Genomic DNA, 208,854 nt, shown 5'->3' on the forward strand with positions numbered 1-208,854 from the left:
AGACAATATCGACATGTATAGTATCACGCTGGAATTTTCTAGAAGTTAGAACTCAAGGTATATAGTGATTTATTATTAACGCCGGAAATTTCCAACATTCAAGGCACTACAGAGGTTGAATGACACTGGATGATAGTTAAACAATGGTGTACAATGAATAGATAGGAGCATGTCACTGACTGATATACAATAAATTGTGTGATGTTTAAACTTGCAAGCAATGGAATATGATCTTGTTACAAGTAATAATGCCCCTGGAAGTAGATCACACTTGTCACCAGATCATGAAATGTACCATAGGCATGGCCATTACAGTGAGAAAACTACAATAAATACATTGGCGAAGAAAAATAAAAAGTTTGTTTCTCATCCTAGACATATTGCAAAAATGATGTGGTGACGTGGGTTTTTTCCTCTCAATTTTTTTTATTCTTCAACCAACAAGAATGCGCAAAAAACATGAAAACAACATAGGAATGCATGCAGAGATAAATGTACAGCAGTGTTGCTTTAGTATTCTTGTATGCACTGTAGCAACATTTTTGCAGTTTGACTTTTAGTACAGCAATGCAGTTTTGACATCTTAATATAATAGTGACATATGTGTACAGTTCTGAATGGAATGTTAGTGTCAGTCATTTTGTCTACAGTTCTGTTTTATACAGCACTGTGGTATGCACTATCGTCGTGTATTGTTGCAGGTTTTTATCATTTTTTATCCTCATGAGCAGAAAAAAGGTTGATGTGGCAGGTCTGAATTGACGCACGCGAGGATGAGAAACAAACTTTTTATTTTTCTTGGCCTAAATCTACTGATCCTTTGAAATGATTGTCTGACAAACGAAGACAATGGCATGGCCATGTCACCCTTTGTCACAGAAAATAATTTGGTTGTATCATTATCTGATCATGAAGGGGTTGACATTCAAGCTTACCTTGCCTCTTTCATTGCCTTGGTGTCGGTCAATTCCCATTCTTTTTCTTTCAATTTCTTTTCCAGCTCCCTGGTAGTACAGTCTGCGTGTTTCAGATCTGTGGATGTGAGTTCTCCAGCAGCTTTCACTACCTCCAGTTCTTTGGCAAGTAACTTGGCCTGATAGGCAAAGCAAAGGACATTATAACACACCTCATCCACAGTCTCTGATCAAATTCATCAATTGATAGTCACGTGGGATGCATTCTTTTGCACTGATCTACGTAAACGACGTCATCAGGCATCATTTGTTAAAACTGTTGCCTGCCAGGCATCAGTTCCCAAAATGACATCCGCTGACTTCAAAACTACATTTGTGCATGCACGAACTGGAATGTAAACAAAGGTGTAGTCTGCCGCCCAGCAAAGCAACAGTTTATGCTACTTTCTGAAGAAGAAGTGAATGCTCTGATTTCCAACAAGGACTCAAAACGGACGAAAATGAAAATCAAAGGTGCATTGAAGTTGAACGTTTTGCAGAAGTATTGTGACGATGTCGGGAGAAACTTTTTCTTGCCAAACCACTCCAACATTTGTGTATGGGTACGTTCTTATGCACGACTGCAGATGAGGCGTGCTTTATAACACATAACTTTAACCCCTCGGGCATGTGAGTCATCCCCCCAAAAACACACTGTTTTTGCAGGTGACTCACAGTCCCTCGGAGTACAGATGTATGCTGTAGCTCTCATGGCCGGTCAATATGTGTAAAGTGAGTCACATTACAAGCAGTAGTAATTGGTGCAGATACATGTAACATCTGTTGAAAGTGAATCAGATCAAAATGTTCTGGAGTACAAGTCTATTTTTCAGACCTATCCTTAGATAAATAAAAAATGCATTGGCGCCCTGTGGTACAGTTTGAATGCCCTTTAGTGAAAATGCTATGCATCAGATATTTTTTCAAATTAGAATTAAAAAATCCACAAATTGCCACAGGACAAGTCATCCCACACAACACGAAGGACCCTTGTAAATATTTCCAAGTGAGAACTCTGTTATGGTGGGTGTGGTCTACTTGACATGTATCAATGTAAATCTAGTTATCCTGTTTTCATCTTTAGTGTAGAGTTGCAATGATATTTGCTGGCTCATACATATTCAGAAATTGACTGATCCAAACCCAAAACAGCAGGTGTAGTCCTATACGACAGATCACTTATTTATCATTATATATATACAACTTATAAGGTCTATATGTACAGGGTATCTCCCAAACTTTATATCATTATCACGCAACATTGTCACTGAACAGAATTTTGTTTATGCTGTGCGTTTGAAATTGTACATGGGCGGGTTAGCAAGTGCATTTGGCACATAGTGTTGCCTTGACCAGCTTAAACTTTAAACTCCAGAAATCCCAGTCTAGTTGCTAACCCTGCATTCTAAATCACATTTTACCAGGATAGCACTAACCAGTCTTTGCAAAAGATACGATGGTCCTGGATATTTGGACACTAGTTGTGCTCACCCATGATGCACTATCTATATATTTTACCTTCATTTCATAGGATAGCACTTTTGAGCTGAGGTCGTCGACCTGCACTCTGTATTCATGTTCACGTCTTCTCATTGCTTCATCAAATCCTGAGTTAAGTTCATGTCTTTGGGTTTCCAGTTCCTCTTCGACTTCTTGCAATTCACGCCTTAAATTTCTCTTGAACATTTCAAGTTCATCTCTCTCAATTTTCACTTCAGCTTCTTTGGAACTGCAAAATATTGCATTTTGTATTTTATTTCCTTTTCATTGATACATAGTTGTTCTCATTAGTGAACTCACAGGCAGTTACAGTTTTGGACATTAAAGATATTTTATCCCCAACCTTTTACACTTTTGCTCATGATATGCACAATGAAAGATTAATTAAAGAGCAAGTCAATGTAACTTATGATGATCTTTTTATGACTCTTGTTTTGTGTGAACTGCATCTTCCTGTTCTACTCCTCAAAATATGTTAAAATACCCACTTGCTTTCATTGTCTACGTGTGTTAAATGCAAGTTGTTATAATGGTCTAGACCAGAATTCCCTTGTCAACATAAATATTGTAGTTTCCACTGTATGTCAACATGGTATGGGAGTAGAACAAGGCACTGTAGTTGACATTACAAACAAAAATAATGAAAAAAAATTATCAAAGGGTACTGCTACAAGCCCTTTAAGATTTGTAGACTCACATTATGGTACACTGATTTTCCTATGAAAGAGGAGAATGGAAAGAGACTACATTTGTGTTTTTAAACCCCATTTACATACAAGTATTTCAATTTTCACAAGGTTTACTATGCAAATTAAGATGCTACACTATTGGACAAATAGGGTTTTTTATACAGAAGAAAATTACACATGAAAGAGAACAATCACTACATGTTCTGAACAAGACATCTGAATGAATATCAAAAGGCAATTTAGGGATTGAAAACATTGTGACCTACTGATATTAATTTTATTTATCTATTTATTTATTTTATTTAGTTTATTTATTTACTGGTGTTATTTTGTTGTTTACTACGTAACTCTGCATTCTTAGCCATGGAACTCACCTTCTGAACATATCAACTTCTTTCTGTTTTTCCCTAAGACGTTGTTGATAGTGAATCTGCAGTTCCTCCCTAGCCTTGTTTTCCCTGTCCAATGCTGATCTCATTTCGTCTATTTTGATCTTCAGTTCGCTGATCTCAGCATTCTTGGCGCTCGACGTGGCCTTCAAGTCCCCGAATATTGAGTCGTAACGTTCAAGTTCGAGATCCCTCTCTTGTAGAAGTTTGTAGTTGTACTTGAAATCCTCTTTGAGTTGTTGAAATCTCGACTTTTCCTCGCCAACTTGCCTCTCCTTTTCCTTCAGAGCTTCTTCAAGGGACTGGGTTCGGAGTTCCTGAAGCTCTCGCCATTCTCGCTCTTTTTGCTCGGCGAGTTCGCGTAGAGACTGGTCGTGCATTCTGAAAACCAATGACTGCTTTAAATGGAAACTCAGGCACAGCTGCTGTTAAATGTACTCGCTGTGTACATGTACGTGTCCTGACACATCATCAACAATTTAAAATCCGTAATCCGGAAGTGCACAGAGACCGCCTAAAAGTGTCCCTTCGAGTAAGGCGTGTATTGACGGCAGGATAAATGTTGCAGTAAAGATGAAACAACACTTTTCTCGAACTTGTGTTCAAGTTTACCTGAGCTATGGATGCAGATTTTTGTGTAAAGGGCAGGCTCGTTTACTCGGATACGATCACTGTTTTGAACTCTCCGCCAACTGCCCCTACGTAACCTCTGACCTTTATAAAAGCAGCCCGCGAGAGGGCGCGCTACTTCCCGCAGCAATAACAAAATGCGCAAAATGTACTACAATCATGTAAAAATAGAGAAAAAGTTGGAAAGCCAGAATGAAACTTGCCAAACTGATTTTGCGATGCAATTTCGATACCATAGAAAAACTAAGTTATGCTATATTATACAGTTAAAGTGCAATTTTCTTCGAATTTAATGTTTTCATTAAGACAGGCTGAGGAGCGCGAGCCAACCGAACCTGGGGCGCATTGGACAATACAGCCACCGCGGTGCTGAAAGCAGGCGTGCACTTCTATACTCGCAGTACGCCTAGCAAGTCTGCACTGTGCTCTGAACAAATAGACAAATATTCTTTTCGTCAAATTTCGTTGTAAATCAAGGTATTTTATTTTTAATAACTGAGGCGATAAAACCGGCATCTTGCGACTAAATTCGCTAAAAAATGTTGCTTTAAAAATCAAATTTTACTCTCTAAAACTTTAAAATTACCGCTGTTTCGCAGTAGGTACAATAAACTATTCCCACACAAAGATTTGATGGAAACGTTTACTGATAAACTTGAAGGCGTCGCTACGTATGCTGCAGCTTAGTCTGGTTCCCTGACCCATTTTCCCCGGGGAAAATGGGTCAGGGAACCAGACTAGCTGCAGCTCTGCAGAAATGCCCCAACACTGAGGGCAGCCTAGCCGTGTCTGACTGTATCGTGCCAGTTTTGTTTACAACCTCCGTTTCGAAAATGTCACAATGACATATAACATAGTCATGATCGTGCAAATCGAACGCGCCCCTGTTGTTCACAACCAATCGATTCAGAAGTGATATGGCGAGAACTGCAGCATAAACATTATATATATATTTAGGGTTCCAGACTAGCAAACCGATGGAACAACGGCGATTTTAACATCGTATCAGGAAACATTTTAATTGTGAAATTATTCTATCCACCTAGTCCTGAACTACAATTTCGTCAAGTGCACTGCACTGCCCACGTTGAACTTTCGTTCTCTGCCTAGTGCGCTGAAACGCGCACCCAGTCTCCGTGCGACTAGACTACGCGACTCAGTGTATTAAAGCAAAGGCATTCTGAAAACGCTATACTTTCGAAATTACTTGTATAATTTAAATTATATTATATCATACTACCATGCGCCATTCTGACTGGGCAGGAGCTCATTCCACCGATGCTAAAATACTGTTTTAGCACTGATAGAAGTGGAAAAACAGGCCGCTAAACCAGAAATTTCGAAAATTGCCTAGTCGGTGCATTTGCAGTGAACGTATAGTCTATCTATTAAAACCATACACCCGCGAGAAAAACCGAAACAGTCCGCTTAGTTTCAAAGACCAAAGTCCGAATTTTGATACACAGATAAAGTTTGGCTCTGTAACTCACCTCTTGGTGAAAATAATTTTGGGTCGCAAGTGAGTTAAGGCAGGGGTCCAGCGGGGGTCCAGACCGAATTTCGAGCTGAATTTCATTTCTCAAAAACTACTGGTCATATTTTGATGAAATTTGGTACACATACGTAGTTTTGATAGCTCTTTCAGTTTATGTCATTTAAATTTGCATAAAAGGTGTCACGTGATCTTTATACCACAATTTACCCGCCAAAATCGATTATATTATGTATCAACATATTTCATCTTGTAAACAACGTTTAAACTTTATTTTTTCGGCATATTATATTAGAGTAGACTCAAGTCCATTGACTAATATACTTCACCAAGGAAATTTCGGAGTTAATCCCCCGATATTTCTGCCAAATACGTACGATTTGTAGGAAAAAATCAATTCTTGTTTGAATTTCGGTATTTTTCTAAAGGAAACGTTACCAAATCATACATGTTAAAGGTATGGTTGTAAAGATCTTTTAAGGCTTAGTTCGAGGATAGCAAAATTTCTGAGAAATGGGGCGCTCTACAAGTTGAAATTTGCAAAAGAAATTTGGTCGCTGTGTACGTGATCGGGCCATCTCGTAAGCCATCCAAAAGGTCATGACCCCGTCGCCTACTCGCAGTATTACCGAAACGATTTGTAATTGTAGATTGGAAAGTGGCTTCACACATCATTCCGCTTGTCTTGTATGTGCTTTACTGTGTTTTGTGTCGGTATTAGGTAAGGTTTTTAGTGTCAAAATTAACAAATGGGTTGTTATTTTAAAATGGAAGTGGTCTCAGACCACCTTGACCTTTTGACCCCACGTTTCGTAATCTTCAGGTTCGTTCCTCAGTCGCTTATATAAACATGGAGGTACCAACTGTCTCTCTATGATATATCACTTTCTTAATTTTATATTGTATCTATGTTGTTGATCTCTTCATCTCTAGAATACTTATTTTGGATCGTTTTGTGTCCGACTCTTTCGTTAACGTTTGTCGCCTTGTTTCTTATGCCGTGGACTTTGGCCTTTATCAGTGTATCGCTAATGTTTGGATTTCTTTTGTATGCGATGATGTTTCGTCCTTTTCTGTATGTTCCAAGTTTCCACACAGTGCATATAGGCTATATTTTGTTGTGAACACTAGTGAGTGCTTTGTCAATTCGTTTGCTCGCTGGTGTTCTAGTTGCGAACTTCATTCGTGATGTGATGTAGCTTTCCTGTTGTTATCTCACGTATGCACTGTGTTGTTCTATGAATATTCATAAGCCCTAATGCATATTCATGATAACGTTTGACGCCCATGCCTTAACCTACTTGCGTAATTTTGGGTCGATGGTGAAAGACATATCTGAATCAGCACATTCATGTGATGTACACAAATGATTGCATTGGGGCGACAACGCACCGTTCGCTTTGCTTGACTCAGCGGGAGTCGAGACTCAACATAGCCTACGCACCGCTCTTTAAAATGAAGCTAGTATTCGTTCAATTAATTTTATGTTGGAGTAAATTTTGTGTAGTCTAGAATTAATTTATCAGTATATCGGAAAGATTTTTCATTTTCTATTAAATTGAACGTGCTGAAATTCTTTTTTTCGACCCTTTTTAAATTTCTTTTCCGCTATTTTACTTAATTACTGTTATTCAGCCCGAGTCCCCTGTTATGTCACTAGCTTATACGCCTCCTACCACAGCCCTCCAGTCCGCGCCGCAAGCAAGTTCTTTCCGCCGAAAACAGCCGATTTTGAATCCAAAACTTGCAATGATCTTTGTTTTCGAGCACATCCACCTCGCCTAGGTACACGATGTGCTCAGCTACGCCTGTAAACTTACGCAAAGCCCACTTTTCTCTCTCTATGCAAGGGAAGTGTTCGTATCCGCCTCCATATTGAATAAGAAGTGTGCGCAAAGAACTGTGGGATTAGCTGTCAAATTCCACGAAACGCAAAATAAAATTCTGCCACCACCAACCAATTAATTCGAGGTACTAGTAAAATTAATTCAAGATCACATAAAATTATTTCAGCACGTTGAGCTAAATAGAAAAACTTTAATATATCAGACATATATAAATCTGAGATATCTGTATGTTTAGAATTTTTCGACGCGGCCTTTGGGCGCATTTCTTTAAAATATCAAACAATATTTTTCAGCATGCCCTTCAGCTGAATGACTTTCATATATAAGATATTTAACACCTATTGCCTGGTCATGAGGGCTATAGCGACCGTCTATTAGCCCGAGGGGCCGTGTGTTACCAGAAACACATCGCTATTCGTAGGCCGAGGGGTATAGCGATGTGTTTCTGGTAACACACGGCCACGAGGGGTAATAGACGAGCGCTATAGCCCGAACGAAGACCAGGCTATAGGTGTTTTATAACACACCACATGCTCATGTTGTATTGTTATATAGTTTTTAATGTGTTTTGATATTTTGCACCGCAACAATCCATTGTGACAAGTTTACTGGGCGATGTTTCCACAGCGCTTTCAGTTGTACGTGGTACCACTTTCTTTCAAAAAATATTCTAAGCATACCTAGCGACATCCTTAGTTGCACCTTAATCTTTTCCGTCGATGAGCTATTCAAGTTCCTACGCTGTTGGAATGTTAGACAATGTTGGAAAATCTGTTTTAGAGAATGTGTCGTCACCTATCCAGGACGCACATCACGTTCTAGTTACCCGCCATTGTTGCAAAGCTGCAGACGACACTACGGTCACGTTTCCAAATTTGGTCAAAACTATTTCCCTAGGGAAATAGCTTTTCAAACAATACCCTCTGACGTCACTTTTGTCGATTTGGTGGGGACTAGACGTATCTATTTTCTCGTCACGTGACGTATTCTGGCGAATCGCGACACGGAATGAGCATGTGGCGTGATTATATATATATATATATATATATATATATATATATATATATATATATATATATATATATATATATATCTGGATGTTTAATATTTTTCGGCGCGCCCTTCGTGCATAAAAACTATACAGGCAACCATGACTTGCAATTAATTTCCCCAAAGGAGATGTAGATACATTAAATTGTATAGGGCCAAGAACTGACCCTTGTGGAACCCCGGTATCAATTCGACGAAAACATGATGTCTTTTATTTTATTATTTCTTTTATATGTACGACAAGTTTTTCTGGAAATGTTTTGGCCAGTGTTTGATTGCCCTGAACCCCTGAAAAGTGCATATTTAAAAATAAAAATATTTTGGAAAAAATCCCTGCCGACCCACCGACCCTATTTTTGAAAACCATGTTGTCGGAAAAGCACAATTTATTTATTTATTTATCTATTTAATTTTGTTTGCCTAATGCGAATATCTATACAGCATACAAACTCTGAGTCATCTAAATATCATTTTTAAACATGGCAACTTATTTTATCCGTGAATATTGATTGATTGTGGGACGTTCTTCCGAATACACAGAGTTGATAATTCTACATCTACATGGCAGGGCTGTGTGTTGATCATTCATTTGCCATTTCCCCTCCGGTTTAGGGAGCCTTCAGTATTTACAGGGGGGTTAACCGGGGGTAATTGGGATTCACTTTTTAGCTGTCCAAAGGGATGGTCATTTTTTATAAACATATCTCACAGGCCAACTGGAAACTAATAGTTTAAAATATGATATTTTTTCATTATTAAAATAAATCTTAATTAAGGAATTTTTTATTATTATTAAAAACAATAAATCTTATTTATAGAATATTGATATTACATAACCGAGTTCGTATTTCATCCGGGTTGCGCTTCCTTTATCAGAGAACTCGATAAAAACGCTGTATGAGTTGTGAATGACATAAGTGGCCGGCCGGCCGGCGCGCATGCGCGGCCAGGCCGTCTTGTGGCTGAGCATGCGTTTTTATCGAGTTCTCATAAATAAACATGAAATAATCGCAATCATACCAATCCATAATCCAATAACACTAGGTCAAAATTTGTAAGACAATAGTTGTAAACATAGACACAAAACAGCACAGAACAGACAGTAAATAGACGGTACAAACAAAGTCAAATTCATGAAAGAAAGATATATGGACCTCTGGCCAAAAGACCAAGAAGTGATGTCAGGTGTTTCGAAAATAGTAAGCGCATCCTGCCCCACATGTGGCACCCGCCATATATCAATCTGTAAGTCAGATAGGTAGTGGTCACTAACTAAGGCCCAATGTCACCGATGCCATCAGTGATCATTTGTCGAAGAGAGATATTGTATTTATCTACCAGCTTGCGATACCTGCCAAAAAAGCGTTTGAATGTAGAGACAAGTCTTGCTCTGGTGTAACCTTGATTTAACAGTTTGAAAGAGAGATGGCCATGTCTCTCTACAAAATCACCATATGAACTGCATGCTCTTGCATATCGTATAAGCTGGGAAATGTATACCCCATAAGCAGGTGAGAGTGGAATATTACTGATGAGGTGTGGAAATATTTTTTTCATAATTATTAAAAAAAGTGAAACTGATTGAAGATAACGGACAAAAACATATTGGACAGGTTGTAAAGTGTATGTAAATTATCAAATGTCTGTAAATGCACAGATGTTGTTGTCTTATGTTTTATATTGGCAAAATTTTAATCATAGTTCTCTCATCTCTCATAGACGACCATGTATAATGAATCAACATTTCAGTGAAATTCCAAAATTCCATTTCTTGCCCACAATCCTTTAATAACCACAATAGTATTATCAAATATGTTAATATGAATAATCGAGCATACATAAATACAAAGATTTACCTTTTTTTGTATTGGAAAAAATTATTTTTAGTTTCGTCAACGTGCAATCAAAGAGCTGGTTCGAGATCGCATAGTAGCCTGCAGAACTGGGGTCACAAAGCGAGGTCAACGTTCCAAATCATACATTGTATCAATATTTCCGTTGTAAACCATTGTTTAGTGCAACTATGTAACTGTTTCGTTGCCTAAAATATCTAAAAATCAGACAGTGATCTACGACGTCTGTCTGGCATGTGTCTGAACCATCGACTCTGTCGCAAAGAAAGCGTAAATTGAAAATCGAGCCTGTGGCGAGGCACACGACACATGACTGGACGCATGGGACACGCAACATGCCACGCGCCTCGCACCTCGCGTAATGCGTACATTTCGGCACGCGTACGCGGCGATTGTGATTCCCGGACCAGTATAACCTATGTGTGTAGGTGTATGAGACAACAGCATATTGAAGAAAGATAGAAATGTTTGACTGATCAGCTTATCCAACATATTCAACATGCGACGGCAATACAGTGAGAAGGGCGAGTCGCAAAGCCCGGACCGAGACGAGACGAGACGAGACCAAAATGACCCCTCAGACCAGGCGTTGTAAATACATCATATATACAACACTACAGAAAGCTTGCAGTTTGTTGAGAGTGTCAAAGATCGATGCACAAAGCAAGAGATAGCACAATCAACGATTGGAACAACTGAAAAAAGATTTGTTGAGGTTTTTCAACTTGAGTTCAAGGTGAGCTCGAAACATGCGAACTACGACGTCGGCATTTTGGCCTAAGCGATATATGCGATAAGCGCCAGATTCAGATTCTACACTGATATCTACTGTGAATTATAAAAGAAAATGAGGGCAACTCCACACATCAGCTCTACCAAGTTGTTTAATATTACGATATGGTGAATAAAAGGATCATTGCATTTATTTTGTGTGGAATATATGGCGAGACACCGGTGAATCGATAGTGCTTTGACCCTAGTCATGTGATCTGGGTCCCCGGTAAACCGGTTTGTTGATTGAGTGATTCGTCTTCACGGTGTTTAAGAACCAAAAATGGGGTTCCTTCATCAGTCTCTCTCTTGTTTTGTATCCCCTCCGCTTGGTTGTGTGATAAAGTCATCTTTGTCCTCAAAGAGGAGAAGCCAGATTCGTTATTGAGAGAGCTATAGCCACTATTGACTGACTCTATAGTGAGCGATCTGGTGTGTGGTGTCATATTATAATTAACTTGACCCAGCATCGACCGTAGTTTCTGGACGCTTATAAGGATTTTTGTTTTAGGGCATATTTTGAGCGTTTCTAGTGCTTGTTATGTTAACAGTAAATGTTGTACTAATCTGACAACGATTAGTTTGTTTTAGGCATTTAAATCGATTATCCCAACTTTTGGTTTTGTGTCAATTTTTCATGAACTTTGTAATAGATTTCGGGTCGATATTGGTGCCTGCTTTCCGGTGTTTGAAAAGCATGTTGTGAAAGGCTGTTTCGAGAAATAAATCTTATTTCTCCTTGTTTAGCTATTTCCAGGTTTCATGGTTTCGTTAACAATATTTGCTGTGAACGGCCTTTGAAATTGGTTTGGTCTGAGGAAAGTATTAGTTTAATTCATTCCGCAAACTTTTATTACCTATATGGCAGCTCTCTCAGCTGCTGCCTATGTGCAAAAAAACCCGAAACTTTTTTATCGGTAAGATAGGAGGTCTTTTGGTCTCGTCTCGGTCCGGGTTTTGCGACTCGCCAGTGAGAAGTGGTACTGCCGTCGGATGTTGAATATGTTGCATGAGCTGTTCAGTAAATCATTTTCAATCTATTTTTGAATATGCTGTTGTCTCATACACTCACACACATCTATCTATCCACAGACACAGACACAGACACAGACACAGACACATGCACACAGACACATATATATATATACATACACACACATATATATATATATATATATATATATATATATATATATATATATATATATATATATATATATATATATATATATATATATATGTATATGTATATATGACATTAAACTGGTCCAATAATCATTTCAATTCAAGGTAATATATAAGGGGTGGACTATTTGATATCCTGGGGGGGGGGGTCTGGAAGATTTTTAGGGGGCATTTTTTTTCCCTTGTGAATCCTGGCAATTTTTTTTTTGCATTCTTCCTTCAAAAAGGGCGCGCCGAAAAATGAAACTGAATGATGAAAGTTACATCCCAAAAGGTTCTTGCTGATACTGTGATAGATCTTTTTGTCTTCCACATTATCTTGCCAGTTTTTTTTTCATTAAGTCATCTAAGGCAGAATTTTTTTTCCCTTGTATCTGCTGGGAATGTTTTTTTTCGAAAATCTTCCAGACCCCCCATGATATCAAATGGTCCACCCCTAACCAGGTCAATGGGACAATTGTGATTTACAAATTTAAGTAGGACCATCCTGAACCAATGATAGTTAGTGGTGGTACCTGGTGTCCGGAATGGGTAAGCGTACCCTGCTAGCATGCTACACCCGTCAGGATTGGTCCCAAAATTGTCTAAATAGTTAAATATTGTATGAAAAGATACATGATATGAATCACTGTAATAAGTCAAAGCCAGGAATGCTGTCGTTAATCATTTGAGTGACCGAGGAGTCATATTTGGCCACAGTGTCATCATATCGACCGTAGAACTTTTTGAAAGTCCTAATGAGTCTTTTTGTTGTGTATCCTTGTCTCAGTAATTTTGATGCCAATGAGCTGTGTCTCAGTTGAAAATCAGTGTAGGAATCACAAGCCCTACAATACCTGAGAAGTTGAGACACGTACACACCATAAGCAGGTGCAGATGGAATATTACTTGACAAGTGGGGATAATTTATGATTTCAAAATCGAAATCATCCGTTTTGTCATACAGCTTAGTGTGTAGCCCATTAGTACCCACTTATGAACAGATCAAGATATGAAGCAGATTTCCTACCTATTGTTGTTTCTTTGATTTCCAACTCATCAGGGTAAATATGATGTAAGTAATTTGATATGTCTGGATTGTCTAGACTAATCAGATCATCGATATATCTGTGCGTGTTGTTAAAACGCCTTGCAAGTTTTTTAGACCCTGCTTTGTAGAGAGATTGTAGGAACTCTGCTTCATATGAATACAGAAATAAGTCTGCAAGAAGGGGTGCACAATTTGTACCCATTGGTATGCCGATAGATTGTTGAAATGTCATACCACCAAACTTAACAAATATGTTGTCGATTAGAAATTAAGCATTTTAATAATTTCTTCATCTGTGTATTTGTGCTGGGCATCCTGTTTTGTACTGATATTCTACTGCCATTTTTATGCAGGAAAGCTTGTTTAACAAGAGATGACAGCCTTGTTTTAAGTTTATCGTGGGGAATTGTGGTGTATAATGTGGAAAAGTCAAATGTTCGGATTGAGCTAAACTTGTTGTTCTTGACTTTTAAATAAAGCAATAATTCCTTCAACCCACTTGTTTCATACACTTTGTCACAATATCGAAAAAGACCATTTTTGATGGTTGTTAAAATTATAGTCAATAATTGTGACAGATGTTTGGTAGTACAATTGCTTGATCCTGCAATAAAATAATCGCAATCATACCAATCCATAAGCCAATAACACTAGGTCAAAATTTGTAAGACAATAGTTGTAAACATAGACACAAAACAGCACAGAACAGACAGTAAATAGACGGTACACAAACAAAGTCAAATTCATGAAAGAAAGATATATGGACCTCTGGCCAAAAGACCAAGAAGTGATGTCAGGTGTTTCGAAAATAGTAAGCGCATCCTGCCCCACATGTGGCACCCGCCATATGTCAATCTGTAAGTCAGATAGGTAGAGGTCGCTAACTAAGGCCCCATGTCACCGATGCCATCAGTGATCATTTGTCGAAGAGAGATATGGTATTTATCAACCAGCTTGCGATACCTGCCAAAAAAGCATTTGAATGTAGAGACAAGTCTTGCTCTTGTGTAACCTTGATTTAACAGTTTGTAAGAGAGATGACCATGTCTCTCTACAAAATCACCATATGAACTGCATGCTCTTGCATATCGAATAAGCTGGGAAATGTATACCCCATAAGCAGGTGAGAGTGGAATATTACTGATGAGGTGTGGAAAATTAATTATACTAAAGTTGAAATCATCTCTCTTGTCATATAGCCTAGTAGAAAGGTGACCATTGGAGTCAAATTCAAGTAAAATGTCCAGATATGAAGCAGAAGAGGCCGTTTCTGTAGTTTCTTTAATCTCCAATTCTGGAGGATAAATCATAGCGAGATATTTACTGAATTCAGAGTTATTCAATGAAATAACATCGTCTATGTATCTAAATGTAAGGTTGAAAGTACGAGCTACAGAGACCTTTTTCTGCTTGATAAGGTTCTGGATAAATTCTGCCTCGTATGAGAACAGAAATAAGTCGGCAAGTAAGGCAGCACAGTTAGTGCTCATGGGAATTCCAATACACTGTTGGAAAATGTGTCCTCCAAATTCAACAAATATGTTGTCAATGAGGAAATCAAGCATACTGATAATGTCTTTCTCGGTATAAAACACTTTAGCGTTAGTAATATTTTTAACAAAATATGTAGAATTATACCCTAATACCACATATTTGTAACGGCGTGAACCGTTTTTGTAGAAAAATGCTTGGTTGATGATGTTTTTCAAGCGTTCTTTCAATTTATCATGTGGTATTGTGGTATACAATGTGGAAAAATCGAAAGTTTTAATAGATGTTATTTTTGAAACAGATCTTGATTTCAAATTTTCCAAGAGTTCCTTCGAATTTTTTAATATCCACATTTGATTTATACCACTCCGAGAAAAGACAACATCACAGTATGATTGAAGTCCCCGTTTAACAGTACAAAGAACAGAAGTCAGTATCTTCGATAACTCTGTTGTTGAACATTTTGAAGATCCTGCGATAAACCTAGCTTTGTAAGGTGTTTTGTGGAGCTTTGGTATCCAGTATAAGCTAGGCAACTTATTATGGTCATCCTTTGTTGTAACATTAAAATTATCCATGAATGACTTATGGTTTGCCAAAATTTCAGATTTGTTGAACATTGATTGTCTGTAAGTGGAGTTGGTGGAGGTCTTAGTTACACCAAGTTCGTCTATAAGACATTCAAAATAATACTTCTTACAGACAAACACAATTGGCAGCTTTATCAGCAGGGACGACAACATATTTGTCATGGATATCATTCAAACACTTAACAGCATCAGGATCTTTAAATACAGAATAAAACGTTGTTTGTAAGGGTTCTTGTGCACTTTAGGTATCCAATACAACATAGGCAGTTTTTTGTCCTTCTCTTTCAAAGGAATGCCAAATTCATTGAGTACAGATGAATGATTGAAAAAATGTCTTCATCAGTGAGGGAGGAAAGAGTGTAGGTTGTATTACTCTTATCTGAATGAAGATTAAATTCATCTATTATACACTGGATATAATAATTCCTACAGACAAAGATAATGTTGTTTGAAGCTTTGTCTGCAGGAACTACAACATATTCGTTGTGTAAAGCATCAAGGCATGCTTTGACAGATGGGTCATCTAATACCGAGGAAGTATTTACATCTTTACTGTGAGAACAGACATGTGAAATACGTGATTTTAATGTATCTCTGACTTTGCTCAGCCAGTCAGAGAGGCATTCCACATCAACTTCCTCAACTGAGCTGCAGCCCATTGTCTTGTATATTTTTCGGCGGCATCCATGATAATTCTGAAATTAAATTTCCAATTAATATTTTGTGGCTCTCGATATTTTGGGCCATATTGAAAGAGTTGCCGAAGTTTACTGTTGGTAATGATGGTCAGGTCACCAGTTATTATGTGATCAAGTGGTTTATAGCAAAAGGGGGATGACAAGCAATTGCATGTTCTGCTGTTGTTTAATGGAAAGTTGAAATTTTTCAAGACATTGTTTTATTTAAAAAGTTTCCAACCAATTGTTTTTGTGTATGAGTAGGAAACCATAGGTGGTTCTTGAAATTTAAAATATGGAGGTATTTTTTATACAACTTTCTTATCATGCAAAATATTGCTGATGTTTATTTGGTCAATCCCCTTGTTTGCAAATGGTACATGAAAAAATAACGCTTGTCACTGTTCAAGAGTTCTGTCCTTAGGGAGCATTCGTTTTTTACGGGGAGGGGGGTCGATGGAATTTGAGCGACAAATGAAATGTAAAAAGCGACCCCCCCTCCAAATCAAATTTCTAAAATTTAACCCCCCATCAATTCATCAATTGTAAAATAACCCCCCCCCCATGAAAAAAAAAAATCATCAGATTTGATTCATTAACCCTTCGCACCCTGTGGCCCTGGGCTTAAAAAGTTTCCTCACATACTAGAGAATCAACATTTTTGGTGAAATTCCAAAATCAAATATTTTGCACACACATGAACTTGTAATCGCTCTAGTCTAATCAAGTACACTAATATCAATAATCAAGAGTACATAAATACACAGATTTACCTAGTTTTATATTGGAAAAAACTTATTCATAGTTTCCTCATAGACAAGATAGTGAATCAACATTTCGGTGAAATTCCAAAATCAAATGGAGGACCGATGTATTTTCTATTTTGCCTGGGAGTCCTTATGGGTTATCACTGTATACCTAGGGAGTCCAAGACGGGAACTTTCCAGAGTGTTTTCCGTTGCATGCTGCACTGGAAGGTTTGAGTGTCAGCGTGTGCTTTTTAAGTCAGATATTTCTCTATTTTGAGTTTTACTCAAGTCAGCAGATATGTAAAGAAACCGGTGAGTGGCAGAGATCGAACTTTATGCGGATCGGACTGTTTATTTAAACTCTACGCCATCCTCTACTTTAGTCGATCGAACGAACATTGCTCACACAAGTGCAGCTCTGCATGGCAGAGCCACAGGTGTCCGGAGTTGCCGGTGTACATGCATAGAGAGAATGGGCACGAACACATACACACAAACAAACAGACACAAATAAACAACAAGTTCGAGTCCCCTGTGGTGAAACGCGCGCGCGCGTGAGTGGACGCGATGAGTGGGGTGAATCCGGAATCCGGCAGAAACTAACTCACTACTGCGCAGACTCAAACGTGACGCATTCAATCGCTGGGAAAACCTGGCGTGAGCTGCCAAATTCCGGATAGGTTTGTACGAAATAGGAGGGACACAAGAGAAACTGGTTTTTTTTTTTTAATTCACCGACTTGAACCAAGTCTAAATTTGCTGCAGAAAGATCAGCTTTCAACTTGTAGTGTGATACCATCTCAGCGTGCAGTGCGCATATTGCATATAGGCCTATACGGCACGGCTTTCGAAGTTTCACTTGTGTTAATAGCTATGCATGGCAGGGTTGTGTGTTCCGGCGTTATACGGCCTCCCACAGGCCGTATAACGCCGGTAACACACGTACACAGCTCTGCCCACAGGTGTCCAGAGTTGCCGGTGTACATGCATAGAGAGAACACCGGCAACTCCGGACACCTGTGGGCAGAGCTGTGTACGTGTGTTACCGGCGTTATACGGCCTGTGGGAGGCCGTATAACGCCGGTAACACACAACCCTGCCATGCATAGCTATTAACACAAGTGAAACTTCGAAAGCCGTGCCGTATAGGCCTATATGCAATATGCGCACTGCACGCTGAGATGGTATCACCACAAGTTGAAAGCTGATCTTTCTGCAGCAAATTTAGACTTGGTTCAAGTCGGTGAATTTAAAAAAAAAATAGTTTCTCTTGTGTCCCTCCTATTTCGTACAAACCTATCCGGAATTTGGCAGCTCACGCCAGGTTTTCCCAGCGATTGAATGCGTCACGTTTGAGTCTGCGCAGTAGTGAGTTAGTTTCTGCCGGATTCCGGATTCACCCCACTCATCGCGTCCACTCACGCGCGCGCGCGTTTCACCACAGGGGACTCGAACTTGTTGTTTATTTGTCTCTGTTTGTTTGTGTGTATGTGTTTGTGTTTGTTTATTTGTTGTATTTTTAATAAAATAACAGCCAAAAGCTGTTTTGTTAATATTTGTCAATAAAGAGCAGTTTATTTATTTGTTTGTTTGTTTATATGTTTGTTTGTTTGTTTGTTGATACGTATTTTCGATGGTTAGGGTTAGGGTTAGGCTTAAGTAAGGTTTAACCCACCCGTTAAATTGTCTCTCTCCATGGTAACTGTGGCAAAATTGGAACAGGTGACAGTATACCTTTAAGTTTTCCATAGAAATTGTTAAGCAATTAGGAAGGGTTTGAACAGAGTTTTTGTTCTGAAAGTGTGTTCGACTCCTAATATTTATAGTTTTGAAGTACGGTTTTACTATTTTATATGTAGACCCCGATATTTGACACAATATAGTAATATACAGAACTTGTTTGTTACATTACCGGTATATGACTGTGTGTTAGTTCCTCATTTCATGCCCCATGTTCTGTAGCCCTGTGTACAGGTCAGTGCACGTGTGTTCCCAGCATTATATGGCCTCTACCACAGCCCTGCAACGGTCTATGAAGAGAACTGAGGTCTCTGCGGCCTGGATCTGGACCGCGATGAAGAAACAGTCTTTTTGGCCGGAATTCTGCTCTATTGGGGTAAAATCCGTTCCCTGCCTACCTATACCTCCTAACCAATCCCAGAAAAGATGCGATTAACTTCTCCTAACGTCAAAAACCGCTCATTTTCTGAAACATAACGTACTCGACAAGTTATTTACCCATGGAGATCCCCATTTTGAATCTCGCTGCAGAGACCCCAGTTATCTCCACAGACCGTTGCATGGCTGTGGTGGAGGCCGTATAACGCCAGGAACACACAGACCTGTACTCAGGGCTACATGCTCTGTTTGCTGCTCTAGAGAGGTTAACGCCAGTCTCGGACTTGTTGGCCCTGCTTGAGAAATAAATTTGGCTGAGCTTCGGTCGGTTATTATTCTGCCGTCTCGAAACATCGGTTACACAAGCAACATTTCGGTGAAATTCAAAAGTCAATTTTTTTTCCGTAACTCAATACAAAGCTTTGTAAAATTTGACCCCCCCCTTCAATCATTGATTGAAAAATTTGACCCCCCTAAAAAGCGGTTTTGTAAAAGTCAACCCCCCCCCTGATTTCCACCGACCCCCCCCCCCCTCCCTGTAAAAAACGAATGCTCCCTTACTGGCTTAAACAGCCGGTAATTGCTGATATCGATAATAATTTGGACTAAACGATAATCAGGGCTGTTTTGGTTGATAGTCATCGTTTGAACTCTTGACAGTAGCAATCTCACTTTCTGCAAGGAGCAAGCAAACAAAGTAGTATAGTAGTATATATATATGTATATATATATATATATATATATATTATATATATATATATAATATATATAATATATATAATATATGTGTGTGTGTGTGTGTGTGTGTGTGTGTGTGTGTGTACATATACCGGGTATGAACATACATATCTCAAGCATACATATTGCTGTTCTTTACTATTATTGTTGTATTAATTCATAACTTCACTAAATGCTTCAGTACATATCAACAAAATTGAGTAGCCCCCCCTTCTTGTTCTCCACTTTTGAGCAACCCCCCCTTGTAGCTTTCGATTTTTTGAGTGACCCCCCTCAGATTCCTCCGACCCCCCAGCCATAAATAATGACGGCTCCCTAAATGCCATAATGCAAGGCATCTGCCAGTTTGTTGTATACCAAAGATATCTTACGAGAAAACGGTATAAACGCCAAGATAAAAATAATCGCTCTTGCTCACCTCATTCAATTTTTTATTGCTTGCAAGTCCACTACACTGACTTTTTACTCAAACATTTACTCCATTTTTTATATGTGCGACCAAGACAGAGAATTGTCGATTTTTGTTTGCGATTAACACAACGAACGTTTGGAGAAATTTTTAGCAGTGTTGCGGTCCTGTCTGTAAAAACATGTCAAGTTTGTGTCGAAACGTGTCAATGATGTTTGACACTAAAAGACTTAATTGACCTGCATCGTTGAATATATCAACATCTGATCTGACAATGTGCTAGATTTACAGCAAAAACTGGCCTATATATCTAATTTTTTAAAGGCATGTTTCAAACCTTACAATTAATTTTTTTTTTCAACAACGGTGATACCAATGTCAATACCTGGCAAATATGATGTGCTATAAAGGCCTCGAGCTGTCACTATCTTTGAGTATTCGTTGCGACAGAGGCCTAAATTAAAATGTTTGAAATGCAATATCTATATAAGTACAAAGAAGGGGAGAATGATGAACTTATCCCCGGGATCAGCCTCAGACCCTTCTTTGCGAATTGAAAGCGAAATTCATTAAGATAAGTACACTCCCTGATGGTTTGTAGATTTGCTGTTTATAAGCGTAAATACGTTGAACTAGGAAAAGATTAGTTCCATGGTAATACAACATTACATTTTAATCTATTGGTTTATTACCCTATTCGACGTTGTATTCATTTATTCTTAATGGTGGTACATGGTATATCTAAATTGCAATTGAACGCAAGATTCTGTACCTTGGTGCATATTTCAGGTCGAGTGAAAAGTCAATGAAGAGAATCGGAAACAATCAGGAAAGCCAAACATGTTATGGGTAGGAACGATATCAATTTGAATAAACCTGCAGACTTATTGAATAATAAATATACATCATTGCATTTGTCTGTGAGAGCCATGCCTTACTGCCTAAATGAGTGCGTTACAATTTCAAGTTAGGTATAGTCTATCACACTAGTCGTAGGATTACATCTATCAACATGTACGGATACTTCGAAGACCCGGAAAGATGCCAACGCACGCGTGGGGGCGCTCTATAGAAAAAAGGGCTGCCCCTACCAAGACACGACTGTCAAGCGGTAAGGAGACAAAATTCCAAGCGATTTACAGAAGACGCAAAAATTGCGCGAAATCAAATATAGCTGACCAAATGCTATTTAATTTGATGAAAAACATACATGTTTTAATTCACGCCTAGATCTTTTAAGACAATTCTCCGATATCGCTTCAATGAACAGCATCCGTGACTGGACTTGGTCTGTTCATCTCAAATGTTCAAGTCATCGTTCCGTTGATTTGGTTTACTTTTACCAGATTATCACTGATTCAATTGTTTCCTCGACGGAATAGGCGAAGTTTCAAATTGTTATGCTCCTAAAAAGATTTCTCGCCTTCACGAAGTAGTTGTTCGTACACATGAAATATTTTAAACTTATCGTGCTCAATACACCAGTAAAGTTTTTAGTTGTCCTGCTTGACAAAATGTCCCTCGCAGCCTTGCGTACAATCCACAAACAGGAAAGGTACGTGGAAGTACATAACAAGCATTGCAAGAACGAACAAATTAAGTTGGCAGCGAAAACAAGGAGTGCACAATAGCACATATACAATTATTCTAGCGAAACTACTGTTAGCATTACTTTATTTTCAAGAACTTGTCGTCATTGACATTGTTAAATATGATTTCTTCTGAAGGAAAACGAGAAGCCACGGTGATTTCAGCAGTAGGGCATAGCCCGACTTTGTCAACGCTGACTGTATTTTGCCATGTTTTCTTTAATAGGGTTGATGTTCATTTATAGACTATGAAGAACAGCTGTCTTTTGCATTAATACTTATACACGTTCTCATAAGGAGGCTTGCCTCAACAGTTTATAGAGGAGTCTGTCTACATACATGAAACTCTCGTGTGTGCTAGGATTCATCCCGAGGTGAATTGTGAACCTTTCGATAATAAGATACTGGCTGATTTTCCCGATCTGATGCTGGATAATTTGACTTCAGTGTAAATATCAACAGGAGACACAAAACCGTTCTTGTAGGATTTACCGATACGATTTAACGTCAGCGATACAAATGATGACGCTGTTTTGAGTATTGACCTGCTTATTACAAGTTAACATCGCTGAAGGTCGTTGAGTCGGATACATTTCAGGGAAGCTTTGTCAAGACGGCACGCAATAACTGTGTTAGAAATTAGAAGGCGTTTAAAAAGCCGTCGTATTGAAACATGTCCAAATTTTATTAGTTTGTCGATTTCTTTCAAGTTGTTCACTATGGGCCGGAAGTCACGTGACAGTCGGGTTAGTGATCTGGAGTATAGATGAATGAAATTCTAATGTTAAGAGTTTCAGGAAAAAGTAAAGCTCTTGAAAAGGAATGCAAACTTTCTGATGATCTTCTGCCGTAAGGTAATACTCATAAAATACACTCCCGTCCATTTACTGTGCAAATAACGTCAAAAACTCATGATTGACATTTCAAACGTAGTCGGAATAGTCTAAAAGTTGACCGCTAATATTATATACATCGTGACTGTTGGATCTTGACGACTTTGTAAATCATCGTTTCAAATTTGCGATAACTATTGTAGCGTAAGGACAAATTTGTTACACTTAAACTTTTCTGGTATCATTATAGGCCTAATGGAAACTTCTCAAAGATTTCGACAGAAATATAAATTACTTAATGGACCGTGCGTCGAAGTTGAGAATGATATATTTCACTGCTAATTTGTAGTCATTCTCAGACCTGCTCAATGGATTGAGGAGTTACATACGTATGCCCTGTTAATTAATATCATTTGACCAATTCACATAATTTAGCACCTTGTTAATCTAAGAAGTCGTTGGATCATTAACAAAGCATCATTTGTACAGTATTCAAGGTATTAGTAAATTTTCCGGTGTTTGCCAGACTTATGCCCTCTTTGCAGAGAGACCCCCCTCCCGCGTCCTTCATGATGGAAGGGCATCTAAAATTTTAACTGTGACCACTTTTGCGTTGAAAAACTTTGGTGAATAAAGTGGAAACAAATGCTTTCTCCCCGATTGTAGTCGTTGCCATTTCGTGGCAAACGTTACTTGCCATAAATTTGGACCTTTTTCCTGCCTCTCTCTAGATTAATGGAGGAGCTGTTCGATTATGTAAATAATCTCGGACAGTGGAACTTCCGTCGAGTAACGATACCTGACGGAATAGCCGAGTAATGGGAACACGCTTCCTACATACATATATTGATATCATTAATAAACGCTGTGTACGTTTGTTAGATCCCAGCAGAACTATCTCTTTTCTACTCATAGGACACCAACACGAGGTTTCTTCCAAACGACAAGCAAGCCAGTCGTCGACCTTTCTAATCGTAGTTAGTTTGTTAGGTCTAGATCTCGTAGCTGTGTATGAATTCGTAAATTTACCCAGAAGAAACAAAATAATGAACAGCCGTCGGAAGACTTAAACACAATTATCGTCTACTCATCTCACCAATAAAGTACAATTTTCGAGTGCACGCTATCAAGTTGCTAATTTGAACGGAATCCATGATTTTCATTATCGGACTTGACCTAATTGCTCATCCTCTATTTTTACACGTGTTTCAGGAAAGAGATTGGACATAGCCTACACGATGGTACCCAGGTGTTAATTATTTCAGTCTCAGAGCGTGATGAACGTCTGGATTTAACGCTGAATGGCATGAGAAGAAGCCATGAAATGCCCGTGACTTGATTGTTTCATTGCATATGTACCTTACTTTGCATTTAGCTGAAAGACGACCGTGTCTGTGCTGAGTCTGGTGAGCCAGTAAATATTACCATGGGTCCAACTGATTTACCTATGTTCCCACAACTTTGCAAATCCTTTGAAATGATTTCCCTCTCTGCACTCAATCATGCTCATAGTGTGTACGCAACGACAGTTCAAAACTCCGTGACTGTCAATGATGATCTTTTTTTTCCTTCGCGACGTTACGCACTCTTATTGACGGCCTCATTTCTTCTACCACATACAACTCTACGGCGCTCTTAAGTTCGCATAACTTTTTCGAGTGCATTTGTACTGCGCCACATACTTTTACAGATACGGTAACCATGACGGGCCTCACACTATAATTGTGTGAATCTTACAGAAGACTTACCTTCAAAGAGAATGCCGAATCGGGCGCAAATCAAACAAATATCTTCGATAATACCGAACTACAGTCAAATAAACATCACGCACATCAAAGAAACATGCTACCAAATTTTGAATCTTAAAATGCGAAGCATTTTATCTCTTATTTCCGTTGATGATTTGCCAGCTAAAGAAAAAAGGAACAGGGGGTTGCTATAAAGAAAACATGTGGCCTTTTGATTTGATTTACCGAAGCGTGGGAAATGCGCGTTCTTCGTATCTAGGCAACAGCCGTGACAAAACCAATGACGATCTTTTAATACATAAATGGTTGTCATGGAAAAACAATCAATTGTATTTCGCTAATTCTAGCTTCGCCGTACGTCAGAACGTCATGGTGAATACGTCAATACATTTTTCTGAGTCGATCGATCAGTTACAAAATGTTATGGCCGCTTTGATTCATGTCCTTGTAACTATTTCTTAACATCACATGGAACTGACAACTTTTTCTCTTCGAGTAAAATATATACTCAAAATGATCTATAATCTTAGAATAGAACATTTCGTGTGCCGTTGTACCTTTTATGCATGGCTATTAAAAAAACTAATATTTTAATACCCTTTGACAGATACTGGAAAACTCCATCAATCCTGAAATCAAATTTTGTATTTGCGAATATCCCGGATGTAGAAGCAATGTCGAACTTCGGCATCTATTAGTCGCAGCAAATTGACTTGTTTTTTACTGTCACAGCTAAAACGTCATCCTTTTCGGTGGAGCTTTCCTCTTCCCGAATGACAGAGATTCTCTTCAGATGTGACGTTCAAATTAAAGTGTAAAGAGAACTGGCCTGGGATTCGCATGTTTTCGTCTTGCCTCTGACTTGGTTATTCGATTAATTTTTATAAAAACGATCGATCCCGTCTCTGCTATTACTGCTAACTAACAGTCAGTATGAGGTTCACTTCAAAGTATATACAAAGGTGTTGTTGTAATATGCATTTTAGTCAGTATCCAATTAGAAAAGATTTATTGGATCTCTTAATTCTTTCCTGCAGTTCTTTCAAAGTAATTTAATTGGCTATATTAAACATCAAATGATTCCGTTTTCGGATCGACCGTGTTCTGATTTATATGAGTCAGCGAGTTCAAGAAAGGCTACGCGATAGAATAATACTTTAGCAATGGCTATGGCAACGCGAAGACAATTTCTGAGATTTAGGATGGCGGGGTCCAGTCGAATTGGTTTGTCGTTGGAGATCGCTTGCAAAGGCTGGAAGATTGAATCCTACATATGGTAAGTTTTCCATTGTCTGATTTTACTCCTGATCAAGTCACTTTTGTTCCAAAACCTGAATCGCCTCAGCGTCGCGTTTAAAAGTTGTCAAAGATTAAAATAATAATTGTAGATTCATGACGCCCTTGGGCAACATTCGTTCTATATATTACACAAAAGTGAAGGGAAAAAAACATCTATCGGAAATTAAAATTGCAAGAAAAAGGAAATTAGGAGGGATAAACTTTACATGGACAGCGGACATGACGGGTGTGACAGATAAACAAGGAGACGTTCTTTTATTGTTTGAGGCAGTCATCATACGCCTTTAATGCCAAAGTTTATACAGCTAGACTGGCTAAAATGTCCCAGTCACATTTAAAAACAATTCCATATTTTGATTAGGAAAAGACAAAATTCAAGCAAACGCCACATGCATACAAAATAAAACTAATCAGTTCTGAGAGGAACAAATTTATTTATAAAGTCTTGTATTCAGGTAAACATAATTTGTTTGTTCACTTTATTTTACAATATATTTTATCGTGTGCGATCGCCATTAATCGAAATATCACTGCATTCGGAGGCAAATGTGAACGTAAGAAGCTATACCAAATTGTACACTAATACATATAAAATAAACGATGATATCAAATCTAAACTGATTTTATTTTCTGAGAAAGATGACTCATGTTTCAGAGATCATTTAAATCAAAGTCTACTTCCCCTTTCGTTTAATGCCCCCACAACTTCAATTGTTTATAGTTTTTTTCTAGGATATGATCATTTGTACACGATCGTGTCATCTCTCTCGTGACCGAGCTACTTGCCGTTGAAGAACTGTGGCGTACGTTTGCCCTGGAGAAACTGCGCGGATCTCTTCTCGTACACGGGTTGATCGCTTCGCTTGCCGTTGAAAAACTGGGGGTCGCGTTTTCCTTGTAAATACTGTGGATCCCTCTTTCCGCTGAAGAACTGGCCGCTTGAGTCGCGTTTTCCGAAGGGGCTGCTCAGGAACTGTCTCTTTCCTGGGAAGCTGCTACTGAGAAATTGCCTCTTGCCGAAGCTGCTGCTCAGAAACTGTCTTTTCTCTTCTTCCGTCAGTTCACCGAACGGGATCTCGCCGTCGACGAGACCTGCGTTTGGTTTTTCTAGAAGCGTGTCTGCAATAAAAGCACATATTCACCAAGTTCTTTTACATGTCATTGAATTCGATTTTGCTTAACCTAGCTCTGATGACGCAGGGCATATAGGACGAGTAATGGAATTAGCAAATCCTGGCGAAACGTACAAAACATTTGACAAAGATAACAACGAACATTAAGTCTGCACAAATCGCGTCGCATATATATGTATACAGGCAATATTCAAAGACGACCGGAATGGAATAGGCTGTTCCGGCAATTTTGTAGCCCAGAGATATTATCTGCTAGCGAAGAGGTTAAAACGTTGATTGAAGTCACAGGGATAATAGTTACTTTAGGTTATTTCAGTGAATTTCTGTTGCAATTACATTGGTTAATATTACTGTCAGAGAATAGTCGATTGATTTTTAATTGTATGATTACCATACATTAGTACGCGTGATCAGAATCCCTGACGGGAATTCCTTGGACGGCGGGGGAAAAATAAATCGATTAAAACCTACATACGTTAAGTTAGAAACGAGCGTAGTCCGGGAGGGAGATTGATATTTGTCAGCCGAACGTAAAGCATAGCTCATTAATTGGCCTGTCGTTTCGTGTCGGGTTGATATTTCCGGTGGTACCTTAGGTGCCAGACTGATTTGTTGAAGGGTGCAGTAGCGGCGCTGCATAGAATCTGCTGGGTAGTTTTTCAAGGTACCTTGATATGTACGGCAATTTCTCAAATGCAGTCTTTACGAAACCAAGAGGTTTTCTCTCTTTATAGAGATAGGCACAGAATTTCAATTTTTATTTTTTTATTTATTAAACGTTTTTTTTTTAAGTCTGCTGTTTGCACATTTACATTCATTGAAAGTCCGGACATACACTGACATTATCTACATAAAAAGTATGGATTTGATGATGACCTCGGCGAGATTTGCAACGCTGATATGAATAGATTGCCGTCAATAAACTGTTAGGTGTCAAGAGTCTCCGAACGATGTGCAAAATTAGTTCCAGAAGATTAGCAATGTAGAACTACGGAGTTTTCGACAGTCAAAGCATTCTCTGACCGGTTGAACTAGCATTACATTAGGCTGAGTATAAACGTATCATACCTAAAAGTAAATTGACATCTTTGCTTTTATATTCTTCCAGTTCCCCGCCTTCCAAGTGGTCGTCTGCATCTGAGAGATTAACCAGTAGGCATGAAACAAGGAAAACGTACACAAAAAGACCATTTGCTTTCGTTAGATGTCTGTATCGACACTTTGCCATTGTGTTCGTGTGACTCCCGTGCAATTCTTCAACTGTTATCTGTGGCGTAGAGATAGACAAAAGACAAGAAAAACTTTATGGAAGACAGTACTTTCAAGCAAAACTATACAGGATACAACTGGACTCATCGAAATTGCCTCAGAGACAGACGTGCCCTGTGATCTAACTTTGAAGCTCTCAGTGAAAGTAAACTTTTATCCGTCTTATTTTGTGAAAATAGAAAATCTAATTTTCCTCATGGAGTTAACACAAGATGGGGGTTATTTTGAATGTCAAATATCGGTAAATTTACGGTTATTTGTTTACAAAGTACCAAAATTTGGATAGTGACCCCAAATTATATTTTTGATTTTGAAAGAGAATAGCTGCAAGATTCCTTGGGTCTTTCAATTTCAAGGTGCGAACGACCTTAAGAACTGCTGCATCATCGGGCAGTTGTTTCAATTATATACCAACGGGAGTATTAAACAGATAAACCGTGGCACATACACACAGGACGTGCCCTATGCAGTTCACTAAGCTTTTTTATTTTGCGTACAGTCCATCAAAGGTTTACTAGTATACAAGCCCATACACTAATTGGCCTCGAAGTAGCAACGTTTCACAATTTTTTGCGAGCTCCATTATTGTGAAGCAATACACGTGTGGTTCAACGTGAGTTTTCGTTTGTCAAACTAATCTGCAAAATCGAATTTACCTTGGATCAAAATAAAACCCGATGATTTTATTCCGGTAACAAAATAAGTAAGACACGAAAGCGAAAACTCCTATAAACTGTTATTTATGAACCCATGAGAGAGCATTTAATCGCTTAATGTCGATCCTTGGGGCGTTCTAATATAACATTGTAAATCACCTTGATTTTCTCGGCAAGATATATCGTTTGGGATTGTGCATACATTTTAAAAATTTTGGAATATTTTGAATAAGGCGGTAAAGGTATACCGCATACTATTTGATAAACGACGAACTAACCCAGGTTGGGCAGCTATTCAATGATTTGATATTAAGCTTCATTAACTGTAAGATACCGGATCATAGGGACTGTCCATTGAAATGTATGGCTTGTTCGGCGACCCCGTATGAGATCACGGAAATTCTAGTACTGCATATGGTATTTTCTGTCTTGATGACAATGGCACTGCGAGACAGAAAATGAGAATGCGTACACGGTTGTCGGACAGACTAATCGGGTAGGTTTTGACTCAGATATAACTATTAAGCTCCCTCTGGTCACTCAGACGGTATGAAATAACATGGTTGGTTTTGAAGTCAGCGTCGCGAAACTGTCTTTGTGTATACCGTATCTCCTTGGTCTTGGTACCATGGTGCCCTTTGCTAGGTAATCGCTACATTGGCCAGAAATTACAAGCCTTTCTTTCAGCTGCACACATTTTCCGATATACATATGTTTCCCCCCAGGGAAACAGGGTCGTGACGTATTGGTAGGCAATGACGACAGTACAGAGAAATAATTGTCTTTAATTATCATGCAATGTGTAAATCACACAAACCTACATTTTGATAACACGCCTTTGATAAAATCCATGTTTTTGAAAATTGAACTGAGCGTGGATAATTTTTATCAAATAGTGTAATCGGACGAAAATAATTTGATTGATTGAAGTCGTATTATAACGATCCTAATTTCATTATAGTCGGTTTGGGAAAACGCTTTTCTCATCGGCATGTAGGAGCGTGAATGCTCGGCGTTTTTAGATGAGTGTAAATTTAATTCCTCCAGAGTGGCTCCAATTTCGTTGAGACTGAACGACAAGCCGGTAAATCTCTAAAGTTAGAATTCAGTATCGCATGTTGCCCCGCAGACAAAGACAAAGCTGTATAGTAGGGAGTATAATCCAAACGGATTAATGCCCCGTTTGGGATAATACACACACCATAGGCGTCCGATTCACATCAGAGGGCCCGAATTACACTGATGGGGACCCTGGCAATGAATTCCCCGTTATCATCCGTTCAGAGGGTTGACATTCAAAGACACAATGGTTTCTCAATGTGTAACGGTACACTAATGTATCCACGGTGAAATATAATTGACAAGTCGAATAATTATCGATTTCTTAATTCGCATTTAATGGTATTGATAAAACAAGACTCATATTGGTTTACCAGATTGCAGTCACGATAATAAAAACCGCCTTAAATTTTACGTATCCCTTAATAGCAGAGAACCGTTGCAACTAAAATCACAAGATCTAAATTGAAGTTAGACGAACGTTGACCGCAGTAAATGGTAAAGGTTGTCCAAAGCGAACCAAGACAGGCGAACTCAATCCTGCATTGGTGAATGAAAGCGGCCAATTTCTGCAATCAAAACACGTTGTCAGTTTTAATTCGCGAGATTTCGGAAAATTCGAAGAATTGGTTTGACGAATAGAAGACAAGCCGCGAAAGAATTTTAGAAATTACCATGCAGGCAAGTAATTGCCACTCTTGTCGATCTCTTATCAGCGTTCACGTTGCTTGAGATTTTCTTCACCGTTGACTCTTTATCGAGTCCATGCCTGGTTTTTTTTCAATCAGCCGTAAATTATATCAATCGTTTCATTCAAGTTCAACAGCGTAACTCGACTCTACGTTCTATTGCCTGCAATCCCTCCTGGAAAATCTGTTTCGATTAGGCGTAAAAAGTGTAACGAAAATGACACGACATCGGCGGCAGTACTGCGAATAGCTAAGATAGAGAGAGGGTCATTTAATTCAATTTTGCTAGTTTGGTAAGCTGTACTCAAAAGAGAAGTACAAAAAAAAACCTTCCTCGCACGAGGAGCTTAATTATGTTTTCGTGAAGCCGGCCAAATCGGGAACATATTTCCAATGATGACAGTCTAATTCCAGAATCGCTGTCTCTTTCATGGAAAATTGACCAGATAGAGATTTTAGAATGAATGTAATCTTGATTAACCAAGCCATACATTTCTATTGCTTCATTTATTGGTGCCCCAATGCTAGCCTTACTGCTCATGCGTCGAAGTAATCGCCGTATTTGATCTGGAACCCTGCAAAATATGCAAACAGAACTCCTTCCACATATGTAGCCGCGTTTCAAATTGTTTAATGTCGTAACACTGTATTTCACCCTGATCGTAAATATATTCTACGAAAATTTGGACCATCATATTGAGGACTGAAAAAATGAAACTTACAAGCCTAGGTATTGTTAGCACTGTACACTTTAGTGGTAAGAGCACCTACAACAGAATGAAACATTTTGCTTCATAATTTTAACTTTTAAACGTGTAAACACTGTAAAATGCATTTTAGAGAGACCATGGATAAAGTAACCTTGGCAATAATCTTGAGTCGTTTTTTCATATAAAATAAAGCCTTGTTTACTTCTGCTAACTGTAACTCATCGCCTTGGCCTAGTTCTGTGCAAGCTCCGTGTAAAAATACGTTCATGAAAGTACTGTGCAACTGCTTGAAGATTAATCCTTCAACTCTCATGTGGGCGCCGTTTGAAAGTGTTTCTTATCCTTCGAGGACGTTTTTCAAGAAAGGAATTCAACTGAGACCGTCTTTTCACCGGAATAAAGCGACTTTCATTGCCATTAAAATTTAAAAATAGGAAAGGTCAGTTGGCTATTTACAAAATAATGAGGACAGGAATCCATATATATATATATATATATATAATATATATATATATATATATATATATATATATATATATATATATATATATATATATATATATATATATATATATATATATATATCATAACAGTGTCAATAATACCTGCTTGTTTGCTGTAGCGTCAAAATTGGCAGTATTTGATTAGTTCGTGATTCCCTTGGTGATTCGTGATTCCAACTGTTCAGTCTTTGTATCTTTCGAAAGCTTGCCAGACAGTACAACAACGTGTAATCTTTTATGTGGTTTAACTTAATTAGCTTCCACTTGTATTTGACGGTTAAGTAATTAACATAGGTAAAAGCTAATCATTTGTCTATCACATCTGAGCAAATTAAATGACGCGACATACGGGGCGATTAAAAGTTTAGCTCCAACCGGTGAGTTTGCCACTGCACTGGTCCAACAGGCCAACAGACTATACTAAATTAAATGAATGTGTGCAGGACTATGAGACTACATTACGGGAGGGAAGAATTTACCTTGATACTGGCCAGAATTGCAGCAAATAAATGAATAGGTTTTTTTGCCCCTTTTCCCATAAAGCTGTCATTTCTTTTCCTGCAAAATTTCATCAACGGTAAGCAGGATGGCCGTCTCGAGAAGGACACGGTGAACAAGATGGCCACCAGAAGTGAACAATCATTGCGCAAAAGTCCGACGTGCTTCATCGAGAGTGCGCGTAAAATAACATGCTTACAAACGACATGTTTCATTAAAAACAACACACAGTTCAGCTGGTCTTTGATTTCCTTCTCATTAAAATTTTATCCTGTGACTGGGAACTGCAGGGCTTTTCGCTGACTGAGTTCTGTCATTTTTACAAAGCTATATGAGAGTCACTCCTCTACGACTTTCTTGAAGGCCATTATAAATGATGGATATCTGTCGTCCCATGGTTTTCAAATTTGTAAACCAAGAATCCCGGGTCTCGCATCAAACGAAAGTGTATTCAGTTCAGTCTCGAGACTACTCTTCAACTCAGTTTGAGTTGCGCATTTTTCAGGTAATATGTGCAAGATGTTCACCAACTTTTTTTGAACGTATCGAAGTTCACCTCATCTACAAAGGGAGATGGAATTTGAATGACGATAAAAAATAAGCATTCTTTCATAAAGTACCACGCCAATCTTCGAAGTCTACTGATGAGACTGCGATTTTGACGTTTGCTTATCAATTATTTAGACGATCGCGTAGAGGTGGTTAATCATGTATGAGACGTTTCGCATGGCGTGTTGCTTGCGCGGGTTTAACAGTATATAACCGGATTCCAAATATAGCTTCGACCACGCCTAAAAGTGCCGATTATTGTTATTGACTGATTTAATCACGATATCTATTGTAATAAACTGTTTAACTTTTCGCACTCCAAACGATCGGCGGTAGACTTTTTTATGGTCTATCAGATAGCGTGGGCGCATCGGAAAAGTTTGCGTGCAAAAATTGTAAAACATCTTAAACGTATCGACATGTGAACGGTATTTAGGGAATAGTCGTTGATTCAAATCCGTTACTAAACTTGGTCTTCATGTTACGATACCGCTTTGCTTTGCTTTGCTGCCCGACTGGTCTCATAAAAACTCAATTAATTACAGCTTGGTTAATCGTACATATGAGTTGACACAATTTTCGAATATCTAAAATGACTATCCATTATCTTGCGTCATATATTAGAAACATCGGTAAGTGATTCACAACAATTATTCTAATCTTTGATCAGAACTACATGTTTAGATCAAAACAGCACTTTTTCGTATTTTTATGGTTCGAAATTTCGATGTAATCTTGCAACTGAAGTTTTCAATGATTTCTAAGATAATGCTTTCCATTCAAATTTGCCACTAAAAAGATTTTGTGATTGACAGAGTGCTATTCTTGGTAATACAAATCAAATTATCGAAACTTCCATCAGAGTGTGTAAAATATGCATTACATTGCAGGAAAAATGGCAACATTTATCTCAATTCAACTCTCGTGTGATTGGATAAACTAACTCCAAACGTAGCCCTTGAGTGCCTTTGTGAAAAGTCTACGTCCATATAGAATTGGGCAAGATCAAAGGTTAAACACGTTACTGCTGCAGAAGAGAGTATATAATCTTTCATTTTAAAATGTCAGTTGTATTTTTGTGATGGATCAATTCTCCACCAGCAATTGGTTTCTTTTTGCGTGTACGTCAACTATAGATCTTGTATGAGACTCACGACTTCTCCTGGTGTCATGTTCCACACTGTACAACACATTTTACGTAATTGACGTAATTGTTATCACGTCTGCGTCTTGGATGAGGCGAAGCAACATCCTTAACTTGAGTGTTCGTGTACTATGTATCACTCACTCAACCTACATCTGTTGTACTGTCTACATATACCTTTACAGCAGTTTTTCGGTTAACCATTGCTATAAAGTAAACTATATCTTTGTACACTTAATTGCTAATATTCGGTTGTGCTGTCACCCCAATAAGAATTAATTGGAAAGACGAGCTGTCACTCTCGATGTTTTCAGATATGTCCTCTTTCCTTATACTATGTCACCTTACTGCTGTATTTTCGCAAAGTGATTTATTCTCTCGGTATAGGGCTTGTTTTAAGTTCCTACATTTTACGACAGTGACTTCATCATAAATGACGACACTCCCTAAACTGCTCAATTTTTCTGAGCGGCTTAAGAGACACTAATAACATATGGCGATATGCTTTTTTACGACGCGCTATACATTTTAACGACGCGTTTTCAATTCCACGTTTTCATGAGCTTAACAAACCAAAAATTACCAAATAACCATGTTCTATTTGGTTCTTTAAGGCCTCTTCGTTGGCGTTTTTGTATACCTTAAATTCTGGACGATGTCGCCTGTTGAATATTTGAAAGGTTTTCTCTCTGATCGGAAGCATGTGGAGAGTAATTATTCCCGCGTGCAAAGTGTAATATGTTCGATTCCCATGGCGACTGATATATCATTTCCATATAAGGCGCTGTCGTTTAATTTGATTCGCTGCAGGGAAGACATAAAAACTTTTTAAGCTCTATGAAATGGATGTGTTTAATTTTGTCAATTTATGTAGACCTTTTGTGTGGAGCAACTGGTAAAATGTTGCCCAATTATACTGATGCTTTCGGTCATTCATATCCCCCCTTACCCGCGTTGTATGTTGTAGATACTTGTCCGCTTTCTTGTTGGTAATCTCCAAATTAGGACGAAGTCTTACAGCTAGCTGCGTTTGTGCTTGCCGAGTTTGAGGGTAGCGTACTTAGCTGTGGATGGTGCCAGAAAACCCAACAATGAAATAAATGAAATTCTGCGGGGAGAGAGAAGTCCGGTAATAAGAGTTAATAGTAGAAAAAGAATACACGTCCCTGCTTGATCCAGGGATAAACTGTGTAAGCCAGGAAATTAATACTGAAATTACATCCTTTTCTTCGCATCAAGCTCGCGTCGACCTGATCCTAGCATCGTTATTTGCATAGGGAAATGTAAACGACTGTCTTGCATACAGGACAACTGTGATAAGTAGCGGGTAAAGTCCCTCTGCTGGTGTCACTTTTATCATTGTTATTGTTTTAGGGCTGCAACGAAACGTATCCCTTCACCGTCTATAAAACAGCCATTAATTACGAACGCCATCCCTCAACATCTTACGAATGCCGTCTGGGAGACTCCACTCTCAAGTCGCTGACTATTTATTTCCGACATCTACGTTCGCGGCCCGTTGGGGGAACTTTCCAGCTCTTTAACAGGAATCATCTGTTCTAATGAATGTGCGACATTTTCAGGAAGATATTTAACTACTCTAGTGTTCTTAAGAATGTTAATATGTTGACGAATGTTTAGGCGGCACAAAATAACAAATGTAATGTCTGAATAAGGTACATATTTTGTTTTGAATGAAAAGTCCCCAGTGAGGTTTTGATAGCGCAATCAATTTCACTCTCGACTCTTTAAATTTCAGTTTCCCTTCGAAGACTGGTTTTACATCAGTATTTCAAATTCCTAAATAGAGTTTCTGACGAGTTTTTGAATGTTAGCCATTACTTTCCATCATGACAGCGCAGTTCTGTTCCCGGGGCAAAACGTTTTATTGCTATCCATCACGAAGTATGGATGACATTTACAGGCCCTATAAATCGGCGAGTCAAGGGAGCCTAGAGGGACGACAGCATTTCTATTCCGTCAGATCGAGTTGTCAGACTGCCTTCTTGGCTCGATCATTAACTAAAACAGACAATTCTTGATGGATTTACTCACAAAATTAACAAAAGCTACAAACTGTGTCTACAGTGACTGCTAGTGAGCAGGGCGTTTGCAACGACTGTGGGTGGGGGGGGGGTACTGATAGCAAATATGATATGTACGCCACGTCCGCATGATGATCAGTTTCTAACCTAGCTGGGCAATGCTATGAAAGCAATGTGCAAAAAGACGAGATACTGCTATCATAAATTTATATCTTTTGAAACCCGACTCTTTTCAAGTCACGCGACATGACGTTCTACATACCAAAAATGTCTATGCCTGTCCTTTACCACTCTCCTAGCATCCATATCTCCCCATCTTTCCGGTCTCTATTTGTTTGGCTTTCTGTCCCTGATTCTGTTTCGCTGTAACTCTATCAAAACTATTTATTTTTTAGTTTGTTAAGAATATGCCTGTCACAGGAAAAGTTATGATCGACGTCTAATCGTGATATTAAGTAAGAAAAACAGTTACTGTGCAGATTTCTTAAACATTTCATCGACATTGACTTACACCAAAATAATTGCAATGCTCTTCTGTGATTCACCTTTGATTTCACTCAAAGAATAAAAAAAGTTGTTACAAAGCTACAGCATATATCAAAATCATTTGGATAGCTCAACCCAAGTCGTAATTTAGATATACGTCACTCTTGTTACTTCTATTATTCAGGTAGACATACTGCCAAATAATTAATTGCAAACACCTTTGTTAAACATTTGAAATGTCCACCATGACATAAACGTCCTTTCTCAAGGAACATTAGTCACGTAAGGTTGTTTCTACGGGGACAGCCTTTTGCAAGTTTCGCTTCGACACCATACTTGTTTCACCTTTTAACTCTCTGCTTTCGATTTTAACATTGGTGCAAACGTCGGGTCATTGTCTTAAAGGTATATGGTTTCCCGCCTTCAATTGTATCAGTTGTACCTTTCGTACTTGTCTCCGAGAAGATATGTTGTTTGGGTACATCATTGTCAAACTCAAATCCGGCGGGATTAGCATGTTTAGCAGCCTATGGGGCTTTAATTTCGTTTCATTCACTGAGTTATCAAGTCTTACTGCAAAACAAGTCGCCTTCAAGATTTTTAAGAGAATGATTTTTTTTTCTCTCATCGGTTCAATGAATATTAAGGCTCAATACTTCAAGGAGTGTCGTATTTCTTCCCCGAGATGGTGCCTTCAAGAAATTGTTCCGATATGCTCCCTTACTCAGCCGTAACAGAGTATTATGCCGTCGTAACAAGGTGCGTCTCAGCGGATAAAATGTCCATTATGAAGTGGCCGCGTATTGCCAGGGACTTTGACCCTTTGTGCAAATTTCTGATTCTTCGAGTTAATTGACGGCGTATTCGAAAATTGCCCTAAAATCATTACTTTGAAGATCCCATTTTATTTGAGTATTACTCCAAGTCACCAGTCCTTTAGGAAAAGTACACATTTGATCCGTAACGCATAAATAGAGCAAAATTACTAGATATTTTTATCTAACTTCCCTCTATCACTTAAAAGTGCAGTGAAAATACTAATATTCCCACGATAAAATAGTATTGCATCTTCCATGTTCTCTGCGATTATTTATAAAGAGCATCGATATTGACACTATATATATATATATATATATATATATATATATATATATATATATATATATATATATATATATATATATATATGCGCGCGCGTGTGTGTGTGTTACTTCAAAACAGCGTAGCAAAGTGCTTCAAGCGCATCTATTGAAGCTATCAGTCCTATATCACTATTGATTTTACTGTATAAAATATGTATTCTATAAAGTGTAAGATGTTCCTCAACAAAAACTTAAGGTCTCTGAGTTTGCATTTCGTCAATGAATTCTACAGTACGTACAAAATGGCTTTGACAAGGGAAATTTTAGCACGTAACAAGGTCTCAACGTTCATGTACCATTTAGGTGAGCTAACATGGAAGTGGGCATTGCTTGTTCAGAATGTTTCGTCTGGAACCGATTCAAACAATGGCAAAAAGCGACCCAATACATGATGTGCGTAAACACGCTTCACCACTAGTTAATGACGTGATTGCTTCGTCATGTTATACAACACGTTTACACACATTGCACACGTAATGAAGTGATAAAATTGTTTAGATAGATATTATTTAATTCAACGGATAGACAGAGAGATAGAAAGAAAGATATATGGATAGAAGGATGCATAGACAGACACTGATAAATAGACAGGCATAGATAGATAGATAGATAGATAGATAGATAGATAGATAGATAGATAGATAGATAGATAGATAGATAGATAGATAGATAGATAGATAGATAGATAGATGCGTAAATTTGGAGAGTTTTGACGAAACTCATCATTTATTTGGTCAGAACGGTTTTTTAGTTTGTGTCCGTAGCCGCGTGAAATGTTCATCAGTGAAATACGCTGATGTATTTGGAAACTTGTCCAATCACGACAAAATCAAAGGAACTAGCACTATTGGGAAGTCAGTGATTACGACTTTAATACGTCAGGAAGCTTGAGAAAATAAAGCCGTTCATGTATATCCAAGAATCTCGCAAAGTGCGATGTTGGAAGACACTCCTTGTCGAATAACTAAGAAAAGGGAAATCATAGATTTTTTTAAGAGACTGACTGTCTATCAAGCAATATAGAGATAGTGAACTATTCACAGATCAATACTTAATTCTGGGCTATTTCGAAACTATCGTGTTTTTTCACGCTATAAAAGTTTTCTCCGACTCCGAAATAAACATGTGTGTGTTCTCTCGGTGCTTCGGTTGTTCAATTTCAGGATCCGCTATAAGACGTGATTTTGTAAGTCTGGTCTTCTAATATAACCGCCGAGAAACCTACACTACTTCAAGCCGTAAAAAAGCGAGTACTCAATTTGTGTATAGCCTGTCTCTGTGTCTGTCACATGCCGAAGGCTATTTGAGCATTTTAACGCGTCAACTATGTGACGATGAGAAATTGGACACGGCACGCTCACTAATATGCATTCTCACAATCAGTGCGCCATGTACAGAGTGTGTAAGAACCCGTTAAAAACACGAGGAAAGAGTATCAATCAAGCCCGCTGATCGATTTTGGCAACTCCGCAGAAGTAGAGGAAAGAAGTTCTATGTCACTTACCGGCCGTGAAATTACTTCTCAAACAAGTCCACATCAACTATTCGCAGTCACTTCCACACTCTTCAGTACTTGCAAGCCTTCTAACGTCATCCCCGTATATATGTTAGTTTCTTTCAGGGGGTGTCCGGCCACAACGCAACATTCTCACAAAGCCGGCGGTAGCTTGAGTGGCAACACCTCCAGATGAGCGACCTTCGCACTGTCGCTCCCCCGTTTCCCTCAATCACATCTTCGAGAGCGATTTCAAATTTTCGCGAATGCGATGGCTGGGCATTGAAATAGAAACTGTAATGGAATAATTAAACAGCTTGCAAGCCAATAGGAAATAAGAAAGGCCGGATCAAATCGCTAGAGACTCCAAGTAATCTAATGCGAAGTAATGACGACTCCGACAATTAACATTTAAACAACATCATGTGAAGTTATCAAGCCAGTGAGGTGAATAATGAGGTGTCCACACTCCCGCATATGCCGCCGAAAGTAAAGCCAATAGCTTTAATGCAATACTCATCTTCTGTCGATACTGGGACGGTATAATCCGTCTGATGGTTCTTTCCAGCTCATCGAAGACGTACTTCGCACAATTCATTGGTTTTATGTACACAAATTTAGAGAAGCAAAAACATTGCAATCATTAATGTGGACAAACGGGTGAGAAGTTCTCCGCTCATCGCCGTCGATTTCCATTCGCATTACTGTTGCTCTGTGTTTTGTGGGGGATGGTTTCCCTCAGAGAGTGGGCAAGTCATGCGAATGTAAGCCTGTGTCATTTCGACAAAGCAGTCAATCTGTTTTACTGGATATACGGTCGTCATCTGCCGCCAATACTAGGTAAATTTCAAATGCGATTGCCGGCAGCTGATCCGGGCAAGATGATACCGTATTATTAGTAGCATTTTCTCCTCCGACGTGTTTCGATTAAACGAACGCTAGAAAACTGGTATTTTATTAGTGATGTTAAACACTAAGGCATCTCGTATTCCCGCTCTAAACTTCATTGGTTCCCCGTTAAAGATGTCGTAATTTTGCTTTTACTTCTCAAAATTTTGACCGTTTATTTTAAAATTTATTGAAAGAATATATAAGCTTACTCACCGTAAAATACGTTTTCAATGTAAAACAAAATTTTCTAGGGCAAGTTTTTCTTCAAAAGTCTCCCGTCCTTTATCTGAAATCTTTCGGGACATATATTGTTAACAATTTTCAAGAAAACGAGAAGATTTCCCTTTCACATTTCAGAATGATTTCACAAAACCTAAAATTGGGTAAAATACGCCATGGCAAAAGCAGTCCGACACGCACTGCTTTCTCGAATCCCTTCTCAGCAATCATTTCGTCTCGTCGACCTTGAAGCCCCTCAAGGGTAATGTAATAACGACAGAGAACACCGTAGCAGGAATTCTTGATGATTTCATCAACGGCGTTTTTTACAAATTCGACAGTTTAAACGACGACTTACTAGATCGATAATAAACAATTTCAAGGTGTAAACATGACAACACACCAACCACAAAATGTATTTTTACACGATTTTCGATCTCTATCGCGATCATCATCGGAAAATTAGATCTATCCCGTGAAAGGAATATATATAATATATAAATAATAATATATATATATATATATATATATATATATATATATATATATATATATATATATATATATATATAAAGTATACTAAAGTATACAGACTGTATATACAGTTCATCGAGCACTAAACATACGCACATACACACGCGCGCGCGCGCGCAAACCCACGTACAATTCTGCCTATGAGCGTTGATCAACTTGACAGTAAACCAGACGTTCTGTTGACCTCATTCCTGTTAGAATTCTTGCACTAAAGAGCAAGGTCATATATTACTCTCTCCGGGAGCTTTAATCACATATTTCTGTCAACTTTTGATGCACCAACTCAAGTCATGAGATCGACCCAAAATTACGTGTAATTCCGGGCATTCCCAGTCAGCGTTACCTTAACTACTAACCACAATGTAATTTTCTCCTAATGTGGCGCTAAATGAAATATGTCATTACTTTGATATGTTTTCTGTTGCTGTCCACTCTGAGAGGGAATGGCATGGTGTTTTGTAGCAAATTTACCTGTCATGAGGAATAGGAAGACGGATGCGTTTGGAATTATCAGGCTTTATCGACACTGTCTTCCGGCACCGTGTTTTTTTTTATCAAATACTATGATTCATACATGAACATACATCCGATGACATAGGCCGCTGAGATATTTCCTGTTCAGAATAAGCATTTTTCAAATAGAAAAAAAACCGTCGGGACAAAATTTACGAACCAATAAAAATAACCCTGTAACGTGGGCAAACCAGTCCAACAGAGCAAATAGAACGTTATTCCACGGTAATGATTACCGTTGTAGAAAAAAATCAACATACAAAAACATTTAAATATCAGCCCGACCATAGCATTGATTTCATAGTGGGACGCTAGTCTCTTAATACAAAAGGTCGAAATGTGATGTCATTCGGAAAAGATTAACTGATAATATCGGCGTTTTACATATCTTCATTAGCAATATTTAGAACTTTTGTTTCCATCGATCTGTTTCCATTGATTAATGTCTAAGAATATATATAGCCCCGAAGGGTCTCCGCTTTTTCAAAGATAAAATAACGCAAATGAGAGATGGGAAAAACTAAAAAGGCCTGTGGTGCGCTTCATACTTTATATGTAATGACCCCTCCCAAAAATACGGACAAAATCTGCTTTCTCCTTCTCCCCTACGTCATTCATAGGACAATGATGCAACCATACCGTCAATGGATAATGGAAAAAGTAATTATTTGGGTGGGGGAAAACTCAGTGCATTTTCCGATACATTTAAAATAGTCCTATTTCCGCGTGACTTGTTTGGTTCGTATCGTTTTCTTATCTCTACGAGCTCGATCAAACTAAACAATACTCTTTGACCGAAGTTATTAGTACTAAGCCTCGGGGAAATAGATGTGGAATTTACTCGGAGATACCATTTAGAGAACTGACGGACAATCATAACCTTTTTTCTTGCTGGATTTGATCTCTCCGTATTCATTATATAGGTAATTAGTTTAAAGACATAAAAGTGCAAATTTATCGCAGAGTACCATAAAAGTCAATCAAATAAAGGTGATTAACAACTTCATATACGATTCTGTGTGACATAAATGTACGGTGAGTAAACCAGCTTGTATGTATGTATGTGTGTGTGAGTGTGTGTGTGTGAGTTGTATTTTGTTACGTCTCCCAGATGAGTTTCTACGGTAAATTCACATCGGGAATCTTACTACATGAAATCTTGTTTTACGAAAGCAGAAAGAAGATATTATGAAACCTGTAGACATATTATCTTCTGTTTCTACCTTGTGTCATTCCGGTTGTCAAGGTGATATCTGAATGGCTCAATAACAGTAATTTAAGTGTGCAAAGCGGCCATGGAAATGTCACAAAATATGCTGTGAGACGTGTTAATGTTTGGGAGTCTGGCGATCTTTGTCTGGGAATTAGTTTGGGTTTTACATCGGGGATTTAACCTACCCCGATTGCCAAAGGGGACAAAAACTTACCGGTTCAATACTCAGTGTTTTAAGAAGAAAAGTTGGTCCGTGTGGGCACGGTGAGTGAATGCTTATTTTTGAGAAAGTGATCAATGTCTGACGTCTCATCAAGTCACCGTGATCGAAACGAAGTTAACGTTATGCGCGTGCGTGCAGCAAAAGCACTGACGCAAGACCGAGAGGGTAAGGATAGGTAAATTACATAAGAATGAAAACTGTCATTCTCCCACCTTGTCGGCAATTAGGAAGCATTAAGTGTTGTACCTTTGTAGAAACTATATCGTTTTTTATTTTTTTACGTAAATTTGACATGTTAGTGAGTTTATCATTCGGAAATTCAAACTTTCAGACAAGTTCTGTGTCTCTGTTTCTGACTCTGTTTCTGTCTTTGTCTGTCTGTCTCTGTCTGTCTCTGTCTCTGTCTGTCTGTCTGTTTGTTTGTCTGTCTGTCTGTCTGTCTCCGAATTTTAACGGATTTGAAGAACGCCACGGGGCGTTTATTATGCACCTTACAACTGTTCATTTTCAAAAGTCCTAGAGAGAATCCTAATATACTATACACAATCTCTCTGTATTCAACACCAACTTTCCTTTTGCATTGCCGGGAAAACGAGCAAACACAGCAGTTTGTGTGACTGAGTTCCCCTCCGATCATGAGACAAATTTGTACATCTGTAAATAAAAAATGGGCAGTTGCAATCTTACGATGAATTACTACGAAAAGATTATTGCCTTTGCTAAACTTTTCGGAAAATTGAATATTGGCGGTGAAAAACTATGATTAAGAACGATTTGCATCCAAGCATAGACGACCCATCAGTAAGAAATTCGATAAAGTTGAGATCTGAGAACATTTTAGACAGGGAGAATGCTGGGAAGGTTTTGAATTAGGTTACAGTTGATTAAGAAGGTTGATAGTATCTACGTCCGGCAAATAGGAATACAGGTCAACATCGATACCGGATTGTAGTGAGAGTCGTGTGCCCCAACCTCTAGCCTCGCCTTCTTTCATCCTCCCAAAACTACTGCGGCTTGTCTCTGCGACTTCACCTAGCCAGCATAGCGGTATATAAGGACAATCTGAAAAAGGGGGTCAGATGCCTTGATGAAGGTGACAACACTTTAAGAACCGTATTAGCTCAAACATGAGATGATAGCTGATGGCATGAGCCGAAAATCAGTCACTTTGTTCAAATACGTATGCAGCTTCATTCTCTGCTATAGAATTAGAATTCAAAGCAATTTTTTCCTCGACAGGTATTACCTCGACTTTCAAGTTTGACCTTTTTTTTTCAAAAGACGTCAGAGGTCATGGAGGACGTCCGGAGTCCGTGGCTTATAGTGGATTCTTCACGGATTGTATGAATTCTGAGTGGAGAAAATCCCCAATGTAGTTCATGCTCTGTTAACTGACACAAGAATTAAAACTGAAACGTACTCAACTATGGGGGCAAAGGGCAAAGGAATGAACGTCGTATGCGTCTAATTAGCATGTACGTTCCTGCAGTGCAGTCGACGAGAACAGGATGGAATTTAGTCGGAAGCCAGGTAAATGCAACCACAAGAGAGGCAGAAGTGTACTTTTTATGGAACTTTGTTTATACAATTTGAGCTAATGTAGATGTAATCGTTATGCGTTTTGTCGGAAAGGAAGTCTTCTAGCGATCCTGTCTGACGTACATTTGATTGAAGGTGAGCGTGGGTGCTGGGAAAAACTATGCGATAAATGGTCACATCATACTTCCCGACATGCACATGGGTTTGCTCTAGAAAATGATATTTTCTCGACTAGATTTAGGATAAAGGCGTGTGAATTTAGAGTTCCTGACGGTTCTCCTTCCGATTCAGAGCGTCTACTCAAATGAGCTGTGAAAATCGCCTAGGTCCTGTTCTAGGCAACAATTGAAGGAAATGTTTCCAACTTTGACAGTTTGCAATGTCCGTTTGCACCGATGCCGGGTGTAATGGCAAGGGGAAGGGTGTCATGTGAGACCTCTATCGCCATAAAAAACTTTCAAAGGTGGGAAATTTAAGCCGGCTTTACGATCCCAAACTTAATTTCAAATCAGAAAACTGTAGCATATGCTGCATATTTATCTGTTCAACTTGGTCACTACTCCTATTTGTAACTGTGTACTAGTATTCGGTTTCGTACTAGTGGACGCATCGTGTTCCACTCTGTATACGAGACAGAGTTTACTGTCTTAATCGACTGTAACAGGTCGTGTACTATGAAACATTAAAGACGTGCCTACAAACGAGTGTATCGTGAGTCTGGGAAGGATTCCGTCAAACTGGTGACGGTAATTTGCCGATAATGGATTCACAGTGGAGTGCACGGAGATTTGTCTCAACAAAGAAAATGGCTGAATGTACAATTTAATCGTGTATCAGAATGGGTAAATCTAAATAGTTAATATACTGTTGATGAAAACCAGTTTGATTAATGTGGCGGCAAAATTGCTTGTTTTCTCCCCTGATTGAAGTCACAGCCACGGCTCCACAGAAATATATACACAGGAAATTAGCGAATCTCAATGAAGCAGAAATACGAACAAACTACAGTCGCTGACATTTGGAATTACCACTCTTGTCGATATGTACAATCGATTATTAATTTCACCTTTAACACTTGTTTTTAAATGGTGCTGACTGGTGATCGAACATGAGTCAGATTTCGACGTCGTAAACCTCCACTCGTTTCTCGTTACTTGTAACTTAACGGCGCACTGCACGGGGATAGGATTATGCGATACGTCTTGGGATTCGCGCAAAATCTTCTAGGGCTTCCTACCTTTGACAAACATTGTCATGGTAACAAGAGCTATACGTGTGAAGGCTGCTTTTAACGATATTAAACTGCAATGTGGATGAAGGAATCGTGAATATGTACAAATTAGCTCTTATAGATAGTTGTGGGCGACCCTAGAAACACGCAGTTGTAGACAATTGACGTGGCTGATTATATGTATTCATATGCACCCGGTTTGATGGAGTCACGGTATGTGATTTAAACCAGTTGTCTGCACGTATTTAGTTCATGAGTTGCCGACAGTTGCTGTGCATGTTTTGCGAAAATTTTCGTTGAAGTTTTTCAAAGTATATGTAAGTGTGACGTTCCTTTTAGGGCAAAAAGTTAATTATTAATCCATTTTCCCCAATCTTTGTCGACATCTATATTTCTGAATTATGAAACCAATTATTTTCAGCTTTTGGTCAACGGATGCAGCTGCTTACACGATTACCGCTATTTGTTCTCTGTTACGTTTAAATGAGAAAGGGGGCCGACTCGGCTGCTGCACACATATATAGAAACAAGTACTTGGTCGGCTAATGAGGCCTGATTGACGACTAAAATAGTTAATTCAATAACAACATCACAATTGTGATGAAGAGCTTATTCTTCGGTTTGCTATGGGCAGTTAGGGACATTAAATGATATTCAATATGATGTGCATATTTGTATTTTCTTACACGTAGAGCGAGTTCATGGCTGTGGCCCATCGTCCACTTCACTTCAACCCCCCCCCCCCCCCTCCAACGCGCGTCTCTATCGATCCTCGACTTTTATCACAACAGTAAGAAAACATAGAGAACTGATCTCTTGTTCATTTGCTTCCGCATCATCCTCTAAACCCTCGCATTATAAAGAAAACTTGGAGATTAAAGCCCTTTCCTATGCACTTTATTTCTTCCTGTCCATCTCCGCCAGTGTCATTTTGGACAGATATTTCATCCGGGACATTACTGCTCATCTTAAAATACACTAGTCAGATGCACCAGCCAGCAGCTAGTCATACTATAATTCTTCCTAGTCGACTTCCGTCGTACCGTGTTAAGAGTGGCGTGAGTATAAATCCCGCCGCCGGCTTTCGGCCGTGACTCAAGTCATTCACCTTGCCCGGACCGTTAATTGCGTTAATATAAACCACGACGAACACTGGAAACCAATCATGCAAGCTTCCATGCAACGGAACAGCGAAGATGCAGACAACATCATGACAGACCTTATCGATGATTTCATCTGAAAAAAGACAAGAAAACGGCAGATAACCAAAGTGCTTCAATCCATGATACGCGAGAACTATGTATGAATTTATCCTCAGCTACGCCACGCTACGTTATGCTTTGCTGTCATACCATGCTATGGTATGACATGCTATGTTATGCTAAACTTTGCTATCATGCTATTCTCTGCTATAACACATCACATGCTCATTCCGTGTTGCAATTCGTCTGAAAAGTCACGAAAAAGTGACGTCGGAGGGTATTTTCCAAAAACTATTTCCCTCGGGAAAGTTTTTGAAAAAGTGTCCGGTCACGTGACCGTACCCTCATTGTCGTCTGCAACTTTGAAACAATGGCGGGTGATTAAAGCACGATGAGCGCCAAGGATGAGCAACGGGTCTCTTACTGTGGAACAGCAAGATTTTCTATTTCAATAGCGAAGGAACTTGAAAAGCTCATGATTAACAAAGATAAATTTGCAACCAAGGACGTTATACGATATGCTACGGACTTCTTGCTTCTTTTTGTGAAGAAATAGGCACTACTGTTTCCGCTGAGGAGAATCGCCCTAAACTTCTCTTCTAAGTTAATGCATTGTCTCATTGCCTCTGCGTCAAAGCACAGTTAAAACAATAACATAGAAGAGCATGAGTATGTGCTGTATTATAAACACATATAACCTGGTCTTTATTCGGGCTATAGCACCCTTTTTACCCCTCGTGGCCTTGCGTTACCAGAAACACATCGTTATAGGTCTACCCTATAGACCTATAGGTCTACTCTATAGGCCTCGCGGACTAGCAATGTGTTTCTGGTAACGCAAGACCCCTCGGGGAAATAAACGGGCGCTATAGCTCTCATGACCAGGTAATAGGTGTTTTTTATAACACGCCACATGCTCATTCCGTGTCGCGATTCGCCAGAATACGTCAAATTACGAGAAAATAGATACGTCTAGTCACAAAAAGTGACGTCAGAGGGTATTTTTTTCGAAAAGCTCTTTCCCTAGGGAAATAGTTTTGACCAAATTTGGAAAAGTACCCGGTCACGTGACCGTCGTGTCGTCTGTAGCTTTCCAACAATGGCGGGTGACTAAAATGTGAAGTGCGCCCGGGATCAGAGTCGGGCCTCTCTCTAAAACAGATAGATTTTCCATTTCTAAACATTGTAGGAACTTGAACAGCTCATAGACGAAAAAATTCAAGTGCAACCAAGGATGTTGCTAGGTATGTTTAGAATATTTTTGGAAGAAAGTGGTACTATGTACGTCTGTAACTTGAACCGCTGTGGAAATATCACCAAGTAAACTCATGATGGATTACTGTGCAAAATATCAAAACACATTAAAAACTATAGCATAATACAACATGAGCGTGTGTTGTGTCATAAAACACCTATAACCTGGTCTTTATTCGGGCTATAGCACCCGTTTATTACCCCTCGTGGCCGTGTGTTACCAGAAACACATCGCTATACTCCTCGGCCTATGGCCTCGGGGAATAGCGATGTGTTTTGGGTAACGCACGGCCCCTCGTGGTCATAGACGGGTGCTATAGACCTCATGACCAGGTAATATGTGTTTACTATGCTATGCTACGCTATGCTATACAATACAGTGCTATGTTTTGTAATGCTATTATCTGCTATGCTATGCTACTCTGTCATGCTATGCTTTGCTATGCTATGCTATGTTATACTGTGCCATGGTGTGCTATGCCATGCTGTATAGAGCTATGCAATACCCTGCTGTACTAAAATATGATGTGCTTGGAAAAGGTATATGATACCAATTATCAAATGATTTGATGATATAATGTGGCGTCATGTGATGTCGTGTCATTTCATGTCATGTCATACGATATACATGATGTGATGCGATTTGATGTTCTATGATATGATATGGGATAATACGATAATGCGATATGACAAGATTATACTGTTATGACAAGAAGAATGAATGGAAGACGGTGTGACGTGGCTGACAAATCGATATGATATATTTTTGATGCGATGTGTTGTAATGTGGCTATCTGTCATATAACATGATACATACGATCAAAATTGATGAGCTGATAGAATGAGTTGTGTCAAGGTATGTTATGAACCACAGTGATATAGATAGATTGATATACCGATTTACCTATATTGAAATTTATCGTTGTGTGAGATGTGTGTGAGTGCGTACCACTTGATGTCCTGTCGAAAACTGCAATGGAGTGGAAGAAATTGACATCAAGGGATGTTATTCGATGTGTTTTGACACGAAAACGACAGAGCGAATGCATTTCTTCGAGATCTGGCATTGAGAAACGGGATACTAAAATCGAAAACAAAACAAATGCAGCAATATAAGCAATTATTTTATACGATAAAAAGAATTTGTCAGTGAAACCACCCGCTTTTTTTCTGTTGACTGAAAGTGTTGGTGACCTTAACCTTGACCCTGTCCATTTCCTTTTGTGAATAGCTGCGGCATCGATTACCTGTTGTTATGGAAACGATCGTGTTGAAATATTGAAGGAGTCTTAGAGTGCATCGGCATGTCACCGCTACAACTCCTGCGTGTTCACGTTTCTACTTCTACGCAAGTTTGTTTGCTTTTAATTTGTTTGTTGGTTTCTTCTGCAGACGTCATGAGTTTGGAGACATCCGGATCAAAGTCGTTTGTTCTAGGGCTACCATCAATGCTACTATGTCACGCAGAGCTAAATAAATCCTTTCCGAGGGAGAATGGACGTGTGACATGATAAATGAGCTACGTTCATGTTTATATGAGTCTGTTTTTGAACGGACTGATTTACGTCAAATTGCCGCATAAGGGACAGAGCACAATTAACGGCAGCGGGGGGGGGGGGGGGGGGGAGAAAAAATTGGGGGGGGGGCACGAAAAAAAAAATGAGTGTTCTTGGGATGGGCCATGAAAATTCCAGGGAAGGTAAGGGGTGGGCCACCAAATTTTTTTACACCATGACAGAGAATATTTTTCAGCATTTTTGTTCCTTGTTGAAGCTGGGAGTTCCTTGTTAAACTTCTCGTAGCATGATGAAATACCAAGTCTTAAACCTCACAATACAGTTGTTATGTGTAAAATGAGCAATATTATTATTGAAAATTGACTTAATTTGTCAACAATAATAATGGTTGGTAATGATACAGAGGCTAGGTTGAAACTGGTTATTTCATCATGCTATAGGAAGAACTAGAATATGTAGTGGACACACAGGAAAAAAATACTGACAAAAAAGTGAAAAATGGCATTAATGGGTCTTTTATAGTTGGCCAATGAAGGACTATTCCCATGGCAGACTGTCATTACAGTGGAGTAACATTGAATATCTTAGGTAGTCATAGAAAGGCAGACACTGGGTTGTGGAAAGTGCATTGAAATCACAATGGTCATGTTATACATTTTTCCCCAACATCTGAAAACATCATACAGATACTCAGTTGAAGTAAAGAATAGACATACCGGTATATGAAATGCTAAACATGCATACCAGCAAACAGACTCAAAAATAATTATGCAGTTCAGTTCAGTCTTCTCAGTGAAAAAATTGTCCTAAAATTCTACTCTTTGCTGTATCATGCTTTGGAAATTAAAAAGACAATGCATTCATTCTATATACCATGGGTAATATGAACATGACCCCTGTGTGACCATTTGTTCGGATGACTTTTGAGTAAAGGGTTAATTTAAAACTATATTAAACTGAAGGGGGAAAGTTACATGGAACTTTGCCCATAAAAACATTTATCTTTAGGGTTGTGCAGGAATCTGTCAAAATGTCCTCCAAATGTCTTTTGTTTTCAGGGTATTCAAACTAAACACACAACACACAGCATAATAACTGAACATTTTTATATAGGGCTGGTTAAAGGTACAGTAGCTAAATTTCTTAATTTCCCTGGTATTTAGTTTCGGTATAAATTGACAGTTATTGTTCAATTCTCTAAAATATGTGGCATTGTCCAGTGTTCAGCATAGTGACAGCATACTATACATGTTCTTGATAGTCTAGATTAAAAGTCACAATATTTCAATCATAACAGAGCAATTTGCACACATTGTAATAACAAGCTGAACACTGGGTATTTAAGAAATGTTTTAAGGAGTTGAAAAAGAAATTTAAATTTAACCCTTTCAGGCCAGATACCCTATATGCTTCAACTATAACAACTATAACAGCACTGAATGAACTTGTAGATTGTTTATAAGGTATTTGGTAATTTCATCATTCTTTGAGATTAAAATAGCACAACACAATACTGAAAAGTAGCTGTAGGTGTTACAAGTAGTAAAGCTTGAACATATGTTATTTTGTTTGTTTATTATTTATAGATTTATTTGTTTATTATTTATTTCAAGAATGCAAGAATGTTGTGTTCACTAAAGCATACATTAAAAGTTATAAGGATTATAAATATGTGTACAACTTTGTACCTATGTAATCTTTCTTTTTTAGGGAGGGGGCCACAAAAATTTTGTTACCGGTGATGGGGGGGGGGGCACTAAAATTTTTGCTGGTGTTAGGGGGGGGGCTGTAAAAAATATATGCACCACATATTTTCTCTTCCAGCCCCCCTGCCGTTAATTGTGCTCGTTCCCTGATACATTTAAAAAATGGCTGATAAACCCAGCTACTCCCCATACACAGCTGAATTACACTGGAATGAATTTCACTCAAAATCACAAGGGAAACACACGATGACTTAAAACAGTTTTTCTACACTTTGTTTTGCGATACCATCCAATATGGTTGACCACCACACAATTTACATGAAGATGACTTTCCCAGTAAGCCATGAATACCATTAAACATGGCTTGGAGAGCCCTTGCAACTAATTTTCTTTTATCATCGGATTTGTAATTGGATTTTCGATAACTCTGCGAGATTGTTAAGTACATTGGAGATCAGTCCGAGTACAGCCGTTGCTGAGACGTAATCGAATGCTCACAGACATTTTAATGGACTTAAAGGGACAAAATAGCAGTCTCTTAGACATTGTCTTTGTCAAATTCATATTGTTCAAGATGTCAGTGATATTGGTCAGAACCTGAAACTCACAGGAGGAGAGGTCAACACACAAATAGTTTCCCAAACCCCTAACGGAGAAGGACAGATAAAGAAACTGTAGATACCTGGTATTTATCAAAAGTATCTACCACTCACCCATCGAACTAATGACTGTTAGTGCTCACAAACCGCCAACACCCCCTTTGCACAGAAAGTTTTATTGACAGGTAGCCCATGCATAATAAACATAATTTATGATCATGAATGGTATTGAATGGGCACTTGATGACATATTATGACAAAGAACCTTTGGCTTTGTCGCTTTAGGAACATTACCAATCTGACTGATCTCCGAACTTTGCAATAGCAGTATGACTAAACATGACAAACATTCGTCCATTTTGCGCGAATCAAGAGCTCCCACCCAAACTTGACACAGTAAAGGAGAAAAAGAAATCTTTACGAAAGGCAGCGTTAAAATAAGACCAAGACACCTACCTACCCAAGGTTGGAACATTTTACATCCATGGTTGGAAGTATATATCTTTATCGGAGGGACGGACATTTAAGCTACTTCCGGTGATTAGCTTTGTTCTATTGTTTAGAGTATTGTTCTGTTTACATCATAGGACATGCAAGAGCGAATGTACTGCATTCACAGAGGCAAAGAACTGTGAAACGCAGTTACGCAAGTATTGGTTATTCCCGTACATGATCCAATGCGGGCCACGAGTCCATATTTGCTGTTGTACTGCACTGATCACTCTGACGTCAAAGCCGTTTACATTGCCTCGGTGATTTCTGTCCCTGATGAAATCTCCAATAGGAAAAAATGAGATCTTCCTTGTTCAAGTTATGTTGAACCACAGAGGAACATAGAGAGAGTGGCAACGGGTATTGTTTAGGGCGTGAAGCGGTTACGTAACCCATCCATGTTCGCCTCGCCTCAGGTTGCTCTCGCCTCTCTTATCCCAAGAATTGTTAAGCGAAAGTATGTTCGGCAAAGTTTGTGTTGTTGTTGTCGAGTGGTGCTGAGCGGAATTGACGTGCTGGCGAAAACGGGAGTGTTTTGAGCTTCAGAAAAGTGAGTTTTACCGTTTTAAAAATTCCTCTCATATTTTTATGAATATATAATGAGTGTGTTTGAACCAAATTTGAAAGTCTTTTATCGATACTGTCTGGTTTTACTCAATGGTTTACGGTCAGTCATACCGTCTTTTACACATGCGTCAAGGAAGGACATGTTTATGAAACTGCTGGCGTGTTATGTTTTGATTGGCGTGAAGCAGTGTTTCTGGCCTGAGAGCTCACAAAGTAACTATGGTTGCTACGCGACTGGCAGTACGATGCCATCTCGTCGTATTTTTCGCATAATCTCGTGTAATTATCAACCACAAACAAAGCCTCCAAAAAGTTTAACACCTTTGAAGCTCATTTTAATATGAAAAGCCAATTATCTACCGAGACGACCATGGAACAAAAGGCATGCAAGTGTTGCCACTCTGTCTATGTTCCTGTGGTTGAACGTCTAACCGCGAAATTTCGTCGAAGACTATTGCTATCCGTCATGTTATTAGTTGTTTTACGGGGGACCTGAATCTTTGGCATTGCAGTGAATTTCCGTGCTTAAAGAGGCACTCCCACTTGGTAACATTTTTAAAAGACATTTTTTAATGCCAACGGTCGATATTTGACGTGGCGACTGCGCGCGGATCGCGAGATATCGATAAAAACATGTCATTTCCCGAGCGTATTTTTCACATCCCGAAGTTTTACGATCGTTTCTGATTTTGACCCGAAATCCCCCGAAGGTTTGTTGTTGTGCTGATTGACGATATTCTAGGGAGTCTGCAATAAGTTCGAACGACGCAATTAATTTACTTCCCTCTGCAAAGACTTTATATGCAGCATTATAACTTTACCTTCGGTAAGTTTTTTAAAACTTCTCCTTGGTTTTTGTCGTTTTCATTATTCTATCAGTTGTATTATATTTTTAACCAATATCACATAAACATCAGTTTTTACGTGTCAAATATTAGCCGCCTCTGATGACTACATTTTGTCATCTGCCACACAGTACGCCGCGCGCGTGGTATGCGTCTGTGGATACCACATGGCGGCCGCTATGTATCAACCGCACGTAACTGTGCTAGTCACCTATGCGAATTCTGGTGGAATCAGCAAAAATTGTTGTTCGTTTTTACGCCAAGTCAGTAAGACTCAGCTTTCTCCCACGGGGCATGACCGAGCACCGACGCCAATGGCACTGTGGCGTAGCGTCAGCGTAGACTCGTACTCCATAGCTTAGTTGACAATGGCCCCAGTGCCGAACGTTCGATGTTCGCAAGCTGAATTTAGATGGGCCACCGGAATTCAAACTTTTACTTTTTTGAGGACTGTTTTTATCGATATCTCACGATCCGCGCGCAGTTGGCACGTCAAATATCGACCGTCGGCAACAAAAAAATGTGTTTTGAAAATGTTACCAAGTGGGAGAGCCACTGCTTAACATGACCAAGACAGACTATCGGGCATCATGTGCCGGGCGAGACTCAAACTCGGAGCTACAGCATTGAGCAGGGTATTTCCTCCGTATTATTTCACTTGGTAAAGGTACCTCATTCTGCGAATAGATGTTGGGTGATGGATCAATATATCGTAAAAAATGCGAAATGAAGATATCATTTCGAAAACACGATCATGGGGAAACAATATTTGGAGCGCGTATACCTATCATGGCACACACTGCATTGTTAACAAAATTGATAACAGATCTTATTCACTCTCAAAGTTGTAGCTGGAATAAACTTTATAACATCCTTTAGTTCATTTCAACAACAAACGTAGCGACATCTAGTGTTCAAAAGTTAATGCAACAGGTCGAAGAATGCCATTCTTTCATTCACGGTGGCCAGTGTTATCCGAGGCTGTCTGACAGTCTACGTCAGGGTACTTTTCCAGAGTTTTCAGAAAATGAAACCAATCTCGGAACAAGTATATCTGTTTTGCATGTAAAGAAAGTCAGTATGTGGCAAACCCTATAACAAAAATGTCAGGCCATTAGTCAGGAAATGCTATTAGGGAAAAATAGCGGTGAAAAACTAAATAAATTATAATTTTATTTATCTCCACATCTTGATTGCTTTAGAGGCCATTAAATCACTGTTATTAATGACTGGCCTGGCCACTTTGCTGACGCGGTATCGCAGTGTCCGCTATATGACCAACAGAGAATAGTTACACATGTTTTCTGTGTTATAACGTTTCTAAGATCATTTTGAAGATAAAAAGGATATTACTACCCTGTTGATGATACAATAATGATTCCCTGCATACATATCCTACTAATTAGGACCAGCTAATGGCATGTAAGTCCGACCGATGCATTCAAAATTATGCTGTTTTCCAAATTCGTGTTATATTTACCTTCTTACTACGTTAAGCTGATATATATTTACATGTATGTTGCTCTTTGCCATCGTTCGTTTCTGACGTCATTGTAATGTGAAATTTACGCTCTAACAAGGCGCGAGTTAAGCGATAGGTATTTATACACAACCATACAGAAGATGCCATGTTTGTTTCGGTCTCGCAGAACATCACGTCATCATATTGATAATGGTCGATAGCTTGCAAATTGTAAGTTTTAATACGATAAAACTTTCGATTTTCAAGTTTTCATAATCAAAGATGATGCAAAGATAAAAGGCAATGGTCATGTACCATTTGTTCTGGGTATTAAGAAATACTGAAGTGCCTTGAGAGTGACGCTAGTTGCAATGTTTTCTTTCTTTTAGGAAATTATCATCCCTATACCTTGGAGTTACCAGTATTTTTCAAATGGATCTCGGTGAATATCTGACCAAATGAAGCGAAAACGGGGTATATTGATGCAGGAGTCGATTTCTTTATTTTGCAATTTTTTTCAAATCAATGACGTCTGGATTGCGGAAAAGCCCCAAGACAGAATTCGCGTTGATCAGAAGTCCTTATAAGGCCTATTGTTTCTTGCTGACAGAATAGCGACTGCATCGAAATCTTGGTGTATCTTGGCATTTGAATGTAAACCTACCTATGAAGAATATAGATTTTGCTTTAGGCTAAAGAACAGTAAGAATGCTTGCGATGTCCTTATCTTATGTACATTTTAATGATAGACATTTCTTAGCTTTGCCAAAAATTACCAAAAGTTACTTGAAGCATCGTTCGTGTATCAACATCAGTTGCTAAGCTGCGGTCTTCTAATTGAGCACTTTTGAGTTCTCTTGCCTTGCTTAAGCCATGTTTTTGAAATTATAGTTTTTCCTTACAATTCGGTGAGAGGGCAGATCACTTTCTTTAGAAAGGTCCTCTCGACAAAAAAAAATAGAAATTAAAGGCAAAGCAAAGGGACACTATGAAGAAAGATAGCTCGTTCTAATAGTTTTACCAGATTTTATACTCTCACGCTCTTTTGTTCTCTGTCTTCTGTCTCGTCTTTTTTTGTGTGCACTGCCGATATTTAACGCATTTCTATCGGTTTTACATGTTTTCAGAAGTCAGGTTGAGTGCCTTGTCTGCATGAACTGCATATTTTTTTCGAGCTGTCAAAACTATATTTTTTCAACTGACTGGCAAAATTGTCTTCTTCTCTAAATATATGTCCTGAAGACCGAGTTTACCTAAGGATTGTAGATTGTAAATACCACGGTGGAGTAAACCCATTTGTAACGCAGAATAATCCTTGGACGAGTTATTTCGGGGACAAGACCTGCAAAGAAGGGGGTTTAATGTGTTCTAATCCAACTTGAAGGTTTTTCGTGCAGAAAACACGCATCGAATTACTACAGCGAGTCCGAATAGATACTGTGTCCATAAAAAATCGACAATCGTATCAGAGGAAATGAAGTATAATATATCAATATATGGTTGTACACCCCCAGGGCTGGGATGAAGTTGTTTTTTTGTTACAAGAAAAGAATAGCTGTAATTTCCCTGTATGACCGTTCCTTCTCTCGAATTTCAACCGGATAAATCTTAATCCGACCACTAAAACATAAATATTAGATGAAGGTTATTGAATTGCGACGTCTTCCATCTACAACTAGTGGAATATTCCGCGTTTCAAGCATGTTCGTCGGAATCGAGCGTTTCTTTGTGCAGAAGATAGGGCCTGTGATCACGCCGACCTTAGCAAGCCTGATACAGAGATTATGTGGCCCCTTGCCTAAACCCGGCATCGCTAAATTTTCAAGACTTGTTTCGGCGTTTGCAATTAGGACATATCGGCTAAATGTAGGTTCGTGTCCGATTGAATATTGATCTGTTTCATACGAATGCTTAATGCATTAAAAGATGTCGCTTTTGAAACGCTTTTGGGTGGGTGTCAAAAACGCAGACGTATTGTTCAAAAACTCGGTATGAAGTCACGTTTCTACCTTGCGCTTTGCAGCAAGAATTGAGCATACGCTTTTTAGAATTGTGAACACCCTAAGGCTGAAATGTTAAATGCATACCGAGAAATGTAAATTTTCAACCTTTTACTCACAATTTGCCTATCAAGGAAACTTCAAAGTGCTCCTTCCGAAATCAAAAATTAAACCGAGCTGTACAGTGATCTATCAGATCACAAGTATTGAAGCGACAACTGCAAACAACCTAAACTAGTGAATACACACAAATATAAAGATTCATAAATAGATACATACATACATATGGAAATAGATAGATAGATAGCTAGGTACACACATAGATAGATAGATAGATAGATAGATATATAGATAGATAGATAGATAGATAGATAGATAGATAGATAGATAGATAGATAGATAGATAGATAGATAGATAGATAGATAGATAGATAGATAGATAGATAGATAGATACATACATACATACATACATACATACATACATACATACATACATACATACATACATACATACATACATACATACATACATACATACATACATACATACATACATACATACATACATACATACATACATACATACACAAAACACACACTAGTACAACGTCCATACATATGTTGGTAGGTATATATAGTCACACACGGGTTATTCATCATATATGATTTTATATGATTTTTTATAATATAGTAGAACATGTCTTATTTGAAGCTTTCTCATGTGTCATGTCATGGGATATTTATGATTTTTATTGGCAATTGACCGAGCGAATGGCGTTAGATACAGTTCATCATACCTTGAAGCCTGGCAGATGTCCATTTCAGTAAAGATTTTTCAAATTAACATGACTTCATAACGCAACAAATTCAAATTTCCTCTCATTTTGTTACCCCTCTGTGTACGAATGAAAGTCGCCGTTGACTACGTGGAACAGAAACGCGAAATGATTTCGCCAAGGGCAGAAATATCTATTAAACACTTAAAAGTCTTTACTCTGTATGTCAGTGCTAATGATATTACTGGTGAGATTAATCTGTACTTTGCCTTTTTACGCTTGATGTATTGATTCAACCTTATGTACGAACATTATCCGCAATGTAACCAGTGCTACCCTGTACGCGTTTAATTCTCTTGCTACCAGGCCCAGCTGTTTTCCTCTGCCTTTCATTGTCGCTCATATTAAAGTACCACATGTAACTTCCGTGATTCTCCCTGTCTTTGCTAAACAAGATGCTATTTTATACTTATTCAAAAATGGACGGAAAGAGAAGGAAGTAATGGAAATATTTTTTCTGAGTTATTTTGCCACAAATAACATGGTTAAATTGACTATAGGACTGAGATACTAGCGGCGGGAATCCAGTCTGATATTAGTGGACAAAAGCGAAAACGCCGTGTGTGTCTTCTTAACTTTAAAGACTGGCACAAGATTTTCTGAACGCATGCGCTGTTTCACCCTTTACCCGTTGAGAAGGGTATTAACTCCGAGATTCAAACGCGGACGGCTCAGCCTTGAACATGTTTTTCAGCAAAATTAAATGTCATCTAATGAGGTTTGTACTTATCTAGAGCGTAGTGGTCGTGATAGATGGATACCCGAAACCCTATAAAGCCGTGAACTTTACTGTATTCTCATTAAGCGGAGCGGTACTAGAATCGTTCGCATCTGTAATGCTTTACACCGTGTTGCCATAGAGCTTCATGAAACTGATTTAAACTATAAGGAATGTTCTAAAAGTGAAAAATACACCAAATAACCTAAAATAGGTATGTAAAGTTTTTTCCCCAGAATTTTAGGCGACCGATATAGCTTGCGTTTTAATCTTGATTTACTCAGGCTGGACAACACAGACATTGCTGCAATTAGTATGTGTAGCTGTACAGCATATACGCTGTGTGGAGGCCAAGTATCTGAACGGAAAGGTTTGTGAGGCTATCTCCATGGTTGTGACCCTCTCGAATGGAGTCCAGTGGTTTGGCTGTATGCCACCCGTCGATTATCCTATCTTCGGGGCTAATCAGACACTTGATTTCTGTTTAATTATTTGATCTATTCACTCAGCTATTCATTCATTAAAATTTTGCAACTAAATTTCATACTTAGAAAGAAAGGGTTGACATCTCACGATTTGAATAGACACAGTACAGCTGAGAGTAGACCCAAGCAAACACTTAAATCAACTTACAAGTAGAAATGAGAAAAGAAAAACCACACTGTAAAAGCAACTATATAATTGAAGCAGATGGAAACAGTGTTACTGGTGATTGTAAACAGCGTATAAGGTGAAGCTATTCTTAACTCCATAAGTAGATATATGTTCGATGCACAACCTTAATCTTTTAAGAAGGAAATTTACCAGGATTTTCTTACTTTGTTGTAAATACAATAAATGTGGACCTGAGCATGTCAATATTATTGTTTATCTTAACCATAAGAAATGTTTTTAACCTTCTCTCTTTCTATAACTTTCAAATTGTCATCTATTAGGTTGTCCAATTTGTCTTTCTTAAAACGTATACTATCAAACTTGGTACACTAACAATGTAATGCGATAAATTTGTTTTGCGATCCGATGCAGCATGGTGGCAGTTGATCACGTTGGCTATTTCCAGGGTAAATTACTCAGGCATGCCTGAACCAATGTTCCTTAAACTTGTCACTACAATCGGGACGTAGATACATATGATTTGTTTCCTTACCCATCATAACATGTATGGTCATCGGATAGTCATGTTGTCTAAATGTTTATCTTTGAAATTCAACCCATGGATACTCTGATGCACTCTTGGTCTATACTACATACCCATGCCATGATGTATGCAAGAGTTGTGTGGTAATATCGAACAAAAATTGCAAGATGGCAGTTGTTGTATCTCTGCATGTCCAGAGCTACCCTGGTGTACTGAGTTGGGAAGTGAAATGGTTGATTTTGGAGAGTCCCTGGTCATTATGCACCACATTCGTAACAAACATGAAAGTTTTACCCACACTTTGGTCAGAGTTATAATTATATAGCCAGGTGTACATATGCACGTCGAGCAAGCGTAATTTACGATCCAACACATAGCAATCAGACTAACACCTCTCTGTATTTTATCAAGTACTGAGCAAAATGGAATCAAATGCTCTCTGCGTCGGTACAAGGGCATTACACCTAAGCTCAGGTTATTTCGAGAAGTGATCTACTAGGGCTATACCTGTTGGTCATCTCTATCGCCATTCCACAGTTTCGTAATCGGATGATACCAAAGGTATGGCTTAATAGCAGCATACCGAGCTAATCAATTTCTTTTCCGATACAATACAGCATGTGTATTACATTTTCTGTTTTTACATATCCACTGTTGTTCCAAAGACATCCCTGAACGCATCTATTTCAAACCTTGATTAATTTCAACTCAGACTTGGGGACTCCCAACAGCGGAGAGTGTGTCATCGACGATGATTTGTTCTGTTTAAAAGAAAAAAAATATGCGTTGCTCTAAATTCCTCTATTTCACTTTTGTTAAACTAACAAAGAATACCTCAAAAGTCAAATTTTTATGACATGAAATGTAAAGTTAAGCATTGACGTCAGCCTGTGACGTCAGGGTAGCATAACTACCTATAGAAGCAGGATTTTGAGAAATTCAGTCAAAAGCGCCTGTGGTTCAGAGTTTCAAAAATGGCGGTGAGGTAATAGTTGTTGTCAAAAATGTTAAAATTAGATCGAAAACTGTGGTTTCAGTGACGCCAAAATGCGCTGGTGGATTTTATTTGTGACGGTACACGGGTTTGGCTTCGAAGGGGGCGGAAAACAATTTTAACCTGAGGTTTACCTTTATGTCATGACTTTGATGACGGTGTAAAAATAGACATAGTACTGACGTACGGTGTCTTCGTGAAAATGCCCTTCTTTGAATAAGTTAAATGTGATTGGTGACTGATATATTATTTGAAAGTACAGGTCAGCCTCAGAGAGTCTCTGTTTGGTAGATTTCATGACACAGCGCTTACACACCATCGGGGCTTGAAGACAGTACTACTCTCACCATGAGTACAGGGACGAGTACCTGTGAGGTCCAACTCGAGTCGAGAGGATTGCCCTCTTTTAGTCTCGTAATTCTTATCCTGTCTCAGCAAACACATAATTCTCAATTAAGGTGTCATATGTCTCATATTTTACAGCAAAACGAAGGCTGATTAGCGGTGCACCTTTGAGGAAAACACGCGTTCTCGCCGAGGGCGCGACCTCGAGAGAATTTGTTCAGTCAAGAAAGCTGCAAGCGTTGGATCAAAACATATGCAAACGAATTTAATAAAATTTGAAGGTGCATGATCGATTGAGGCTTATCTGCAGAAAGGGCGATGACGTCCCTTACGCTTCTTATTGCACAGTGTACGAAATTTATACCAATCTATTTGCACCAATGTGCAATTTTATCGACCATGTTTTGGAGACTAACGCCCTCTATCGAAATATCAATATTAAGCATGGTACCTATATAATGAATTCAAAATGACCACTCACATAATTTCTTATCATATTGTAGCTTTTCCTCCATACACATGATTCATGCATGTCTTCTGATGCAATGGGATGATTTCGTAGAAACTACATACTTGTACCTTCCTGTTCAAATTGTTCTCGATATTTGTGACCGATGAAACTTTGGCGCTCAAAGTAAACGAGGACAAATCGCGACCTGAGAAGATACACAAAATAATGACCCTGAAGTTTACACTTTTTTTATTGTCGGCATGATGCCTGAGATAAAACTTGATAAATTAACCTCTCTAGCTTCGTCCCTGTACCAGCAAAGTATTAGAACCAACTTAATTTATGAAGCCTTGGTCTAATTGTTCACACACCCGAGTGGAATAGGTTCCTTGTTGCGAAGACGTCGATTTTATTGGGGTCGTCAAAGATCTGATGAAAGCCCCAAACAAACAAACAAACAAACAAACAAAAACAAACAGGCGGATAGATAGATAGATAGATAGATAGATAGATAGATAGATAGATACGGATGTAAACTGTCACAAACTGTGGACTTGCGACTACAGTGTGCACTACTCAGCTTCACTGTTTTCCGATCAATGAAAGCTCTTACTGTCACTGGCTTGAGTACTTGTGGTGAAAAGGCTAGAATTTTACGACTAGGCGGTTTTTTTTTTCGTGAAAGACAACCAATAACCACGTTATCTGCTGCCACAGTAAAGTTTGAATTTCATCAACGACGTCCATTCTCCCTCGATCGTAGCGGTAGACCTGTTTAGTTGAAGAGAAAGTATAAAATCAGTCTGCCGCAAGTTTACTTACGCCAATGGCATCCAACGACTGTCTCGTGTAGATCTATCGATCTGTCGGCAAACATTTTAGTTCGGCAAAGGGGGCGTCGACCGTGTCCCATAGCCTTACAACAATACACTTCATACACGAATAAGCTTCTTGAATTTGCTAAAAAAAGATAAATTTTTAATGAATTAATTGTCGCTTCAGTAAAGGTAAATTTCTGCATTTCGCGTCAAGTGCAGTGCATCTATTTTTCATAAATGCTATGGAGCTGATGCAATCTTATAGCTCGGGGGTTATTTGGAATCACGTTGTTTGTTGGCACAGCGCTGGCTTACTGAGAATCAAACCTATTGAGTAAGCGATTTAACTAATACGTTAAAATTGTTTCGTTTTTTAAGACAAAACTATAGTATGTGATTTTCTGGACTTAATTGATTGACCATGCTGCCAAAACGTAATATTCATTTTCAAATTTGTCAATGTTTTTGAATTGATTTTACTGAGTTTTCTCTGTACAAGACGAACGACCTCTTGAGTTTACTTAGGGCATATCGTCTCTGTCAAAATAACCCAAAGGTTTTCTCATAAAATAGGCCTATACCTAGACTGAAAGATCCGTCGCTCGAGGACGCTCTCTACGCTCCCCTCCTCTTATAGAGGGGGGGGGGGGGGGGGGGGGGGGTAGAGAGCGCCCTCTAGCGACGGATCATCCAGTCTAGCCCACCGTAAATGTGCTGTGAGAGTCTTTATCGTATTTTTTGCACGCTTTGGGAAGTGACAGTAACATTACAATTTGATTTACTTCTTAGGTACGATACCGAGAGATGAAGTTGAAGCATCATCATCATGTGTTGATATTTCTTTACTGTAACATCATGTGTTTTACACTCAACATCTTAAAAGACAACGTCGCTCTGGACTCGCTCCGACATACTAGTATAGTACAGCTAAAACAATTAAAGTCAGTACCATCTAAACTATCACTGAGAAAAGATTTAATGTCAGTACAGACGACAATTTCTGAACAACGCGCATTGTTTACATGTAAACTTTGTCCAACAACAACAACAACAACAACAACAACAACAACAACAACAAACAAAACAAACAAGCAAACCTCCCAAAAACAGACCTCTCTGGCTATGGTGTAGGCAACTGGGTCGTAGTGTACGGGACATTCTGCACGGATTTGTGGCCCATAAGGGACATATTTTAAGCGCAGCCCCACCCAAAAAGAACAAGATGTGAACTGAATGTGCTCACGTGTTTTACAACAGGTTCATTAAACGCTTCACAGAACAATCAGATATCTGTTATATCATTATATGAAGCAGGTTTCAACAACTTCCGTACAGTAATCTCAGAGTTAAATCACTAATTACAAAACTTAATTTAATGTGCAAATGAGCTGTTTATTAACCTGACACTACAGATCAGATCAACATATGTAGCACCTTTCATCAAATTCAATGCTGTAATTTTGGAGTAATATCACTAATTACAAAGTTCATTAAATATGCAAAGTGACCCTTAATTAACTAGACTGCTCAATGTTTCATTGCACAATTAGATATATATCAGATCAATATCTGTAGCAAGTTTCCGTAATTTTAGAGTTATATACCCAATTACAAAGTTCATTAAATATGTAAATGAACCCTTAATTAACTTCACACTACTAAATGCTTTACAACACAGTCAGATATCTGTCGGATCAGTCCATGTTGCAGCAGATTTCATCAAATTTGGTGCATCTATTTCAGAGTTATATGACTAATTACAAAGATTCATAAAATATGCAAATGAGCTATTTATTAACTTGACACTGCCCAATGCTTCTAAGTACAATTAGATATATATCATATCAACATTTGTTGCATATATCATCAAATTTGGTGCAGGAATTTCAGAGTTATTTAACTAATTACAAAAGTTCATTCAATATGCAAGTGAGCAGATAATTGACATGACACTCTCAGTGTCATCATAATGTTCTGAGATTGTCCTCTGTGAAAAGTTTCATGAAATTTTGTGCAGGATTTCTTGATATATGTCGACACTGTCATCACTTTCTCCATAGGGAAACCATTATATGAAAAAAAAATGATATTGCGCAACTTCATTAATATGCAAGCCACGCTAACCAAAATCTAATTAGTTCTTGCAAGTAACATATGGTACCTGTCTACAAAATTTGACTTGAATCTGTTCAGGCGTATTTGAGTTATCGTGTAAACAGACAGACAGACAGACAGACAGACACACACTCTCTCTCTCTCTCTCTCTCTCTCTCTCTCACACACACACACACACACACACACACACACACACACGCACACACGAACAGACAGACAGACATCGCTATGACATTAGCTCACATTTGTGAACACGTGAGCTAATAATGGCAACGTTTCCATCCTTGCTTGTTCTTGGCGGTTCTCATTAGGTAACAGAAGATTGATTCCAACACAGTCCCTTGGTGGGCTATTCAGCTCTGGGACTATTCGCCGCATAGACGAGTGTACAGAAGCGAGAAACAACCCTCGCTTCTGTACACTCGTCTATGGGGCGAATAGTCCCAGAGCTGAATAGCCCACCAAGGGACTGTGATTCCAACAACTGGAAAAGCGTCAGCCACAGTGCAGTGCTTACGAGGTTCAACGTTGCTTTGATCGCCCTCACCATTGAAATATGCACGAACTTTCGTCTTTTGGCAGCAAATAACAGGTAAGTTTTCTAGCCACAACGAAGATTCCAGGAAGGCGGAGTCGCCATGCATCGTTCGCACACAGCAGGTTGTTTCAACAGCAAACTTGTGAAGGGACTCAAATGATTTTCGAAGGTGCATATTGTGACTTCGGGGCATAGAGTAACCGTGCTGATACCAAGGACAAGATTTTAGAATGACTGTTGTCTATAATCTGGGGAAAGAACAGCGAAAACCCAAACAAACCAAAAAACCAAAAAAAAACCAAAACCAAAACAAAACAAAACAAACTCAGAGAAGTCTACATTGTAGTCTACCAATAGCCTTGTTCACGGTTACAGGTTTGTTACTAAATATAGCTGTACGCGCGCGACATCGGACACGCAGCTTGAAATGCGGACAAATTTTATCAATGTTGCATGCGTGGCTGTTTTTGCACCTTGTGCTCTGAGTCGTGAATATGTTTTTTAGTATTCACTGTTACACTAGCAGTCGCCCACTGAGATGTATTTCGTCGTTCTTGCATGTGTAATTTTCAAAAGCGTAATCTAAAAGTGCGGACAAATATTTATTTTTGCATATTAATGAGAGAACAGTGACGTAAACTGTGAACGGCCCTATTTAGATGCATTATTTCCGCTGTATTCCACTGAATATTGTTGAGTAAATTAGGTTTGCGGTAGATTTCATCGTTTTATAAACTTTTTCTTTGATCCCAGGATTAGAGTCATCTCGTTCTTTGCAAGTTTCTGTTACAAAAACATAAAAAGGTACATGGTATTCATTTAAATGAGATATTTTATATCAGGCCGGGCATCATGTAAGTCACTGTCATGTCAAAGTTTTGTACTTGGTAAGTCAGAAAGTGGAGTTTAGGAACGATGCATCTTTATAACGATATCGGTTCTATTACAGGTTGTCCCTTAAATAGCTCGTGGAAACACTGGGGGATGTTGGGATATCATACAGTACAGTATAGTTATCATCGGCATGGCCAGGGCAGGGCGCAGTTCCTCAGATGTATGAGGACCGTGGGCAGGGTCACTCAGCTCTCGGTCAAAGCCTGTGACGTCACAGGTGCGTTGTTTTCACTGCGCAGTCAATACATACATACGCCAAGATGGCGGCAAGTCTGCCATCGGAGTTCTCAAAGTTTGAAAGATGTCGGCGAAATATAGGGCAGATTTTGGCTGACACAAAGGTAGCCTTCGAAGAAATAAGGCAAACTGGACACTTCGAGCCAGGTAAATGTTTAATATATTTTTAATGTCGTACACAAGACTCAACTGGATATCACCGTAAGCATTGCAAGCGCGAGTTGTGTTGGTGTTCACGCAAACAACAGTGTGACTGACGAGAAGGAACTACACGGGCACACGCAAAACACCGAGGTTATTTTGTCGCTACATCTCCAATTTAATTGCAGAATAGTGCTTCTTTATGCTCATGGTGCCAGCGTCGAGCTTTTAGAAACAGTTCTCAAGTCAAACAGATCACAGTCCCTCCACAAGAGGGACCGTGAACAGATATACTCTACCCGAGTCATAAGTGTACACCTACATTCATGATTTGATGCACGCACTATAAAAGGTTTCCTTTGAGTGTCTGGCCAGTACTCTTGACATTGCCCTCACCGCAACGACTACCTAGTCGCCATCGCCCCTAACAATGCCAAAAGCTTTCCACTAAAGCTTGCCAATAATCAGATCTTTCCCTTGTAAGTACGCATATTTCGATGACCCCAACGTCAAAATAAATTGACATGGCATATGTCGGCATATTCTGACCAATTTTCACATTGCCATCATAATAATATGAACGTGTCTTTTCAGGCTAGTGACAATAATTTAATGTTTTCAAATGTCAAAAGGTGAATTAATCAGCAAAGTAGCCAAAGTGCTTCGAAATCGACTTGCTATTAAAAATGTAATGTTCACCTGTAACCATAGACAGAAAAACGACGTCTATGCTGTAACTGACCTTGGTTTATTTATAACTTTTATTGTAGTCACAGCCCCCCCCCCCTATGTAATATTAGATGCCTGAAATTTTTATCTGTACGTCTACTGATTTTTGGTTTTACTTAATTGATTGTTGAAAGACACTGCATGCAATCTAGAAGTAGAGGCAAAAGGGGACGCGCATCTGTGATCCTACCTCCTGTCCAGCATAAGGGGAAGCCCCAATTATGCTGATAATACCATGACCAGTCACCACGAGATTTCTAGATGTGCCAAAAAGTCCCACGGCCACCAATATGCCGTTGGATTAGCAGACCAGCCTGGACTTGACAGATGATGATGAATATTAATACAAGTTGTGTTAGTCCTGTGTCAACACACAGTTTCTCCACCATGTACGTTTATAGGAATGCTTTGTTATTGTTAGCTTCATCCACAGTCCAGAGGGACTGTGCTAGTCATTTAAAAAGCAGCAGAGCCCATGGATAAGCACCATTGATAATACACATAGGGCTTCTATCACTTGTAACTAGTCCCCCAACAATGTGTTTTCATATAGCTCTGTATTGATTATTGATGTGATCAGAGCTAGTAGTAAATCAATAGACAGTCAGCGCTAAAAGTTCACGTTATGCAAGATTTCATGGTTGCGATTACCATTGTCATTCATAAAACATGACTGGACTTACCGTAATCCTTTTCTGGCTATTTAGAATGTTTACGACATCTGTTTAATGCTCCAAACACCTAGACATCATATAATCTAGTTCAAAACAATTTAATAATATATTGTCCAATTTCAACAGAACAATATTCATAGTAGAGCCATGATATCCATGCAGTGGAGTGGCACAACTCTTTAGATTACTAATTAATGGAACTTGTTGTTTGAGGTCATTTAGACTTCAAGTTCACAATCTGACTCTCAAATGAGTTCAACTTGGCAGTTGTACATTGTGAACCCCTTTTGAGAATGAGGATTCACAGAAAATTGATAGGAATACAGCCAGTACAAAACAGCAATCACAAAGTTTGGTGGCATCGGTACAGATGTTTCAGAGTCAGGGCCTCAGCAAAGGTATAAAACACCAAGTCATTCCAAATGAATGACAAGGTTTGATGTAGTTTAGTTGGTCCATAGACAAGTCTTCCACTCAGCTGTTTAACTGTGATCAGTCATTGTTACGCTTTTGCGTTCGTATTTGATGTATAGAGATCGACTTATAAGATTATTAGTAACATAATGGAATTGTTTAGTATGTGTGTACATTATGTTGTATATCCACAGCTTTCTCTCAGTACAGTGGACATGTGCAGTAGCTGAAACTTGTGCATCAACAATAGAAAACCTTTGTTTAACTGATAGTTGATTACACATCTACTTAACTTTATTCACTGAATCACTGCACTTCTGTAGACATGCATGCAGACTTCCAAAAAGCTAGCAGATTCTATGCTGTGTTATGGTCAATAGGAATTGCAAAATTAGAAGTTGTCTTATTTAAGAGAATGTTGGGCACACCAATGCGACAGATACATTTTGAGCTTTACATTGTAAGATTTTGTAAAACAGATATAGCAAAATCATTTCTTAAAGTGGCACCCCCACTTGGTTACATTTTTAAAACACATTTTTTTAATGCCAACGGTCGATATTTGACGTGGCGACTGCGCGCTGATCACGAGATATCGATAAAAACATGTCCTCAAAAAAGTAAAAGTTTGAATTCCGGTGGCCCACCTAAATTCAGCTTCCGAACATTGAATGTTTGGCACTGGGGCCATTGTCAACTAAGCTATGGAGTACGAGTCTACGTTAACGCTGCTGTACGCCATGGTACCACTCGCGTCGATGATCGGTCATACCCTGTGGGAGAAAGCCGAGTCTTACTGACTCGGAGAAAAAACAAAGTTTGCTGATTCCACCAGAATTCGCATATGTGACTAGCACAGATACATGCGGTTGTTCCATTTGGCCGCCGTGTGGTATGCAGGCATACCACGTTGCGGTCGCTATGTATCGAACCACGTGTAACTGTGTGGCAGATAACAAAATGTAGTCATCAGAGGCGGCTAATATTTTACACATAAAAACTGATATCTATGTGGTATTGGTTAAAAATATAATAGAACTGACTGAGAATAATGAAATCAACAAAAACTAAGGAGAAGTTTTATAAAAAACTTATCTGAAGTAAAGGCATAATGCTGTATATAAAATCTTCGCAATGGGAGGTAAAATTGCGTCGTTCGAACTTATTATGGACTCCCTAGAATATCGTCAATCGGCACAACAACAAACCTTCAGGGGATTTCAGGTCATAATCAGAAATGATTGTAAAACTTCGGGATGTGAAAAATACGCTTGGGAAATGACATGTTTTTATCAATATCTCGCGATCCGCGTGTAGTCGCCTCGTCAAATATCAACTGTTGGCATTAAAAAAATGTGTTTTAAAAATGGTACAAAGTGGGAGTGCCTCTTTAAATTTTAAAGTTCAAAAACTTGGTTGGCAATCGTGAAGTTGGACTTAGTTGCAGCTTTTCTGAACTATGGCACCTCTGTAGTTCAAATGTTAAATGAGTTGATCTCGGGCATCAATGTTTTCATTTAAGGAGATTACTAATAGAAAAGGTTGTGGTCAGATGTGCTGAAAACAATATCTTACATTGTAGTAAAGGAACACTTTAACTAACAGCATAGACTCTAAGTACACCACCAGTGTAAAAAATGTCAAAACATTAACAGGCAGATTTTGTGGTAAACTTTATTGTGTATTTAATTAAAAACTCACCTCTTTTGTACAGTGCAGTAGGAAAAAACAAATTGTTCAAAGAATGATGAAAATATTTTATTTACTGCTAGAAGGAAACAATGATTACAGAGCCAAGTTTCTCAAACATTACATAACAACCATGTACTTAGAAGTTCATGAAAGGTCAACAGACTTGCAGCTCCACCTATTTCATACAGTGTAGCAATTGAGTTGAAGTTTATGTATATAATAGTTACATGTGTAATCTGCAATAAGTTTTTTCAGTCTTATTAGATCTTCAGGATATGTAGTGAAAGGATGTCACAGCATCTGCATCTGAAGGTTACGCACAAACACAAGCCAAGAATGTCATCATTGAAAATGGCTCCTTACAACAACTAGAGAGCACTATTGTTGTTTGTGTTCCCACACAAGGTTTAAACTATTAGGAAATGCTTGACCTATTTAGGGCCGCCCCCACAACAAATCACTTGAAATACTGGGTGTTTCATCAGAAACTTCATAATTTCTACTGGTGATAGCTTTTAGCAAAAATCAGACAACAACCAGAGGAAGATGGTGTCATTTTGAAAATTTGTCCTCGGAAGAAAAGTTATTACAAATCTACATTTTCACATATAAATTTTTGCAATTGTATGTATGCATCCATATTCAGGTCATTGCTATAGTAGTATATTCACTGTAGCCCTCTTTACATTTTCAAAGGAGCATTTACTGTACTGTTGCCCCTTGTTCAGTTGTTGTTTACTGAGCATAATGAAAAATTTACATACCATAAAATACAAGGTCTACTAAAGGACATTTTAGCACTAATTATGGGCACTGTACAAGACTATGTTGTACTGGATTGTGTACATGTCTGTTTTAACCTAGCCTGTCTGTATCTGATGCTTTATTGTGTAGCCCCACCCAACTTACAGGATTGTAGATGGAATTTACGAACAGATCAACAGTGCAGTAGAAAGAAATGCAGTTGTTTCTGCTGTGGAATTGAAAGTAGGACACATAATGTTAATATACATGTTGGTTCATAAGTCCTTATCTGAAAGTTTATGCATGGATGTGCATAATGTATGGTGTATTTTAACTTTTGAAGTGTAATGGAACCTCCTCCATAGAACAAACAAGCTTCAGGGAAAAACTGACAGTGTCTGTCAAAAAGAATCGTGTTTTTACTGTGTGTACTGTACACTTATATGCACTTGTACATGTCTTCTATGGATTTCATTTGACCTAGAAGTGCTTGGTGTAGTAGGTCAGAAACAGCAATCTGCATTGACATCTGTCCGTTTCATTCAAGACTTACATTTCCAGAGTTATACGTCAACGGCACATACCATCTTATTTATCTACCTTGGTACATTAGGAAATTAACAAGGTGCAATAATTACCTGATCTCTTGATTATGCAGTGTTCTGCCTGGCCACAAATTTTAGGAAGGGAAGGTTACTAACATGCATGTAACTGTAATAAGCACATTAGCCATTTTGTTGTTTTACAAATAAAACCATAAATTGCCAATTTTCAATTATAAATCAAGTCTGTATGGACATGTGACATGATTATCTCTCTCTTAGACTGGGAGTATCATGTATAATCTAAGTATGTGCAACATGTGTACATTGACATTGTATGTATAAGTCGTGATGCAGAAATTTTTCGCAGCTCCATTTCTACTATTTCTTTGACCAAAGATCTGAAAACAAAATCTTAGAGTGTGTAAAAGACTTGGTTTGGATATGGAAAATATCTCTTTTTAGGAATAATGACCCACAGTTTTGCTCAATTCAGTTTTTGAATTGATCCATGGGCTTGTTTTGTTGATGTACTTTTTGATAGTGAAGGTGTTTGCAGAAAATTTTGCATTTTCTGTGATTATGTAAACAGAAATTCCATAGAATGATCTATTTTGGTCAGCACAGTATCAATGTTTGAGGAACATTTGTATATAAATACGGGATCATTGATTCATACAAAGGCTCTTTATTTTTGTGATACAATACAAATTTTTGATAAAACATAAGACTATAGTTTGAACGTTTTCTGTGTATTGTACACAAATTATAATACACTACACTCTACTTATAATTTGTATCTTTAAAATTTTAAACTCTGTATAAACCAGAAAAATGCAAGAAGTGGACTACATGTATATTTGAATAAATTGAAATATTTAGCCTGAAAGAAAAGTATGATAATTCAAATTCTAAGGATATGATTATTCCAAAAAGATAGTGGTAGCGCTACCATTGTGTGCACTGTCCTTTGAAATGCCTAGGTGCCCTTAAAATTATCATACCAGTTATCAATCCCTACAATGAGATACAATGGGACTTCATCAGTGTATTCATTAGAAATTGAATGGGAGATATTGAAGTAGTAAATTCATTTTTGCTCACCGGGGCCATCTAAATGTGTGTGGTACCTTGTACTGTACAATAAAAAGTTTTCATTCCACCAAGTGTTTAGGTAGTACCAGTAGTTTAGTTTAAGGCGATACCGAAGGATTCAAATTGCTAAGCAACTGTCGCTTAGGGTAATTTCCAAAATCAATCAAAATATGAATTTTTCATGGTTTTCTTTGCATAATAAAGATTTACAGAACCATACAACAATTCCAAAAGACGTTGATCAGTGATGTCACACATATGCAAATTTTCACAGCTCTACTTTAAAACGATTCACCTCCTACAAATTTGCACCATATTTTCCAAAATTTCAGAATGTAACACATGAGATACCTATTTAGAGCCTTAGCATGGATTAGGTTATCTGTTCAAGTACAAACAATTTTTGAACAGGAAAATATCTACTGTGTCATTGTGTGAAATTTTGAAGGCTTTTACAGCGATATCTCATAAACGGTTCGGAATTTTTAGAAACGCATACTTATCTATATTCTCATGTATGACTTCAATAATCCTTCCAAAAGTCAGCTAAATTGGTTTACAATTGAGAGCGTTGAAAGATTTCGAGCATTTTCAAAATACTGGGAGTCAAAATCCATAGAAAACAACGGAACGGGTACGCTTACCCATTCCAGACACCAGGTACCACCACTAACTATCAGTGGTTCAGGATGGTCCTACTTAAATTTGTAAATCACAATTGTCCCATGGACCTGGTAATATATTACCTTGAATGGAGATGATTATTTGACCAGTTTTATGTCATTTTGCACATGCAAAAGTGTGTGTTTGGAACATTGCCAGCGATAGCAACCAACGCGCTTTGAATCCTTCGGTATCACCTTAAGTCATGGTCAGTTGTTAACATTGTTACTAGCAATATCCTATGTCATGCATACAGGACAGATGGCTCGGTAATAGAAATAAAAAAATAAATAAATAAATGAACATATAAATAAATCATAAATATAAGGAATAAATAAATAAATAATGAGACAAAAATGAGATTTTCATCATGGCTTTCTCAATGTGCCCTAGCAGAGGGACTATATTTACCATTTTCTTTTTTAATTTTAATATCATGATGTATTTTCATCTATGTAATTTATCACACTGTTTACCAGCTGTTTTCACATAGAATCTTCATGTAGTAGGTCAGCATGGGTAAAAATAAAGAATCATCCCTGATCAAATATTGTTGAAATAGTTCATCAAAAATGGTCTTTGCTTGCAAGTTCAGACATGAAAAGGTTTGGTGCATGTTTCTGTTCCATGGCTCCTTGTAAATTTGGGTCCAGCATATTCTAAATTGATTAAAATGATGTAGTGACATCTGAAGATACAGTATTTTTTCTTCCACTTGTAGCAGAGAGTGTGTATGTGCTGAAAAATGATATGTATTTCATGACTTTTTACATTTATATTTTCTCGACTTCCACTTTCATGGATTGAAAGTACTATAGGCTGGTTGTGATAAGCAGACATCCTGGTTCATTGACATTTTGTACTCTCTTCACTGCATGTATATTACATTTGTATATGTATGTATATTTTGCATACAAAGTTTGTTGACAGTTCAATACAATGTTGTAAGCAAGACATGTACATATATATCAGGATGCTAACGTTTTTTATATCTTGAAGAATCATGTACATTCATTATCATTTTGACTTTGAGCAACAAGAGGTTGATATGATACTTGCATGTACTATATCTTCAAACTCTTCTAATAGCTGTGCATTTTATGAATTTTACAGGTCAACATGTACAAGCAGCAGAAAAATGGATGATTTTCAGTATTTATGTGAGCATTGTCTCATACACTGCCAGAAAATAGTTCTGAAAATTTTTTTAAAAGAGTTTGAAGTATTTCTCCAGGCAAAGGCCGTGCAACAGGAGTGCCATGACCTTTGTAACTAAAATCCAGGAAAATGGTTGACAGACTGTAAAAATATTATCACAGGACATACTTTTTACATTGTGCAATTTCCTGAAAAAAGGGAACAATGCGAAATACTTTTCTTGAGAAATATGGGATGAAAATTGAAAGTTTATGGCTGAAGGTTGGAGTTTTACATGTATTTTGCCTTTCACATTTACCGGTAGAATGTTGTTTCTTATGCTACCTGTAGTTTCTTTACAAAGTCCAAAATTGAAAGGTGAAAACCCTTCCAGTAATTTAGTGAGATGATATTTTTAGGGAACTACTGCAAAGCTAGGGCATGATATTAGATATTCATGCACAAGGATATTTTATTTTGCTGGTCTCTTAAAAAGTGTTACAGGTTGGAATGATCAAGTTGTATCATGATGTAGCCCTGCGTTCAGGTCTGTGTGTTACCGGCGTAATACGGCCTCTGTGGTGGAGGCCGTATAACGCCGGGAACACACAGACCTGTACGCAGGGCTAATCTTGATGGTAATTTTAATCACATTTCCTACAGGACAGAAAACTGTTCTGCCCAAACTGTTCCGGGAAAACATCAGCATAAATGTCATGCAAGGTCTGTGTAAAGTACAGACAGAGATTAGCTTTGTGGATTTATTTGCTATGGGCTTGCACAGAACTAGCAATAAAGTAGCCTAGCCTACCATAGGCAAGCTGACATGTAGCATTAGCAATGCAATAATGCAAGGCTAGAACCTCATCAGTAAGTAACCAACAAAAGAATCCATTGCAGGTCTGTCCAACAGTAGAACACAATTGCAAAAGAGGATACATGTCCCTCTTATTCAAATAATGAAAATATTTTTTTGATTTTACATGTACATTACTGGTACTCATGGTGAATTGTTCTCGACCTAACTTGCACTTTTGATTTTTGAATAATATCTGTACAGCACTGATAGATATGAAATGAACACGTACTTCTAATGAAAATTGTACTTTTCTCCTTTACAGGTCAAATATCCTTCATTGAACTCCCAGAGGATGAAGAGGAGTGCATCAGGAACATTTTAGAGAAACCTCCTTGCATCATCATCCTTGGACAGTCATGTTATGCCAAAGCTGTCATAACCAACGAAATACTCGGTGACCAGATCCTACCCCATGCGGACAATGGCGACAAGACGGTCAGTTGCCGAATGCTTCGGTTCCGCTACGGGACCAAGAGTAACATTAGCCTTATGCTGCCAGATAGTTTTGAGTTAGTCGATGAGCATTTACAAAATTTCAAAGATGACTTGACAGTTATTCCCAGGGAAAGCATAGAGCTGTGTGAGGAATCCGATTTTGATCCGTATTTGCGAGGGGCGGTGCTAGAGGTGTCTCTGAACCACCAGCTCTTACAAGATGGCGTTCAAATGGTTGTGTCGCCCTGTAACGCTGTCGGACAAAGTACTGTGGAAACATTTAACAGGTGCTCCGAAGATGTATTACCTATAGTCATATACGCACTGAGCAATAGTTATTTGTCTGGTGCAGAGCTCCAAGAACTTCAAGATCTCAGACACTCGTCCCCTGAGGTCCCCATTTTCTTTGTTTGCACGCAGCCATCTCGGCTAAATGAACTGACAGAGAGCGCAAAGGACAGCTTTAGATCGTCACAAACTCAAGAAAACCACAATTCGACGCACTACAACAGCTGTATCAATGACATGCACATGGACTACAGCCAGGAAGGGGAGTCCCATGTCATTGATGCACATTACCACAGGGTGAGTGCGTTTGAACAGCTGTGTGATCTTGGCTACCTGAGGAATAGGGTACACTCGGACAGATATGACGGCTTTGAAGCTGACAGCATGACTGTGGACAGTGACTTGGTGGAACATTTTGAAAACTTCAGCACAGTTCTGCTGTATGTGAGGCACATCATCCATGCTCACCTGGTGATGGCCGCCAGCATTCTGAACAATGCGCATCTACGGTGTCTGAAAATGTTCATCACCACTGCCTTCGACATGGCCAGGGACATGATGATCACACCGAGGAGGATAAGGTACGCCAAGGAGAGGGAGATTAATCTCTACTCTTCCCTCTTAGAAATAGCCAACAAAAAACAAGAGGAACTGAAGGACTTGATAATCTGCACTGTGACTGGCATGAAAGATGAACTATTGGACGAAGCCGCTAAATACAGATTTGTAGGTAGGTACCTGCTGTTTTACTTATTGAATGCAGAAACTGCATGTACAACTAGTTCCATATGCTTTCAAGGTAATTAATTGAACATATGGCACTGCTGAAACTTATTGATGAGCAAGGGTAATCAATTTCGTCCTGGTTGAGATAGGAAATTTTAACACATTTATCATGTCAGTGCTCATAATTATCTTTATTAGCTCCGCTGTCAGCGACGCGGAGCTTATCAAATAGGCTGATTTTCCGTCGTCGTCCGTCGTCGTCCGTCGTCGTCGTCGTCCGTCGTCGTCCGTCAACAATTGCCTTCTTCTCTGAAACCGCAAGTCCAATTGCTTTTAAATTTTATATGCAGTTCACTTGGGGTGACCTCACTCAAGTTTGTTCAAATCGTGGTGAAATTTGCATATTTGTATTTTTGGGGCATTTTTTGGTGTTTTTGGTAAAAAAATCTTCTTCTCTGAAACCGCTTGTCCGATTGCTTTGAAATTTGATATGCAGTTTACTTAGGGTGACTTCAGTCAGATTTGTTCAAATCGTAGTGAAATTTGCATATTTGTATTTTTAAGGCAATGTGTGTCATTTTTGGTTAAAAAATCTTTAAAATCTTCTTCTTTAAAAGTACCGCTCAGATAGCTTTGATATTTGGTACATATGTCCCTAGGGATGATCTATTTTAGATTTGTTTAAATTGTGCAGAAATATGTAAATTTGCATTTTTAAGGCAATTTTTGCCATTTTTGGTCAAAAAATGTATTTCTCAAAAAGTACTAGTCTGATAGTTTTGAAATTTGGTATACAGGTTTCTATAGATGAACTAAGTAATATATATTGAATTTCTGATGAAATCTGTAATTTTGTATTTTTTGGGCAATTTTTGCCATTTTTGGTCAAAAAATGTGTATTTCCAAAACTACTCGTCTGATAGCTTTGAAATTTGGTATACAGGTTCCTACAGATGAACTAAATGATATTTATTGAAATAATGATGAAATCTGCAATTTTGTATTTTCGGGGCAATTTTTTTCCATTTTTGGTCAAAAAATGTGTATTTCCAAAACTAATCATCTGATAGCTTTGCAAGTTGGTATACAGGTTCCCACAGATCACCTCAATGATATTTATTGAACTAATGGTGAAATCTGCAATTTTGTAATTTTGGGGCAATTTTTGCCATTTTTGGTCAAAAAATGTGTTTATCAAAAAGTACTGGTCTGATAGCTTTGAAATATGGTTTACAGGTTTCTACAGATGAGCTTAGTAATATATATTGAATTTCTGATGAAATCTGTAATTTTGTATTTTTGGGGCAATTTTTGCCATTTTTGGTCAAAAAATGTGTATTTCCAAAACTACTCATCTGATAGCTTTGAAATTTGGTATACAGGTTTCTATAGATGAACTAAATGATATTTATTGAAATAATGATGAAATCTGCAATTTTGAATTTTTGGTGTAATTTTTCCCATTTTTGGTCAAAAAATGTGTTTCTCAAAAAGTACTGGTGTAACAGCTTTGAAATTGGTATACAGGTTTCTATAGATGAACTAAATTTGATCTTTTAAAATTATGATGAAATCTGCAATTTTTATTTTTGGGGGCAATTGTTGCCATTTTTGGTCAGAAAATTTTATTCTCACAAATCTGCTCATCAGATAGCTTTGGTTGACATGTTCTTAGGGATGATCCAATGTGATATATTCAAAGTATGATGAAATCTTCAATGTGTATTTTTGCAGCTTATTTTAGCCACTTTTCTCTGGCCACTGCATTGAGCTATCAAAGATTTTCCACCTTCTTCATCAACATGTGTCAAAAATAGTTATTCTCTACATAAACACAGCGGAGCTATATCGGCCGCTAGGTCGCTTGTTAGCATACATGTATACCTGCTGGCATCTGCAAGTAGTAGATAAATGGTATTCTTTATTCCAGCAATTTTAAAAGCATTACCAGTACGTCCCTGAGAATCAGTCCCATACATTTAAAAGCATGCACGTCACAACAATCAACTGAATCCTGTAAAATTTTTTTGTCAAAATGCCAGCGCCAGTACAATATAAATATCATGAATTGTAATATTTTGATAGAATTTGTTTGTTCAGAAGTAGTTTGCACATTGTTTTTCTTCTCTAAATGCCTACTTCAATCTAAATTTTCATTATTTGCTGAGACTTTGCCATAATAGAATGCAGATAATTTGATGAACCTGTACCACTTGTTTTGTCAGCAAGAAACACTCTTCCTTGATAACCTGCAGTAGCCTTGCTGAAAATGTTTTGGCATGTAAATTTTTATCGCAGTTATTTGCCTTATGTTGGCCTTTGACAGGTTCTGTGAGAGCGTATGAAAAATAGATGCACTGTGTATATGTAATCATTTACAATGAATTGTAATTTAGGCATATAGTGCAGCTTTATTACCCTGGACACAGACATGTAGCAACACCAATATTATGTAACTAAGACTTCATCTTTTTATGGAAGTATTTGAAATATGCCATGAATGGAAGAGGACAACACAGAAATATTGAATGCATCATTTGAATATGTATACGTGAAAAGTTTTCCCAAATGTATTCTGTGGCCAGAATATCATTGTTTGCTTTTGAATTGAAATCTGTGTTTTGAATAATGGAAAATTTGCTCATTGTTTTTGAATGTGCCGCAAACTTTCAGCACGTGTTTAAGCAATAAAGCACACCTAGCAATGGTATACCATGAGATTTTGACCAGTTAATGACATGTATGTATGAGTGATAGCGAGTAGGTACATACAGTATATGAAGTGAACTGGTCAAAACCGAGAGGTATACTGTCACTGGGTGTGCTTTATTGCTATTCTATCATGACAGTATATTGAAATTCTGGCATGGAACGTCAAAAGAGGATTTTTGCTCTTGCCTAGAGCTCACATGTGTGTCAACCGTGATATATAGTGTGTGCCAACCGTTACATGTCGTGAATATACCACAGTTCTTTTCACACCTCGACCAATCAGATCGCTGCATTTGTGCCGTCAATATACTGGTATGATGTTATACGTGTTAGATCTTTGATTACAGAACAGTCATAAAAATGACAGATATAAAGTGAAATATAATACTACTTGTATGATTGTTATTTTCTAATTCAAAAATTGTTCTTTTGAACCACCTCACTTCATTATTAAGATCTCCATATCACTGAACTATAATTTCTTTAAAAAGTCATGAAAGTAAAGCTGGAATCTTCTGGTCTCTGAACCAATACAAATTTAGACTAATGGAATTCTGTAGCCTAGTCTAATTTGCGTGATCATTGTTTCATCCTTGGCCATGATGATGAGAAGATGCATGCCTTAACATTTGGCTTAACCATAGACAGTCTTCCCCCCTCTACTGTCTATGGCTTAACTAGTCACTGCATGTGTGACAGAAACATGACGTGGGGTGTGCCCAAATGGAAGTGAATGTTTGTTGTATGAGGTCAGAGGTCAAGCTGCTATTTGAGAGGAAGGACTGGTACTTATAAGCCAAACCTTCACCAAAACTCTGTTTGCTGTAACTTTTTGCGTAGTTTCCAGTATTTTTGTATGATTTGTAAACTTGTTTCTTGTTCCACTTTCACAAATCACGTGGAAATGTGCCATTTACAACTTGTCAGCACAGCCAGTGTGTGTAATGCTGAATGTTTGTGATGACCAACTGCTTCTATTCATTTGTCAATGTTAACATTCATTTTTATGAGGGTCTATGATTTTACATTTTACACAAGTATGGCTAATTGCTACTTGGTATTTCGGTGTACTTTTTCAGTCTTTTATGAGAAAGAGAAAGTAAACAGGTTTTCTTGAACATGCATTGTTCCAATAATCCATAGGAAATACAGCTATGTGAAAGGTTTTAATTGATAAAAGTGATATTTACATGTATCATGTGCATGCATAATTAGTCGACTCTTTGTGAGGAAAAGTGTTGTAAGGCCAAAAAAAAAGAAGAAATGTTTCTGGTCAGGTCTTTCTTTAAAAAATGGTGCTGCGGCGCGAATTATTATTTTTTTATTTTTATTTTTTTTTTCCCTCAAGGGAGGGAGGAGGGTCAGTTTTATAGTTTTATCAATATAGTCACATATATACTGTTCATGCAGTCACTGATCATGCCCCAAAGAATTTTCTCTTTCTCTTCAGCCATTTTGGTTTGGTGTCAGCCACGGCCGCCGGCCACAAACAGAAAAATAAAGGTGACGGGCGCGCTGACCAGAAACATTTCTTTTTTTTTTTTGGCCTAAAGTATGTATACCAAATTCAAATCAGGTTGGGTATACATGTACATGTATCATACATGTACATGTATCTAGAATAATTTTATTGCTCCTTCTCAAATTGCAAACATTTGAAGAGATCAAAATCGATTGCAACTACTGAAAAAGTCTTTTGATGGTGAAAACATGACAAAGTGTCATACATTGACTGTCAGTTACTCATTGTTTAGTGGGCAAGAACAATGTATTTAAGCAATAAAGCACACCCAGCAATGGTACATGTATACCACGAGACCAGTTCACGACATACCGGTATATGCACGAGCGATAGCGAGTGCATATATGAAGTGAACTGGTCAAAATTGAGTGGTATACCGTTGCTGGGTGTGATTTATTGCCATTATATCATGACAGTATATTGAAATTCTGGCATGGAACGTCAAAAACGGGTCTTTGCTCAAGCTGAGAGCTTGTGCATATGCCAGCCATGGTATATCGCCAATATACCACAGTTCTTTTCGCGTCTCGACCAATCAGATCGCTGCATTTAAGCCACCAATATACTGGTATGATATAATTAGTTATATTTTGTGCGTTATGTCTTAACGTGAGCAGTATTACCACAGAGCAGCCTCATGAGGTAGTCATGATCTGAAAACATGATATACATACATTTATCAAGCGATAATTATCAATCAAGGAGTACATTATATAATCATGTTTGTATATGTCCTTGCAAAAGTCTGACATATAGTTGTATCGAGGTAAAGCTTTTTATGACATTTGCATGTCTGTGCAAACCTCATGTACTGGATTGTCTAGAAATATTTCCTGCCAGGCCTGGCAGCACACCATCTGCCAAGTCAGTGAAAAGCTTCAGTGAGCCCAAAACCTATGTTCACCTACTTGACATGGTATGCTATAGTAGGTTTAGTCAATAAAATGTAACGTTTTCAGCACAGTATGTTTTCTGAGGCCTTCAAAGCTTTGTTAAAATGCAAAATGCAAATTAGACATGATGTTATCCTTCACTGGTTATAACCAACTTGACCTGATGTTGACAATACAAACTTGCCAGGATAAGATTTAATGTGCAAGGACCTTGAACTTGAAGCTCTTTCCTTTCAGTTTAAAGAATTTCAGGTGCCATAGCATTTTATATTCTCACTTTATAAAAATTATTTTATTTTCCTTCTGATGTACAGGGATAGATATACCAGAGAATGGGGAGCTTACGAATGTCAAAGACATTAAGAAATGTACATTTCAAATCCAAGATTTGGTGCTGGGTCGGCTGAATGGTGCAGTGGCCGGCAGACTCATAGGCTCTGTGAACTGTCTCAGGGACAGCTATATTGGGACATTGTCCAGATGTCTAGAAAGCCTGGAAAAGAGCGAGGTGGAATTAGAACCCTCAGCCAGTCTTGCCTTGAAACAGGTGGGTGAAGAAGGGCCAGAAAAATTTGACTTTTGTTATTAGTACAGAGAAAAATTGCATCAAGCCACTGTTTAATATCAGGTATTGGAATGTCAGAAGCTAACACTTCCCACCATCAAAGCCAGTAACGTCAGATTGTATGTTCATGCCAGTGTAGCTGTGTGTCCTTAAGCACATCTGGCGATTTTCAGTAAATATTTAGCATATCAAGTGGTCAAACCTACTCAGGATCTATACGTTTAGCTCTCATGCTAATGAGCAGAATTCTTCTGCAACCCCAGTATTATCATTGGTAATGCTGAATTATTCAGCAGAAAAAAGTGTGATGAAGAATGTTGTGTTCAAAATATAGTGAACGCAAACAAGTCAGAGGCCTAACAACTTGCATGAACTTTACTGTAGATGCTCCATGTGTTGTGGTGCTTCTGATGGTAGTCAGATTTCATCATGGTCTATTTAAGTTTTAATGCCAGGTAAAAACACTCTGTTTTAAGTGTCTCTTAAAACAACACTCATACAACTTTTTGAGATATATTTGACTAGAACATATGGTTAACCCAAAATGTATAAAATTATGTTGGTTGAATTCATAAGGATTTTGACACGGGAGAATAAAGAAACATTGCATTTAGTAGCAATGGCTGAGTGGATATCTAGAAATCACTTGTCTCTGTGAGTAAGACATATATCTGGGAATGACATTTTTTGTCTTACTAAATATGACCTATCAGAAACATTACACTTTATCACAAACACACACACAGACACACACACACACACACACACACACACACACACACACAGAGACAGATATATATATATATATATATATATAATATATATATATATATATACATGTATATGTCATAATGCATTCTACAAGTTTGATATGGGAAAGACCTCGTCATCAGAAAACAAGACTTTAGCAAGCGGAGAAATTAGATAAATTAATATTTGCACGGCAAAAGTCAGACAAAAGTAAGTAAATGTAACATTTATATCATGTTAGGTTCCAATGAAAAAAAAATTGCTCTGGTCAGTATGCAGGTCAGTAGTAGAGAACACTGCAACTGGACTGTACATAAAATATTTTTTTTTATGATAAATAATCTTTTCCCCAAGGGCTTACACTTAATTGTAACCTGGTTGACCTCTGTATATTTTATTCCCAATACATCATTAGGTTGCATGTTGAAGCGACCGAAAACATCTACCAGTTTGATCCATCACACATCCAGTAAATATCAATGCTCATGTAATTAGTGTCTATTCATGAAATATCAAAATCACTTCTAGAGTGCATCGAATGCACCTCTTGAAAAAATATTTATATAATTTACAGGTCTTTTACTTGTGTGGCCTCTTTACAAAGCCTAGGGAATAAATGAAATTGTCTTTCTTCTATTTGTGAATATCAAAAATTGATTTCCCCCTCTACACAGAGTTACATGTATTGCAGGATATGGAGGCCATATTGAATTTGAACTACTGGTATCAATATATTTTATGTATTGTATTTTGCTAAAGAGTGAAAGCCGAACTTTATTCTTGATAGTAAAAGAGAATGGTTTTAGTTTCCTTCAGGAAAGGTTGAGTAAAAGTTACAAACTATCTGTTTTAAGGCTCATATTTGCGAAATTACTTGAGTACACTGACCTTGAATTCATTTAACCAGTTCTTGTTAACTACAGACAAATTTAACCAATTGTCTGTTGCTTTTTACAAAATGTTTGACAAACTTCAACTTGGTATAAGGGAGGATTAACAGCCAAAGCAACCTCTGAGGCTGAACGAACATACATATACACTGTACATGCACAGAGGGTCAAATCATGGTCAGCGGAAAACACACCTTGTGTATAGATGCTGTAAATTGTACCCAGATATCTCAACATGCAATAAATCCACACCTATATAATCTGAGATATTCCCGCCAAGTCTTCAGTGCACAAACAATTTCATGCAGTAAATCTGCATGATTGTCAAAGACACATGCCCAACATTCAGAAGTTCTAACTGCTGAACAAGTGTTACTTAAAACACTTTTTCTCATATTCTCAAAATTTGTACAACAAAATACATTAGCAATATTCACTACATTTGTAAATTACATTTTGTCTTGATCATTCCTGGCTGGCACACTCACAAAAATTTGCGTACAGTCAACTAATGAATTGTTGACTGAGTTGAACCTCTAGTGTGATTGCGCATACAGTACATGTATGTTACATGTATAGTACATGTACATTGTATGTATCCAATTAGAAACAGTGAGTTCAATTGCAACAACAACAATTACATGTTTGCATACCAGGGCATTGAAAATATTTACAGCTTACCAAATAACTGTTTTTCAATGTCATTCTTATTAAAGCTACTGTGTTTTTTCTGAACAATGGTACCAGTACATATGAAGTGACTTACATTTTCTGGGCCAAAGTGTAGGTCCAGAGTTTGTTTTTGACCACACCTTTGTTTTTTGTCAGAAGGTTTAAAAAAAAAAAATCATTTATGTAAACTTTATTCAGCAATATTTTATTGCAGTATGTAAATGAATGTGACAGTGAAACAATGAACAAATACATTTGTACATGTAAGCTCTACAGTATGTGTGACTTGTTAAAGAGGCACTCCCACTTGGTAACATTTTTAAAACATTTTTTTAATGCCAACGGTCGATATTTGACATGGCGACTGCGCGCGGATCGCGAGATATCGATAAAAACATGTCCTCAAAAAAGTTAAAGTTTGAATTCCGGTGGCCAACCTGAATTCAGCTTCCGAACATAGAACGTTCGGCACTGGGGCCATTGTCAACTAAGCTATGGAGTACGAGTCTACGCTGACGCTGCTGTATGCCACAGCAGTACCACTCGCGTCGGTGAGCGGCCATGTCCCGTGGGAGAAAGCCGAGTCCTACTGACTGCGCAAAAAAAACAAAAAACAAAGTTACTTTGCTGATTCCACCAGAATTCGCATAGGTGACTAATACAGATAGGTGCGGTTGATACATAGCATGCATAGTGGCCGCCGCGTGGTATGCGTGCATACCACGCGGCGGCCACTATGTATCGAACCACGCGTAACTGTGTGGCAGACGACAAAATGTAGTCATTAGAGGCAACTGATATTTTACATGTAAAAACTGATATCTATGTGGTATTGTTTAAAAATTTAATACAACTGATTGAGAATAATGAAAACGACAAAAACTAAGGAGAAGTTTTAAAAAAGAATTACCAGAGATAAGGGCATTGATAATGATGTATATAAAGTCATCACAGTAGGAGGTAAATTTAATTGCGTCATTCGAACGTTTTTGGACTCCTTAGAATATCGTCAATGAGCACAACAACACACTTTCGGGGGATTTCGGGTCATAAGCAGAAACGATCGTAAAACTTCGGGATGTGAAAAATACGCTCGGGAAATGACATGTTTTTATCGATATCTCGCGATCCGTGCGGAGTTGCCACGTCAAATATCGACCGTTGGCATTAAAAATATGTGTTTTAAACATGTTACAAAGTGGGAGTGCCTCTTTAATTTGACATGCCATCTTGTGTAGTACACAACAGATTGTTGAACTAATACACATATAGCCATTAGAACCACCTCCCTCCCCTCCCAATATTATGTCAGTGATTTAGAAGTCCACTTATTTTCTATGATAATATACTTTCTATTTCTAAAAGGTGTTAATGTTGTTGAATAATTTAGTGGCAAGACATTCAGTTTTGCTATTAGTGAAAAGAGCCATGAGTATGCTGTGCATTTTATCCCAATTTTAGATACTGACTCATCAATTAGGGCAAACACACATTCAGATGTAATACCTAATTAATGCAAGCATAGATGAATAAAAGATACACACATTCATAGACTACCAGTAGCTATGATCTGTGATTATAGCTACTGCTACCAAGCTCAATATGAAGAAATACATTTTCAGTTTAATACCTGCAAACAACAAAAAACAAATTTTGAGGCTGCAAATCTTTTTTGAGGCTACAAATCTTTACTGAGATACCATGAGAATCTGTAAGTCAATTTTGAAACACTCGATGAGGAGGTTGCACTGGGCCAGAGGTTGCAATAATTGCAAGTAGCCATAATTCATGGCTACTTTGGTATTGAAGCGCCAAAGAGTCAAGTTACATTTTATCACCAATTTAATATTTGCCATGAAGATTGGAATAATTTGGCATGAAGATTGGAATAATTTGGCGTGAAGATTGGAATTTGGTAGCAATGCTGTGGCCAGTGTGAGACAATTATGTGTTTTGATAGTCATAAAAGATATAATTTATCATGTGGAATTAGCCCAAGGGTAAATATCTACTATAATGTTGCTGCAAACTACTTGTATGTCACTGTACATGTACTTCTATGATCAATATGAACAGTTTGTGTTTGCCATACACCACAGTCACTGCAAAAACGACATGCATACATTAACAAAGATGTACATCTCTTTGTATAGGAATATCTGTAACAGGTCATTATCCAGTGTGTCCATATTTAGCCAGACACCCCCCAAATGACCTTAACCTGTTCTACTCCAATTCTTTGTACACATGTCCACAATCACCAGTGATAACGATGGTTTTGGGCCAACCATGGTGCTCAAAGGGGTAAATGAGGCTTGTACACCCTTCCACTATCTTCTCTAACTCCCTTGCTGCTTGTCAATCACAGTGTGTCGCTAACATGTCTTCGAAAAGTCTTGAACACCCTGTTGCATCTTGGAAGTGTAATATTCGCTCAGCAGAGTTTATCAGTGGGAATGTGTTCTTACATTCATATTTGATTAGAGGGAATACATTCTCAGTTTTTGACCAAAAATTAGGTTCAGGGTTCTGTTGGTCGCTTTAAGTGATTTCCATATTTTTTGTCGGTGGTAATGCTCAAACTCTTGTTGTCAATTTCGGCATTTTTAGCTATTATAGACTTTAGTCTATAGAAGCTATTGGGATGGGTATCCGTCCGGCGTCCGTCGTCAGTCTGTATGTATGTATGTATGTATGTATGTATGTATGTATGTATGTATGTATGTATGTATGTATGTATGTATGTATGTATGTCCGTTTGTGAGGCGTCCGTCCACTCAAATATCTTGAGAACCGCAGTACTTACTGATTTGGAATTTGTTGTGTAGATGAAAAATACGATTTTGAGAAACCTTTTTTTTTAATTTTTTGATATTGTTGAAAATAGGCAAATAATGCCAAAAAAGGTGTTTTTGGTAAAAAATCTTCTTCTTCATAACCGCTGGTCAGACAGCTTTGTTATTTGGTATACAGGTCCCTAGGGATAACCTAACTTAGATTTGTTCAAATTGTGATGAAATATGCAAATGTGTATTTTAAGGAATTTTTTCGTCATTTTTGGTCAAAATTTGAGTTACATTGTATGTAATTCTTGTACTGTATAAACCCTATCAATTCACCCAGAAAAAAATAATTAATATGATTTTAAATAATTGAATTAATTAGGAAATCATCAAAGCCAAAATAATTTTAGTGTGGAATTATCAGAAAGTTCAACTTTTTTTGACAGTTTATAGTGAAATGCTTACCATCTTGGAGGATTAAAACATGTAAAGGCAACTTTCCTGAATCCCAACTTTGATATATTCTGAACCACCATTTATGTTATCTAAAAGAAATTGCTCATAATAGTTTGTCATGATAGGGCGGTCAATAAATAGAGATAGAGAAAGTTCTAATTTCCATCTATGGTTGACTTGGTAAGGATAAAATAAGATTACTTTTGAGGAAAAAAATAGGGTTTTTATGGTAAAGGCTTGGCTGTAAGATTCCTCATGTGCTATTTATAGCAATTATGCTATCTGTGTAAACAATGCAATGAAAGTGTGTGATTCCTTATAATGCTTTTGATGACCTTGAACTTCTTAAGTTTCAAACATTTGTCTCTTCAGTGTGCTTTCTCTGAGTACGTACAGTACTCAACTTATTCAACAGAACTTACTTACAATGTTAATTTGAAAGTTAAAATGTGCTTGGTTAATAGGATGAAAATACTGATATTAAAAGATAACAAGCTCAAGATTCTTTATACCTGACAGATATGCTGTTTTTTTATGACGTAAATCTTGATTTAAGCAAGTCTTGTTTACTTTAATTAGAATGTAATTCTTTCGTTTATTTACTATTATAGACTAATATAGTCTGATGAAATATGCAAATCTGTATTTTTTGCGGAATTTTTTCCATTTTGGTCTGGCCATCCTGAAATGAGCTATCAAAGATATCCACCTTCTTCATCAATACATGTGTCACAAAAGGTTATTCTCTACATAACACAGCATAGCTCTGTCAACTGTTGAGTCGCTTGTGTTTTTTCAAAACCGCTGGTCAGACAGCTTTAATATTTGGTTTACATGTCCCTAGGATGACCTTAGTGAGATAATTTCATACAGTCAGGAAATACTTAATTTTGTATCCATGTCTATAGTAGCTTCAGGGACTTTGGCCCTATTTTTTCATCCTGTGACTGACACATACCTGATATAGTGATTCATTGGTACATACTTAATGTATTACGGTAGATACAGGACAGTGACGTTCACATGTGTCATCGGTTCAGTGCAGTCCTAACAGCAGTGTAGGGTTATGCTTTTCAATGATTTTGTTGTACCTATGGTTAAAATTTTGTCACAGTATCAAATCTAGTGAAATAGTTTTTAATCTCCCCTGTTCCTTAGGAAATGAAATTATGCATTTGTGTCAGTGACAACCGAGAATGTTTTTGGTTTTATAAGGCAAACTGAGGGTTTGATACAGTATGTGTCCTTCACTGTGATAATAAATATCCCACACTTAGGAGTGTGCTTGGTTCTCATTTCCATATCGTGGCTGCAAGGACTGTATTTTCATAGCCAAATGAACAAGATGATTTGTTAAACAAATCGATGTGTGCAAATTTAGTGCTAATGTGCTGGTTAGCTCTTCCTTGGTATTTTAAAATCTCAGGTAACCCTATTATCATAGAAGTGGCAGGAATGACTGGGCATTCATGAGATATTCACTGTTGATAAAGGTCATCTAAGTATGCATGTCACAAACACATTGTAGGGTTACCATTATAGAGAATATATTCTTAGATTTTGTTGTAGATTTTAAAGAAATTGAGCTTTAAAAAAATAAATGTATGAGTAAGAATAATTACAAGCAAATACATTTATTTAGGGAGTTTAACGTCGACTTCACAGTACATGTAGTTGCTCTGTATATTTTTAGCTCCGCTGTCAGCGACGCGGAGCTTATCAAATAGGTTGATTTTCCGTCGTCGTCCGTCGTCGTCCGTCGTCCGTCGTCCGTCAACAATTGCCTTCTCCTCTGAAACCGCAAGTCCAATTGCTTTGAAATTTTATATGCAGCTCACTTGGGTAACCTACTTAAGTTTGTTCAAATCGTGGTGAAATTTGCATATTTGTATTTTTGGGGCATTTTTTGGTGTTTTTGGTAAAAAAATCTTCTTCTCTGGAACCGCTTGTCCGATTGCTTTGAAATTTGATATGCAGTTTACTTAGGGTGACTTCAGTCAGATTTGTTCAAATCGTGGTGAAATTTGCATATTTGTATTTTTAAGGCAATTTTTGTCATTTTTGGTAAAAAAATCTTTAAAAATCTTCTTCTTCAAAACTACCAGTCAGATAGCTTTGATATTTGGTACATATGTCCCTAGGGATGATCTATTTCAGATTGTTCAAATTGTGCAGAAATATGCAAATTTGCATTTTTAAGGCAATTTTTGCCATTTTTGGTCAAAAATGTATTTCTCTAAAAGTACTGGTCTGATAGTTTTGAAATTTAGTATACAGGTTTCTATAGAGGAACTAAGTAATATATATGGAATTTCTGATGAAATCTATGTTTTTGTATTTTTGGGGCAATTTTTGCCATTTTTGGTCAAAAAATGTGTATTTCCAAAAGTACTCATCTGATAGCTTTGAATCTTGGTATACAGGTTCCTACACATAAACTAAATGATATTTATTGAAATTATGATGAAATCTGCAATTTTTTATTTTTGGGCAATTTTTGCCACTTTTGGTCAAAAAATGTGTATTTCCAAAACTAGTCATCTGATAGCTTTGCAATTTGGTATACAGGTTCCTACAGATCACCTTAATGATATTTGTTGAAATTATGATGAAATCTGCAATTTTGTAATTTTGGGGCAATTTTTGCCATTTTTGGTCAAAAAATGTGTTTCTCATAAAGTACTGGTCTGATAGCTTTGCAATTTGGTATACAGGTTTCTACAGATGAGCTAAGTAATGTATATGGAATTTCTGATGAAATCTGCAATTTTGAATTTTTGGGTCAATTTTTTCCATTTTTGGTTAAAAATGTGTTTCTCAAAATATACTGTTTTCGTGTCTTGTAAGCCCTTGGGGCTGGGTGGCAACCAAGCTGTTTAAGACCACACATGACACTTTAATAAATTGATATAACATAGCATAACATAACTGCTCTAATATAACAGCTTTGAAATTTGGTATACAGGTTTCTATAGATGAACTAAATTTGAACTTTTGAAATTATGATGAAATCTGCAAATTTTATTTTTGGGGGCAATTGTTGCCATTTTTGGTCAGAAAATTTTATTCTCCAAAAATTACTCATGAGATAGCTTTGGTTGACATTCTTAGGATGATCCCATGTGATATATTCAAAGTATGATGAAATCTTCGATTGTGTATTTTTGCAGCTATTTTAGCTACTTTTTTCTGGCCACTGCATTGAGCTATCAAAGATTTCCACCTTCTTCATCAACATGTGTCAAAAATAGTTATTCTCTACATAAACACAGCGGAGCTATATCGGCCGCTAGGTCGCTTTTCTAATTTAACAGGTGACTTCATCAACTTCAAAGAAATTACAGTGTAATTAGTATGTGCTACTGTAACTGTGCTCCAATGTCCCATTGTACTCATGATAGTAAGATGAAGTCAGTGTAGATTAGTCACTGAGAATGAAAAGCCCATTTGATTGCCACATTTGGTACATTGGTAAGAATGAAATTTTCCAGAGATGAATGGTTGTGTCTTCAATAATTATCTCCACACGAAAACCAGGGAAAATGATACATGCTACTATATCAAAATATTCTGCAGATTTTTGAAATGAAGTTGATCTATATAATATAAAGACAAGGCAGTATTTTGCCTTTTGATAGAAAAAAAAATGTTTGTCTGAGTGATAGCTGAGGGCTGAGATTCAATTTGAGATAATAGCCGTGTGACAGATAATAATATTTTTGATTTCAATCTAACTACTTCAACTATGAATCTTTGATAATTCTGTTTCCATGACTTACACGGCGATGATACAGGTAGATTGTGAAATACTGCTGTTCTAACCCAGCACCATGATTTGGTCAACTGCATCGTTATCAGTGGTAATGCCTGTGCTGCACACAGGGAAATGAGGTGAAAGGGTTAAAGGTCATGGGGAGATCATACAGTAGAGTCCTAATATACAATTACAGGGTCTTTCACCTGCAATCAGCTCTCTACTTCTGTTTCATATAATAATGGTATTTAATTACATCCATTTCCGTACTCTGAGAATGGGCATTCAGAATGGATATTATATATGTACAGTGTATGTCAATATGTATTGATGAAATACAGTATGTAACGATTGCAAACATTTGACCTGCATGGTATTTTATGTTGAGATTTTGAGATAATAGTCTCATTCGTACATAATCTTGAAGTGGAAGTCAACACTGTATGTTTAAATCTGTGGGCAAAACCATTCACTAAAAAACTTACAAGCTTTACGGAAAGAAATAACGCAAAGAATGAAAGCTAAATATGCTTCAAATTCATCAAACCAGGTAGTAATGTCAGGTGTTCTGAGTGTATCAAAAATAATCTCAACTCAGTTACTTAATCAATTCATTCATGTGCATTAATATAATGACAGTCGTTTGTTTCTAACACAGCAGAATCTCCTTAAAAAATATTGATTTCAAAATATTGATTTCACAATACATTATTATTCCGTGGAATCAGTGAATTCTTATTAGCCTTGAACTGTACAAGGACACGTCACAAGTAACAGTCTTTAAATTCACATTCTTCTCCCAACATACATGTACAAATACGTGTATTGGTTCCTGTTATTGTGAAATAGGGCACAAAGCCTTTACTGTCCTTATCTTGCACTGAAATGACTCATGTACAGTGTACAAGTAGGTCAGATGAGTCACTGCATATTATGGATTGTGTCTAGCGACATTACCACTTTCACTCATTTCCTCCACACCCCTTCTTTTCTGGATATTCAATTGAAAGTTATCAGACTCTCAATGTTGTCCTTTTAGTGTACAGGATGTACGTTTGCACTCATTTTCAAATTTACAGATAGCCTCCACAGTGAAGTACTTTCAAATTTACAAAAATATATATGTTGAATTATGAGTACAGTATGTATTCCTGGAACAACTAGGAAAATTTTTAAAAGCTACAGTAATAGCACAAATTAATTCCTAGTGAAGTAATATTATTTCAGTTGTATATTCTGTATATTTTGACTTACATAGTTCACACCTCAAGCTCAGTACCAGAAGTACTGTACGACAAAATTCAAAAGTAATGTTCCAAGATAAAGTGCATGGCATATTACCTCATTTCCTCTGACATTTTGGCCAAGTTTCTTCATCACAAGAGTTTTACTAAACTTGGTTTATGACATTGTCAGTCAAATACACTGGGCTCACATTTGACGAAGCAAGATATGCACTCTAAAACAGCATACAATGTATCTACATGTATGTAATGTTTCATGGGTACAGGTTCATTTTCTGTCATGTATGCATTACTGTACATAGCTTGCAAAATTACCAGTTTGACCCTTTCACCATCATGGTTTGCCCCAAACCCACTATTTTCAATGGTGAGTGTGGACCTTTTAACTTAGAATGCGGGGTGAACAGGTTAAGATGCTCAAGAACAAGATGTATATTTGTTGCACACAGATCAAAAATGTTTGTTAATCTCATCCTTCGGTCTCTTTTAGATACTGAATGCTGCCTACCAAGTGGAGGTTAGCGTCAATACCAGCTCCTCTATCGTCCGCATAATACTGGAGAAAATGAGACAGGTATGTTTTTGCAAAGTTTACAAAGAGTGAGCCAATTTTATTTTTATTTCATAATGGAGGATAGAAAAGACAAATGTAATATGCAGGTAAACTGAATTAGTAGGACGTCATTTCAATAATAGCAATGACAACATGGATGTTGTATACAGAGTATTCGGAATGAATATCTCATTATTTGTGTATTTTTGCCTGGTAGTCATATCTCAGTGGTGGATGTGCACATATTGTTCTAGAAATGAAAGACTACGGAAGCAATGGAAATTGTGCCAATTCAAAGTGCTGTATGTAGCAAAATGGCCACCTATGGTGTTTCTGTTGTGGTACATTAGTCTTGTGAATGGCGTATTCTTGAAGAACATACCCTGTCATTCTCACACTGTTGTTGAAATGCTGCTGTGGTTCCATAGTCACAAACAGTAATTGGTTGAACAAAACAGTGATAATGCTCTATACCAAACTTTGTTCCTGGTACAGACACTGGTTAACCTTTAAAGCACAGGCTTATAAAGTGAGAATCCAGGTTTCATGTTTTGTCAAGTGTTTCTCCTCCACTAAAGCTCTGAAAAACTACTGTGCAAAAATTCAGATTCATTGTATCTTCACAGCCTCACACACATCTGCCATTGGAATTCTGTCATTGAAAATATATAGCTATGTGTGTGCAGGTGTATGTCTTTGCTCAAGAAGTTCAAAGGTCAAAGCAATAAAATTCTTATGCCAGCATAATAAATGCAGAGAACTATAGATTGATGTGATAATTTCCCTCGAATCAGTTTAAATTGTGATATTCTTCAGTCAGAAATTCACATAGTGTTTATTATTGTGGTTGCACTTACATTTGTTGGAGTAAAACTTAATCATCAGACCGTAGAGTAAATAAATCTTCATTTGATTTCCTTGAGTTCCTAGATACATGTACAGATACATGTAGCCATGTGTACATTGCATAAATCTTTTGTCGTATGCTTTGGCTTACAGGTGCTACAGTCAATGCCATGGAAGGCCCCACCAAAGCTTGATGCAGAGTGGAAAAAGAAAGTTGCTCTTGACATGATGAACAGTCTCAGTGAATCAAAACTTGCAAAGAATATCTGCCAGCAGGTAAATAAACAGATGCTGGGTGTGGTTAGGATCAAATTTTTTCAGGACAAGTTAGGCCTTCAGCAAGGGGATGCTATGTTCAGTATGTAATGTATAATGAGAGCCTTAAATGTCATAATAAAGAGAGTTTGCTCAAAGAACTTAGAAGAATGAGATTGAATGACAGTTAAGGGTATGGATATTTTATCAGTGTTATGCACCATTCAGTTGTTTCAACTTTTTGAACTGAAAAAAGATTGAAATCCCTGCAGTTTGACCATGAGTCAGTTGCTTTTTCTGGTAATTGTATTTAAATAAAAATCCTGCCGGTATGACTTGCATCTTTCTTCTTCATAAAAAACATGTTACTGAAAAAATTTGAGAGCCATAATCTGAAATTAGGCCTTTGAAAACTACAATTGTAGATTTCCTGGTCACAACTACCTTGTCAACAAATAGAACTGAGACAGTGGATTTCTCTACTTTCCCTCCGTAGTTCAAGACAAGACTGAACAGTTCCCATGAAGCCTTCAATCAGTCAATGAATCAGCTGGAGGCCAAGCACTCAGGCAGACTTGAGAAAACTGAAGAGCAGAGGATGCGAGTGAGAAAAGTACATGCACCAAAGCTAGCTAGACTGTCTCTTGAAAGTACCTCCCTGAAAGATGTCATTTTACATGGTGAGCAATTACTGTAGCTTTCATTGATGGTTTGATTCATTACAACATGGATGGTTTGTCTGAGAGTCTGTAATTACAATCAGTGTCTTTAAGTATTAAAATTGAAACCTTCATTCATTGCCTGTATCAGCATATAGGTATGCATTATTGCCATAGAAACCAATACAATGAAATTGTAGATACATACAAACAATAAAAATTCAAATTCAAACAATAAAAATCTTACGTGGACAATGCATTTCAGAAATGTTTTATTTTGACTTGGCAAACCTGTGTCTGTTGTAACTTTCAGATTTATTACTTCAGTGCCCATTTAAGACACTGCCACCCATAGTACCCCACGCCTACCAATGGAGGATTTTCAAGACCCAATTTTGATGTTAAAGTTCATTTTATCAGGAATTCATCTTGATTGGAAAATGCAAAAAGTATAACTCTTAGAACATTCTTGATCAGACAAACATTTGTGATATTCATATTTAAGTTATTTGATAATTCTCTGCACTTGATGATTTACTTTTGGCTACAGGTATGCCACAGATGGGGCGTGAGATTGGCAGGGGACAGTACGGAGTAGTGTATGCATGCGATTCCTGGGGTCCATACTCACCCTGTGCCTTGAAATCAGTGGTACCACCTGATGACAAGCACTGGAATGACTTGGCCTTGGAGTTCCATTACACAAGGTAATAAATTATTCATGTAGTTGTCAACGATGGTCAGATATGAGACCAGATATGAGACCAGATATGAGACACAATGTGTTAAGATATGTTAACACTGTAATCTGTATCAAAACATTAACATGTGTGTATATTCATCAATATATTTGTAATTTTCAATCAATAAATATCTTCTATCATGCGGAAATTTGGTGATAATCTTTACTGTCAAGTTTATTGCAGTCAGCAGTTGTCCATGCAAATTAATAACAAATGATACAGTGCTTTGGTATGTTTGTCACAATTACTCTGGCTTTTCCAATGAAATAATTCATGGGATTGTTTAACATAAACAGGATTGTTATATTTTTTGGAACAACGACATTCACACATTGTTTCTGTAGTTGAGTTTCATAAACAAACGTACACTTGTAGGAAACTCTAGTTTGATGCGTCACAAAACCTGAGTTCACTACCACCAGGTTTGACTTTGTCAAGTACCGGTACATCTATTTTATAGATGCCTTACACTATGCAGCCATGCAAATGTTGCAGTCTTGATTGTAGAACCTGATGACAAACAGTACATAGATTTGAATGTATCTGAATCTATGACTTGTTAAATGCATAGATTAAATCATTGTTTTGGCAAAGTCTCCGAGACAAATCTCAGGATGGAAGGTATATGATGTTTTCTGTGTAGCCAGTCACTAATTCAGCCTGAGGGAGTTCTCACTTCAATGTTATGCTCTGATAACTAGGAATGCTTTGGAATAAAATGATGGCCGCACAGACTTCTGTAGTGCAGTATTCCGTGAACAAGAAAGATATTGCATAAAGACATCACAAAGAAAGTAATGAGCATAACCACAGACAGGAATGTTGTATATCTGTCTTACTTTATCCAAGTCTTGGTTTTGTTCATACCACTGTCCATTTTAACTGTTGGTTTCATCAGATCTATTTCCATCTTTGAGTCAGTGTATTTGAGGGCATTTCTAGCCATTCTGTTCAATGTATTAGGATTTAACCTTGTCACTACTCACACCAGTCCCATTCCCCTGTATACAGCTTCATCATTAACAACACCGGGATGGGGCCAAACCATGGCAATGATAGGTTTAGTTTTTTCAGTCATTTTACTGATTCCATTTAACTCTTGATATAGTATAGGTAATGTTATTCTGTCTGCACAGAGTAATTTCATTCCGTGTTTAATTTTCACCATTGATGTTAATGGAAAAATGATTGAAATCGTAATTGTTTTTGTAAATTCTGCAGGGTGATAATAGAGAAATGTTTCCTCTAAAAATAGCATCATTGCTAATATGTAGCTATTGATACGGGAGGGAAATTAAATTTTAAATCATTTCATACCTGCCACTCCCATGACAAATTTCAGCCTTCAAAATCATTTCTTGAAATAGTCAAAGTGGTTGACTGTGAAACCACGCTGTAAAGAATGTCTCAGGTTGAACATATTTGAAATCACTGCCTATAAATGAATAAAGTGAAAAATAATAATGCAGGTTTTGTTTGTGAATTAAGTTTTATTACAGTAGTCCATGAGCATGGTTCTAATCTAAGTCCAACAGCTGTTGTTTTGGCATTGTTTTGATCTTAATATAAGTGCCATCAAATAACAGTATCATTGACAGAAGTGTGATATCAGGCATAATCCTTTGCCAAGGTCATAGTCATCATGATGTTCAGGTGTTGACTGACAAGTTCATATTGTTCTCTGAAGGCTAGACTTTGGACGCTGGTGTTTTTATTTGTTATCAACAATTCTCTGAAGATTAGGGTTGAATCCGTGGATGTGTTCAGGTTACATGTGTGACAATAGTACATGTATGTGTTTGATTAGCCAACTTATGAAATAAATGTAAAACACTCACTAGGTATGCTTTCAGAACTCTTTATGTCAACAAGTGACCTTCCTCATAGTGCTTTCTTTATTCTTTTCCTAAATTTCAGTTTGAAAAGGGACTCTGTGTAAACTTTGATTGTTCTCATTTATTATTTTATTTATCTATTTATTTATTTGATGGGGCAACAGGCCCACAGGCCCAAGAACAGACTCCAAGAAAATAAATACAAACAAACAAACAAGGAAACAGTACAATATAAACAAACATAGTAAAAAATAAAGATACAATAAGAACAGAATGAATACAGAGAATGGACCCTAAGTATAAAAATATCCAGACACAAACATCTTAAAAGTGGGACTAGGTCAAAAAATATCGACAGAAATGTCATTACATAGTGAAATAGACCCAGGGATTAAAGTTAATTTTCTAAGATTCATCCTGAGATTCCACTTGTGACTTTCAAATTGCGCCCAAGAAAGCACAGCTTTCAAATCAAAGGAGCTGAAGCTATCACTGACTTTTGTAATTCCAATTACTTCAGAGTGATATGAAATTTCCAGTAGAGGTAATTCAAATTGCTTCAGAGTGACATGAAAATTCCGGTAATTCCAATTACTTCAGAGTGATATGAAATTTCCAGTAGATGTAATTTCTGATTATTAACACTGTAAAATGATGAAAGGCCATTCCAATCGCACACTTGTAACCGACATTTTCTTTGATAATGGGCCTGTTATCAGTTGAACCTTGACCTCAAGCGCATTTTAATGGTGAACCTCTTTGTCTGTATATTTTGTTTTTATCACAAATGTGAAGATCTATACCGGAACATGAACACATAGTTGCCTTGAGGGGCTCAGTCATCGACAATACCTATGGCAACGGCTCCTCCCCAGCTGTCCTCTTGATTATGGACAGGCTACAGCGTGACCTGTATGCCGGCATCAAGATGGGATTGGACATGGTGAGCAGATTGCAGATAGCCATGGATGTAGTGGACGGAATACGGTATTTACACAGTCAGGGCCTTGTACATAGGGACATCAAACTCAAGAACGTACTGGTAAGTGTTGCAGAATGGTGTTTTCAGGGACAGTGTTGTTCCAAGGCAGAGTCTACCCTTTCTGAAATACATGATTAGCTTAAGACTGTGCACATGGAAATTGTAATTTAGAGATTTTAAGTAAAAAAAATTACATCATAAATGTGAGTGCTCATCTTTCCTTGCTCTTCCTGAGTGAAGTAATATCTCCATGAATATGTTATGACTTTAATACATACAAGAATGATTTTCTCCTAAACGTTGGGGTCAACAAACTGCTGCCAGTTATAAAATAAAGATACATTTCACAAAAAAAAATTAAATGGACACTTAAATAGTTCACAAGTTGAAAAGTCAAAAGTCATGATATTCAACAAACATTACATGAAAGCAAAACAAAGTCAACATCAATAATATCATTAAAAATATTTTTTATACATCGCTTTTTGTTATCTCAGTAATCTCATAAGGTGTGTTGAATGCCAAAATGTCTACTAGTTTACTATCTATGGTAAATCAATTTTACGCACCTTTAGGTTTATTCTCTTTCTAATCAAGAAAATTTCATATTTTTTCCAATTTGATGTTGAGAGTTTTGAACTCTTTACAGTGAGAGGGCAAACCAATCTCTGTAGTGACTTACCCTTTGCAGGGATTAAGGCAATCACAGAAACCTTTCCAGTATTTTGATGTCACACATTTACAGTCTGAAACCCATCGGGAAGATATCTAAAAATATGAAAAATAACTGCTTAATGTGTGTACCTTTGCTCTAGTGCACCATATGTTAGTAAATGCAAAATTCTGCCACCCTGTGACTATGTATTTGTATCATTATCGTTTTCAGCGTTTTGTAGTGTTAGACTTTCTGGAAGCCTGGCTGTTACAACAATCAGGGTGTGGTTAAAATGCTCTGTATTAAAACTCTGATTCTTGAATTAGATGCACTGCATGCATGCAAGAGCGTATTTAGGAAGTACATCTGTTGACATGCTATCTGATTCTGTGTTGGTGTTGTATTGATCCATGCAAATTTTTACATTCAATTATTATAAGATTTGACTGTTTTCATATTTAGGTGCTATGGGGTGTAATTTCTTTGTAAAAGTATATTTTGTCCACATGCAAAGGTTTACCTATCTCTGTAGGAAGTAAAAAGGGTTAGATAATGACTTTCTTGTTGCAAGTACATTATTGTCTATAATTAAACTCTTACCTGTTTGTACACATTTGAGATTACAATGTCCTGTCCATCTTAGTTTAGCGGCAACATGTTTTGATTTGGTCTGCTGTTATACTTTTATTGAAGTTGCAGGGTTGCTTTTTGGGCCCTAAGGCAATAATACGTTGTTACATGTTGTTCAGAATGAATCTTGAGGAATTTGGGCTGAAGTAAGGCGTGATTCTGTGATTGTTGACATGATCTAAATTTTATGTGTTGTGGGACACTCATTTACAAATGAACTTTTGATTTAAAGATTGTCTTCAATGAAAATTGTGAAATCCACTGAAACCAGCTGCTGCAGGAGGAGGGAATAAATTTGAGCAAAACCTGTGTTCTTATGCTTCTGAGACTTTGTTCCAGATTTAGAACTAGGTCTTACTAGATGTCAACAACAATTTGTTTCCACCCTCATATATCATTTCCAGTTGTTTGGAAACCCATGTTTAAACTTCACTCCATGATGTCTCAATGGGACCATATTTTTTGCCTTTATCGGCCAATGACAGTGTGTTTATATATCCAACATTTTGAAGCCTGTTTGAACTTAAATATGTATGACAGATTTGATATTTCTGTGTCTTTATTTGGTGACTGCACAGATTACAACACATGGAAGATTTTGCTGTCAAACTTTGACAGATTCCACTCCTTCTTATTGTTGTTTATGACAACTGAGTGAGGCAAGTGATGGTTTAGTTTACAATGTAAACATATTTTGAGGTTGTTTTGGGTCAATACACTCAAGCCTGGTTACACTGTTGACATACATCCTAGCATGTTCTTGACCTTCACCCCAGTTTCCTCTTGACCTTAGTAGTTGCAGAGGCTGCCCCAACAAGATAAGCATGGGTGTGCAGACAGTATGCAAACTACCTGATATTTCCCGTGGAATATTGCCAAATGTTTTTGACATTTTAAGAGGAACATTTTCTGTCTTGGTTGATCTCAACTGATGTTACATACTCCAGTACATGTACATGTTATTGTCATTTGTTGAGTGTGTGTGCACTAGGGCAAAGGTTTTTGGATGTCATATTTGAACAGTCTGGTGGTCACTTTACAGGTATTTGATTTGACTGATAGGAAAACTTGAACGGTAGCATGCCTTTTTTCATGTGAATGGTCAATTTTCTCCAGAACTTTATTAGTGCCATAGTGTCCTGAGGATCTAGGTATTAGTTGGACACATCAAATACCACAAGTAAAAATGTTTCTTCTGCCATAAAAAATAAAGAAAATGAAGTAATCACGTCTAGAGTAATGGTGGTCTGCCTATTGGTAGTTGGCATGCATAGGTTTTCATTTTCATGAAATACACTGATATTTACATGAAAATCTCTACAAAATTTCATATTTTTTACAATCATATGGATTACAGTTATGCATTACTATATTGAAGACCCAACCTCAGTATGATTTAACAAATATTGCCACAAAAAGTCAATATTTACCACTTTTTTGTAATGGCCGTGAGTACCCAATTCAGTGAGATTTTCCATTAGTTAGCTGTGTAATTACCCATTTTGAAAGCATTTCCTGCTTAATATACCTTTATGTTTCATGATTCTGTGGTTAACATGTGTGAACAATTGCATATTGTAACAGTAAGACATGTTTGTTCATGTATTTTAACATCGGAAAAACACACACTATTGTTGAGCTTATGTTCGAAATATTGTGCAAAATACTTTATTCCTATAATTAACTGTGATTTCTGAACTACATGTAAATATTTTAGGCTGATCAATGCAGTATAGAATTATGAAAACAGAGAATACCATTTCCTCTGACTTAGAGGGAAAATATATTTTAATTGGTTGTTGTGAAGACTTGTCTTATATCGTCAGTTCTACTCATTGTGAACGAAAAGAAATGAACTGAATTTATAATTTACAAAAACCTGTTGATTGAAGCTTTTTCAAAATCAGCATTTTTAAATCAATCATTTAGTGTTACCAAGAGTGATAGAAAGAAAGTTTCCGCAAGATGACAGAAAATTAAATATACATTATCCTATTTCTTCTGTAATACTCTATGGCCTGATTGGCAGGAATTTGACTTATGTCTGACTTATGCCTCAAAACTAAAAGTTGTAAACTTACTTTTTCCTCAAGAAACTAAGCCATTCTCTCACATAATTTGGAACAAAATCAAAGGTCACTATGCAAAGTTTTGGATAAGGAAAATTTATCTAAAATACGTTGATACTTGAAATTCAAAATGACTACTATGCTTGTGTTAACATTATGGAGAGAATGTAGGTTTCCGATAAACCCAAGATATTTCAAATTTTATCTACTCTACAATCTTCAAAATGAGTCTATACAAAGCAGCTGACTAGAAAGACATTGTGAAATGGAATATCCAAGGCACATTCTACTAAAATTGGCCGTTAAAAAGGCCTAGCTATATTTATCTGTACGGATGGTTTCCAGCTATTTTCATCTGAACATCTGAGGTACAGAAACAGACCTGATACACCCTTCCTGTTTTGATGCGTCTGTACCCACTGTAGCAGTGTACATGTAGCAATGTGTTGCAAATTCTCACATTATTGTGAACTTTCGTATTACAGTCACAAAAGTGTGAGTGTCATCGTGGTTAGTGATCATACAACAGGAAGAACTGATGTACATGTGTCAGTACATGTAATTTGTAACAGTGGCACCCATACAGTGTAGCAAGCATGGCTTGGTGATTATCATGCAATTCATAAAACTGTTGATGACTACATGAAAATATACATGTATATGATTATTTTCATTTGAAGGATTTCTTGTTGAGATACTGTAAAAGTTTCAAAGCATTTGTTGAGATAAATTGGAATATTTTTAACACTCAACAGTTGCCTTTTTCCACGTGAAACAGTTCTGATGATATATCTATAAAGGAAACAGAATTTTGTCTGGAACTGTATTGAAAAACTTCAACATGATATTTCTAAATATGAAACTAAAGCAGTATCAAAGTGTTTTTCAAGTGCATTGCTTCAGTTGACTTATGAAGAAATAAACATAAAGTAAGAACAGTACATAGTATATTTTAGGTTTCTTACGTACAAACTAAGGTACTGGATTTGTGATGTGTATGTCATGGACAACTCAGGAAAATGTATATTCATGAGTGACTGTGAAAAAATATCTGTTTACGCACTAAACGCTTTCAAAAACACATTGTTACTGACCTCAGTTACATGTGAAGATATCAAAGTGTATTACAAATCACCTTTTGAACTCAAGACTGCCACAGACAGGAGTTTATTTGTCTTGTGTAGGGGGGACAATGCGATGAACTTATGAACCGTGCAGAAGTGGTCAAGACTTTTAAGCTTTGACTGGCTGAAATCAAGACTTTTAAGATTTCCTAGGTAATGTCAAGGGTAACAGATTTTAATAGTCTAGGTCACTTGCTGTTTTTGTCAAAGTCATGTGACTGATACCTTGAAGTTTCTTGCCCAGTGGAAAAACACACTGAACTTATGTGATAAAGTTAAAATCTTAAACAACAAAAATCATGGTATTGATTCAAAATCTTACTGACAATTTCAGTCTTGTTCCATCACAATTTAGACCACCGGTTTCTGTCCCATAAAACATTTAGATTTAGGCACACTCATGCTCTTGGAAATTTTATGATTAATAAAATACATATTATGTGCTCTAAAAGCAGTGTGTTCACCAGTCATCAAAAAATGCAGGCATAAACCATATATGGATTTCACTTCTCTCAGGAAAAAAGCTTTGTAAACTCTTTAAAGAATGTGCCACCAAGTGTGTTTGTTAATTTGTATGTTAGCTAAATGCAGAAATGCAAAGAGTATTATGTCAAACCTGTCAAACTTCAAAAATGAATTTGATTACATGTAAGAGTGCCTTCTGTTGTCCAAGATAGCATAGCTGTGCAGAGTGTGTAGGCTGGACCTCTTGACCTTAAAACTGACTGTTTGTGAGACAGGAGTTCTTTTCAGGATAAAGGTTATATTTGCTCATGGCACTTCCACTTGCTTGTAATGATGGACCTACATGTATGACTTGAAGGAATAACTTATTTGCAAGCGTACCTCACAATGTAACAATATCTATGTAGTTTCCCAGAACAACAGCTGAGAATCAAAAGACCTTGGACCGTTTTAGAGTTTCACTTGACAAGCTTTCTGAACAAAAACAAAAGAGTGTAAGCCCATGTGTGTGACCTTTGTCACAGAGCTTCAAGAATAAAACAACTGCAAGACTGACTCGTATTTTCTTTTCCATCTCAACCCAACTCAGCTTGACAAGCACAACAGGGGAAAGATTACAGACTTGGGATTTTGCAAACCAGAAGCCATGATGAGTGGCAGTGTTGTGGGAACACCCATCCACATGGCACCGGAACTCTTCACGGGCCGATACGACAATAGTGTTGATGTCTACGCCTTCGGAATTCTCTTTTGGTACATATCAGCCGGTCATGTCAGGTTGCCTTTGTCATTTGAACAGTGTGCCAGCAAAGACCATCTGTGGAATGCTGTCAGACGAGGTAAGGCCCCTCAAAACTTCCCATGATAAATAACAATGTCGAGAACAGTATCTCTTTCTTTATACAAATCTAAATATTTTTGTGTAAAAAGAACTTGTGTCTTCCATTTCATGATCTCATTTTAGACATGAAGCTTTCAGCAGCAGGGATATTTTCATATGTTTAGAGGTTTGTATATTTCCATAAAAATGTCCTGCAGTTCTGCCATTTTCAAAAAATGCAATTGTAATTTTTTCCTCTCCAACAAACCAGTGCTATCCTGGTCACTGTCTGTGTACTGTTCCATAGCACTGAATAGCAATTAACTTAGTAAGATGACAATAAATGTTGAAAGCCTGAAGTTTAGAACCAAGCAACACCATGAGATTTGCTGCATCTTGGTTGCAGTATTCTGAAATAAAAGCTAGCGAAGAAAGATAGAAAGATAGGACAGAGCTGACAGATTTATATACATGGACTTACTTTTGAATGGCATTTTGTCATGATATACCCATGTGCAGGCCAACCACAATGTACGGGTAAGGGATTCACATCCAGGGACATTCATGGTATACCTTTACAGGTGTAAAATTTATGCATTGGAAAATACCTTTGATTCTAATTGTCAATTTATCCTTGGAATGCACACTCATCTGTGACCAAAATTGTAACCTTCATGTCGCATTGTTCTGAAATCATAGTTCTACCTTGCAAGAGTTCAAGTTCACATATGTTACACACTTTTCAAGTGGATACTACTCTTCTCAATTGTTTTTGAGAGTTTTGCCTGTATAATAATAAGTACAACTGCCTTGGTTGAGTTCAGGGTTAGACATATGTTGTAAATTTTTGAACCCAAACTTTCTGGACATGCTAACAAGATGGTGTTTAGTTTCAGGATACTATTTGTACATGACCAACAGGGCAAGGTCAAACTTTATTTGATCAGTTAATTTCTCAGGAATTTCCTTTTGCACTTAAATATGTGCTGCAGTACTTTTTGTTAGATGTTTTTCCTAACCAGAAAGCTTAATAATTTAGAGGCCCTTTATGACCCCTTTTTTTCAAATTTATATATACATGTATGTACATCATGTAGCTTGTGTACATGTGGTTTAAACACAGTCCTTCCATTGAGGGACTGTGATTTATATTAGTGTTTACATGAGTTAACTGGGTACCATGGTCCTTTGAAAAGCTGAAACCTACCAACTGACATCAAAAGAAAATTTTGACATTTGTAAAATAATGTGTTAACATTCATGTGGCAACTACTCTACCAGACAAGATGACAAAAATGTTCTTTCATGCTATTCGGTGTCAGTTGGGAGGTGTGTGTGAATTCTGTGACCTTGTTTGACCCAGAAGTCATCACATGATCAGAGCAACAAGGCTGTCTTTGTACCGTAATAGGTGTAAACATTCAACCTCTATTGAGCAAGTTGGATGTTTGTTGAATGTTTGCATTCTGTTGATGTCATCTCCAGATATATCACAAATTCCCCCGACAATAGAAAGTACAGTGTAATATGGATGTGTCAAAACCGAATATCTAAAGTATGATCAAACTATTGATTAGCTTTGAACTTAGTTTTCAAATGAAATGGACTTTGTTGAAGATTTTTTGAGTAGCAAGTCTATCGAAATTTGGAACACTTTCAACTTAAGTTAATCTTGCTCAGGCCATTGTGATTATAAAAATTGTTGGAAAAATAGTGTTGAGTGTTTCAGACAGTCTTCTATGTAATGACATTGGACCCTTTTCAATGATAACTACTGCATAGTTACTTATAATCTTTCTTTTTCCTCTGAAACTACTTAAATTCTTGTACAGTATAGGCTATTTTATGACATTGTGTCTTGATTTCTGACTGCTTCAAGATTAAAGCCCCAGTAATGCTAACTTTTGATGATAATTTCACCATTTTTATTAGCTCACATTGGTGTACCAATGTGAGGTTATCGTATAAGCTGAATCAGTTCATTTGCATCTGATTTGCATGTCTGTATGTCTGTATATTTGTTGGTATGTGCGGATGTATGTCTGTCACACACAAAGGCTCCATACCGCCAAAGGTACCATCTCAGTATTTGATGTACAGGTAGATGCAGGGGTTGAGATGTGAATTTGTTCAAATGAACACATCAGTGTCAAAAATGTGCAAATGAGGTAAGAAAAAGTGAAATCCTGCAAATGTGCAGGAGGCATGGCAGTGAGAAACAGGCAAACTCCACTGATCTTGACTCATTTCCTGTCATTGTTATGAACTGTTACATATTAACAGACCAGCTGCAACCATAGACAGTAGATGGGGGAAGACCGTTTATACTAAACTAAGAGGGGCTTGTTTCTGCTATGCATGTTGCTAAAGTTGACCTCCAGTACCTAAAGTTAGACCTTAATTACTTTTGTCATTCTTGTTTTTCTGGTTTAAATATTTTTGTTGTTTTTCTGTTGTACTGTGCAGAAATCATTGCCATAACATCAACGTAGAATTTTCCTCCACTGAACAGATAGAAACAACATTTATTGTTGATCATTGGTAACCCATACTGGTATATACCAATTCTGATCAAATTTGAGCAACACTGTATAATTGTCGCTATGTTTATTTAAATGTGAACCATAATGCCTTGTTCTTCTCCCCAAAGAATGTTGATATACACAGTATTCAGCTTGTCGACTCAGTCCCTATGGTTGTAAACTGCATTGTTATTGTTGCAAAGTGACTTCTTGTTGGGACTAGAATTCAAATGTAAACAATAAAAATACATTTTACACTTTAGAACGATAAGTTGACAAGCTAAATAGTGGGTGTTGCAGGATTTTTTAGGGAATAGGAAAAGAAGTTGCAATTGATATATAAAATAAAAATAATGAAAAAATCATCGAAAGTTAGCATTACTGGGGCTTTAAGATGCAATTATTAATACAAATATACAAATGTGTTACATCTATGTACCGATGCTGAACATGACATCGCTATTCTATTTGATGCCATGTTTCTGTGATTTTTACTGAAGGTGTCAGACCTGAGCGACTCGTCCAGTTTGATGACCAATGTTGGAATTTGATGCAGTCCTGCTGGGCGGGGGATCCAGGAAAGCGCCCTCTACTGGGAGATGTGCACACAGTGCTACAGAAGATACATGAAAAGGAATCCCAAAGACCGGTGCCCCCAAAGCAAACTTATCCCAGACATGGACTTGGGAGAAAAGTTGACAAAAAACACAAAGTCAAGTAGGTGACATGAGGTCTCCTAATGAGATACATGAATGTCAAGTACACAGAGCGTGTGTAATCTAGTCTCTCCAAAGTCAAACAGATGTTATACGCATCTCATATGACTTCATTTCAAACATGATTTGATTATGTGAAATTTTTTTGAATGTATCTACATGAGCAGATATTTTGACATAAAGTTAACTTTTGAATGTAACTAGATTAAGACATAGATTTACGAAGTGGGAAAAAACTTATGAAAAAACTTGTAACATGTTATTAATCATGTTGTGAATGAGTAAAGACCTTCACAGTTGAAGAGGTGAACTTGCCAGCTATATGTTAATGCTATTTAAGGTAGAACAGAGTAAGATCTTTCCAGTCCTTTTTTGTTTGCTTTGTTTGTAGAGGCTGACATATTTTCCTTTTTGTAGGCATTTCTAAAAAATATGTGTTTTGATAAGTTCTTTATAGAAATTTTATTTTTTGGATTTTTGTTTGCTGTTTTGCATGCCTTCTTTGAGTTATATTGATCAAACTTTCCAGTGTAGAATACGCTATTAGTTGCCATGTGGGACGTAATCTGTAGATAATTTTACCACTTTATATTCAGGTCACATCTTTAAAATTTCTTCAAACTCGTTAATTGCACCTTAAAACATTTTACCACCATGGTGTGAACAAAGTTAATTGTTTTCAGGGGTGAACGTCAACCTTTGTACAGGAAAGTGGCGTGAAAGGGTTATTAACCTGGTCACCCTCAATTCCCTGCAAACAAATCCACAATCACCATTGACAACAATGGGTTTGGGCAAAACCATGATGCTGTAAGGGTACATCATCCATGATACGCATAGATATTTCTGCTTGGATTGTATCAAGTGTAACTTAAAGTCAAGGTGACCACCAGTTGATGCATAAGTAACAACTAATTCTTTTCGTGTGTAAAGGTAGGATCTTGACCTCATGCAGCAATTTTGAAAAAAACTTTCAGTGGGTAGATTATCAGAAGATGGTCCCAACGAGGAAATTAGTTTAAGTTTGTAGTATTAAATTAGAGCATAAACAGTGGTCTGGCATCAAATATGATTTATCATTCAGTGTTCATCTGTAGTGATTGTCTCTTGCGTGAAAGGTCACACTTTAATTAGCAAAGTTAAGTATTACCGTTAAGTATTATCATATCTCCCATACGCTGCACTAAACCAATCAAGACATGTCTTGACTTGGCAGTAAATGTGCTTGGTACTAACTGGCGTATAGAAAAAAAATGGTGATAGTTTGCAGGCACAGTGTGCGCATAGTGATAGTTCTGTAAGTATATCAACCTGCAGGTCCAAAAGAGCACTTGGCTTTCACATATGGCAACATGCACTTTGATGTCAACTATGCATTATTTTGAATGGTAAGAAATAACATTTTCCAAGATTTATTCATGGGACAATTAAAAAGTCAGTCATAAGAGTAGCCAAAATTTTGAGATTGGTTTTCCTCCCGGTGGAAACTCTCCAAATATTTGGTTATTTGTCATTGTTTGTTCTGACAAGAGAGGGCGCTCTTCACTGTTTCTGCACAACCTAGTCAAGTCGCTGCTGTTAAAGCATGGAGTAGACGGGGAACCTCTACCGTACTGTTTTGGTTACAGTCAATTACGTTATTCAGTTGCACTGTATTTCAAAACACTACACTAAAAGTAGGAGATTTTTATGGACAGATTTTCTACAGTTAGGATGGCATTACAATGTATATAGGTGTAATAGCATAGTTCCATTATCTAAAGCTGAAGGGTAAAAAATATGCATGCAAGTATGTGCATTGAATGGAGTGTGTATGTTTTATAAGGTCTGTATCTTGATTGTCTTCTACAGGACTTTATCTCACAAAACGGTTTTGGGGGAACCGTAATTGATATTTATCAATATTGAAAACAGGATTGTTAAAATGATTGAGCATAAGCAACTTTGATCTAGTATTGCATGCTAAAAAATATATTTATCATGTTCACCTGTCTGGTGTCCCCATTAAGTGACTCTTTCACTATTAACAGAATGAGCAAAGATCAAGTTTTTTAGTCTACCGTTGTAGCTTATGATACTGATTATTTAGAACAAGCTGCAAGTCAGCCAGGAATAGAAAGAAATAAAAGTTTATATCTGGATTTTGATTCCCTCATTTGAAAAATTTCTGACGCCAAACTTTTTCTCATCAATGCAACTAATAAATTTGAAATATTGTTTTGATAATTTGAATAATTATAGTAAATACAACTTTTGCTGGGCAAATGTTTTTAGCCTTGAGTGAACAGAAGATAATAAGTAAACAAGTAAAGTTTTCTAAATTTTTAAAACATCTTAATTTAATGTGATCCTACATTGAAATAGAATTTCAGATTCGTGAACAATATTTTGATGGCTTTCATGATTTTTACCAGTAAGTTTCAACATGATGATGGACAATCTTGAAACGGCAAATATACATCATAGATCACCATTAGACAATAAAAGTGAATAGTTGCCTCAGTATGAAAAGGAAAGTGAAGTTTTGCCTGCTTATTATAAATGATTTTTGTCAAAGTGCTGTGCATGAACAAGAAAGACCATACAACTGTTTCATATGCTTTGCTTATGCCAATTGCTGGTAATGTATAAGGAATGGTGCTAAGTGACAAGACTTGTCTTCCTGTACACTTATTGATTCGTTTCTCTGACACTTACATGCTGCATGCTGTATATCACCACTGCAAGGTTCTAATGTGCTTTTTTTAACTTATTTATTATTTTGCAAATAAGGAGAACTTTTATGAAAAGTTAACACATCACCTCAATCTTGTATTTCTTCAACTTGAAAACAGACCATGTGGAATATGCTAACCAAAATCTAAATGTATTGCTGCTCATAGTGGTTTAATTGGATGATAGATAATCGTTAAATTTTTTCATGTGTTAGTGTAAATGGTATTTGGTAAAATGTAGGTAATTTCTGGTATCAAGAATTATCACAATTTACAACAGGGTCACATATTGTCTTTTTTGTAATGGTAAAATTAAATTTTTGGCATGTATGTACGTGTATTTGCTTTGCGCACACTTGAGTGTTTTCATAAAAGTGAGTGAGACAGAATGCAAGTTGTGAAGATCTCAATGTTAGGGTAGCAAATGTGATGTAATTTTGTGATCACATTGTGCCAAATTAAGTTTAATTTGAGTACTTTGGCTGAAAAAAAATTGAACCAACTCATCATGTCATGCCATCTTGCCAAAACTTCATTTTACACCGTCTTCTATATTTGATCCCACTCTGGTTTAGACAGTCTGATTGGAAGCCGTAATCTTGTAAAAATGACGTAATACAGTATCTCAATTGGATATGGTCCAAATTTATTAACTCCATGTGGACCATCATTTGCAGAAATTACCTTGAAGTTTATATTGTAGCTGAATTTGTTTGAAATTTAGTGCAAGTGGTGCACTAAAGGCTAGCTAAGATGGTGTAAATTTCCTGAATTTCACGTTCCTTGTGGAACATTTCCTTGCTGTATTTAAGAATACCTTTTTTTATGTTCCTATGTCTATGTATTTTCAGCAGTGTCATGTAATTTTCAGCTAACTTGTATTTTTATTTCGATAATTTGTAATGATATTTTTTGTCATGTTATGTCTGGAGTCACAGAAAAAGTGTAACTCCAAGTGCCAACTTTGGACATGTAGTTGAATATCTTTGACAGTTAGTTACCGGTATAAGTTTGGTTACACTGTAGAAAACAAAGGAAAAAAAAATTGGGGCAGTTTGGAAATGTTAATCGTAATATTAATCACTGCATACATGTATTGTACAACACCCAAAGCAAATGTCATATTAGATGTTCACCAAGAATATCCTTAATGAAGCTGAATAAAATTATTGAAATGTTTAACTGTTCAGTCGTCATTTTAGAGGAAATGGTGATATTGTTTTGAGATTGCGTAGAGACATTTTTGCATATGGCTGTTCGTTTGCATTCTTGTTACACCAACTGATGGGTGTAGAAAGGCTTGAATGATAAACTGATACAGCCAAATTCATGATTGTAGTGGGACAAAAACAGTAAGAATGTGAACCGAGTCACGAAATTTGAGACGAAGGTTGAGAATGTGAAATTGTACAAAAAAATTACAGGAACAAGTCAAATAGGAGGAAAATCAAAAGATTTTACCATAAACTGGAGAAAGGGACTTTGTCTACTGTTTATGGTTCATCCCATGAGGGTGCTCTGGTCAGGCCTCATTTATAGCGCCCTCAGGTGTCAATGTCACAGTCTGAGTTGAGCAGTAACCATGCAAATGTGTATGAGCAATTACATGTAAAAGTTCTTGTATTTTGTATCTCAACAACAATGGAAATATTATGCATACCTGCAAATTACTGATGTAACCATGACAGTACAGACTTTGATAACCCTGGATGTGTATATTTGATGATCAATACAATAGCTAGTGCAATTTTTTCCATCTTTTTTTCTTTATTTATTATTATGAGCTGCTTTGAGCTGAGAGGGAAGTTACGCATATCTGTTTGGCAATGTTTCTGTACGGTAGGAGTTTGAGCACCAAAAAGAGCCCATGGCTTGTCAAAGCTTCTGAACTTTTCAGAAAATTTGTTTGTGCTCTTTTTCATTGTTGTCTTTGTACTGTATGATATATTTTATTAATTCAAGAATCAGCTAGTGTTTACCATCAATGCTTTGCGGAGTTCGTTTTGTATATTTGGTTTAATAACTTTGCAATGCTCTTGTGCGAGTCTTCAGTCGTGTGTTTCCCATTTTTTACCCAAACAAATTTTTGTGAACGGAAACTGCATTGGAAAATTCATCTGCTAGGAGAGCATCATCATGAACAGAAAAAACCACAATTGTCTGTTACTTCTATGTTGAAATTAATAGTCAATGTGTACATGACACTGTAGAGGGAGCTGTTCCCACATTATTCGTTGACATGCCGTAACAGGCAATATCAGGATATAGACTGGTCTTTTACCAATATCCATTGTTCAGAATGTGTTGTATCAGTTAATTAGTTTGGTACCTGTTTTGAAACAGAAGAAAACTCTTCCTCAAAGAAATGATTTGTTGTGTTGTGCACATTTTGTATTTGCAGTGCACAATGTGTCAGCGTAAAAGAGGATTTGTCATTGTACACTCATAACAACTTCGTCATCACAGTTAGCTTGTATGCCCTTTGTCCCTATAAGTTACTGAAATCTTGCAACTTGAAATACCCAGTATATATATTAAATGCAACTCGTCTTCCACAAGACTTTTTGATTTTCATGCTGCTGTTTATCACCATGCTGTGCATATTTAGATTTGTTAGTTATATTTCAGCTTATGATGTGTACATGACGACAAAGCCCAGCATCACCAGCACAAAATACCCATCACACTCATCCTGTATACCAAGAAACAACATTGTGTCTCCTGTGTTTCTGTAATATCTTTTTTGTTCCTGCACAATATGCTAAGATATTCCTTTTGCACTGAAAAACCTGAACAACAGATTTACAACTTTTTGTAACACTTCAGGTTAGGAAGCTATTTTGTTTTACAATTTCTGTTGTTGTAAACATAATAGTCTGTATTTTTGAGTATACATGTAAGATAGTAGTTCAAGCTTCATTCTGTATTTAAATGGTGTTTGTTTATACAAGCTGATGGCAAAAACAGAGATGCATGTAATGCGTCAATTGTCATTCTGTGAATATTCTAATAAAAGTTTCTTTCTCACACCATCCAGAGTCGACAGTTTTGTTCAAATTACCTTTCACCAGCAGATCTCACGGTAGATCTCACCAATCACCTGTAGATCTGGCCACTGATACAGCCAACACATTTGTGTGTGCAATGATACTGGCAATATGCATCATCTGAGAAGCCTCTAGCTTATTGGTTGGCTGAATATCATTGTCATAATTTATTCATTTTCTATTTTACAGCCAATCAGCTGCATAACTTACTCTATAAATAATCATAATCCATCAATAATTAGAACCTTCCTAGCCACTGCTCATTATCCCAAGTGTTACAGAGTAGTTTTAATATGCAGAGCCTTCAGAGTAAAAGTGAAAGTATTGTAATATCACTGTTAAAAATTTTTGGTTGTCAATGATTGACTGTGAGTGTATTCCCCTTCCCTGCTTTGTCCAATACTACAATTTTCAGTGAACTCATTGTTGTTCATTCAGAATTTCAAGTTGAAGTATAATGGTTTAAAATTGTATGACGTACAGGCATCAGCTCTCATAAGTAACATCAGTTTGGGGTTTACCACAGTGCTCTTTCAAAAGACTAAAATGGTTCTATTTTGAATCAAATTATGCTAGAAGTGCTATGTATAGTAATAGTATCCATGCATTTAAGAGTATCAATGAACATTGCTCAGTTGTGCAAATCTAACAGCCATAATAACTCCTGGCAAGCATGGACTACTTATAGTATAGCGCCCTCAACGTCCTTCAGAGAATCCAGTGTTTCTATTTTGGTTGTTGTTTTGAGAAATGTCCGCCTACAAAAGCCTTCACACATGTACACTGATTTTTCCCCTGTCAAAATGAGTGTCCAGAATGTACCCAATGGTGCTACAAGTTTTGTGTCTGATGATGTCACCAAAACTTTTACGGTATAAACTCTTCATTATAGTTTTGCCTTGTCATGACACTTCTCTCAAACTGTATACTTAAAAGTTATAGACTTTGTCTGACATTGTTGAGTTCAAATGACACATGCCTTTATAAAAAGCCTTCAATGTTATGGGGTTAATGCTATGGTAGAGTCATATCCTTGAGCAGCAGTATCCCAGAGAAATCCTTTATGAATGATCTACCCTCACAGTCATTTTAATACATGTGAACAAGGGTTGCTTTGACATATTGACATTTGCTGTCTATTTTTAAAATTGTTACGGTATACTTTGATCATGGGACATGGTACTGTGAATAGTTGTTTGCCAGTATCATTATGCCAGTTTTAATTTCCAGGTATGAGGACCAAATATCCCAAGGTACTTTTGGGGTTGAGAAAATGGTACACAGTCATGCATGGTCACTCCTTGGGCCCAGGTTTGACCCAAGTCTGGTTTCACAAACAAGCAAGGCATATAGGTTAATTTTCCATGGAAATCGTGGGTTTAACAAGACACAAATCTGATTAAAATCAGATGTAGAGTACGGCATCTACTTATGCGTACGCAGTATTCTCTTGCTGTCGCCTCTCACTACGAGAGAATACCGCATACGCACAAGTAGACGTCACCGTATCCAAGTCTGATTTTAATCAGATTGACAAGACACCTACACCTTCACTTATAAATAATGATACACAGCTGGCTTTCCTGGGAAACAAAGTTACTTACAAGACAAACGACATAATATAATGTAAACAACAGATACTGTAATTCCACCAATAATCAATGGACACAACAAATCGCTTTAAACACTTACATCCGATTTCTGAAATCACCATTGGAAAGTGAAGCACTACTTGGTTGAGGGGTCAACAAAAGAGAGAAATATAACAGCATTTCAAATGTTTATTTTCAAAACAATGTTGTAAACTTTGCATGGATGGGATCACGAAATACGAACTTCAAATGACAATGCAATCATAGCTACATAATGGCTACAGATTCCAGTGTTTAATAAACTGATACTAAAACTTTTGCAGCTTCCTATGTACACCAAAAGAAACACTCCAATAATTACAAGTAAACAGGCCAACAACTATTATTTACTAGGTTGAGGTGGTTGCCATGATTCAATTTTTGGCTTTACAGTGCTGTATGGCACATATTTTTGACTGGTCCCAGAAAAATTTTCTTTGTGATGTGCCCAGATAAAGCGTCTTTGTTCTGGTGGTACATCAACTGGTGTATCATCTGTCATCTGGTGTAGCCATCGGTGCCTAGGTATGGAAAGGAGAAACGTTTGGAACTTGTTTAGAGAAAGTAAAATTTGTCAAAAACTACAAATATTATATCACTATTTTATATATAAAACTGCAAAAGATCTACTGAAAGTTGGGTCAGCATGTCAATTGCATGATGAAGTGAATAACTTTTGTTTCCCAGACTCCCTGTATGCTATACATTTCTGTAATCAAAAATTATTAATCTCATTCTTGCCCACTCTTGTTTTGTGAAAATATCCATGGTGAAGAATTGTTCAGCACACTAGCTTTTTAATGGTTTACACTCCTCAATATTGAGGAAAATAGACCATCCTGAAAACATTTGAACATTAAAAGAGATTTTAGAAAAAAAAAACTTGTACACTATGGAAATCTCCATTCTCTACTTAGCCACATGCAAGTTACAATGAGAAGTGCTTGGAAAGTTTAAATTACTCAATCTTTCATCAGATGCTGATGGACACTTCAGATGTTGCCAGAGAATTTTTGTTTATTTATAGGCAAAAAAGCTTGCCTGTACACTGTGCCACTATGACAGCGGATACACAAAACATTTTCTGTAATTTTAGGATTAAAGTACATACTCTAATTGCCATGACAACAGAAATTCATGATTATCTGATATATCAGTGATGCCATACATTTCCAGATACAATGATTTTGCTGTGTTTATAAACAATTCATAAAGTCAAAAAAAAATTTCATTTTCACTTTCTTTTTGATAGCCACAGAGATGACATACCATTCTGGTGGTACCTGGCTACCATCGTAGTCCCAGTACCTTGTAGGGCTGTACTCTACCCAGCGGTTTCTGCCTGTAATTGTAAATGGCAAACATTGGTGTTAAAACCAGTCAGAGTGTCAGCAAGCCTTGAATAGGACAAAAGCCAAAACATTTGGTGTGTGGGCAATTACATTACCCTAACATGGCCTGGCTATTGTGCTTGCTATGTAGTATTTTGCATTCTGGTTTTCTGACGACGATACAACCACCTGCTCTGCAAACATGGAGTATTGGTGTTAATGTGTTCACTCACATATTTTCCCAAAGAAAACAAATGCACTTCATGAGTGATACTGATGGTCTGATAATTAAGCTTACAAATATACCTAACATTTGTTAGCTCAATCAAACGGAACACCAGTCAAATCACCATGCTTTGGGGAAGATGGCACCAACACGTATAGCTACAGTAATAACAAGAATTTTCTCTCCAGGGCTAAATGTTTTGTGTTCCTATCAAAGCGTCATGGAAAGAAGCAAGTACTATTAAGCTTTTTGGACAGGATAAATGTACCATCCATGGAGATGTATTAACCTGTGTCCAATGTAAACATTTTTCTGTAATTTTAAATCCAGCCATTATCTGGAGAATCTGCATTATGCAACATATCTTCAGCGATATGTATTTGTAACCAAGACATTGTGAACAAAGGTCTGCATCAATAATTTTGCACGGACTATGCTTACCAATAAAGTATTCCTTGTTTTCATAATACTTATTGCCGTATTTGTCAATGCCAACAAGTGTACCAATGCGGAGATCCACACCCCTGACAAATGAAGAGAACACACAGATGGTCAGAAGCTTATTACATTGGAAAAAAATAATAAATTTAAATAACGAAACAAAGTGCAATATAAACGAATACCAGTATACAGATTCATTTTTTTTAGTTCAGCAGTCATGTGTCTGAACTGAACACAAAAATGTTGTAATTGCTATGTTCTTATTGCTAAACAGTTATTATTGTAATTAATGATACAATAGGCCTAGACCACACTCATAGAATACTTATGTGCACTGCCTGTATTTTGAATATTTCAAGAGCACCATAATACAAGACTTCCTGACACGGCTCAGCTGATCATAAAGTCCTATTGCACAGGGGCTTAGGAATACTTGTAAATGTACAGTATATTATTACATATGTACCACAGTTTACTTGCATCGAAGCGCGCGCGTACTACCGGTATTTGCACTGCAGTGCAATACCAAAAACATTATGCCATTCCTTTATGTTAATGAGTATTTACCGATTTTGACCCGGAACTATTTATGTTTGTAAACACAAAAAATGTCGTCTACAAGATTTCGTTTCACCTTGGTTCATGCTTGTTATAGTAAAATGCACGACATTACCGATTAAAAACTGCGACAAATAAAATTGCATGTACTTATTATAGTCTGAGGATGATTTTTATTATCCACAAGAGCAGTTTGTTTGTCAGCGAAGCAAAAACATTGACAACGGGCGACGTCCGTTTTTAGCTCGATGGTGTACACGGTGGCCGCCGTACCACGGCGGCCATCATACATCGAAACACACGTAACTGCGGGCGCAGCGGAGCCAATTAAACAGTTAACATTTTCAGAGACGTTTTTGCCAGTAGTTTTCTCACCGGACATTCCCTGTTTACAATAAAAAGTCACTTTTACATGCAGTTTATTCTGTGCTTGTGTGTCCTACACGCTATTGATAACAGAGACTGAGTGAGTGCTTGTGTGCCACGGTGAACACTGAAATTTGATCGTTCGACAAGTTACGTTTGCCGTATCTTACTCTTAAATTTCCCGTAAAAATCTTCGAACTGTTATTTGTATCGATCATTTAGAAGAATTTCAAGCTCAAAATGTGAAAAAATCAAAAGCGTTCCACGTTCAAAGTTCTCTTCGTTTGGCTATCTATGGCTACGTATGTGTGAGCGATCGCAAGCAGAGTTCAAGCCCTCCGACGTTCCTCTTACGTCATCCTTGATAAACAAGTAAACAATAGTTAAGCCAATCAAAATGGAGGGTGTGGCGGCGTTGACCAATGAAAAGTGAAATCTGATTCGATGCCTCATTACAGTGATGTCAATGTTATATAACTCCGCAGGGTCGCCCTGAAGCTTTGACAGACAAGTAGTACGCACGACTAATCGTCGATTCTCTCGATAAATGATGCAAATAAAAGACAGAACATATGTAATAATAACAGAACCCCATGGCCTGTGAGTGCAAGCGCGCTGTACTAGCGGTATTTGCACTCGTGCTGCGGTGTATTCGGCTTCGCTCGTGAAAGGACTGCCGCCGAATACACCGCAGCACTCGTGCAAATACCGCTAGTACGGCGCGCTTGCACTCACAGGCCATAGGGTTCTGTCATATTATTATAGTACGGTATATACAAGATTTAGAATCAACTGATGTGTTAACAAGTCTACAGGCTTGTCTTTAAGTCTTGCAGAATACTTGTATCAACACTATGACCACTGCATCTATATGAATAATGATATTGTACAGTGACAGTTATAAAAGCATATCAAGCTCTATAAATAGTGTAAGATATAAGACCACACAGTGGTGTCCCCAGTCCAATTACAGGGAAATAAGCTGTAACTTGTGGCAAGTTTTTCAGTATTCTGCTTCTGTATATCAACTACCGTGTCTGACCCTAACCCGTTTGTCATGCTGAAATTTCGAGTATTCTTTTTGTCAACACAGCTTGTATGTGTGTTGTGATCATTGTTTACTGTTTAAAAATGAATTCTAGTCCAGACTTGAATACAATTTTCTACAATAAGAATGTAGATTACACTCATATAGGTTGTGTTGATATGCTGTATACTCGGCATTAAAATTACAGTTTAGGGATTCAATGCGGAAACAAAAGTTCTGAAAAAATATCCAAAAGATACAGCTTATGGAGCTTTAAAGCACTAAACTGGATAAAAACAACGAAATTTCCACCATGGAGTTTGCAGGAGGAAGAAGCTTCTTCCATCTACCCAATAGGAGGTTGGGGAGAGCACTACCGTTATAATATGGTGGTACTGCCATGTAGGTACAACCGTAGCTGCAAAACTGTAGCGCTACGGTGAGGCGGTCGGTGATTTTGGTTTACTTCGCTCACCAGTAGCGTTACAATGTCAATGGCCCTGTAGAGCAGGGTTTCATTAAGAGCCGGCAGTCGGCGAAATTGACCGTTTACTCTCACGATTTCGCCGGCTACTTTTTGGAAATTTGAACTCTTTCATAGCTAAAATATTTTTACCTTCTGTAATGATACGGACAAGTTTCACAAGCTATGTAATCAAGCTTTCAACGGCTTTTATGTGAACAAAATGGTTGATGAACAAATGAAGACGGAAGCGATCGCAAGGTCAAGCTTCGCTGTACGATCCTCGGTTTTGAAGTGGACCAAGAAACAAGGGAAGGATAATTACGTGGATTTAAACTGTTTCGAAGCAATGACCTGATTTTTTCCCATGAAAAAACTTTCCGATTGTAGTTGGAATTTTAGTAAGCCGATGTGCGTTACACTGCGGTAGGCGTAATTGTGAAGGAATATAACCAGCTGGACGTATGATATGTACTGCTCTTGGGTCTATCGACGCCAATAAGAATGTCACCCAGAGTGGTTACAATATGATCAGACCTCAAAATTCACTTCAAAAGCGATCGTCAGGTCAAATCCAAATGTGCGCTTCTGAACATACAAATTTTCATATCCTATACCAAGGTTCTTACTTTGCATACCCATATAGTCAAATAACCTTGAGGATCTTTGATTCTATTTGCGAAATATGGTAATAATTGTCTTTTTTTATCATTATTCGTTACATAAATTATCCTTTTACCTCCCAGTGGTATCAAAGTTCTTCATCTACAGATTTCCATACCAAACATCAAGCATAACATTATGAGTGTTTCATCCAGGATGGCATCAACAAGGGGGATTTGCCCCTTTACCAGAAAATTTCGGGGGCATTTCACCAGTTCATGTGTTTTACTTGTACCTCTAAGGTGTGACTGGCACAATTTCATGGAAGGAGGGGGGGGGGGGGGGGGGGGGAGAATGGTCCACTTGACAAATTAATTGGGGTGCCAACATTTCAACAGAGGGGGAATCCCCTATCCCCCTGTCTAGATGTAACACTGTATAATATCATCTACATATCAAATTTATATCATTAATAATAGTGAATTATTATAGTTTACCTCCTAAAAGCATAGAGGCTCTAAAGACTTGTTTTCTTTGTTCAAATTATCGTCAACATTACCACATTTTATCATTTTTAATTATGAATTATCATATTTAGGCCTAATCTCCCAGGAAAATGGCTTTTATGATATGAACACTAATTGCCCTGGAACACTGCTGACTATTCCCCTAAAAATACTAGAAATTCAAGTGACTGTAAGCTGTAAAAAGTAAATTTTAGCTCATTTTTCAGGGTTTCCGGCCTTTGGCCGGGAGGGGGAACACCCCCTCCCAGACCCTCCCCCGACGACGACCGCTTTGTGGTCATGGCAGCTGCAAGCCGCCTACTTTTCCATTCTAGCCCCCTACTTCAAAACTTAATGAAACCCCTGCTGTAGAGGTGAAAATAAGCGCACCCCACTGGACCAGGCACGTTGATGTGAAATGCTACATATTTACTGCATTTGGTCGTACCGATTTATCGCTACTGAAGACTAAACAGTATACTGCACTAACTTTGTCATTTATGGGGTTTGAAATTTGTTCAAACACGATGATCGCGTTCCGAAACATTTCTGGGAGCCATCATTACCAACTTCCGGTAATGGGCGGCTCCCACAAATACCGAAGCCCCACACTCAATGTTTTCAAAACGCGATCGTTGTGTTTGAACAAATTCCAAACCCCATAAACAACAAGATTAGTGCAGTATACTGTTTAGTCTTCAGTAGCGATAAATTGTTACGACCAAATGCAGTAAATATGTAGCATTTCACATCAACACGCCTGGTCCAGTTGGGTGCGCTTATTTCATCTCTACAGGGCCATCGGCATCGTAGCGCTACTGGTGAGCGAAGTCGCAAAAACCACAAATCACCGACCGCCTCACCGTAGCGCTACAATTTTGCAGCTAGTACAACCGCAACTCCACATTTGTTGTTGGGGTTTGTCCAGTGGTTGGGGGTGGGGGGTGTTATTATTTCTGCTATGAAGTTGAACAGTTTTTTCAGTGTTACAATTATTTTGACAACAGAAAATCCATTGCGTTACATGTCTAGGCTTAGCTCTGCATGGCAGGCCTGTGTGTTACCGGCGTTATAGGGCCTCCCACCGCAGGTGTAAACTGTTACGCCAATAACAGACAGCCCTGCCATGCAGAGCTAGTCTAGGCTCAACTTTCGATCGATCAGGGAAAATGAAATCACAACGAATTTCTTTCGTAGATCCACAATCCGACACACCGCGCGTACGTGCGCGTACATCTGTACTCTATCATCTACATGATCTATATGCGCTGCGAGACCTCGCGCTGCTGCAACTGCTACAGTACTATGTCCGCCATTTTGAACTACCTCGGTGATTGAGTCTAACATAAACGTTGGCTGCTATTACGTTTGCATGTGCTTTCAATTATGTAAAGAGTCACATACCTCAACAATTTCCAAAAGGAACCTATGATACCCCCATTGAATTTCAAAACAGTCCAGGCTTTGCCGAACTGACGGAATACTGTCAGCACCATACTAACTTGCTGAGTGACCCCAAGTTGACCCAGTGGCTTAAGATACACCCTTGAGGGCGCTGCAAATATCAGTGAAATATGGCGGCCAATTCAAGAAGCGAGAGGTTCAATCAAATTTCCCGTTCTTTCAAAGATCGTTTGCAGGTAAGCGGAAGTCGAACGATTCCGATCCCTTTTTTGTAGTACCCTTCAGTATATGTAAATGTTTTTCAGTTAATTATGTCGGCTTTATCGTGCAGAAACCCGTTTATCATCCATTCATCAACAGTTGAAAGTCCAGTGATTGAGTGAATTTGTTGTTGTTTACAATTGTGTGATATAGCCAAGGGATAGGCGATGGTGTCAAGTCGTTCGGTCGATACTTGTTTCAAGTAAAGCGCTCATATAGCTATATGATTAGTACGGATATATGACATCGGTCCTCGTACATTATATTCCTTTTCGAGAACAATAACACGCATAGACAAATGTCCAGTGCCACTGGCAGTGGCAATCTGATGTGACAATCGTGTGTGGACATGCAAATGCTCTAGACTGTACCAGACAATGCTCACGGAGGTAGTAGTATTGCTAGATCATGGAGGTAGCTACTACCTCCATGGCACAGGCGCTCCTTAGCTGGGTAGTCTGCTAAGTAGATCGATTTTCGGATCGATCTATTGATCCCGTAGTCGATATGCCCGCCACTGCAACCTAAATACTCACTGCAGTGGCGGGCATATTGACTACGGGATCAATAGATCAATCCGAAAATCGATCTACTTAGCAGACTACCCAGCTAAGGAGTGCCTGTGCTCCATGGTTGGATAGAGTTCAGTAGTAGTTCTAGACCATAGAGTCTAGTAGTGTACTAGACTGATATGATGTAGCCAACGGTTACAATGACCACGGATGAGAGAGGCCCATGATTTTCGCTGTATTGTTACGGTCCTACTAAAAACTGCCAGGTGCAATGCCCGGCACTGCCCGGCGACAAACAGGGCACTGCCCGGCACGAAATAAGCGCGTCAGCTATCACAAGAAGTCGATATCTACATACCACAGACCACTAACTCTTATTAAAATCCTAAAAAACCATAGTTCAAGCCTCGAAAACGTCGATTTACTGGTTTATAGTTACGGCGTTCGTACCCTACGCTGGGCCGGCCCTACGTAATCTTGTTTACAGAACCAACTATTTACTGAGAGAAGGGGTAGTAGCCTATCGAAATTTAAATGAAACTTCGCCTTGTACTTTGAAGTCTTGCTGGATGGGGTGTCCGAAAGCAAGTGCTTGCATATTGCATTTGACAGTTCCAGATTCCCGGGTTTTTTTCCACTTTTGATGTTATCGATGTACAATTCATTATTCTGAGGGCTAGCTGGCCCAGAGTAAGGTTACAAACGCCGTAACTAAAGACCAGTAAATCGACGTTTTTGAGGCTTGAACTATCGTTTTTTAGGTTTTTATAAGAGTTAGTGGTCTGTGGTATGTAGATATAAACTTCTTGTGATAACTGACGCGCTTATTTCGTGCCGGGCAGTGCCCTGTTTGTCGCCGGGCAGTGCCGGGCATTGCCGGGCAGTTTTTAGTAGGACCCGTATGTTAGGATTGTCAAGCTATCGGCGAGAGGGCAATAATTACCAAGTACATGTAATTTGCATACCTGACGGGAGGCGATGTAACGTTGGGAAAACACTGGCCTTTTCAGGGGCGCTCTAGCTGTGTACATGGCCCCTGGCCGACAGGCCTTATTTACGAGTGCTTGATGATCTTTCAAACAGGCTCTTGAATGTCCTCTAACTGAAGAAGTTGATGAATCATGGATTGTGCAATTGATTTTCACACCAGGAGAGCCCAGAATAAAGTTACTGCAGTGGTTGTTCAGTAGGTGAGTTTGGTTCAGTTTCATTTTTGCAACAGGAAGATCCATGATGTAGTGTGATTAATCAAATATCACCAATCAGTTGTCAAAGTTTACTTTTGCTCTCATTTAATTGAAGATTTTCCCCAGAAAATACTCAGGAAGTTCTTCATAAAATATTGCAACTGAAAATGGCCTCTGGAAACCATGTCATATTACCTAATTGTAGCAACTTCTTTACTACAACATCGATAGATACACAGATAATTCTCACAGGAAACAAATAGAGCTTATGCTATAAAGAAACAAAACGAACAATGGCTGTCAGGGGCGAGCAAAGCCGGGGATCTTAGTTCAGACATGGACATCCAAGGTTCAGGCCATCAGTTCTTCATCACTCACACAGCTTGCCATCCCATATCACTGGATATACACGCTACAGAATAAAAGTTTCCAGTTTCATGGAACAAGATATAGATTTCACAGGGGGTGTGGGGGGCGGGGGGAGTTGTTAAGAATCATAGGTACATGTGTTATGCCTTCTTACTACCGGTCATTACGTTCACTTAAGCAGATCTGTTTTTAGAAAGGTACATTGATCAGGGTAAGATAATCTGTAATAACCTTTGTATCTGGCTAAATGCATACGTAAAATGCACAGTCTGTTCAAGGTCAGCAACATTTACAACTACATTCTGCGTTATAATCTTGCTATTGTCTGTTTACTAGGTTTGATACCAAGTTGGCAGATTTGTTAGATGCTCAATACATACCAACAGATACTAGGATGGATGCAAGATTGCAAAGTAAGTTATTTTTCTTCACTCAGAAATGTGGTGAAGTAACAGAGTATTTCTGATTTATAACTGTAATTGTATTTGTGAAAACAATATTTTACTTTGAAAGTGTAGCAGAAATATCAATCAAATTTTACCAAGATCATTCAATTGCAATATATGGTGCACATACTTTTGTAATGGAATTGAAGAAAAACCTTTGCTTTGAGAAGAATTCGCTGCCTAAGAGCAATGTACAGTTCATTTTGATTAATACAGAATAGATGATTTGTCTTTCATCAACAGGGTTACTGTACATATCATCAGTTCTTGGACTTTGTGGACCAGATGACATTGATTTAATCAGGGTGAGCCGAATGTTTCTGTGACTTCTCTGATACTCATGATGGAGTGGTACATATTTGTGCAATTATTGTTGATATCCTAGTTGAACATCATCAGTGGACAAGTTGTCAGTGGCTAATTTTATATTCAGCTAACCTCAATAATTTAATGTAATTTATTTGATTTAAAGGTATACAGTCACCTGTAATCTAGATATGCCCATATATGTCAAAGGGGCGTTCCTTGGTATTCAAAATGCCCATGTGAGGGCGCTGTTTTTAAAAAGCGGCCACCCGCTTAAAATCTGTGATTGGTTAGATTTTCTCTTTCCATGGTAACTGTGGCAAAATTGGAACAGGTGACAGTATACCTTGAAAAATTTACTTTTTATCCACTTGTCCCCGGACAAGTAGCCTCTATTTTTCTACTTGTCCGTAGCAGAAACTCACTTGCCCTGAAAATTTTCCAAAAAAATGATTCTGCTCTTACCCAGATTGTGGGACCTCTCCTACCATGGTTTGTGACAAATGGTGGTATTTACAGTTATAATTGTAAAATAAGTACATTACCATTATTAAAATTATTTAATATGCTTTCGTCGTTTATGGGAATTCTTTCCAGTTACCGCATTAAGATGTGTTTAACAGAAATAAATACTAGTAAGATGTTTCATCACATTTATGACTACAAAAGTAGAAGTGATTGAAGACAATAGTCTAATAATGCAGACATTTAACATGTTTTTTCACTACTGCTGTAAAGATCACTTCATTTTTATAATTGCCCAGATGATTGATACTTTTTCATTGAAATTGCAAAAAAAAAACAGGTTGAAAACACTAAATGTCTGAGAGAAACTCCTTTCTCTTCATAATAGCAATAGCAACTTGCCATACCATGACTTTGACAAGCTAGGTGGCTTTTGTTAAGGTCCGCTACAATCAAGATAGGGGGTCTTGACCATATAAGGAATTCAGCATGGTGACCTACACAAGCTTGCTGCGTACGATTGAAGAGTAGCATGAGACTCCAAATTTCTGACTGCAAAATACTACTTTGAAAGACAGGGATATAGTGCTTCATCAAAATTTTGGAGTTACTGATATTTTTAGGGAAAGTTGTGAGCTTCAATCACATCACATAGTGCCGTTGAACTTTGATGCTCCGTGCAGTGTGGCTAGAAATTTCATTCTCCGTACACACTGTGTACTGTACTGTAGCTAGCAGGTTAGTTGGGTAGAGAAACCGTGGTTGTCAATAACGTTTGCTTTACTGTTTCACTGGCCTAATTGTTAGGTGAAAAGTTAGTTGTTCTATTTAAAATGATCTAGGTTTCCGCTTCAAACATCACTGTCTGGTTATTATCTCGTTACATTTTACATGTAAAATGAGTGGAGAAGTACGTGGGGCCCGGCATTTGCCCCAGGGTCCAGTGGCTAGTGGACGCAAATCGACTTGCTTATACCATGGAGGTAGTACTCCTACTACCTCCATGCTTATACCATGAATCGCAAACTGTAACAGAGTAACTGATTTTTCTTTAGTGTTTTGGTTGAGATGAAAAAATAAGCCCTGATTTGAGTGCGTTCCAGTGACCCATGTCTGGTACTTTTGGGGGACATTGTTTCTAATTTGCGTCAAAAGACGAAAGAACGCAATCTTGGCAAAACACTGAGTTGACTCTGAACTTTCTGCCCGCGGGCAAGTGAGGGTTAGTTTTGCGCTAGTCCGTATTAGAAATCAGTCTGTCCCAGGCATCGGGCAAGCGTAATTTTCAGACCCTGCTGACAGTATACCTTTAATGTATTTATGTAATTCTGATAAAACAGTTTTAATGGTATACTAGTACTATGGTTTTGAAACCTGTTAAATTTATTCTTGTATAGTTTTCAAGTCTCATCACAGTGTTCTCTTTACTTCTACTGTGCAATACTTGTACAACAAGGAAACTAAACTAGTGAACTTTCACAATATACATCATCATGACAAAGATAAATTAATTCTCTGCACCGCTCAAAGAGCTCTGAAATGTAGATATGCATCAAAAAGTATAATAATTCTGCCTCTGTACTGAATTTTTCCTCCCACTTTTAAAACTGACATAGATGCATTTTGTCTTTAATGTTAGTAAAAAAGTGTCTGTTTTGTTCTTTTTTCCACTTAGGGTGCCTCCACCAAGAGCAAGCAGATAGCATACATGGACCAACTGTTGGATTTAGTATGTATTGTTGATGCATCTGAAGACCCAGCAAAGAGAGCAATGAGTAGTCCAGGTCTCATAGAGTAAGTCTTATCTTCAAGTCCTCCAGACTCTACAAAAAGTATTTTGGTTTTTCTTTGATCAGAGTATCAGGTTCCTCGGTCCAATTAGCAAATCCATACAGAAGTACACAACACTCTGCCATTCAACATAGATTGTATATGTGTGTGACAATCATTGTATTGTAGGTACATGGATACTTGTGGACAAAAATTCTCTTGTCATCAATGAAAATTTGTCTCACATGCAAACAGGCTGTGTTTACACTCTGAATACTGTATACTTCAACATGCTAAGGTGACCAAAAAAGACCAAAAAATTCTGGTTGATTAATTAAAAAAATGTCACATAAAGCATCAAAGTTTGGTCACCAGGACTGCTGTAGTAACTTTGTCTTTGACCCTCTTTCAGTCTTGTGTTTATCAGAAAGATTGCTGGTGTATTACACCGTGATTTTTTCCCAATAATGTTGGTGAAAATGTGAATTCAAGGTGAAACATACATTCATTACTACAAATACCATTCCATACTACTGATATACTTCAAATTAGCACATTACTAATTGTTTATTGAGAAGCCATGCCAATTTTAGGCTGATTTTACCTGGTCTGTAGGTTTCTGATAATCAACTGCACTAGTTAAACCAATGCTTTACAATATTTTGTCAGTCTCGTAAAAGGAAGCATACGTAATTTCAGCGAGCTTCTCCTTTGGTTACAGAGAGACAAAAACAATGAAAGCAATGAAATAGACTGAGCCATCCTGTTGCTCAGAGGCAGGTTACTCTCTACATACCTTTTTTCCCTATTTTGTCTCATTTACTAAAACATGTAGCTTTTCCTCTCATTCAGTTCTCTTTGACATGAAAATAATCATTGTTTCACATCATCAAAATGATAAGTTGTAATTGTTTCTTTTTAAATCTCAGTGAGTCACTTAGTTTGCGAGAGCAGGTGGAGCATGATTATCAGCTGATTGACTGCATTGCCAGAGAGCAAGACATCAATTCCCTCTTTTCCGATGAACTGACTCTCCTTCCGCCGGACCTGATGAAACAAATGCAGAAATCTCTGAAGGAGCAAGGAATAACAAGTCAGCAACAGTGAGTTGTCTTTCAAACGAAGGAGAAGAGTCTGATTTTCAAAATTCATCATTTCACTGAGGCTTAAGAAAAATAGCAAATGGGAAGAAGCTATTGCATTGTATATGGTTTCACATTGATGCAAGCGGAAGGGGAAGTGATTTTTTTGTCTAAATGTGTATTAAATGTAATTAATGGAATGGTATTGTTGCAACTCAGTATCACAACTCAAACAACACAACTAACAGGTCATCATAATTTGCAACGTTATGTTGCCATGGCTCTATCGCATCTCATGAATTATAATGAAACAGTTCAGTCATCCTTTACACATGCTTTAAATGCTTTTTTGTGTACAATTTAATAATTTGCATTTTCTTATTTTGTCAGGTATTCACCACCAGATTACCAGAATCTTCTAGAAGTTTTGAGTGAAGTTGCTAAACAGCTGATAAAGTCAACAACTCATCTTGAAGAACTTAAACATAATGTAAGTCATTTACTCAAACTTTTACTTTTGCTCAAACTTTCCTGAATGAAACTTTTAGTCATTCTCTTACCAAATCAACAATAAAAATCGGGGTCACCTTGCAAAGTTTGGAACTAGCGAAACAAATTACCCAATATTTTGCGATATTTGACATTCAAAATGGCTGCCATTCCTGAGTTAACCCTGTGGGAAAATGAAATTTTGTATTTTGAAAAAACGAAGCTGGTAAAAGTTTTCTTTCTGCAAGAGCTGTAAAATGAGCCCCCACAAGTGGTAGATCAGAAAAGAATTGTAGAAATTTGAGAGTCTGACTATCTGTCCCCAAGGCGCATTCTACCTTAAACTATTTTAGTGACTACTGCCTCAAAATCACAGGATCATCATTAACATGTGACTCATAATTACTCTGCACAATTCTTTCATATCTTTGCAGTATGCATACCCGGAATATGAAGAGCAGTTGTCTGAGAGAGTGTGCAAGACAATGCAGCTTGTACTATCGGAGTTAGCGCAGCTTGTGACAGGCTTCACATTCACCTTTGAGAATGAGATCAGACAGTGGTGCAACAGAGCGCCCCCAGTGTTGACAGACATAGGTGCTGCTTTCAAGACTGTCTACACACTGCTTCAGAAATTCACAGATGTAAGTCATGTACGCTTCTTGTAGCAGATAACAATCATTTGGTCATTATTACAAATTTCAACCAAGGAGGAAAGAACAGACCAAACAATTCATTTCTGTTTTCGTGCATGATAGAGAAATGTTTGTCATTTATGTGATGATCCATAACATAATATAAGGAAACTTAAAAATACAGTACTTTGCACTTTACATCTGTTGCAAATGCACAAATGAAAAGGATTACCTACTTGTATCTAAGTTGGAGTACTAACTTCTTTAGTATACTGTGTATCTTTCTAGATTTTGCAAAGTTTCTCATCAGTGAAGACCTCATTCTTAAATGTCAGCCAAAAAGCAGAGACTTCACTACAGAGAGACTCATCCACTGCACATGGTCCAGCCAACCTAGGTAAATAGATATGTCAAGCACTCTCAATGTAATGCTGAAGTTTTTTATTTTGCATTTATTGAAAAAATAAATTGCTGAAAACACCATTAGCACCAAAAGATGAGGAGACATAATAGTAAGGAAGTTGCAATAGTCAAGGAGAATAAGCTAAGGACATCTGTTTAGCAGTTCCGTTCTTTGTTTCATTCTTTCACATTTAAAGAGTGACTTGCTTTCCCTTGCAATATCCAAAGCACCCTCATAATGCCAAAGAATCAGCTCTTTGTATTTCTTCTTGTTAATGATAATGAATGTGCCAAGGTTATGTCACGTGGTTCATGCAGTTCACAGTTGAAATCTAAATGTCATGCAATTATAAATTGAAATCTTGCAAATATTACCGAAGTTACACTTTGTCTTTACCAACAATGATGGCTGATGTCACATTCAGTAAAAATCGCGTAAGCCAAGACTTTGCATGGAATGTTTTTAATTCCATCAATTGTAGAATAATCACATTAATGCTCAGTTCCTATTCTTGCTTTCAGCATCTGCATGTACTGAAGGGATGGACACCTTGAGAAACTGTATTAACATTCTGGAAACATCAGTTTCTGCCCAGAGTGGTCATTCAGCCAGAAAATGAAAGATTTCAAGAACCCTGCCAAATAACTCCAATCCAGTTGCCATTATATTGAAGTGATTTATACATACCAGAACTGCCCAAAAATGTTTACAATGCCTAAATGTACAGAATCTGTCAATATTACAATAAATTTTACTTTCCCAGCTAAAATCAGACGTGTGTCTGATTATGGTATTCTCAATGACCTTACTCTCATTCGTTTTATTTTGTTCCACTACTGCCAAGTTTATTCATTTTGTAAATCTCAGACGTCCACAGAATCATAACATTTCATAGAATATTACCAGTGGTAATGTTTCATTTGAAATCCAAAGCATTGCACAAACAACTTGAAAACCCTGTAAGTGTATCTAATTTACATAGATTGTTGTAAGTTATTAGTATTCATTATCTTATGTAGAAAGCACATGGTTTCATTTGGTTGTAAGCATGTAATAAATAGCTTTTAAAACAGAAGGATGGGTCCAATCTCATCAATTGCCAAGTGTAGAACAGAAGACAAGGTTCCAATATCCACTTTTTGAATAAACATAAACACAGGGAGGAGTAGACTTGACATCTCTTGGTCTCTTCCATCCATCGTCAGATCGGTCCAACCTCACCTCTGAAGATGACTGTGGTTTTGTGTCAATGTGAAAGGATTAGATTTTCACCTCATACCTGAGTTGACAAGTCCAGCCACCACATTCACTACAATACAGCTGCTTCAAACTATGTATGAATGGGGTTCACAATGCACACTGAGTGTGAGTCAAAAGTAGTCACAATGTTGAGATTGAGAGAAACACTCAATGAAGACCCTTTTGCTTGATGATCAGTATTCTGATGTCGCCCTCAGATCATTTTGTCCCATCAATTTCCTGCACTGAGTACAGATGAAGGGATCCAAGCATAAATGCCATAAAACATGTTTTCAAAAGGTATTTCAATTGTTTCATTGTGTCTTCCAGTGTATCAATGTTAGCATTACAACTATCCATGTAATGAAGCAATTTTATGAGGAGAACAGATAGTTTTGTTACTCTGCAATCACACTGCTTTGCAATAATGCTAACAAAATAAAAACTTAACATTTCATGTCATAATGTTGTTAATGATGAACATAATCATGATTTACAGCTTCAAAGATGAGATTAAAATCAACGGAAATGCCACTAAAAACATGCCAATAAACTCTGCATAATGACCCCATCGGGGCAGAGTTTGGTGTCATGAATATTCATGAAGTACCAACTCTTTAGTTTACCATCGATCTTCGTACGGTCATTTAACTATGAAATATAATGATTGCTTTCAGGTGACATCGATGACCTCACCCGTCACCATAGCATCGTAGTAGTGTTTTCTTTCATTATGTAAATTTCAGCTTTGTTTTCAGAAATCACGAAAAGTTTTCTGTCAGGATATTGGTTTTCAAAGACGATTCTTAACGACATTAAAGTTAACCAGCAAGCAACAACAATCTGTCTTTTCTGAGGCTTACCGCCATAATGCTTTGGATTTATCATTTATCTGATGACATGTTTCTTTGGTATATGGCAATCCTCTTGTTGTTTTCTAGAACTGTAACATTCCATGGCTAGTTGTCTTTGCTAGTTGTTCCTGGAGTTCATGCAATGGTCAAAATCTCTCCCGATGAACTTAACAGATGTTGTTCCTGTTGCATTATCCAACCAGTGATTATTTGTCAAAATAAATCATTTTAGTTTCATCTTGCAACGCTGCTGTGGCTGCTACTTTCAAGTGGCTTGATTGGATTTAGAGATATAGATAAAATATTTTATTACTGTTGTAGCTAGCAGTTGAACATTTATTTGTAGTTACGGTATTTATTGTACTTGGGCCTCAGCCCAAGTACATTTGTTTTCATTCCGTGGGAAAAAACTCTGTAAGGTATAACCATTTCTGGCTGAGACCAGGGAGGGCAAAATGTCTTGGCTTCATCTTTCTTGGCATAATAAATGGCGTAATGATGTTAATTGAATGGAAGTGCTGCTCTCAGCCAGTCTTGAATAAGTGAGATGTGAATATTAATGCTTCTCTATCTGAGTTTTTGCCACAAAATCTTCTGAATATAATCAAAATGTGCATCGAAATGCAACAATTAAGCACCCTCCGTTTCCTAGGCGATGGCACGACCCTTGCTACACCCACTGGACGAGCCAAAGTGGGAGGGGTAATTTCAGTTTGGTCGAACAAGAGGGCTCGAGACCAGAATGTAACATTTAAACTTGAAACATGTTTAATCGCTGACAAGATGTGGACTAGTGTTAATCAAAGTAAAAGTGTAAAAAGGAAAGGTTTTATATCCCGGGCACGATGAAAAACATTACGACTGGAAACTGTACCCCCAGTTGAGAATAGTAATGCCCACAGCGATGGAGAACACTTATCCTTGAGCTGAGAAAACCAGACCATCATTTCGAAATAGAGCTGCAGATTCGAGAAGCTCGTTCAAAATAGCTAGGTACACCCCATATAAAGGGGTGGTTTCGAGTTTTGAGGGCAAATTTCGCCTCCTTCATATAGAAGTCGTACGTTTGTTTTTCCAGGAGAACACACCATTTGACACAAAATTTGCATGTAAAGGGGTCGCCAGTAAGCACGTGGTCAAATCTGGCATAAGAAACAATATGAAATGTTGGGTAAAGCCAGTCCAAAATAAACTGATTTGAACTTTTGTGTTTTGTAATTTATACCACTGCAGTAACATTACCTTTTTTTGACAACATCACACAATGTAATACGTTTTGAAACTGAATTCTCCGACGTATTCTGTGTCTCCTTTGCTAAAAAATACGGTATGCCGATTACCATGTAAGGAGATGATGACGTCAAGACAGATTTGTTGTGCGTTTGGTCCTGGATGGTGCACGAAGTTTTGTCAAGGTAGCTTGTGTATTTATTTCCTAAATGGGAGAGATTAGGGTCGATCTAAACGAAGGCCGAAGAATGTTATGATACTCTGAGCGAGCTGAACTCTAACGCGAATGGTTGGATAATTTGGAGGATGTCTAGAATGATCTCGTCTCATTAAGATTATTTGGCGGTCAGTATTGAATTTCAACTGCGTCACAAGTTTGCGAAATGAGTATTCCGTCGAACGGTCAACGAACGATATTTTAGAAATCTGGAGACATGGCACATCGCATTTTTATTTTAGTATTTTATATTTTACAAAAGATTTAAGAAGCAATGATTTTGTCGAAAATTCTGAAAAAATACAGGAAGATTTGATCGCGAACACATTTTCACTTGGGTCAACTAGCCCTGCGTACGATGCTGTGTGTTCCGCTACAGCTAATCGCCCCGCTCACCACAGCCCTGTATGTGAACCTACAGCCGGTGTAGCTGTAATAACTGTTGCGTTGTTTTTAGTGCCCACGGACGAATAGGTTTGGTCATGTCAGTCCATCCGTCCGTCCGTTCACGCAGATATCTCAGACATAGGTCAATTTCTTTCAAACTTTGCACAAGAATAGTACCCAACCCCATACAGATGCACGTCGATTTGTTTCACAATGCGATCGAATTTGGCCGTGTTAGAGGACTTTTTAGTTTACACCTCCATAGACTCCCATGTATAAGGCAGTTCTCCATAGACTCCATGTATAAGGCCAAGAAAAATAAAATTTAGTTTCTCATCGTATTCATATTGCCTAAAGGATGCAGTGACACAGTTTTTGTCCCCACGGATAAAGTCCAGGGGGCTTATAGATTGGGTCATATCTGTCCGTGAGTCCATCAGTGAGTCCATCGGTTCACGCAGATATCTCAGACATTTTGACAAAATATCATGTGACCTTGGTGACCTTTGACCTCAATTGTCAATAACTCAGTAAGCACAAGTGCTAAACCTTTCATATTTGGTATGATGGGACACCTTATGACGCCACATATTGTACGCCATTATTTATGCGCATATCTAATTTTGAGCGAGCCAATAGAGCTAGAGGTCTGATTTTTGGTATATAGGGATAAGTTAACAATATGATTTGTTTGACAAAACGTCACGTGACCTCAATGACCTTTGACCTCAAATATACATATTTGTCCACAACTCAGTAACCACAAGTGCTACACCCTTCATATTTGGTATGATAGGACACCTTATGACACCATATATTGTACCTCATTAATTATGCGCATATCTTATTTTGAGCGAGCCAATAGAGCTAGAGGTCTGATTTTTGGTATATAGGAATAACTTAGCAATACAATTATTATGACAAAATGTGACGTGACCTCAATGACCTTTGACCTCAAATATATATATTTGTTCACAACTCAGTAACCACAAGTGCTACACCCTTCATATTTGGTATGATGGGACACCTTATGACACCACATATTGTACCTCATTAATTATGCGCATATCTAATTCTGAGCAAGCCAATAGAGCTGGATGTCCGATTTTTGGTATATAGGGATAACTATAGGGTAGAAATCTAAATATGCCCATCTAAATATTAGACATCTACCATCGAGAACAAAAGAAATTTGCTGTAATTTGAATATTTAAGGAGTTTAAGCAATTTCACTATAAATAAAGAACCCCTGCCTCAAACTCCACAAAAGTTGCTAGACATATTTTGCCGTCATGCCATTGCTTGGTTAAATAACCAGTTAATCAAATGCCTAATTGACAGGAGGAAATCCAAGACCGTATTTGAATAGTAGTATATATTGTCCTCAAAATTACTCTATCACGGCCCAAGTACTCATTGCCTTCAGCAATACTGCCTTGTTATTCAATGTAGTTATGTTTACCAAGACCGTAGTGATGTCAACATGACGTTTTTACGTAAACCCATCACCCATGCACAGTTGCAGAATAGCTAGTTTATCCACACATCTACCATATCCAGTCGGTATTTTTCTCGAGTCATTGATTTGAGCACGGGGAAGGGGAGGAACTCATTCCCGCATTGGCTGCAGATGTACACCTGACAGTTCAAACTGCAAAGCACAAAATATACAATTTTCCGTGAAATAGGAAGAATGTCAAAAGTCTATAAAATCTTCCTTTGCTATTAAATGATTGGTCGAAAGTCTGCATAATTGTAAAACATGCGTTTGTGTATTTTTTTAATTTCAATCAAATATACAAAAACTTCATCGCTATTGTATTGAGGTCATTGAAAAGAAAGAGACGATTTAAAAAAGGAGAAAAAAGTGCGACCAGTGGTCGACACTCTTCTCTTTATCAACATATCCTTTGTCAAAAGGCCACGTGAGGCGATTGGGAGGGAATCAAACCGCGGTACGTATGAGTGTACCCTTCTTATTGCAATGCCCCTTTCGTCATTAAGACACTCAATTTATGAATTGCTTCACGGAATCCCTGAAATACAAAAACGATGTACTTCAAAAACTTGGATGTCTGAGGGCAAAAACGGGATATCCAGCTACAAATTCAACAAATGAAGTCTAAGACAATGTCGACAGATAATATTGATCTCTGCCCGGGCTCCAGTATATCCATACAACGCGGCTTTAATACCCCGCAATGCAGTGTTTTAAGGCATATGGCAACGACTCTGCCACTGAAAACAAAGGAAAGTCAAAAACAATTTTTGCCCATTTATGTAAATTTTATTGTGAACGTTTGAAGGAAATTGTAAGGAACAATTCCTGTTTCCATGACAATACAACGCTAATAAATTTGCAACGCAAAAGACTTAGCAACATAAAAACTTACAAAGTCTGCTAGCGTACTCTGCACTGCATTGAATTATTCGAGTATATATATATATATATATATATATATATATATATATATATATATATATATCTATATTCCCAAGAACAACTTTAAAGGAATAATATATACAAATCTTTCTCCAAGGTTGCAGCGTTTTCTGTAAAAAGTTCTAGGTGACATTATGCCATAATATGACGGCCGGATACGGAAAAATGTGATAAAATATTTGCTAAAATACTTTTTTCTGGCCACAAAATGTTACGTAGCACACGTGATTGACGAAAAAACGGACGAAATGAAGTTTTTGACCGATGTTGTTGTAAAACCCAGCTTTCTACTCAAGGACGGCTTAAACTCAAGTATTATGACAAACACGCGGCGATACTGCTGAAACCGTCGGATGGATACTCCGTTAACAAAAAGTATGAAGATAATGTATAATTAGCGACACTATTGTAATGAAACAGGATTGCACACCAGCAGGTATACGGGACTTGTCCTTATTTTACTTCTCTCAGTCCCTTTGTACTAATATGATACAATTAATTCCAATCCAAACATTTATATCTACGACGTGTGTCAACTCACCATCGTTAAAGTTATCCGCAAACGTGATTGCGTCTGAATTATGTGTCTGTTTTGCGTTAAGTTGTAGATAAGTATATATCGTACTGTACAAATATCATTCATTTGAGGTCACCGTAATAACCCTTAGGACAGGGTAACTAGGAGGTTAGACGATATATACTTTTTCATAAAACAAATAATTTCTTTAAATTATCTTAACAATAAAGTTCCTGTAATCTCAGACCATTAAGATTTTAGTGTTTGTTGTGGTGATTTATTCTGCTCGTTGTGTGTTTCTCTAGTTTGTATACAGCGATGATTGACGAATCATTACAGTTCTTGGGTGACAGTTCTTCGATATGTATATCGACCATGTTTTAGGTAAAAAACAAACAAAAGTAGCTATAAATAGTTCACTGAGAATTTATTTTATGTGTTAGTGTATCGGAATCCCAAACATGCCATGGGGAAATGATAACACACGCACAACCACTAATGATCATTGCACTTTTCCCCTGACAAATTCAGATACCTTCAGGTTCAACACTGGGTGGCTTTTTGCATTGTTTACACATACACTGAGCTACTAATAATGTTCTGATCCCTTTAGCCATATTTCGGATCTTCGTTGGAGAAGCATGGATGGTGGCCGACAGAACTATCAAGCCGGCGTAGGTAAAGAACAGGTATGTTACTGGTCTTAGTACCGAATACTCCTTGAGCGTACCGCCCCCTGGGATGAGATCACCGAACCCTATGGTTGTCAAGGATATGAATGTACAGTATACAGCGTCTATTAAGGTCCAATCCTGTTCTGTGTAAAACACGAATAGCGCGCCGAGTATAGTGTATAAAGCGTAAAAGGCTGAGAGACAGTTTAGGGCAGTGCTCTCGACACAGAAGACCTGAGAATCAGTATCAGCCTTCACAGAGTTCGCACTACCCTCCTCTGGGTTTGTACTAACCTCCCTGGAAATGTCGGGTCGCTCTGACCTATCAGCATCAACATTAGAATTTTCAATGGTGCCCATTTCCAAATGGTCACCATGGAATGCCTCGTTGTCAAATTCTCCACAATTGTTGTTGCTTTCACTATCACGGCCTGCCTCAGCATTTACTGTATTTTGCTGAGTTGAAATATCTTTCCCGTTCAGGAAAACCTTCCTCAATATTTTACTGGTAAGTTTTGCTAAAAGATCTCCAAAGCTATCCAAAAATACCAAATTGAGTGGTATGCCGATTACACTGTAGAACAGCATGATAATCCGGCCAGTTTGCGTAATGGGCGCAATGTCACCGTAACCTGAAATGCAGAAACCAATGGAAAACAAGTGATTTACATCTTAATAATGGATGATTTCCAGCCGATTACACTGGCACTTTAAAATCTGGCTGCTGGAAAGTTTGGTTTGACGCCTTGAAACGATTTTTAAAACTAACAGTGGCCAAGGAATCTACCATTCACCGAAATTTTAATGTCCTACTTTTTTATTGAAATGCCATAGTTGAAAATGTGTTCTTTTGCTTTAAAAATCAAACTCACTCCGATAACAACAAAAGAAAAGAGATTTTTTTGGCCAATGGTGTTCTATGTGAAAGTATTTGTTGATGTGTCGTGCCTCACCGTAAAACTGTACTAAGATTACTATTTCTATTGCCAACTCACTGTCTGGTATAAATGTTCTTGACAACCGTTATTGGAAACGTTATAAATATAGCGTATACAACGATATGCCGAGACAGAGTTGTGACCGTATTTGACAAGTGAAAAGTAATTTATGAGCGAGATTGTTGTCGTGCAATACAATTTTGTATGTGGTTCCTCTTTAAAGTTGTGGATTTCGATTATTGTCCACACCGTTACACATTCTCGCGGTTGTCGTTGTGTACTTCACACCTTAGTCCAGTTACGGCTCCATTACCTGACCTTACGGAAACGAGGACAACGGGTACGGGTGAAGGTGATATTACCGTGGACTGATCAGGTTATCGGTTGGGTCTCGGGGAAATATTTCAATGTCGCTCTAGGTTGCGAGTTTGAATCCAATAAAGATACTGAATGTTGCAAGTGGCAAGGTATGAAAGCGAAAGTGTCTATATGTAAAACCTAGTTATGATTTGATAGTACGACACATGTTACCACTCAATATGGCGAACAAACATTTACTTTCCTTAAACTATTGTCAAGGAGTAAAATAATGCACACTTTCCAGGATTCTTTATTTTATTGAAATTCAGAAATACTAAAATACGATGACGAATACCTGCCAATTCTTGTCTTTTCTGTCCAAGCTGTTCATTAACTTTCTTTAGGTGCGGCCCATTGGATCTTTGGAGGACGGTCAGTATACCTACATTTCTTTCGCGTTCAAAAAGTTGACAATGTTTTTCTTTTGCATGGCATTCATTATTTGGTTTCTAAATTTACTTCTTTTTCAAAAAAAATCAAGGCTACAAACTTTTTGAGTATTTCTCGCTCTACAGATTTTTGTTTTTTACTACCCCTCCCAAGATCAAATGATCGACCCTTCTTTAAAATACTGAGAATTTTCAAATTTGCACAAGCAACTTGACCTTGACCAAACGAAAGAATGAATCAACTAATAAATCAATCAATTGCTCAGTGACTGGATAAATGATTTAGGGAATGAAAGTTTTGAGTTTTGCACTATATCTTTTTCGTCAAAGTATCTTCGCAAACTATGCTGGAAACCCTAAACTGATATAATCAGTTTACTCGTCTCTCTACTTACCAATAGTTGTGATGGCAGTGACCGTCAGATAAAGACAGGTAGCAAAGTTCCATTCACGCCACGTGGACGGAGCTGTGTAATCTTCGATGACAGGTTCAAGCTGTTCGATAACATCGTCGACTACCAATGTCCAGTTTTCTTGCTGAACGTTCCTCAAACTTCGCAATGATTCGAGAAGTTGCAGTTGGAGTTTAGTCCTGTCACGTTCTACGCTCCGGCGGTAAGGCGCTTCAATGAACAGAAATATAGCGGCACCAAGACAAAGGTAACCAGCCAAAAGGAAAATCAACAAAACATTGATTTTAAATTCGCTTGGGTCACTGCCACCCTTGGAGGGGGACATCTCATTGCATTTGCCGTTCTCTCAAACTGCTTGATTGATCAACTCACCAAGGAATGACTGATTTCTGAGTAACATTTCACCTGAAATTCTAGTATCCTCACACCAGGGCGGACTATTAAAGAGTCATTGGCCCAAGGACTTTAATATCCCCGTAGTAATGTCCCTTGGCAATATTTACATGAAACTATAAGACTTTGAGAGAGTTCGAAATTGACCAATCGAATGAAACTGCGTTGATGGGGACAGATTAGGTAACAAAATTTATGTTGACAGGTGATTGCGGTGAAAGACCCGCGAGTGACAAGGGACAGAACTGCGAGGTACAAGGGACTTCACACAAACCACGGTCCCTCAAACGAAAGAACACGTCATCTGAAATGTTTACTTATCCCACTAACATGAAGTCACTGCTGTGCCGTTAAAATTTCGGCCAATTTTTTATCTTTATACCCAAAATCAGTCGCGTTTGCTCCTTCTTTGTAATTCAATGCTCTTATCTGTATTGTTTTATTGCATACTAAAGGCATTTTGTTCGAACGATTATTAGTCTGAGTGTTCGTTTGTATGTTACGGTACATAATTGCTGTGACTTGGGTGCCATAAAACTACCCAGAAAACATACTAGTCAGACAAAAAAGGTCACACTTCTAAGTTCAAGGAACGTTCATTTCGCTTACTTTCCCATCATGTCAAACTATCAAAGAGTATACTGCTTGATCAGCCCTGATCTTACGTACTCATTGCGTGTCAAAGTGGCTAAAGATATAGAAGCACACAAGTGAATTTCAATTTAAACTCTGTCATCGTATACTGTACACGAACTCTGATCTCTACAGAAGGGGCATGAATCAGACACCGGTCCGCTTCCCTCTCTCGTGGTAACGAAACGTTGGTTAATTAACGCGTGTAAATTCTCTGACGCCTTTTAGATGTGCATGCTCCAGTTATTTATGATCATCTCATATTTTATTTGTGGTATGAAAATGAATTTATAGGAAACCATCACTGTTGAACACAACTACTACATAGAATACGAATTTTCCATAAGAACATTGACGGAGTAAAATACTACCAGCAATAGCTTGATTATTTTTTCATTATACTGAGGGTATGGGGGAATAGGAAAAAGCGATCACATTGTATATGGTTTCACAAAACACATTTATGCAAGTGGATGGGTAAGTGATTCTTTCTGGTTTGTGTAGAAAACAAACACAATTCACGGGACAATGTGTTTCATCTCGATATCACAACTCAAATATCACAATAGCATATCATGGCTTTATCACATTGCATCACATTAATTATTGTAAGACAATTAGGCAACATTTGACAGACCCTAGAGTGCTTTTTTTAATACAACATAATAAATTTGCACTCTCTCATTTTTTCACATATTCATCAGATTATCAGAACTTCTAGAAGTTCTGAATTACGTTGCTAAGCAGTTGATGAAGTCAACAACACCATCTTGCAGAACTAAACTTAATGTAAGCCATTTACTCAAAATTCTGCAGTCACATACTAGTCGTTCTTCTTTCATAACTTTTTTATCTAATCGGGACTAATCGGGACTGTGGATGTCATGACTTATGCCCTTAACTCTGATTTGTCAACAGCCTTCACATGATCAATTCAAGTAGCTATGATTGGATAAAACTATTTTAGTATTATTGCCTCAAAATCATAGGATCATCATTAACATGTGACACATACATACACTTGACAATACTTTTATATCTTTGCAGTATGCATACCCGGAATATGAAGAGTAGCTGTCTGAGAAAGTGTGCAAGACAATGCAGCTTGTACTGTCAGAGTTAGCCCAGCTTGTGACAGGCTTCACATTCACCTTTGAGAATGAGATCAGACAGTGGTGCAACAGAGCGCAGAGGGCGCCTCCCCAGTGTTGACAAATATTGGTGCTGCTCTCAAGTCGATCTACACGTTGTTCGAAAGAAATACTCAATTAAGTATCTTTTGCTTGTACAGTGATCAGTATAACAAGGTTAGTCATTAATAATTTCTGATGTTGCCGTCAGACCATTTTGCAACATCTATTGCCCACACTAAATACAGATAAAGTGGTCCAAACTTAATTTTTTGCTGTGTGTTACAGTGGATCACTGTTAGCATTCGATCTATCCACGTAATGGCACTATCTTTGTGAAAAGGGCCGGTACTTTTGTTACTCCACCATCACACTGCTTTCCAGTAATGCTGACAAAATGACAGCTTTAAATTTCATGTCATAATGTAGTGAATGATGAACATGATCATGATTTACAGCTTCAATGCAGAAATTAAAATCAACGTCACCGTAATGAAATGCCACACATTCCACTATTTCTAGATGAATAAAAAGTCAAAACATGCCATCAAAATATGCGCAGTGACCCTATCGGGACAGAGTTTGCCGTCAACAATATTCATGAAGTACCAACTCTTTACTTTACCACCGATGTTCGTACGGTCATGTAACTATTAAGTGTTATGATTGCTTTCAGGTGACATCCATGACCTCACCCGTCACCATAGCATCGTGGTAGTGTTTTCTTTCATTATGTAAATTTCAGGGTTTTTTTTCAGAAAATGACGAAAAAAGAAAACTATCGAGTTTTGGATATTGGTTTTCAAAGAACTTTTCGATGTAATAATTGGTTCTTAACCAGCAAGCAATAGCATTCTGTCTTGTCTGAGGCTTGCACGGCATAATGGTATGGATTTTGCATTTATCGGATTTTATGCGTCTTTGTTATACGGAAATTCTCTAGTTGCTTTCTAGAACAGTAATACTCCATGACTAGTTGTCTTTGCTAGTTGTCCTTGGAGTTCATGCAATAGTCAAAAACTATAGCTGGCCATAAAAGATCACTACCGAGGAATTTCAAGATGTTGTTCCTGTTGCATTATCCAACCAGTGTTTATTTGTCAAAATAAATCATTTTAATTTCATCTTGCAATACTGCAGTGGTAGCTACTTTCAAGTAGCTCGATCAGATTTATTGAAAGATAAAATAGCTTGATCAGATTTATTAAGCGATAAAATATTTTATTACTGTTGTGGCTAACATTTGTTTTCACAATGGTATTTTATTACCCTGTGTTGTTGTGTTTACCTAGGGCTAGGTCCGTGAGTCAGAAGTTAACATGGCTTTTCTACGTACTTAATCTCACAAACCAAACGCCTGTGCGGAATGCTCAGTCCATCCATCCTCACCAGATCTAGTCGAGATTTTTCTCGAATCACTGATTTATGTAAGCACAGAAAGCGGTGCCAGTCATTCCCGCACTGATGTACACTGTACGGTTGAACTGCAATATACAGAATGTACAATTATCTGACCATACAATGAAATATATGTCAAAAGTCTACACTTTTGACCAAATGTTTATTTCAAAAATCTACATCGGTCAAAAGTCTACCTCACTGTGTAAAAAGAAATGTGACTGCAACAGTGATAGAACCGAGGAAATGCCTTTGAGGATTTTTTCGAATCCAATGAAATACGCAAAAGTTTCATCACAATAGTATTAAGTTCATTGGAAGTAAAATGAGTTACAAACAAAATAGATACAAAACAGCCGTCGAAAGCCTACACTTTATCAACAATTCCCAAGCTAGCTCAACAGTGTACATGACGCCTCAAAGAGCGGATCAAAACCGCGGTACATATGTGTGTATCCTTCTTATAGCAATGCCCCTTGGGCCATCAAGACAATGAAATTATATATATATATATATAATATATATATATATAGAGAGAGAGAGAGAGAGAGAGAGAGAGAGAGAGAGAGAGAGAGAGAGAGAGAGAGAGAGAGATAGATAGATAGATAGAAATTATATATATTGCATTACAGGAATCCACGAAATTCGAAAACATGGAATCGCAAAAACATGGATATCTTAGGGGAGACACTAGATAGATTAATCTCGCCAATAAAACCAAGAGATGAAGACAATATCGACATATAATAGATCTCTTCTCGGTTTCCAGTATCCACATGTAGACAGGTAACTCAGTTAACGCGATGATATGTTCAGCCTCGTTCAATTGGGTATTATATTGTAGAGCATTCAATGACTGATTCACAGAAAACAAAAGAAAGACGATATCTGCTGCTTGCATATTTCTACGAATTTTATTGTTTATGTTTACAGGAAATTGTATGAAATATTGCTGTTTCCGTAACGATTTAATGCTAATACATTTGAAACGCAAAAAGTTAAGCAACATAAAAACTTACATTTAAAGCCTGCTACAGTACTGTAAACCACATGGAATCATTCGAGTCTCCACATATCCTTATGTTTCTAGAGAATAACTTCAAAAAGAATAACTTATGTAAAAATCCTCCTCCAAGGATGGCCGGATACTGACAAATGTGATGAAATACAAATAAAATACTATTTTATTGCCGCAAAGTGCTACTTGGGACACCCGATTATCTTGTATTGATAACGATACAGACGAAATGGGTACATAACGTTTTTGACCGGACGATGATTTTATATTTAATTTGTATGAGAAACATACGGCGATATTAGTATTTTATGAAACAACTTGCTCCACCATCAACAAAAGTATAAAAGTATCTGCATAATTAACGAAATAATTGTTATGAAATGGAAAAGGAAAGTAATCAGAGTGACACGGAAAATTAAGATGTGAACTAATCACGATTGTGGCATGGACACGGAGTGTCCGTAAAAAATTATCACGTGAAAGGAAATCACAGAGGCATGCGCACCAGCAGGTAAGGACTTGTTCTCTCCTGTATTAGATACGATTAAATTAATTTCCATCGCCGTGCAAACATTTAAACATACAACTGCGTCTCGGTCAAAGCACTATCGTCCAAGGGTCGACCCTGCCGTTTATATCGCGTTAATTTGTAGCTTAGTAAATTGTATTGAACAAATATACTTTTTTCGTTTGAGATCACCGTGATAACCCGTGTGACAGGGTAACACTAGGTTTGACGAAATGTACTTTTTCAAAGCATATAATTTTCTGTGACTTATTTTAACAACGTTTATAATTTATAGTGTTCTTGTAATCTCAGACCGTCAAGATTTTAGTGTTTGTTGTGGTGATTTATTCTGCTCGTTGTGTGTATCTGCTGTTTGTATTGCGATGATTGACGACTGCCGGTAGCTATAAACATTTCACTGTGTTAGCGTATCGGAACCCCGATCATGCTCATAGGAAAATTATAACACACGCATGGCTGCTTGACTCAACTTTGTAATTTTTCAAATTCAATGTCAGATAACTACTGGTTGAGGTTCAGGGCTGATCGTCCGTCTACAGGCGTACATACAGCAGTTAAAGTCGTCAAGACTTTTCCTGATCTTGCTAGCAACGTATTCGATCTTCGTCGGTGACGCATGGATGCCCGCTGAAAGTATCACCAGGCCGGCGTAGGTAAACAACAGGTACGTTACCGGTCTTAGTACCGAATACTCCTTGAGCGTACCGCCCCCTGGGATGAGATCACCGAACCCTATGGTTGTCAAGGATATGAATGTACAGTATACAGCGTCTATGAAGGTCCAATCCTGTTCTGTGTAAAACATAAACAACGCGCCGAGTATAGTGTATAAGACATATAGGACAGAGAGACAGCTTAGGGCAGAACCCTCCATACAGAAGCCCTGAGAATCAGTGTCACCCTCCACTGGTTTTGTACTTTCCTCCCCGGAAGTGTCGGGTTGCTCCGACCTATCAGCACCAACATCAGAATTTTGAATAGTGTCCATTTGAAATGCCTGGTTGTCATGTTCTCCAGAGTTGTTGTTACTTTCATTCTTTGTATGGGTAACCTTGCTCAGTATTCCTTGCGTAAGCTTTAACAAGAGATCTCCGAAATTCGATAAAAATACCAAATTGAGTGGTATCCCTATTAAACTGTAGAACAGCATGATAATCCGGCCTGTTTGCGTTATCGGTGCGATGTCGCCGTAACCTGAATTGTAGAAACAACGGAAAACAATTGGTTTACATCTGAACAACAGAGGAATCCAGCTCAATGTCTGAAAGGTTTTTGTGGTCAATTTTTAAAACAATCCTAGGCCGAAGACTCGACCATTCATTGAAGTTTTAATGCCTATTGAAAATTGACATCCCAGTGTTGGAAATGTCTTTGAAATTCAAACCCACTGATAATAACAAGAAATATAACTTTAGGCCAATTAAATATAATGACATATGGGTAATTCGGTAACCCTATTTTAAACCCTCCAACTCTAAACTATTCTTCTCATATTTAAAAGTCACCAATGATTTTGACAAATTTTGGTGTTTTTTGATAGATCGCACCCATTAAAAATAAAAATGTTAAAAATACCCCCGACACCCTACCTACCCTGAAAGCGTGCGCAATTCATTTTGGTTTTAATTTAATTTGTCAATGTCTTGTGCCACACCGTGAAACTCTGTTTCATATCGGTAACTCGCTGTCAGATGTAAATGGACTTCACAATGTGGTTAATTACGTATTCATTACACAATATAACACATATCCGAAACAGAGTTGTGACTACGAAATTTAGCAAATGAAAAGTAATTTATGAAGGAGATTTATCGCCTTTGTTGTCGTGCAATACATTTTTGTAAGTAGTTCCTCTTTTTTTATTTCGATTGTTATACACGGCTTTTCACATTCTGCTGTTGTTGTGCACTTAACACCTAAGTTCAGTTACGACTGAATACCCCGCGGAAACAAGAAGAAACCGGTGTAAGTGGCATGGCCGTACATTGGCTTAGGTTATTGGTCCCAATAATATTTCGGCTTAATTCGCCCATGGTTGCGAATTAAAAGTGATAGGAATTAAAGGCGACAGTTAAAGTTATGACAGATTTAACGTTTCACGGCGTTTTTATTCAAGCGAAATTTAAGGTAGAACGAGCCTCGAGGACAGTATTTAGACTCTCAAACTTTTATAATTCTTTTCTGCTGTACGACTTGTGGGGGTTCATTTTAAAGCTCTTGGTGTAGGAAAACTTTTTTATGGAAAGTTTGCGCAAAAGTTTAAGTCTTTCACTTTCGAGGCGACGGCACTGATAAATATCGGACGTACACCTTTCTTAATTGGAAGCAAACGTTGGACAACTTATAAGCTAGGGTCATGCAAATGACGCTTACAGCACGGTTTTCCGTTGTTGTCAACAGTTTTTACGAGACATATACATAAACGATTAGGGGCCACATTCGAAATAATATTGGGTTACAAAATCGTTCGACACAAAACACTTCGTCCTAAACTGGGTTTGACTTATTTCGGGAAACGCATTTTCATCCCGAGAAGAACGCAATATTCCTTTCAGACAATGCGAGTGCGACATGTCAAATTTTCAAGTGTGATACAAGTTATCGTCTGCTCAGGACTGTCAACCTATTAAATATGTGTGAACTCCGATTATGCAATGCTAGTACACTTGTTTCTCACTGTTTGGGTAATTGTTTAAGGCCATTGGATAACTGTCAAGGCACTGGGTTTGATTTAGGCTTGATTGAAACTTGTCTTTTAAAAAAAAACCGTGGCTCCAGACGGTTTGCAAGTTTATTTATAATTTTGAATGACGTACCATCGAGTATAAATTATCATTGGGAAAACCCTGAATTACTGAGTAACATCTGTGGCAATATTATGACGTACACCAACTCACACTCTCGTTTTTCTCCATGCTGTCCAATTTGCTTCTTTTAAGGGATTGTCGAGCCGATCTTTGGAAGGCGGTCAGGATACCGTTTGTTTCGCGTTCATTTTTTTGCGCTTCAGATTTTTGATCCATTGTACAACCCCCACGCAAGATCAAATGGTCAGTCCCTTATCCAAATGCATATTTCTAACAAATGAGCATATGCAGATTGAGCTTGATAATAAATGAACTGATGAATAAATAAACTAATCGACGAATTGATCAGTTACCGAATAAATGAATTAAATAATGGGTCTAGTGAGTTTTTGAGCGATATTTCTGTCTTTAAAGTATCTCAGCAAATCATACGGTAAAACCTCAATCTATATATCACCTACTTGGCCTACTTACCAATTGTCGTAATCGCAGTGACTGTCAGATAAAGACAGGTAGCAAAGTTCCATTCACGCCATGTGGACGGAGCTTTGTAATCTTCAATGACAGGTTCCAGCAGTTCGATAACATCGTCGACTACCAATGTCCAGTTTTCGTGGGGAACGTTCCTCAAACTTTGTAGTGATCCGAGAAGTTGAAGTCGGTGTTCGGCCCTGTCACGTTCTACGCTATGACGATGAGGCGCTTCAATGAACAGAAACATAGCGGCGCCAAGACACAGGTACCCAGCTAACAGAAAAATCAACAGAACATTGATTTTAAATGTGGATGAGACACTACAACACTTAGGGGAGGGCATCTCGTCAGATTTGTCTTTCTCATGGACTAAGGAATTGCCTGACTGACCGACTAGCTAATCAACAAATGACTGATTTCTGAGCGACGTTTCACCTGAAATGCTAATTTCCTGACATCAGGGTGAACTATTCAGGAGCATTAGGCCTGTGGACTTAAATGTCCCGTAGTAATGCCATTCGACCAAATTCCTTTCATAGTTATTTGGTTGACTGAAAGTTACAGGTAACTTAAAGGTTGTGAGACAGATTTCGAAGTTGACCAATAGAATGGCACTGCGGCTGTACATACGAATCAGGGAACAAAATTTATGTTGACAGGTGATTGTGGTGAAAGAATGAGGCGTGACAAGGGGCAGAACTTCGATCTACGAATGACTTCACACAATCGAAAGAACCATGTCATTTATGACATTTGACAAATGTTTATTAATCTTAGTAACTAAAACGCATTGTTTGTCTCCCTCATGATCGTCACTTCATAATTTCTGGCCGATCGTTGATTTGTTATCGAAAATGCCTGAAAATCAGCCTCATGTGCTCCTGCTGTGTAATTCATATTGCTCCAATGATCGTATCTGTAGTGTTTTATTACATACTGAAGACGTTTGTTTGGACGACATTTCTTGTGTTTGTTTCTATGCTTGAAGAGACTTAACTCAATTGCCATAAAACTACATAGCAGGCTCACTAGCCAGAGAAACCATAAATTATACTATACACTTCTGTTTTTAAAAAGGTTTAAAAAACAGTCGGTTTCGTTTTGCTTTCTTTACTATGTTATGTCCGACAATTTAGAGTAACACATATAAGTGACTATAAAGACAGTACAAAGAAGTTACATGCAGAACGGTGATCGAATTTTGAAGCTTGTTGAAACCGTTAAGACATAGAATGTTAGTTCCAATTCCGGATAGGAGAGAACTGTACTTGCAACATAACTGTAGTTGCAATTACGCACTTCAGTTTGTACCTCTGTTGCCTAAATCCTTTTAAAATTTATGACCCTGGCCATGCATTGAGTCGGCGGAAAGTAGAATTAAGGTATTACGCGCCTCGAAAGTGAAATACTTTTTGCTTACACTTTCCTCAATAAAACTTCAAACCATTCTCTTACTCAATCAAGACAAAAAAATAATTGGGTCAAACTGCAATTTTTAGTAGCGGGGAAACAAATTACCTTAAATTTACCGAAATTTGAAATTAAGTTCAAAATGGCCGCCATCCATTGTTAACTCTATGGCGAAAAGTAGAATTTTCGATTTTTTAAAAAGTAAGCCAATGAAAATTGTTCATACATCAAGTGCTTTAAAATGAGCCCCCAAACACGTGGTAGACCAGAAATGCTTTGAAATAAGAAATTTTCCTTTTCTTATTCGCAAAGACGCATTACAAATATCCTAAAAACAAATCGGAAATTGCAAGTTTTACATCATCTGAAAAGTCGGTTATCTGCTCCATGAGAAAAAAATCTGAAAAAACAACAAAGACACTGCAGGGTCACAAATTTAAGAGGAAAATATTTCTCCATCTCAAGCAATTTCTAATCTTCTTATATTATTCGTTTACTGAAACTGTATTCACTATCTCACAATGACATAAATGTAATTTTGAATAACAAGATAAACCATTTCCAGATTATTCTTGATGACTACCATGACAATTCATTAGGATGCAAAACAATCGCTTTCCATGCAATGTATATATGTACAACTTTCGCTTTTACTCGTCCTTTACCGCAACATCTCACAACGGTTTGTCATCGTAATTGATGTTGAAATTCAGCCAGCATATTATTCCGAATTTCATACCGAAAGGTAACTGCACATCCCGAGGACAGAAACTGTTAAATACGTGGATTACCATATATATTCAATAACCACGAACTTGACTATGATCATAAAGTAAATTCAAAATTCCAAAAGTGTTTTAAGGGTATGAAATGAAGTCTGTACGTGTTGTATAGCCAAACCTAATTCACATATAATAGTGAGGTAATAATTCCCAAATTTGTCGGCTCCAAAAATGACGTTGCGTAAATTTGCGTGTTTCGTCCTATTTGATAAATATCATTTCCACAAGCACTTATAAAAGTCAGTTCCATGCAGGAAGAATTGCCGCGAAACACGCAACTCAATACCAACACTGACGGTGTCTGACGATGACAGGTAAGGTCAGCTTTTCGGATACATTCTGAGTTTAGTGGGAAATACTTTAGCTGCAACGGCAAACTGGTTGATCTGCTATAGCAAATAAATTTAAATTGTGTGTTGATACAACTCCTCGGGAACCATGCATGGTCCTGCTCCGATCCAACGGCATGAAATTTTGATGTTATTTCTCAGTTTATATGCAAGGAGAGAACCTCAATCTCGGTAGAGGAGATACAATAGCCCCTTACCCCTTTGAGCACTGTAATCCCCCCCCCCCAAAAAAAAAACCAAAACATCGGGGCAACATTTTACAAATTTTTATGATTTTTTCTGTAATCCCCCCACGATTTTGGACTAAATGGACATAACTTTTAATGAGCTACACTTTTTGACCAAAATTTGGGGAAAAATCGAAAAAAAAATTGCCTACATCTGAAAGAAAGTGTTGGCGTTATATTGTATAAAGACAACAAAAATCGACTTTGGAACTCAAAGAGTTAATCCCGGGTCTGTAGAGATACCGGAGGCAAAGAAATTATCGAACTACGAAATTATCGGAGACCATAAAATGTGTCAGTGAGGTTGGATCTGACCGTTTTAATATAGAGGCATACAAAATAGCAGGGAAAATTGGAGATATTGACGTGATTTAGTCTTCGCAAAGGTAACTGTTACTGTCTTCTCTCTCCTTTGTAACATCGCAATCCTTCCACCAATAGACTGTGGTAACACTAAATACAACTTTGCCAGCCACTAGGCCACAAATCGCTGTAATCTACACTCAAACAATATCTAAGTGATAGCCTACTCTGTTGACGTTGTCAGAGGATCATATTAATAAGTAAATATCACGTGATATGTCACAATCAGAAGAAAGCCTTCACTGCGTTTAGCAATAGTTTCTCACGTGAAGTTGACAGACCGATGTAATGCTCTGACAAGACTAACACATTGCACAGATTTAGCGTGTAGGTCACAGCAGAGTTGGAACAAGTACGTCATAAAGGTGTCTCAAAAAAGAGACGAGTGATAGCTTTGAACAGACATTTCCCCCCGATGGGATGTAGGCAAATGGGCAAAGGGGACATTTTCACATCGTAACTGGAGGGCATATGCGAAACAGCTTTCACTTCCCAGCACAAATTAAACATGTTTATATGTTCGAAATTCTACAGTTGACTGCCCGTAGTGTGAGCAAAGCGGCAACAATGACACACCCACAGAAAGACATATGGGGACGCAAGGTGATTTTAAGCACCCTAACTTTGTTCTCCAGTAACCTCGCCGAAGGCAATAGGCGACAGTAGTTCACACTAAAATATCCTGGGTGCGTCCATAATCTGATCTCGGGTTGTTTTGTTCTCATTTGAACAAGAACATAATGTTATGAAGCAGAAGAAAACGACCAAAATTTAGTTCAGCCAATTGATTTACTCTCCACATGGATGTACATTGCAGGTAATAGACAAATCCATGTCATATAGCTGTCAATGTGATATGCCTGACACATCCACGAACCCATGTCATACATATCGAAAATTGTGGTCTAGTGGCTTTTTCTCGCCTTAAACGCTGTGTGTGATCATGAACTATTCGATGGGGCTGGGAGTAGGTCCTGTTTGGTGAAGACAGATAAGATGTCGACTTGTGTCATATTGTGTTCACATTGCGAACATGATTACAGATATCACTAGCAGCTCCCGACGAATTTTACATTTAATTCTTACGCCAACAAAGATACGAACACAATATTAAAATAATCCACAAGTTTGCACTCTGAAAATGTGTTAGCAATCAACCTGTGAAGATGGAACTGTTTCTGCTTCTGTAGTATTAACATGGTTCAGATAACAACGGTGTCAGGTTTGTTCGGATGTGACAAACACTATCTACGACTCACTCGTTAGGGGAGAACCATTTGATTTCGGGGGGGGGGGGTATGGAGGAAGAGGGTATGGGAGCAATTTTTTTTCCTGTCAGAGTGACAGTAATTTTTTTTCCACTGCCAGACCTGCATCAATTTTTTTTCGAATGGAGTAGCAGTGCAATTTTTTTTGGTCATCAAGTTTGTAATGCGTTGTATATAAGGGAGCCATCATTATTTACGGCCTGAAACTCCGAAATTTCGAGTGACCCCCCCTCGCCAACCCTGATGAATCTGAATAACCTCCCTCTCTAACTCTGAAATTTTGACTGATTCCCCCACTTAGAAAAGTTAAATACCAATACATGTGATAGTAAAATTTACAAAATACAGCAACAGTAAAGACCTTTCAAATCCTGATGTACCCTGCTAGACTATCATCAGTTATCTCATGATGGTTCAAAAAAGGTGAACCCATCAAAATGAAATTCAAAGTCACAATAAAATAAAGAATGATATAAAAGCTCACGCAGTATCTAACCATATAGTATATTGTTTAATTTTGATGGGTATTATGACAGGGTTTTCACTAGGATATCTGACCGGGCAGAATTTGAAAGTATAGGGGGAAGAACTACGGGCGGCTAAGGGGAAAGTGTCACAGGGCAAGGGGCTTTCCCCTATCTTGCATGGAAATTTTTAAGATATTGATGTGTGCAATGGTGCAGTCTGGTGCAATCTGAGAGGTGTTTTTTAATTTTTTTTACTAAGTGAAACTGTTAGAATACCCCAAGGAGGAGAGCATGAGAGGGGGAACCCCCTCTCGTATTGGAAAATTTGAGAAATTGATGTGTTTAATGGTGCAATCTGAGAGGAGTTTCAGTTTATTTTGCACTCGGTAAAACTGTTTTAAAATGACATTGAACACTGATATTTTTTACATGTTTTGCATGATCAGTGTTTGAGTCACAATATTCAAAAACAAAACAATGACAATACAATTTGTGAAAAACAGTTCTGTTTGCCAGAGACTGAAGACAAAAGAATACACAGGAACGGAAAATCTGTGACCTTCTTGTGTCATTTCTCCAGCTGCCAGCTTCTAATGAAAAGCCTGAATATGGTATGTTTATCTGTCAAAATGGTCATTGAACTGAGGCAGGTACATTAAAACATGTTTCTGTGATAATAAAAGATGAATTCACAACAGTTCAGTTTTGTCTAGATCCTGTGAAAATTTTGAGAAATTGAAGTGCGCCACGGTGCAGTGAAGTGCAATCCGAGAGGTTACTTAATATTTTAAATTTAATTTTTTTCTTTTACCAGTAAAACTGTTAGAAGACCCAAGGGGGGAGAGCACGAGATGGGGGTCCTTCCCCTCTCGCAGTGAAAATTTTGAGAAATGGATGTGTGTGCAATCTCAGATGTGTTTTAATTTATTTCGCACAAAAAATTGAGTAACCCCGCCACATTTTGAGTAACGCCCCCCTGAAGTTTTCAATTTTTTTAGTGACCCCTAACCCCCTCACATTCCTCCGAATACATGGCGAGACACCGGTGAATCGATAGTGCTTTGACCCGGTGTGTGATCCGGTGTGTGGTGTCATTATATAATCAACATGACCAAGCATCGATGTAAGTTCTCAGGGAAGATGTTATCTTTTGTGGTCAGAGAAACAAGGCTCACGCATTTTATTTCATTACATTTGTTGTTCCTCAATTTTTCATTGTCAACTTGTACATCGATATCTTTCTAACATAGTTTATTGACTCCTGTCTTGTGTTTTAAAATTTCACAATTTACAGAAGTCAAATAGTCCCCTTTAGATAGTGCCTATGCCATTGTTGCCATTGAGATATTGCAACAGAAATCCTGAAACGTGATTTCTTGGGTCAGAAAAGAGAAGGAAAACATTGAGTGTACTGAGGTGTAAAGTAGACCTAATGTAGTGCATGCTTATATCATAAGTGCTGCTGGGGAAAAAACATAAGAATTGCTTGTGGTAAAAAACATGGCGGCCTATGGCGGCGCGCCGGCAAAGAATACATGAAAATAAGGTTCCCAAACTTTGCTAATTTCTGGTGCATTGTGACAATTTTTTTTCACTTCTGTCTGTTATGACAATTTTTTGTCTCAGGCCATGACAGGATAAATTTTTTTTTCCTTCTATCTCACCTGGTGACAATTTTTTTTCTTCTCAAAATCCTCCATGCCCCCCAAATATCAAATGGTTCTCCCCTTAAGGCCGCGTTCAAAAATGGTGAAATGGTGAGGGGGCTGGAGGAATTCACGGGGGATTCGAAAATTCTGAGGGTAGTCGAGGGGGACTTGAAATTTTTGCTCTACCTAATGGGCGGGGGGGGGGGGGACCTAAACATATTTTGGCTTCCCAACATTTTGATGTCGTCCAATGGTTCTAATGTTGGTAATACTTAAACAAAATCTAGAACCTTCTTGTCGCATTTTATGATTTTTATCTCGAAAAAATCTAAAAATGTCTGAATGTTGTATAGTTCCGGTTTTCATCAACACACAACTGATAACGTCTGTGTGGTCATCTTTGCTTACGTTGCACCCATCCTAGGAATGTGACCTGTGTGTGAGTGTGCGTGTGTGTGTGTGTGTGTGTGTGAGAGTGTGAGTGTGTGTGTGTGAGAGAGAGAGAGAGAGAGAGAGAGAGAGAGAAGAGAGAGAGAGAGAGAGAGAGAGAGAGAGAGAGAGAGAGAGAGATTTACGCAGCCCATACAAAACTTCAAAAGCGTTCCCATTTGCTTTTGCGTTGACAACTAGAAAATCTTCAACCCATCCATGCTATTGTTTGTCTTTCTTCCTATCCAACTACCCATAGTCTTTTTTGTATAAATACATCAAACCTGCAGGGTCATAGAGTACAGACTTGTTGTTAGGGCTCACTGGGGTCAATATAAGGTCATGTGCACTCAACCTCAAACGTCGGTCGCGTTACATAATCAACGGCTCTGATTTGTAAACTGACTGTACAGTCTGCAAAATTTCTAGCCGTGACTTTGACATGGATCGGTATCCCATTTGCCACGACATCAATGAATGAGATGAGATGAGATGAAATCCAAAATGAGATGAAAAGACTGTAAACTTGATGTGTACCTCTTATTGAACGGGAGTCGAGGAAAAAAACAGCAGGCTGATGAATTAGACAGTTCAGAACAGTTTTAGCTGTACGTAGTCATGGCGATCACCTGAATTAATATCAATCACGTGCTGAAAACAAGTCAACCGCTAATTGTATTCAACTTCCCAAAATTCATCAATAAATCATCGTTCCATTGTTTTCTATTCTATAAATAAGTTTTTCTACCTCTAAGAATTTCCACGCTTGTGCACATAAGGCTGCGTTCACAAAAATCAGTTAGGGGGAGTTCGAAACTTTTTAGGGTAATAGAGGGGGTGACCAGGAAAGATTTTTTCTCTGCCTGTAGGCGGGACCAGAAATTTTTTTGTTCCCTTTTTTACAATTCCAAAGTTTGATGGGTAATTCAATGAAAATTTCATAAAATTTAAATGTCAGCCAATGGTTCTAATGTTAGTAATAATTAAACAAGATGCATATATTTTTTTCTCGAAAAAATCTAAAATATATGAATTTTCGTGAAAAATAAACAAGTAGGCCTAGTATTAGGGCAGAAGCTGCAAGTGTTGATACTTTTTTCAATATTTATACTCAGTATATCATATACAGTTTCTTGCTGTCTCCCTACAGTATGCTGAAACACAATATTCAGTTTGTTGACAAAATCATGCATGTATGAATATTGGATGATAATTGAATTCGAGTCCAGATTGCAAGTCATTTGTCAATCATACAAATAAGGGGTACATAGTCACAGGCTGTGTTGACAAGCTGAATACTGGACAGGTCAACATACTGTAGGAAGTAGAGCAAAAACGCAGTTGTATATAATCTGAACAAAATTATTGTCAAAAGTTTAACAGCTACCGACCTGCTACTGCCTACGGGCAGTATCACTGTCACTGCCATACCGGCAGTGACAGAGATAGCTCTGAATATGATCAGCTGAAGAAGAGTTCGGGTCATGTGACGCCCATGACAGTGAAACATACTTGTACACGTGATCAGGCCAGAAAGCAACACATTGAAGACCAGGAGATTTGAAAGTTCTCAGGGATTTTGGAATTCTGGCATATGAGAATAATCAATCAATCAATTAAAAAAAAAGATTGAGGTTACCATGCTTGATTTTCCAAATTTGCACATTCTCATCGCAAAATAACACAAAAGTAAAACTTTGTACACTAAAGCCTCTAATTTAGCGTGAATGAAAAAATGTGTGACGAAATATAATTATTTTAATTTTACCAAATTTACCATCATTACACCACGTTTATTTGATGGAATATTTTAACCTTCCAGTATTGTCAATTTTGTAAAACCTTTAAGGTAGAACGCACCTCGGGGACAGAAATTCGGGCCTTCAAATTTTTTCAATTTTCTTCTGACCTACCACTTGTGGGGGCTCATTTTGAAGCTCTTGGCGAAAGAAAAGTTCCACCGTCTTAGTTTTTTGAAAATCGAAAATTTTATTTTTTCCCATAGAGTTTACACAGGGATGGCGGCCATTTTGAATTTCAAATATCGAGAAATCGCAAGATATTTGTCTCTCTAGTACCAAAGTTTGCACGGTGACCCTGATTTTTATTCTTGCTTTGGTAAGAGAATGGTTCAAAGTTTCACTGAGGAAAATATGAGCAAAAGTTTAAGTCTTTCACTTTCGAGGTGCATATTACCTTAAGTAGCATCTAATGTAGCCAAGAATTCCCAATTTGCATAATCTCTCATGATCACCATTTTGTGTGCTCTTTAGCAGGTGCCATTGACCTGGCCAGATCGAGTTGGATTAACTTAAGTCGGCTTTGACTGACAAATAAAAAAAGTCCACTGATGAGTTTAAAAATGAACCAATTTAATAATTTGCCTAGGAATATGGCTCTACAAACTACTAACAACAGGTGGTGTTGAACATCTGCGAGCAGAACTGCCCAATACATGTTTATTTTTTCTTTGCGTGCATCCCCAATAAATATTCGGTTATATGGTAATTGGAGGGGGGACTTGAACATGTTTGATCGTATAGACTGGGGAACATGAAAATTTTTTAGGGTATTGAGGAGGATCTGAAAAAAAAGATTTCAATCGCGATTCCTCCAGCCCGCCAGCGTTATTTGTGAACGCGGCCTAATCAACAGGGAATCCACTTTGTACTTCATGGTTGATCGTTTTGGTGCAGATGACATTTCAGTATAAAACTATTTGTGAAACCATACATGATCTAGTACAGTCAGTGCAATTGAATGAGCTAATCGCATACCTTATATACCGTCACGTACATTAAAAATACATTCAACAACTGGACTCTCGGCATATCTATTTCATATCACCATATGGATTCTTTTCCTCATATCTGTAAGTCACTTGACTTAATCTTATTGGCCTCTCGTTCCCTGCGTCACTTTCCTCATGATTGGCCGAGTGCCGAACTTTGACAACGTTGACTGTGATTCCTGGAATGCAGGCATTCAGAAGAAGTTCGTCTCACAGTTCGTTTGCAACAAATACGGTACAGTGCGACGAAGATGGAAATATCACACACAATCTTCCAATTGAACGAAAACGAGGCGTCGTTAACAGACAATTTTTGAGCTAGAGTAGGTGCTGTTGAGTGTTGTAATGTTAGGAATGAAGAGAGGATGAATGAATTAATCGTGTTAGCTGCGTACATATCCAGTGTGCACGCCATGAACTATCTTACAAACCGAGCCATACGAAACGAAATTTAATTTATCAAATTCTTAATGTCTTAACGACATCACGTTGTTATTTTCTAGGACCGTAAAATATATCAAGATGTATGAATGGTACTTTTTGTATGGCATCGTACAGCCAACCATGATCGATTGAATAGCTCTATTAATAGCATCAGATGTCAACGAAACTGCCACCCGGGCAACAACACCGTCTGATCTCCAATCCTCTGAAAAACACACTGAATCGTTTGACTTGTTAAAATCTTATGTTTTTTCATTTGGCGGGGACAAAATTATCAGTTCAATAGGTTCGATGAAATCACATTTTGTCCAATTTCTCCTCCAATCCACACAGATAGGGTGTCATCACTTATAGTTGAGACGAATATAACAGTACGCCATCAACGGCAATATCGAAATAAGATAGCAGTAATAGTTCCGTTGACGATATACTTTGAGTTATGCTTGTTCGAGAGGGTCTTTGCAGATGGACATCGGACAGAGCCTTGATACTTTGCAAAATCGTAAAACATCACAGTAATATAATGAAATTTGGCTATTTGCTCGACAAGTATACTTTGATTTTACGGATTCTGACCAGTTAAAGAAAATTAAATGTAGATACCCTCTTCACTATGGTACAATTTGTGCGTCTGTAAGACTATCTAACAAAACGTACTTATCTACCAAAATCCTCCCCATTTGCTATTACCCCCTCTCGATGTAGAAAATAATCTCTTAACACAATATTTCAAGCGAGAATCGACCGCGTGGCACTTTTATATTCGCTTTAATACTTGTTTTAAAACTTGTGGACAACGCACGCCAGAACATTTTGTCACATTCTTCCCATGGTAGAAATTACTGCTGTCTTGAGGGTACCTTAAATGTAGAATTAATACAAAAACATACCCCATAAGATGATGTTGACTTGTACTACAGCTTAACACGGGTCCTGCATTCTCTGCTCTTAAAGGTATACTGTCACCTGTTCCAATTTTGCCACAGTTACCATAGAAAGAGAAAATCTAACCAATCACAGATTTTAAGATTTTAAAAACAGCGCCCCCACATTGGGTATTTTGAATACCAAGGAACGCCCCTTTGATCATATATGGGCATGTTTAGATTACAGTTGACTTTATACCTGTAACCCTGAAAACAAAATCTAGCGGGATGATGAAAAAACCACATTTTCAGTTTTGAATCACACGTAAGACGACGTTACAAAAAATAAAAATATGGGGGGGGGGGGGGTCTAACAAGGTTTCGTTTTGAATATGATAAGGAAAGACCACTGCAGAATCATATGTTATATTTTCATGGAAAAGATCAATATAGTTAGAGAAGCACTTAAAAGACTTAAAAGATCTGATATCGATTGAAACAGCTTTCTGTACTTTACTCAAAATATGTCCAAAAACTAAAAATTGAAGATGAGATATACATGTATACGAAAATTTTAATACGCATATATATACATGTCCATGTAAGGGAATAGTAGCTTTACATGTAACGTCTGACACTCCGCGGTTATAAGCTATCACGAATGTAATGGCTACCTGCCTGGTTTATTACATTAAGCAACTTTCAATGATTAAGCTGTTGATTATTGATGCATTAAATATATTAGAGTAAGTCGATACCTTTTGTTTTTTTCTTTGTCGTCTTTTTTGACATCAAATACTGAAGGATTTATCCCTGAGGGGGGGAGAGAGAGAGAGATCACGTCAGCACTCAAGTCTTCATGCTGTTTCAATGGACTCCCATGCTGTCAATCTTATGCATTTTTTGTAAAGCAAAAATGATTCTAAAATAAGAACATTTTTTTCAAAGGTACGTTTGCTTTTTGAAATCTTCACAGAATTGAGACAATACGCGAAGTCAAAATCCTAAAGTATGGCTAATTTACATTTGTTCATTCCTTTATTATTTCGAAACGTGAAAAATTCTTTATATTGTTATCTGGTTAACTGAACTATACAGAGGATGAACGCCCTTTGGAAAGATGACTTAACTCGGTGATCATTTCTTGAAAGCATGAGCATATCTAGCATGATAATAGGGCCGTTCACATTAGCCAAAACAGACTAGGCCCTTGTGAACCCCATAAATGTCATTTTTTTTTATACTAAGCCTAGCACCATCAAAGCTTAAGTATCCTTCTGGTTATTTTCTATTTGTCCTGTGGTGATTGACTCATTGGATTCTTGAGTGACAGTTTTTCTCTAATACAAGCTTAAATTGGCACTGTTGCATGTAAACTGTATAGCAGGTTACCAATAAATGTTTTTCTTAGCTTCGACTTTTTTGGTGAATGTTTCAGAAGAAAATTCACACACCACACTGCAACTGAACGCTGCTTCTGTCACTGTTCATTCGACCTTTGATTAGAACGCACAGACAGTCTAACCGACTATCCAACTGACCGAATAACTGATATTAGGATGACATTTCACCTATTTTGTCGGTGAGAAAGGACAATCCAAATCAGGGCGTCTTGGGCCTGAGGTCCTGTCTGTAGTCATGAAATGTTGCGACTGAAATATCGCTTCGCCAAATTCTTTTCATTGTTATGTTGTTGACTTAAATTGACAGATTAAGAAAGATTACTTAATTGACCGCTCGAAGACGTTGCAACGATACATACAGATCACGTAACAAATTTATGACAGTATGTAATTGTAGGGGTCAAACTGGGGCGAGAAAGGGCAAAACTACAATATACGAATGACTTCACACAAACACAAGAGCGATCGCCACTTGGTAATTTTGACACAGCGCATGCTTATTGATTCCCGGTAAGGCTTTGTTCTTCGTTTTGCTCTTCTGAAAATTTAACCAATTTGGACTTTTTTGGACTTTGCATTAAAGTTAGTCACACTTTGAGCCTGAGTTGAAATTTTTAGTGTTCAATCTGAAATCGTATCCATGTGTTCCGTTTACATACTGATGACATTAAGGAGTGCAAATAAGTGTTCGAAGTGGATTCTTGGTGAGTTGGCGGGCGGTTCCTTTCTCATATCAACAGGAGGGGGAGGGGCGATGTTATCATGATCAGATACAGAAATTATATTATTTTGCTCAGCGAAGCTTCAAACAAGTTTTTAAAAGTGTACCAGGAATGGAAATGGTCACTTTTGAGATTTTCGGATGGGAAGGATAAACGGATGGCTGGTTGGCAAGCCTTTGGACGGAGAATGAGTTCGAGTATCATTAGTCGGAGGGAACAATTATGATGTGCGGATAGTGGTGATGAAACGCATTTAACATACAATGGACGCGGATATAACAGGGTCAGCCCATAGTCATATTTCTCTTCAGTTAAGAAAAACTGGATGGGTAAACATTGTGTATCAGAGATCGAGGAGACCTTTCAATCATCAATGATTCGGCAAACTGTACCAACGAACTCTTAAGTCGGCGAACTCTCTATGAACCCTTGCAACGTGCGCTGTCATGGAGACTGACTGACTTGTAAAGCTCGGCTCCACATAACGATATCTATATAGTGATTTGTATAGTTGTTTGATGTTGAGTGTATATTTTATAAACTTAGATTTCATCTTTTTTTCTTTGATGAAACCATTAGATACACGTAAGAGTAGTTATAGCTCTGCGTGGCAGGCTGAGGGCTGTGTGTTACCGGCGTGGTGGGAGGCCGTATAACGCCGGTAACACACAGCCCAGCCATGCAAAGCTAGAGTAGTTATTGCTGCGAAAACGAGCCCTGCGACTCCTTGACATGTTCTTTTGGGAGTGGCCACTCCAATGACCAAGCTACCCGAGTGGCAAAGGCTACGGATTCGCAGCAAGAGTAGTTATAACTGTGTACACACAATTGCTGGCTGCGCGGTGAGGGAAAGTCGTCCGTAAACAAGCAGGATGCCGCTGTTTGGCAACTTTCAGGCCTGAGGGAAAACAAACAAACAAACACATTTCATTTACTGTAAGATGTGTTTTGTAACACACCTCATTCCATTTCTCACTGAAAAAAAAATCAATTAATTCTTCTGCTCTCACTGGTCTCGGCCGCAAACGGTATCTCCTTCTTCTTTCGCGTGTTCCAAAAATGCGCATGTGTAGACGGCGCTTTTAAACTGCGTAAGTCAATGGCACAGAGAAACATTGACAGAGTGGCAACGCTTGCATGCCTTTTGTTCCATGGTCGTCTCGGTAGACTATTGGCTTTTCATATTAAAATGAGCTTCAAAGGTGTTAAACTTTTTGGAGGCTTTTTGTTTGTGGTTGATAATCACACGAGATTATGCGAAAAATACGACGAGATGGCATCGTACTGCCAGTCGCGTAGCAACCATAGTTACTTTGTGAGCTCTCAGGCCAGAAACACTGCTTCACGCCAATCAAAACATAACACGCCAGCAGTTTCATAAACATGTCCTTCCTTGACGCACGTGTAAAAGACGGTATGACTGACTGTAAACTATTGAGTAAAACCAGACAGTATCGATAAAAGACTTTCAAATTTGGTTCAAACACACTCATTATATATTCATAAAAGTATGAGAGGAATTTTTAAAACGGTAAAACTCACTTTCCTGAAGCTCAAAACACTCCCGTTTTCGCAAGCACGTCAATTCCGCTCAGCACCACACGACAACAACAACACAAACTTTGCCGAACATACTTTCGCTAAACAATTGGCGAAAATCCGAAAATTATAGCTGAAATTACCGAAGGATGCATGGTCGGCACTCTTCGGAAAAGAGAGGCGAGAGCAACCTGAGGCGAGGCGAACATGGATGGGTTACGTAACCGCTTCACGCCTTAAACAATACACGTTGCCACTCTGTCTATTGTTAACCGGTTAACAGTTTTGGAACATGTGTCAGCACCAACTTGACGCACACCACGTGACCGTAAATTGACGAATCACGATAGAGATTCTGCATGAGGTTTGTTACAAATTACAGTAAAAATAGTATAAAGACCAAAAAGTCTGCTTGTACAAAGGCAAAACTAGCTCTGTCTGAGGCTCGACTTGTAAATGAGAGTTTACGATTGGCACCCTGTGTTCAAGATTAAGATACAATGTAACATTACCATGCACTGGTCCATGTACAATTTTTTTTTCTCTCAACTTCCCCAGACAAACTGTCTGCATGGGACATACAATGTTGTCGACTTTGCCAGCTGGCTACAGCTGAAACTAATTAGTGTGAGCAGTTTTATTGCAGTTCAGTGCAGTGGCTTCGCGCTCTATTACTGAAAAGGGTAGTAATAATCTTGATAAACAAACACAATAGGTACATATTGAATAGCTCAGAATTATCGCCCATTGGCAAGCAACAGATTATTCGATTTTTTTGAAACATTATTCGAGTGTTTTGAAACAATCGATCGAGCCATTGAACAAAATTAAAAGAATTGTATAGTGCCAAATTATTTGATATCAAGTAGAAAGTGACTTTAAAGGCGGCGACGTTGAATAAAAAAGTTACCACTGCAAATGAAAAAAAACCAAAAAACCAAAACAAAAGAACAAACCGTCGATTTTGATTGTCACAACGAACCGAGTCTCCTAACAACAGACATACGGTAATTGAGAAATAAAGTATTTTAAACATGTGGGTCTCATTCTCTCAAGCATGGTCTCGGAAGATCAACGTTTTAGTATTGTTTTGATGATTTTCTTCTTCTTTGTCTATTTAAATTGTGCTGATCGGAGAATCATGTCATTCTTTAGAGACGGTTCTGCTCTGTTATACGGTGACTAAGTCGTGTATAAAATGAACAGCTTGTTACAATAACCAGTCCCTACTTGCATCGATTTTTGTGTGTGTGAGCGCCAGCGCGTCAGAAGTACAACCGACTGCCGTCGTTGCCCACTTCTATATTGTTCGGTTACACACAAAATGCGTGACTGGCTAACAAATTGATTGAACAACTGACTTTTGGTAATTCTTTCTGTTCTGACAGAACGGCATCTCAATCAGGGCATCTTGAGCCTCAAGTCCTGTCTATAATCATGGTATGGCACGATTGAAATATCACTTCGCCAAATTCTTTTTATTGTTATCTGGTTAACTGAAATTCACAAATGATTAAGACCCTTAGGAAAGGTGACTTAATTTACCATTCGAAAACGTTGCAGCAATACACACAAATCAACGAACAAAATTATAATGACAGTTGATTGTAGGTTAAAAGCTGGGGCGAGACAAAGGGCGGAACTAAAATCTACGAATGACTTCACACAAACAAAAGAACAACGCTGGTTTAGGGAAACTACATTATCGGTACGCATTGTTCCTCGTGTTTGCATCTTCTTCTACATATGCCGATTGCGATTTCTTTAGACTTTGCCTCGACTTAGCTACATCTACATCAGTCTTGGTCTGGTCCCTTACCCATTTTCTTCGGTAGAGGGCGTGGGGGAAAAATAGGGTCCCTATTTTTCCCCACGCCCTCTACCGGGGAAATGGGTCAGGGAACCAGACTACATCAGTCTTGGTTACCCACACTGCACTGCGGGGCTCCCATCCACCGTCCTTGCATGCCAGTCTTGGGAAATCCCTTTCCAAAATCTCCGAGCAATATGGTGCGATACGGATAAGAGCGATGCATCCTGGGAGCAACTAATCTATGATGCAGTTACTATATTTTGAGAGAAAGTCACGGAAAACACAACTTCAAGGTCATGTAGAAGTGGCTTTCGAAGTCCCTCCGAAGTAATGAGTGCATGTGAACTATGACATTCATTTTTTTGATCAGTTTAAGGTTCCGAGACAAGAAATTGGCCTTTTTAAGCTAACAATTGTCTAGTGATTAATAAGCTCAGACCCCCAGTAAATTATATATTTTCGGAAAGTTCAGATAAAGGGGAACATTTTGGGTACCATAGTGTCACCATTGTTTACATAACTATCACGTGACAGGTAATTTGCATAACTTTCAAAATCGGTTTTCCCTATGTTTTGTTTCAATGTTTTGAGATATAAGGCTGAAATTTGTGTGAGTGCAAGCTGTCCTAAGGATCTTTCATAGCGTGTCTCAGATTTTTTAAACCTTCTAAAACAATTTTTATGCCAGAAAAACTTCTAGATCGGTGAATTTAACGTTAGTTGATTTCTTTACAATTGTGCTCCAAAAAACGGACAAGATACAAAAAATATGAGACACACTTAAACAGAGCATTGTGACAGCCTGTATTCAGCAAGTTTGATCCAGATATTTTGGAGAATATAGACAAAACACAGGGAAAACGATTTTTGAAAGGTTATGCAAATTACCTGTCACATGATAGTTATGTAAACAATGGTGCCACTGTGGTGACCAAAATGTTCCCCTATATCTAGACTTTCAAAAATGTACAATTTATGGGGGTTCAGAGCTTATTCACCACCAGAGAATTGTATATTTAAGGTCAATTTCTTGTTTTGGAACCTTAAGGACAAGTACGGTAGAATGACGCAAGATATAAAAGTCATAGTTCACACTCATCACTGAGGTGGGATTTCGAAAGCCACTCCTACGTAACCTTGAACATGGTAGATCATGTCACTACAAAGTTAATATCCAACTTAATATATACATGTTTCATTGCTGTAAAAATTACTTTATTTCTCACATGCAAGCTATGTTCAGTTGCGTACTATTTGACTTATTTATAGCATTCTTCAAGTGAAACTCTTCTTTTTATTTATAACGGCGACAAAATAAAAATAGAGAAATGAAAGTTCCCGACCGGCTACAAATGTTTACAAAATAGAAAAATAGAAGAGCGGTGATAAAAAGATCCGTGTAACAGAATTCAAAGAGTTGAGTTGAGTTCCTAATTGGTTGCTATGAGAGACTAAGTAACAGTCACGGCGTCAACCAGGAATAAAAAAGTTGATATTGAAAATAAAAGTTGCCTTTGATCAGAGCAACGAACCTTGTCTCCAAAATCGATAGTTATAGCATTGTACAGGTTTAAAGTGCTGGGAGCATGCGCATTAATGAATATAGGGTTCGAGCTCTTCAAGGTATGAGGTAATCTCGGACCAGCAATGTTTGAATATCGTTTTAGTGGTTTCTTTCTTTGCTCTATGTTCATACAGTTGTGATCGCACATCTTATTTTATTCTTAAATGACAGTTCTTCTCTAATGTAAGGCATCAAGATTATGTGTAAAATGAATGGCCGGTGACGATCAAGTATTGAACAGACGGTTCCAATAAATTTAGCTATTACTATCCCTAGCAACGATTTATGTGTGAGTGAATTAACAAAAAATAATATACCCCGCTGTCCCAGTACCATACTTCAGTTACTGTCCATTCGACGTTAGATAAGAATTTAACTGGTGAAAGGTCAATACCGATTGTTCCTCTGAAAGGTCTACACGTACTGCGAATATCACTGCAAGTAAACTCTTGAACCCTTTCTCTCATCGCTTTAGCCACACTTTTTATCTTAGCCGGAGATGCATGGATGGTGGCCGACAGAATTATCAAGCCGGCGTAGGTAAAGAACAGGTACGTTACCGGTCTTAGTACCGAATACTCCTTGAGCGTACCGCCCCCTGGGATGAGATCACCGAACCCTATGGTTGTCAAGGATATGAATGTACAGTATACAGCGTCTATAAAGGTCCAATCCTGTTCTGTGTAAAACATGAACAACGCCGCAAGTACTGTGTATAGTAAGTAAATAACTGAGAGTATGCCGAGGACATTGCCTTCAATCCCGAAGTCCGATGAATCAGTACTGTCCTTGCGAGATTTCATTTTACTTGTGTCGCCCTTGTCTGTTTGCCCTGACTTGTCATCTTTCAGAGTATGAATAGGTTCCATCGGGATAGCCTCGTTTTCACATTCTTTGACGTCTTTTCTCTCAATATCACTGCCTGACCCAGCACTTTCTGTATCCTTTCCAATGATCTTCTTCAATATTCTGCGGGTCAGTTTGAAAAGGAGATCTCCGAAATTCGACAAAAATATCAAATTGAGTGGTATTCCTATTAAACTGTAGAACAGCATGACAATCCGGCCAGTTTGCGTCATCGGTGCAATATCACCGTAACCTGTAATACAAAAAACAAAACAATATGTTTCAGAGAAAACGTCAAGTTGTTCGCGTCCGAATTCCAGCTGAGTTCACCCACGTCTTCATAGTGTAAGTTGTGGTAGGCTGCATGGAGCCGAGTCCTTACGTTCATGAACTTATGTCGGCCAAGGAGTTAGCCACTGAGTTATAGGTTCCCGTGCATACTTTTGATTGAAAATTCAGAACTGGAAAATATCTTCACTTAGGTTGTGAGTCTTAGAGCTATGTCAGTCCAACCACATTTTGAGCTCTCTTGATGTTCAAATGGAAGATGGTTCGATAGCAAGTAAGAAACTGCTTCCATTTCAATAAACATTTTCCGATCAATATTTCGGTTCTATACTGGGGACCTCCATCGAAAATCAAAACTTAATAAACGTTGGTTAAGTTTAAATTAATATGTGGGAAAATAAACGCTAGGAAAGACTACATAGCGAGTGGAAAATCGTCGGTCAAAACAAACTACGGTAAAATGTGTGTAGACTAAATAAAGCGGAAACGTAAGTGGAAGTCCACAAAAGACCAACTATGCATCGCGCAAACCCTCAAGATTCATTCTTAGATTCATTCTTAGATACAAGTTCAAAATGAAGAGGATGCAAGATAAAGAAGGTAGAACTTTGATATAAAATTTACCTCAGTAAGGTGTAACTTGTAAGCGACAGGGATAGCATAACCAAAGTGGCGGAAATATAACGGTAATATTGTCTCTGAGACACAAGCAGGCAAGGGAAAGGTTAGCTTAGTGGAAAATATACCACATGTGGCAAGTGTGTCTAAGCAGTGGGTGATTTTCACCTGTAATTGTTGTCTAACGCTGCCTTTTTTCACCCGACCCTGCCAATTGTCTTCCTAATTAGAACCACTGTTTTATCAAATTTATAAGGGAGCGTTCAGTTATTATGGCCGGGGGTGGGCCGGCAAATTCTTCCTGCCCATCAGTCAAAATAAGTGAACCCCCCTACCCATTGTACCAAAAAATTGATGACCCCCCCTTTCAAGATGACAAAAATTTCATGACCCCCCCCTCATTGCTTGAGTAAATTAGCTGCACACACAAACACCTCAGGGGTATGGAGTGATAGAATCCCCCCAAAAAAGACCTTAGATTTTTTCAAATGACCTTCCTTACAAACTCAAAAGGTGTTAATGCTCAGATTTCCCATTCTGACTTGTTCTAATTTTGAAATTACCCCTCAAAGGGGTTGGACAGAAATTACTGGTGGATCGCAATATTTTTGCGCAAGCGTGTGTACATATTTTGATATTTGGATTTAATTGAAAATCAGCTGTTGATAATGTTGATTCACTATACCACAGACTAACATGAACAGAGTGGCAACACTTGCATGCCTTTTGTTCCATGGTCGTCTCGGTAGACTATTGGCTTTTCATATTAAAATGAGCTTCAAAGGTGTAGACTTTTTGGAGGCTTTTTGTTTGTGGTTGATAATTACACGAGATTATGTGAAACATACGACGAGATGGCATCGTACTGCCAGTCGCGTAGCAACCATAGTTACTTTGTGAGCTCTCAGGCCAGAAACACTGCTTCACGCCAATCAAAACATAACACGCCAGCAGTTTCATAAACATGTCCTTTCTTGACGCACGTGTAAAAGACGGTATGACTGACCGTAAACCATTGAGTAAAAATAGACAGTATCGATAAAAGACTTTCAAATTTGGTTCAAACACACTCATTATATATTCATAAAAGTATGAGAGGAATTTTTAAAACGGTAAAACCCACTTTCCTGAAGCTCAAAACACTCCCGTTTTTGCCAGCACATCAATTCCGATCAGCACCACACGACAACAACAACACAAACTTTGTCGAACATACTTTCGCTTAACAATTGGTGAAAATCCGAAAATTACCGAAGGATGCATGGTAGGCACTCTTCAGAAAAGAGAGGTTACGTAACCGCTTCACGCCTTAAACAATAGCTGTTGCCACTCTGATGTTACTCTGTGACTATACATGGTATACATATATTTTCTCATACATGTATGAGTAATCTATGTGATACTTTTTCAATACAAAACTATATCTATGCATTTATAGATATTTGATAATTTGCATAAATGTACTTAAATAAAATAGGGTTGTTACAACTGGCATGTGGACAAAAACTTTGACCTTAGAATTTCACCAAAAATGTTCATCCACTATACATGGGAGTCAATGATAAAATTGTGAATAATTTTTTTTCCAATGAAAAACTTGGTATACTTGTGCATATACAGACGTTCAATAATTAACATAATTGTACTTGATTAGAATACATGTATGATGGTTAAAGGTGCATATTATGTGTACAAGAAATCTGATTATGGAATTTCACTGAAAATGTTCATCCACTATACTTGAGAGTCTATGAGGAAAGTATGAATAATTTTTTTCCAAAACAAAAATAGGTAAACCCATGTATTTATGTACTCTTGATAATTGATATCAATGTACTTGATTAGATTAGGGTGGTAACAAATGGATGTGTTCGCCAGAAATTGGATTTTGGAATTATACCAAAATGTAGATTCACTGTACGTGGGAGTCTAAGAGGAAAATATGAATAATTTTTTCCAATACAAAACTATCAAAATCTGTGTATTTATAGACATTTGATAATAATTTTTAAAGTATTTAGTTAGCCTAGATTTAAAGGTTGATATGTGTGCAAGAAATTAGATTTTGGAATTTCACCGAAATGCTGATTCACTATACACTGGAGTCTATGAGAAAACTAAGAATAATTTTTTTAAATGCTAAACTAAATTAATTTGTGCTTTTATAGGTGTTTGATAATTGATACAAATGTACTTGATTCAAATAGGGTATTTAAAAGTTCAGATGTGGACAACAATTATGATATTGGAATTTCACCTAAAAGTATTATTTAACTTTTCATGGTACTAGTAGTCTCAGTACAGGTAACTGTTAAATAATTTCCCTGACAAAACTTGCTATATCTCTAATATGTAAGTAATAGGAATTGTTCATTGCCCTCAGTGCAGTGAGCTTGATTTTGCAATAAGACAAGCCTCAGAGTTGTCAAGTCAAGATGTTCATGTGACAGATAATTATACTTTTGTTCAGATTTACAGGTGAATAACTTGAGAGAATGAAATCATGCAACGAATCATTTTTATCTCCCAGAATATTTCTGAACACTGAAACTGCTTTTTGACGGGACGGATACTTATGAAAATTAAGTGACCCCCCCTGAGCTGTTTGAAAAATACATGACCCCCCCCCTTTGCAGTTTTTAAATTTGAGGTGACCCCCCCTGGATTTTGCCGGCCGACCCCCGGCCATAATAACTGAACGCTCCCTAAAGTGGATATATAAAGTGCATACATTGCAAAAAGGATTACAAGCACACATCACACCAAATCTGATCACTGATGCTTTCACATGTCCCTCTCAACAAGATTCGTTGTATCTCAGTGAAACGTGACGGACAATAAAATCTGTAAAATCATTTTGTGAAATCATTTATTTGACCTCTAACTTACCGATAGTTGTGATGGCAGTGACCGTCAGATAAAGACAGGTAGCAAAGTTCCATTCACGCCATGTGGACGGAGCTGTGTAATCTTCAATGACGGGTTCCAGCAGTTCGATAACATCGTCGACTACCAATGTCCAATTTTCTTGGTGAACGTTCCTCAAACTTCGCAATGATCCGAGAAGTTGCAGTCGCAATTCGGTCCGGTCAAGTTCTACGCTCTGACGATGAGGCGCTTCAATGAACAGAAACATAGCGGCACCAAGACACAGGTACCCAGCTAACAGAACAATCAACAAGAAGTTGATTTTAAATATTAGTGAGACTCTACGACACTTACTAGAGGAGGACATATCGTTGGATTTTGTCATTCTGACGAACGAACAAACTGCAGGTTGACTGGCAAACTAACCGACTGAATAACTGGTTTTTGGTGACATTTCACTCAAAATCCTTTTCCTGTCACCAGCGCACCCCATAAGTCGTGATCAGCCCGAGGCGCTGTCTTTAATCATGAAATGCGACAATTGTTGTGTCACTTCGCCAAATTCTTGTCGTAGTTATTTGGTTGATTGAAATTGACGGATTACTTTGGGGCTTTGACAAATCATGGACAAAACGAAGACGTTACTGCAATGCATACAAATCAAGTCACAAAATATATTAGTGTATGTTGACGAGTAATTGTGGAGTAAGACTTAGACCGGAACTATTCTGTACGAATGACTCCACGCAGACAACTGAACAATACTGCCTAGTAAATATACGCTTCATTTACGTTTATCGAAGCTTAGTAAAAGTGTTGCCCTCCGTTTCAAGTTCATTCAGTCCTTTATGATTTTATATTTCCATTAAAAACATTTGATCACAATGATAAATAGGTGACCAAGAAACATTTGACTGAATTGACATTAATGCTATGTTTCTGTCGCATCATGTGTACTTGTATTATCTAAGTGTTCAATGTTGTAGAATTAATTAGAAAATGTATTCGTCCACAAAAAAATCGTCGTCATTTGATTTTTTTCCTGCAAATTTACACTATTTGCAAAGTCACTTATACTCTTTATAATCTTATCAATGATGCTGTATAAGTGGTAAACAAAAACCTTTAGCTCCAATCACAAAGAGTGGACTTGGCAAACGACAGCACTATAGTGTCTGTAACACATGCTTAAGAGCTTAAAACTGCTTTAAAACATAATAGCTTGCATTAAAAGACAACGAAGCTGTTGCTAACATAGGTCGCATCATAATTCGACCTTGTGAGTTTTACTGTTTCATAACCAGGTACCTCCTTTTTTTGTGGATATAAAATTGTGCAAAAACCGGCAATTTTTGACATGAAAATGTGCTATTAAACGGCAACTTTGTCACTGTAGATAAGCTGTCATGAGTAATTGAATGGTAATTCACAATTTGATCTATGATTATCGTTCAAGACCTGTAAGATTGATTTAACAATTTTGACATGTTAATTCGTACTTTGATTTGTTCAATCGCTTTGTCTATACTTTACATTTTGTTTAATATCAGTAGCAATGAGAGTTCTGACTTTGCTTTGCAATCTCCGTATGAAGGACTTTGTCTGCGCTTCCTGTATTTTCTCTGTTGTTTTGCAAAATGAATAAGTGAAAACAGAAAATAGTATGAAGCATAAGTTCCTAAGCAGTGATGTCATGTCTTTCGCATCGATTGAACACACCCTGTCCCACGAGTGACAGCTGAAATACGAGATAAGAAAGGTGACAAAGAGAAAGTCCCTATTTATAGAAGATCAACAGGAACTCAACAGTTGTCGGGTCAAAGGTCATTCACTGAGCGGGATTTCTTCGCCATACCATGACGTATGCTTGCATACTTCTTAATGAAGAGACAAAATGTCTTCTTGAATAAACCTTGATTTATTAGATTACAAATTGAATGTATTACAACACTAAAAGTGCGCCAGTATTCCAGTTGATTTTACATGAATAGTAAGATTAAAGCCCGACTTCATACATGTAACACTTTCATGGGTTCTGCTGGTTTTTGGCCTACAAATTGAATATGAAAACTTCTACGATGACGTGACGTGACTGCTTATAAAGTAAGTAAACTCGTGAGCTCCTTTATGATGGAAGTCCTCACATAAGAGGATAAATTGTAGTTGACAGTCTAAATACTACCGAAAAGTGCGAAAAGAACATACATGCAAAGAATAATGTGAGAATGCTTCTTAACTTATCAAGTACGTTATATAGGAGTATCTAGATTGTCTCGCCGTAGTCTGGTCTTCTCACTGTTTTGCATGCGTCTTTCCTGAGCGATATTTTTAGATTACTTTGAGTGTTGTTACAAATTCCGCTAATAAGTATTTGACTGAAGATAATACTGCAAAAACGTTTAAACACTTGGCGGGAAAAATACAAATTGTAAGTATCATATTGATACGGAACAAAATTACAAATCAGACAGACTTGAGTAACTTTAATTATTAACTATTAGTATTTTAACCGTATGAAATGACATCATTGTACGTGTTGTACAGCCCAGCCTCATTCACAGCTGTAATAGCGACGTAGTAGTTTTGTGATTTTTCAGCTCCAAAGAATTCATAGCTAGTTTGGCGTGTCATGTACCATTTGATTATATCACTTCCAGCTTGCACTGTGCTTAGCGTCAGTTCGTAGATCAAGGAAGAGTTGCTCCGGAACACGTGACTCCAGCCAACGCTTACAATGTCTGACGATGACCAGGTGGACTCAAGAGAAACTCCTTCAAAAAGTGAATGGACAGTGGAAAAGGTTAACTTATGATTAACAATAAAGACCTTGACATATTTCAAGAAAGATGTATTTTTTCACAGCTTATTATTCAGCTGATCCAGTGACAGTTGATTGATCTTTTTATCATTCATCAATGTGATAGATATTTCTTCCTAACAACACAACGTGACATTTTTATTTCGTACGATAATTAGGTAAATGTTAATGATAGAATCAATCGAGTTTCAACAGAAAGTTCTCTCTACCCTGAGAGCTCTTAGTACAATAAAAATAAGGTTTCAATAACGCAGCTGTTCCACACACTTTTAATACTTTTGAGTGTTTTAAACGTCTTATTTCTTCATTTCTTACTCTCATTTTAAAGAGGTTGTCTTCATCAGCTTGTTTAATCACACGTGTTAAACGCATTGATGATGAAAAATAAAGGCTGATAGACTTTTCTTTCAATATAATGCATTATCTTCCTCTGCTAATCAATCTCCAGTCTGTAAAAGATGTGGATTGAGACACCTACCCGTCAGTATCGGTGGATCGGTTTCTATGGTAACATTCGTTGACAAAATGGCGCTCTTTAACCCTGCATAATTCACAGCTCGCAGTTCGACTTGATACGTTCCATAGGATTTCATATCGATACCTTTCAGTTTTCCGGAGGTTTCACCTTTCAAACCGATTAACTTCCATGCAGGCTCTTCCTCTAAACCTTTGCCGAGGAGTCTACACTGTGAATATAAATACATGAAACGGTAAATAACAAATCATTCAGGGGAAGCTATATACATACATACATACATACATACCTACCTACCTACCTACCTACCTACCTACCTACCTCCCTACCTACCTACCTACCTACCTACCTACTTACCTACCTACAAACCTACAAACCTACATACATACATACATACATACATATATATATATATATATATATATATATATATATATATATATATTATATATATATATATATATATATATAATATTCTTTTGGCGTAATACTAGATTCTCTATCAACAGAAAATTGAATTCAAAGCCATCAAATCTCACTTTTGATCCGTCAACACACGCTGGATCTAATGTCCACCTTCGCATTGTGATGTAATGCATTTGCCATTGTGTGTGAAGGGTGAATCTTCCAGGCAGATTGCGCATGACTCCGAAATCATGCTATTTGTTAAGTATAGTCCACAATCTCACAATTGTGAAATGCCTGAACATTCATTTCGTTTTTATTTTTTTTTTTTATTTATTGCTCATCGAAAAGGCAAACCCAATTATAGGATGAGGTACCAACAACCCACTACCAATGAGGAGTCATGTGCCTTGCTCAGGGGCACAACACCGTACCGAAGCCTTGAACTCACCATCCCCTGACAGTTAGTCCGTCACTCTGGACCTACCGAGTCTCGAACTCACCGTCCTCCGAAAGTGAGTCCGGTACCCTAAGGCTGCGTTCACAAATACAGATGGGGGGGGGGGGGGCTGGAAGAATCGCGATTGAAATCTTATTTTTTTCAGACCCCTCTCCGTCCAATAAAAATTTGCAAGTCTACATCATCTATATGACCAAAATTTTTCAAGGCCCTCCATTATATAGCCGCATACTTATTAGGGATGCATGAAAAGAAAAAATAAACATGTATTGGACAGTTCTACTCGCAGATGTTCGACACTACCTATTATTAGCAGTTTATTGAGCCATATTCCTATAAGGTAAGTTCTTAAATTGGTCATTTTTAAACGCATCAGTGGATTTTTGAATTTATCAGTCTAGGCCGATTTGAGGTTAATCCAACTCTGGCCAGGTGTATGGCACCTGCTGAAGAGCACACAAAATGGCGATCATGAGAGAGTATGCAAATTGTGAATTCCTGGCTACATTTTGCCAAATTGCCATAATAGAAAACTGAGCACAGTGACCGACCAAAATATTTTTTCAAAAGTACGAGACATATATGACTTACATGCTGCTTAGAATTGACAAAACTGGAAGGTTAAAATATTCCATGAAATAAACGTTTTAATCTCTAGAATTTTGGGTGTAATAATGGCAAATTTGGTAGAAAATAAATAATTCCATTCAGTCACACAATTTTTCCTTTAGAGTCTTTACTGTTCAAAGTTTTACTTTTGTGTTATTTTCCGATGAGAATGTGAAAATTTAGAAAATCAAGCATGGTACCGGTGACCCCCATCTTTTTTCTTTAATATTTGATTATTCCCGTATGCCAGAATTCAAAAACCCCTGATAACTTTCAAATTTCCCGGTCTTCCATATCATGTGTTGCTCTCTGGTCTGATCTTATGTACTTGTATATTTCACTGTCATGAGCATCATTTGACCCAAACTCTTCTTCAACTGCATCAGAGCTCTGTCACGGCCCGGCTATATGCAGTGACAGTGACACTGCAGTAGTTGAATTAACTTTGATTATTTTGACAATATTTTTGTTCAGTTTATACAACTGTGTTCTTGTTCTACTCCATATTGCATGTTGAACTGTTCAGTATTAAGCTTGTCAACACGGCCTGTGTATGTGTACTGTGCATTTGTATCATTGACAAATGACTTTTAGTCTGGACTCTAATTCAATTATCATTCAATATATATTTATATATACAGGCTTTGTTGACAAACTGAATATTGTGTGTTTCAACATACTGTAGGGAGACAGCAAGAAACTGTATTTGATATATTGCATAAAAATTTTGAAAAAGTATCAACATTTGCAGCTTCTGCCCCATTACTAAGCCCACTTCTTTGGTTTTTTTTAACGAAAAATCATACATGTTTAGATTGTTTCGAGATAAAAGTCATGAAATATGACAAAATGGTTCTAGATTTTGATTCATTATAACTAACATTAGAACAATTGGATGACATTAATATGTTATTCATTTCTATTGAATTATCTGACAAACCTTGAAATTGGAAAATGTAAAGGTTAAAGGGAACTAAAATATTTTCAGTTCCCCCGCTATAGGCAATGCAAAACTTTCAAATCCCCCTCCTGTACCCAAAAATTTTCAAATCCCCCTGAATTCCTCCAGCCCCATCACCGTTTTTTGTGCACACAGCCTAACCACTGTCCCACGGTGCCTCCTATTACATAATTGTCAACGTCGGTCTGATTATAGTGACAAATTAACTGAATTGACTACATCGACTACATCAACTCTGCTGTACATTTTGCAAGAAGATTCTGGTCAATTTGTAAATATCGGAGGAATTGCACAGAAGTTTGGTGGGAAATCCTGTAGCTTCGCTGACTGTGTATGTAGTTGTGTATCTGCTGTAGCAAAATCATCTAAGGATTTATCAATGCTACCCATTCTGAACCATGTGTAGTCCTTTTCGAACCCGCTGCATTAAATTCATTGGGTCACGCATCAAAGGTGGGAAGCCTAATTTACCACAGGAACTATGACTCACCCAAACTGTAACACTTGGATAAATGTTGGTGACAATGGGAACACACAATCTGTCAGGTTGGACCGAATATTCATAGATGGGGGTGTTTATGGATGCCATGGGCGAATGGTCATTGTCGGCCCACTGACGGAGGAGTACCAGTTAAATTATCAGAGCGTGATGCATATTGCAGAGGCAGCTTAACAAAGAAGGTCTCGCGAAAAGGCACGAGTCTCAGTGAACATTATTTCTAGTATCGGCTCTACGGTTTGGGAAAGGGGCAAGTTAAACAATCGTATGCCTTTTCCAAGTGGACAGGCAGGAAGAAAGGATTTGATCATTTGTCAGGATTTGACGAGGAATTTGGGCAAGATTATGCGATAGGGAGAGGGGAGTAGGAGTGTTTTTCGTGAGAATGATGGGTAGGTAGTGGTGGGCGACAGGTGGAAACTTCTAATTCTACGTTAAGGATAGTTGCGAACACCTTTCACTTTCCCATGCAAAATGTATGTTTGTTCGAAACACTTTACTATAGTGTATTGACACGCAAAAAAAGCTCTGGCGACAATTTGTCCTATTTACCGCTTGATTACCCCTGGTATGAGCAAAACAGTGGTTACACACCCTTGTACAGATAAATTGGCATGCTTGGTGATTTTAAGTACCTCGCCAAAGGCGATAGTGACAGTAGTTGACACAATAAGATATGAGCTGTGCTTGAACTGCACAAAGGGTGTTTTGTTCCCGTCATAAAAAACCAACAAGTGTTGAATATAGAGAAGAAACAGCAAAAATGTTGTGAGGTTCTCAACAGCTGTCTCAAGATTTCATATGTCTCAAACCCGTGATTTTTTTTGTAACAGGTGCGTAATGTCCTTCCTATTCAGGTGTACACGGGTCAAACACAAGTATTAAATCCAACATTAAGATAGCTGTCATGTGTATTTCAGTCTATAGTCTATGCCTTACCTCATAATGGGATATCCCTGATACATCTGCGAATCCACTCCACACCATATTAATGGTATTAGCGTCTGCCTGGTGGTTGCCTCTCGGTTCATATGCTGCTGGTGAACTAGAAATCGTTAACAAGGATGCTTCATCCACCAAAGGTCCAGTCTTCACGATTGTAACACCATTTGATGTCCTCTGACTGTACAAACCAGCGAAGTTTCTACATCTAACAGTTGAGAAGACTGTTTGCTTGTCGGTCAGCAAGCCATCCAGATTTTTCTCGGTGAAATTCGTCTCATTAGTTTTTGTAAACGCACTTAATTTTGCGGAACCTGGGCTAGGTCCTGTATGGCGGAGAGAGTTACAATCTGTAAATATTACGCATATTTTTCTGTAAATTTGGGTCAGTTTGTAATCAATACTTAATTTTATTATCTCCTTACTAATTAAAAACCTAAAGATGAACTTAATCTGAAAGATAATCCAGCCTAGAAAGTATTGAATTTATACCATAAAGGTGAAGGAGGAAACGTGCCTACTCGATGTAGTTAACACGGTTCAGATGGCAACGGTGTCATCGGCAGTTTCACAGTGTTCTTTATAGCTTTGTAAAGATCATGAAAACATGTATACGTACCAACTGCCCACTCACAGAAATCTATGCCGCTCTCCTTGTCTGTAATGTTCCACTGTACAGCAATAACCGATGATGTCTGGTGCGATACGTCTCTACCGATATCAGATCCGTCCTATGAAAGAGAGTATGTCAATATATTTAACTAAACACATGTGCGTAATGACAAATACATTATAACACTCAGGAAGATACAACCCAGGTTATTGGTTTTTACTGTGATATCTTCGCCAGGTGACAGGGTGCCGTTCGTTGTGAGTTCGAATCGGATGGAGAATTTAAGTACTGCATTACATGTCGACAAAAACACCCTGTTATTCCTGCCTCCCTTCCGATTCAAGTATCTCAGTTTCACGACCAAAGCATCAAATCTGGTCTCAGAGTTTGTCTTTAGTCAGACTAGGGTAAAAAGTTAGGTCAAGTACATATAGATGCCAACATACCTTGACACAACAAATGGTTGGTGGTGTTACATCGACAATCAACGGTTCTGAATGAAAAACCGAGCGTAGCTGTGCAGCATTTCTAGCAACAACTATTGCATGTATCGGTATGCCATCGACCAGCGACAGATCATCAATGAATGTGTGAGATGACCTTCCTACCGAGGTGAACGATTTAACTTGTGTACCTCCTGCATTTACGGGGATTTGTGAGAAAAAACAGAATCGTGAGTTTGTTAATTGCGACCCTTTAAGCTGTTGGTGATCATTGCCATCAATTGTGAGTTATAAACATATTTAACTACTAGATGTATCCCACTTGTCAGAATTCGGTCTGCAAAAACAGAGGAGTGTTCCTTGCCATGCGAGGCAGTTAATGTTATTAACATTAATGAATATTACTTTATGTAATTACTTGATCACCAGGAAAGGTACTTCAGTTTTCGAGGCACATTTGGATGCGGACGACATTTTAATATATTACGTGCCCATCCTAGAAATCCAACAATAATGCATACACTGAGCTTACATACCTTTCATTGTTCCAACCGCCAAATGATATTCAACGATTGGACTCTCGGCATCTATAACATCCCACTTTACAGTCAGGGAATGTTTCTTTCCGTCATTTCTGGAATTCACCTGGATACAACTGTTTGGGGCTTCCATTACTGCGTCTCTTTCTTCGTCATTGGCCATGTGTTGGACTTTGACATTGTCGAGTGCAATTCCTGTTACATAGGGCATGAAAAAAACCCTCCGTTATATGGGATGTGGTTTACATCACACTTGTTCAAATTGACATATCAGGCTGCGTTAACAAGCATTCAAGAAGTAGTAGTCTAGTAAAAATATGCAGATGTGTAAGGGGAAATGAGTTCTGTAATGGGAGTAATGGTGACTGTAATGGGAGTAATGGTGACACTATGATACAACATTATTGGAAGTCATTAATCATTTTTACTTTAGCCAATTCTTATTTGCATATTTAGTGACCTTTCCCAATTAGGGATATTTATCTGTATTGACTAGACCAAAGTTGACGAAACTTGCTTTGTACATCAAAGATTCTATGATACCTTGTTTAAAGTCATTTGACATTTTTACTTCAGCCAATTCCTAATTTGCATATTTAATGAGAACGTTTCAATCAATTTTTAATTTGCATATTTAATGAACTTTCCTATTATTAGATTGCGCTCACAAACTAAGCATTTTAATAATAAATCATATAATACAGAATACTTTAGATAAACAGATAATGAATGAAATGAGCCACTTCTTTTGACAGCCGTCAGCAACGTAACTTAACGCAAAAAATTTGAAAAAAAGAGGACGCCATTCAAATTTTTAGGAGGTATCATAAATCGGGCCATGAGTAATCATATTGAATGTCAAAAACATATACATCATTGGTAAACTGTATTTACCATTTCTCTCCTCTATGGAGCCAATCACTAACATTGAAGTATCAGCCACAGCCGTGAAATAATAGATGTGTTCACTCCACTTTGTGTCTTCCTGGCCATGAGTGCTGGTCCTTTGATACAACTTGAACACGCGATGTATGCCGGGCATCTGGACGTATCCCTCTTGTGACAACAGTGGAACAGTCGTGTTGGGTATGTGGGTTGCGAAGAATGATACCTTATACGTTTCACCATATCGGGTTGTAATTGTCTGTGAAACACTACCGTGAACGATGAGGTATGTATTACCCGAATGTGCATCAGATCCTGAAGGAACAATTACTCCAGCGACACCGTCTACTCGCCAGTCCTTGGGCGGGCACATAGATCCATTTGACCATGGTTTACAAAGGTGTGTAGTATTGTCAATATCAAAAACTTCAAATGACGGATTTGTAATAAGATTGGATTCTGTGACAAGACTGAGTAAACTCTTAGGAGGTGTGTTGTCCACGGTTATACCATCTGAAAAGGCTGGCTTTGACTCCAAGCCCGCAGCATTTATTGCTGTAACCGTCGAGTAGTAACGCATACCTAAACGTAAGGCGTAACAATATATCTTTTAGGGTGCAAAAAAGTTAGACAGTCTTGTATTCCAAGAACTAAATTCCATCTGGTTCACTTACACCAATCCGTCGGAAGTGTAGGTACAATGATCCCTAAGCTGGCACAGACTTTTTGATAATTTCAAAGATAATGTTATTCGATAACTTTGTCACATTAAAACTGATACATAATATTGCATTCAGATTGTCATGCCTTCAACTTCAGCGCTCGTTACATTGCAAAAGTACAGAAACCTTTAATACACGTCAAGTGACGGCTCCATGGGCGGGATGATTTTTATTCGACATTCCACTGCAAACATAATTTATTTATTTTGGAATGTTTATTTTACCGTACCATCTTCATTGCTGACAAATCTTTATCAAAGAAATGTAGTTATGAAACGGATTTTGTTCTTTTGTTGGGCACACATTCATTACTAGGATAATACTGGCAGCGACTTTGTATGTCACAAATAATGTTATGGCATAGGCTTGACGTATGCGTATTAGACCTCTGTATTGCCACTTTCGGCAGCCCGTGGCTATTAATGTTGACTTTCAAAACCCATACACACCTGTTGTGACAGGTTTGCTAATCATTGCAGATGCTGACAAGTGAAGACCTATATCTCTACATGCTAGAATATCATCTAATCCGGGCTGGCTCCCAACACACCAACGATACTGACGAATGAATGACTGCAGGTCTGAAAATCCATACCATGATGCTGACACAATTGTACTCGAATTTTGGAAATCAGTATCATGGATGCCTTGCCCGTCATGAACGACGCCCTCATCGGGTGGATTTGTGTCAATCTGAGGAAAGAGTGAGAGGTCATTATCCTTGCAATGAATAGTGATTATGGGATAAAGTTCTAAATGTTTAAAACACAAATATAAATTGAATATAATGACAAGCAATCATTATAATGTCGAATTTATCCCTACTCACCAGAATTCCATCAGAAGATGCTACTGTGTGAAGACTGGCATGGTTGACAGCCATTACGTTTGAATAATATTTATGCCCATCTTGAAGTTTCAGTCCTGTCAACATTAACCGATACTCAGTAGCATCTACCTTTGCATTCTCGAAAGGTACCACATCTTCACCTGAAAATTGCACGTATATACATACCATGGTTTAATCATAGAGACATTTTTTCATAGAATTAATGTCGTATATATATGATCATCTAAATTTCAAATGGTTGCGACATCACATATTACATACATACCTCCAGGATGGGTACTGAGGGAAACCATGAAGTAATCTATTTCTGAAGAGGCAATGAACGTGTTCTTCCAGTATACCCCCAGTCTGTTTGCATCCTTGGAGAAGTCCATATCGATTTTCTGATTCTCGTCAATGATATCCTTAACCTGTAAATTACCAATGTGATGTCAAACGTTGCAGTTAATTTGCAGATTTACAACATCTAAGAACATCCATCCTTACCAACAAAACAGTTCAATAGGAGAAGTTGGTCCATTTTCAAACTCCGGGACATATCATAGACTGATGATCTACACAGCAAAAAACATTTGCCTCTGTGACAGGCCCTGATACAACCCTGTGGTACAGGTCTGTGTCATTAATGGCGTCGCATTGCTGTGACAGGGGCTGCTGTACAGGTCTGTGGCCAGTGTTGTGATGTAGACACAGTGATGTGACATGGCCTAAATTTCTGCCTCTCCCATTACTGTATTTACAGGACTGCACACAGCAATGTGAATACAGACCTGTAACAGGGTCAATAATGTTTTTTTTCATGTGCACACAGTTATGCCTGTATTCATTTTTGTCATCAAAATTGGCCCATTTTTCTAAAATATACACCCCTGAAATCCTGACAAATTTTCAGACACTGTAACATGCTCTGTAAATTCAACACTGACACACCACTTTTTGTACACCAGTATTTAAGTTATGTGGTCACAGCACTTGATACACTCAGAAATGCCCGATACAGACCTGTTCATACACTCCTGATATCTGACCAATTTTAATTACAGGTCCTGCAACAGAGGTTATTTCTTAGAGACTTTTACAGGTACTGATCAAATCCTGTTACGGGCATGTACCGAAATCTGCCAATAGTTTTCTTGCTGTGTAGTCATTGAAAACTAGCAAAATAGACCATTGCAATAAAAACGAGTTCATTTGATGTGTACACGTTGTACACGGACAGAACAGTTTGAAGATTATTGCGTATAGAAATCATAATTATGACCACAACAAATGCGTTACTAATTTGAAAATTCCCCGAATATGTGGAGCTGAGCAGTAGCTTTTTATAGAGACATAATGTACATCTTATACGTATCAAGCTCTTACCTTTCTAGAAGTTGAAAGTTGTGGAGGAGTGAAGTCAGGGCGAATTCCATTTGAGTGAAATATGGCAAACGTTTTGTCATCATACCATGCTTTGACGTAAAATACATAATCTGCATCTGGGTCCAATGATCCTAAAGTGGAAAAAGTGCATTGATGTGATCAATATGGAAACAGAGAGATATAAATGTTGTTAGTCATGTGAACAAAAGGGAGAACTGGGTATTACATCACTCACCGTGCTCAACTGTGAAAACTGCGTACTTAGTTTGTCCAGCTTCGTGCCATAATCTATCTGTTGCTGGATTCACTAAACCTGCTCCAGGAATTCCATCCTTTATTCCAGCGGTCCACTCATAGCGCTGTATGGCGAATCCTAGTGTGTGATTGACAAGTCGAATTTCAATACTGAATACCATACATTACAAAGCTTTTACAAAAATTAATGACCGGTTATAGATGAGTAACCAACATGTTACTTATTTCGATGTTCTTTGTTTATGCGAGTATACACGTCTTCCTATAAGGGCGCTGCTTACTTTCGTTTCTTTATTGCGTGTGCCTGTTCCTGTCTTGTTATCTTTTTCCTGCATTGAACATAAAAAACTGCAATCGCTACAGCGTCACCTATTGAATTCCTTACCGCCGTTAATTTCTCTCCATTTTGATGCAATGGTGCAAGTTGAAGGTGTATAGTTGAAATTTTGGTAATGGATGCTGTCATGTAGTTCCATATAGTTGACAACGTCTATAACTTCAACTTGCTGGTAGCTCTGATCACCTGGTAAACACAAAACGGACAATGACAATGCTCGTAAAGAAGAGAGACAGGAGAACTATTACAGGATTGACATTCTGCAGTTATTTCGATTATCGGTATTGAAATTGAAATCCACTACCTGTGACATCGATGCACTCTCCGGTCACATCATGGCAAAGTTGATTTTGGGGTGCGCAGGTGCAGTCTCCCTGGCAAGATTTGGAATCGCATCGACGTAGCAGAGATAGAATACCAGTCAATTCATTCGAAGGGACCACCACGAAGGTTTCATGTGCCTCATAACTTCGTAATCCAGCCTTAAATAAATAAGAAGGTGCGAGGCATATGCCATGATAGATAAATATATATTTATATCATGTTTACTTTTTTCAGCATTTCGAAAATTCTGTACAAGCTCATCTTAACTACTTTGCGCTGCTGAGAGGTTTACTGTGGCTAAAGTGAATGTACTTACTCCATTAATAGCCCATAGTGTACAATAGATGTGCTCCCAAGGGATGAGGTCCCTCGTCAGTCGGATTAAAGAGCTTTGAACAGCGCCTTCATCAAAATGTGACACTCCGTCCATATAGTCAACACGAACTGTTTTGTTCTGGAAACAAAACAAAATAATCGCTGACAAAGCATGTAAATACCCAAGACAATCACGTGACTGTTCAAGACAAATCCCACTTTATTTACTTTTCAGCAAAAACAAAAACAGAAGCAAACAATTTCACCATCCCAGTGAAAACATATGCTTCAAATATTTTTTGTTTTTATTTTCAGTATTTGTGATGTTCTATGCTTGCAAACTCAGCATGAAGAGTAATGTTTATAAATTTACCTCCGTCAGGTCCCAAGATCCAAAATAAGTGCCAACAGTGGCAAAATAATGACTTATTCCTGAATGAATGTCTGCAAAACCCAACCATGCCAGATTAACATATGCTGGATCGCTTCCGTCGCTTTGCAGGTACGTCATCCCATCTTTTGTGTGGCGGGTCAAATTGGATGCGTGATTGGTGGCAACTGCAAATGTCCCAACAGTTGGTGGACTTGAATCGATCTGAATCAGAGATTAAGAAAGAAGCATTGCATGAATATGTTGTTTGCTCAATGCGACTCATGTGCGCACTATAATATCATGACGGAATCACTGTGTTGTACATCCTAAAAGCACTGATATGCAGTAAAATTAATATCATGATCTTTTGCTTTATTACATAATCAAAGCAAGCAAAGTTTAAAGTATGAATACAACTTTGAATTACACGGAAGTTGTTTATATTATCTATGCACGAGAGCGCAAAAAAGAAAATTAATCTAGATACTGTAGATCTCCAAGAAACTGGTTCTGTTTACCTCCATATCTGATGTCCCTGGTTCACATAAGAAAACTAACATAATTATGTTCCTGTTAATTGGAACCCAATAGCGACTGCGGTTGGCCTTCTGTACTTACTAGAATGCCTTCTGTTTCACTCACTGCACAAAGTCTAGCCAAGTTGCAAGCCACAACTCTAACGTAGTACGTATCACCATCATGAAGGGTCAGGTTGGTAAACGTGTACTTTCGTGTGCTTCCTGCAACCTTTAAATGAAGCACGTGTAAATGAAACAATTGAAGATAAGAAAAATATCTTTATGCTAACATTAGACTATTTGCCAGAGTATTTGATGCTAATATTCCATTTCTGTGTTGGTGATTACTATCTCAGATATTTTTGATGTTGGCAAACAAAATCATAGTTGACAACCCTACAAGGCTGTATTAACAGCTTTCAACATTTGTCAGCCAGAATATTCTCTATAAGGAAATTTCAAAATCTCCTACCTGTATTGGTGAGATGGCCATAGTTGACTGATGGTGAGTGAAAACCGACAATTTGTGATACTGAATGGGACTGTCTACGTCTGAAAAATGCCAGTTTACACGGAGAAGAGAGTTGAACACCTAAGAATGTTGCAAGAAGATTAACAGATTACACTATGCAGTGATTGACATTAGGGTCATTCGCTGTCACATAAACCAGCTTCAAATGTGGGAAGTAACTGCAATGGACTATTACACAAGTGAAAGTGACTATCGCTAATGAAACGAACAAACAATCATTGTCTTGAAGATCGAATATTTTTGTAAAGAGTGCTAATTTATGGTTGACCGTTATACCAAAATAAAAATTGCAGATAAATTTTGACTTTCAAGGAAGTATTCAACAACTGCTAATACCAGCTGATTACATACGCGAAGGACTTAGATGAGACACACTGAAAAACATCTGCAGGATCCTGTATGGCAAAAATAACATAGGTGGAAAGAAAAACCGTGTCTGATTGAACTTCTGTGAAAATTAAGTAATATACAACTATAAAGAAAGAAATCACATAAGCAAAATTGGAAAGGAATACCTGACTATGTGACGTCATGGAGCCCAAACTTTCATCGAAAGAAGGTCTGCGTACGAGAACTGGCGCTGAGTCATCGACAATCACACCATTTGAAGATGCCTCTGTACATAGTTCTAGATCAGAAAGATGGGAAATACATTGAAATGCATGAATAAACCGAGAAGCCCTGTAATTCATGAAATTTTCGGGTTGATTAATCTCTTACCTGCTTTATTGAATGCACGGACTGTGACGTATATTGGTATATGCAATGGTAATAACTGTTTCAGTTGTGAAGTCATAGCTGTCTCGGTGAGGTGAAGTCTGTTTGATTGTACGACGTCATCATCACCAGGTGTTGTACCAGCAAACCATTCGTAGTGTGACAGTTCAGAATGTGTATCGTGAAAATTGTACCAGTGTGCACCCAGGGATGTCCTGAAAATAAACCCATATTACATTAAAACTACGAATTCGCTTCAAATTTAAATGGGTTTTTCCCTCAAACAGTTAGGGAATTTCATATTACTCAAGAAGATGCTTCAAAGAGAAAGGAGTACGGCCAAGTAATTTTGATCGCTGAGTTGCTGGGTAATACAGTGGTTTTAATCGGGTTCGAACTCACAACGTTCTGTACCCGGTCACCTAGCGGAGAAGTAGGTATAGTGTGGATTGTGAGTTCTAATCCGGATCAAAAGGTTAAATAATTACTTCACGCTCTAAAATGCATGTTAATACCAGTTGCTCTACAATTTGAACGATTAGATATTAAGTAATTAATTGATAGGATATTCAAGGTATGTATTCAGTAAATTGATAGGTTAATTGATCCTTCACCTTGATGATTGGAAGGCGAGATCCCCATCATTAACACCATCATAGACGGCACCGCGGACAGGAGGTGAATTATCTGCTATGATACCATCGGATGAAACTACGGTACAAAGTCCTGCTGCATTACATGCTGTGACAGTTGTATAGTATTTCAATCCTGGTTCGATGCGTAGATAGTTTGCCTCAACATCTGCATTAAAACAAACACGGCTTTTAATGGTTTATTAAATGAATAGCGGTCAGTCTAATGATTTTTGTAATCCCAGCCTCAAGCCCTCACGAAAATCTACTGAGTCTATGCAGTTTAGTTTATAAAATGTAAACACTACTAAGTAAGAAGGTGGCTAACACCATTTGTTGTAGGTCCAATGGGTCCCCAACGAGATGTTCAGCTAAGTTTCCCTGAAAGTCGAAAATACAATTTGAAGCACAATACACGCATACTTTCTTTTTATTCTATGACATACCAGTCACTAATCCGACGAACTGTTCTTCAAGTAAATCATTACAGCCAGGACAGCGACCTATCTTCAAAGAATAACCTACAATGGCCGTGTGAGGATCGTTGAATCCCTTCCATCGTACCGATATATTACTGACGTGTGTCTATTAGGAATGAGAGATGAAACTCTCGTTCAATAGGTAAAGCAATCAAGTTGGTGGGAATAAAGGTGCATGGTGTTAAATGAGAAGAGTTGTTGCTCAGTGTCAAGTTGCAGTTGGCAATGGACTGACACACAATGGTGTACAGAAACATTAGTTCATCTGGGTTTTTTTTGCAGTTTGACGTTTACGTGAAATGTTATGTAGTGTGTGTATATATATGTATATATATATATATATATATATATATATATATTATATATATATATATATATATATATATATATATATATATATATATATACTCAGAAATGATAGGTTCGATGTGTCTATCGGGAACTGATAGGAACAAACCTGATAATCTTGATCTTTAAAATCTGGCAAACTACCATCGTAGACAACCCCTTTCTCGGGTGGAGTACTGTCAACTACTATGCCCCAAGAAGATGCTGTTGATGAAAGGCCTGCACCATTGTAAGCCTAATATGGAAAAATAATCACTAATTACATTGATAGTGCCTATTTGGTATGGTTTGAGTAATTTAATTAAATGTGCAAAATGTTACCTCACCGTAAATCTATTCACCAGAGTTAGGATGGACGGATAAAAAGTCTTACCTTTACCGTCACAAAGTAGACATGGCCATCTGACAGTTCTATATCGTTTATATTATCTATTTCATCTTGCATGGTAATGGTACATTGCACTACATCACCATAACCAGGTTCAGAACCTACACACCACTCGTAGTAGCTGATACCTACAGAGGGACCCATAAACTTAAAAGGTAAGTTTGTATATTTGTCGCTAATTCGGTTCAAAAAAAGAATGAAAATTTACAACTGAGTTAAGCAATAACCTCGTCACAGGAGCGTATGCACGAGATTTTGGTACAATGCGTGGCAGTTAGAAGTGACGCAGAAGAAAAAAGTTACAATTTATACCAGAAGAATACATTTGAGCACTCGATACTCTAATATGATATATGATATGATATGATATGATATGACATGACATGACATGATATGATATGATATGATATGATATGATATGATATGATATGATATGATATGATATGATATGATATGATTAATGTTTTACTTTCGAAATGTAATTTATTGGGACTTTAGGTGATTAACCTACCACTCTCCATCTCCTCGAATACGCCGGTCCATCTGGCTGTTAATGATGACGTTGACGTGAGGAAAGAGCCACCAACATCAATGTGTGCATCAGATTTGGTAGGTGGTGTTGTATCTATGGTAATTCCTTCTGAAACAACCTCTGTGATCAGTCCCACAAAATCCGTAGCTTTTAAAACGTAGAAATTAAAATAAACAGATGACATTTGGATGAAAACTGTACAATATATTTAGCGATAAGATCAGTAACATGGGTCTTAACCTTCCAGATCAGTCACTTGTACGAATACTACAAACTAATATCAAATTAGAAACACAGTAAATCTGTAAATCTGGGCGAGAACTCAAGAAAGACTTGGTAGGTACATTATGGAAAGGTTTCAGGTCAGTTCGCTTTGCACTCATAATGCCTAAGAATATTTTTAAAAAATTATCATACAGGAATCAGTAACGAGAAACCCTCTATGTGTACCTCTGACAGTGGCATAATATGTGCTTCCTTCTTCAAGATGTAGTGATTGCACAACTGTCAAGTTTGTCCATCCAACATCTTCGAACTCTTGAATGTCAACACCAAGAGGTGATGAGCCTGTTGGTTAAAACATATGTGATCAATGGTCTTTACAGACATACAATGATCTTTATTAAGTACAGCTATCGTACAACTTCTCTCTTAGTCGGCAAAATCGACCTGAAGTACATGTGAAACGCTTATTCCTTTTGAATCATACGGCTGTCAATTGTTCATGGTTCATTATTTATGACGATTGAACAATACTTACCGATTGCAACCTCATATTTTCGAATGCCTGACTCATGAGCTGTCCTTCCATATTCTTCTACATCGAAGAATCCCTCCCATTGAACGATAAGCTCAGAAGTTGATGCCTTCAAAGGAGTAGTACAAAATCTCTGATCAATAATGCTTATTGCTTGTATCTTATCGTTAATAAGTACGATACAACTACTACAGGTTAGCATATCTTCTTAGACAAATGTGACGAGGTACCTGGAAATGGCGTTGCTCCCAGTCAAGCCAAACTCTGCCAGCTGCAGGCGGTGTGTGATCGACAACAACACCGTCAGAACAAGCTGATACTGCCGGTAGTAAGTGCGCTGACTTTTCGTAGAATTTCATGGTTTCATTGGCATATAAACAAACATGGTATCTATGTCCATGTATTAGGTCAAGATCAGCGATGTTTACGAAATTACTCTGTGGAAATATAAAAAGGTAGCATTAATGCAGTCATTTTTGAGTCCAATATCCAACGGAATAGATCGCTGTTCATGATGCTTGTATACTAGGAGATGTGAATAACTGCTACTGGTGTTTTTCATAATCTCCTAAGAAAACGTTGATTTCACTCTAAAATTTTAAGTAGGATCGTTGGTGCCAGAATTTTGGCTGTTGCTTTGTGTAAAATTCATAGTCATACTTTTGTTTTGCCGCAGCCAAGAACTTGTGGTTGATCGCATTTGTAGGAATGGTAATTCATGACGATCTTCTGATATCCATTGTAGGTGATAGCGTTATCTCTGACGACCTTCCACGAATATTGACCATGTCGAAGAGTTGGCCAAACTGCAGATAACTGATGATCGGATATGGTATAATCTGCATCAGTTTGCGTCCATTGCTGGTTTTCCCCGAGGAAAATATCCCTGGATGAAGACGTAAAGGAGACAGTGGCTACAATGATATCTATGTGAACTTGCGAGATTTTAAATGCGAAAATTTGTCATTAAACAGGAAATAAAATGTAGTTTTACTGTATGTACTGTAATCTAATTATTTTATTTCAATAATTGTGTCAAGAAGCACTTGTTCCATGTGATGTTTGAAAAATCATGGAATTTTTAAACAAGAAGAGGAATCAGTCACTTCCATGCTAGCATTTTATTGATAAGCTTATACATAAGAATAATGGGTGGCAGGTTTCTGTCATGTTTACCTTCAATTTGTTTAAAATATGCTGTGACGCATAAAACAAATGACAGCAATGATACTAACTTAACATCTCCATCAATGCCATACGTTCCAACTGCATCAATGACTGTGTTTGGTACTATCAGTCTAGGATCGAATGACTCACAGTCGATAACATCCTTGTAAGTGGTGGCGTAGAGACCAGCTTTGTTGTATCCTCGCAATCCAAACAGTACACACTTAGTAAAATCAAGCGTGTTTGGCAGGGAAACAGTTGTCGAGTGGAGCTGGTGTCATTAAAAGAGAAATGGAAAGCCCCTTTAAAGATCATTAAGGAGTAGTCACCGGATAAACCGAATTTCCCATCCCCCGCACAGTTTTAGTCTCAGTTCAGTTCAATTCACTCCATATTACTCATTTGGTGCGCACGTACGCTTATAAATACATTGCAGAGATGAAAGTCGATCTTTTTGTACCACTTGCTTTATACATGGGCCTTAAAGCACAGATAGTACACCATTTGTTCTCTAACTGTCTCATTTTGCATTGTTTTTCACATTTCAACTTTATTGTAATTGGCAACTGCACAGTATCACTTCAATTTTCTATTTTTTCTATCCATCATGGTGGAAAAAACACAATTGAGTAATGAGATTCTAGATAGCACCATTATTTCATTCATTCGATTCGTTCGAATCCCGTTTGGGTTATAGTAAAAATTTATATTTCATTCACATGGCTGTGAAATATTGAGATTTTACAGTGTCTGTTTATGTGTCTTTTTATACTGTGTTCAAAAATAAAGGAGACTCGAGCTGAGAAAACTTACAATATCATTTTCATGCTGCGATACGTTGACCTGCTTCCAAGGAAACAATAACTCTCCATGTTTCGTAATGCTTGAGCTGGCTTTCATATTTAGTGTCCACTCATAGCGATCTATTGGAGTTACATTTGATTGAACACCTTGTGGTAGTTCCATTTGCTGAAATCCTTGCCACTGGAAAGTCAATTCTTTACTGACACTAGATATGGGAAAAGTATTTTTCGTAAGTATGTTTCGTTTTTTGTTATTATGATGTTGTCAAGTTACTCATGAAACACTTTTTGACCTTCAGTTTTATTAGGGGCCCAAGCCTACTGGCTGGGCCCCTATTGGTTTTATAGGAGTTCAATATTCTTCTTCTGGTTCTTCCGCTCGTTTTTTGTCGACCTAGAACTCAAACACTGCTTACCGCAAACTTCTGAAACTTGCAGGGCTAATAGGTACCTATGAGATCTCGTGCACCTGGGTATACAAATTTCGATTGGTCACGTGACCTGGCGGCCATATTGGATTTTCCAAAAACCTACAAATGGCTTCTCCAGAATATCCAGGGGTCTAGTCGATTTGAAATTTTTTGTATAGCAAGCATGGCCTAAGGCCTTGAGAATTTGCCAATAAAATCGCATGCGGTCACGTGACCTTGGCCGCCATATTGGATTTCCGAAAAATACCCATTTAATCTTTAAAAATCTTCTTCTCCAGAACCAACACACCGATTCAACTGAAATTTGACATGTAACATCTTAAGTGTGATCTCTTTCAAATTTGCGAAAGGCGTTTGGATCAGTCACGTGGTTTGGCCGCCATATTGGATTTTGCGAAAATCGTGATTTAATCTTTAAAAATCTTATTCTCCAGAACCAACACACCGATTCGACTGAAATTTGACATGTAACATCTTAAGTGTGATCTCTTTCAAGTTTGCGAAAGGCGTTTTGATCGGTCACGTGGTTTGGCCGCCATATTGGATTTTAGGAAAATCATGATTTAATCTTTAAAAATTTTCTTCTCCACAACCAACACACCGATTGAGCTGAAATTTTATGTGTAACATCTTAAGTGTGATCTCTTTCAAGTTTGCGAAAGGCGTTTGGATCGGTCACGTGGTTTGGCCGCCATATTGGATTTTTCGAAAATCGTGATTTAATCTTTAAAATCTTCTTCTCCCGAACAAACACCGATTTGACTGAAATTTTGCATATACCATCTTAAGTGTGATGTGTTTCAAGTTTGCGAAATGCGTTTTGATCGGTCACGTGGTTTGGCCGCCATACTGGATTTTCCGTAAAATATTAAATTCCAAGTGAAACGTACAGTAACTATTAGATGATGTTCATAATCCTACTTTTTCAAGCTCGAATTTTGCACATAATATCTTAAGTGCAAGATTTTTCAACCATGTTAACCGCTTGGCCCCGCCAACGCTGCTTGCAGCTTTAATTTAAGTTGTAGATTCTATTATAACTTACTTCGAGTATGAGATTTCTTCGATACCCATCGGAACAGGTGGCGATGGCGTTACCCAGAAACCATCACTTGTTATGGCTTCGAAACAGCCAGCTGAGTGGCAGAACTTGACAATAGACCTGTAGCGATGTCCGTGCAATAGGCTAATATCGGACGTTAACAAAGTACGCTGAGTTCCCATACTTCTATAATTGGTGACGAAATTCCATATTGACGAGCTGTGAAGTGAGAAGGCTTGGTATTTTATTTGTTTCAACATCTGTCATATGCACTGTTTCCTAAACTTGTTAATCGGAAACACTAGCTGAATTGTGTTTAAGCAATGATTCTGATACAAATGGCGGCATTAAGCTCACAAACTGCATCCCAGAACAACATACGGAAAGAAATTATAAAATCAATAAGTCATAAATCTTCACCTTTCCGATCTCTCTTCTCTCTGCAGTGCCCATTCTGAATGTGTTATGAATTTATCCCAATGACTCGATACCTTCCAGTGTGCTGCCACCACGCTAGTCGATGACTGGAAATTGATGTCCTCCCTACAATGAACTGGTGAGCTACTTTCATTTCTGCTGAATACATGTCCTTTAGTGCTACACGAAAAATGTTATGTACACAAATGCTGCCATATTACAATTATTTATCGGGCAGTGATTATCTATTATGCTGAGTAATACGAATATTATTAAAAATTGAGAAATAGTAAAACATTAATCGAAAATCATAAAAACTATTGGAACAAATATGATAACACTTACTATTCATAACCAAGACCATCGTACACGGACGATTCTGTGATGAGCGCGCTGGTTGGCACTATGGTCAAGCCATCAGAACTAACAGCTATGCTTCCAACTTCTGTTGTCGCGCTTACGGTCACGTAATAAGTCTGAAAAGAAAGTTACTAGACTGTTGAGGTGGTTTAACGTTACATAACGACAGAGCATGCAATGTCGTGAATATTTGCTTTTGTGTGATCTAGTTCGTTTTGGTAACCTATGACATTCTTCAAGATGTACATAATATGTTAAGAGTGTTAAGGAGTAGGTCAGTTTAATACCTGATAATCTTCTAAGCTCAGACCTTTGAAAGTATAGCTTGAAGTTGATGTTTCGACGGGCTGAAAGGATTCGATGTCATCCGAACCGGGCGATGAGCCAAGAGCAATTGTGTAGGCGATATTTTGGTAGGGATGAGAGAATCCAAACCATCCACAATGCACTACAGCAGTACTTGTTTGAAAATCAATATCGTTGGAAATCTGGAAAGAGTGATCAACATTATCTCAATACCTCATAAAATTGGTCAATAAATATTTTTGTTCTCGAAAAAGCGGTTGTATAGGATATCTCTGGAATAAAGCTTTAGAAGAAGAGATACATTTCCTCTCCTTTTTCCTTTATCTGAAGAGTATAACCTAGAAAAAGGAAAGCACTATGAATTTTGAAATTCTTTCAACTGTCCTAAGACCAGCCCTGCAGATAGACTTTAAAAATATACAATTATCTTTTTTTCTGTTTGTTTAGGCCAGCCAATGTTCCAGACAGTCATCATCAATGAGTTGAAATAGGTAATGGTGATTAAGTTTAATATTTATTCATGATTTTTTTTTTGGATATTGTTGCCATTATCATGAGAATTATACAGAACTATGTTACCCCAAGCTCTTCATCATCTTTTGGTTTGTCAAATTCAAAAACTGTACCACTTCTTGGCAAGACCACATTGTGTTTGTAGGGACGTGATGTTGCAACAGTGTGGAGACCTGCTACATTTTCCACTTTCACAGACACAAAGTAGACGTGTTCACCATGGAGACTCCAGCTAAGATTACTCGTTGGAATGGCCACACATGATATTGGTGGAATTGTCACTTCACATAGACCTTTTGTCAGTTGTTCTATGGGAGTAAACGCCATGATAGACGATCCTCCTTCAACATCACCTGGAAATATTCATAGGTTACACGTTTAGTATGAGTCTCTCTTTCTCTCTCTCTCTCTCTCTCTCTCTCTCTCTCTCTCTCTCTCTCTCTCTCCTTTGATTTTTTTTTTCAGATTCTACTCACCGATAGCGACGGAAAATGAAGACAATGGTTGCTGATCACTGAAAGCATCTATGCCCCATCTCGCTACAAGGAATTCTTCATCCCCGAAATGTTTCTCTGCGGTCACAACAATTTCGCCATCGAAGGCTGGTGCTGTAACGTCGACGATGAATGGGCCAATGACCTACAGGTAAAATTTCAATGAAATTGTAGTTTTACATAGGTTTCGAGAACAGTAATATGGCAAATGGAGAAACCGGAAAATTTGTATTTGACAATCTCACTGACGAGATGCAATTTCGATCACGCACTGAAAAAAATACTCGAACATTACTACACCTTTGTTGTCGATAAACGAGCTCTGTTTGTCGCACGAACGATTAGGTAAAATTCGACTCCTTCGCCAAGATTTGGATGGTATGTGAGAAATTCGGAGTGCGCATGGGTTGAAGTGAATGGCATGATGTTCGGATCCAACGCTGATGGCGTATTGGATATCCCTATTTCGTAGTCATAAATTTCACTTTCAGAGTCCTGGCCAGTCCACTTGACAGATAACTGTGTGTACAATATTTTGTAGATTGCAGTTTTGAAAATAAAACTTATCATTGTTACGTAATTCATTTGATGCAACAATAAAAGAGCATAGAAATGTGTACGTCTCAAATATATTCCAATCTTGCAAATACATTCTTACAAGATCAGGGTTCTCTACGACCGGCTTCATCGCTAAGTATAATTTAAAGCTTAACACTTACGTAGTGTTCGCTTCTGAGAAATCCAACTTCAGATGCACCATCAATCGACAAACATTCAGCATCCTGCATATTCACGTACGTTTTGTTGCTATCAACCTCCGAGATCGGAAAACTATCAATATTGATTTCAGTTCTTGCTATATCACTACATTAAAAAGTGGGGAAAGCAGAACATAATTTGTAATCGCCATCTTCATTTACCGTAAACTGTACAATTCATTTCGTCCTGAACATTACGGTTGCCTCATTTGTCCGTAATAAAATGATCCAAACATCTAATAGATCTAATCGTACATGGAGTCAAATTTTCTCGAATATACCTACCTGCACCTATACGAGGCATTATCAATTTGTTGGCGATTTCTGCGATCATCCACATACCAAACCGTACCATTTCCATCTTTCACAAGGCCAGGTTTAATGTACACGTCATCTACTATAACATTCCATACCGTCGGCCCAGTTACATCAATTGTAACACCATCAGAACATACTGGTTTAGATGGCGCCATTGCCCTGTTGAATGCGATGACTGTACAATAATATTTACCGTGACCAGGGGCTATCCATCTGGCGTGTGTCGATGTGGTGTTCTTGAACTTTTAGGACCATAGACAGGAGATGTAATAATTTATTGAAAATTGGAAAATAATCATATTAAAGTGATGAAAAGCGATAATAAAATTCCAGCTGTAGAAAGTAACAAGAGGAAACATCAGGAGCTACTCACGGGATATACAATCGGAAAAGACAGATTATGCATCTCATCGAGACAAGATTCTCCGAAGTGATAGACGTACATTTTGATACCACTTTCCCTGTCAAAGAAGCCATCCCATGACACCAATACTTCTGTATCTTGCTGAAAATCGATGTCAATGTCACCAGGTCTGCTATCGTGTACACTGCCTTCATGTGGCGGACTGGTGTCAACTGTGACCTGTCAGAAGTGTGAAAAGACTTTCGGTGAACCTGTGTATTTCCTTCGGTGTGGCCTCAGAATGCATGATGTAAAATCGTTCTGCATTGAATAGTTGGTAAAGTCTAGCTGATAAACATTATGTACGAATATCAAGTGTGAACAAAACAAAACGGACATTTTAGTAATCACAACAACCAATTTGAATAATACGAGTTAATTTTTTGTATTCAGTCGACATGTAAACGCTTGAGTCTTGGCAATCTTGGTCTTGGTAAATCTCTGTGTTCTACGACCAACTTGGAAAGTACTGGGAAAAAGCCTATTAGTACTGTAGCAATGTGCAGTAATGCAGCTAGCTCTAGCTACTCTCTATATTATCTCCTAATTACCTGAAACTGTCGACTTGTTTGTAGCATGGCATTGTTTGTCACGGTAATTGTAAAGATATAATCAAAGTCATGCGTCCCAGTTGGAATGTTCATCTTACTGTAATCAGGTCGAATCTCGTAGTTTCTATGGTAACATTCGTTGTCTTTTGGGATACAAGCACAGCCTGGAGGTTCACACTCTGAGTCCAGCGTCTGAAATGCGTGACATTTTGTAAGTCATACATAGGAGTGACTGTGTGATCTACGTGTAAATCGAGTAAAAGAAACGAATGTTGGGCACAGGAAATTACTTGTCATTTACATTCACACTCATTTCTGCAGCTGAAGGTATTATGCAAAAACTTACCGATGGTCTTTTAACAGAAATTGTACCGTTTCCATGTGTGATACTTTCCTGGTCCATATCATGCAGTGTCCAATAAATTGTGTGTAAACCACTGTGATCATCAAATGCCTGAAACGTCACTCTACGGAAAGACAAAATTCGACGTTGTTAAGCATGTACTGTACAGAACTATTCCAACTTTATCGTACAAACTTCTCGAAAGAACTTCTTCAATGACTCAACAAGTATTCAAAAATGTGGACGCTTAAATAAAGAAACATTTAAAAATATCCTTTTAATAGCAGGTCGGGATATTACTTTCCATAGAATTGCTTCTGAGAAGATCACATGACCAGGTAAATTATCAAGCCTGTTTGAGCTCTCATTGTCTTTCCCAGTTCATAACTACAACAGCAGGCATCATTAGAACAAGAAATGCTCTCGAGGGACATAAGTGTCCAGTCACAGATTCTATCGTCAGAAAATGCACCTGGTACTTTTATCTTTTCAACTAGCAAAAGTCTTTACCTCATATCAAAGAGATCAACCGAATCATGGACAGCAAGATAGCTTATCCCGTTTTTGGTCAGGTATATGTCACCAATCTCTGGTGGTGACGAGTCGATGTGTACAGTGATGTTATCTTCGATCTCATGGCCGATGACATCAATTCCTTTCACCCAAAGTCGTACAGTATCACCGTCATCTCGAGGTATATCGAGATGGACTTCCTCGTCCTGTAAATAAACTTTGCCATCATACCTATCTATCATCTGAAAGTCATGATCAGTAGCTGCTATTTTTATGTTCTAAGAAGGACAGGTGAAATGCATCGACAAACATAACATTGGAACAGGAAAAGACAAGGCAGTCAAAACCATCAAAAGTGATATGTGTCTACTCAATTGATCAATCGACGTATCTCTCTCTACCTATCTATCTAACACTCGATCGATCGATCTATTGATTGAAAAGAATATACTAATGGCTAGAGGGATAGATAAATAGGTTGACATATATATTGGAAGGTGGTTTGGTGGGTAGATACATAGGAGGATTAAAGTACCGACTGATGAGTAGAATGAATTATGACAGCTTGTCTCACACAACCACATGCCGATTTTAGGACGTAAAACACATTGATTATATTTCAAGTACGCAATTCATTGATTCAAAGGATTCAAATGAAATTTATTTGTTAAGCGGACATACTTGGAATAAAGCTCTCGAATGAAAGGCAAAACTCAATAACTGCAACGTCACAATTGATAGGGGTTAAAGTGTTCAAGGAATGTCAAAGTTACTTTACGACTAAGGCTACTTTGATAAGCTTACCACGAAGTTGTGCACATCAAACCACCTGGAAGGCTTATCAGTGAGAGTCCTACCACCTGCATGGTCCACGGCATAGCATATCTTGTAAGCGACGATTCCGTTTATGTTTGGTATCTTTTGGCGAGACCTTGTCAGAGGCGGCACACCGGTTAGGTCGTCGTATTCTGCCGATATGATCGGTGAGAAATCTCCGATTTCTCCCAATAAGTTATTCATGTGATGATATTCATTCTTGAAATGTTTCTTCCACGACAAAGAAATCTAAAAGTGACAATGGATCGCTCCATTTAAATTATTACACTAAGGATTCAGAAACAAATCATGATATAGAAATTGAAGAGACATGTTTGTCTGTCTGTCTGTCTGTCTGTCTGTCTGTCTGTCTGTCTGTCTGTATGTATGTATGTATGTATGTATGTATGTATGTATGTATGTATGTATGTATGTATGTATGTAAACGCAAGATAATGTAGCATTGTAGAAAAAAACGTTTCTTATATTCTATGATACTTATTTTCTATGAGAAACCTTATTTGTTTCGGAGGACAGACTATAAAATTTGATGTTCTGGGTTTTTGTATAGGACGTTCCCGTTGTATAACAAACATTAAGCTTACCTTTGGTCCAACATTGTGCGAATTTTGAAGGTTTGTTTGCCATCGTTGACCAGAGTCTGGTTCAGCCGACAATAAGTTCATCGGATAATTGACGTCAATTGTAGGGATATTGACGTTGTCAAACATGAGATAACGTATGGTGTGTTCAAAGTTTCCTGCATTGTCTTCGACCGTAAGTAGTACGCAGTAAACACCTATATGCAGAGATAAGATCATACAATAGTGTGCTCACATACAATCAAGAAGCGAAAATTATTACACCTCATGTATTATCCAGTTACTGTGATTGGCTGAATGTCACTCACATGATACAGAACAAAAGATAATAAAACATGGCTTAAGTGCATGATATTGCATGCATTGATATTGCCCTGCTGTGTGTATGATGTGGCCTGCTACCTTGTTCTGGAATACCGCGCGTCATTTCTGTCCGTATCACATCATCGCGTACATTCGTACATTCGTATAGTATTTGCTGATCGTTTATGGTCACCGCGCGCGTCATTTCAGAACTTGAGCGTCATGTCTTTTTGGGGGTTACATACTCATCAGTATTCTTGATATCCCTGTTAGCATGTCCGAAAATGCAAAAGCGAAAACGGAAGTATTATGCAGCCAGTAATAGAAGACAATAACTGTTGCATCAATAGTGCCAAACCAGCATTTTAGGAATGAAAAAAGAAAGGGGAAAAAGAAAAAAAACAACCGCGCCCCGCATCACTTTTCCTTAATGTCAAGAACCAGAAACCATCATGAGCACGATCCCTTAGGCGGGGAATAAATCGTGATGTTGCTCTTGCTAATTTGTGTCATTGTTTAATTACACATCATAATGAGATCCTGTAAGAAGTACTTCACAATTTGTACACTCTGTCATGGTCGTCATTTTGGGTGCTCTTCAGCGGATTCCATTAAATTGATTTGAATTAGTCCAATTCGGCTTAGACAGATAAATCCAAAAAGTCCAATGATGCAATTAAAAATGATTTTTTAAAGAACTTGTCCTAGGAATATGGCTCTACCAAGATCTGAGGATATTTCTTTAACCACTACGGAATTATGTGTGCGTCAAAAAAGGTAGTGTCAGACATCTGTGAGCAAAATTGACAAATGCATGTTTATCTTTCTGTGCGTTCATCTCTAATAATTTTTCGGCTATATGGTAATGGATGGGGCGTGAAAAATGTGATCGTATAGATGGGCGATTTGGAAACTTTTTGAGGGTATATAGGGAGGATTTGGAAAATATAAGATTTCAATCGCTCTTCCTCCAGCGCCCTCTCCCCATTATATGTGAATTCAGCCTTACCTACCTGGATCAGAAACATTAACGGAACAGGAAAACGGTTGCGAGGCTGTTCCGTGAGCACAAGTCTTCGATGTAGTTCCATCTTGTGAACATATCAATTCTTGGTGACTTTTTTTGACTGGCATTACTTTGACTTCAAGTTCTTCGATTCCAGACAAATCGTCATACCAACCAGATGACCTGATCATTATTTCACCCTGAGTAAAGATGGGCTCATAAATGGCTTTTGTGGTTGCTATAGTCGAGCTTAAGGTAGAACGCGCCAGGGGACAGAAATTCGGGCTTTCAAATTTTAGCAATTCTCTTCTGATTTACCACATTTGGGGCTCATCTTAAAGTTATTGATGAAAGAAAAGTTTTCACCGTCGTAGTTTTACGAAGTTCGTAAATATTATTTTCCCCATTGAGTTAACACGGGGATGGCGGCCATTTAGAATTTCAAATATCGGGAAATCTTAGATAATTTGTCTCTCTAGTACCAAATTTTGCACGTTGACCCCTGATTTTTATTCTTGCTTTGGTAAGAGAATGTGCGAAAGTTTCATTGCGGAAAGTTTGAGCAAAAGCTTAAGAATTTCATTTTCGAGGCGCATACTACCTCAACTTAAATTTTGAACGTTTAATTTCGATGTAACATTCTCTTAAACACAGACGCAGCTGAAAGTACAAGAGGGCGTTCGATTGCAAAATATAATATATTACAAAAAGAAAATAATTTTGTGCTCTACTTAAAAGGAACATCATCCGGAATGCCACTTCTTAACGTTTACCTATTGTCGACCGATCAATCGTTCCAAGCAGTGTTTTCTGTTGTTGCTCCCGCTTGTGTAATTTAATATCACCCGTTAAAAGAGTAACATGAAAATTTTCGTTACACTTGGTATGCAGTTTTACAAGATGTCAGATGCACGTCTTCGATCGCGCTCTACTGGCACTTGAAATTAAGAAGAACAATTACTGTTACCTTGTTTTAAATAGATATCCATAACTAAGGTAAGCGGTATTACGACAATACTGCCAAGCCTGAACGAGAGTATTATACATCGTACTCAAGGAGATGCTTTGCAAAATTCATAATAACTTGATAGTATGGTAATCTATGAAGTTACCTCTGTGTTAATTGCAGGACCTCTATCAAGTGGAGCCTTACTGCATGATCGACTGGCACTACAGTGATAAGGTCTTTCAAAGTCGAACACCAGATTAGCGGTAAGAGACTTCGAGCGACCGTTGTAGTATTCAGTACGCTGTATTGCAGGAATCGGGTGCCCAGTCATCTTTATGTAACCACCATTACTAGACGTGACAGTCACGTCCACCCTATTGAGAGTTAAGTAAATTGACGTAGTTGTCGTAAAGAATGACTGATTGCAAAACGTACTCATACTTGTTTCAGTTAATCATCGCACATGTGGAAAGATCAAAATCAAACAAATGTCATTCGTGCGTGAGTGCTTCACGAACTCAACAACGTGTTGAAAGGTCTCAGTCAGAAAAATGTAACAACTTAGCCGGCTATTGAACCACTCTTTTTGGGAGTGGAGATTTAGCCGACTGGTTCTGTCTCAGGCCTCTCAGCTAGGCGACTGATGCCGTATGTTGTGGGTTCGAATCCGATTGAAAACTATCAATATTGACTTAACAGGTGTACTCAGGGTAGAGAAGAGTTTACAAGCCATTGTAAAACTGACAAGTCTGTCAAGGCAGCTCACTTTCTTTGACGCGATGACATGAAAATATAAAATATACGTGTGACTCTCTGTAAAAATTATGCAGATCATGCTTAAAATTTCATGTTATTGGCTGACCTGTCATTGTGTTTGAAGGCATAATTGATGTCTTGAGACTTTCTGCATGTATGAATGCTCCGTAATGGATTATCTCTGCTCCAGCTGCTATCGCATTGCAACGACGGAAGGGTGAAAACATCACCATTTTCTGAAAAGCCGGGAAGAGAATACTTACATTACATTTGAATGCCAGTAGGACAATTAAATCTGGTAAAAAGATAAAGCTTCTGTTTCAAAAATAACATCTATTAAAACTTTCGATTTTTCCACATTGTATACCACAATGCCACATGATAAATTGAAAGAACGCTTGAAAAACATCATCAACCAAGCATTTTTCTACAAAAACGGTTCACACCGTTACAAATATGTGGTATTAGGGTATACTTCTACATATTTTGTTAAAAATATTACTAACGTTAAAGTGTTTTATACCGAGAAAGACATTATCAGTATGCTTGATTTCCTCATTGACAACATATTTGTTGAATTTGGAGGACACATTTTCCAACAGTGTATAGGAATTCCCATGGGCACTAACTGTGCTCGCTTACTTGCCGACTTATTTCTGTTCTCATATGAGGCAGAATTTATCCAGAACCTTATCAAGCAGAAAAAGGTCTCTGTAGCTCGTACTTTCAACCTTACATTTAGATACATAGACGATGTTATTTCATTGAATAACTCTGAATTCAGTAAATATCTCGCTATGATTTATCCTCCAGAATTGGAAATTAAAGAAACTACAGAAACGGCCTCATCTGCTTCATATCTGGACATTTACTTGAATTTGACTCTAATGGTCGCCTTTCTACTAGGCTATATGACAAGAGAGATGATTTCAACTTTAGTATAATCAATTTTCCACACCTCATCAGTAATATTCCACTCTCACCTGCTTATGGGGTATACATTTCCCAGCTTATTCGATATGCAAGAGCATGCAGTTCATATGGTGATTTTGTAAAGACACATGGCCATCTCTCTTACAAACTGTTAAATCAAGGTTACACCAGAGCAAGACTTGTCTCTACATTCAAACGCTTTTTTGGCAGGTATCGCAAGCTGGTAGATAAATATAATATCTCTCTTCGACAAATGATCACTGATGGCATCGGTGACATGGGGCCTTAGTTAGTGACCACTACCTATCTGACTTACAGATTGATATATGGCGGGTGCCACATGTGGGGCAGGATGCGCTTACTATTTTCGAAACACCTGACATCACTTCTTGGTCTTTTGGCCAGAGGTCCATATATCTTTCTTTCATGAATTTGACTTTGTTTGTGTACCGTCTATTTACTGTCTGTTCTGTGCTGTTTTGTGTCTATGTTTACAACTATTGTCTTACAAATTTTGACCTAGTGTTATTGGATTATGGATTGGTATGATTGCGATTATTTTACAAACTCTTTAGTATTCTAACTTTAATTGACAAACGATGACATTAATTTGTCTTTGATTTTGCGTAATATTCTTGGCAATAAATGTAAATGGCCATGCATCGCATTATAAGTTAGAAGCTCCAATATATTTCATCTAGGAGAGAAAATACTTTCTTTTCTTGTAGATTACGCAAAAGATTTCTTTCAATTTGCATATAGTGATTTAACAGAAATGAAGGGAACATAAAGATGTTCAGACTGAGCATGAACTACAAAAAGCAGAGAAACAAACCCCTTTATTATACAGACTTGACAGAAAGAGTTTTAAATGGTAGACAGAAACAGTAGTTAAAGATGTCGCTGCTATATTCGCTGAAAGGCTGAGCCTATGGATAGTTTAGACTCTTTCATCGGTCAACTCTTACAAGTTTTAATTTTTTTAAATCGACAATTTTGTCCTTTCGAACTATCTACCTTACATGACGTTTACCACTCGCTGCACTGTAAATAAATTGAAATATTACCGTGAACTCGAATCGATGACGACGCCATGGCACCGATGACTCCAACTTTGAAGTCTTTCACATATTTACGAGGTTCAGTATCGATGTCAGGGTATGAATCAGCACCAGTAAAGTAAACAGTCCAAGTTACTTGAATATTGTTTATTCCTGGGTCGTTGACATATGCAGTCACTGGAGAAGAGTCGTGGCATTGAGCTTCTCTTTGGTTTTTTTCTTCATCTCCATCCATTCTTCTTACTTTTACCAGACAGTCATTCATAGCCACGTCCTTCATAACTAATGGTTGTTGCAGTGGAAGGAGAAACAGTAGTTTGCAGGTAACGGAAAAATTAAATACCTTTATCTTATGTACACCACATACCACCCCTTTGAATTGCATACTTACGATAAAATTCCTATAAATGCATTTTCGGGGGTTAACCTACTTAGTATGCCAAACCGTTCCCCTAATCGAACGCATGAAAATACACTGGCTAATAACACGACATCAGAGCCCGAAGACTTTGCCTGTATTTTCTCGATGAAGGTATTTCTATAATTTTGTTACCAGATCAATGCATTTAAGTGATATTCATAAATATAACACTCCTCCAGAGTATAATGTACTGCTGTATGTATTATTGTATCCTTGTACATGTATCTTGTACGTCTAATTGCGTTTTGCCATACGTTTTGCTGAAGCTATAGGATATATGTGGTATCTAAAGGTCTGAAAAAGTTAAAAAAAATAAAACAACTGATGAAAAGTACAAAATCCTGAATAGTTAGATGTGACGATTCGCTGACAGTGACATGCTTTCAGAAATATTTGGTCTTGTATGCGCTTTGATTGTATGTTACATTGATATAAAACTTGCGTGGAGTACTATGTGGGTTTAAAACTAACTTTGCATGTAAATGTACATTTATAATATAATCAATCTTTATTTTGAGTACTTGCTCAAATGTGAAAAAAAAACAAGACAGTAAACAGCTTAGGCCCGCATCACCAAACAATACAAAACAAAAAATGAAATCACTAAAAGAGCTTTTAAAAATACAGAATTAAAAACAATCTGACGTTTAACCGTGGACGCATTTGATAGGATGACTTACTATCTTGACAGTTATTGCCAGAGAACCCATCTATACACTCGCATGAGCTTGGAGGGCCGTCACTTTTGCAGGTACCAGGATAGCAAAACCTACCACTTGGAAGCCAGTTGCACTTCTCTATTGTCATCAAAGACGTTAAAGATGTAATCAATCAATAAAAGGGAAAATTACTGTTCCTTCGATTTTCTTCGCAAAGCTACAGATGCGGCGAATAATATTTTTTTTATATTTTATACGAACCAGCAACATCACCCAATAGGTACATTATTACTGATGACTTGGAGTCTATATATTACAAAGTGTCCACATTACTAGGTCATTACACAGAATAAATGATAAGTATTTCCCTCGTGCTAAGGAAGAAACAACAAACTATAAAAATATGCACAACACAAATGCCCTAATATAAAAATTGCAATACTGAATATGTATTTGCCGCTTTTTTCGAAAAATACTTTCCAAATTGGCTGAATTGGAAGTGGCGATTTCAGTCCTTTTGGCCATAACGTAGAAGTCAGCATATATCACGATGAAATGCGTGAATCATTCAAACTTTAAAATAATGATATATGCAACCAAACACAAGCACATAGAATTGAATGTGAAAACGAGGAGTCCAAGACGGAAAACGCGAGTGAGAAGTTAAAAACTCCCTCAGTCGAGTAGCGTCAATGTAAGCTCCTGTGTTGTATTGTTCAGACTTTGAAATCGAGAACTTCGTTTCTCTAGTGACGTTTTCAGGTTCGGTGTACACATGCAAGGGATTATAGTTTCAACTCATATCTATATATCTGTTTATTCCATTTCTCAATACGGCTAGTTTTCAATCGGGTTCGAACTCAACATACGGCACGGAGTACAGTCGCCTTGCGGAGAGGCAACTAATAGTTTCTTACAATTTTCTCAAGTTGTAAAATAATTCTTTATACTGATTGTAGGAAACACTTACCTTGACACTTTCCATCTTTGACGCTCCCTCTGTTGACAAGGGCATATGCCTTTTCTGTTCCAAAATCATGTTTGCATTTTATGCAATAGTGATTGTAACTGTTGGTGCATCGTACCTGGTTCTCGTCACAATTATTAACAGAACCGCACTCTGAAAATAAAATTCTTTGTGCTAAATGACGAACACGTTATTGTTAACAGGACTTTCAAACAAACAGTTTTTCAGTGATCACAGCATAATAATGTTCGGGTAATTTTTCTTTGCCAATAGTGTAGAAATGTTTCGGCATGTTTGACAAGCAGGGTTAAATAGGAGCTGTATCATTTGAATGTTGATGTAAGCTGTTCACAGAAAGGAAAGAGCCTTAACGTTTAATGATTTTCGGAATCTTGTGGCATACAGCAATATATGTTAACGTTGTTTGAAACGTTTTCCCCTGGTGCAGATTAGAGGTAATACAAGGTGTGACATATCATCTCACAAATCATTTCACACATGAATAAACTGATGCCTGAAAATAAAAACACACTTTTCAAAAGTAGACTGTATGCTAGCCTTTATCTGCTGTCGACTTCTATGACTTGCTTTTTTATGATAGTAACTTACTGTTGCATTGGTCAGTAGAACAGTAACCGTAACAGCTGCGTTGATAGTATGACGTTTTGTAGCTTGTGTCGTAGTATTTATAGCTTGTATAGTGCGATCTATGTGAGAACATAGAGAAAATGAGGCAATATAGGTTTAATATTCTGGAAATTATCCGTTTATTAAGTCTGCAACATTGAAAGAACCCACCAGTGTTGTCCATAATTCAAAAGAATCGTTGCGGCCCAAGGAAATTTAATATTACTTCCGAACTTTATTAAATTGTAATTGCGTTTTGAAAAAACTGAAAAAATTTTTGTAATGAAAAATACCTAAACATGGTTTTTTTTAGTCAGCCCTTTGAAAGATTTTCAAATAACTAAGTATAACTTGACATGTTTTTGTACAGTAGAAACATCTCTATCATCAAATAATAACTTCAAGATTTCATGTAAACATGCCAAACTTAGAGTCGTACAAGCCTACACACCCACGGAAACCTTCCGATAATAAGAAAAGGACGAGTTCTAGAGCAAGTTACAGTATGTAATAGACATGTAGATCACGATGAGAGATTTTAATACGCAGTCTTAGCTGCAGAGGCATGGGCTGATGGAAGCAATTATAGGCCAATCAACATTGCATAAAGACAAATTGAGAAATGCATTTCAGTCCGTGGCCTAAATTGCATAAGCATCGAAAGAACATTCTTTCAACATAAATAAACTCATTCATAGAAAAAACTGGAGGCCACTTTGGTGTGGAATCTGTGATTACATTGATTACATTTGAATCTCTAACAGGTGGAGTTCTTCCTGCATGATATACAAGTTAAGTGCGTTTTTGATCAGGCCACTACTATGTCTGTAGCTGAAATGCAAAACAGCCAAAAAAAACCCCCAAAAACAAAAAATAAAACAAAAAACAAAAAACGAAATGCAATCGAAAAAACTGCAAAATGCTGATAAAATTTCAAGAAATTTAATCTGTAACAGACAAATCACTTTGAAATAAAACGGCACTCACACAAAATAGAAGAGGAATGGGAGGTTGAAAGCACTACAAAGAACATTTTAAAACTCTCTCTTTTTGAAGGCACAAATGGGACAAAAACCAATAATATCACACCATTACATACGAGTATGGTGAAATCCTCTCCTCAGGAAAAGATTTGATCGTAAAATGAGTTGAACACTTCAAGTTGTAGAGTACTGAACCGACCCGTACCAGTTATCCTTTTATACTTTAATGTAATCGATGTCACGGATCCCTTAGATATTGTGAGACAGAGATCACTGATATTTTCAAGGCCATCACAGCACTGCAGAACAAACTGCCTCCAGAAGTCGACAAGGTTTCACCGAAACATTGAAATATTGAGGGCAGAAAATACCACAACAGCTGTGCCATCTGCTCACCATAGTCTGGGCATCATTCCAACTTTTCCTTACACAGAAACTGGTCTGGTTTGGATTACAGCATATCACTAATTCTACTCTTCTCGATGGGTTTCCATAAATGTTAGATCTGCCCAATGTGTTTGACACCTTTCCCGAAACGTGTACCTTGTTGGTCAAAGTTGCTGTTCTAACCATTTGTATGACCTTTTGGCCGCTGTACTGGCCATGTTAGACATCCAGTTGTTTCTGAACTACAAATAAGCACTCACGCCACTGCAAAGTTCCGTTTGAGACGCCATGGCAAACTGACTGCTTTTAACACCTATGACCTGAGCAATATTTACATAACAATGTACTGACTTCCTGTCGTGGGCGCTGTTTAAATTTGTCTGTGCAGTGGAGGCACCACAATGCCGGCTCGATCGCCTAGACAAGTGTCTTGATAATCCATATGTTTAGGGCCCAAAACGAACTTGAAATAACCTTACGGTCAACTTGTCAATGCATCGAGTATATGGAGAAGAGAACTGGATTT

The 208,854-nt window shown here is 37.8% G+C and overlaps 9 protein-coding genes across 9 annotated transcripts in view; 2 read left to right on the top strand and 7 right to left on the bottom strand.

Annotated features, from left to right (window-relative positions):
• Positions 1–4,238, bottom strand: part of LOC139135729 (coiled-coil domain-containing protein 57-like) — a 31,953-nt gene extending 27,715 nt beyond the window's left edge. The window contains exons 1-3 of the mRNA XM_070703378.1: positions 3,517–4,238; positions 2,472–2,682; positions 936–1,093 (exon numbers count right to left, since the gene is read on the bottom strand). Coding sequence (XP_070559479.1) covers positions 936–1,093; positions 2,472–2,682; positions 3,517–3,911 — 764 coding nt within the window. The 5' untranslated portion in view covers positions 3,912–4,238. The remainder of the gene's footprint in view (positions 1–935; positions 1,094–2,471; positions 2,683–3,516) is intronic.
• Positions 4,239–25,880: 21,642 nt separating this feature from the next.
• Positions 25,881–39,269, bottom strand: LOC139135730 (uncharacterized). Its single transcript, XM_070703379.1, has 3 exons — positions 39,018–39,269; positions 27,832–28,030; positions 25,881–26,749 (listed from the first exon to the last, which is right to left on the bottom strand). The coding sequence occupies exons 2-3, from the start codon at positions 27,989–27,991 to the stop codon at positions 26,409–26,411; spliced, it is 501 nt and encodes a 166-aa protein (XP_070559480.1). The 5' UTR covers positions 27,992–28,030; positions 39,018–39,269; the 3' UTR covers positions 25,881–26,408.
• A 26,820-nt stretch (positions 39,270–66,089) lies between these two features.
• On the top strand, positions 66,090–113,100 carry LOC139135731 (dual serine/threonine and tyrosine protein kinase-like). The gene is made up of 10 exons (XM_070703380.1): positions 66,090–66,247; positions 75,053–76,243; positions 81,681–81,913; positions 92,971–93,054; positions 94,033–94,155; positions 94,631–94,814; positions 95,344–95,500; positions 98,167–98,413; positions 103,886–104,135; positions 107,139–113,100. The coding sequence occupies exons 1-10, from the start codon at positions 66,124–66,126 to the stop codon at positions 107,357–107,359; spliced, it is 2,814 nt and encodes a 937-aa protein (XP_070559481.1). The 5' UTR covers positions 66,090–66,123; the 3' UTR covers positions 107,360–113,100.
• A 1,784-nt stretch (positions 113,101–114,884) lies between these two features.
• Positions 114,885–121,831, bottom strand: LOC139135733 (NADH dehydrogenase [ubiquinone] 1 alpha subcomplex subunit 12-like). Its single transcript, XM_070703383.1, has 4 exons — positions 121,672–121,831; positions 116,745–116,827; positions 116,016–116,088; positions 114,885–115,267 (listed from the first exon to the last, which is right to left on the bottom strand). Exons 1-4 carry the CDS (start codon positions 121,761–121,763, stop codon positions 115,090–115,092), a joined length of 426 nt encoding a protein of 141 aa, XP_070559484.1. The 5' UTR covers positions 121,764–121,831; the 3' UTR covers positions 114,885–115,089.
• LOC139135732 (HAUS augmin-like complex subunit 7) lies at positions 121,764–130,671 on the top strand. Its single transcript, XM_070703382.1, has 10 exons — positions 121,764–121,907; positions 123,528–123,634; positions 124,337–124,413; positions 124,690–124,751; positions 126,893–127,011; positions 127,917–128,090; positions 128,460–128,559; positions 128,993–129,202; positions 129,482–129,590; positions 130,118–130,671. The coding sequence occupies exons 1-10, from the start codon at positions 121,842–121,844 to the stop codon at positions 130,213–130,215; spliced, it is 1,122 nt and encodes a 373-aa protein (XP_070559483.1). The 5' UTR covers positions 121,764–121,841; the 3' UTR covers positions 130,216–130,671.
• Positions 130,672–137,010: 6,339 nt separating this feature from the next.
• Positions 137,011–139,582, bottom strand: LOC139134488 (two pore potassium channel protein sup-9-like). Its single transcript, XM_070701346.1, has 2 exons — positions 139,240–139,582; positions 137,011–137,789 (listed from the first exon to the last, which is right to left on the bottom strand). The coding sequence occupies exons 1-2, from the start codon at positions 139,580–139,582 to the stop codon at positions 137,011–137,013; spliced, it is 1,122 nt and encodes a 373-aa protein (XP_070557447.1).
• Positions 139,583–143,703: 4,121 nt separating this feature from the next.
• On the bottom strand, positions 143,704–148,168 carry LOC139134347 (potassium channel subfamily K member 6-like). Its single transcript, XM_070701224.1, has 2 exons — positions 147,640–148,168; positions 143,704–145,552 (listed from the first exon to the last, which is right to left on the bottom strand). The coding sequence occupies exons 1-2, from the start codon at positions 147,980–147,982 to the stop codon at positions 144,852–144,854; spliced, it is 1,044 nt and encodes a 347-aa protein (XP_070557325.1). The 5' UTR covers positions 147,983–148,168; the 3' UTR covers positions 143,704–144,851.
• Positions 148,169–157,417: 9,249 nt separating this feature from the next.
• LOC139134489 (potassium channel subfamily K member 15-like) lies at positions 157,418–170,614 on the bottom strand. The gene is made up of 3 exons (XM_070701348.1): positions 170,368–170,614; positions 166,121–166,825; positions 157,418–157,554 (listed from the first exon to the last, which is right to left on the bottom strand). The coding sequence occupies exons 1-3, from the start codon at positions 170,612–170,614 to the stop codon at positions 157,418–157,420; spliced, it is 1,089 nt and encodes a 362-aa protein (XP_070557449.1).
• An 827-nt stretch (positions 170,615–171,441) lies between these two features.
• LOC139134490 (uncharacterized) lies at positions 171,442–205,512 on the bottom strand. The gene is made up of 51 exons (XM_070701349.1): positions 205,386–205,512; positions 204,291–204,566; positions 202,397–202,526; positions 201,698–201,908; positions 200,593–200,785; positions 199,280–199,473; positions 198,663–198,923; positions 197,856–198,064; positions 197,349–197,469; positions 197,003–197,194; positions 196,422–196,631; positions 196,016–196,290; positions 195,692–195,836; positions 195,273–195,491; positions 194,955–195,117; positions 194,545–194,831; positions 193,947–194,147; positions 193,645–193,775; positions 193,303–193,479; positions 192,886–193,101; positions 191,420–191,615; positions 190,675–190,877; positions 190,100–190,325; positions 189,670–189,876; positions 189,443–189,548; positions 189,133–189,249; positions 188,662–188,829; positions 188,136–188,278; positions 187,872–187,997; positions 187,382–187,520; positions 186,918–187,104; positions 186,307–186,518; positions 186,102–186,214; positions 185,527–185,646; positions 185,155–185,283; positions 184,537–184,758; positions 184,165–184,302; positions 183,829–184,006; positions 183,573–183,710; positions 183,168–183,305; positions 182,933–183,063; positions 181,833–181,977; positions 181,547–181,707; positions 181,167–181,410; positions 180,005–180,577; positions 179,108–179,305; positions 178,575–178,765; positions 178,135–178,246; positions 177,513–177,841; positions 173,643–173,850; positions 171,442–173,117 (listed from the first exon to the last, which is right to left on the bottom strand). Exons 1-51 carry the CDS (start codon positions 205,510–205,512, stop codon positions 172,852–172,854), a joined length of 9,702 nt encoding a protein of 3,233 aa, XP_070557450.1. The 3' UTR covers positions 171,442–172,851.
• Positions 205,513–208,854: the final 3,342 nt, after the last annotated feature.

Source organism: Ptychodera flava, chromosome 6 (assembly GCF_041260155.1).
Source record: "Ptychodera flava strain L36383 chromosome 6, AS_Pfla_20210202, whole genome shotgun sequence".
NCBI classification, from domain to species: domain Eukaryota; kingdom Metazoa; phylum Hemichordata; class Enteropneusta; family Ptychoderidae; genus Ptychodera; species Ptychodera flava.

Bases quoted from the DNA above. Each gene is read 5' to 3' on its own strand.
- LOC139135730 (XM_070703379.1), bottom strand. From the start codon at position 27,991: ATGGCAAAGTGTCGATACAGACATCTAACGAAAGCAAATGGTCTTTTT. The intron at 26,750-27,831 runs GTATGATACGTT...CTTTTATTGCAG, and splicing joins AGATGTCAATTTACTTTTAG to ACACGCTTCTAGAAAAACCA.
- LOC139135731 (XM_070703380.1), top strand. From the start codon at position 66,124: ATGGCGGCAAGTCTGCCATCGGAGTTCTCAAAGTTTGAAAGATGTCGG. The intron at 94,815-95,343 runs GTGAGCAATTAC...TTTTGGCTACAG, and splicing joins GAAAGATGTCATTTTACATG to GTATGCCACAGATGGGGCGT. The intron at 98,414-103,885 runs GTAAGTGTTGCA...AACCCAACTCAG, and splicing joins TCAAACTCAAGAACGTACTG to CTTGACAAGCACAACAGGGG.
- LOC139135733 (XM_070703383.1), bottom strand. From the start codon at position 121,763: ATGGTGCTGACAGTATTCCGTCAGTTCGGCAAAGCCTGGACTGTTTTG. The intron at 116,828-121,671 runs GTATGTGACTCT...TTCATTTGTCAG, and splicing joins TCCTTTTGGAAATTGTTGAG to GGGTGTGGATCTCCGCATTG. The intron at 116,089-116,744 runs GTAAGCATAGTC...TTACAATTACAG, and splicing joins AAACAAGGAATACTTTATTG to GCAGAAACCGCTGGGTAGAG.
- LOC139135732 (XM_070703382.1), top strand. From the start codon at position 121,842: ATGGCGGCCAATTCAAGAAGCGAGAGGTTCAATCAAATTTCCCGTTCT. The intron at 123,635-124,336 runs GTGAGTTTGGTT...TCTGTTTACTAG, and splicing joins CTGCAGTGGTTGTTCAGTAG to GTTTGATACCAAGTTGGCAG. The intron at 128,091-128,459 runs GTGAGTTGTCTT...TTATTTTGTCAG, and splicing joins GGAATAACAAGTCAGCAACA to GTATTCACCACCAGATTACC.
- LOC139134488 (XM_070701346.1), bottom strand. From the start codon at position 139,582: ATGTCCCCCTCCAAGGGTGGCAGTGACCCAAGCGAATTTAAAATCAAT. The intron at 137,790-139,239 runs GTAAGTAGAGAG...TCTGCATTTCAG, and splicing joins CACTGCCATCACAACTATTG to GTTACGGTGACATTGCGCCC.
- LOC139134347 (XM_070701224.1), bottom strand. From the start codon at position 147,982: ATGCCCTCCCCTAAGTGTTGTAGTGTCTCATCCACATTTAAAATCAAT. The intron at 145,553-147,639 runs GTAAGTAGGCCA...TCTACAATTCAG, and splicing joins CACTGCGATTACGACAATTG to GTTACGGCGACATCGCACCG.
- LOC139134489 (XM_070701348.1), bottom strand. From the start codon at position 170,614: ATGTTTCTGTTCATTGAAGCGCCTCATCGTCAGAGCGTAGAACTTGAC. The intron at 166,826-170,367 runs GTAAGTTAGAGG...TTTGTATTACAG, and splicing joins CACTGCCATCACAACTATCG to GTTACGGTGATATTGCACCG. The intron at 157,555-166,120 runs GTATTGACCTTT...CCTGCATTCCAG, and splicing joins ACCTTTCAGAGGAACAATCG to GAATCACAGTCAACGTTGTC.
- LOC139134490 (XM_070701349.1), bottom strand. From the start codon at position 205,512: ATGACAATAGAGAAGTGCAACTGGCTTCCAAGTGGTAGGTTTTGCTAT. The intron at 201,909-202,396 runs GTCAGCCAATAA...AACTCTCAATAG, and splicing joins GCCTTCAAACACAATGACAG to GGTGGACGTGACTGTCACGT. The intron at 193,776-193,946 runs GTATTAAACTGA...CTTTCTTTTCAG, and splicing joins TGAGCTTAGAAGATTATCAG to ACTTATTACGTGACCGTAAG.